The sequence below is a fragment of the Caenorhabditis remanei genome, chromosome V (genome assembly GCF_010183535.1).
Source record: "Caenorhabditis remanei strain PX506 chromosome V, whole genome shotgun sequence".
NCBI lineage: Eukaryota > Metazoa > Nematoda > Chromadorea > Rhabditida > Rhabditidae > Caenorhabditis > Caenorhabditis remanei.
Window position 1 is genome coordinate 2783425 of NC_071332.1, and position 241132 is coordinate 3024556.

Below are 241132 nucleotides of genomic sequence, written 5' to 3' on the forward strand. Positions count from 1 at the left end.
GTACCAAAATTTTGTATATGGGTTACCGAAGACCCAAAGTGCATGCACACAAACTGTGTAAACGCTATCTTTCCTGTGGGCTCTACGCCCCTACATACAGGAGTGATGCTCGAGTCTTACGGAGAATAGGTTATATATATATATACCAGCCTGTCTCCCCCGCCTTCGGCGGTTGAGCCGGCTGGTCTCTCTTAATTCACGTAGGCATTGACTTTCGAATGTGCCCGCATGGCCGAGTGGTCTAAAGCGGCTGTCGCTGACCAAAGCACGCCAGTTCGGTTTTGCCCACCGGCTCAATTTCTCTTCTCTTTCCAAAACCGCTGCGGACAGTGCCTCAGACAAACAGACAAACACCACTTGTCTTTTATATATAAGAATGATATATACCAGCCTATCTGCCTCGCCTTCGGCGATTCAGTCGGCTGGCCTCTCCTCATTCACGTGGTCACCTTTTCTCAAATGTGCCCGCATGGCCGAGTGGTCTAAAGCGGCTGTCGCTGTCCAAAGCACGGCAGTTCGGTTTTGCCCGCTGGCTCTTCTCTGTCCAAAACCGTTGCGGACAGTGCCTCAGACAGACAGACAAACACCACTTGTCTTTTATATACACAGGTGAACCGCTGGGGAACACATATGGAACCGCGCGGTGGCGAATATGTGGCTAAAAAGAATGAGGGTTGGGCCCTATATGTGCCCATATGGATCCACGCGCGGTCGGCCGAAAACGTGGGGCGCATATGGAACGCATATGGATAGCATATCAGCATTAATTCTACCAACCGTATTTGGTTGATTATTGTGTATGAAACACTAGAAAGCCCTAATTCATTGTTATGATAGGTATGTAATGCTATTATGTTGTTTCACTATTCCTTTTTTCAACTTGTTCACTTTCCATTTCTCGGACTTGTACATTTTCTCCGTTCTTTCTCGAAGTTCTTCATTTTTCAAACAGATAATGGCAATACTTCACGAAAAATTGAAAATCACATACGATTTCATATAAATATTATAAGTTAGCTTGGCGGTTATAAAACAATTTTTGATGTTCGAGCTTTTCTTTGAACTCTGAAAAAAAACCCGCCGACGAAATTCGAAGTCCGGTATTTTGACTTTACTTCGGTATGACAAATACTTACTTCTTACCTTTAAATCCATCTGAAAAAATATAATTTCTTATCATACCGAAGTAAAGAAAAACACAAGACTCGAATTTCTCGACAAAAAGCTAAAACTTAAGTTTATTGAGAAAATAACAACTTTTGTATTGAAAAAATAAGTTTCCGTAAGTTTAAATAGCTTTATTTTTATTTTTGAAGTTTGCCATTATCTGTTTTCTGCAAAAAGAATGAAGAAAATAGGTGAAAACTTCGAGAAACGGAGAAAATGGGCCCGGACTTATAGGAAAAAATGTCGCGTCGATTTACGGTAAACAACACGCCCACGTGTAATTCCGGAGTGTCGTTGCGGCGGCCGGCCGCCACCCTCAAATATGGACCATACATGGAACGTATATGCACGGTGATTTTTTCGGAACCAGCTAGTAGGTAGCGCTCAAAAAGTTCGGCCGCAGTGGAAAATAAAATGGGCGGAGTCGGGATGTAAACCTGGCACGCGGTTTTTGCAACTGCGGCACGCGTTTGGCTCTGCGTCTCTCTTCTCTCGCACGTGCAGGTAGAGCGCATACGAAACATGGAATAATTTTTCACACTGTATTGAATGTCAAGAAAAGTGAATGGCCGATTAAACTGTGAAGCCGGCGAATTTATGGAATGAAACTTTTTGCTAAAAATTCTCCACTGTTTTCTTAAGCGTTGTCATAGACAGACTTCTAGATATCATAGGTAGATTTTGAGAACATTCAAGCCAAAGTTGAGGGTCTAGAAATTTCAACTGCGCAGTAGAGCGGGTTTGCTCGCGGCCGCCAATGGGATGGCCTAGAAAAAAAACCAAGTGGTTCTGAAAAAATCACCGTGATATGGAAGCCAAATGGGTGCACGCGCGGCCAGTACACAGAAAAAACGACCGCACATATACGCCACACGCGCGGTCCACTTTTCATTTAGGGACACATATAGGGCGCTATTCTGGCACCTTCACATATAGGATTCCCAGCGGTTCACCTGTGTATAAGAATGATATCAGACTTGCAAAATTCCGCGACTGATATATTTGAACAGACTGGTCACTTCTCTACGCTTCGTCACCAATCTTGTCCGCTAACTGTTATTTTAGCTGCTCGATCACACCATTTCTCGAAAAATTTTCTCAAAAAAATAGAATTTTCCGTTTTTTTTCAACTTTTTCTCTCTTTTTTCCAAAACCGGTCGAAAGCAACGCTATCTTTCATCTCCCGATTGTTTTTAGCGATAAAATCGAGATTATAAGACAGTTTTTATGTTTTTTATATGTTGTGAAATTAAAAAATTTTGTTTTTTTTTCCATTTTTTCGAAAAAAAAAATCAAAAAAAATCGGTTTTTGGTCATTTATTTGCACTTTTTCACAAATATTTTTGTGGGCGCCATCATCACCAGCCAACTGTCCTCGAGAAGACACCACGTGCCATAAACATTTTTTTTCAGAAGAATCGGGGGGCCCCCCGTGACTAGCGGACAAGCAGGTGATCATCGGCGGCGAGAGAGAGGTGTTTCCCATGCTAATCGATGAGAGACGCAGAGTCGCTTACTGACGCGCAACTTGCGACACGAGAGATGCGCCAAGTGGTGTGCACATGAAATTGTCGTCGTGTCTCCTAAATTTTGTGCCAACTGGACACTTTTGGTCGATTTTTCGCAGTTTTCCGTTATTTTTCATTGTTTTTTCGTGTTTTTGATGAGAAAAACCATAAAAAATAGCAGAAAACACGCTTTTTAACCCCAAAAACCGTTGGTTTTGGCCGAAAAAATTATTTTCAAGTTCCAATTATTTACCAGGGTTAAAAAGCGTAATTTCCCGCTATTTTTTATGATTTTTTGCATCAAAAACATGAAAAATGATGAAAAATAGCAAAAAATCGGTTTCTTTCTCTCATTTTCTCGCGGTTTCCCTTGATTTTTCATTGTTTTCTTCAGGTTTTTGATACAAGAAGCCATGAAAAATAGCGGTTTTAATCATTTCTGCATGTTTTTGATTTAAAAACCACGAAAAACAGCCTTTTCAACTCCAAAAACCATGGTTTTCTCTCTTTTTTTTCCGCGGTTTTTGCTATTTTTCATCGTTTTGATGAGAAAAACCATGAAAACTTACACCAAAAAAATATCAATCAAGTTCCAGGTACATCGTTTTTCTGGCACCGCTCGGAAAGACGACGATTCCTTAAATTTGGCCCCCCGACGTGCTACACACCATGTCCACTTCGGATAGCGGTGGTGGAAACACCCCCGATATTGCGAAGAAGGAGAACGTGGCGGGTAGTCCTGCCACCAAGACAAAGACTGACACCGAAACATCCGGTGGCAGCAAGGTGAGAATTTTTGGGGAAAAATGATTAAAAATCAAGAAAATAAATTATTTTTTGCAGAACAATCGCCCTAGAAGACGCTCGAACACGAAAGGTGACGGAGGTTCCGGCTCCAGAAATGGCAGTCGCAACAACAGCGTCAGCAATAGCAATAGTAACAACAAGAATAACCACTCGAATCGCAAAGATTGGACTGATAGAAAAAGCTTCAGTCAGGGTGGAATAAGCAAGAATAACAGCAAGTCGTCGCCGGGAGAGGAGCACAAGAGAACTAGAAGCTCTAACTGTAAGAATTGATAATTTCAGTGCGTTTTCTGTTAAAAACTCTTAAATTTCAGCTCAATCCGCGAAGCACGCACGTGACTCTACAAGAACCATGTCGCAGGCGAGCAACGGAGAAGGACTCGATTATAGCGATGAATACGAGCTGGAAGAGCCATTCTCGGACTCCGACGATGATGACACTCGCCCGAAGAAGCCGGAGAAGATGAGCTTGGCAGTGGCTCGCGGTAGAATCCGCACACTATCTGGAACTGTCCCACTCGTTGGATACTCTCCACGTTGGGGTGGCCCGACGATGTGTGTCAGTTGTCTGGAATTCTTCGATCTCCCAGAGCAAGTCACCGGATTCGCCGAGCATCTTCTCAAGGAGCACAAGATCGTCGTCTCCGAGATGCACTTGATTGTCGATCCAAAACGCTATATCGAACATTGGCGTCAACGTTTCGCTAAGGAGAGCATCGACAACATTTTCCCAAGAATCGAGCCGGCTGAAGGTGACGCCTACTTTGGGGAGACCGACTATTACTATCTGATGTCGGAGAACATCGCGGAGGACCGCTCGTTGAGACAACGTCTCGCAATGCGACGTCTCGAGGAGGCTCTTCAGTGTCAGCAACGCGAGCGTGAGGACACCTCATTCCAACTTCAATGCATCTTCTGCCGCTACAACGCTCGTGGAAATCGCTCGAAGATCATTCACCATCTGTACATGATTCATCATCTCAACTTGGGATCTCCGGATAATTTGGTGTTCGTCACCGAGTATATCGAGCATTTGAAGGAGAAACTCCACCGCAACGAGTGCATTTACTGCGAGAAGATATTCCCGGATCGCAATACTCTCATGGATCACATGAGAAAGAGAAACCATCGTGAGGTGAACCCGAAGAATCACTACTACGACAAGTTCTACATCATCAACTACTTGGAGCTTGGCAAACGTTGGCTCGATGTGCTCGCTGAGGACTTTGAAGACACGATGCCGACGTTCCAGGATTCTGATGAGGAGGAGGAAGACAATGAATGGTGTGAGTGGGAAGAAGACAACCTCGACGCTGATGAGACCCGCGTTGTCTGCCTTCTTTGCGACGCTAGTGAAGACAATGCTCAGTCGCTTCTCGACCATATGAAGACCACTCACGATTTCGATCTTCTGAAGAACGTTGAGGACAACAAACTGAACAGCTATCAACGTCTCCGTCTCATCAACTACATTCGCAAGCAGAACTATCATGCGGATTGCTGGGTGTGCCAGAAGACCGAGTTCGAGAACCCACTTGCTCTTCAGAAGCACATTTTGGACCACAAGCCTTTGACTGTAAGGGTTTTACGTAGAATTTCATATCAATAATTGAGTTTCAGCACCTCCCCGACGCGTCTGTCTGGGATACCGAGGAGAACTTGGTGCCAATTTTCGGCAACGATCATTTCTTGTGGATGCTCGAGTCGATTCTTGAGGAGAGTGAGATCACGTGCAGCAGTGACGATGAGGGTGGAGAGAGCGAGGAGCGACTTGCGAAGCTCGTTCTCGAGAGTAAGAATAATACTGTCGAAGGAGTGAGTTAAACTGAAAATCTGAAAAATCAATGATAAATTATTGCAGGTTATCGCTGAAGACCTTCCAGAATTGTCGGAACTCAACGAAGACGACCTCAACTCTCTCATGTAATAACTTGACACCTACCTCAACATCTCACGCCGAAAGAATAAGCTCTCTCTTTATATATAGTTTTCCATATAAATGCTGACATTTTAGATTCCCACTCCCCCCACCCACTAGTTTGTCATGCATTCATCATCTTCTCTATCTTTTTGGCTATAATTTTCTAATGATTCCCTAGAGTCGCGACTCTTTTTCACTTTACTTTTTTAATCAATCGTTGTTGTTTTCCCCCTTTTGCGATTCTTACTAGATCGCACCCGTTGTTTTGTGTATCTTTTGTTTCAAAGTAACGTTTTTCCTCCCATTTCCTTTCTCTCTTTTTCTCTCTCACCTTCCCTTTCAATGCTTTTTTAAAAACGAATACTTGGATCTAGTAGTTTACTCCCCCCCCAACTATCTCTCACATATCCATTTATAGTTCCCCCCTGAAACCCTCTAAAATTGATCCATTGTTCCACAATTGTTATCTTTTCCTAAATAAAGCTTTCTTTCGGTCACCGAAGGCAATGCTTTGGAGAAAAGAAATGTGGAAGCTCGTCGGATTGTACTTGAAACCTATGGAAAGACACATCCGACCTAACAGAAGATTCAGCGGAAATGAGCGGAGCAAGAAAATGCTGAAACTATTAAGGAGCAGCCGTGTATTTATTAGACCATCAGGTAACAAAATATAGAAAAATCTTGAATTTTTCTGAATTTTTGACTGAAAATCGCCTCAATTTAGTGCAGAAACCGGTATGGTTTCGTGTGGAAACGCGAGAATTCGCTTCGGAAGGAAAGCGTGGAAAACGAAAATTCGTGGAGGCGGCGATTGTAAAGAGCACGAAAAGTCAGAAGCAGACGGTCGATGTCTGGAAACGAATGAGCCCGACGTAAGGATGAATTCCATGGATTTTTTGTTCTTTTTTGCATGAATAAAGTTGATTTTTGGGGTTCTTTTGGGGGGAAAGGTGAGTTTTCTGGCTGAAAATTGGCATTTTTGTGATTTTTCGACCGAAAATCATGAATTTTTTACTGAAAAATGTGATTTCTCGCGGAGAATCTGTAAATCCTGGCATTTTTTCGGTTTAAAATGGGGGTTTAACTATCAAAAAGTAAGTTTTCAATTAGAAAAATGGTTTTTTTTTCGTGATTTTTCGACAAAAAAAAGTGGATTTTGTCACTAGAATAGCTGAAATTCATAATTTTTTGATGTTAAAAAGTGATTTTTCACATTTTGTGCAAAAAATTTGATTTTCTTGGCCAAAAGTACTATAAAATGTGGTTTTAGAGCTCAAAATTGACATTTTTGTGGTTTTTTACCTAAAAAGTAGATTTTGCCGTGGTTTTTTGGTATTTAAAAGTGATTTTTCACATTTTTTTCTATTTTTAACTAAAAAGGCTCTGAAAATTGTAGTTTATTTGCCATTTTTAGCCATAAAAACTAGCAAGAAGTAGTATTTTTCAGATAAACATGCCATTTTTTCATCATAACCATGGTTAACCACACCTTTTTTCCATTGTGGGAACCACAATGCATGAGAAAAAAAAATCAATTTGCATCTGTTTGTTTTCCCATTATGACGATAATGGTGTGTGAGAAATTTTGCAAGGTTTCTTGCCTTTTTTCTTATTAAAAATCTTGGACTTTGAGAAATTAAGTTTTGGATTTTTCGAAATTAAATTTAGAAAAATCCAAAAATTTCTAGAACTTTCGAGAAACTTCTCGAAGCCGGAGAAGAAGAAAATTATACATTTTCGGCCTAAAAATCATTGTCTCCGGGTCAAATTTTGCCGAAAATAATAACCGGTGGCTTTTTCTGTAAGATTCAGATAATTTTTCACATGGAAAGCATGATTTTTAAAAGGAATTTTGATTAAAAACTATCAACATTTTGAAATTTTGTTCCAAAAATCGGCTGAAAAACTAAAAATCTTGATTTTAGTTGATAAATGTCTGTTTCAGTGAGTTTTCCACTGTTGTCGTCTCGAAAATTCATTTCTAGACCCTAATTTACCATTTTTACTCCTATTTTCCCCAATTTTTCCACCTTTTCCCGCAAAAAATCCAGCCATTTCAGCTTTCTTTCAAAAAAACTGGATTTTGCCAATTTCCCGATCTTTTTCAACAAATTTCGTCCCTTAAAAACCATACTTGTCAAATGACGGGCCGGGCCTGAAAAGCTTCGGTCCGGGCCCGGCCCGTCAGGCCCGTCTTGTCAGGGATATGTGATTTTTGAGAAAAATTTTCAATTTTTTTTCCAATTTTCAATTTTTCATGCGGAAAAATTGACAAAAAGACACTCATATTATTCTATGAGAAAAACCTGAGTTCATCTTAGTACACCTTTAATCGAATTTGAAAAAAAATTGAAAAAAAAATTGAAAAAAATTCCTTCCAAAAAGACGGGCCTGTCGTTTTGAAAAAAAAAGCCCGACCCGGCCCTTGACAAGTATGCTAAAAACTGGGAAAACCCACTGGAAAACTAGAATTGTTTGATTTCCAGTTGAAACATTTCGGATTACGTTCAATTTTGAAAAAAAAACTACTTTTTTAACGCCTTTTCCCGCCAAAAATCCAGTAATTTTCCCTCCCTGTTATCTCTCTTTTTCTCTCCCGCGCATCCATAACGCCGCGTCACCTAATGTGGGTCACAACAGCAGTGTCCTCTCTTCTCATTCCCCTCTTCCTCCTTCTTAGCCACCGCTTCACCTGTTTCTCGTTCATTTCATTTCCACACAGATTGCCCTTTTACAGTGAACTCGCCACCGCACTATCCGTCGATTTGAGTGAAGTCACCGAGATTTTGGAAAATATCGACAAGAGAAATGTGGATGCCATCATTTCCGACTCACCACTCGATGATGTCTCCATTTTGCAGGTAAAAAACAGAAAAAAGACGATTTTAAGCATAGAAATCTTTCAATATAACCAAAATCCAGTTTTTAAAGCATATTTTCCAGAATTCTAGTTTTGAAAGCAAGAAAAATCTGTGTGAAATATGATTTTTAAGCTTTTTTCTACAAAATCTCGTCTGAAACTTGTCCAAAGGACTCTCTGAATCTCATATATTCTAAATGCTCCCAGAAACGTCTCAGATAACCGATATCCAAAAAATTGAAAAAAAAATCCTTCAGAAATCCATAATTTCAAGCCGATTTTGGGATAATTTTTTTCCGTATATTCCCTATACAAATTTCTGTCCAAAACCATCATAAATGTGATAAGAATCAGCGCTTTTTTCTGGAAATTATATCAAAATTTTTCCATTCTCCAGACAACCGCCGCGTTCTCGTTCAAACCTCGTTTCATCAATGGTCCGCCGAAGAAATTGGAACAAGAAGATGCGGATCTCCGTCCCCAACCGTCCGCTTCTCCAGGAGATTTGGAACGTCGTCCCCCGATAGTCACTATTATGGGACACGTAGATCACGGAAAGACGACACTCCTTGATGCACTCCGTAACTCTCAAATAGCCGCTGGAGAATTCGGAGGAATTACTCAACATATCGGAGCATTTTCAGTCGAATTACGCGGGAGACGAGTGACATTTTTGGACACTCCTGGACACGCTGCATTCGCTTCGATGAGAGCTCGCGGAGCACAAGGAGCTGATATTGTTGTGTTGGTGGTGGCTGCGGATGATGGAGTCAAGGAACAGACGGCACAGTCGATTAAAGTACGAGTTATATCGAAGATTTTAAGGAATAAAGACTGGAAATTGGCTGAAAATCGCAATTTTTCCTTGAAAATCCTAGAAAAAAGACTGAAAATCGCAATTTTCCCTGAAAATGCCAAGAAAAGACTGATTTTTAGATTTTTAACTGTTTTTTGCTTGAAAATCCCAGAAAAAAGACATTTTCCACAGTTTTTGACATATATCCAGCTTAAAATTTCAAAAAATCCAGAATTTCAGCATGTTTGAGACCAATTTCCTTCAGAAAAACGGGAAAACAATAGTGTTTTTGCTTAGAAAACTCAATGACTCATGATAATTTAGGGTTTTTTAAAGATTTTTAGGAAAAAAGACTGGAAATCTGCTGAAAATCTCATTTTCAAACTGTTTTTTTGCTTGAAAATCTCAGAAAAAAGATAATTTTTGACACATTTTCAGCTTAAACTTTCAAAAAATCCATATTTTTAGCTTGTTTGAGAACAAAAAGTGAAAAAATACGAATATATCGCTATTTTTGCTTAGAAACCTTTTCAAAAAAGAATATTTTTGTACATTTTCAGCGAAATTTGAGATTTTTGAGTTCGAAGTGTTGGAAAATATAAGGAATTTTGTAATAGAAGTTTTTCTAATTGATTTTCAGATAAAAATCTGAAATATTCATATTCTTTACCATTTAGAACGTAAATATCACAATTTTCCTAAGAAGTCGACTGAAAATCTAACAAAAGTAGAGATTCCTCGTATTTTAGGATGGAAATTTCCTATTTTCTCTCTAAAAAATCTCAAAAATTCCAAAAAAAAAAGCGATTTTCTGGCATAAAAAGAGAGATTTTCGAGAATAACTTAATCAGAAATAGAAAACTATGTTATCGTAGTCTTTTTCATGCTGAACGAACAGCTAGAAATCGTGAAAAACTGAATATTTTGCAAAAAAGTTCGGTTTTAGAACATTTTTGTGACGAAAAATTGACTTTTTAGAGTGAAAAATGAAAATTTCAGATGTTTTCAAGCTGAAATATGTGAAAATTCCAAAAATTTTCAAAGAATTGGTGAGCTGCTAGACATGGAAAATTCCTGATTTTCACTAGAAAACTGCGATTTTCAGCCTTTTTTTCTGAAATGTTTGAGATTTTAAGCAAACACGTTTAAAAAAATCGGAAATTTTCAAATTGATTTTCAGTTCAAAATGTGAAATTTTCATATTTTTTGATAATTAGAACTCAAAAAACACATTTTTCTTAAGAATTTGACTGAAAATCTGACAAAAGAGAGATTTTCTAGAAAACTCGGTTAGAAATCAGAAAAGATGGAATTCAATAAATAATTTTTTATGTTACAAAAACAATTTTTCACTATAAAACCGCGATTGCTAACCTTCTTTCTGGAAATCTTCAGATTTTCCAACCTACATCAATATTTTTTCATCCCCAAACCGTTTTCCAGTTCGCAAAAGAAGCCAACGTACAATTAGTGGTCGCCGTCAACAAAATCGATAAACCGAATGCGGATCCGATGAGAGCAATGAGATCATTGTTGGAGCATGATGTAGTTGTGGAGCAACTCGGTGGAGATATTCAATGTGTTGAAGTCTCTGCACTTCACTCGAAGAATCTTCCAGCTCTTCAAGAGGCTCTACTTCTTCAAGCGGATCTAATGGATCTGAAAGCGACGAAGAAAGGAAGGGTCGAAGCGGCTATTATTGAGTCGTCGGGTGCGTCGGAAAGGCAATTTTCGCACTGAAAATGACCGAAAAATGAACGAAAACGTAAAAAAAAATTGAAAATTTGTGTGATTTTCGCTCTGAAAATTGTTATAACCGTGAAAAAATGACCAAAATATGCGGTTTTTGATAGAATTATGTGCAAAAGTCTCTAATTTCTCGGCGTTTCCCCTCAAAAACCGGAATTTTTGAATTCTTTCCCAGTTTTTTTTTGTCAAAACTTGATTTTCGAGGCTCAATATCACATTTCCTAGAATTTTTAAACTCAAAACCCATAAAAATTACAATTTGTGACGATTTTTAGGCTGGAAAATGAACACCATTTTCCGATCTAAAACGTTTCAAAAACGTCTGATTTCAAGAAATTTTGACGAAAACCCGCTGAAAATATAATAAAAATTCGATTCCAATGTCAAAAATTGAATTTCCCGTTCAAAAACGTCTTTATTTTTCAATTTTTACTTTCCGTGGCCTAGGAACACAAAAACGAAAACCTCTTCCAGCACCACCTTGGAAATTTGAGTGTTTCCGGGCTGAATTTTTCGCGCCAAAAACCACTTTTTCAAGAAATTTTGACAAAAAAACACCTGAAAATGACCAAAAATCGATCTTTCCGTTCAAAAAGCCATATTATTTCCCCAACATTTTGCAGTTGTCCACGGCATCGGTAAGGTGTGTACCCTGGTGATCTCCCGTGGGACTCTGAAAAAGGGATGTGTCCTCGTGGCGGGCAATTCTTGGTGTCGCGTGAAAACAATGCACGACGAGAAGGGAAATGTCGTCCAAACGGCCACGCCCTCTTTGCCCGTCCGTGTCTCCGGCTGGAAAGACGATTTGCCGACACCTGGAGACGTCGTTTTGGAGGCGGAGTCAGTGGATAGAGCACAGAAAGTTGTCAACCTGAGAATCGATAAAACGATGAAAGAGAAAGCGGAGAGAGATTGGGAAGAGACGAAAGATCGAAGAGACGCGGCGAGAGAGACGTATCTAAGCAACCGACAGAAGCTACTTGATAGAGGACAACGATTCGGATCCACGTTGAGAAGTATTGTTCATAAGAATCAGAGAATTGAGAAGGATGTTGAGGATGGAACACCCAAGTTTAGACTTATTGTGAGTTTTTTTGAATGGAAATGGGTAAAAAATCGATTGAAATAGGGGAAAAATAGGTTTTTAGGCCTAGATTTTAGGCTTTTTGTGAGTTTTTGTGGCGGGAAATGAATGGAAAATGAGGAAAAATTGAGTTTTAAGGACTAGAAGCTCTAGAAAACAGCTGAAAATGGGCAAAAACCCTTTTTTTTTTAATTGAAAAGTTATCGGCTTATTGTGAGTTTTTTGACTGAAAATTGAAGGAAAAGCGCCTGAAATAGCGGAAAAACAGCTGAAAAATAGATTTGTAGGCCTGAAATTCTTCAGTTTTTCTAAAAATTGGCAAAAATGAGTTAATAAATTCGAATTTTCACTGAAATTTAGGTTGATTGTGAGTTTTTTTAATGGAAATTGGGGGAAAAATCGATTGAAATAGGCTGAAAAAGAAGATTTTTAGGCCTAACATTTACAGAATTTTCAATTAAAACCCGAAATTTAGGCTTATTGTGAGTTCTTTTGACTGGTAATCGAAAAAATGAGACAAATCAAGTTTCAGGGACTGGAAATTCTAGAAAATAGCTAAAAATTGGCGAAAACCTTTTATTTTAATTGAAAAAATATCAGGCTTATTTCAATTTCCAAATTTCCAAATTTCGTCTAAAATGGGTTTTTTTCGTTCAAAATTCGTCTAAACATGCTTTCCAACTCCAAAATTGTCCAAAAATTCTATTTTCCACATTGAAAAACAACGAAAACCAGGTTTTCAACTCGCAAAATCTCCCATTTCCCAGATCCGAACGGACGTAGAAGGTACTCTCGAAGCGATTCTTGAAATCCTCGCCACGTATTCAAGTGATCAATGTAAACTGCAATTAGTCGACTTCGAAGTGGGCCCTCCGACTGAAAAAGACATTGAGATGGCGAGAGAAACGGGCGCCACATTGTACACATTCAACGTGGAAACCACACAGAAAATCAAGCAGAAGGCTGAGTCGGCGGGAATTCAAATCGATTCGTTTAATGTGATCTACCGAATGGTTGAAGCGTTGAAAGGGGAATTGTCGGCGAGACTGCCGAAACAGACAGAGTTACATTTGGTTGGAGAGGGACATGTACTCAAGGAATTTATGATTTCTGATAGAGGAAGGAAACGACAACCAATTGCGGGTACACTTGTCAATTGGGGAAAGTTTGATCGGTAAGGTTTTGCAAAAAACCCTTTTTGGAGGGAAAAAATGGGAGAAAATTGGAGTTTTTGGCGATAAAAATGAGTAAAAATGAGTAAAAATAAGTGATTTTCGGCAAAACTTCATCCAAAATGATATTTTGATAACATTTTCAGCGAAATTTTCATGAAAAATGAGATTTTGGAGTCCGAAATGTTGGAAAGTAAAGAATTTTGTAATAGAAAATACGGATTTTTTATCTGAAAATCCTTTTTTTTTAATTTCAAACTAAAAAAACACATTTTTCTTTAAAATTTTGCTGAAAATCCAATCAAGATATGACTTTTTGAAGGATCCACAGTGAGATTTCTATACAAAAGTAGTGAAAACAGTCTTTTTATGCTAAAAGATTAATTTTCCCCCCAGAAAATTGCGATTTCCAGTCTTTTTTCTGGAATGTTAGGGATTTCTGAGTTTTTGAGCCGAAAATTTGGATGAAAATGAGATTTTCCGTCTGAAAATCATTAGAATCAAGTATTCAGAGCCAAATCTTTCTTCGAAAAATGAAATTTTCAGCATTTCTAGATCAAATTCGGCCAATTTTCAGTGAACTTCTGGTAGAAATGATCGAAAAATTGCGAGTTTTTTCAAATCGGATTTTCGAACGTTTTCGTGACAGAAAATTGACTTTTTGGAGGGAAAAATGAGAGTTTTAGACGTTTTGCAAGCTGTAACATGTGCCAATTTCAGATTTTCAGTTGAAAAAGTTGTGATTTGGGGTTTAAGCTGAAAAATCGAGTTGTTTGGATTGAAATCCTTAAGGAAAATCGATGAAAAATAAGTTTTTAGACATTTTTGAAGCTGAAAATGAATTATTTTTAGAGGCGAAATTCGGATTTCAGGTTGAGAAATCGTAAAAAATGGAAATTTTTTGCGTAAAATTGTGAAAAATGGTGCTTTTAGAGACGTTTGAGGCGTGAAAATTCACATTTTAAAAAGTCAAATTTCAATGATTTTTAATCAGTTTCAGCACTAAAAACTGTTTGAAAATTCATTTTTCCTCTAAATTTTATTGCTTTTCACAAAAATCCATGTTAATTACTGTATTTCTTCATTTTTTCAGCGCTACGAACTGTCTGAAAATCTGTTTATTTCCGAATTATTCGGAACCAAATCCTTCTTCGAAAAATGAAATTTTCAGCATTTCTAGCTCAAATTCGGCCAGAAATGATCAAAGAATCGCGATTTTCAGTTTTTTTTTTCAACTAAAAACCAGACTTGCAACGGGTGGGCCCGGAATTTCAGTACTGAAAAATTCAAATTTTTTTTCGAAAATTTTCCGATTTTTTTCCCAAAAAAGTTCTAAAATTGATTTTTTGTAGAAAAAATAATTGTGGTGAAAAAGGTTCAAAAATTCAAATCCGGGCCGACCCGGAATCTTGCAAGTCTGCTAAAAACTATTTGAAAATCCGTTTATTTCCAGACACTGCGTCTACAAATTCACACGTGGCGACACTGTGATATTCGAAGGAGAAATCGAGACGATGAAGGCTGGAATGGAGGTTGTGACGTCGGCAAAGACGAATACAGAAGTCGGTTTAGCACTGTCGGATAAGAATATTCGATTCAAGGAGGACGATCAAGTCGAAGCGTACGAGAAGAGGACGATCACACAGGAAATCGATTGGTTTCCGCCTGGATTTTAATTCTTTTTCGTTTTTTCACTGAAAACATTCATTTCTGGACGAGTTTTCATCGAAAAAATCTATTTTTTGACGAATTTTCACTGAAAAAACTATTTTTCGACGAATTTTCACTGAGAAAATCCATTTTTGGACGAATTTTCACTGAGAAAATTCATTTTTAGACGAATTTTCACTGAAAAAAACTATTTTTCGACGAATTTTCACTGAAAAAATCCATTTTTGACGAATTTTCACTGAAAAAAATCTATTTTTCAGAGGAATTTTCACTGAAAAAATCTAATTTTGGACGAATTTTCACTGAAAAAAATCTATTTTTCAGAGGAATTTTCACTGAAAAAATCCATTTTTTGACGAATTTTCACTGAAAAAAATCTATTTTTCAGAGGAATTTTCACTGAAAAAATCCATTTTTTGACGAATTTTCACTGAAAAAAATCTATTTTTCAGAGGAATTTTCACTGAAAAAATCTAATTTTGGACGAATTTTTAGTGAAAAAATCCATTTTTAGACAAATTTTCAGTGAAAAATGGTAAAAATTCCTCTAAAAATGGTTTATTTCTATGAAAATTAATCTAAAAATATTTTTTTTTCGGTCAAATTTTGCCAAAAAATGGATTTTCCGTCTAAATTCGTTTAAAAAAGATTTTTTCGGTTAAAATTTGTCTAAAAATGGATTTTTAGTGAAAAAATATCGAATTTTTCGTAATTTTTTTAGTGATTTTTGTACATTTTTGTCGTTTTTTATAGGTTTTTCTCTAGTTTTTGTTATTTTTATTAATTTTTTATTGGTTTTCCCCCCATAGATTCTCAGCATTTTTGCAATAAAATCGTTGTTTTCTGTATAATTTTCCCCGAATTTCCATTTTTTGTGACATTTGTTGGCGTCCTCAACTCTCTATTTTTTCATATTTTTTTTGTCTGAAATTTCTATAAAAATCTATTTTTCAGCCGAGCACACTGGTTGTTGCAGACCAATGGATACGAGTGGTCAAGCGGGAACATCTGGAGGAGGGGGCGGAGCGAAGAATCAGAATCCGACGACGTCGTCACGGAGGAATCAGAATTCAACGAATGGAGGGGGAGGACAGCTGCATGAGAAGATTCATCAAATGATTTATGGATATTTGATTAGGAATGGAGTGAGTTTTGGAGCAGAAAATTGAATTTTTGACGGAAAAAACAGGGTTTTTCGAGATCAAAAATGTGAAAAATCCGTGAAAATTGAAGATTTTTGCGTAAAAAACGTGAAAAATTGGATTTTAAAACATTTTTGAAGCAAAAATTGGCATTTTAAGGTGAAAAATCAATATTTTTGGACATTTATCGAGCTAAAACAAGGATTTCCGACATTTATTCCAGATAGAATCTGTGAAAAATGAGGTTTTTTGACATTTTCGGAGCAAAAATTCACTTTTTGAAGTGAAAAATCAAAATTTTTGAGCATTTTTCAAGCTGAAAAAAGGATCTTTGATTGAAAATTCATGTTTTTTGGCATTTATTGCAGTGAAAATTAACGTTTTCAGACGTTTTCGGAGCAAAAATTGGCATTTCGAGGTAGAAAATAGTGATTTTAGGCGTCTTTCGAGCTAGAAATTGTGAAAAATCCATGAAAATTTTTTGGATTTCAAATTGAGTGGTGAAAAATTGAAATTTTGGCCTTAAAAATGCGAATAATTAAAATAGGGTTTTGAACGTTTCTGTGACGGAAAATTGACTTTTTAGAGTGAAAAATGAGAATTTTAGACGTTTTTCAAGCTGCAATATGTGAAAATTCCAGTTTTTCTGCTTAAAAATTTGATTTTTACTCATTTTTTGGTGAAAATTCCGTGAGAATTGAGGATTTTTGTAGCTAAAAAATGGACTTTGTTTGAAAATCACGATTTTCGGAATAAATTTTAAGGAACATCGGTGAAAATTAAGTTTTAAGACGTTTTCGTTTTCGTTTTTAAGACGTTTTCGTGAAAATCCATGAAAATATCAAATTTTTCATCTTGAAAACCGAAAAATTCAGTTTAACAGTGCAAATATTCAGAAAAAAAAAGTTTTTTTAGTTGAAAAATCGCAAATTTTCAGTCAAAATTCGCATTTTTCGGTTGAAAATTGCATAATTTCAGTCAAAAATTCCAATTTTTCAATTAAAAATCTCATTTTCTGTGTTATAAGTTGCAAATTTTGAATTAAAAATTGCAAATTTTTGGAAAAAATTGCATTTTTTCAGTCGAAAATTCCAAATTTTCTGAAAAAAATCAGATTTTTTCAGTTAAAATTTCAAAATTTGAGAAAAAAAAAGCCAATTTTCAAAGAAAAATGCATAATTTCAGTCAAAAATTCCAATTTTCTGTTAAAAAATGCAAATTTTCTGAAAAAAATCGGATTTTTAAAGTTAAAATTCCAAATTTTCAGACGAAAATCGTATTTTTATCAGAAAAAAGTTTACATTTTCAGTTAAAAAATGCGAATTTTCAGTTGAAAAATCGCAAATTTTCAGTCAAAATTCCAAATTTTCTGTTAAAAAATGCGAATTTTCTGGAAAATCGGATTTTTTCAGTTAAAAATTCCAATTTTTCAATTAAAATTCGCATTTTTTCAGTTAAAAATTCCAATATTTCCAGCTCACTTCGGCCGCCGAATCGCTGCGTCTCGAATCACGACACCTTCCCCAGAGCCTCCAACATCCATTCATGATTCTGAATGACAGTATGCACGATCACAATTTAGAAGAAATAATTCAAGTATTCCATCGTGACGGTCACTTTGGAATCAGTCAGAATATGGTGGCATTCGGCATCGAGTTACGGAATATCACGAAGAAATTCATTGAATTAGTGCCACAATGTGTGGATTCGAGTTCTTTGCATCAACAATTGTATGGGCAGTCCGTTTTCTCGAGACAACAAGCTCAACACAACTATAATCTCCGTCCGGCGCCACAAGCGTACGCTCAGATGAAGCAAAAGGAGCAGAATTTACAGGCGGAAATTTCATTTTTGAGACAACAAATTCCTACGGTAGCTGTGGCTCCTCCCCCTGTCCCTCAACCTCACCAGCAGCAAGTCCCGCCCAATCAGGCACAGTGTGTAAGTATCGAAATGAAATTATCGGGAAATTTCTCGAGAAATTTTGAGTGATTTCTTGATACTTTTCCCGGAAATTTGTATTTTGTCAAGCGGTTTTCAATGTGTTTTGAAACGAGACGTTTCGCAACCGGACGTTTTGAAATGAATACGAAAAATCCGGTTGCGAAACGCTCGGTTGCGAAATTTCCGGTTGCGAAATGTCCGATTTCAAAATGGCCCAAGTCCCCAAACGTTGGATTTTGAGACGTTCTGAAACCGTGACGTTTTGAAACCGAGAAAATCGGGCATGGTTACAAGATCGGATTAAAATCTCTCGGTTTCGGAACGTACCGGTTTCGAAAACGGCTGAAAATCCGACCGAAAAGTTTTGGGACGTTTTGAAACCGATTGTAAGATTGGTTTCGAAATTACCCGGTTCTAGGATGTCCCCGTTTCAAAACGTCCTGGATTTCGAGAAATTTCGAAATCAGGACTCTTCGAAACCCGGGAAATCGGGAACGATTTCAAAATTGGCTTCGAAACGTCTCGGTTCTAAAACATCCCGGTTTCAAAGTGACCCAAGTCCCCAAACGTTGAATTCTGGGACATTTCGAAAACAGGACATCTCGAAACCAAGAAAATGGAAAGTTGAGAATGGTTACAAGATTGGTTTCGAAATGTCTCGGTTCTAGGACGTCCCGGTTTCGAAATGTCCAGACATTCGACCGAAAAGTTCCGGGACGTTTCGAAATCCAGGACATCTCGAAACCTGGGAAATCGAGAATGGATACAAGATCGGTTTCAATGTGACCCGAATCCTCAAACGTTGGATTCTGGGACATTTCGAAACCGTGACATCTCGAAACCACTGCAAGATCGGTTTCAAAACGTCCCCCGAGTTCGAAACATCGTGCAAATTTTGATTTTTGAGACGTTTCGAAACCAGGATCAATCAGCCTGGTTCTAAGACGTCCCGGTTTCGAAACGTCCCGATTTTTTGTTGCTCCAAGAGCTCATGCATCACATCAATCCACACTTTTCTCACCTCTTGTCGATCTTTTTCCTTCTCGACATCACGATGACGACGGTCTCTATCACGACGTCTACTCTCATCTGAAGTACGGGACCGTGCCGGGGAGATACTGTTACGAGCGCTTCTGGAAATTGAATGAATGAGAAACAGCAATTTTGACTGGAAATATGGCTGATTTTCAGCAAAAATATCGATTTTTTTGGATGAAAAATGAACATTTTGGCTGAAATTAAGCTTTTGACTGGAAATATGGCCGAAAATAACCGATTTTCAGCGTTTTTTTTGGTTGAAAAATGAAAATTTTCGACAGAAATTGCTTCGGTTGCGAAATGTCTCGTTTCAAAACACACTGAAGATACTTTTTCGAGAAATTTCTCGAAACCACACACATTACTCACTCAGGCACCACCACCACCACCACCACTGCAACCGATTCAAATGGAAATTGAGCAAGAAGACTCATCGGAGCTGCCTAGAAGCTCACGACGTAAACCGACACACCCACAGAATAGAAATCAGGCGGTGGAGAATGCGTTCGTTGGGTATATAAACGAGAGAGCCGCCGAGATGCCCATCGACTCGTTGTTGGATGAACCGTTTGGGGTGAGAAATAGTGAAAAATTGAGTTTTCCGCAGAAAATTAGTTGGAAAATTGAGCTTTTAACCCAGAAATGGATGTTTTTTTGCCCTAAAATTGGATTTTTTTAGGTTTTTTGAACCAAGAATTAAATTTTTGCTCAAAAAATGGATTTTTTGACCCCTAGAAACTGAGTTTTTTGAACCAAGAATTGAATTTTTGCTCAAAAAATGTTTTTTTTTAACTCAAAAATTGAGTTATCCAGAAAATTGTGGGCGGAGCCTCACTACTAGGGGCTGTAAACTTTAAATGTATATCTGGAAATAAGTGAAGATACAGAAGCTTGAAGTTCTGTAATTTGTTAAAAATTGACTTTTTCAGTGAAAATTCGTCTAAAAATTGGGTTTTTGGACCAAAAAATGTGTATTTTTAGTGAAAATTCTTCCAAAACTGGATTTTTAGGTAAAAATCTACCTAAAAATGGATTTTCTCGATGAAAGTTTGTCTAAAAATGGAAAAATGGAATGCGTCCTTAGACCACGCCACACTTCAAACTTCTGTATCTCGACTCATTTTCAGATTCCTAAAATTCTGAAGAGAGATTCAGAATCCTCACGTCTTCAGCTTTCTAATCATATCAATTTAAAATTTTCAAACCCTTGAGGCTCCGCCCACAATTTCAGGTATCTCGGGAAAACTGAAAATACTCATTTTTGTTTCCAAAAACCCATTTTTAGACGAATTTTCAACGAAAAACGACCAAAAACTTCTGAATCTTCACTCATTTTGAGATTCGAAAAATTCTGAAACCGGATTCTGAATCGCCACGTCTTCAGCTTTTCAACTTGACCGAATTGAGGATTCTTTATCAACTTCCAAACAAGAAGAACTCGAAAAACAACTGATTTTCAGACATTCTAGATTCTGAAATCTATATATCTCCGTTCATTTTCAGAATCCAAAAACTCTGAAGACAGATTCAGAATCCTCACGTCTTCAGCTTTCTAATCATATCAATTTAAAGTTTTCAACCCCTAGAGGCTCCGCCCACAAATGTCTGGAAAAATACTCATTTTTGGGTCAAAAACTCCATTTTTCGGGTTAAGAAATCAAGTTTTTGGGCAAAATATCCAATTTTAGGGCAAAAAACCATCAATTTTCAGGTTAAAAACTGAATTTTTCAACTGATTTTCAGACATTCTAGATTCTGAAATCAAGTTTTAGATGAAGCGTGAAAACCTCAATTTTCCTCTCTTTTTTCCCATCGATTTCCACCGAAAATTGCTCTTATTTCCAGTTGGACTTCACTCTCCGCCCGGAATTTCTGATGTCATACGACCCAATGCATGATGACGTCAACAATGATCCCCTTCTCCATCCACTTCATCAAGAGGGATCACAAGAGGATCAACAGAGATTCGATGAAGTTTTCGAGACGGTTCTCACCGAGACTGAGCAGAGAGCTCATCTCGACGAAGGCTCATCGCTCGTTGTTGTCGAGGAGGAAATCGTCGTGGAAACGGCATCACAGGATTACGGTAGTCATCGAGTAGGAGGAGGAGGCGGAGCTCAAGTACAGTATCCCCCGCCGTCGAGAGATGCCGTCGACAGACTGCTCAGTCCCATTCTCAGACATCAAACCGATTTTCAGTCACCCAGTCAGTCGGCCTCACATCATTCTGGATTGAATGTTTCGAGGTAGGAGAAGCTCCGCCCCCAAAAATTGGGGAGCCCTGCCCACTTTTTTTTGTAATTTTGGAGCATTTTGAATAAAATGTGCGGCAAAATTGTAGAAATGGGCGTGGCATATTAGGCTCCGCCCATCTCCAATACTCTCGGATTGGCTTTCGTTCACGTTTTGCAATTCTAGCCGAATTGTTGCTTAAAAGGGGCGTGGCCTATGCAAGCTCCGCCCACTTTTTGTAGTTTTGGAACATTTTGAACACATTTTTTTAAATGTGCGGCAAATATTGCAGAAAGGGGCGTGGTTTATCAGGCTCCGCCCACTCCACTTCAGAATTTCTTGACGACTCCGCCCATTTTTGCAATTGTCTAGCCGAGTTTTCGCTCGAAAGGGGCGTGGCAGTATTGTAAAAGTGGGCGTGGCCTATTAAGCTCCGCCCACTTTTTCGAGCTTTTCGGAGCATTTTAAACAAAATGTGCGATAATACTGCAGTAAGGGGCGTGGCCTGTTTAAACTCCGCCCACTTTTTGCAATTTCGGCGCATAGTTTTAACAGAAAGGTGTCTCTTAGCAAACTTCTAAACAAAATGTGCGGCAGTATTGCAGAAAGGGGCGTGGCTTATTAGGCTCCGTCCACTTCTACAGTACTGGCCTCGAAAAGTTTCGAAAATTGTGCGATAAAATGGTGAAAAGTAGGCGTGACCTATTCAAGCTCCGCCCTTTTCTGAGATTTGTCAAATTTCCGCCTATTTCAGCTCGCGACTCCCACCTCCACCACTATCATCCCGTCCTCCACAAAACGATGTGCTGCTGAAGAAAGAGATTCCGTCGACATCGGAGGAGAGACGAGTGAAAAGAGACGGAGAGAAGAAGGAGCGAAAGTACGATGAGAGGAGTGAGAGGTGAGATTTTCAGCAATTTCAGCCGAAAATTTGCTATTTTTCATACAAAAATCGCTGAAAATCGGTTATTTTTGACCATATTTCCAGTCAAAAGCTTAATTTCAGCCAAAATGTTCATTTTTTCTGTTACAAAATCATTTTTCATCCAAAAAATCGATATTTTTGCTGAAAATCAGCCATATTTCCAGTCAAAACTGCTATTTCTCATTCATTCAATTTCCAGAAGCGCTCGTAACAGTATCTCCCCGGCACGGTCCCGTACTTCAGATGAGAGTAGACGTCGTGATAGAGACCGTCGTCATCGTGATGTCGAGAAGGAAAAAGATCGACAAGAGGTGAGAAAAGTGTGGATTGATGTGATGCATGAGCTCTTGGAGCAACGAAAAATCGGGACGTTTCGAAACCGGGACGTCTTAGAACTAGGCTGATTGATCCTGGTTTCGAAACGTCTCAAAAATCAAAATTTGCACGATGTTTCGGACTCGGGACGTTTTGAAACCGATCTTGCAGTGGTTTTGAGATGTCACGGTTTCGAAATGTCCCAGAATCCAACTTTGAAACCGGGATGTTTTAGAACCGAGACGTTTTTTTTTCGCCAATTTTGAAATCTTTTCCGATTTCCTGGGTTTCGAAATGTCCTGGAACTTTTCGGTCGAATGTGTGGACGTTTTGAAACCGGGACATCCTAGAACCGGATCATTTGGAAACCAATCTTGCAATCGGTTTCAAAACGTCCCAAAACTTTTCGATTGGATTTTCAGCCGTTTTCGAACCGGGACGTTCCGAAACCGAGAGATTTTAAAACCGATCTTTCAATGATTCCCGATTTTCTCGGTTTCGAGATGTCCTGGTTTCGAAACGTCTCAAAATCCGGGACGTTTCGAAACCGGGACGTCTTAGAACCAACTAGTTTCAAAACGGTGTCCTGGTTTTGGAATGTCTCGGTTTCAAAGTGTCCTAAAATTCAACATCTGCATGCTTCGAACGTCTCGGAACCGATTTTTTGCGAAAAAAGCTGTAAAAATGCTATAAATTCGACTAAAAATTTGATTTTCCTTCTTAAAAACGACTGAAAATTGGAAGTTTTTTGGTTCCAAACCGTCCCTTGTTTTGTGTTCCCTTTGTTTTCACCCCGCTTGTGTTGTGTTTTTTGTAGAAAAGTAGCAAAACAGAAGAGCGGAGAAAAGAGAGAAAGCATGAATCCTCCGTCACCACCACCACCACTCACCGTCACCATCGTCACGCACCTCCAGAATCCTCTGCTTCTCTTCAGACAGATCGAGAATCGACGTCATCTGCCGCATCGACGACGACGACGACGGTGACTTCTGAATCCAAAAAAGAGACGGAGACAGAGCGAAGACGTCGGAAGGAGAAGGAGCGTGAGGAGCGACTGAGAGCCAATACGTCGTCATCGTCGTCTTCACGATCGAAATCGAGGAATCTGAATCAGAATCCGGAGCACGCGGCGAATCTTCTGACGACGATTAAGACGGCTGGTGGAATGACGTCATCGGAAAAGAATCATGGATCGTCGAAACGGAAGGCCGAGATGACGATGGCACCGTTGACGACGTACAAGATTCCGAAGAGAGCGCCGAATAGCACGCCGTCGCACGATCAATCGTTTGGAAGGGGAGAGATGCCGACGTCGACGACGACGACGAGAGGAGATAGAGGAGTGGAGAGAGCAGAGAGATCCAGTAGTAAGGTTGGTGAGGAAAATTTGCAGAAAATGACTGAAAATTGGGTTAAAATGGCTATAAAACTCCTGAAATTAACAAAAAATCGCTGAAAATTGGATTAAAATCGCTCAAAATTGCTTGAAAATGACTTAAAATGACTAAAAATTGACTGAAAATGACTTTAAAATAGCTGCAAAATGACTAGAATTGGGTGATATGAGACAGGCTGATGTCCGCTCAGAATTGCCTGAAAACGACTGAAAATTGGATTAGAATAGCTAGAAAATGACTAAAAATGACTCAAAATTGCTCAAAATCGCTTGAAAATGACTGAAAATGACAGAAAATTAGATTAGAATAGATAGAAAATGGCCTATGTGGGCTGAAAATTGCTAGTAAATTCCTGAATTTAGTTGGAAATCGCTGAAAAATGGGTTAAAATCGCAAGAAAATATCTGAAATTGACTTTAAATAGCTCAAAATTGCTTGAAAATTGCTGAAATTCACTGAAACATGGATTAGAATTGCTAGGAAATAACCCGGATTGGCTGAAAATGGTCAAAAATGGCTGAAAATGGATTTAGACTAGCCCAGAGGTAGCTGCAAAATGACTAGAATTGGCTGAGATGAAACAGGCTGAAATCAGCTTAGAATTGCCTGAAAATTACTGAAAATGACTGAAAATTGGAGTATATTTGGTCGAAATTGAACCTAGAAAATTCTAGAAATTAGCTAAAAATGGTCGAAAAATGGCTAGAAAACTTCTGAAATTAGCTGAAAATAGCTGAAAACGGCTGAAATTCACTGAAAATTAGATTAGAATAGCTAGAAAATATCTGAAAATAATTTAAAATCGATAAAAATCACTGAAAATAGCTGAAAATGGCTGGAAATTGAATCAAAATCGTTAGAAATTGACCTAGCAAGACTGAAACTGGCTTAAATTGGCCTTGAAAATATAAAAATTGATTCAGAATCACTCTGATCATATATAGACGGGAAATGACAGAAAATGCGCTAGAAACGCTGAAATTCACTGAAAATGACCAAGAAGAAAAATAGAGGCAAATAAGCTGAAAATTTACATGAAATCGTTGAAAATAGATAGGAAATGACAGAGAAATGACATAAAACAAATGAAAGAATATTTTCCGAGAGGACTACACGGGGCCGCACAGGAAAACTCGAAAACACGAAGGCTTCTTTTGAGTTAGGAGAACGGCGGATTTTTAGCATATCGAATGCTATAAAATATCGGAATCTGAAATTAGAAAAATATGACTGTAATTCCAGAAACCATCACCGACTGCAACGATATCCGAAGGATTCGATGTCGAAGACAACACACGATTCATATTGCCAATGGGACATGCAGCTCGGCGTGAGTTTTTTTTTACAGAGTTCGGACGAACAATTCTGAAATTTCTTGAATTTACCAACGAAAATCAGAATTTCAGTATCAAAAAGTGAATTTTAAGAGCTTTTTCCTAAAGTGGCTGAAAATTTTCTATATTTTTTGCGAAAAAAGCTGTAAATTTCCGATTTTCCATCTTAAAAACCTCTGAAAATCGGGGGTTTTCGTATGAAAATGTCTGAAAATTCTTGAAAAATACTATCAGTTTTTAGAAAGTTTTGTTTCAAAACGTCCCGGTTCTAAAACGTCCGACTTCCGACTTCCGTATTGAAAATTGTACTTCCGACTTCCGACTTCCGTCATTCCATAACTGTGAAATTTAGGCCTTCAGACAAAAATCTTCAGCCAAAAACCAATTTTCCAATGGTTTTAGCGAGTTTTATGATTTTTCTCTTGGAGTTTTTGAAAGTTTGAGAAAAAAATCTACTTCCGACTTCCGACTTCCGATTTCTGGGCGGTTTTTCACTTCCGACTTCCGACTTCCGTTTTAGAAAGAATCACTTCCTAACAACTCTGCTTGGAACCTATCAGAGTTGGGCGGACGTGATTATTTCAACAACGGAAATCGGAAGTCGGAATTCCGCACAACTCTGGTACCAATGCTGAAATGGTTTCGAAACGTCCCAGTTCTGAAACGTACCGTTCTAAAACAAGTCATTTCGAAACTGTTTCTCTTGTTGAAACCGAGAAATCTGGAAGTTTCTGGTTTCTAAACGTCTTGGTTTGGATGTCTAGTCGTTTTGAAACCGGGACGTTTTGGAACCAATGCTGAAATGGTTTCGAAACGTCCTGGTTTCAAAACGTCCCAGTTTCGAAATGTCCTCCATCCAATCTATACATGAACCGCCCATAAAACCGTGTGAAAGCCCTTACAGTGTCGTCGATCCTGCTGAATTGCGACGCCATGTATCAAGAATATCAGAATCGTCTTCTTCAAGGAAAAGAGAATAATGGGAAGGAGAGCACGTCTTCTACCACTACCGTAACCACTCCATCGATTCTTCCCAGTACTTCTTCTAGTACCACTCAACCACCACCGCCTCCTGTTCGACCCCATCATCCGAAAGGCCATCAATACGCGCCGATGAAGGGATCAAGTATGATGGAAACGACGGAGAAAGAGAAGGTTGGTGATGAAAAATTGGATGAAAATGAGACTATTTTCAGTAGTTTTCTTGTGAAAAATGTGAAATTTCGAGAATTTTTACTCAAAAATCGACGAAATTGAACAAATTTAGAACTGTTTTCATGCAAAAGTCGGGAAAAATCGATGAAAATGAGATGATTTTTGAGTTTTTCTTTCGAATTTTTGTCGGATATGAATTCAGGGTTTCAGATGATGAAAATTTGAATAAGGTGATTTTCATTCGTTCCTCTACGAAAAACGTGAAATTTCTAGCATGTTTACCCAAAAATCAACGAAAATGAGGCAATTTTTACCTTTTTTCATGTAAAAATCGGAGAAATTGAACAAAATTTCCATTTCTGGCTGGCGCACCTTTGACGCTATTGAGCAGGATTTGAGGTAGAAGTTGACTGAAACCTGATGATGTTAATACGCTAAATGAGCATGAAAATTGGGTTTCCTCTTTGATTTTCACTCAAATTTTGAGAACATGCGAGGAAAATCGGGAAAATATCGCCCAAAAACATCAGATTTTTTCTGAAAGCCACAAGCTGGCGTACCTTCGACGCTATTTTCAGTCCCCCCTACGTCATTGAAAGTGGCGAAGTCCACCGCCCGCAACCATACTCTTTTTTCTCTGAAATGGTCTTGTTGAGTTCGGCTGGAGCACCTTTGACGCTGTCAAATTTGAAAAATTGGAAAAAAAGACTAAAAATGTCGAAAAATCCCATAATACCATGATTTTTGACAGAAAAAATGTGGGAAAATCGGTCAAAAATGGCAAAAATGATTGCCTGGCGCGCCTCCAGCGCTTTGAAAATGAGAAAAAATCGGGTAAAGTGGCCCCCAACAACATTGAAAACGTCTTGGTTTGCTCTGCTGGCGCACCTTTGACGCGTTACGAACATCATCAGCACATGAAATGGTTGGACTAGCGCCCGTTTAACGCTGTCGCATTTTCCTATCAAAAAATTCGTCAAAACTGAAAATTCTACTAAAAACTCGATTTGCCGTCACATAAAAATGGCTGAAAATTCTATTTTTTCCGTTTTCAAAAAACCAAAAAAATTTAATTTTCAGCCAACCGACGCCCACTCGTCCGCCTCTTCCTCCTCCGGATCATCTTCAAGTGGAAGTTCGATTTCAGATGCATCCGACAGTTCAGAAGACGACGACGACGAGGACGCTCCGCCCCCAACGTCTTCATCCACGTCATCGAAACCAAGAAAACACCAAAAAACACGTCGAAGCGAGTCTCCGGAAGAGAAGAATAAGAAGTTGATCAATCAGAAGCATGCCGATAAACTCTTGGATCGACTTCATGGAAAATAATTTTATTTTTATTTTTTCCAAAATTTTATTTTTTCATTTTTTTTTTTGTTTCAAATGTGTTTCTAAAAACCCTCAATCTCGTTTTACAAATAGCAGTTCTGTCATTTTTCACTTTTCTCCGCGGAGACTCCGCCCCTTTCCCCTATCGGGTTCTAGGCTCCGCCCCTTTTTAAACCCTTAAGGGTTTTTTTTACAATACATATCTTGAAGTTTTACACTTTCGGGTATCTCTTCTACATTTCGCTGTCTCTTTCTCTCTATTTGGTTCAAAAAATGAGTATTTCTTTCACTTTTTCTTTTCTAGACTCGGTTTTTTTTTGCTTTTTTCTAGAATCTTTATATTTTTCGTCTATTTGATAGCAATGTGCATCTTTATATGGCTTTTATATGACTTGTATGCGTATTAAAGACAACGCCTATTAAAAGGAATATTCTTTATGGAAGAAAGTTAAAATAAGTCATTCAAACGACGCATGTCCATTCCAATATCATTTAGCACCACATCAGAACAGTAGAATGGGTCCATAGAGATATCGATGGCACTCCAAATACCCATCATCAAGACAACGACGATGCTGACAAAAAGATAGCATTTGAAGTAGAACTGAAAAAAGTGCGCATATTTGGAAACTGGGGGAGGGGGGGGGTGGCGCTTCTAATAGAGTGTGTATCTCTATTTTTTTGCCGACGAATTCGGCCAACCTCGGAACCAGGGCTGTGCGAAAAATTTTTCGAACAAAAAATTTTTTCGGTTTTTTTCGGTGGTTTTCGAAAAATTTTACGGCGAAAAATTTTTCGGTCTAAACTTTTCGAAAAAGTTTTTCGGACGAAAAATTTTCGGATAATTTTCGAAAAATCCGTTCGAAAAATTTTGGAAATTTCTACTGAAATGTTCAAAACTGAAGTAACAAAAGAGTGATTTTTGAGTGATTTTTGATTTTTCCTGAAATATTGTACTCAAAAACAGGTTTCTATGAGCCTTTCTTAAATTACTTACAGTTTTCATACAAATTCAAGATTTTTGCCTCCGAAAAACACATTTTCCAGACAGTTTTCTGGAAACTTTTTTTTCGAATTTTTCGGTTTTTTCGGTCAAAATTTTTCGAAAAAAAAAGTTTTTCGCTTTTTTCGGTCCCAAGCTTTCGAAAAAAAAGTTTTTCGAAAATTTTTCGGAAACTTTTTTTCGCACAGCCCTGCTCGGAACCCAACTAACTCGTGAATTTTATTGAATTTAATAGTTTTTTTTTGGTCACACAAGGGAAGTCTTTGGAGGCGCGACTTTCAAATGATCTATAAATTTGGTTATAGGTTTTTTCGGCTACGTGCAATCCATTTCTGCCGTCAAAACCTACTGAATGTCTCTGCGAACCGAGTAATGATCTCTCAAATTTTTCTTATGGTCAAGCTTTTTCACATGTAGCTCCGAATCGGCAAATAGCATACACAACAGAGTTGCGCGGAAGTGATTTTTTCTAAAACGGAAGTCGGAAGTCGGAAGTAAAATTTGTAATCCGGAAGTCGGAAGTCGGAAGTGAAAAAACGCCCGGAAGTCGGAACTCGGAAGTCGGAAGTCGGAAGTCGGAAGTAGATTTTTTCGCAAAGATTCAAAAACTCCTAGAAAAAGTTCATAAAATTCGCGAAAATCAGTGGAAAAATTAGTTTTTGGCTGAAGAAAAGCTCATTTTCTGTCTTTTTAGACCATTTTTCCTTCTATTTCTGCGAGATGTACTTTTTCGAAATCCCACAATTATGGAATGACGGAAGTCGGAAGTAAACATCCGAAAACGGAAGTCGGAAGTCGGAAGTAAAATTTTGAAAACGGAAGTCGGAAGTCGGAAGTGAAAAACAGCCCGGAAGTCGGAAATCGGAAGTCGGAATTCCGCGCAACTCTGATACACAACATATTCTCATTTTTCGAACGAACGAGTACATGCAAATCGTGCGATGGAGTTTCATGTGAAATGTGAAAAGGCTTAAAGTTTGAGTTTTGACTGCAGAAATGAACCCCCAGTAGTCGAAAATATCTTCGATCAAATTTATGAAAGCCGCGTCTCCAGGAACTGCGGGTTGAGTACTGAAAACCAAGCGGGCTTCGCTGAAATCAACAAAAAGGGAATTCAAAATAAAATGTTTATTTAAAGTTTTGAAGGAGGGCTGAAGTCATACTTCTAAAAACTATTATTATGGAATTGTAGTAAGATAACAGGTATCGAGTTTGAGTTTACGAGACATATCGAGGTAGAATGCACGCAAGAAGAAAAAGTAAAGGACGATACCAATAGTGGCACATATGGCGTAGAACTGAAAAAAAAGTTAACATATTTGGAAACTTATTGAAGACTACATGTGTTACGTTGAAATGCTAAGTCACGGGGGTCTTGGGCTTTGCTGAAATCGTGCGAAAAGGTTTTTTCCTAGCATTTATCGGTAGAACTGATTTCTAAAGCTCGTGTCAAAAACAGTCAGAAAACAGGCCAAAAATGCAGGAAAACTGATAAAAATCGGCTCGAAAAGTGGTCGATTAAACTGCGTATCAAAATGCCACAGCGAAGCAGCAAAATGAAAAAATTAAATTTTGAATTTGCCTTCAAGTCTTGTGGAGCACGCTTTATTTTAGTACTCAGCTCCAGACCTCGGTGCGAGAAAATTCAACCTAAAGTATTACGGTAGCACTCGTTTCCAACTGCGTCGAATAAAGTCATTTTCGTGTATCACGATATCCGAATTGACGGATCCTAGGCCACGACCTGTTTTTTATTCAAATTGCCATAATAAGTAGCATCTAACAAAAAGGAAACATTTTCCATATACCGGTTGAGAATCGGCTAAAACTTTGCACATATATACTTTCGACCCTGCTTAATCACATGCCGTTTGCATATACTACGTAACACGGCAAGTCTCAACCGGTGTATGAAAAAATTTCCCTTGTAAGCGACGATTAGATTGCGTTTCGGTGCTGGGGGGTTCTGAATTCTAGGCTCCCAATAAGCTTAAGTTCCAGAATAACACGAACGGGGAAGAAGTTTGCAGAAGCAGAAAAACAAAAAGTTCGGCCAGCACTGGTCCTTTATAACAATCAAGTTTATCAGCAGAGCACACTATCTCTACAGTAATAAACACTCTTACCCATAATTTGCTCCTATACTTCTCTTCTCGATGTCTCTGGTTCAATGGTTCAACGTGGTCGGTGAAGAAGTCCAAAAGCTCTGTTTGGCCCTTTTTCAAGTTGAAAACAGACGATACATTGATGTTATTATCATTGTTGATTCTATCGATGTCAACGTTCGAATCGAATACACTGATCCATTTGAACTCGCTGATTTCCTTCTCACATTTGGCGGATATTTCTGCTCTGAAATTTCAAAAATTATTGAAGGAGGACAGAAACACGTTGAGGCCCAGGCTACCTATGCGAACACGCTCTAACGAGAAACAACGTGGAAATGAAAATATTTTCACGTATCCTAAAATTTTCTGTAGGAAAATAGATTCTAATGTTCACCGCCACGTATTGCGGACCATGTCTTTTTCAGAGCGCGTTTGCATAGGTAGCATGGGCCTCAACGTGCAGAAATCATGGTTTTTTTGATTGCAGATTTTGATACTCCAGAAAATTCCAAGAAACTTTTCTCATTGACGTACGTTTTAAAAATCGCTCTAACCACCACAATTCCCGAGAGATTTTCTGAGTGTAGTTCTTTCGGACAAAGTTCTTGCTCAATTCCTCGTTTCCGCGCTTATTCGAAAATTTATATCGGAAAAAAATAGAAAAAAAGCGTGTCCGAGAGGACTACACGGCTGCGCGGAAAAAATCTTCCATGAAAAACGCTCTTTTGAGTTACTAGGGAAGGATCGAGATGGAGTTACGGGTCGAGACCTATGTGGTTGGAAAGCTTGAGCTCTGAAACGTCCAAAACTGTTTTCCAAATTTGCAGAACGTTTCTAGGAATTGTCAAAAATGAGCTCAAAGTTCAAGACCTCCATTCTTAACCATACAAATCGTTCGAATGGGGAACTACTTTCTTCTCTCCTTTGATAATCAACGTTTTTCAACGGTTGGATGCACAGGTAAAGCGCGATGGATCCATCGTGGGTCCACATGCGTCCATATCGAATATGGACCACATAGGATCCATAATGCGTCCACATTTAAAACGCGGATGGAATATGGATAGGGAGGATGTCGGTCGTCCTCGAATTTCCGTGGATCGCGCGTGCATCCATATAGGATCCATATCAGTCCACGCTTAATCTGACTTTCCAACGATAATCCGATATTCCGCTTTGCGTGTTGTTTATAATAAATCGAGGCGAATTATTTTTTTGGAGTATGCCGAAATTTTCTCCGTTTTCCAGAGTTTTCACCAATTTTTTGACGGTTTTTGTTGAAAATAAATTATCGTTCACTGAATAAAAGATAATTAAGCTATTGCCGAAACAAATTTCTGTTATTTTTCGTATTGCCATTATCTGTTTGAGAAATGAAGAACTTCGAGAAAGAACGGAGAAAATGTACAAGTCCGAGAAATGGAAAGTGAACAAGTTGAAAAAAGGAATAGTGAAACAACATAATAGCAGTACATACCAATCATAACAATGAATTAGGGCTTTCTAGTGTTTCATACAGAATAATCAACCAAATACGGTTGGTAGAATTAATGCTGATATGCTATCCATATGCGTTCCATATGCGCCCCACGCTTTCGTCCGACCGCGCGTGGATCCATATGGGCACATAAAGGGTCCAACGCTCATTCTTTTTAGCCACATATACGCCACCGCGCGGTTCCATATGTGTTCCCCAACGGTTCACCTGTGTACCCACTCGACCATCCAACCGTTGAAAAACGTTGATTATCAGAGGAGAGAAGTTCCCCCTTCGAACAATTTGTATGGTTAAGAATGGAGGTCTTGAACTTTGTGCTCATTTTTCTCAATTCCTAGAAGCGTTCTACAAAATTAGAAAACAGTTTTGGAAGTTTCAGAGCTCAAGCTTTCCAACCATATAGGTCTCGACCCGTAACTCCATCTCGACTCAGGATCCATCCCTAGTTCGGAGAAAGAGAATTGCAGCGATTTCAAGCATATTCGCCTGCAATTAGAGAAATATCACTTCAATACTTTTTTGAAGGTGGGGGACAAAAAAAACCGTTTTGAATTCAAATAAATTTGAGTTTGTTTCATATATTATCCTTGCTTCGTATACAAACTGGAAAAAGTGGGAAAAATTAAATATTGAATAAAAACAAACGCGCTCCACTGCACAAGAGTTTCATATTGTAACAGTTCTAAAAGCAATTACCACCCGTAAATATCTTTGTTCTAAAAACTCACTTGGTTTTTTGATGATTCCAACAATGAAGTGCCAAAACCGCAATGAGCAAAAACGGCACACAGCCGTTTAAAGAGATGGACGCTTTGTAGAGATTAGCCCAAAGGATCAGCAATGCCATGATGATGAATATAGTGTTCTGAAATGAATTTTAAGGTGTATTGACTGTGGAAATTGAAATAAAAGACAGCAGATGGCCTAGGATCCGACAACTCGGACATTGTGATATCGCACCACCACATACCCTCACACGACATTTCGGCGCTATACTAGTTGGAAGGGGTCACTTTTTTTCGCGATTTTTTCACTTTTTTCGACATAAAAATGATAGCTGATTATTTCTATGATGTTTTTAAGTTGTTAGGACACAAAAAAATTTCCATCAAAAAAAAAATTTTTTCCCGAAAATTTCCAAAAAATAGCTTTCAAAATATAATTCTCGGATTTTCTGATACCATCAAAAATTGGCGCTAAGGGAGTTCGGGGGGCCACTCAAATTTTCGAATTTTTAGGCAGATTTTTGGCTGAAGGTGTGAGGCTGAAGGCGTGTGAGAGACACTTTTTTGTTACTTAACCTTTTTCTTAGGCTTAGGTTTCTTAGAAATTCGGGAAAAAAAATTGACAAAATGATTAATTTGTCAATTTTTGTCGTTTTTTTCAATTTTTTTCCGAGTTTCTAAGAAACCTAAGCCTAAGAGAATGGTGAAAAGTGGTCCCTCACAAGAATCACACTCATTGTGTAAGCTTTGTCCCTCTTTCAGCACACTGATTCGGAATCCCCCCAAAAAAAATGTTTTTTTGATGGAAAATTTTTTGTGTCCTAACAACTTAAAAACATCATAGAAATAATCAGCTATCATTTTTATGTCGAAAAAAGTGAAAAAATCTCGAAAAAAAGTGACCACTTCCAACTAGTATAGCGCCGACATTTCTTGCACGTCAAGAGGATCAAGAGCTGTTGGGAGTTAAAACTTTTATTGACCCCATTTTTTTGTATGTTTTTTTGTAGGTGGACTAAGGTCAACTCTGATATTTTCATAGAATAATCTTTGTGCACCTGTGAGTTCATTTTCAGATCGAAATTTTTTTAAATCGGTCTGAAACACGCTGAAAGCGATCGCCGGTCAGTTTGGGCATTTCGGTGGCCTAGAAATTCTCGGCTTCGGCCATGTTGATTTTTTCCAATTTTATCGCTATTTTTGCTCATTTTTGTGGTTTTTTTAAAATGAATTTATTAGGAAACCTCAAAAATTGATAGGAACACTACAAAAAATTGTAGAAAACGACGAAAACCTAAAAAATGAATATTTTCGAAGTGAAATATCTAGAATGTTCCACGGCCACTGAAATGTCAAAACCGCCGCTCGTTCTTAGCAGGAATTGACCCGAATTGAAAAATTGGGGGTACTCGATTTTAGAACTCGGAAAGATAGAACTGCAACAAAATAAAACTGTAACAATATAGAACTGACAAAAATAAAACTGAACAAAATGGAACTGCGACGAAATAGAACTGCTACAAAATAGAACTCTAGTTCGATTGGAGCGCGTTTGCATTCGTGACTTTTTAGAATAATTATAACCAGTTTTCGAGGAGAAAAGTCGACTAAAAACACTTATTTTATGGAGATAAAGTCGTTGTCTATTTAATAGTCAACAAAAAACTATATAAAATTATATTAGATAAGCCCAATAAGCATTTTCAAAAAAAAAATTTTCAAAATAGACGACCCATGACTTTAATTTGTGTTAGGCCTGACGTTAATGACTTCTTCTCTACTACAATTCCCATATGGAATTCTATCATATGTAATACCCATGACTTCCTCCCCCCCGGTGAATTTGTCTCCCTGCTCAATAATTCAATTAATAGACTATGATCTCCCCCCTGTGAATTTGCTCTTTACCTTGCCCCCTCTCCCCCTTTTCGGTTATTTCATCCATTTCATTCATATCTTCTCTCCTCATGTCAATTAATTCTCGTTCCCCCCATTTTTCCCCATACCTTCGGACTTATTAGCTTGCTTTCCTCCTATTTCGCCCTCCTACCAGGTCTATAGCCTCGTGAGGGGCATGATCCGGTCTCCTGTTTTAATTTTCTTGATTTATACCCAATCAATAAATAAATATATATATATATATTAAAAAACCAGTGGTAGAGTTCTATTTCGTAGCAGTTCCATTTTGTTCAGTTCTATTTCGTGGTGTTCTATTTTGTAACAGTTCTATTGTGTTCATTTCCACTTTGTAGCAGTTCTATTTTAGTCAGTTATATATTGTTACAGTTTTATTTTGTCGCAGTTCTATTTTTCCGAGTTCTAAAATCGAGTACCCCCGAAAAATTCTTTCAATATGCACAGCGGGGCTGCGCCTACGCGCGGACTCCGCAGCCAAATTCCTCGGCCTCGTGCGACGGCGCGCGAAATTCAAACGCCAGTTATTATCACTCATCGCCAACAGGCTATTTCACTCATAGGGGACACACATTTAACACATTATTGGTGGTATTAACTGAAATAAGCTATTTTTGATTGTTGGAAATTATGGAAAACTAAAAATCTCGATTATTATTACGTTTTTATCACAAAAAACGACTATTTAAAAAAAACGCGTTTTCTCAAAAACTGAACTGGATTTTTTGCCGAAACAGTTCCCTAAAGTAAAATCATGCAGTGAAATTAACTAAAAATAGCAGTTTCAGTCCATTGAAACATTTTGAAGATCGTTTTCCTTGAAAATGTCGAAAAATTAACTGCGACGGAAATCTACAAACCAAACTGCTCCTCGGAGGAGCGCACTTTCACACCCCTCTGAAATTTGAAAATTTCAGCATTTTTTCCCAAGTTCTTTTTTAAAAAGAATTTTTGGAATGATCTCAGAGGTTCAAAAAAAGATATTATACAAAAAAGTTCGAAAAAAAACCAGACTTTTTTCGAAAATTTTTTCTATTTTTTTCCTTTTTTTAAATAATAAAAAAGTCATGAGGTACATTCATTTGATTAAAAACGAAACTAAAAATAGAATTTTCTAAATTTTTGCCATGGTGTCTTTTGTAATCTTCACCGGCAGTTGTCAGTTTTTTGGTCTCACATGACTTGTGAAGTTTAGAATTTTGGCAAAATATGTGTTGGAAAAACTCTTCAAACTTCTCAGTCGTTTGTCCATGTCCACATTTCTTAAATTACTATACATACTCACATTTTAATTGAATTTTGCATTTTTAACTAGACTTTTTCAAATTAAAATGCAAAAAACTGTTACCGTTTTACTGCAACCTCTTAACAGAAAGTATGTTTTTCAAGAGAAACCGTATTTCCGGTATATATCACGACTCCAATCCAGAAACTCATTTTTCGACATGAGAATTATCTTTTTCAGCTGAACAATCACTTCTTATCAAGTTTATAAAATTCCATCGCAGTATTGGGTTCATAATTCCCCGAATGAAATTTTCAGTTTTGTATCCCAAGTTTTGAAAATTTGTGAAGAAATTTTCGAAAAAAGTCGGGGGTTTTTTTTAAAACTTTTTTCAAAAATTTAGAAAATTCTATTTTTAGTTTCGTTTTTAATCAAATGAATGTACCTCATGACTTTTTTACTATTAAAAAAAAGGGAAAAAATTAGAAAAAATTTTCGAAAAAAGTTTTTTTCGAACTTTTTTTGTATAATATCTTTTTTTGAACCTCTGAGATCATTCCAAAAATTCTTTTAAAAAAAGAACTTGGGAAAAAATGCTGAAATTTTCAAATTTCAGAGGGGTGTGAAAGTGCGCTCCTCCGAGGAGCAGTTTGGTTTGTAGATTTCCGTCGCCGTGAAAAATTAGTGGAAAAAATCATACTTTTTTATTTTCTCAAAAACTGGACTGGATTTGTTTTCTGAAACAGTTTTCTAAAGTAACGTGGAAGTCTAAAATTCGATAAAAACATGAGTTGCAGTCTATTGAAGCATTTTGAAGGCTTTTTTTCTTGAAAATGCCGAAAAAATAGAGAAAAACAATGTGTTTGTTTTTTTTTTTCAAAAACTGGACTGATTTTTTGGTGAAACAGTTCCATATAGTAAAATCAGGCTTTAAACTTCAATAAAAACAATAGTTTCAGTCTATTGTGACATGTTGAAGGCTTTTTCAGTTTATTTCTCGCATCAACACAAATTTCTAACTCTCACACTGTAAGCCCTCACACTTAATTCCCCATATATTTTCTCTGAATTTGTTCTTTTATTTTTTACAAAGCGATTTTTGCCAGTAGAGTCTTTTTCTCACAAAAAACCACATTTTCTCATTTTTATGTGGTTTTCTACACTTAAAAACATTTTTATATCATTTTCGGGTTATTGTATGCACTAGTCCGCAACCACCGTGTGAAGTGTACACAACCTTTTCGACTGTGAGTATTTAATGCGGATTTTTCACTGGCCACCGAAATGACCAAACTCACCGGCGATCGCTCTCAACTGGTTTCAGCTCAATTTTTAAAACTGTTTCGATATGAAAATGAACTCACAGGTACACATACATCATTGTGTGAAAATATCAGAGTTGAGTTTAGTCCTCCTTTAAACTTACAAGGATGAATCCATGGCATTTAAAATTCACAATATCTCTCATTCTCTGTCTCCGTAGATTCACAAGTTTAGTTTTCAGAACTCTCAGCTCTGAAATAGTTTCCCTTGTTGCAATGTCTTGTCCGTTTTGCTTCTCGAATCGATACAGTATACTTTTCATAAGCGATATGTCGATTTTCAGGATTTTCTCATTATATGTATCGGAGAGAAGCATTTTGTGGAAGAGGTAGGAAAATATACTCGGCATTTATCTAAAAATTGGGAATTGAAGAAGATAGGTAATGAGAAAAAATAATAAATATCTGCTGAATAATGTATGTACAGCAGGCTTGTTCGGAAAATTTTATGAATTTTGCCGGGAATGACTTGGAAATTTCAAGAGTGTTACTTTTGGGTGTGCATCAATGAGTTATTAATTTTTAGACACACTTTGTCTGAATCAAAAAAGTGTACTATTTGGAAAAAGTAGAGGGTAATATAAGTATAGTTTTAAGGAGAAATATAATCGAGAAAGGCCAATTTTTTGAAGAAACAAAAAATATTGAAAAATTGCAATTTAGGCGTCAAATAATATTACCAAAATGTAGTCTCAACAAAGCGCGTTTGCATAGGTTACGATTGAATCATCGTGGGGTCAATCTAACTGGGTCGCGTTAGTCTCGCATTTTACTACAATTAGATTACCATTTTGTCTAATTAGATTGATATCGAGTTGCCTGAGTAGGCCAAACGCCGCGACAACACAGTGGCATGCGGAGTGAATGTAGAAACTCAAGCGACTTTAAAGAATTGTTTAGAAGAACACACGCCAACCGTTAAGAAATTTCATCCCAAAAATTATCCAAAAAAAGAAAGAAACCTATGACTCAACCTAATGGACCTATTCTGGGGTAGCAAAAAATAGTTTTTTGCTTATTTTTTGCTATTCAGAAAGTAGCAAAAAACTCCTGGTTTGGAGGCATTTTTTGCTTGACCTTTTCTAGGCCAGCCCGCGGTTTTCTAGGCCATTCGCTGCAAGACCTGTGTTTGGTGTAGATTTACGGGAGATTTTTTTTGGGATTTTTTCAGCAAAGTTCGGAAAAAAATCATTTAACGTTTACAAAGTATGGAATAAATCAATAAAATTACGAATTCAGTTCAAAAGTAGCGATAAAGTACATGAATGCTGAAAAAATCGCAAAAAATTCTCCCGTAAATCTACACGTGGCCTAGGAAACCGCGGGCTGGCCTAGAAAAGGTCAAGCAAAAAATGCCTCCAAACCAGGAGTTTTTTGCTTTTTTTGCTACTTTCTGAATAGCAAAAAATAAGCAAAAAACTATTTTTTGCTACCCCAGAATAGGTCCATAATGCATGTGAAAGTATGGAAGTGTACTCACCAATGACCGCTACAGTATAAATGGGCCAACAATATATTTTCGGGCGGCAACAATGAAGTGGGGGCGGGGGGGGGGGGGGGGATTCCATACAATTACCTATAAAAGGATACTGTCCGTGTGTAATGGGAGAGATTGACATCTTCTAAAGTAGTGTACTGAGTGAGGAAGAAAAGGAAGATGAGACTATCCAGATATTCAAGGTCAGTACCTGTGTGATGCGTTCCGAGATAGAATCCGGTAGTTTGAAAGTTGACACAGTTACAAGATATACCAGCATTTGGGGCTAAGACATATCAGGAACAAGACCATTCAAAATTTTTCCGTTTTTTTAGTGATCAATGATCATATTTCTGAAGATTCTAGAACAAAATGATTTTGAATTCTTTTTCGATAAAACTTTTTTAGTGAGGAGAGTTTTATTATAATAATAATAATAATAATGATTTATTACGTCCGCGAAGGTAAGTTATTGATACGAATACATGTGTATGAGTTCAATTTGGCCGTGTTCCCGTTTTTTGTATTCGTAGCACTAATTCAATTTTATCATATTAAAAGCATTAAATGACATAACTTGGTCAGTTTAGAAGCAAACACGTACTGAATGAGTGCAAATGATAGGCAATAAACATAAGAAAAAAGTTGTGTGAATGGATTTTTGATATATGCGGAATGAGGTCAGATATTTCAAAGATATTGAAAAAATCGGGTGTTTTCAGTTGATTTTTCAACAAAGGATAACTCAAAAGTTACCCAACAGAAAAACACAAAAAAATTTATGTGAGTTCATAACACGGTTTCGAACCAGAGTTGAGCGGAATGCGGTTTTTGAAATGGCGGAAGGCGGAAGGCGGAAAGCGGAATGAACATTTTTTGGGCGGAAAGCGGAAGGCGGAAGGCGGAAGTTAAAAAATATCGGCGGAAAGCGGAGAGCGGAAGGCGGAAGCGAAAATTTTTTGGCGGAAGGCGGAAGGCGGAAAGCGGAATGGAAAAAAATGTCAAAAGGCGGAAGGCGGAACACAATGTCGCTTTCAAAAATACGATTTTGGCATTATTTTGTAGTAAAAAACACTAAAATGGCTAAATTTGAGTTAGATTTTGTTTTTTTTTGATAAACACTGATATCTTTGCTGCAAAAAACCACAAAAATATCAGTAAATTGGAATAGGTGATCAAATTTTTCAAGCTGAGGAAGAAATATTTAAACAGCGGAAGGCGGAAGGCGGAAAGCGGAAATAGGAAAATTTTTGGCGGAAAGCGGAAAGCGGAAGGCGGAAGGCGGAAGGCGGAATTCCGCTCAACTCTGTTTCGAACAAAACTGTGTGACAGTTTTTCGAGCTTTGCCCTGGTTTTCGAGAAAATGGGTGACCACTTCATTCCGCGTTCAAAAAATCCCTCACGTGTGAACTTTCAGGAATTTTCCATTTTTCGTGACATTCCACGTGTGATGACGTAATCTGCTCATTCTAGGAGACCGTGTATTTGGCACAAATGTTCGCCCGGGTTTTCACAAAACCCTTTTTCCAAATCTGCCATCATTGTTTCTGCGTTGCCTTTGGCGATGTCCCTGACCAGTTTTTTTGTACTCCAACCGTCCAATACCATTCTGTTGCCCCTTTGATTTTATCGCACTTCTCGGACTGGCCAATACGTGTGCATAAATTAATAAGACAGGGCGTACGCACGGAAAAAAGTGATGCACGGCGAGCAACGACTCGTTTATCACGCGATTCCGTGTATTGGACCGAAAATTGAGAAACAGAATTTTGAGACGAATAGGGAAGAGGAGGACTCGATGACTGTTGATTATTTGAATTGTAGTTGAATTAATTTCACAATTCGACAAGTTAATCCATAGATTTTGATGTTTTTTGTTGGTTTATATGGTTTGTTATTTAATAAATGAGCTTTGTGAGGTCAGGATCAGAAAACAGTACACATTTTGAAAAGAAAAGAAATTTATTAAATCACAAAATTTTTTAAAATAATTATTGTTTTATAAAATGTGATGTCTTATTTATTCTATGAATTCATCGCGCAGTTTTGAAAAAATTCTGTAGTATTCGCTCATAAACGTTATCACCGGATCATATACACCAAGTATCACCGTGTGGATGTAATCATCGCGAATCAGATTGGAGCTTATTTTGCTCTTAATTACCACTTATGCAGATACCCGGAGCCGGCACTGACTTTTCCTGCAACGTGTAGAGCAACGTCCTGACGGCACCGGACAAAAGTTCCCGAAGAAACTTTCATCACTTACGTACCCGGAACGGCCCTTACTCATCCGTGTAGCATTCGGATCGTATGCAGACCCTCGGAGAAACGGTTTTGATTTCGTTTTCTACTGGGATTTCTTCCTTTGTGAACATGCTCCAAGCGACATAATCCAGGAGTCCGCGAAGTGACTCCTGACCCGGAGACAGTTCAAACTTTCACGTGGCAGATACCCGGAGCCGGCACTGACTTTCCTGCAACGTGTAGAGCAACGCACTGACGGTACCGGACAAAAGTTCCCGAAGAAACTTTCATCACTTACGTACCCGGAACGGCCCTTACTCATCCGTGTAGCATTCGGATCGTGTGCAGACCCTCGGAGAAACGATTCTGATTTCGTTCTCAACTGGGATTTCTTCCTTTTTGTGAACATGCTCCAAACGGCATGGTCCCGGAGTCCGCCAAGTGACTCCTGACCCGGAGACAGTTCAAACTTTCACGTGGCAGATACCCGGAGCCGGTTCTGACTTTTTCTGCTACGTGTAGAGCAACGCAATGACGGTACCGGACAAAAGTTCCCGAAGAAACTTTCATCACTTACGTACCCGGAACGGCCCTTACTCATCCGTGTGGGGGGCACGGATCGTTGCAGAAACCCGGAGAAAACGGATATTATTTTTTCTCCATTGGGATTTTCTTCCTTTTCGTAGAACGTCCCGACGGTTCTGAAAAATAAAATATGTGCAATGCGTTTCGAAAACAAACGAGAGAGGCGGAAAGAAAAAACGAGACGAGTGAAAGAGTGAAATTGAGTTTAAAAAAATCCCGGCGCAAAGAAAAGTACCTGAAAAAGTTTTAAGCGGAGAAATTCTTAGGAAACTTTCGGAGGAGCACGCAGGTAGATTTAAGCGGAAAGAGAAAACAAAAGAAACTCAACGACTTGACGCGGAATCCTCTAGTGAAACTGAGCGAAAAAGCTTAAATTGACAGAGAAATTGATGGAAATCGGAATATTTTGGCAAAGCACAACTCAAATGATGAATTTAGAAAAACTATCGGGAAATAACCTTTTTCAGCAGTTATCGTTTAAAAAATTGAAAAACAACCCGAAAATATTTAAAAAGGTGCGCATTCTAACGTAATGGTATTTGCGGACAATGCACCAGACCTTACGATGGAGTTGATACATGTTATACCAATCTGTTTCGGCTGTCTTTTGATCGAAATGTGGACGAAAACCGGCAAATAAAGTATGAGTTGTCGAAACAAGAGAATATTCAATGAATTCCAACCAGGCTTGGTCGGAGAAAAATTTTCGGAGAATCGGAGAATCGAAATTTTCTCCGACTTTTTTTTTCGGAGAATCGGAGAATTTCGGATAATTTCTCCGAAATGAAAAGTCGGAGAATTATCCGACGGATAATTTCTCCGAAAAAAAAAGTCGGACAATTATCCGTCGGAGAAATTCTCCGAAAAAAGTCGGAGAATCGGATTATCCGATTCTCCGACTCCGACCAAGCCTGATTCCAACAAGAAGAATCAAAAATATATAGATTTTCTCAAAAGTCAAAGAAATTTCGCTGGAAAAGGAGAAAAGCTGACCGATACGGCTAAGAAATAAGCAAAAACTAAGTAATTGACAGAGGAAATCATAAGAAATCGATTTTTCAACAACTTTAAGCTCGAATGATGAAATTTCAGAAAACTTTCTGTTGGAATAGAAAACGAAAGCAGTAAAAATTATATTTTCAAGTGAAAACCTGGATAAAACAGCAGGAACATCAGTATTTCCGACATTTTTTGTCAAAAAAAACATGAAAAATTGGTTATTTTTCAAAAGGTAGGTCTGCGTTCTGACGTGACGGTGTATGCGGTCAATGCACCAAATCTTACGACTGATTTTGTAAAAGATGCGTTCGCCTTCTTTGATTGTTTTTTGAGGACGTACCGAACTCAAAGGTATATTTATAAAGTGTTTCAAAAATAAGCATCATCACCTCAAGAAATCTTTGAAACAGAATGGCCAGTTACTTCACAGCTATGAACCCGGAAAATCCTATCTAGAAATCTTGTCGAGAATCGATCACAGCAATAACATGCTGCTAATTTTTTTTGTTGTATATCGCTCATAAAAAGTATTCCGGATCCAGTACTGAAGCTGAATCAGTATCACCGTTTGAAGATAATCATCGCGATATGACAACAGTCACTAGATGCTTCAAAATGTAAACTATTGACTGACTATCGAATTAATACCGAACTACACAAGTGAATCACAGGCACTCACGGTTAGAGAACAGGATAATTCCGAAGAACCGCCCTGAACATCACATTGGAGAAACCCGTGTATCTATTATGAATTCAATTTTATCTGTGCATGGGAAGACCGCGCCGCACTCGCGCGGCGACCACGCCCACTCCCATTTTAACGCTGCGTTCCATTTTTGAACACTGCCGCAAGAAATGGGCGTGGCCGCCGCGCGAGTGCGGCGCGGTCTTCCCATGCACAGATAAAATTGAATTCATAATAGATGAATATTAGTAACTGATTATCGATCTATTTCATACATATTCAATTAATTCCATAACGAAAATTCCCAAAAATGAGTAACATCGCTGAAAATCGAAGAAAAACTGCGCGAACCGGTAAAGAGATAAGCAAAACTCGTAATGGACAGAGGAAATAGCGAGAAATTGATTTTTCAACAATTTTAAACTCAGGTGATGAAATTTCAGGGAATATTTTGTTGGAAACAGATGAAAAAACAGTAAAAATTATATTTTCAAGTAAAAATCTAGAAAAAGCCAGTAGGAAAATCAATATTTTCGACATTTTTCGTCAAAAAAACAAGAAAAATCGATTCAAAAGGTTCGAAAAAAAAATTTCCGCCAAAATGGGGTACGGTAAGTTTAAAGGAGCATGACGATATATTTTGTGTTGGGTCTCGCAGCGATTGTGTTATTAACATTTTTAAAATGTTTTTAGATCGAGATATGCTAGAAATCGGGAGAATGTGCGATGAGAAGTTGAAACGAGAAAATATTTTATAAATTTCATAAAGAAAATTCACAAAAATTCGAATTCGAACGTAGAATTTTTGAAAAAAAAACAGAAATTTTTTGAATAGATTTTTACTGAAAATCGAAGAGATTTTGTTGGAAACCAGGAGAAATCTGCATAAAGCGACAGGGAAATGAGCAGAGAACTGAAACTGACAGAGAGATGAGGAAAAAAAAACTATTTTTCGGGAAAATTCTAGTCGTCGGAATTTCTGCGAAAATGAGTGGAAAATTCGAAAATACCGATTTTTGCGGAAAATTGGAGAGACAACACTGAAAACGAAAGAAAAGCTGAACGAGGAAGCTACGGAAAAAAAACAGAAATTGACGAAGAAAAAGATGACAAATCGATTTTTAATTGAAATTTTAGCAAATTCTCGCTCAGATGAAATAATTGGAAAAATGAATCCAAAACAACCGATGAGAGAAGAAATTAAACCTCTTAAAATAAAATTTTCAATAAAAAATCCAGAAAAAATCGTCCACGTAGAGTCCCCGACTATGTATGCAGATGCGCTCTATTGACAAGCATGGTACACTTTTGCGTCACGGTGAACTTTCGAACTTCTGTGCATACCGGCGGGAAAATTATAATTTATTTTTCAACGTTTTTCCACGTTAAATAAATTATAATTTTCCCGCCGGTATGCACAGAAGTTCGAAAGTTCACCGTGACGCAAAAGTGTACCATGCTTGTCAATAGAGCGCATCTGCATACATAGTCGGGGACTATACGTGATCGTCGAGAAATCACATTTTCATCGACTTTCTCGCCGATTTTATTCAAATGCACCGCCTTTTTTGAGGTCCGCATTTTGCCGTGACGGTGTTTGCGGGCAATACACAAAAGCTGACGACGGAGTCATGTTAAGGTATTTCTAGACCAAAATCATCGATTTTCAAACTAAAATGACGCTAAAAATGTTGAAAAACAGGTTTAAATGCTATTTTCTAACAAAAAACCAGCAAAAACTCGAAAAATAATCGAAAACTGCCGACAAACAAAAAAAAACTAAAATTGGCGCGTGCACGAGAAACGCGCAAGGGCGCTTGGCGCACAACTCGATCTTTCGATTTTTTGCATTTTTCTTCGATAAAAACACCATTTTTGAATGATTTTCCAGAATCAGTTTTTTGCAGACCTGTCAAAAATCGGGCCGGGCCGAGATTTTTCTTGGTCGGGCCGGGCCGGGCCGAAATTTCTCTTGGCCCGGCCCGGCCCGGTCGGCCCGGATTCAAAAATGGGGTTTTTTACCAAATTTTTTTGAAAATTTTCGGAAAAATAGAGTAAAAATGCTTAAATTATCATACATATTCACATTTTGATATAATTTTAAATTTTATTCGAAAACTATACTTTTTTTCAAAAAATGTTTGAAATTTTTTTTTGAAAAAAATACAAATTTTCAGCGAAAACGTATAAAATGTCTTTAAAACAGCAAAAATTGAGAAAAATATTCTGATTTTAACACATTTTCGACACGATTTTCACATTTTCAGAGGTAAATTTTTATTACAACATTGATCTCTGACTAGGGAATGGTCAGGACTGACTTTGGAGTTCAGAAACGAGACCGAGCGGAATCGAAAGACAATCGAATTCTGATGAGAAATCAGTTTTCAAAAATTGCTGACGACCCTCCAGAATCCAGATATTCTGGTCTGAAAATCCAAATTTAATACATGTGATTTACTCAATTTTCCACCCAAATTTAGCTGTATTTTCCCCCAAAATCACGCCACCTGAACATGCTTCTCGGCCAGCGATCGGTGGTCGAGGGGTGAGCGCGTCTATCTTCGAAGCACGCTATGCAGGTTCGACCCCGCTTGCCCAATTTTGTTTTTGATTTTTTTTTCGGCTTTTTTCTTTTTGAGCCGTTTCTTAACTATCAAAGTAATTAGTGTTATTCAAAATCGTTCGCAGTTTCTGGTTCGATTTAATTGAAAAACGGCTCAAAAAGAAAAAAGCCGAAAAAAAATCAAAAACAAAATTGGGCAAGCGGGGTCGAACCTGCATAGCGTGCTTCGAAGATAGACGCGCTCACCCCTCGACCACCGATCGCTGGCCGAGAAGCATGTTCAGGTGGCGTGATATTTGGGGGGAAATACAGCTAAATTTGGGTGGAAAATTGAGTAAATCACATGTATTAAATTTGGATTTTCAGACAAGGATATCTGGATTCTAGAGGGTCGTCAGCAATTTTTGAAAACTGATTTGTCATCAGAATTCGATTGTCTTTCGATTCTGCTAGGTCTCGTTGCTGAACTCCAAAGTCAGTAGTGACCATTCCCTAGTGAGAAGACTTTCTCTCTCCTCAGTTGACGGCATGAAGTACTCGACGTCATTTGAGTTGGCACCATACTTGCAAAATATCGGCCCGGCCCGGCTCGGCCCGTCGGCCCGGAGTCAAAAAATGAGCACAATTTTTTCACAAAATTTTTCGAAATTATTTAAAATTTTCATCAAAAATAGTCGAAAATCCTATGTACACTTGAGTTTTATCGATATGTAAAAACATAGTCGAAAATTCGACTTTTTTGCGAAAAAATCAAAAAAATTCAAATTTTTGTACTGTGACCCAGGCCGACCGGGCCGGGCCGGGCCGGGCCGGTGAAAATTCTCAAATCGGCCCGGCCCGGCCCGTTGCAAGTATGATTTTAATCATAATTTCAGCAATAAAATCATCAGAAAAATCTTTTGAATTGAAAATTGCAAAAAATTCAGATTTTGGATAAAATTTGAAATAAAAAAACCCAAGTCGTTCATTTGTGAAACGATATTCTCTTCCAAATCTCGTTTAATTTCGGAGTATACTGCTTGATTCTAGAATTTTTCTGGAGTTGGTGTCAGGCAAATGTACATTTACTCGGAAATTTACAAAGAAAAGTGAGAAAAAAACACTTTTTTATTTCGAAAAAAAAGAAAACAAAGAAAAGTGGGTGTTGTAAAGTGGTCCTTCGCTGTAGATGTCATCTTTTCTGATTTTTACCGGTGAGCGAATTGTTCCTGAAAGATGTTCACCCTCAAATACGATCTTTACTATTAACAAACGCAAACGGCTGTATGTTTGTGTGTCTGTCGCCGATCCTACCACCCTTCCTACTGAACCGATTTTCTTCAAATTTGGACCAAAAGATCAGAAATTTTCTCTTAATGATGCCCGTCTATTTTTTCAGTTAGAATAGGTCTCGACTAGGTCACTAGGTGAAAAAACGTGGTTTTCAAGCCTTTCAGTGGCTTTTGTTTCCGAAATAGGGAAATAGGAGTTCACGGGGGAGATAATTATAGAACATTTTCATTCTTCAAATGAATTCATTTCTTTTAATTTTCAACACGGGTGGTGTAGAAAAGAAGGTTGAGCAGCCGTTAGGCTGCGTTAACCGACTGGTTTCACGGCCTCCCACAGAGGCCCTCTCAAAGTACTGTGCGCAGTGCATTGAGAGGGCCTCCGCTGGAGGCCGTGTGGTTTTAGAATAATCGGAAAGACACATAAAGGAAAAATTGACCTATCAGAAAAAAATATGAAGAGTCCATCAAAATTTGTTCATCTGGTGTCATTGGCAAGTTTGAGTAGGGCAGATGATTGCGGAGTTATCTAGAAAATTGAATTTTTCACAAAATAAAAATGAAAAAAACAGTTAATTTAGCAAAAAATCGTTTGTTTGTTCTTATTTCTTACCTTTTAATGTCTCTTTACTCATCGCAATGGTCGCCATTTCTCGCTGTTCCAGTGAAACGCACTTTTTTCTGTAAAATTTTAATTTTCTGGTCCGTATGTCGACGAATTTTCTTAAATTCATAGTGGAAAATAGAAAAATAGAAATGGCTGTTTTATAAAATCATTATTTTAACATAAAAAGTGAAAAAAGTTCCATTAAAAAACATAATTCATTGTTAAAAGATGAGAAAATTAAAAATAACGTCTGAAAAAATGCTGAAAACGCAAACGCGCTCCGCTGAAAAAATGCGTTTTCCCGCTTTTTTTTTGAATAGAGATGGCTCGCTGTATACCACGGTGATTTTTTCGCTACATTAAATTTGGGTTTTTCTTCCATATTTTTGCTTCTCGCTAGGCCACGACCCCGTGAGGCGAATGCGCTCCGCCGGACAACGCAGTGTTAATTTCTCTTCCACAAACTTTGACGAGGTTTTAAAAAAAAGTGAATCCATAAATTTCAAAAAACGCGCTCATAAGATTAATTTTTTTAGATCTAGTTGTTGTAGAAAAAAATTCTAGTCGTTTTGATGCCTCCTTCATATATAAAACTGGATTTTGTTGGAATTAAAACCCGATGGCCTAGTTTTGAGGAAGCGCATGAAGAAGCTCATCTTTTACGTGTAATATAACTAGGGAATGCTATGGAGATATGGATCGAGACATATATCACCAGAACGGAAATTTTCCACAGATTACAAATCTGTATTCCAATTTTTCAGAACGATTCTGTGAAAAAAGTTATTCAGGTTTTCGTGAGATCTCAGTAATAAAAATGGAAAAGTCACGAAAATCCTCCAAAAAGCTAATTCAGTGGGATTGAAATGAACCATAGTATGTTTCAAACGACTGGGAGCATTTTTAGCCGTTTTATGAAGAATTATGGAGATTTTTGATGTTGTTTTCACAAAAACTGTTCTTGTGTGAGACCGTACAAATCGGGAAAGAACGATCTATCGGGAAGAAACGGATCTGGAAGAAACGGATCTGGAAGAAACGAATCGAAAAAGTAAGCGAATTGGGAAGTGACGAATCGAGAAGAAAGCTTTTTTGATAATTTCATAAATCTCATAAAATTAGCTCAATAACATGAAAACACAGCGTTTATAAGCTAAATAACTAAACTAAACTAAAAATTATTTACTTTTCGTTTCTTTCAAACACTGGAACTAGCGAAAAAGCGTTCTTCGCGATTCGTCACTTTCCAATTCGCTTCTTCCCAATCCGTTTCTTCCCGATTCACCATTTTGCCCGATTTGTACGGTCTCTCTTGTGTGATTGTAAATGTTTCAGAGTTTACAACATTTCATTTATCAGATTATCTTCTAGATGTCTTGAAAACGTAATTAGAAGTGAGGTGGATTGATCATAGAATTGCCCTTTTTACGCTTCCTATCACCGAAGAACAGATGAATACAGTTGCAATCTCAAATTTTAGATGTTTTCCAGTTAAAACTTTCTGTTTTGATAACAGAAATTAGTTTTTCGAACGATTGTTGACTTATCTACCATTTTTTTTTGTTTCCAAACGAACACTTTTCATAAAACTTTGTCTGCACTTCCACTGCAATTATTTAACCTCATTTTTCTGTGCCGTGGGGTTGCATCCTTAGCCCCGCCCATTTTTCCGCGCACCATGGGGCGAAAATTTGTCAACGGGAAATGTACAGAAAAAATCACCGTGCTGTAGAGTCCGTGGCATTCCGCCCCGTTTCCCCATCGGGTTCTAGGCTCCCCTTTTTTTTATACAACACTCTTAAAGTTTTACACTTTCCGGTATCTACTTTTCCTCTACATTTCGCTGTCTCTATTTGGTTAAAAAAAATGAGTATTTCTTTCACTTTTTCTTTTCTAGGCTCGGTTTTTTTGCTTTTTCTAGAATCTTTATATTTTTTTCTTCTATTTGATAGCAATGTGCATTTTTATATGGCTTTTATATGATTTTTATGCGTATTTATATGAATTTGTTCGACCACTTTTACGAGTTTTTGCAGGTTTTTGCCGCTTATTTGGGGATTTTACCTTTGAAATACCTGAAAAACCTGAAAATGCACTTGTCCACGTGGAGTACAGGAACAAGTGCGCTCTAATGAGAACATCGTGTACTCCTCGTGGAGAAGCGGGTTATTGCAAATTTTTGTTGTTTTGCGTGATTTTTGGAGTTTTTTGCTGGAAATAGTGGCATTTTAAGTTGAAAATCGTGGTTTTAAAGCTTTTTTCTGTTAAAAAATGATGAAAATCGCCTTCCTTTCACCTAAACACCTTGAAAAACCTAAAAAATTATGAAAAAGTGAAAATATGGTGTTTCCGACTGAAAAAAAGGTCTATCTATGTTTTCATTGCTTAAAATTGCCAAAAAATTAGCATTTCAAGCCAAAAACTTGTAAAAATCGGTTTTTAAATCATTTTTAAACTAAAAATCTGAGTTTTTGCATATAAAATACGGAATTTTTGTTATTTTTCACTAAAAATGCTTAAAAACGGTCATGGAATGTATCTTTTTAGCTGGAAAACGAGAAAATTCGGAATTTTTCGAATGAAAGATTTCCAAAACATTTTTTTGAAGAAAAAACGGTTTTCTATAATAAAAATGATAAAGTTTTCCTATTTTCATTAATTTTTACTAGAAAAATGCTTAAAATCGTTATAAATTCTCGTTTTCCCTTCATTTTTCTCTATGTTTCTCTTCTAAACCTGAAAATTTTGAAAAAAAAAATATTTTTTTGAAAATTTTTTTATTTTCAGAATGATTTTCCGTCGGATATCATCACAATGCAGCTTTATTGCGATCCGCAGTTTAAGTATGGGTAGGTGAGCACAGTTTTAATTGTTTTCAAAAAAACTTAGAATTTTATTCCATTTTTTGTTTTTTTTTTTGCGAAAAAAGCTGTAAAAATGCTGAAAATTTTACTAAAAAATCCTAGTTTCCTTTCTAAAAGCGGCTAAAAATTGGGCTTTTCAGACGAAGATGTCAGATATTTCTGCTTTGACTGGTGCGCCTTTAGCGCTTTTGAATTTAGAAAATACTGGGAAAAGTGCGCTAAATAGTCTATGAAAATCCCCCAGAAGAAATTGTGTTGTCTGGCGTTCCTTTGGCGCCTTTCTGCGCACAAAATAAGCATTTTTGACGATTTTTCATAAAAAAAAGTCGAGTCATGAAAAATCCCATTTTTCATTCAGAAATCGTTATTTTTGGCGCTCTAGACGTCATCAACAGTCGAAAAACTTGCAAATAACATGAATTTCCCACACTGAACATAAGCTGACTGGCGTGACTTTGGCGCCTATTTTCAGATAGAGCCTTCAGACGGAAAAATTTTTTCCAAAAAATTTCAAAATTTAATTAATTCTCCATTTTCCAGAGCGGACGTGGCGACTACCTCATCGAAATTCGCCAACGGTCAATGGTCTGTTCTCGTCGTCCATCCGAAAGTTCGATGGGGATCCGGATCGGCGTCAGTTCTGAAACAGGCGGATCGACAGTTGGAAGAGGCGGTTGCACTCGTGAATAACCTTCCAAATATGATCGCTGTGGAGTGAGCTTAGAATTTATACTTAAAATTGTAATTTTCAGATGGAAAATCCAAAAAAATCGTGAAATTCTTTTCTACAAAAATCCAAGATTTTAGTTGTTGAATTATTGAAACGTGATCTTTTAAACGAGAATGGAATTTTTGAGCGAACATTCGGATTTTTCAGTGATTTTTCGTCTGAAAAGCAAGTTTTCGTTTGAAAAATACCAGTTTTTCGGCAAAATCATGGTTTTTCGCTGAAAATCTAAGTTTTTGGATGGATTTCGGATAGAAATTCCATGTTTCAGCTTCAAATTTTCCCGATTTTGACGCTGATTCGAGAGGTTGGAATCGAGTTTTTATGTGTTTAAAAATTCATTTGAATAAAGCTGAAATATTGATTTTTCAGAGATTATTCGTCTGAAAAGTCAGTTTTCGGTTGGAAAATAAGCATCTTGTCGGAAAAATGAGAGGAGACCAAAATTCTGTAGAATTGGCATTTCGAACGAAAAAAAATCACATTTTCTGCTTAAAAATCTGAAAAATTCGCAGTTGAAACATAAGATTTCGTCCTTGAAAACATTTGAAAATCAATATTTTTTCAAAACTTTAAACAAAGAACATTGAAAACCAAGAGTTTCGTTGAAAAAATACAATTTTTCGTACAAAAACCCGTCTAAAAATGCAATTTTTGGAGTTTTCAACCGTAAAAATCTTATTTTCTTTATTTTTTGGGTAAAAAGTTGATTTTTAAGTGTTTCAACTTTGAAAATCCAAGATTTGGATAGATTTCAGACAGAAATTCAATGTTTTAGCTTCAAATTTTCCCGGTTTTGAGTCTTTCGGACCAAAAAGTTCATCCAAAAACTTGGATTTTCCCCGAAAATGTCATTTTTTCACTGAAAAACGGCCTTTTCTGACAAAAAACCTCTAAAAACTCAAAATTCTAACTCCAAAATTGCGTTTCCAGTTTAAAACATCATCCAAAACGGGAAAATGCACATTTTCTGCTCAAAAATCTGAAAATAAGGCTAAAAACTACGATTTTTACAGATTTTCACCCAAAAACAAGATTTTCGCCAGGAAAAATTTAGTTTTTTGTGCAAAAACCCATCCAAAATTGCCATTTTTCGGGTTTTTAACTGAAAAAGTTGATGATCTACAGAAAATCTCAATGTTTCTCGTATTTCCAGCAGCCTAATCATGCCAGTCGACTACAATACGAAGCGAAAATCAATCTGGGCGGCTGGAAACCTCGAGAAACTGGTCGCCCGTCGAGAGACCGCCCGTGCGACCGCCCTAATGGTCAACGTCGATGTGTTAAGCCCCGCCCAACAGCAGGAATTATTTGGAATATTCGAAGTGCCGATATTCGATCGATACAACATCGTTCTGTCGACATTCAAAGAGTTCGCACGAACAGATGAAGCACGTCTTCAGATTTCTTTGGCTGAAATTCCGTATATCAAGCATAGAATTCATGCGTTGGCATCGAAACGACTCAATTCAAGACCCGAAATTCTGCATGTCGAACAGCAATACGCAGAGATTGAGGGAGGCGATTTGAATGAAATTTTGAGGAAGAGAGAGCAGGATTTGAGGTAGAAAATGACTGAAAACCCACGAATTTCTCATTAAAACTTGATTTTTGATCGAAAAAATGAGAAAAATCGGGCTGAAATCATCAGATTTTTTCTGAAAACCACCAGCTGGCGTGCCTTTGACTCTATTTGAGGTAGAAAATGACCGATAATTGACTGAAATTACTGAAAAACAGTGAAATTCGGCAAAAATGACAAGAATGATTGCCTGGCGCACCTTTGACGCTTTGAAAACAAGAAACATCGAATTTCCTCTGTTCATTCCTGGCTGGCGCACCTTTGACGCTTCTGAGCAGGATTTGAGGGAGAAAATGACTGAAAATTTCTGAAAAACCGCTAAATGAACATAAAATTACGTTTTTTAATGATTTTTACTGAAAATTCGAGAAAAAATGTCGAAAAATCCAATTAAAACTTTATTTTTCACCGAAAAAGTGAGAAAAATCGCGAGAAATCGACCTAAAAACGCTAGTTTTCCTCTGAAAACCGCCATCTGGCGTGTCTTTGACGCGATTTTCAGTCCTCGACGCCATCAAAAGAGTAAAAAATCTCATTCAAACTTGATTTTTGTCAGAAAAATCGAAGATAATCGGACAAAAATGACCCAAAAACATTGAATTTTCCCTGTCCATTCTTGACTGGCGCACCTTTGACGCTATTTTTAGTTCTCAATCAAAACAGTCGAAAGTCACCGCAAAAACTTGAATTTCCAACTGAAAACGTCTTGATACGCTCAGCTGGCGCACCTTTGGCGCGTTACGAACATCATCATCACACTAATTTTTTCGACTGGCGTGCCTTTAGCGCTTTTGAGTTTAGAATTTTAAGTATTTTTCTTCCAATTTTTTAAATCAGAAAGCGCCAAAGGTGCGCCAGCCAAGTTTAACAAGTCAATTTCAGTGAAAAATGCATGGTTGCGAGGCATGGATACTGCCTTGTTTGATGACGTCGAGAACTAAAAATAGCATCAAAGGTACGCCAGCTGGTGGTTTTCAGTGGAAATCTGATGTTTTTGGCCCAAATTTTCCAGGTTTTCCTCACTGTTTTGGTCAAAAATCATGTTTTAATAAGATTTTTCGAGATCCAATTTCTTGCAGACGAGACCTAAAAGAAGCGACGCGCCGAGCCACCGAGCAACAATCCGGTGTCTCCAAACACTCTTCGGACGCCGCCGTCATCGCAGTCGTTGGATACACGAATGCGGGGAAAACGAGTCTCGTGAAACGACTGACTGGAGCTGAATCTCTGAAACCAAAGGATCAACTATTCGCCACGTTGGACACGACTCGACACGTGGCAAAACTACCGTCCGGAAGATCGGCGGTCTTCACGGATACCATTGGATTTCTGAGTGATCTACCGATTCATTTGATCGCCGCATTTGAGGCCACGTTGGCACACGTCAAATCGGCGGTCAGTTGTGGAGAGAAGAGAGAGGGGAAAAAAGTGAAGAAAAGGAAATAAAATTTGACGAAAAACGGCCATGTTACTGGCTTGTTATCGCTTTTCTTTTCTATTATACTGTGTTCATTTTGTGAAAAATGAGTGGAATTTGGCTTAAAGATGCTAGAAATGGCTCAAAAACTCGATTTTCAGCTCCAAAACGCTGAAAATTATAAAAAAGAGTTTTGAACCTGAAAATGTCCGGAAGTAGCTGAAATTTTGTACAGACCCGAAAATTCGAGAAAAAATGCTCTAAACAGTCTCTGAAAATCTCCAGAATGTTTCATTGAATGGCTGGCGCACCTTTGACGCTGTTAAGATAAGGAAACTTTCTTCAATCCCTTCAAATACATTGAATTTTTACTGAAAATGACTGGCTGGCGCACCTTTGACGCTATTTTTGGCAAAATTGGAGAAAAACGGCCATGTTACTGGCTTGTTATCGCATCTTTTCTATTCTACTATGTTCATTTTGTGAAAAATGAGTGGAATTTTGGCTTAAAGATGCTGGATTTTTGCATTTTAGCATCGAGAAACCCCATGTTCAGCTCCAAAACGCTGAAAATTATGAGTTTTTGAACTTTTAAATGTCCGGAAGTAGCTGAAATTTTGCTCAGACCCGAAAAATCGGGAAAAAGTGCCCTCAGAAAATTCTCTGGCGCACCTTTGACGCTATTTTTGGCAAAATTGGAGAAAAACGGCCATATGACTGGCTTGTTTTATCGCTTCTCTTTTTTCTGTTCTAATGTGTAAAATTGCTAGAATTGACTGGAATTGTTGCCTTTTAGCATCGAGAAACCCGATTTTCAGCTCGAAAACGCTGAAAATTTTGAGTTTTTGAACCTGAGCGGAAAAGCCGAAAAATCGTGAAAAAGTGCCCTAAACAGTCTCTGAAAATCTCCAGAATGTTCCATTTCTGGCTGGCGCACCTTTGACGCTTTTAAGATAGGAAAACTGTCTTCAATTCCTTCAAAAACGTTGAATTTTTACTGAAAATGACTGTCTGGCGCGACTTTGGCGCTATTTTTGGAAAAATTGGAGGATAACCGCCATGTGACTAGCTTGTTATCGCTTCTCTTTTTTCTATTCTACGGTGTTCATTTTGGTGGAAAATGAGTGGAATTGTTGCCTTTTAGCATCTAGAAACCCGATTTTCAGCTTGAAAACGCTGAAAAATTGAGCTTTTGAGTCTAAATCACGTCTAGAAATGACTGAAAATCTGTTTAGAACTAAACTGTGGTCTAGAAGGTCATTCCGGAAATGTATACCTCATTCTGAGCGGTTTCAGAAGAGTTATAGGATCTGGAGACTAGATTTTCAGCTTGAAAACTCTGAAAATTAGTTTTTGATATCTAGATCACTGGAATTGGCTGAAATTAGATTTATATGAGTTATGGCTTCCAGGCTCGTTAGATCTGGCTGAAAATGGTTGGAAATGAGTTTTTGAGGCCATAGATCACTGGAATTGACTGAAATTCCATTTAGGAGTCGATTCCTTGTAATTCAGTGCCGTTAAAGACAGTTTCGGGCATCCAGAATCTATATTTCCAGCTTTAACCACTGAATTTGAGTTCTGAGACTATAGATTAGCTGAAATTTCTGTCGATTTCAGTACAATGTACGTTTCAACGAATTTCTAGAATTTTTGAGACTGTTTCAGACGAATTTTCGATCAAAACGCTCTGGAATAATGGGAAATTAAATGATGAAGCTGAAAAATATCCAGAAAATATGTTTTAGATTTCAAAATGAGTGGAATTATGGTTAAAGATGTTAGAAATAACTGAAATGTTTGCCTATCGACTAGAAACCCGATTTTTAGCTTTAAAATGCTGAAAATCAGTTTTTGATTCTGAAAATGTCCAGAAATGGCTGAAATTCTCATTTTCAGGACGTGATAATCCATCTGCGAGATGTCTCAAATCCCGATTGGAAAGCACAAGAAGAGGACGTCGTCGCCACGTTGAAATCGATCGGAGTGGCGAGAGAAGTGATGGCGGAGAGAATGATTACTGTCGATAATAAGGTTCAATTTCCAGGAATTTCGAGTAAAAAACCACCAGTTTTGACTGTTTCCAACTGAAATTGCTCGATTTTTCCCTAAATTTCAGCTTGAAATCTTCAAAATTCATGATTTTTGACACGATTTTTGTGATTTTCTGAAGAAAAAACTTCAAATTCACGGTTTTTGGCTCAAAACCGACAAAATTTGAGAAATTTCCAGTGATTTTTAGCTCAGTTTCTATGAATTTCCAGTCAAAAACTACCAATTTTGACGATTTTTGTCTGAAATGGTTCAATTTTTTGACATTTTCAGCTTGAAATCTTCAAAATCAATGATTTTTGACACGATTTTTGTGATTTTCGGGGAAAAAACTTTAAAATCCACGATTTTCGGCTCATAACTGGCTAAATTTGAGAAATTGACAGCTCGATTTTTTTCAAATTTTTAGATTACATTTTTCAAAATTCATGATTTTTGACACATTTTTTGTCATTTTCGGGGAAAAAACTTGAAAATTTCTGAAATTTGTAATTTTTGCGTGCAGAATTCCCAATTTTTGAACTTTCAGATTGACAAAGACACCTCCGTCGACTCTCCAGAATCCTCTCCATCTGAATCCAGTTCCATCAGAATTTCGTGTAAAACAGGCGACGGAATGGCGGAATTGATCGACGTGATCAATGAGAAAGTGTCGATTGCAACGAAATGCAAGACGATTCGTCTCCGTTTGGACGTCCGTTCTCCAGTCATCGAATGGTTGTATCATAATGAATTTGTCGTCGTTGAACCGATTCCAGATGGAAATATGTTGATATTCGATGTGGTGATGAACGAGTCGGAAATTGGACGATTCCGCAAGAAATTTGCACATTTGAAGAGGAAAAATTAGGGATTTTTGACCGTAAATTGAATAAAATTGCATTATTTTTTATTATTTTGTGGTTTTTTTATCGGTTTCCTACCGATTTTTCGCTATTTCTCCCATATTTTTCAACCCCTAAATGTCCTTTTTAGTGAAAAACTTAAAATTTCTAGCATTTTTACTCAAAAATCGACAGAAATTAGCAATTTTTTTCACCTGAACAATTGAATTTTCCTTCTAAAACCACATTATCCTGAAAAACGACGACAATTTCATGATTTTCCTTGAAAAACTATCTGAAAATCAATTTTTCTTGAAAAAATCAGAAAATTTCTAAATTTTTGATCTAAAATTGAATAAAATTGCATTATTTTTTATTATTTTGTGGTTTTTTTTATCGGTTTCTTGCCGATTTTTCTCTATTTTTCTCTTATTTTAACCCCCCAATGCCCTATTTTTGTGAAAAACTCAAAATTTCTAACATTTTAACTCAAAAATCGACAAAAATGAGCGAATTTTCGCTTTTTTCATGCAAAAATCAATGAAAATCAGCTGATTTTTGAGTTTTTTTGTTGAATTTTTCAAAATTTTTTAGAAATGATTTTACTCGAAAAACTATATAAAAATCTAGTTTTCTTGAAAAATCAGAAAGTTTCTATGTTTTTTGCAAAAAATGCTGTAAAAATGCTGGAATTTTTGACATAAAATTGAATAAAACCGCTATTTTTCACTATTTTTCTGAATTTTTATCAAATTTTGATGATTTCCAACCGGTTTTTTGCTATTTTTACCCTTTTTCACCTCAAATTACCCCTCTTTTCTTTTAGAATGTCCACTGAAAAGAGTGATGAAGTGAAAGTGATGCTCCGTCGTCTCCCGAAATATATGACGGAGAAGGAAGTGATGGAACAGATCAGTCCTCTACCAGAAGAAGTCATCGGCACCTACTTTTATCCGGCGAATTTCGCGTGAGTTTTGACTGAAAAATGACTGAAAATCCTTGATTTTGTGATCGAAAAAGTGTAGAAAATCGAGAAAAAATGGACCAAAAACATTAGATTTCCCCTGAAAACCGCAATCTGGCGTGCCTTTGACGCTATTTTCAGTCTCTAAAAATCCTCAGAAAACCATGACTGTTCCACTGAAATTTTACTGGCTGGCGCACCTTCGACGTTGTCAAATTCGAAAAATTGGAATAAGAGACATAAAAATGTCGAAATATCCCAATGAAACATAAAATGTTTGACAGAAAAATGTGGGAAAATCGCCCAAAAATGACCAGAAAATGTCAAAAATCGCCCAAAATCAATCAAAACTGACCGTCTGGCGCACCTTTGACGCAATTTTTTGCCTTCCGGCGCATCAAAACAGTCGAAAGTCGTCGCAAAATCTTGAAATTTAAACTGAAAACGTCTCAACTGGCGCATCTTTGGCGCGTTACGAACATCATCAGCACCATAGTTGTACGGAATGCCATTTTCCGAAAAACCGGAATCCGGAATCAAATTTTTCATTTTCCGGAATCCGGAATCCGGAACCGGAATGAAGTTTTTCAAATACCGGAATCCGGAACCAGAATCAAAATTTTAATTTTCCGGAATCCGGAATCCGGAACCGGAATGACGAAAAAACCCGGAATTCCGGAATTTCCGGAATCCGGATTCCGGACAACTATGATCAGCACATCAAATGCTTTCGCTGGCGCGCCTTCGCCGCTTTTGAGTTTAGAAAAATCGGAAAAAAGTGCCCTGAACAGTCTCTGGAAATCGTCACGAATTCTGACTGGCGCACCTTTGACGCTATTAAGAATACAGAAATCCCTTCAAAAATATTGAATTTTTACTGAAAATGACTGTCTGGCGTGCCTTTGGCGCTATTTTTGGCATTCTAGGCGTAATCGGGCGTGCCTTTGGCGCCTTTCTGGTTGAAAAATCAACATTTTTGACGATTTTTCGTATAAAAAGTTAGGTTTTTAATTGAAATTTAATGATTTATTCATGCTCCGCCCCATTTTAACTCTGAAATCCCATTTTTCTGGATTTCAGGGTCAAAAACCTCCAAAATCACGAATTTTGGGTCAATTTTTCCAATTTTTTACGTGGAAACGATCTAAATTTTGATTTTTCTGTGTCAAAAACTCTCTGTTTCTCCGATTTTCATGATTTTCGCGTAAAAACTACCAATTCTGAAAATATCCGTCTGAAATGGTTCGATTTTTCCAAAATTTCAGCATAAAATTCTCAAAATCGATGATTTTTCTAACAATTTTTGAGATTTTCGGATAAAAAATTACTAGAAATTCCAGATTTGACCACGCCTCGTATGCGTCGCTGGCTCTCGTCTTCTCGGAATACTGTGACTCTCTGATTGATTTCGAGCGTCGTTTCGACGGATACATCTTCGTCGATTCACGTGGAAATGACTCGTCGGCTGTCGTCGAAGCGGCTGTCAATCAGAATTTCTCCAAGTGTGACAGAGGACGAATGACTGAAGACACACGTGTTGGTGCCATCCTAAACGATAAGTATTTTCTGGAATTCTGTGAGAAATTGAATCTCGAAAAGGCGGTTCCAATTATGACACTCGAACAGCAGATTCGCAAGTTGAATCAACCGGAGGATGCGAGAACTCGTGAGTTTCTAAAAATTCTAGAAAAACTCAAGAAAAACTCGATTTTTGACTGAAAAAGTGAAGAAAATCGGGAAAAATTGGGCCAAATATGTCAAATTTCCTCTGAAAACCACCATCTGGCGCGACTTTGACGCTAATTTTAGTCTGAAAACGTCTTAATTCGCTCAGCTGGTGCACCTTTGGCGCTGTCTGATTTGAAAAATTGAATAAAATCTTAAAATTAACGAAAATCCCAATAAAACGATGGAAAAAGTGGGAAATTTGGGCTAAAATAGCCCGAAAACGTCGAAAATCGACAGTCTGGCGTGCTTTTGACGCTTTGAAAACGAGGAAAATTGGGAAAAAATGGCCCGCAAACACACCGTTTTCACTGAACACTCCGGTCTGGCGTGTCTTTTGGTGCTAATTTTAGTTGAAAATCATCACAATAACTTGAATTTTTAACTGAAAACGTCTTAATTCGCTCAGCTGGCGCACCGTTGACGCTGTCAAATTTCAAAATTTGGAAAAAATGACTTAAAATTGACGAAAACCGCAATAAAACATGATTTTTGACCTAAAATAGTGGGAAAAAATCGCATTAAATCAGCCAAAATGACTGTCTGGCGCGCCTTTGACGCTCTGAAAACGAGAAAAATGGGACGAAAAACTGATCCAAAAACATCGAATTTTCACTAAAAACTGACAGGCTGGCCGCAAAAATCAGAATTTTCAACTGAAAATGTCTTGATACGCTCATCTGGCGCACCTTTGGCGCGTCACGAACATCAATGCTTTGTCTGGCGCGCCTTTAGCGCTCTTGAGTTTAGAAAAAACGGGGAAAAGTGACTAGAAGAAATTTTGTTGGCTGGCGTGCCTTTGACGCTATTAAAATTTTTTAATGTCTTCAATTCCTTCGAAAGCATTGCATTTTTACTGAAAATGACTGTCTGGCGCACCTTTGACGCTATTTTTGGCGCTTTTCTATGTGAAAAATCAACATTTTTCACGATTTTTCATATAAAAAGTTGGGATTTTATCAAAAATTGATGAAAACCCCTATTTTCGCACATCAAATGCTATCTGGCGCGCCTTAAGCGCTCTCAAGTTTATGAAAAACGGGGAAAAGTTCGCTAAAAAGTCTCTGGAAATCCCCAGAAAACCATTCATCGAAATTTTTGTGTCTGGCGTGCCTTTGGCGCTTTTCTGGGTGAAAAATCAACATTTTTGACGATTTTTCGTATAAAAAATGGAGTTTTTAACCATTTTTTTTCCAGAAATCGATCGTCTCGAGACGCCTCTTGTCAAATATTTCATCGATAAAGAGTACCGTCGACGCAGTGATTACGACGTTCGAAGGGCGAAAAGAGAGCTGAAAAAAGCTGAAAAACACAAGAATGTAATGGAGTTTTTGATGAAACCTGCAGCTGCTTCTGGAGCCCCAACGACGACGTCTTCAGGAGGCTCCAGAAGGCTTCAGAAGGCTTCAGAAGACGGTGGTGAGAAGGCGACGAATCGAGTGATGACGGAGAAGGAAAAAGAGAAATTGGAGAAGATTGAGGCGAGACGAAAGGAGAGAAATGCGATTCGAAAGCAAAAGTTTTTGGAGGAAAAGAAACGGAAAATGGAGGAAACGTCGGAAGGAGGGATTCAGAATCCTCAAAAGAAGCTTCAGAAGCCCCCTGTCGAGAAGATTCAGAAGGCGCCACGTCCGCCACGTGGTGAGAAGCCACCGAAGAAATCGATGAAACCGCCGCGTCCATCGCCGGCGAAGACTGTCGGAGAGCAGCAAGGAGAGGATTGGATTAAGAAGTTGACGGATCCAAAGGCGCCGATTAAGAAGAAACATGATGTAGGCGTTGAGGTTTTTGAGGTTTTTGATACAGAAATCATGAAAATTGAGAGATTTTGAGCCAAAAATCGTGGATTCTGATGGTTTTTTGACCCGGAAATCGTGAATTTTTGAGGTTTTTGACGCAGAAATCATGAAAAATTGAGACATTTTGAGCCAAAAATCGCGAATTTTTGAGGTTTTTTTTAGCTAGAAATCTTGAAAAATGAGTAATTTGAGCTGAAAATCGTGGGTTTTGAGGATTTTTAGCCGGAAATCGTGAATTTTTGAGGTTTTTGACACCGAAATCATGAAAAATTGAGACATTTTTAGCTGAAAATCGTGAATTTTGAGGTTCTGTTTACCCGAAAAATGGGGATTTTTGAGGATCCTCATCCAAAAATTCGAGATTTTTAATCCAAAAATTGGGGATTTTGACGATTTTTGACCCCGAAACTATGAAAATGAGTGATTTTGAGCTGAAAAACGTGGATTTTGAGGGTTTTAGACCCAAAAATTCGAGATTTTCGGAATTTTTGATGTTTTTGACACAGAAATCGTGAATTTTTGAGAGATTTTGAGCTGAAAATCCAAAATTTAGACCATTTAAGCATGGAGAAGTGGGAAAAATGAGTGATTTTGAGCTGAAAATCGTGGATTTTTATGGTTTTTGACCCTGAATTTATGAAAATTGAGAGATTTTGAGCCAAAAATCGTGAATTTTTGAGGTTTTTGATACAGATACAGAAATCATGAAAATTTGAGACATTTTCAGCTGAAAATCGTGGATTTTTATGGTTTTTGACCCTGAATTTATGAAAATTGAGAGATTTTGATCTAAAAATCGTGAAAAATTGAGGCATTTTTACCCGAAAAAGGGGTATTTTTGAGGATTCTCATTCAAAAATTCCAGATTTTTAATCCAAAAATTGGGGATTTTGACGGTTTTTGACCCTGAAATCATGAAAAATGAGTGATTTTGAGCTGAAAAACGTTGATTTTGAGGGTTTCTGACCCAAAAATTCGAGATTTTGGAGTTTTTGATGCAAGAATCGTGAATTTTGTGGATTTTTATCCAGAAATCGTGAATTTTTGAGCTTTTTTAGATAGAAATCTTGAACATCGAGAGATTTTGAGCTGAAAATCCAAAGTTTAGACCATTTAAGCATGCAGAAGTGGGAAAATCACATAAAATTGTGTCAGAAATCGTGAATTTTTGAGGTTTTTGACACAGAAATCTTGAAAAATTGAGAGATTTTGAGCTAAAAATCGGAGAAATAGAGAGTTTTTGACACTGAAAATCCAAAATTTTGACCATTCCCACGTGGAAAAACGGAAAAATTGACCCAAAATTCGTGATTTTGGAGAGTTTTTCCCGAAAATCTCAAAAATTGTGTCAAAAATCATCGATTTTGAGAATTTTATGCTTAAAATTTGGAAAAATTGAACCATTTCAGACGGAAATTGTCATAATTCGTGAAAATTTAGGCATTTTGAGCTGAAAATTGGAGCAACAAATAGTTTTTGACATAGAAAATCTCAACTTTTGATCATGGAAAAGTAAAATCGTGATTTTTGAGGGTTATTTTACCCGGATATCACAAAAATAGAGCCGAAAATCATGGATTTTGAAGAATTTAAGCTAGAAATTCGAAAAAAATCTTCAATTTTTGAAAATTTGCTCTACCGAAAAATCGCAGAAACTTAGAAATTTGAATTTTCAGGAACAGATTTGGATTCAGCTCAATGAGAGCTTTCAGAAAAGTATAATCATGACTATATTCTGTGCTAATTGGGTCCCACCACGAAAACTACAGTACTCCTGTTTTAAAGGCGCATACCGTAGTTTTCGTGATGAGACCCGACTAGAACAGAATGTGGGCATGATTATACTTTTCTGAAAGCTCTCGATGAGCTGAATCCAAATCTGTTAATGAAATCCGAAAATTCCAAATTCCCGCGATATTTCGGTAGAGCGCATTTGCATTTTTTAAAAATATTTTTGGAGCCGATTTTCAAGTGAAATTTTCAAAAAAAAAAAAAGGAAAATATTTCTGGCATTTTTTCAACCCTCTCAAAGCTTCCAGTCACCACCGAACTGAAACCGTCCACCACCGACCAATCAGCTCCGCCCCCACCACAACGACCACGAACAGCTCCAACCACTACTACTCGTCCACCACGTCATCCGAAACCGCCAACACCATCGAAACGTCCACAAACTGCTCCGAAATAAAATCGGAGAATCTCCAGCTGAAATTCGTCTCGTTTTTTGTATTTTTCTCTCTTAATTATATTGTATTTGGATGAATTTTTCTGTTAAAAATTTTAAAAAATTTTTGAATTTTTTTTTCCAAATTTGGGAAGTCCCTAAGGGAATGCTTTCTCTTTTTTCTCCTTTTGTTATAAAGTGTCTTCTTGTTTTTAGGTTCGCCAAGGACCACACCATCTGCGCTAAAGAAATGGTAAGGAATACCAATTAGAGGGGTCCCCCCCTCTATTCCGAGCGGATGGACAACTTTTCGCAAAGATTATAATTATAATTAGGAGGGGAAATGTTGACTTTTCTTTCTATTCAAAGATAATTGAGCAAAAAAAGCGAAAAAATTGAGTGAAAATCGCGAAAAATAGAAAAAATGCAATCGCGCTCCACCGAACTCAGTCGTGTACTTCACGTGGACAAGCTGAAAATGAGTTTTTCAGCCGTTTTCAAGGGTTTTTTTCCCAATTTTCAGCATGTTTTTGTATAAAAAATTCACTATTTCACAAAAATTGAGAAAGAAACGCAAAATCGACAAAAAAACTTTTTAAAATCTGAAAAATTATCTTTTTTTTTTCATTTTTTTCACTCAAAAATACATATTTTCCATGAATTATTAGTTTCTGATGACATTAAATAAAGAATCTAGCGAAAAATTCCCCTGAAAACCCAAAAATTTGAAATTTTTGGCAATCGCGCTCCACCGAACTCGCTCGTGTACTCCACGTGGACAAGGCGCGAAGATTGATTTTGACTTAGTTTTAGGGGTTTTAATCGATTTTCGACGATTTTCTTAGTTTTCTTTGCAGAGAATACCACCGATAATGTTATAAAACCTGAAATTTCAAAAACTTAAAAATTTTGAAAAAAACTTAATTTTTCGGTTTTTCTGTCAAAATTATAAATTTCTTCACACTGTCCTAACTATGATGATTCTCAAAGTAAAAACGAGGGAAAAATTCTAGAAAAAACCCAAAAATTTTAATATTTTCGCAACCGCGCTCCACCGAACTCCATCGTGTACTCCACGTGGACAAGTTGGAAATTTCATTCAATTTTCGTGATTTTCATAGGATTTTTAGAGGAGAATGATGTAAAACAAGGAAAGTTTCAATATTTTACACTGAAAAATCGAATTTTTTAGTTTTTTTTCACCAAAAATTTGCAGCCATTTCTCGCTCTCGAGCTGAAATGTCAACTGAAAGGAGTCACCGAACTCCGCCCCGACGACACTGAAACATTCCATTGGCATCTGAAATTGAAATGCACGAATTGTGGAGAGGCACCCGATCATTGGCAGTATGTCGTGCTCAATGTGAGATAATTTAACAATGAAAAAAAAATTCTGGAATTTTCCTTTTTTTTCGTTTTTTTTGAATAAAATGCCTATTTTTGTCCATTTTTAGGAGATGCTCGATGTTCCCGGAAGTCGTGGCGAGGCGAATCTGGTGGAAAAGTGCAAATTGTGTGGAAGAGTCAATACATTGAGTTAGTGAGACCGAAAATCGCTGAAAATCTGGAATTTTCACTCAATTTTGGTTCAAAAAACCTGTTAGAAAGCAAAAAAATCCACTAAAAACCCAATTTTCCGCTTTAAAACACCACGAAAATAGGATTTTTAGAATATTTTTATTCAATTTCCGATTTGAAAATTTTTTTTTCGTGTGCATTCTGACGTGGCGGTGTTTGCGGACCGGAGTGCATTTGATTTGACGACAGTTGTCCTACAGTAACCCTTTTAGTGAAAAATAGCGAAAAATGGGGTTTTCAAGTGAAAATTTCGCGAAAAATATCTTAAAATCGAGAAATTCGATGATTTTTGACAAAAAAAAATTGTGTTTTCAGAAAAAATAGTTTAAAATTATGATTTTTGACCCGATTTCAGATTTTCAGAGTTTTTAACTAGAAAAGCGCATTAATTAATTAGTTTATACTTCAAAAATCCGTTGTTTACTCTAAAATCAAAATTTTAGCTCTGAATTTCGAAAATTTCAAAAAAAAAAAATTTTAATTCAAAAAAAAAAATTTTTTTAAATTTTTTTTCAAAAATTCAAAAAATTTTCAGCAATTCTCCCCGACCACTTCAAAAGCTACAATGTCGACAAAAACGAGCAATGGCAACAAATCGCCGTCTTCGATTGTCGCGGAATCGAGCCATTCGATTTCAATCCAAATGTTAGTGGCCTAGAAAATGCGGCCATGGCCGAGTTTTTGCATTTTCTAGGCCATCAAAACTGAATTTTTGGATTTCAGGGCGACTGGATTGCGAATAGTATCGAGACTGGAAAACCGTTCCGCGAGATTGATTTGAGCGAGAAGGAATGGGTCGACTTTGACGATAAAGCGATGGAAGCCGTCGAAATCAGCGATTTCGATGCTCAATTCACCACTGTCCGTGATCCAAAGAAGAAATAATTCCAGTTTTTGAGAAAAAGAATTTTTCGAAAAATTTTTTTTTTTTGATCGAAAATTTTTTTTTCCATTTTCCTAAAATTTTCTTTTCCTACATTCTGCCACTTTTCCTACTATTTTCCCTCGTTTCCCCGTTTTTAAACATTTCTTCTGTTTTCTATCACTAAAAACTCAATAAAACCTTCATTTTTCATGAAATTAGCAATGGAGCGCACTTGCACTCTCTCTCAATAGTACAAATATTGTTTTTTGGTTGAGAATGCTGATCGCATTGAAATGGCGAATTGGATGCAGGAGAAGATGAATAGCAGGGTGTGGACGGTGATCTAAAATTTTGGAAATTTTAAGTTTGATGATGCAAGCGCGCTCTACCGAAAAATTGCGGGGACTTGGAATTTTGGGATTTTAAGAACGGATTTGGATTCAGCTCGATGAGAGCTTTCAGAAAAGTATAATCATGAGTATATTCTGTGCTAATTGGGTCTCACCACGAAAACTACAGTACCCATGTTTTAAAGGCGCATACTGTAGTTTTCGTGGTGAGACCCAACTTGAACAGTATACAGTCATGATTATACTTTTCTGAAAGCTCTCGATGAACTGAATTCGAAAATCGATATGATTTTGCATGAAAGTTTAAGGGAATTGAGAAAAAGCTTGAAAACGATTTTAGCCTGGAAAATGAGGTCAAGCTATTTTTTGAAAGAGATTTTCATATCCAGTAAGGTGAGAGCTTTCAGAAAAGTATAATCATGACTGCATTCCGTGCTAACTGAGTCCCACCACAAAAACTACAGTACCCCTGCTTTAAAGGCGCATACCGAAGTTTTCGTGGTGAGACCCGACTTGAACAGAATGTGGGCATGATTATACTTTTCTGAAAGCTTTCGATGAGCTGAATTCGAAAATTGATAAGGTTCCGCGTGAAAATTCGAGCAAGAAAAGTTTGATCTACCTGAATAGCGGCGATCTCTCTTTCAGTCTCTTGTGGTAACCAATCGATATAAGGATGCGTGAAATGCACGACACGCATACAGTAAGCCTCCCGATGGGATAGCCAATGACAGTGACGAGTGATCATATGGGGTACTGTATTCCGATTGAACCAACAGAATATTCCGAAACTCGTCGTCGCATTCAGAAGGACTGCGAACGCGGCGCCCACGATATTCACCGCCCGTGTCGTCGATCCATGACACTTTGTACGCCAGGAGACGACGCCCTGAAGCAGGGAGAATAGACCGATGGCTAGTGGGAGATGGAGGAAGAAAAATGTGCAACAATAGCGGAGATGGAAGAAGGAGACGACGATGAGAAAGATGGATATGACCACTTGATAGTGGTATGAGTAGAGACGGATTCTGCAAAAAAAATTGGAAATTTTTTTTGAATCATCTGAAAAAAAATCTGAAAATTGCTCAACTTTGGATGCTTGTAACTCTGCTATATAATGTCCAATCAGCTCCAAATTATTTTGGATGTGTAGATCAAAAATAGGGCTACATTTTTGCAATTGAAAGTTTTTGATAGCTATTCACGCCTTCGAGTTATGCGCCTTTAAAGTTAGGCATGTAGCCTCGCGCCAGGGGGAGGGAGGGAGGAGACGCAGAGAAGCGAGACGCCCCTCCTCTTTTTGCACACTCTCTCGCGCCTCCTAGAGGCGACAGAAAACCCCTTGTATCTCAAAAGTGTGGATAGCTATCAAAAAACTTTTAACTACAAAAATGTAGCCCTATTTTTGATCTACACAACTATATTATTTTCATTAAATTTAATGCAGAACTGAGACTGCTACGTAGGTTCAAAGTTGACCAATTTTTTACCTAAAATTCATCAGAAAAAAGAGAAAAAAGTTACAGTAATCCCCATTTTTTTTCCAAAGACTCACTTTGTCTCCACTGCACTATAAAATGTGAGAAAAGTACAAATTAAAAGTTGAGTTCCAGACAAGATGGTCAACGATATTGAAGTGAAGAATCGGATCCATTCGCGTTCCTGAAAGCCGAAAAATTGCAGTTTAGTTTGCAAATGCGCTCTACTGGACAAAGTTTCAATAGAGCGCACTTTCATACCTTCGGCTCCCATCCCAATTTATCCAATATCGACAACTGTAGATTTGCAAGAAGATCGTTGCAAGACCCAACCATCGCTATGGTTCGATATTTCAACCCGTGGCAGACACCGTCTTTTATTGTCTCGTCGGCGTCTGGAAAATATAAAATTGTAGGGGTTACTGTAATTTTTTTTTCATTTTTCTGAAGAAATTTTGGTGAAAAATTGGTCAACTTTGAATCTACGTAGCTGTCTCGGTTGAGCTTCAAATTTTGTGAAAATATTATGGTTGTGTAGATCAAAAATAGGGCTACATTTTTGCAGTTAAAAGTTTTTTGATAGCTCTTCACGCTGTCGAGATACAACGGGTTTCCTGAGACTACCCTGTAGGCGAGAGAGTGTGCAAAAAGAGGAGGGCGTCTCGCTTCTCTGCGTCGCTCCCCCTCCCTCTCTCTCGCAGCTATCTACATGGGGTAACTTTGAAGCCCCGTATCTCTGTAGGGTGAATAGCTATCAAAAAACTTTCAATTGCAAAAATCTAGCCCTGTTTTTGATCTACACAACTAATATAATTTGGAGCTGATTGAACATTATATAGCAGAGTTATAAGCTTCCAAAGTTGAACTTTTTTTATTTTTTCGAAAAATCTACTAACATTTAAACTCATTGATGCAATAAGTTTCCATTAACGATGAGAAGAAAAAGAAGAATCCAATTGATGAACATGTTAGCTGTAGGTAGAAGTCACATCTGAACTCAAAAAATTGGAGGGTGGCAAGTACGCTCTAATGATAAGTGACTCACCGATTGGGGTACCTCAGAAATATGGCGTGGAACGCTGTGACCAACCCGAAAGTCGCATTAATAAATGGGAATAATAGGAAGAATAGAGGGGAGCAATAGGCGATGTGAGATCCACCAAGTGCGAATTCGAACTGAAAAAAAAGAGATTTTGGGTAAATGCGCTCTACTGACAATGACATATTTTTACTTTCCAGATAAATCCTTCTGATTGCAAGTTGATGCAAATGCGCTCTCTTGACAACTTTGTTATTTTGTCATTAGAGCCCACTTGCTATCAGAAAACTTTTGCTTTAGTAAGTGCGCCTCATTGACAAGATTAGAGCGCGCTGGTCGCAGGATTCTATGAGTTTCGAAGTGCGCTCTAATGACAATAACATTTTGTTTTACCATTGGAGCGCACTTGCTATCAGAAAAATGTTTCTAGCAAATGCGCTCTAATCACAACTTTTATGCTCTCAGTGGAGCGCACTTTCTGACACATAAACCCTTTGATAACAAGTGTGCTCTACTGATAAAGTTATTATTATAGTAACTTTGAAGCTTAAGATAAAGCAAATGCGCTCTGTTGCCAAGTTTCAGGTAATGTCAGTAGAGCGCATTTACATTATAGGAAAGTACGCTCCAAACTACAGAGTTGCCATTGGAGCGCACTTTCCAACACCTTCCGGTAAGTACGCTCCAATCACAATCTCCGTGTTATCAGTGGAGCGCACTTTCTAACATTGACAGCAAGTGCGCTCCACTGATAAGGTAAACTCACCACGGCCACCACCGCCAATAACGGATACAAACCCCATCGTGGTCCGCTCGATGCCATTGAACTCAAAACACAAAGTTTTTTTGAAAAAATTTAAACAAAAATCCAAAAAAAACTAAAAGAGGACTAACGAGTCTCCGGATGAACGGACGGGCGGAGAAGAAGACGGGCGGAGCAAAAGAGTAAAACGAGAAGATTCTGGAGGGAAGGGAGGCGATGGATGGAGGCACACAATTTTTTCCCTTCTTTGGGAAAAGGCAAATCAAATTTTTGGGATTGTGAGGGAGGGGTGGGGGGGACTATGATGATGATGATGATGGGTGGTCTTCGAGGAAATTTTTTGATTGAGGACATGTTTTTTTTTATGGGGACGGAGATAGTTGATTGGACTCTAACAGGGCAAAAAATTTGGGTTTTTCCCTAAATTGAGCATTTTGGAGGGGAGGGTCAAAGGATTGTCATAAGGGGGGTCTACATGGTGTTGCCCCCGAATTAGAACCGCCCGGATCAAAACTGGTACGAATCAGAACCGATTAAAAAAATGGTTTCTAGATTTGACGGCGGTTCTAATTCGGGACTGCACCATCACGATTGAGAAATAGCGTGGGAAACGGCGAGACGCAGAGAAGGAGGTTTTGAAACTGGGACATTTTTGCAAGCGCATAAAGTTATGGGCGGAGCTTAAACTGCAAGCTTAATTAAGCGGCGCGGTTCTAAGTTTTGTTTTTTTTCCAAATTAAGAACCGCGCCGTTTGCAGTTTTAGCTCCGCCCACAACTTATGCGTGTTCCAGCCCGCGAATTTTTTTTTGAAAATCGAACACTTTTGACAATTTGTCAGACGTTCTTCTAATTCAGAATCATAATAAATCCAAAATTTGACTTTTTGCAACAAAAAAAAAACAACAAATTCGAAAAAACTTGAATTTTGACTTTTGGTCTCAATCAACCGGGCCAAGCCGGTCCAAGAAAAAGTATAGGAATCCCCAAAGTTGCCAAATGACTGGTTTCAACACGTCCCTGTTTTCCAAATACTGATAGCTTACCTAGACTAAAGGGAGGATTTCGAAAATCTGGAAACATGTTTGGATATTCCTTCGAAAATACTCAAAAACTCCCTTAAAAATCGAATTTTCAGCGCAAAAATGCTCGAAATAACCAGTGCTGGCCGAACTTTTTGTTTTTTTGTGTTTCTAGGCTACCGAAAGTTCTTCCACCGGTTCATTTCGTTATTATTCTTTAATTTTTCGTGTTTTCAGTGTTGTCAGCCTATCCATACTGTGAAAAGGATGCATTTTAAGAAAAATTATGAGAAAAACTGGGGGAAAAAACGTTCCGTGGCCTTGAAACCCAAAAAACAAAAGTTCGGCCAGCACTAACTGTTTTCAGCATTTTTGGGCTGAAAATTTGTGTTTTTTGGGAATTTTTTTTGAGGTTTTTGTTCTTAAAAATTACCTGAATCTCTTGCAGAATTTAAAGTGTCTGTACACCAATTTTTGGATTATTCCTGCAGATTTTCAGTGAGATGGACATCCGGACGTACAGAGCAAAAGACAGACTGCAGAGAAATGATCATCTGAAATAATATACATAGGTTTATACAGATTTCAATGTCAGCTTCAGTTTTAGTTAGAATTCGCGTGAATTGAATTTTTTTTTTAAATCAAAAAGTTATCAACTACAAAAATGAAACTTTTTTTTTGATCTACACAAATAATATAAATCTTGAATTGTTTGAAAACAAATATTTCAAATTTTCTCAAAATTTTTCACTTTTTATCTTTCAAATTCTTCAGATCTTTCAGATTCGAAACTCACTACTCAATAATACACATATTTGCAGATTCCAGTATAGAAAAAAAACAAACGTTTCTATTCAATTTCGCAACAAAATCTGATGACCATCTGTCTGTGTATCCAGATGCCAAGACCCCCCCCCTGGTTTCACTTTTTAAGAGGATTTTTATTCGGGCAGATGAAGAAAAATACAAATTTATTTGAAAAAAATGAAACAAAATTCAATTTGATTTTCAAAATCAATCATTTTTGAGCTGAAAAATGTTCATCAAAATTTGAAAGCTTGTAGATCAAACATATGTTTTCAAATCATTTCAAGTTTATATTATTTTTGTAGATCAAATCTAGCTCTACATTTTTATAATTGGAAGTTTTTTGATAACTATCCACCCTATTATGAATTCATTTTTATCTGTGCATGAGAAGTCCGCGCCGCACTCGCGCGGCGACCACGCCCACCCCGATTTCAACGCTGCGTTCAATTTTTGAACACTGCTGCAAGAAATGGGCGTGGCCGCCGCGTGAGTGCGGCGCGGACTTCTCATGCACAGATAAAAATGAATTCATAATAGCGAGATATGAAAGTTTGAAGTTAACTATGGGCGCTCCCTCCTGCATCTTTAAAGACTCATATCCCAAAAGTGGGCGGAGCTATCAAAAAGTTGTTAACTACAAAAATGTAGCCCTGGTTTTGATCTTCACAACTCATATACTTTTGACCTTGTGAAACTGTACCCAGCTCTTCAAACCTCAATCCTAAAAACAAAAGCGAGCTTATCCGATTTTTGAGAAGAAAACATGTTTTTTGGAGTTTCAAATAGTTTGTTTGTCCGGATGTCTGTCTGTGTGTCCATCACATCCGGATGTCCAAAATCTTGTAAAAACAAGAAAAATTCTCAAGTTTCTGATTTCTTTAGATTCTCAATGTCCATCTGTGGATCCGGACATCTGACAGCTATTAGCCGAGCAAATTCGTTACAACTGCGCCCCACCGCAAACGAGAGAGTATCGGCGAGAGACGCAGATTTTTTTCTCGCGCCAACAATTATTTTCCCAGTTTTTGACCTATTTTCACTATTTTTCGAAAGTTTTTATGTAATTTGTTCTTAAAAACAGCGAAAATAGGTCAAAAATGGTAAAAAATATTTGTTCGCGCGAGAAAAAATTCTGCGTCTCTCACCGATACTCTCTCGTTTGCGGTGGGGCGCAGTTGTAAGAGGGGGTGGGCCGCTAATAGTGCGCTCCACCGCAATCATTTCTTAGCTCGTTTTTCAGTATTTGCAATAGAGCGCATTTTCTTTTTCTCATAATCCTATTTCTTCTCCCCCCTAAATCCGAACACATCTCCCTTATTTTCTATTTTCACTCCCCCCCTATCCTAATTGCGATTATCGCCACCCCGCCTAGGCTCCCCTTCCCGAATTCGGCTCCTTCCTAAACTCAATTATAGAGAGAGAGTCAACCTAAGTGGAAGAAGAAGAAGAGATAATCTAATCAAGGCTGTGTGCTCCGCCGTCGTCGTCTCAAACCAATCGCCTCGAAAAAGTGGGCGTGGCTTGGGTACCTATCCGTCGGGTAGGGAGGGGGGGTACGGTGTCGAGGGTAGAGGGAGGAGCAACCACCAGTCAGGGCCTCCACGCTCTCTTTCTCTTCAGAATACCCCCTTTCACCACGACGTCTTCTCACTACTTTACTGACGGTGCCGGCTCCGCGACAACGATGAGCGACAATTTGTTGAACGGTGGTGGCGGTGGCGGCGGCGCTTCGACGGTCTCCCAGGTAAGAATTCTGGAGCTCTTCTGGAGCTTCTGGAGCCCCTTAACGATGCAAACGAAATAAACAGTAATACGATTTGGTGTGTGGCGCCCCCCTCTTTCCCCGACGACGAAGCGCCGAGAGCTCCATAATTAACTTTTCTGGCGCTCAGCTCAGCACAATATTCTTGCCTTTTTCGGAAGACTTGTGTGTGTTGGGGAGGAGTCTCTGTGTGTGTGTGTGTCTTCCCCTCATAAATTCATTATGGAAATTTGATTGTTAGATGCTCTCACGATCAGTGGCACACACACACACATACCCTCAGTTTGGCTTCTTTTTTGTGGATGGTGCTGGTGATCAGCTTTTTTCTTTTGGTTTTTGGATTTTCTGGCATTTTGCAAATCATAAAATTTGGCGGTCAACAACTTTTCTATAGAATCCTCACAGCTTAATGAAATAGGTAGGATCTTCCTATGATTATGAGCTTGACAGATTGGCGCGGTGTTAGGTACCGTAGGTGCCGTTTTACAGTGTCAAATGTATATTAGTTGTGTAGATCATGTCTAGAGCTTCATTTTTGTAGTTGACAACTTTCTAATCCAAACACAACCTGGGGAGATAGGAGATATCTTGTGATCTATAACCTTATTGACTTCGGCTCAAGAAAGGAAGTGTTGGCACCATTTTATAGGGTCAGGTACTTTTTTTTGGCTCAGAAGTATATTAGTTGTGTAGATCTAGTCTAGAGCTTCATTTTTGTAGTTGACAACTTTCTAGTCCAAGTAAAACCTGGGGAGATAGGAGATATCTTGTGATCTACAAAGTCTCATTGATTGTGGTTGGCTATTTTTGAGGTCCCGTCACGATGTCACAAAATTTTCCAATGCGGTTGTATTTATATTTATTGTGTAGATTACGTGTAGAGCTTCATTTTTGTAGTTGACAACTTTTTGATAGCTATTCACCCTAGAGAGATATGAAGGTTCGAAGCTCACTCAACAACACGCCACACGCCACCATCTTTAAAGACGCGTATCTCAAAATCGTGAATCGCTATCAAAAAGTTGTCAACTACAAAAATATAGCCCTAATCTTTATCTACACAACTAATATACTTTTGACGCTGTAAAAGTGTACTTGGCACTGTGCCAGCTCTAGATAAGGCTGCTCCTCTAGGTACCGTATACCAACACTTAGAACAACAAGGTCTGCGTTTCACTACTGAGCTGTAGTTTGCTACAATCACCTTATCTCTCACGTCTATAACTACCGTATCCGCCGCTTAGTTTAGCACTAAGACTACGGAAAAGTACCGCCCGTACCAGCGTCCGTTGCTCACTGCCTGACGCGCTCAACAGCTTGAGATCCTAGTTGTAGTTTGCTACAGCTACCGTAACCCTAGCTCTGCGCCCTATAGCTATACATATCCGCCGTTTAGCTAAGCACTACAATAGGAGGTGTCAAGTTTATAAGCCTATGACTACGGTAGTCACGGAAGAGTGCGCTCACCACCATCAGATCCTTACAGTGATCCCGCCGATACCTAACCTACCGTAACCCTTCCCCCAATTTCAGTTCCAAGAAAAAGTGAAAGATCTCGGCGTCTCCCTGCACGACTTCACCGCCTATTACCCGAGCTCTTTGGATGTTTCCGCATCGCTTCGACCGATTTCCGATCCGTCAGGTTGGTTCACTTTTTTTGAGTTTTTAGAGGTTCTTTTGGGAGGAGCCACGAAAAATCGAAAATTACATCACTCAGAATATATCAGATTTGCGCGCGCGCGCGCGTGGGGGAGTCATATTTGATGTGGTGCCTCCTCTAGTCAGTCCACGGACCCTTATGACGGCTAGAGGTGTCCCCCTTTTTCATGTGTCAAGTGCTGGTTTTATTACACTTATGCAACCGTCAAAGGTATCCCACTGGGCGCTTAAGAGGGGCGTGTTGGTTTTGATGATCTTAGGATTCAAGATTCCGAGCCATCTGGTCTTAAGTCTTGGCACCTGTATGAATTTCTGAGGGCCGGGGGATTGTAAAAAGTTATTTTAAGGATTAGAGAGTGCAAGGCTTAGTGCGCTTAAAGTTTTAAGGGTCTGTGGTTTAAGTTTTTGTAAAAATTTGTAAATCCAAGAATCTCCGTTTTTTACTGCTAAAGGGTTTGAGGTCTCTGCCTGAGGACCCATACCTTTTGAGGTCACTAATGTCTGTAGGTGTGAAAAATCTGGAGGTTTTATGCTTAAAGGGGTCTGACGCCTAGGATTGGGGGCTGATAAGATTTTGAAGCTTGAAAAACTTGAAATTCTGAAAATCTTTGGTTCAAACATCTGGGGACCTGTATACCCGGATCCAAGACCTCCGAGGCTTGAAGCTTTGAATCTCTGAAAATCAAGATATGTGAAAGTTTGAGCCTCGAAGTCATCGAAATCTCCGAGCTGAGAGTTATTTATGATTAAAGTTCCTAAATTGTGATAGCCTACGAGTTTTAGGATCCGAGGATTAGAATTTGAGACTTTTAGCTCTAAGATCTGAAATTTTCGATATCCAAGAGCTTGAAAATTTAAAAATTTGAGATTCTGAAATTTTGAGACCCAAAGTTCGGGGTTCGCATACTTGTCAACGGGCCGACACGAGCCGACACGGGCCGGCTCGTAACTCGCGTCAAAATGAATATTATGAGCTGAAAAATATACCAAAATGTAGATCTCGACGAGTTCTATGGCCGTGGCCTACTACGGGCCGGATGTCTATCCGTTAATATGCCGCGGGCCGGGCTAGAATGGCTTTCTTGGCCATTTTCGCGTTTTTTGGCACTTTTTCCCGGCCCGCGGCACATTAACGAATAGCCATCCGGCCCGTAGTAGGTCACGGACATAGAACTCGTCGAAATCTACATTTTGGTATATTTTTCAGCTCATAATATTCATTTTGACGCGAGTTACGAGCCGGCCCGTGTCGGCTCGTGTCGGCCCGTTGACAAGTATGGGGTTCGAAATTCTAGAAGCCTAAAACCCTAAAACCTGGAAAACGTGGGATCCCCGAAATCTTGAATTTTAGAATTTTGGAGATTACTGACAATTTATGAATCTGTGAATTTGAAATTCTGAAACCTGAATGTATTGGTGTTTTAGAAATCTGAAAATATAAGGGCTTCGTTGATATTCGCTCCAATTTCTCTAAGATCCAAGGCTCCGAATCTCTAAGGCTTCGACAGTTTCATTCCTGAATATTCAAGAGTTTGAGGATCTGAGGTTCCGAGAATTCTAAAATTCTGAAATCCCTAAAATCTAAGAAATCGAACTTTCTGGTTTCAACATCTTTAGATCCTGACTCCGCTAGCCTCCAATAGTGCGACGTTTCAAGTTTCTGACGTTGGAGGATTCTCGGAATCTGAAGCTCCTGAATCCTGAAATTCTCTCTGACTTAGTTTACTGGGTCCTGAGGGTCCAGGTCTCTGAAGGTCTAAGGTTCCGACATTTCGATGCTCCAAGGTTCTCAAAATCAAGGATCCTGAAACTCTTGAAACCCTGAACATCCTCCCTGTCCTAGTTTACTGGGTCCGAGAACTCTGAGGCTCTGAAGATCCGAAATCCTAGAGTACTGAAATCCTTAAAACCCGATTCCTCTAGGAATTTTCGATCCACCCAGGCCCTAAGGATCCGATATTCAGAAGTTTCAAGACTCTGGGAATCTGAGTCTCGGAGACCTCCCAGCTCCGAGCGACCCGCTGACTCCTCTAGCCCGTTCACTGAGACAGAGGATCTGAAAATCAGAAGCGCCTAAGATTCAAGACCTCCCAGCTCCATAATCTCCGCAAGCTCTGTCCGCACCAACTCTGTGACGGTACTCCCCCCCCCTCTCGAAAAATTCAATGGAGCATGTGCTCTTCTTCTCCTCCTCACCCACCCAATTATGACGCCTGTTGCCAGATGCTCACTCTTATCCTTTTCCTCCCCCCCCCCCATTGTATCCTTTCCTTCAGTCTTCTTGACTTTGCGCGAAGTGTCCCCCCCCCCCTTTTTCTTATTCACTTCTCGATTAGTAGCCAGGGTGTCTACCCCTAATCCTAAAAACATAACACAACCACAATGGATTATTACGGTAAGACAAGCGCAAATTTCGAAATATTTCCCCCCTGAAACATCTGTTCCTTAAGACTTTCCATTTTTAAGCCTCTCTCTCGTTTTGCAGATGGGGCATTCAAAAAGATTAAATCCGAGGGCATCGGCGGTGGTGGATCGGTTTTTGGATCGTCGATTGCCGGGGTCACGAATACGCCAGCGAGGTGAGTCTGAACACGAAAAATTTTTCTAAGGGGTTACGGTAGTTGAGTTGGGCTGGCGCGCCTTTGACGCGTTGGGTTACTGTAGCGTTCTTAAATAGGCTGGCGCGCCTTTTGGCGACCAGTACAGTATGATAGGGTTACTGTAGTATTTGTAAGTCGGTTAGGCTGGCGTACCTTTGACGCGTTTTTTGCTACAGTTGGAAGTCTAGGATCTCATCACAAAGTTTAGGATTTCGAAGTTCTGGTTGCTGGGTTACTGTAGGTACAGTATTTCTGATGATTTGGAGTTACAGTAATCCTAACTACAGTGAGCTGAGTTCAGTTTTTGAGAAAACAATTGAAAACTCGAATATTTTCAGCATTTTCTGAAATTTTTGAAATTTGAAAAATCCAAATTTTGAAAAGTTGCTCAACTTTGATCAATCCTAATTCAGCGTCCTGATGCTTAAACTTAATGAACTTTTTCGCAAAATGTAGATCAAAGCAGGATTCACATTTTTGTAGTTGACAACTTTTTTATACAACAAAATCCTAAAAAGTTATGAATGTTTTTAAATAGGTATTAAATTTTGGACAAAAATTTTTTGGTCGATTTCAACTAGACGTAGCTATGCTCTAGAGGGTCCCACTGTGCTAGAATTAAATTTTTTGAGTAGATCAAATCTAGATCTTTATTTTTGTAGTTTACAATTTTTTGATACGATGGGATCCTGAAAAGTTATAGCGTGATTTTTAAGACCAACCAAAATTTTTTAAAAATTTCGAAAAAAAATTTTTTTGAATTTTTTGAATCATAGGTTTTCTCACTAACAACAATAACCCCAACTACCGTAACCCGGTCTCTCGTTGCAGGCTGTGTAGCCTAGAGCGACCCGAATCAGAGCGTCTCAATTCCAGGCGGAGACATCGGACGACGTTCACCCAGGAGCAACTTCAGGAGTTGGACGCCGCGTTTCAAAAGAGTCATTATCCGGATATCTATGTTAGGGAGGAGTTGGCCAGGATCACCAAGTTGAATGAGGCGAGAATTCAGGTGAGATTCAAAAAAAGAAAAAAACTTGAGCTTGGGGGAAAACTCGAACCCGCGACCTGTTGCGCAACAGGAGCGCGCGTTCCCGGGTCGACCACCGGCGACAGTTTCTACCGATAGGGTGGAGGGCGTATAAGTTTCTGAGCTTTCCTGAGGACTACCACACGCGCCTCCGACACGCCAGCCTCCTGAGACAATAGTAGATGAAATCTAACATAACATGTGCACTAATTTGTTGTCTTCCTGTGTTGTGTTCATCATCTTATTCCCCCTTTTCCACTTCGTATTCATCTCTTGTATTGTTAATTGCTGCCTTCTCTATAAGAGGACAGATAGTTGTGCCATCCCGGCTGACCACCTACTGTGCGCTAAATATCCACCACTAAACATCTGGAGGGTTCAGGGGGGAAGGATTAGTCATTGAGCTTGTGTGAAGTCACTCAGGGATGAGATAATTGGTCAGAGAGGGAGGGGATTCTGGATTTAGTCTTGGTGATCTAGAAGCTGGAGACGATAAAGCTGGAAATTGAGGGATTCACAAGGGCTGGCGTGCCTGAGACGCGTTTTGGATTTTTTAGGAGATTTGAGGGAGAAGGCTGAAGAGAGTAGTTGAACAATGACACTAGAAAATTTTGAAAAAAATTTTTTTTGGAATTTTTTGAAATTTTTTTCTTACTCATTTCTGGCCTATTTTACATGTTTTTTTCACGTTTTTCAAAGTGATTGCAATCAAAAATACCGGTTTTCTGAAAAATTTGAGCAAAAAGCCACTTTTCCCAAATTTTTTGGTTTTTGGATTACTGTAGGTGCTGTGAGATTACTGTAATTGCTCCAATTCCTTTGAATTTAGATTTATTGTGTATATCAAATCTAGATCTTCATTTTTGTAGTTGACAACTTTTTTCTAGGTGTTCACCCTGAAAAGTTATAGGCTATCAAAAATTAGCAAAAATCACAAAAAACGTTTTTTTTTCAAACTGCTGTAACTTTTCTAGATTAACTCCTATCAAAAAGTTGTCAACTACAAAAATGTAGATCAAATCCAGGGCTTTTCAAAAATATAAATTTCATCTTTAACTGACATCCTCGTTTCTCTGCGTTTCTCATCTCCCTCCACACTCTCCCTCCTTAACTTTAAAGGCGCGTATCTCAAAAGTGGGCGGAGCTATCAAAAAGTTGTCAACTACAAAAATGAAGCTCCAGCTTTGATCTATGCAACCATATAACTTTTGAAATGATCGGGCCTAATCTGACCTTACGAGAATCCTTAAGACGCAGGCTTCCTGACCCAACTTTTCGCTTTTTCTCTCACTTCGAAGCTTTCTTCAAAATCTACCGTAATCTTTTCGTCCTCTTTGTGTGGACGTCTTCTTCTTCTCCTTCTTCCCCAAATTGAATTATGCGCCGCCCGTCTTCTTCTTCGCCAATGCTCAATATCCGTGGAGCCCGCGCTCTTTTTCGTTTTTATAACGATGTGTGCTAGTCTATCGACATTTAAGGAAACGAGGGGTACGAACAAAAGTATCGCAAAAACGGAAGTAGTCTTCTCCTGTCTTGTGGGGGGTTTACGGTAGCTCCACCCCCCTACAGTACCCCTTAATTATGAGTATGTGTGTGTGTTACGTAATCGTTTTGACACCTGGCTGTCTCAAAGTAATCCAATTTTATATTGCAGGTGTGGTTCCAAAATCGGCGTGCCAAGCATCGAAAACACGAGAAGCAATTGAATAAGGTGGGTTTAAGACAAAACAAAAAAGATTTGGTGGGAGCAAAACTCGAACCCTTGACCCTGTGGGTGACGACCGCGCCCACTACCACTGCGCCACTCGTGCACTGAAAGAGATTAGGGTAGGAGGGCGTATAAGAATAGAGGATTCGCCGCCGCTCGCAAAACTTCCCTCCGCATTGACAAATTTTTATTTTTTCAGACAATCAATCCGCAACACTCATTTCTGGCGAATCCCGCCAACACACTGATGCGACAAGGCATGTATTCGAGCGCACTGAATCGAGACGGATTCTGGTATCAATCGTACCAACGTCCGATGCCTTACCCCACAGCGTCGCCGAGCTACTCGAATTCCTTCACCAATCCTATTGCTAAGTGAGTTTTCAGAGGATTTTCAGATCAAAAACTTATAATTTTTTATAGTTTCGGCCACTCAATAGCGTCATTCCCGGCGGACGATGAATTCTATCAGAAGCATCTGGCACTCAGAATGTCGACGACGCCGTCAGCCGCCGCTACAGCTACCTCACTGGCCAATATCAATTATCAGCAGCAGCCACAACAGAATGATAGCAGTGCGAACCCGCCGTCGATTTAGTCACGAAAATGATAAATTTCAAAGATTTTCTAAAACTTAACTCAAAAAGCCAATAATTTATAATTGCGTGTGTGAAATTGAAAGATAAATAACAATAATAAAGAGATCTCACTTCAACCAATTATTGGATTCGAAGAGACCATAAATGTACAATAAGCTGCTGAAAGCGAAATATACAAAAATCCAGAATATTTTGAGATTTAAGCGAGGGAAAGTGTGGGGAGTGAAGAACGCAAGGATGAAGATGAAGAAGGCTCCGCTATCCTGAAAATTTTCGAAAAATTAAATAAATTTTCATGTACAGTACTCACCGGCACGACCCAACTGTACGGATTAATCAACACCCTGTAAAACAAGTTCTCCCTTTGAATCCTTTGACGATGAAACCGTTGACGAAGACGATCCAAGTACGCGGAGACAGGGATTAACAGGTAGAACAAAAGAGCATATAGATATAATACATCGGCGGTCTTCTCATCTGGAATGAGAGATGCTAACATGTTGTAGGCAGATGACCATAGGGGAAGGCATAGGGCTAGGATGGATACCTGGAAATTTATTTAAAAGTTATATAATTGATGAGGAAGCTGATGGAACTCACCTCGAACTCTGCCATTTTCCTAGAGAAATGACGAAAAAGATGAGAAGATGTCGATAATTCTAACACGCACAAATAAGATTACAATTGAAATAGCTTGAAATACTTCTCAGCAGCGAATACCGATTCAATAGCAAATATTCGAATTCTCAATTGATCTTATTCAGAGAATATGTAAAACCAGCCTGGCTGCCGCGCCTTCGGCGCTTCATCCGGCTGGCCTCTCCTCATTTACTTGTTCACCTTCTCAGAAATGTGTCCGCGTGGCCGAGTGGTCCAAGGCGGCTGTCTCTGCGCATAAAGCGCTAGTTCGATTTTGGGCCCGTCCGCCTTTCTTTCTCATTTCTCAAAATTTGCGGACATTGGGACAGATGGACAAACCCCACATGCGTTTTATATATAAGAATGATAAGCAAATTTAGACATTGATATATACAATATTCACAGAATGAAATTACAGAGTCTACTTCTTTTTCTGATTCTTCTTTCCAAAAGTCCGTGGTCTTTGTTCAGCGACAACGTTCTCGACGGGTGCCTCCACGATCTCGGCGGGTGCCTCCACGTCTTCGGCAGGTGCCTCCACAACCATCGGCTCCTCAGCGCCTACATCTCGAATTCCATAGATCGCTCGCATCTCGTTTGGAGTCTTTCCATACCCCATGAGAGCCACCTTCTTGCTTGCGTAATCCAGAAGTTTGTCGGTTTTCAGATAGTCGGCGGCGACGATGAAGTTGAATAGCTCATCCGAATAGATAGGAATAAAACCCACGTCACCTTGTGGAATCACCATATTCTTTGGGCCTTTCATTTCAAGCACGTAAACATCTTCTTCTGCATGCTTATGACACCAATCGACGATCCGCTTCAACGATTTTTCATCGACTTCCACTTTGATTGGTTTTGTCGAATCGTAACCATCGCTACGAGCAAGGTCTTTGAGTGTTTTGGAATGTTTCATGGCCAAATAGGAGATATCAAATTGTTGACCATCCTTTGACTCGACTTTGAAATTTGTCGTACCGGCTGGTTCAGCGGACATGTTAGTAGTTGTAAGTTCTGAAAACAAAATTAAATTGGGTTATCAGGAGTGAAAAAGAGAGCGAGAAGACAAGAAGAGTCGATTAGGTAGATATAAATGACAATTTGGGAACAATTTTGCCGAAATCTGGCTCAAAATCGATAAATACAAGAGACGTGAGGGTGAGAACCGCCAGAAAATACAATTTTCGCGAAAACTTGGTTCCGGAAGAGCAAAGAGCGAAGAATCGACGAAAATAACGGAGGAAATAGAATATTTGCAGGTTTTCACGACGAAAAGCCGTTTAAAAATAGGAAAATGAACAAGAAATCATTTTCTAAAACAGAATATCTCTAAAATTCGCTTACGAAGTGTCAATTTGCAGTTTTTTAGTGGTAAAACACAGATTTCAGCTCAAAATCTCGAAATGCCGGTGATTCTAGACGCGCGCTTTCGAAATACAACAAAAAAGTTGCGAAATTAAAGAAAATTCGACGCAAAAATCACGGAAAACGAGAAGAAACGACGAGAAAAGATGACTTTCGAAATGAGAGAAAGCTGCCGTAAATCGAGAGGAGTACGGTATTCGCGGTAAGAGACATGCGTAAATCGACATATGCACCTTTAATGTCGATTTACGGCGATTATGCAGCTTCTCGAAAAATAATTTTTTCGACGATTTCAGCGGAAAAATGTGATTTTAAGAGTAAAACCACATCGAAAACAAATCCAAAATATAATTCTATTAAAACTACACGGAAATTAATGCGATTTAGGCGTTCATAACTACTCTTTCTACACCAGGCGTCAATCCGAATGAAAACCAAAGCGATTTCAGGCTGTCTATCAAGCAATCGTTGATATATACCATGATTCCGACAAATTGTTGTCAAATAACTCAAATATGCGATGAAGAAACATAGTTTCGAAACAAAAACAATGTTCGGCATGAATTTTTCTCCGAACCTTCGAGTAAAAATCAAATAATTGTTTTTTTAACCGTAGCATAACATAAACTTTTCTCAAAACACAAAATAAATGTCAATAAATTATGATTTCGTGTGAGATCAACTTGAAGACTAGTTTAAGTACATACATTTACAAAATTACAACCTATTTCAAAGATTTGGGGGGAGGGGATGACAAAACGCTGAAAATTCGAAAATAAATACACAAAAAATGTAAAATTTAATCACGACTGGCAATGAGATTGAGGTAATGTTCGATTTCTTCGCCAGTCAAATTGTGAATCGAGTCCTTGCTGACAACGACGACTTCGAGATCCTTGGCACGAACATCGATTCCCAGTGCGGTTTGAAGAGATTCGATAGCGATTTCGGCGGGATGTGTGGAGTCCCATAACTCCTTTTTCTTGATTTTCTTCTCGAGACACGTGGTGGCTGGTCCTTGTTTGACTCCGATAGAGACTGCACGCATTCCACGGTAATATCCAGCTGGGTCGATGCGATACACTTCTGGTCCCTTTTCGTCGTCAAATGAGATGAAGATGATACCTAAAATTGTAAAGGTTACTGGCTGACACTTTTAATAATTCACTCACCAATTCCCAAACATCGCATCTCGGCGTTCTGTGTGTAATACTGATTGAGATCAGCTACCTTCTTGGCCAGCAGATCGACAGGCATATCGTAGCCATTCGCATACTTGAAATGAGCAGCTTCGTATCGTGCACGTTTCACTTGGAACTTGGCGTCAGGCACGATGCCGATGACGCAACACGCGATGGTTTTCGAGATTTGATAGATCGAACTGACCGAGTCGCTGATGACGAGACTGTCTGGGACACGCTTTTGCACGGCGATCACAGCCACATCCTTTCCTTTCACGGCGACCGCTGTCAGATTTGTAGTGTTGATTGCTTTGAATGCGTATTCAACCTGAAAATTGAGATTTTAAACTGCGAAAACTACTTTGTGTAGAAATTATGTACTCACCTGATAGACACGCCCCTCTGGCGAGAAGATTGTGATGTGGCGATCGAATCCGGACATCTGGAAAAAGAAATTAGAGAAGATTAATGAAAAATATGAGTGAGAGAACGAAAAATTATATAAATTACTGATTTCCGTGGATTTATACTTATAAAAGTTGATTTTTCCTGTAAAAGTTGACCGCCAGCTGCCTAATAAATCGTGAAAAGGAGGAGGTGACAGCTGTGAAATGAGAGAGAGGGCGCCGCGGCCGTCAATGTCATTTGAAATTTAGCGCGCGCGCCAAACGTTCAGAAATTTGAATTCAAAGCGTTTTCTCTACTTTTTTGCTAATTTTTTAACAATTATACATTGGAAATGTTGAATTTTATAGTTTTTTCACTGAAAAATCTAAAAATTCACTGCAAAAATTCGAAAAAATCGATTGAGCTTTTGGGTCCGCCCAAGTTTTTTTAAAGGCGCATGCATTTATTTGGCTGAGATATCTCGGCACGATTGATGACGTGGCGCTAATTTTCAAATCCGAACGGGCGCCAAATTTCAGATTTTTCTTTTTTCGGTCTTTTAAAACCGAATTTTCTGGAAATTCAGTGTTTCTAAAATTATTTTGAGATGTTTTCGATCGGAAAAATGATAAAATTCGTCACTTTCGTCATAAATTTCGTCGATTTCCCTTGCTTCTCTCCTAAATTTCCTTCGTTCTCTTCTATAAACTCTCAGATTGATAAAATTCATCACTTTTCTCATAAATTTCGTTACTTATCTCTGAAAAACCTTTCATAATTTGCTCCTCGCCTAATTTTCCTTTTGTTTTCTTCTATCAACTCAAATAATTTCAATTTTCCAGCAACTAACCCCCGACGATGACTCTCGCCGACACTACTAACACCATTGCCCAGGAGAAGGAGGAGAATATCACGAAAGTCGTCACCGAAGTCGTTGGGGAGACCAAGACCACCGTTGTTGAGAAGGAGACTCTCGCTGAGAACGTCGTTGACTCGACAACTTCAGAGGAAGTCAAGGAGTCGGAGAAGACAGTCGAGGAGAAGGAGGCTGCTCCAGTTGAGGAATCCGTTGCCTCTGTTGTGGAGACTGTCGTCGAAACTATCACTGAAACTGTTACCGAGGCTGTTGTCGAGTCTACAACTGAGACTAGAACTGAAACTACACTCACCGAGACTGTTGTCGTTGAGACGACCGTCGTCACTTCTGAAGTTGTCGAGAAGGAAGCCAACGAGACGGCAATGGAGGGGGAGACTGCCGAGGAGACCGCTCCCGAAGCCACGTGAGTTTAGACTCGTTTCTGTTTTATAAATCAATGAATTTCCTTTATAGAAAGGAAAATTTCGATGAGCAACTCATCGCCGGGCGTCGCTTTATGGCGACCAATGCTTTCGACAAGGCTACCGAGGCTCTCAGCCGCGCCGCTTCTATGGGAGCGGAGCTTTTCGGTGAGGGTCACGAAGACACCTTCGAGGCCAACTTCCTCTACGGAAAGGCACTTCTCGAGCTTGGAAAGGTTGAGGATGAGGTACTCACCAACGCTCTCACCGACATTCCAAAGGCAACCGAAGGAGACGAGGAAGTTCAAGACGATCTCGTCGAAAACCCAGAGAACGTTCCACGTAAGTACAGAAAATTAGATTGAGTGATTCTTAATGGTTTTTTCCAGAAGAAGAGCGTGCTGAAATCAAGCACAATGTGGAGGTTGCTCTCGGTGTGGTCTCCGAAGACACTGAAGTGATTGAGGAGGAGAAGACTGGAGAGCCGACGGAAAAGACGGAGGAAGCTGTCGAGAAGATGGAAGGAGATGACAAGGTTGTCGAGGAAGAGCAAAAGGCAGAGGATATCGAGATGGAGGCTGTTGAAGGCGAAACCGCCGAGGAGCCAGTCTCCGATGAGACTGCCGCTGCTGAGGATCAAGAGGAATCCGATTCTGAGGACAACGATGATCCAATCAAGCTCTCTTGGGAACTTCTTGAGGTAAGCCATTGAAATTAATCAATATTTGTTTTTACGAGCCAAATTTCAGACTTCTCGTTGCACCTGCGTGCACAAGCTCAGCGCTCTCGAGTCTGAGGAAAACGTCAACGCTGAAGCTGTCAAGACCTGGAAATTGAACCATGCTGATGTGCTCACGTCTCTCGGTGAACACGGAATCGCTGACAGCAAGTACGAGCAGGCCCAGAAGGACTTGAGCGAGGCGATCGCCATCCAGGCTATTCACCTCCCAGCCACCTCTCGTCTTCTCGCCAACACTACTCATCTTCTTGCCAAAGCTTTCAATATGGATGGTCTCTTCGAAAAGGCGGCGACTCATTTCAGCGATGCCAAGAATATTCTTATTGCTAAGGCTGAGGAGCTGAAGAAGGAGTTGGAGACGGCAAGTGAGGAGACGAAGAAGGATCTCGAGTCCGAGATCAAGGAGCTCGAGGAATTGATTCCTGAACTCGATGCGCTCATTGTCGACTCGCGTGCTTCTGCCGAGCAGACTGAGAAGATCAAGGAGAGTATCAAGCAGGAATTCGAAACAATCGCTGCCAACGCCGCAAAGTTGGAAGGCGAGGAGGCAAAAGACATCTCCAGCATTGTTCGTCGTCCAACGAAGCGCCCGGCGTCAGAAGAGCCAGCTGAGGAGGATATCAAGAAGAGAAAATCGGGAGAAGGTGTTGAGGAAGCTGTCGTCGACGAGAAGGCCATGGAGACATCTGAAGCGACCGCCAACGAATAGTTAAATCCCTTTCTCCTTCCGTCTTTCCATTTCAAACTGTAATTTTTCCCTTACTCAGCCTTACTCGGTCTCAAAAATCCCCCCCCCCCCCCATTTCCTGTCCAATTTGAATTAACAATCGGTTTCATATCGAAATATGTTTGTAATGATCGGTCATCTTCGTATTTATTTTTGACTAATTCTGTGACATAAAACTGTGGAATGCCTCGCTTCAATTGTTTGTTTTTCCTTATAATTTTCTCACAATTTCTTGCAGATTTCTTCATCAACTTCAGGAATTCACCTCAACGACAACAACAGTATCTCGCATCGAAATCTTGTCACATTTCATGATTACCATCTAACTTATTTTACCCTTCTCTTCCCCAACTTTCCCCCATCTCTCACTGTCCACTTGTGTTGTCTCTCCCCCTTCACCAACTCGATTATATACAGGAACCCACTGGTAATTTGATAGTCAAACTCTAGACGAGAGAGTGTTCAAGACGAAGAGACGCCGAGAAATGCGCGGTGCGAACTGTTTATTTGAAAAGAAGCCAAGTGAGTGAGTGCGCGAGAACGAGTGTGGCTGTTTGTTAAAGAGGTATATTTATGAACCAATTTCCTTCAGAATTTTCAGAAAAGCTCTGAAGCCAAAGCTAATAAGTTTATAAGCCGCAGATGGTCTTTTCATCCGAAATCCTCTTTTCTTTTCTTCTTTTCTCCCCCCAAAAACCCAACCCAACGCCAACAATAACAACATAAATACATGCGCCGTCGTCTCTCGACTTGACACACTATTTCCCCTTCTCCCAGCGATCCCCCCGAATTTTCATTTCGCACTTTGTCTAGTAGGATTCTTTTGTGTCGATTCGAATTCTTTGAATTCGAAAAGAGAAAAGGTTGTGTCCTATTTGTATCCTATTGAATGCGCGCCGTTTTTATATTAATTTCGATTAACGAGAGACAGGAGAACGCATTTTCACTCCTTTCACTTGATTCTCTAATCCTTCTTGTTTTTCGCTTCTCGTCATACGAAAAAAAGAAGTAAAAAATAAAAAATAGAGGAGAAATGAGAGAAGATACACTTTTTTCAGTTTCCAAGACATTTTCCTGTTTCCTCTGCAATCCCTTGACTTTCAGAGCCCGTCACAACTTTATTTTTTGTCCAATTACCCTGAATTTAAGTTGGTTTTGTAGAGCAAGGCAAGAGCTTCATTTTTGTAGTTGACAATTTTTTGATAGCTGTTTCAGTTTTTGAGATATAACAGTTTTTGTTGGGATTGCTATTTTTAGCTGAAAAGAAAATTGTAGTCTGAGTTTGAGAGCCTGTGACTATGGTCCCATGAAGTCCAACTTTATGAATTTAAGTTGGTTGTGTAGATCAAAAATAGGGCTACATTTTTGTAGTTGACAATTTTTTGATAGCTTTTTCAGTTTTCGAGATATAACAGATTCCGCAAATCTCCCCCCTTTCGTTCTCGATGTTCCAAAACCTCTTTCTTCTGAAGCGCGTATCTCAAAAACTACAATTGCTATCAAAAAGTTGTCAACTACTGAAATATAGTACATGTCTAGAGCTACATTTTTGTAGTTGACAACTTTTTGGTAGCTCCGCCCACTTTTGAGATATAACGCTTTCCGTGGGCCTTCCCTAATATAGAGATGCAGCCGCCTTCATTTCTCTGCGTCTCTCTCCCTCTCGCCCATCTCGCTCCAGAGCGCGCTTAATTGTCTAACTTTGAAGGCGCATATCTCGAAAGAGTGAATAGCTATGAAGAAGTTGTCAACTACAAAAATGAAGATCTAGACTTGATCTACACAACTAATGTGAATTTCGAACAGCGGGACATTTTTGGACGAAGTTATAGAGTCTCAAACTTGGATCCCATTCCACTTTCTAACTAAAAAACAAAAAAAGTAAATCTAGGTTGTTTCCATCTCCCAATGTGACATTCACACACAACAAACATGTTCATCGGACCCCGGGGAATATGGTTAAATGTTCGAAATGGAGACAACAAACATATCCATTTTTTCCCTTTTTTTCGGAAAACTACATGACCCCCCTTTTCAAAAACGAGAAGGTTCGAATTACACAACATATGTATTCTTTTCCTTTATTCATATGTCATTTCTTGAGTTTTTAAGTTTTTCTTTGAAAAAAGTCAATATTTTTGTTGCATTCAGTCATCCCCATGGCCTAACTTCAAAAAAAAATGCGGATATTCGGAGGATCGAAGGATGACACTACCAAATTGAGAGCAGATACTTCGAGTGGTAGCTCTAGAGCCAATGCTCATGCAAAGATTTTTTATTCTCAGGTTGCGTTTGTGAGTTTTACTTGTCAAATTTTAACTCTTTGTAGCACTTTTATTTTTGAAGCAATCGTTTTGAATTTAATATCATTGTGTAGATCAAAACTAGGGCTACATTTTTGCAGTTGGAAGTTTTTCGATAGCTATTCACACATTTAAGATACAAGCCGTTAAAGATGGAGGAAAGAGAGAAGAGACGCAGAGAAGGAGAGCGGATGTCTTCTCTGCGTCTCTCCCCTCCTTGCGAAGTGGGTCTTAGAAAACCACTTATATCTCGAAAACTAGAACTCCTATCAAAAAACTTTCAACTACAAAAATGTAGAGCAAGACTTTTTCTATCCAACTCACTTTTTAAAACTTAGAATTTTCTATTTTCTGACATCAAAATAACCTTTCAAAGTTGACCAATTTCAGACTCTTATAACATTCATTCTTGGCTCTCGAGCACTACTTTCCAGTCATATTCCATTTTTCTCATGGCTACCCGCTCTATTACTACTATTTGATGCTACCTTGGCATTTGCGTCTCTTCTTTATCTGGATTTTGTGAGTTTTGAATTTCTGAAAAATTGGCTTATGGTGATTTAGAGGGTTGAATATAAAAATAAAGTGCCCAGGATGTTAGTAAAAACAAGCAAAAAAGAACAGGAGCACATGGGAATCGAACCTTGGTTGCAAGTTTACTAGTCGGCGTTGTTACCGGGTGCGCCATCAGTGCGGAGCGCCGCCGAAATCATTAGAATGTGATAAACCTGGAGGAACACCGCCGACCTTACCTCCGCCCCTCGTGTCTACGATCCTCACGAAACCATCCAGGGTTCGACTCCCCATACCCCTAAAATCACGGAAAATCTGAAAAATAATTTTTTTGTAATACTTTACTGTAATGAGTTTTCATCTAATAGCTTTCCAGACCCGAGAAAACACCACCTGCTATCTACGACTAGTACTCTCTCTAGTGGTATTGGTAAGTCGTATGATTCGAATCCTATTATATATTTTTTATATTTTCAGAGACTATCATGTTCAGTGATCCTGGTCGCCGAGCTCTTCCTCCCACACTCTGATCCAACTGTCTCAATTCCGTTGATTATAGGTAAAACAATTCTGTCCCGAAAATTTTTTTGAGATTTTTGAAAATTTCAGTATCAATTATCCATAGCACGTTCTCCATGCTTAGCTCGGTGCAAGTGCATAGTTTGAGCTATTCGAATCGAGAAAAGCTTAGCGAAGGCGAAGGAATCAAAATGCAACAATGTCTTGGTAGTACGACAACTCTGGTGACAAATGTGGACGATGAGATATCAGTGGATTTGATCTGATTTATATATAATTATATAATTAATCGATAATTTGATTTTGTGATAAAACGCGGGTAACATTGAAATGAATGAAATATTGTATATATACAAAGAAAGACTTGGGGATACTGTAGCTATTCGTCATCCTCCAAAAAACGAGTCGGTGGCGGTTAACACGAAATAGACGTTGGACCAGAATCCCTCTTCTGTTTCGGCTTTTGGGCTCAAATTAGATTGTCTTTGTCGAAACATATGATGGTTTTTGGTATAGCCACTTTTCATCACCTGAAAAACAAAGTGCTGTAACTTTTCTAAAATTTGAGTTATTGTCTTGAATTTAAATTGGCTGTGTAGATCAAAAATAGGGCTACATTTTTGTAGTTGGAAGTTTTTTGATAGCTATTCACGTTTTTGAGATATAGGCGGTCAAAGATGGGCGGCGGAATCCGTAAGAGATAGAGGGAAGGGGGAGACGCAGAGAAGCGAGACGCGCTTCTCTTTTTGCACGCTCTCTCGCTCCCCAGCTTTAAAGACTCATATCTCAAAAACGTGAGTAGATATCAAAAAATTTTTAACATCAAAAATGTAGCTCTATTTTTTATCTACACAACGAATATGAATTTGAAACAATTTTATTAAGTATTCACTCTCAAAGTTCAACATCAACTCACCGGTGCAGATTCCAATGGTATCACTAGAAACAAAATAAGCAGAGTGACAAAAAGGACAAAATTTGGCATATTGGTGGCCATTGCTCTTCTCGTACTATCAATAATTTCATTCACCTTATATACTGACCAACAACACATTCTTTACATCATATCAATCATCATCAAATGCTCTTCTTATCACTTTTATTAGGTTGCAAATAATAAGAGAACAGTGACGAGGGCACGGTCAGAAAATGAGTAGTAAGGTGATGCTATAAATGAGAAAAGTGGCAGTTCCGGTGATCTCATGAGAAACAACTTGTAGAGCCCGTCATGATGTTTTGGATAATATAGTTCAAATTGAAAAATACATGCATGTATTGAGCAAGTCTAGCTCTACATTTTTGCAATTGGAAGTTTTTTGATAGCTATTCACGCTTTTGAGATATGCGCCTTCAATGTTAGGGAGCTAGAGAGCGTGCGAAAAGAGGAGGGCGTCTAGCTTCTCTGCGCCCTCCTCTCGATTAAAAGCGCGCGTTTACTTGTCTAACTTTAACTGTCTATATCTTGAAAACGTGGATAGCTAGAAAAAAGTTGTCAACTAGAAAAATGAAGATCTAGGTTAGGTCTACACATCCAATATGAATTTGACGCAGTGGACCGTTATGGGGCTAACTTACAGAGCATCAAATTTTGTCAATTTTTTGGTGATAAATCAGGAATATTGAGATGTTTTCATGTTTTTCAAGTTAACTTCCCAGAGAACCTTAGCTGAAATGATGACAAATCAGTAATCCCATATCCAGATGCCTAATTGTCATCATAAGTTTACAACTAGCTGACAATCCTTGAAATGTGAAGATGCTCCCATGATGACAAAAGAGAGTATATAAGGAGCTGGATTCCTCATTCCTTACCCACCCAATCTGACTCAGCTACCATCTCCCAGCAGCAGCAGAATGTCCCTTCAATTCTCTACTATTCTCTTCTTCTTCTTCTTCTTGATAACTACAGTATCCCCAACCGCCCATCTGCGTCTCGACATGACCGCCTCAAACGAGTGTGCAATCCGTCTCATTGCCAACATCCTTCATTCCGAATCATTCTGGCTTCAAGGCGGTGCTCAAAGGACGACAAGTTTCCATCCATTGGCTCAACACGAACATTCCATCACTGTCACCTATTCGATCGATGGTGGATCCCCACAGGAACGAGTGTACGAGATGAGAAAGGCTGGAACGACGAGAAGAGAAGTGCTCACTTTTGGAGAGATTGCAGTTCTAGTCGAGGCTACTGTAGAGTGTGATGATGGATTCCATGGATCCAGATGTCACAAACCGATTGGATCGAGAGTCAAGACTACAGTAACTACAGTAACCACTTCGACCACTGTATCAACTGACGTTCCATCGACTCCAGAAGTCTCCACCACGTCTTCAGAAGTCTCAACGTATTCAGATGACATCTCCCCCAACTCCATTATCATCGTCCTCTCCCTCATCACTATTCTCCTCACCCTTCTGGCTATCCTCCTCATTCTCTGCTTCTTCAATCGACGTCGTCATCGGAATATCTACATTCAGCCAACTGTCTTCACTCCCAAAACACCAACTAATATTTCTCTGGATTCTGGAATCGGATCATCACCTGGATTCACTTCTAAACAATTTGTTTGTTAATCTCTTTTTTGTATGTAATTAGTCTCTATTGTATAACTTATAACGACCGGTTATATTGTATTTTGTAATAACCATTTCAATTGTAATTATGTTAGTAGATTTATCAAAATAAATATCGAAAAAGTTAAACCCCTTATCTTCTTTGGTCATACTTCAAAGCACTGTAACTTGACTACAAGTCATCTGACATCAATAAATTTATAATGGCTGTGTAGATCAAAAATATGGTTACATTTTTGTAGTTAACAAGTTTTTGATAGCCCCTTTAGCTTTCGAGATATAGCAGTTTCCGCAAGTTAACTTTTCCCCATTTCATTCTCGATGTTCCTAAACCTCTTTTTTCTGAAGCGCGTATCTCAGAAACTACAACTGCTATCAAAAAGTAGTCAACTGTAAAAATATAGTACATGTCTAGAGCTCCATTTTTGTAGTTGACAATTTTTTGATAGCACTGCCGGGTTTTGAGATACGAGGCTTCAAAGTTGGCGTTAAAGGGAGGAGACGCAGAGAAGTGCGAGCGCCTGCTTCTCTGCGCACTCTCTCTCTTTCTCTCGGCGCACAGAGCAACCGCGCTCCATAGCTAATTTTGGAGCTTTTTTCATGTCTTTTGGAACTCAAGCCACGTGTTCAATTAAACTGAACAAACTTAAATTTAATTCAATGTTTTCAACAAAAAATATTTTTTCGACGTGACCTCCCCTACAAACCCGCCCGTAAAAAAGTAGAGTATGCCAACAAAATGTCAACGTCCCACGAAGCAAGCAAGAAGCGAATCAGTTCAGTTTTCTAACCGGTTCCCCTCGGTACCTTCCCCTCCAAAAAACAAAATCAAAAAAGAAGCAAAGTGGAGAATTGAAGGATGGACGACGACGACGATAAGCCGGATCGCCAGGTGGAGAGCATTCGTCTGGAGCTGAATGAGGAGGTGATGGATAAGGATGAGCAGAAGAATGTGTGGGTTGCTCAGCGAATGTTGGGAAAAGGTGCATTCGGTACCGTCTATCACGTCTACAACAAGAGCACCAAGCAGGAGGCGGCACTCAAGGTAAGCGCTTTTATCACTACCCTCACTACCTTTTTTACTTTGTGTCGTGGATAGCGCAGGCGGTTGCGCGTCTGTCTGCCACGTGTGGGGTCGGGGGTTCGGTTTTTCTCTTCGGCCAAACCTTTTTTGCATTTTTGCATTTCTAATTTTGACATTTTCAGATCGAACGCATGACTGCCGGCGACAATCTTCTGAAAATCGAGCGAGAAATCATGGAAGCGATGCAATCGGAGAAGACGGCGATTCACATCTTCGACAACGGCATCTACAACAACTACCGTTTCATTGTGATGACTCTGTGTGGGCCCGATTTGCAGAAGATTGCTGAGCTGGTTGGTTTTAGCGCATTTGCAGACTTCCAGAATTCAAATGTTTCAGATGAACAACAAGTTCTCCGACGAGACGGTAATTCGAGTGTCGATTCGAACTCTGCTGGCGATTAAGACTATGCATGAGTTCGAATACGTGCATAGGGATCTGAAGCCGTGTAACTTTGCCGTCGACTATAATCCAAACGCGTTGCACATCTATCTGTTTGATTATGGAATGGCGAGAAGATATGCAAGACACTTCAACAACAAGTGGTATCTGCGTCGCCCGAGAGAGAGTGTAAGGGAGTTTGAAGTTTGAGAGGTTGTCATCGCCTCTATTTTAGAGGAATCGTATTGAAATTAAGTGCAAAATGTAGATCAAGAATCGGGCTACATTTTTGTAGTTTACAGTTTTTTGATAGCACTTCACGTTTTTGAGATATGTAGGTTTTCGCGATTGTTGCAGGGAAGGCTCTCTCAGAAAAAGCCCCAACTTTGCAGCTTTGTAACTTTGTAATGTTAAGTTCGATTTTTTTGAATTTATAATGGTTGTGTAGACCAAAAATCGGGCTACATTTTTGTAGTTAACAGTTTTTTGATAGCTATTTACGTTAATGAGATATAAGTCTTCAAAGTTGGGGAGCGAGAGAGCGTGAAAAAGAGGAGGGCGACTCTACCCTAACTTTGAAGGCGCATATCTCAAAAGCGTGAATAGCTATCAAAAAACTTCCAACTGCAAAAATGTAGCGCTAGTTTTGATCTACACAACTATTATAAATTCAACAAAATCCACTCAATATTAGGAGACTTACAGCCTCTCCAACTTGATGAACTTTCCAGGCTCAATTCCGTGGCACCAATCGTTACTGCTCGCTGAACATGCACAAGCGAAAGGAGTTGGGTCGTGTCGACGACGTCTGGTCTTGGTTCTTCATGATGATGGAAATGCATCGTGAGCTTCCATGGCACAACTTGATGAATGTCGAGGCGATTGAGGCGAGGAAAGAGGAGCAACTCCACAAAGTGGTGTCCACCGATCCGTGAGCTAATTGACATCTTTTGAATCTTCTGACGTCTTCTGAATCCTTTCAGATTCTATTCGTCGTTCCTCCCCATCTACGCAATGCTCAGTGGCTACGAGTATGCGGACCGTCCGGATTATGCCGGCATCTTTGAGATTCTGCTCAGAAAACTGAGAGAGATCAACGGGAAGCTGTCGGGTCCGATGGAGTATGATGCGGCTCGGATCAATGAAGCTGTTGCCAAGTTGGGAGAGAATGGTGAGTATAATAGTTGTGTAGATCAAACAAAAATTTCTCAAAAAGTTGCCTAACTTTGACACCCTCTAACTTCTTCCCCAGATGTCCATTTGTTACAAATTTACATCGATTTTGTAGATCAAATCCAGGTCTTCATTTTTGTAGTTGACAACTTTCTTCTAGCTTTTCACGCTTTCGAGATATCTTTGTTCAAAGTCAGCGACGAAGTCTCCCGCGAGAGTGTTGAGAAGGACGACACGCAGAGAAGCGAAACGCCCTCCTCATTTCGCGTGCTCTCTCGCTCTCTAACTTTGAAGTCTCATATCTCGAAAGCGTGAATAGCTATCAAAAATCTTCCAACTGCAAAAATGTAGAGCTAGATTTGATCTACACAACCCATATAGATTTGAAACAAATAGTCGGCATCGGGGCCAGGGAAGTTGACCGAACATATTTTTTCAGGAAGACCAAAAGTGGTGTCAAAAATGGAGGATGAGATGTCTCACCTGGTATGTTTCTACTAGTTCTATTCCAATAAATACCAATTAAATAAATTTCAGAACTTCTTGAAGACAGCCTTCTACAAAGTGGTGATTCCCGGTGGCAATCAATACGTCATCCCCGAGATGGTCGACTTTTTCGGCAACTTGGAGCCGAAAAAGGCGAAGGAGGAGAAGACGGATGAGCACAAGAAGCAACATCGTCAGGTATAGATTTACGCCAGTAATCCAACAATTACAGTATACTTTTCAGCAGCACCGCGCAATGGTTCCAGTCGTCAACAAGATGACACACAACCCTCACAATAAGAAGAAGCAGCAACAGCAAAGTTCGGGAGATGGGAACACAAACCGGAAATCGGTGACAATTGGAAGCAAATCGAAGACCAACATCTCACGGTCGAAAGTGGCGAAAAGACACCACTAGTTGCTCCCAGAACTCGTATTATTTATTGATAGAGCCCCCAATAAAGGTTTTGTATGGCTAGTTCTGTCTTTAAAGGCGCATACCTCAAAACCTGGAGGAACTAACGAACAATTGTCAACTACAAAAATGTAGAGCTAGATTTAATAAATATTTTTGTAGTTGACAACTTTTTGATAGCGCCTCACGCTTTTGAGATATGCGCTTTCAAAGTTGGGAAGCGAGAAAGTGTGCAAAAAGAGGAGAGCGTCTCGCTTCTCTGCGTCTCCCACTATCTCGCTTCCTCACTGTTTACTTTTAAAGACGCGTATCTCAAGAATGTGAATAGTTATCAAAAAAGTGCCAACTACAAAAATGTACCCCTATTTTTGATCTACAAAACCAATATTAATTCGAAACAGTAGAGTGATTTTTGACAAAGTTACAGTGTTTCAAAGTTTGATGAAAGAAGATGAGGAGTTTAACTATTTCAAAATTTATTTTGATAAAACTACTAACATATTTACAATTAATGGGGTTATTACAAAATACAATGTTACCGGCTATTACAAGTTATACAATAGAGACTAATTACATACAAAAAAGAAAAGAAAAGAAAATCTCAACAATTAAATTGTTTAGAAGTGTATCCAGGTGATGATTCAATTCCAGAATCCAGAGAAATGTCAGTTGGTGTCTGGGGAGTGAAGACTGTTGGCTGAATGTAGATATTCCGATGACGACGTCGATTGAAGAAGCAGAGAATGAGGAGGATAGCCAGAAGGGTGAGGAGAATAGTGATGAGGGAGAGGGCTATGATGATGGAGTTGGGGGAGATGACTTCTGGAGTCGTGGAGGCTTCTGAAGACGTGGAGACTTCTGGAGTCGAAGGAGTGTCAGATGTTACAGTGGTCGAAGTGGTTACTGTAGTCACTGTGGTTACTGTAGTCTTGACTCTCGATCCAATCGGTTTGTGACATCTGGATCCATGAAATCCGTCATCACACTCTACAGTAGCCTCGACTAGAACTGCAATCTCTCCAAAAGTGAGCACTTCTCTTCTCGTCGTTCCAGCCTTTCTCATCTCGTAAACTCGTTCTTGTGGGGATCCACCATCGATCGAATAGGTGACAGTGATGGAATGTTCGTGTTGAGCCAATGGATGAAAACTTGTCGTCCTTTGAGCACCGCCTTGGAGCCAGAATGATTCGGAATGAAGGATGTTGGCAATGAGACGGATTGCACACTCGTTTGATGCAGTCATGTCGAGACGAAGATGGGCGGTTGGGGATACTGTAGTTATCAAGAAGAAGAAAAAGAGAATAGTAGTGAATAGAAGGGACATTCTGATGAGCTGGGAGATGGTAGCTGAGTCAGATTGGGTGGGTAAGGAATGAGGAATCCAGCTCCTTATATACCATATTTTGTCATCATGGGAGCATCTTCACATTTCAGGGATTGTCAGCTAGTTGTAAACTTATGATGACAATTGGGTTACTGGATATGGGATTACTGATTTGTCATCATTTCAGCTAAGAGTCTCTGGGAAGTTAACTTGAAAAACAAGAAAACACCTCAATATTTCAGATTTATCACCAAAAAATTGACAAACTTTGAAGCTCTGTAACTTAGCCTCACAACGATCCACTGCGCCAGATTTAAAATAGCTGTGTTCATCAAACCTGGATCTTCATTTTTCTAGTTGACAACTTTTTGCCAGCTATTCACGTTTTCGAGATACGCGCCGTCAAACTTAGACTAGTGAGCGCGAGAGAGAGTGGAGGGCGCAGAGAAGCTAGACGCCCTCATCTTTTTGCACACTCTCTCGCTCCCCAACTTCAACGGCCCATATCTTAAAAACGTGAATAGCTAGAAAAAAGTAGTAAACTGCAAAAATGAAGATTAATTTCTGATCTACACATTGCATAAAAAATTTGGATTGTTAACTTCAAAATTTTTTATTCAAAATACGTACAAGCAATAAATAGCGAAAACCCTGAGACATATACATAGAACCTGAGAATACTCAAATTAAATCGAATTCGTTCCTTGCGGCTACTCCTCCGTTTGACACCGTCTGCCCACAAATCCATTCCGGCAGATACATTTCGTCTCGCCTCTTCCAGTCTTCAGACACGATCCGCCATTCAGACAGAATCCCTCACACGCGTCGACACAATGGAATCCATTACCAACGAATCCCGGTTTACACTTGCATGAGTACATCTTCTTATGATTCTCATCCGGTAGATCAATACACGCGGCGAGCCAATGACAGTTGTGAGTGGAGGCCTTACATTGGTTAGTCCACTCGCACATCTTCGCACTATTCGCTCCTTGTTGGTAGGTCGTCGTGGATACCGGACACGTCTTACAGATCCGTCCGTCGTATTCATCCATATACGTTCCAAAGTCACATGGCTCACATTTGAAAGTGCTATGGTCAAGGATGGTCCCGGGGAAACAGATTTTGATGTGACAGGCTGCCAAAGATTTTGAGGCTTTTGACAGGGTGGTCCTGCCAGTTGGACACATCATACATACCATGTCATCAGCCGATTTAAAAGATCCAATAGGGCACGGCTCACAGGTAGAGCCATCCGAGGAACGTTGCATACCAGCGCGGCATTTGTCTAAAAAAGTTTTTAGAAAAATATAGGCCAACTTTGAGAGCTTGTTGCAAAGCCAGATTAATTCCGGATCATTAAGATTTCTAGATGAGCGTGTAGCTCAAAGCAAGACCTATATTTTTGCAGTTGAAAGTTTTTTGATAGGAGTTCTAGCTTTTGAGATACAAGCGTTGAAAGATAGGCAAGCGAGGGAGGGGCGAGGGAAGAGACGCAGAGAAAGCAGACGCGCGCGCTTCTCTGCGTCTCCTCTTCGCTTGCCCAACTTTCAACGCTTGTATCTCGAAGCCTAGAACTCCTATCAAAAAACTTTCAACTACAAAAATGTAGAGCTAGATTTGATCTACCCAGGTAATGTAATTTTGAGATTGTGTGACAACTTTGAACTGAGTTATGACAGGTAAAAGTTCGCCTAATTAAAAAAAAACGTTTCAATCATTTCCAATAACAAAAATTTCAATCAAAATCTCACCCAAACAATGCGCGATACTAGTAGAATTCTGGAAGATTGGAACCGTTCCTTCCGGGCACAAAATGCATCTATCCTGCCCGCTACTTGGCTGATATCCTCGGAGACCACAAGTCTCGCACATTTTCGAAGCAGTGTCATAGAAGTAGCCAGGTGGGCAGACATCTGGAAACTACCAACTTGTGAATCTGAAAGTGCGCTCTACTGCACACTTACGTATACACTGTTCCTTCTTCTGCGTGCCTGTTCCTACTGTAGTCGTGCTCTCCGGACAAGCTTTGCAACTAGTTCTCCCGTGCTCATCCTGGTATTCTCCACGTGGACAAGCGATGCACTTCTCGTCGAGTTCATCGTAAATGGTGCCAGGGGTACAGAGACCTGGAATCTCCAAAGGTCCAAAAACCGCGATTTAGGATGTTATACGTGATAAGAAATGTGTCACCATGATTGTTAAAAAATGCAAAAATGATTTGGTACGGGTGGGTGTCGAACCCGGGATGCGAGATTGCTGGTCGGCAGTGTTACCGGTTGCGCCACCAGGGGTGAAGTCGAAAGAGGCCGTCCAAGTTCTTTATCACAACCCTGCGCTCCCGCTGGCGATTCGACCTTCATGGCGCAACCGGTAACACTGGCGACCAGTAATCTCGCATCCATGGTTCGACTCCCATCGCTCGCCATTCTTTTTTGTTTTCTTTTTAAAGTTTCCCCATATTATAGTGCTGCCCCTCCAATGAGTTTCCAAAGTGTATATTTTTATTATTTCATTTATATACATGCAAAGAGTTTTGTGTTGGTGGTGCCGATGAATGAGACAACAATAAGTTATGTTTCAGATTTATTAGAGTGCTTGAAGATTAGCCAGAGGTATGGGTGTGTCCACTGAGTCAAGAAGTGGAGAATCACGAAGACGTCTATCCTTACGGCATTTATCCGTATCTACTAGAGTGGCTCCGCGGTAGCAGAAGAAGGCTTCGTCGAATGCGAGTTTTGGTTCCGGTTTTCCGAGGCTCTGAAGATTGCAAAATTTTGAAAAATAGTGAAATTTTATGAAAAATAAGGATACTTTAAAGCAATACAACTCTGTGAGATCAAGTCACAGCGTTTTTAAATTAATTGTGTTGTGTAGATCAAAATTAGCTCTGCATTTTTGTAGTTCAAAATTTTTTGATAGCTCTTAACGCTTCTGAGATACGCGTTGTCAAAGACAGGCATAAGGGTGCGCAAGGGGGAGGGAGGGGGAGAGACGCAGAGAAGCGAGACGCCCTCCTCGTTTTGCACGCTCTCTCGGCCTCTCCTCCTCCTTCACTCAAGATGCCTTAGGAAATCCGCTGTATCTCGAGAACGTGAAGAACTATGAAAAAACTTTCAACTACAAAAATAAAGTTCTAGATTTGATCTACATGTTCATATAAAATTCACCACGCTGAAACTCTATTGAACTAAGTTAAAAGCTTTCAAAGATGATCAATTTTAGTTCTGAAAATTTGCTAACCTTTAAAGCATTGGTGTACTGGAATATTCCTCCTTTTAGCCCAATATGAGCGACTGCATAAACTGTAGAGGTAGCTCCAACTTTGGCGTTTTTCACGGGATCTCTGAACGCCGAGAGTTAGAAATTTTCAAATTAGAAAACTAACCTCTCCGCAATCAGAGTCACATTTATTCTATAATGTTTATCTCCAACAATTTCTCCTGTCACTTGAGCCTTTCCACAATCAGCGTTTGAGGTGGAGGAGCTGAAATTATATAGAAATTTTAGGATTCCAGAAAAATCTGAATTCTAGAAGTTTACCCATCTGACGGAGATCCACCACAAATTAGCCAATGCTTGTTGATAAATTTGAGGGAGGCAAGAACACTGTTTCTCATGATAGCGTTCCATCTGGAAATATGAATTTAGAGAAAAAATTTTTTGACTCAACTTTGACGCTTTGTAACTCCGTCATTTTTCATCCGATTGTTTTGAATATACATTTTTCTGATAGATCTAAGATAGAGCTACATTTTTGTAGTTAAGAGTTTTTCGATAGCTATTCACGTTTTTGAGATATCCGCCTTTAAAGTTGTGGAACGAGAGAGTGTGCAAAAAGAGGAGGGCGTCTCCCTTATCTGCGTCCAAGGCTGTCAAAAAGGCCGTGGGGCGATTTTATATCTCAGTTCCCAGCCATGGAAAATTTTCGCTTCTTCAGGCGGCCTTGTAGAGGACCAAAAGATTAGTCGATATGCAAAAATTCAGCCCATTTGGTTAATCCGCGGCCGCGACGGCCCTGAAAGCCGAGGGCCGCGGCCGGCCGCGGCCGGCCGTGCGACAGCCTTGTCTGCGTCTCTCCCCCTCTCTTCCTCGCGCGCCATGATCATGCCTATTTTTGACGGCGTGTATCTCAAAGGTCTGCAGAGCTATCAAAAAACTTTTAACTACAAAAATGTAGCCCTAGTTTTGATCTACACAACCGTATAAGAAATTGCAAACTTGGACTTTAAGGAGCAGAGTTACAAAGCATCAAACTTTAAGATTTTTTCCCTAAAAACCAGATTTTTAGTTCAAGAAACTCACTTGTGAATCTTCTGAAGATCGGAAATCGATGCATTTCTATAATCGACTTGTAGTCTGACAACTCTGACAGCAGGTACCGTAACCTCGTTGCTCTCCCCAACAACAACCACAACTACAGTAAGACAAGAAGCAATTAATAAGAGATTTGGTAACATTGTTGCTGAAAGTAATAATTACTATAAGAAGGGGAAAAAGAGGAAAATGAATGAAGATTTCTTATTCTCAAATGAAAATGCGCAGCTTCTTCTCCCCCCGCATCTGCCGCTTTTGGTTAAACCAGTGGAACGGGCGGAGACAGAGAAACATAGGCTCCGCCCACTTTTCGGCGTGTTGCAAAAATAGTGCATTGTTTTGTGGAGGTCGCCGACAATTAACTATCCGGGATGTATGTTTTTTTTGACAGAGAGAGATGGTTTGGGGGGATTATTATCATTCTGAAGATATGGATGGTGAAAGTGTTATCATTGTAATCATGAAGAATGATAAGAAAATTATAAGAAAATAGAAAGGATTTAGGACAAAGAGGGCAAAAAAAGTGAGCGGAGATATCGAATTTTTTGCTGAAAAAAACTTGAAATCGGTTAACTTTGACGGCGCGTACTGGCTTCGCTTTGAGTCCAGACTGGTCAAAATTACATTTGTTCTGTAGATCAAATCTGGAACTTCATTTTTGTAGTTGGAAACTTTTTGATAGCTATTCACGCTTTTGAGATACGAGAGGTGAAAGTTTGGGTAGAGCAGGCGAGAGAGCAAAGGAGAGTGGGAGGGCGCAGAGAAGCGAGACACCCTCCTCTTTTCGCGTGATCTTGTGTCTTTGAACTGGAATCCTGCTGAAAATCTGAAACCTTCTGGAACAAATATAAAAGCTAGATATATGCTAAGTTAAAATACCCATATCAAAACCCAAAACAAACGGTTTCAAAACATTTTTTCTCGAAAAATTGCCTATCTTTGACACCCTTTAACTACGCCCCCAAGTGTCCAGGTGGTACAAATTTACATTGATTTTGTAGATCAAATCCACATCTTCATTTTTGTAGTTGACAACTTTTTTCAAGCTCAACACGCTTTCGAGATATAAGAGCTCAAAGTCAGCGGCGATTTCTGACGAGATAGTAGTGACGAGGAGAGGGCGCAGAGAAGCGAGACACCCTCCTCATTTCGCGTGCTCTCTCGCTCTCCAACTTGAAAGCCTCATATCTCAAGAGCCTTAATAGCTATCGAAAAACTTCCAACTGCAAAAATGTAGCCCTATTTTTGATCTACACAACCCATATAAATTTGGCATACCTCACTATCATGAATTTCGACCAAACTTCGGTTCAAACTACACATTTTTGTCTCTTGTTTCTTTGGTGAATCAACCTTCAAAAAATTGAGATGACGTCATTCATTTCTCCCTCGTGGTAACTTTCCAATTTCTTCGTCAAATGTCTCCAATTAAGATGACTCATGTCAGGGTCATCTTGTTTTGTTTTGTACAACTTTATTTCTATTTGTACTGATTAACTTGTTAGCAATTATCTCTTAATTATCAATCAATTAAGTCGTCATCGTCTACGTGGCCGCTCCCTGATTATCAAAGTAGATTTCGTCTGGAGCGAGGTTGCGTGGCAGGCGGACGCGTGGCTTATTCCTTCCGCCGAGAGCAACCTGGAATTATTAAAAATTGAATAATTTTTGGTCATTAACCTAATATTTTCTATACAAAATTATCCATTTCAATTTCATAATTTCCCTTTCATAAAGATTCTAATCTACATTGCGACACGTCTTCTTATTCATTAAAGTGTAAACAGTCGCCAGCACCTCTAGATCAATGTCCGGATAAATGAGATCGACGTCGGAGAACTTGTGATTCGTCAACAGTTCCGATTGGAGGGATCGCGCGTTGAGGTCCGCGTGCTCGTACCAGTGGTGACGGATTTCTGGAAAAAAAAACATGTAGAGAAGATTGTTAAGGATGGTGAAGACGCGCAGCGTGAGCTCACTGCGTCAATAAAACTGCTCGCAGCGTGTTAACTCGCAGCAGCGTCATACGCAACTAATTCGTAGCGTCACCAAAGCGAGCTCGCAGCGTCATAACAGCGTATTCGCAGCGTGAAGGTATTAAACTCGCAGCAGCGTCAAGGCGAGCTCGCAGCAGCGTCAAGGCGAGCTCGCAGCGACGTCATAGCGAGCTCGCAGCGTCATCATCATCATGTGCTCACAACGTTTGATCATCGTACTCGCAGCGTCGTAACAGCGTATTCGCGGCGTGAAGATATTAAACTCGCAGCGGCGTCGTAGCGTGCTCGCAGCGTCATAACAGCGTATTCGCAGCGTACACAGATTTTTCTCGCAGCAGCGTCAAGGCGAGCTCGCAGCGACGTCATAGCGAGCTCGCAGCGTCATCATCATCATGTGCTCACAACGTTTGATCATCGTACTCACAGCGTCGTAACAGCGTATTCGCGGCGTTAAGATATAAAACTCGCAGCGGCGTCGTAGCGTGCTCGCAGCGTCATAACAGCGTATTCGCAGCGTGAAGATATTAAACTCGCAGCAGCGTCAAGGCGAGCTCGCTGCGTATTAGGCTACAAACTCGCAGCGGCATGACAACGAGCTCGCAGCAGCGTCACCTGCCCAAGATAGCAGCGTCATGTTGCAAATGCGCTCTATCGAACATCGCCATTTTTTTTGAGTTTCGGTAGAGCGCACTTGCTCCTGGACCTTTTTTTTCTGGGATTTACATAGTAAAAACGATTAAAATGCTATTTTTTGAGAGAAAATCAAAATGTTCGAAATTTTCTCTCAAAAATTAATTGGAGCGCTTTTGCCTTACTATTAACATAAGCTTTATTTTTGGAAAAAGTATATTTCTCGCGAAAATTCAAAAAATCAAAAAAATCGAAAATTTTGAAATTGTTTTTTAAAAATTCAACTACGCTCTATTGACAAACTTTGTACATGTTGAGTTTTATTGCCTTCTAAAAATTCGATTTCTCAGAGGGCTAGAGAACACCCTCCTCTTTCTACACACTCTCTCGCCTCGATTTTTCGCTCTTCAAAGTTTGACCCTGATTTTCACGGGGTAAAAATTATTTTCTCAAAACAAGTTTATATGCATCTGATAGCAAATTTCAAGGGCTATCTTTTGGTATAAAAACCAAAAATTTTGGTTGAGTCTCCGCGGTGAAACGCGGCTTGAAAGAGAAGACATTGTTTTTCAACCGATTTTCCTCAAAAACCTGGCCTAACTGTTCCTCTTCCACCACAAACATACCGCCATTTCGATTCTTCACAGAAATCTTAATTTTGGCATATTCGATATCGGAGAATCTGACAAGAAGTACACTCCGTGGTATACATCTCAATATATTCTCCGCGTCCTCTTTACTGCAGAATCCGTAGACCAATCTGCAATTTTTCGTCGTCTTCTTCTTGTCTACCACTATATAATTTTCATGTCAAATACGTACCCATCATACCACATACTGTACAGGTACTTATTCGTAATTTCCGCAAGTTTGAAGAACCAGTCGTAGTAGGGGACTAACTTCCAGTCACCATCAGATGAGGCACTTTTCTTGTGCTGAAACTCCTCGGCGACCGGAAGCTGAAAATTGAGGGGTTTAGACATTTTTGGGGGACGGAGGGACCGGTTTTTTTCTGTTTGGTCGGAATGTAGGTTTAGAGGACATAATGGTTTTGTTTACTCCTTGAAAACGAAAAAATCCAAGGTTTTCGAGGAAAAAAAGCGGGGGATGGTCGAACTTTAGGAGTGAAATTCTAGATAGCATAAAACTTTCGAATTTATATTTTTCTTGTAGCTAAGAAATAGTTCTAGTATTTGAAATTAACAAAATTTTAATTGCAATGATAGCTTTTGAAATATGCCCCTTTAAAAATGGAAAAGTTTACGACAAAGTGTAAAAATTGGTCAGCTTTGACGGCTTGTCCTAAATCCCCAATTTGATAATTTTTGCCAAAATCACATTTTTCTTGTAGACCAAAACTAGCTCTACATTTTTGTAGTTTATAACTTTTTTATAGCCTCGCACGCCTTCGAGATACACAGCTTTGAAAACATTGTTTCAGAATTTGCATTGTAAAAAATTACCAGCTTTGACAGCTTCCCTTCAAACCCCAATTTGTTTGTATTTTAACAAAATTATATTTTTCTTGTAGATCAAAAATAGCTCTACATTTTTGTAGTTGACAGTTTTTCGATAGCTTTTCACGCTTTCAAGATATAGCGCTTCAAAGCTGGGGAGCAAGAGAGTGTGCAAAAAGAGGAGGGCGTCTTGCTTCTCTGCGTCTCTCCACCTCCCTCCTTCTCGCGCGCGTCTACAAGCCTAACTTTGACGATGTGCATCTCGAGAGCGTGAACAGCTATCAAAAAGTGTTTAACGACAAAAATGTAGAGCTTGTTTTGGTAAATATATTTGTAATTGACAACATTTTTATAGCTCTTCACGCTTTCGAGAAAAATCGCTTCAAACTTGAGGAGCACCGCCCATCTTTAAAGGTCGCATATCTCAAAAGCGTGAAAAGCTATCAAAAAGTTGTCAACTACAAAAATGAAGTCCTATTTATGATCTACACACTCATATAAAAAATTTCCATTTCAGACAACTCTTCTTCTAGTTATGCCCCTTGATCTACCTTCATAAAGTTATCCAATGGCAAGAATCCCTGCTGATTGGGTTTCATCCTCATCACCAAATGTTGTTTCGTCTGCATATTGAACTTTCTCGGTTGGACCACCGACGGACCGTCCGTATTCTTTTGCGGTGTCTCAATGATCGCCTGAAATTTCATTTCAAGAGCGTCCGCCATTTCAGCACAAGAGACATGAGTCGGGATGTCGGAGAGCGGGTGGCGGACCTAAAATAGTCATGGTGTTTGCAGAATTTTCTAGAAAACTTACCAAATCCGCAAAAGACCTCTCCAAAAACAATTTCGCCTCAACATCAGCCTTTGGTCCAACCAATACAGCGAATGGGAGGGATACCTAGAATTCAAAAATGAAAAACATGTTATATGCAAGTGCGCTCTACCGTACCTTCTTCCCAACCAACTCTATTCCACAGTTAGTTTGTAACTGGATATTGTAGCAGAGACAGTATCTCTTGGTGGCCACGGAGTCACGACGGAGTTGAACTTTTTTCGCGACTTTCTGGAATTTTGGGGAATATTGAGAAAACAAAACAATCGGGGATTTGATCTACCATATCGTCGAACTTTGCCTTGATTCCTCTGGTATCTTTCTTTTGGAAAGTGGTGGTAGATGGCTCGATGCAGAACTCTTCGGATTCGAAGCTGGAATTGGAAATATTGGTCAACTTTGAAGACATCTAACTTTGTCCATTTTAGCCATATCGTTTGAAATTTATATTCGTTGTGTAGATCAAAACTAGCTCTATATTTTTGCAGTTGACAGTTTTTTGATAGCTTTACACACTTTTGAGATATGCGCTGTCAAAGATAGGCGTCAGAATCAGTAAGAGATAGAAGGAGGGGGAGACGCAGAGAAGCGCGACACTCTCCTCGTTTTGCACGCTCTCTCGCTCCCAACTTTAAAGGTGCATATCTAAGAAGCGTGAATAGCTATCAAAAAACTTTCAACTGCAAAAATGTAGAGCTAGGTTTGATCTAAATTTTCACATAAAAATCTCAACAGTCGCACCAAATCTGGAGTCATGTCGGGCATTTAAAGTTAAACGGTTTCAATCAAAATTACATTTTTAGATCGGGTTTATATCCAGATGCATTGCAACTTTGGAAAATTATAATTGAATAATAAATAAACTTTAGGAATGTTCAAAAAGAAGCACTAAATTTTCGTTAAACAGACAAACTTTGGCCTATCATAACTCTGTTCAAAGTTGTTTTATATTTTCAAAATTGCTTTTTCTGTGTAGATCAAATCTAGCTCTACATTTTTGCTGTTGAAAATTTTTTGATAGCTTTTCACACTTTTGAGATACGGGCTGTCAAAGATGGGCGTCAGAATCTGAAAGAGATAGAAAGAGGTGGAGACGCAGAGAAGCGCGACACTCTCCTCGTTTTGCACGCTCTCTCGCTCTCCAACTTTAAAGGCGCGTATCTCGAAAGCGTGAAGAGATATCAAAAAACTTTCAACTGCAAAAATGTAGAGCTAGTTTTGATCTACACAGTCATTTTAATTTTGACCTTTTTGACCAGCAAAGAAAGTCATAGAAACTGTTCAAAGTGGAGCAATTTTTTGCGGTGAAAACATAGTTTTCCCAAAAACTCACATATCCAAATAAGCGTTATTCAACAGCTGTTTCGCTGTCTCGTCAGTAATCAAATAACAATTAACATTCGAGTTCTCGTTATTCGTATCAATTCCAAAAGCACTTCCACCGAGTATTCTGATCTCCGTATTGAACCAGAATCTGCTTCTTCTATGATTCTCTGCCTCTCCACACTTAACGATGACCGATGGTGGTTGACGGCTAACAATAATCGAGTAGTACAAGAAATAATGAGTCAAGTTGCGAACTTTCGAGTGGACTTCCTCGAAACCAACATTCGGATAGTACTGCTTCAGATAGTCCAATCCGGAGAGAGTTTGTTGGAGCAACTCGCCAAAATACTCGAATTGTAAATTGATTAAATCCAACTCTTTATAATGCAACTGTTGTGTGTGGAGAGTTGCAATACTTAACTTCTGTTGCTTCATCGCCCAAACCAACAGGACGTCACTCATCAAGTGTTGCTTCTCGTCCTCGAAGTTCAAAATCGTGTTCTCACAGATTTGAAGGGTTCGCTGGATGAAGGAGAGCTGCTCCGGTTGCGGCACTTTTCCGGAGAGCAACGAGTCCGCGCACTCTTTGAAAGTCTGAAATGTATCGCTGGTTTTTGTAGCTTTTTATTGGAATCTCACGCTGCACACCAAGCTCAAAATAATGTTAGCTGTGTAGATCAAAACCAGAGCTATATTTTTGTAGTTGACAATTTTTTGATAGCTATTCACCCTGCTGAGATATAGCCAGTTTTGTAACACTTCCTAGATCGAAGATGGGGAGCGAGAGAGTGTGCAAAAAGAGGAGGGCGCCTCGCTTCTCTGCGTCTCTCCATTTCCCTCCCTCTCGCGCGCATCTACTAACCTAACTGTAAAGGCGCATATCTCGAAAACGTGAATAGCTATCAAAAAGTTGTCAACTGCAAAAATGTAGCCCTAGGTTTTATCTATTCGAAAAATATTAATGTGTTGTTGTGGGTTCTAGATGAATAAAGTTATAAGCTGTCAAAGTTGACAGATTTTTCTAAAAGTTGGTATTTTTCTCAATGAGAGAGTTTTGACCCGAAAAATACTTTTTTCGCTAATATAATATCCTGAACAGAATAATAAATCACTGGGTCTTACAATAGAAGAAATACAAGGATAGAGAGAAAGAGACGCAGAGAAGCCAGACATCTCTGCTCCCTCCACCCTCTCCAGCTCTCACTAGCCTAACTTTAACGGCGCATATCTCGAAAACGTGAACAGTTATCAAAAAGTGGCCAACTACAAAAATAAAGCTCTAGGTTTGATCTACACAACCAATATAAAATTTATAGGTACGGCATAACGGGGGATACCGTGACAGGCTCTCTAACTATGGCATTTTTGACTAAACCTTGCTTTAAAAACTTGAAACTTTAACCCTCTGTATCTCGTCAGTCCGCAAACATTGAAAAACAATTATTGATATATTCTGAATGTGCGAAATTTCAGCTATCTAATGGTATACCTGATAAGCCTCTGCACTCAAATTATGCTTCGACACAAATGCTCCATCAACGACGGGCTCCGCCGGTGAGAACGCGCTAGAGGACTCCACATCCATCTGGTCGGAAATTATAGACGACATTGCTTGTCTGAAATTTTAATAAAGAGTAGTGGATGCTTAGGCAGATGAGTGTCAAATGACACGGTGATGTCAGTCAGAGATTTTCGGTAAAAGTAAAAGAAGACAAAAAGTATTCTCCTTTTTCTTCTTCAATCGATGTGTTGTAACAACATGAGAAATGCCGTCGTCGTCGTCGGGAGGAGGGGGTTGAGGAGGGGGCAATGACCACCGTCTCTCGATCAAGAAAACTTGTTTTCCTGCGTGTCTATCTCTCTCTCTCAACGGCATCTAGGGGGCAAGGATGAGTCATGTATTATCTATCCACCAAACAAACTGAATTGAAAAAGAATTTGAAAAACATTACTTGGGAGAAACTAGTAGCGCGACACGCTTCTTACAACCGCGCTCTACCGAAACCGAAGAAAATTGTGTGCGAAATTGAGAGACTCAGAGGTGGAGCGCAGTTGTAAGAACTATGCCAAGCTAATACACACCTTAAATTTCAGACGGATGTGGAGCTCTCGAACGAAGCCGGTCGATGATGGAGCATTCGTGTCGAAGCATAATTTGAGTGCCGAAGTTTATCAGATAGCGAATTTTTGACGCCGTGTAACTCGCCGTGATTGCATCTTCATACAATATAATTTATAACATTAAATAGCTGAGGTTTTGCACATTTATAATATATTAACAATTTTTTTTTCAATGTTTTCGGAGCTATGAGAAACTGACATGTGTGAGGAATGCTTTTTTCATAGTTGTGGTCAAAAATGTCAAAGTTAGAGAGCCTGTCACCGCATCTCCCGTTGTGCCATACCTATAAATTTTATGATGGTTGTGTAGATCAAGTCTAGCTCTACATTTTTGTAGTTGACAACTTTTTGATAGCTATTCACGTTTCCGAGATATGCGCCATCAAAGGTAGAGAGCTCGAGGGAGTAGAGGGCGCAGAGAAGTCCGGTACTCTAGCTTCCCTGCGTCTCTCCTTTAATCTATAATATAAATTTTCTGTCTAACTTATTTGTATTTTAACAAAATTTGAAACTCTAAATGTTCCTCTCAAAAACTTACAAGAAAATGTCGTTTTCAAAAGAATTTTTTTTGCAAAAATAACAAAGTTTGTCAGTTTATAACTTCGTTCAAAATGTACCCACAGTAACAAAACTACATTTTTCAAATAGGTAAAATTCAGATCTCCATTGTTGTAGTTGACAACTTTTTGATAGCTATTCACGTTCTTGAGATACGAGGCTTCAAAGTCAGGCTAATGACAGAGCTCTAGGGAGTAGAGGGCGCAGAGAAGTCTGGCACTCTAGCTTCTCTGCGTCTCTCATACTCCGGAATATAACAACCATTTATTAAAAATTTAAATCTTTATTGTGAATGCTTGTTAATAAACCGAATACGACGCTGTTTCTTCAAGTACAACACGATTCTCATGGCCAACGTGTAGAGGTTATTGAGAATCGCCAACGCGAGGACTATGATGAGGACTGCAACTTTTTTTGTTAATTTTTTTATAAATAAAAGATAAATAAACTCACAAATCCTGCCGGTATCATCCGGACGTGTCAACATTTCGCCGGCGATGATGCGCTCGTGGAAATACCGTTCTTCCATTATGATACATACGTAGGTGATGAGAATGGAGAGGATGATGATAAGGAAAATGTGGAAAACGTTCTGAAAATCAAAATTCACTAAAAAATGATGAAAATTCCAGTGGAAACCCCTTGAAAAACGGTTATTTTTTGGTAATCTTTAACCTATCATAACTTTGTTTAAAATTGTCGCACAATTTCAAAATTACCTTTTTCTGTTAGATCAAACCTAGATGTCCATTTTTGTAGTTGACAACTTTTTGATAGCTATTCACGTTTTTGAGATATGCATCTTTAAAGATGAGCGGCAGAATCAGTGAGAGATAAAAGGAGGGGTAGACGCAGAGAAGCTAAACACCCTCCTCATTTTGCACACTCTCTCGCTCCCCAACTTTAATGGAGCATATCTCAGCAAGGTGAAGAGCTATCAAAAAGTTGTCAACTACAAAAATGAAGCCCGATTTTTGATCTACATGCTCATATAAAAATCTAGACATTGTAACAAAATGTGGAGTCATGTCGGGGCACTTAAAGTTAAACGGTATTAACCAAAAGTACATTTTCGGATCGGATTTTTTTGACCAGGTGCTTTAAAACTTTAGAAAACCATAGTTGAACAGTAAATAAACTTTCGAAACTTCTCAAAAACAAAGAAAAACTATTCGTTGAAAATGACGAACTTTGACCTACTGTAACTCCGTCCGAATTATACACTCAAATTTTAAATTATATTGCCTGTGTAGATCAAATCTAGATGTCCACTTTTGTAGTAGACAACTTTTTGATAGCTCTTTACGCTTTTGAGATATGCGCCTTTAAAGATGAGCGGCAGAATCAGTGAGAGATATAAGGATGAGGAGACGCAGAGAAGCGCGACGCTCTCCTCGTTTTGCACGCTCTCTCGCTCCCCAATTTTAAAGGCGCATATCTCAAAAGCGTGATGAGCTATCGAGAAACTTTCAACTACAAAAATAAAGCACGATTTTTGATCTACACGCTCATATCAAAATCTTAACTGTTTGACCATTTTTGGCAGAACGGCACGCTCTCAAAGCTGATACTCACCTTCATATCCGGCTTCGGTTTACTCCACTCTTTGAACGGCTTGAACTGTGCACCACTCTTCGAGTACTCAGATTTACAAATTTCACAATTCTTCTTATTCGACATAGTCACCCATTTGGTAAGACACTCCTCATGCACATCGCCCATCTGAACACGAATCAGAATTTTTCAAAAAAAATTTTCCAGCAGACAAACCGTTCCAGCACAATCACACGGTCTAACCATCTCGCCTTCGTGCATCTGACAGATTCTACAAATTCTTCGTGACGCTGAAATTGTCGACTCGGTGAGTGAATCAAAGAGCCACGCCGGGCGGAGTCCTTTCGGTGGCGTCTCGGCTTGTGTCGGTTTCAGAGACATTGAACTGTTACTTGAGATTGCTGCTGGAAAAATTGGTCAGCTTTGAAGGAGTGTCCTGTGGAGTGGGGAAGCGACGGCTTTCAGTAAAATTATATTGGTTATGTAGATCAAAACCAGGGCTACATTTTTGTAGTTGACAACTTTTTGATAGCTTTTCACGTTTTTGAGATACGCGCTTTAAAAGATGGGCGGCGCATTGAAGCTAGACACTCTCTCGCTCTCCAACTTGCAAGCTTCGTATCTTAAGGACGTGAGGCGCTATTAAAAAGTTGTCAACTACTAAAATATTTATCAAATCTGGCTCTATATTTTTGTAGTTGACAACTTTTTGATAGCTATTCACATTTTTGAGATACACGCTGTCAAAGTTTGTCTTGTAGGCGCGCGCGAGAGGAAAGAGGGGGAGACGCAGAGAAGCGCGACACCCTCCTCTTTTCGCACACTCTCTCGCTTCCAAACTTGCAAGCTTCATATCTCGAAAGCATGAATAGCTATCGGAAAGTTGTCAACTACAAAAATGTAGATCAAATTTTGATCTACCCGCCAAACCCAAAAAGTTCCAAAATTGATCTTAAATTCCAAAGTTTGACACAAAAAAACCCACTGTTAGTAGACGCTGTATCACTCATGATTCCCAGAAGAATTGAAACGAAAAATATCGATTGTTTATTCAGAAATGAAAAAAAATTTTCAAACATAAAATAATTATCAAATTTGAAAAGGTCATCATGAATTTAGCGTGTTCATGGCACGATACGTTCTTCTCGAGATTCGAAAAGTCTGAAAAATTTTTATTATTGACGTGAAATTATTGTGAACGCGCTCCACTGTAATTTCGGTAGAGCGCACTTGACTCACTTATAAACACAAAGGGCAATTGTAGATCCAAGAAGTGGTCCCGCCCAATAGATATAATGATACGTCCAGTAGTAGGAGGTTTGTTGTGTCGCGAATATAGTTCCAACAATACTTGGGCCAAGGGATCGGGCTGGATTCATGGAGGCACCGGTGATAGAGCCGCTGAAAAAAACTTTTTTTGGGAAATTGCCCAACTTTGACAACTCGTAGCTCAGCGAGGACGAGTGCGATTACAAAATTTTGTACATACTCGTGTAGATCAAAACTAGGGCTACATTTTTGCAGTTGGAAGTTTTTTGATAGCTCTTCACGTTTTCAAGATATGCACCTTCAAAGTTGGCGAGCGAGAGAGTGTGCAAAAAGAGGAGGGCTTCTAGCTTCTCTGCGTCTCCCCTCTCTCCCTCTCGCGCAGCTTAACTTTAAAGGCACATATCTCGAAAACGTGAACTGCTATCAAAAAGTTGTCAACTACAAAAATGTAGCCCTTGATTTGATCTATGTAGTAACATAGAAATTTAGGATGTGGCATTACAAGGAAGAGTGTGACGGTCTGTCAAACTTAGTGATTTTTTGATTTTTTACACTTTTGTCGTCATTTTAAACCGCTATATCTTAAAAACATGAAATGCTATCAAAAAGTTGTCAACTATTAGGTTGGCAAGAAAGTTTTTGTGCATGACTCAAGTTGTTTTTACTCAAACAGGAAGCATTCCAAATACCAAACATAGTAACCATCTTAGTCCACAACTGTCTACAATTTACTGGATAGGTTCCCGATATCGTCCTGGCAGATCTCCGGTTGTTTCGAAGCAAAATAGACTTCCACCCATTTTTCGACTTGACTTCAAGTATCGAAGTCCTGTTCAGCGGCAGAGCACTGAATTACCCCGAATTTATAGTAATTCGTTAGAAGAAGGTCCGAGCTCTAATTTGCATAATTAAAAACTATTTTCCAATAATAGGTGAGAAAATATTTTGTCGGGTATGCAACTAGCGGATATGCAACATTATGGAGGTGGCAGACTTTTTGACCGTGTGGAGCTGAAGACTCACGTATAGTTTTGATTTTTTGCACACAAAAAGAACAGAAGTAGACAATTATTTTTTCACATTTTCCAATCATATACGTTGTGTTGGGTCCTCCACATTAGGGTCATTATTTTCTTTGGGTATGATTCCCTTTTGATGATGTCTACCAGCGTTTGATCAACGACAAGTCGGTGGGTTTCCCTGGGGTAGTTTGTGTGCAATACCCACTCTCTATCAGTGATACCCAAATGGTTAAGTCGATTGAAGTTTGAAAGAGGAGATAGAATTCGAAGCCGCATGTCTACCTTTCACTGAACGCGGATCTTAGCCAAAATATGACTGTTCAATGTCTCTTTTTTTATTGTTGCCGACACATTTCAAAAAGTTTCCAATTGTGTTATAAGTAGTAGTGATTATCATTGTTAATTCACAGGAAGATTGAGATGGAAACTCTCCTTCTACAGCTCACAGCATGTACAAATCCTATTCATATGCACTTTTAGTACGTGGAACTTCGACCACAGAAAAATCGCATTTCTCAAAGTTTGTAACTTAATTACTTATAGTGTGCCAAAAGAAGAATTCATCCTTGTAAACTTTTCCTGTTGGTTGCACAAATTTTGAAATTTTGGTATTAGATGGAAAGCGGAAATAAAAATATTGCTGTAAGAGTTGTCGGTCAAGAATAAAGATAGACATGGCTCTTGCAGAAGAGAAGCGTCGGGGGGAATTCCTGACTGCTATCAGAATCACAGAGAGTTTATCTAACAAAGGGTATGCGTAGTTGGTTTTGATTCTTGTCGATTGACTGGCAGCATTCGAAACAAAACATGCACAAAAACTTTCTTGCCAACCTAATACAAAAATATAGCTCTGGGTGTGATCTACACGTTGATATAAAATTAAATTAGTGCTGCCAGGTTACACTGCCCTTAAAGCAGTGCTATAACTTACGTCGAAAGAATATCGATTGAAAGTGTGAGACCGATTGCCAGTGGGGCCAATGTTACCTGAAATAATTTTCCTTATAATTATATCTATTTCCACACCTACAGTATCCGTATCCGCAGCCGAGATCAAAATAGTGTGCACCAGGAAGAACGTAACCACGGTCTCCGCAATCAACCCTTGCCACCATTGAGTTCCAGGCGAGACCAGCGTGGCTCCAGCCGAACAATCAGATAGCTGTGTTTGTGTCAGAATAGATGCCGTCAACATCGCGCCACAGAATCCACCAAAAAGTTGAGATGCCACATAGAATGGCAAGTGCCAGATAGGCATCTTGCCGGCACCCGCGATAGCCCATGATACCGCAGGGTTGAAGTGTCCACCGCTGGAAATAAGGAAATTAGGAAAAGAAAAAGATGCAAAAATTATTGGCGGGGTGTGGGGCTCGAACCCTGGTTGGTAGACTCGCGGCCAGCTGTCTACCCAGTTGAGCTATAGGTGCGAGGCGGCTGCGCGCCTCCGTAAGCTTGTGATAAAAGTGGGCGGCTGCACACTGCATAGTTGTCTCCCGGTACCACGCAAACGACCCGGGTTCGACTCCCGCTTCCCCCCAAACCATGCAAAACCTCAATTTTATTTTTTTGTCATCACTAATATTGATGTTTTTTGTCACGCACAACTCATTTCGTATCGTTTCGTTTCGTCAACACACCCCGCAATACGTGTGACTGTAAAAGGAGCCTAATTTGGCCCGCGATTGATAACGGGGCGGTTGGCTACTATCAATGCGACATAATTCCGAAATTTCCGTCACCTGTACCTGATATGACCGAAAGCGGTGACGAGAATGAAAATTGTGAGTCCGTGAGCGAAAGCGGCGTGCAGAATTCCGTCGGCGTAGGGGAAGAGGTGCGCTTGCATCGTGCCTAGAATAATAGATCAATATTTTTAAATATCGATTGATTTCTTTGATTTGACCTACCGACATAGACAAAAGTGAGATCACCGAGGAACTCGGCGACACATTTCGTCAATAGGGAGTACTCCTTCTTCCGGGAGATTGAAGAAGTTTTCTGGTGAGGTGTTGTCACTTGTTGACCCCATGAGTCTTCGACCTGTACTCATCATTATACAGCTCAATTTGTCCAAATTTAGTTGTGTTATGTAGGTCAAGAGTAGCTCTACATTTTTGCAGTTGAAAATTTTTTGATAGCTGTTCACGCTTTCGAGTTATGAGCCGTGAAAGATTGCGGGCAGTTTGGAGGAAGGGCAGCGCGTCTACATGCCAAATTTTTGAAGCGCTATATCTCGAAAGCGTGGATAGTTATCGAAAAGATGTCAACTACAAAAGTATAGCTCTAGATTTGATCTACAAAACCTATATAAATTCAATACATTGAAACAACGTCTGGGGTCATGACGCGCTCTCAAACCTTGTCAATTTCAACAACTCACCGCATAGGAAGACATATAAGGTGGCCGGGAATCCGATACCACATCCGAGTAAGCCGTCGCCATTCTTCACAGTTTCAGATTCTTCTGACTTGAGTTTCAAACCGAAAGTCGCAACACCCTAGTGGCGGGGCGGAGTCTCCATTCCCTCCCGCTCATTATCACTTTGATATAATGATGTCTTAAAGGGTGGAGGAGGAGGGCAATAAGTGAGTGTGTTGGCTGGCAACAATTGATACTAACATTTTGAATCACTGGAGAGAGGAAACAATATCAAATGACTTTTTTACCACACCTCTCCGTAATTATTTTCGGTGCAAAAAATATAAGAAATTTTGAAACATTTTGAGTTGGTGTATGGTCAAGTAAAAAAATTTCGTTTAGGTCAAGCGGTTTAGAAGTCGTTTACGTCACTAGGAGAGTTCCTTGAAGGAATTTCATTCGAATTGTTATGTATAAGCGGATCGGAGAGAGAAGACCGAAAAGCGATTGGGTCATTGGAGCACAATGGAGCAATTCTTGAGTCTGGAATGGAGATCTGCAGAAATTCTCTTGATAGCAAATACGAAGCTTAAACACCATTATATTACTAGGCAGCTGAAAAATCAGGGATTCTAATCATATAGTTTTAATTAAAAACGGTCCACTAGGTTTCGGGAATCATGGGTTTGAATTTTCGCTATTTTTTTCACTTTTGGTGAAAATGACCAACTTTCAGAGCCTGTCACATTCTTACGTTCCATACCGATTAAGTCATAAGTTAAATCGTTGAAAAGCTGAAAATTCGCGTTATTTAACAATATATTTTTGCTTTAAAACTGTTCACTAGATTTTGAGAAACATAGGTTTGAAATTTTTGTAAAAAAGTGAAAAACTACCAACTTTGAGAGGCCGTCAAAGAACCACAAGTTACTTTACAGCTTTCAAATTTATATTGATCTTGTAGATCAAAACAAGGGCTACATTTTTGTAGTTGACAACTTTTTGATAGCTTTTCACGCTTTTAAGATATGCGCTTTTAAAGTTAGGCAAAAAAGATGCGCTCGAGAGGGAGGGAGGGGGAGAGACGCAGAGAAGCTAGACGCCCTCCTCTTTTTGCACACTATTTCGCTTCCCAACTTTGAAGCGTTATATCTCAAAAGTGGGAATAGCTATCAAAAAGTTGTCAACTACAAAAATAAAGCTCTAGACATGATCTACACAACAAACATAAAATTGCATTTCTTGAAAAAATCTATCGTGCCGAGACGGGCTGTCAAAGTCTACGTGCACCTTAATTGTCATCAAATTGACCAAAAGTCCAAAAATTTTCCGATTTCTGTCTAGTTTGGACCCCAAGGATAGTCATCATCAAGATGATTTTAGAGAATAGTGACCTTTTTCTCTCCTTCAAAGAAAAAACAAAATGCATTGTCATCTTCTCTTCCATACTACATGCACTCTAACCACATACATATAATCATTTCATTATCACTTCTCCTGCCGGAATTCCTCGCATTTCGACGCGCTTTTTTAATGTGACAATGAGCTGGCGAATTATCACACCGGATTATTTATAGAACACTGACTGTTGTGCACACCAACAACTGATAACATGGAATTGACTGGAATGGTTAGAGTTGGAGAAGAGATGGTTTTAAAGGGGAAGATCGGTATTTCAAAATTTAAGATTTTTGATATTAATGACGGGTTGATTGAGGTACTGTATTGATTGAATCTGAAAAATTTTAAAATGTGCTTGTAGATCAAAACTAGACCTACATTTTTGCTGTTGACAACTTTTTGATAGCTCCGCCCACTTTTGAGATATGCGCCTTTAAAGTTGGGATACTGTGATACCATCAGCTATCAATTTTGAAGCGCTATCACGTGACGTAATATCGATGGATTTTGAAAATTTTAATATATTCGTGTAGATCAAAGCTAGTTCTACATTTTGTAGTTGGCAACTTTTTGATAGCTCCGCTCACTTTTTAGATATGTGCCTTTAAAGTTGGGATACTGTGATACCATCAGCTATCAATTTTGAAGCGCTATCACGTGACGTAATATCGATGGATTTTGAAAATTTTAATATATTCGTGTAGATCAAAGCTAGTTCTACATTTTTGTAGTTGACAACTTTTTGATAGCTCCGCCCACTTTTGAGATATGTGCCTTTAAAGATGAGTACCCATCCTTTTTTTTGAAAAATTGACTGACACAGGTCATGTACTCAATATTTGTGACATAGTTCAAGTTTTTATATTATTTGAAAGCTCGGAATGTTTTCTTTATAACTTTGGATTTTCTGTTAAAAACGGTTTACAATGTTTGAATTTTGCGGTTTTTTTTCATTTTTTTTTTTGGAAAAATTTTCAATTTTAAGAGTCCATCAAATCTGTACGTACTATTAGAATTAAGACACAAGTTGTATCGTTGGAAAGCTGAGAATGTGTTCTTCGTAACGGTATATTTTTCGTAAAAAAATAGTTCACTAGATTTTGAAAAACATAGGATTGAAATTTTGCCAAATTTTCCTTTTCAGTGAAAAACTACTAAGTTTGAGAGCTTGTAACAGCACTCTAACGGACCATACAGTTTTTAAATTTATATTCTTCTAGTAGATCAAAACCAGGGCTACATTTTTGTAGTTTAGAACTTTTTGATAGCTATTCATGTTCTTGAGATACTCGCTGTCAAAGTTAGGCTTATAGGTGCGCGCGAGAGGGAGGGAAGGGAGGAGACACAGAGAACCACACTCTCTCACTCCCCTATCTTTAAAGGCGCATATCTCAAAAACGTGAAGTGCTATCAAAAAGTTGTCAACTACAAAAATGTAGCCCTAGATTTGATCTACAGAACCACTATACTTTTGGGTTCGTTGGACCATGCATTATATCATGATACCCTGTCAAAATTTGTCATTTTTCACATTTTTTGGTAATTTTTGGGTAATACTTTCAAACTTTCAGCACCTATTAAAGCCTTTCAAAATCTCACCATTTTCTTTGAAACACACACCTTTTCCAGAACACTCTTTCTCTCTGTTTCCCACACATACTCCCTATCCCATCACACCCCATTACAATGATTTCCATTTCCATTTCATCATCATATGACACGCTTTCTCCCCCTTTTCGGAATGAATCATTCATTAATAATAAGAATAATAAAGTATAATGGATATGATAGGTTGAACAACTACTTTCTAATTAACTTTCATTTCGAATAATGTATGGGACTCACAGAGGCGTTGGTGTTGTCAGGTAAATGTAAAATTACCAACTTTGAGAGCCCGTCACACTTTTACGTTTTTTCTAAACTAAGATCCAAGCAATATAGTCGAAAAGCTGGAAATTTGCTCTATTTAACAAAATAGTTTTGCTTAAAAACTACTTTCTAGATTTTGAGAAACAAAGGTTTGAAGTTTTGCTATTTTTTAATTTTCCGTGAAAAACTACTAACTTTGAGAGGCCGTCAAAGTGCCATAACTTACTCAACAGCTTTCAAATTTATATTGATCTTGTAGATCAAAACCAGGGCTACATTTTTGTAGTTGACAACTTTTTGATAGCTATTCACGTTTTTGAGATACGCGCCTTTTAAGTTAGGCATGTAGACGCGCTCGAGAGGATGAGAAGGGAGAGGGCGCAGAGAAGCTCTCTCCGCGGCGCCTGTCTTTAAAGGCGCATATCTCAAAAGCGTGATTAGCTATCAAAAAGTTGTCAACTACAGAAATGTAGCTCTAGCTTTGATCTACACAACGATTTAAAAATCAGGTTATTTCCATTTCATGGGGCAGCGTGCCATTCTTTCAAACATAGTCTATTTTTTACTCAGTTTCTCAACAACTATTCACTCTTTTTCAATAATTTTTATATGATTAGAATCAGCAAACTCTCAGCTTTCCAAAAATATCAATCAAAATTCAATCCCTCGACGCGATCATCTCACAAGTGTCCTTGACATAGGCCACCCAATCAATATCTCCATTGGCTCGAATACTAACATGATTCAAGAATTGTTTCACTTCTTGCGGAGTCAACGGCTCCCCAATCGACGTTAAAAGTTGCAAAAGTGTGTCTTTTTGTACGTAATTATTCGAGGTGATGACTTGAAATGCCGCATGGATTTGTTTCGGTGTATCATCCTTCCACTCCTCGTTCTGGATGGCTGAAACGACACGTGGCAATAAGTCTTCAAATGAGACACGCCCAGATTTCTTCGCTGTTTGTTCGGAGACTAGTTGCAGTTCGGTTTGGCTCGGATTGAGTCCGAAACTTCGGAGAACATGACCAACGTCGTCTGTCTAAAAAAAATTTCATAATTAATTGGGTTGACTAACTTTGAGAGCCCGTCACAGTACACCCTGATAGCAAAGTCCACACAAATTTATAATGGTTGTGTAGATCAAAACCAGGGTTTTATTTCTGCAGTTGAAAGTTTTTTGATAGCTATCCACGCTTTCGAGATACGCACCGTTAAAGATAGGGGAGTGAGAGAGAGTGGTTCTCTGCGTCCCACCTCACTCTCTCACGCGCGCACCTATAAGCCTAACTTTGACAGCGAGTATCTCGAAAACGTGAATAGCTATCAAAAAGTTGTCAACTACAAAAATGTAGCCCTGGTTTTGATCTACAAGAAGAATATAAATTTAAAAACTGTAAGGTTCGTTAGAGTGCTGTTACAAGCTCTCAAACTTAGTAGTTTTTCACTGAAAAGGAAAATTTGGCAAAATTTCAATCCTATGTTTTTCAAAATCTAGTGAACTATTTTTTTACGAAAAATATACCGTTACGAAAAACACATTCTCAGCTTTTCAACGATACAACTTGTGTCTTAAAAGAGGAGTGCGTGCAAAAAGCGTGCAAAAAGAGGAGGGCGTCTAGCTTCTCTGCGTCTCCCCCTCTCTCCCTCTCGCGCACAACTGTAAGCCTAACTTAGAAGGCGCGTATCTCAACAGCGTGACAAGCTATCAAAAAGTTGTCAGCTACAAAAATGTAGCCCTAGTTTTGATCTACATGATCAATTTAAAATTTAAAGCTGTAGAGTAAGTTGGAGCTCTTTTACGGGCTCTCAATATATTGACGAATTTTTATTAAAAGTTGGAAAAAGTGCAAATTTCAAACCTCTGGTTCTCGAAACATAGTGAACCAGTTTTAACGAAAAAGATACCGTTAAAAAGCACTCACTCTCAGCTTTTCAACGATACAACTTGTGTCTTAATTCTAATAGTACGTACAGATTTGACGGACTCTCAAAATTGAAAATTTTTCCAAAAAAAAAAGAAAAAATCCCAAAATTTCAATCCTATGGTTCTCGAAACCTAGTAAACCACTTTCAAAACAAATTATATTTCTAGAATGCGGAAAATTTCAACTTTTAAATAATACAAAAACTTAAATTATGTCACAAGAATTGAGGACATGACGGTGCCTCAAACTTAGTCAACTTTTTCAAAGTAGTACTCATCTTTAAAGGCGCATATCTCAAAAGTTGGCGGAGCTATCAAAAAGTTGTCAACAGCAAAAATGTAGATCAAGTTCAGGACTATATTTTTGTAGTTGTCACCTTTTTGATAGCTCCGCCCACTTTTGAGATACGCGCCTTTAAAGATCTCATCACCTCTCTCTCCGCTAGGAACCGTCATATCTCAAAAGTGGGCGGAGCTATCAAAAAGTTGTCAACTACAAAAATGGAGATCTAGTTTTGATCTAAAAGCTCATATTAAAATTTTTGAGATTCAATCAATACAGTACCTCAATCAACCCGTCACAATCCTCATCGAACATTTTAAACACGTCGAACAGTCGGCGTCGGATGTCTTCTGAATCCAAGAATTTATCGATTTATCGATTTTTTTCCGTTTAAAAACGTACCAACAATAACCGAGTCGACTTCCTCTTTTTGACTCTCATCCTCCTCCTCTTCTTCTATCATAAGGAGGTCTTCATCATCCGATAAATCCATTTTTTTCAGAAAAAAAGCGGGATTTTTTAAAAGTAAAAATGAAATTTTATGTCATGTGAAGTGTGTGAATATTCGGAATTTCCGGCGTTTCCAATTCAATGATTTTCGTAAGCAAATTGATTCAAAAAGTGAGAAACAGAGCAAAGAAAGTGGGAAAGAAGACACATATGACAGAGAGAGAGAACATTTTAAGCAAAAAATCGGTGGGGATTCCTGAATTTGATTTGTGTGTGATGGGAGGGAAGAAAGTGCGCTCCACTGCACAATTATCGATGGAGCGCGTTTACAAAAAATGATTAAGAAAATGAGAATAGAACACGATGGGGCATGGGAAGGGAAAGGTGACCCGGTGAGAATTTGTGTTTTTTTTGTTTTCAAAAAAAAAAATAATTAAATTTTAGAAACTAATAACGAAGAAAAAATGATAGATCAGAAAATAATGAATGAGAGGAAGAGATAGAGATATAGAGACAGAGACCGTGAGAGAGAAAATAATTTCAATTTGAAAAAAAAAAATTTAAATTTAAAAAAAATTCAGCGGAAATTTATTACGGGCGGCCGATGGGAAGTGCTGGCGGTGGCATCAGTTCGCGGTCTTTGTCTTCCTGAAAAATTGGAAAATTTTTTGAAAATAATTTGAATAAATCGGAAGTTGGAAATGCGCTCTATTGGACTTTTGGCTCATAATCGCTAGAAAATGACGGAAAAGAAGAAAAAAACTGTTTTTTTTTGCGATTTTCCGCTTAAAATTGATAAAAACTCATAAAATTGACAAAAAATTCAAAATTCGCCGATTTTCGTGTCGATTTACGTGGGGAGTGGTAGGATTTACGCAGGAATACTGAAATCTTCTGAAAATTAGTTTATAGACACTTTCAAACACGCTGATTCCGAAAATCATAGCCATTTTCCACAGAAACTTCTGGAAACTTGAGATTTTTCACAGGAAAAATGACTTTTTTGCCAAAAATGTCATTTTTAGTGTGAAAAATCTCAAATTTTCAGAATTTCAGAAGAAAAGGATTGCGACTTTTTGTAATGAGTGTGTTTGAAAGTCTTTATACACGAATTTTCAGAAGATTTCAGTATTCCTGCGTAAATCCTACCAATCTTCCCGTAAATCGACACGAAAAACGGTTTTCAATGGGAAAATTTGATTTTGACGCTGAATTTCGTAATTTGAATGGGAAAAATGCGATTTTCAGCTGTTTTTTTGGTTACTAAACCGCGTATTTTCGGTGGGAAAGTGAGTTGAAGAAAATTTTAAAACATTTCAAAATGAAAATTCAGAATTTTTTATTCGAAAAATCTGAAAAATGTATCAAATTACTAATAAAAAAGGCGAAAAAACATGGAAAAATGATTTTTCAATCAATTTCGGACAATTTTTCAAAAAAAAAACTTTTTTATCGGAAAAAAAATCGGAAATTTTTGTTCACAATTTCAGCCATTTTTTCAAAAAAAAAACCAAAATTTTCTTCTTTTCTTCCAATTCCGGTTAATTTCCATGTGTTCTCCGTTTTTTTTTTCACTAAAAACTTTAAAAACGGGAAAAAAGAATCAAAATTTTTTTTTTGAAAAAAAATTTTTTTTTTCGAAATTTCTGTCATTTTCCGCCGGTAAAACTGGAATTTTTCCTAATTTCCTCTGAATATTAAAGGCTTTTCGGGTTTTTCCAAGTGAAAACCTCCAAAAATTCCCAATTTTTCACAAATTTTTCAAATTTCGTCCAATAGAGCGCACTTTCTCCCTCTATGAACCTTTGCAATATTCTTCGATGCCTCCTCGAACAAATCATCATCAATACACTTCTCGGCTTTCAACTTTTTCGGTCGTCCCCGTTTCGGCCGATCCTCATCTCCACCGTCAGTCGACGCTCTTTTAATTCCAGCCGTCACAGGCTCCGCCCCCTTTTTCCCATTACACTTCAACATTCCCATCATTCCATTCACTAATTGAGTTGTTGGAGTACTCGGAGACAATGGTATCGTCGCGGCGAGCTCTTGGACAACAGGATAATTAGCCGGGGGGATTCCTTGAAGGTAAAGGGGCACAGAAGGAGGCCCCGCCCCCAGTGGTAGCTCCGCCCCCGTCTTCTGCTCCATCTGTATCATTTGCATCTGAGCGTTCGCCAGAATTGCACTTGCTAGATCGGAATTCTGTTGTTCCTGATAGATTTGTTGCTCGCGGAGTGTCATTGCCGAACGGGCGGTGGATAGTTCGGTGGTTTGTTGTGGAAGGGAAATATCTTTGAAGAGAGACTCGAGGAATGAGAAGTGCGGCGTGTTCATCACTGCTTGTTTCATATGTTGTGGGTTGAGCGTTTTTGAAGATGTGTATTGGGTGGCGTCGGCGGCCGCCTGGAAATGAGAAAAGATTGAAAATTGAGAGTGGGATTCTGTTATCAGCTCGGGACAATTTTAACAACTGCGCCCCACCGAAATACTCTTGAGTCTCTCAATTTCGCACACAATTTTTCATAGTTGCAAACCGGGCCGACACGGACTGGCGCGTAACTCGCTTTAAATTGAGTTTTATGAGCTGAAAAATATACCTAAATGTAGATCTCGACGAGACCTATATCTATGATATAATACGGGCCGGATAGCTATTCGTTAATGTGCCGCGGGACACGCTAAAATGGATTTTTGGCCATTTTCGCTGTTTTTGACACTGTATCTTGTCCCGCGGTACATTAACGAATAGCCATTTGGCCTGTATTATATCATAGTCATAGAGCTCGTCGAGATCTACATTTTGGTATATTTTTCACCGCATAAAATGGCGTTTCAAGCTAGTTACACGCCGGTCCGTTTCAGATCGGTTTGCGACTATGATATATTAGCAGAGCAATTTCGTTACAACACCGCCAAATCTTAGATGACGTGAGTCATGAATTTCAGCACTTTTTGGCTCTGGAAATTTAGTGGATATACTTGCAAACCGGGCCGAACTGGGCCGGCTCGTAACTCGCTTGAAACTCAATGCTGTGCGCTGAAAAATATACCAAAATGTAGATCTCGGCGAGTTCTATGTCTGTGATATAATACGGGCTGAATGGCTATTTGTTAATGTGCCGCGAATGGGTTTTTTGGCACTTTTTTCCCGGCCTGCGGCACATTAACGAATAGCCATTCGGTCCGTGTTATATCAGTGACATAGAGCTCGTCGAGATCTACATTTTCGTTTATTTTTCAGCTCATAATATTGAGTTTTAAGCGAGTTACGAGCCGGCCCGGGTCGGCCCCGATTTCCAAGTATGCTTAGATTTCGGTAGAGCGCGGTTGTGTAAGAAGGCACGCCGTCCTAATAGTTTGCTGCACTTGAATTCAATGTTAACAGAAATACTTTCGGAAAAACAAGAAAGCGTGATTGCACCAAAAGCTTCGGCTAGGCTCCGAAATTGGGGATTTGTGTGAGGATTTCGGTAGAGCGTGGTTGCATTCAAACCAGACTTGTCACGGGTCGGGCCAAGATCAGGAAAAATTTCGGATCGGCCCGTTTTGAAACATTTTTTGAACAAATTTTGAGTTTTTGAATTTTTTTTTGGAAATTTTTTGAAAAAAGTATAGTTTTCGAATAAAAATTGAAAATTGAAAAATATGAGCATTTTTACTCTATTTTTTCGAAAAATTTCAAAAAAAATCGGTAAAAAATGGGTACCCATTTTTGAAACCGGGTCGACCGGGCCGGGCCGGGCCAAGAAAAATTTCGGCCCGATTTTTGACAAGTCTGATTCAAACCACACTTCCAACTTTACTGTTGGAAGTGTTAAATTCTTGAAAGTTAACCTAAATTGTCTCATTTTTTATTTGGAAATTTCCCATTCTAATTTAAAAATCCAAATTTTAACATCATTGAAAATGAGACGTTTCGGAGTCAGGGACGAGCGGCAACGCAAAATTTCGGCAACCCGGCAATCCGGCAATTGCCGATTTCAAAAACCGGCAATTTTCGGCAATTTTCGGCAACTTTCGGCAACATGTAATAATAAGGTGTTTTCCTAAGTCGGGAGAAAAAAATGCGAGCAAAGTACACTTTATTTTGCCAGTGACAGTTGTTTTGACTAAATGAGAGTATTTTCCCATTTGCTTTGAAAAATATTCAAAAAATTATATTAGAAAAGCAATAAATATAGATTTTTTATCACTTTTGGCAAATTCAGCCTGAAAATTGAACAAATTTAGAGAAAAAAACTGCAAAAAACATTGCCGAAAAAATAGTCGGCAACCCGGCAACGGCAATGCATTTAAAAAAGTCGGCAATTCCGGCAATTCGGCAACGCGGCAACGGCATTGCCGCTCGTCCCTGTTCGGAGTGTCGATTTACGAGAGGAGTGGTAGGATTTACGACGAAATTGAACTTTTCCATAAATTCGTGTATATACGCTTTCAACTACAGTAATTACAAAAATCACAATTCTTTTCCTGCTAAAATTCTGAACATTTGAGATTTTTCGCTCCAAATTGGCATTTTTGGCAAAAACCGTCGAAAATAGTCCTTTTTGGAGTGAAAAAAACTAAAAATTTCAGAATTTTAGCAAAAAATAAATATGATGTTCGTAATCAACGTGTTTCGAAGTGTCTATACACGAATTTCAGTGCATCTGCGTAAATGCTGCCACTCCCTCCGTAAATCGACACACCAAAACGGATTTTCAATGAATAACTCAATTTTCCGCAGAAAATCAACTTTTTTTCTGTGATTTTCATAGTAAAAACATGAAAATTTCGGGAACATTTGAGTTTTCCTCTTATTTTCATGAGATTTTCAGCTATTTTCAGCTGTTTTCCTGATTTTTGGACAAAATGATTTTCCTTGAATTCCAGTGGTGTCTCGTACCTGCAAAAACTTCTCGGCAAAGTGTTCCATCGCCCTTCCGATACTAACAGGCACCGATTGGACCATTCGTCCGATCTCCTCATCACTCTGCATCACTTTTTTGATTCGTGTCGGTTGGATTTTCGCCGTGGAGAAGCGACGTCGTCGGATGACTGCGGCGGCGGCTTGACTCGATGATGTGGAAGCAGCACCAGATGATGTCGACGCCATCATTGATTCTGGAATTCAGAATACATAGTTGGAAATTTTCAGTCATTGTGTGCAAATGCGCTCTACTGACTGAGAGTCGCTACAACTCGTTCAGCTAATCTTCGTTGAGAACAACTGTGTCGATTTACGGCGTAAATCTACATCAATATCGGTATTTAGATTGTTTTCGGTCAATCTGATTCAGTGGCCAAGAAATCACTCGACCAGACCGAGTTTGGTGTGGATTTACGGCGTAAATCCACATTAAAATCGAATCATTCCTATATGAACACTACTTTCTAGCAAAATGCGCTCTATTGAGCACGATTCTGGTCTAGATGTAGTTTTCGTGCCACCGGGCTATCCATGGCCTAGAAATCACATCAAAAACTCGGCCAGACTGAGTTTGGTGTGGATTTACGGTGTAAATCCACATTAAAACCGTGTAATTTCTATATGAACACCACTTTCTAGCAAAATGCGTTCTATTGAGCACGATTCTGGTCTAGATGCAGTTTTCATGCCATCGGGCAACCCGTGACCGAGAAATGGCTAGATAAAACTCGGCCAGCTAGTCTTCGGCGTAAACCACACTAAACCCGACGTTTTCTAATTAAAAACCAATCCTGGTGTGGATTTACGGGGCGTAAATTCACGCTTGCCATATGCTCTGAATCTCTCTTGGCAGGTGGCGTCAATCCTATTTTTCTCGTTAAATGAGCCGGAAATTGAACCGATTTCCCATTGAGATTGTGGTGGGAACACGAGCGTGAGAGAGATGACATAAACATAACAATTCTGGTGGACTGGGCTCAAAAAATCGAAAGTTTATGTAAACAATGGGTTCCGAACTTGAGACGAAGCGCTAGATGACGTGGGTCATGAATTTCAGCACTTTTTGGTTTTTAGACCGAAAAACCCGTTCGAAATTCACCAATGAGCCTTTTGGTCTTGGTGCGTGGCGCTGGATTACTGTAGGCACAGTAACCATCCGTATTGAAGATTTTAGATTCTAGACAATCTGGATCTAGACGTCTAGCTGAATTCAGAATTCTTGTCAAAAACAGATATCTGAGTCAAAAAAGGCCGAATTTCAAGGCGATTCTGGAGACATGAATTCTGAATTTTCAGAATTTCGGTGATTTCAGACAATTCTAGTCTGTTCTAGTCACTTCTTCTGTACTGAGCCTCTTCGCGGCGAAGAAGATCAACAGATGTCACACTTCTACAAACCCGGCGAGTTCGTCACGCCGGGAGTGAAACATCTGGCCAAGAAGTACAACGTCTCACGCAGGTCAGAGGTAGCGTCGAATACTCTCTGTGACCGGGCGGCTTTAGCATTGGTTTAGCAGACCATAGTAAAGTAATCAGAGACACCCATCCCGCTCAAAACAGCACCAAAACCTGCCTCAGTCCTCCGCACTCGGCCTCTGCAACTGTTACGGTAGATTCAGTAGCACGTCGAGAGAGGCGATCTAATCCCGGAGTTATGGATGTCTACCAATCAAAAAGGACAAAGTTAACCCGGCCAAAAACCAGAAAAACCGATCTAAGAATATGCACTTTTAACTGCAGGTCTGTCGCCACAGACAACAGACTTGCAGAACTACTCGAAGAGACAAATCGCATTAAATACGACATTATTGGTCTCTCAGAAACAAAAAGATCCGCAGAAGTGCACATGACAAATCGGGACGGAACCGGCGTAATACTTGGAAAACGCAACGACTCTTCTGTATCTGGCGGTGTAGGATTTATAATTAATAAATCCCTTATGCCAAAAATAAAAGAGATAAAGATAGTAAATCATCGTATCGGATATCTTACACTACAAGTGAACAAGAATCAGTACACTATCATACAAGGCTATGCACCCACCGCCGATTACGAAGAAGAAGACCACTCAAATTTCTATGAAAATCTAGAAGACGTGTACAAGTCATGCAAGAGCAGATATAAAATGGTCATAGGAGACTTTAATGCCAGAATCGGTGAAAGGAAAGGAAACGAAGTATTCATTGGCCCACACTCCATGGAAAACAGAAACGACAGTGGAGAAAGACTTGCCACGTTCTGCGAGGTCAATAGAGTATTCCACATGAATTCGCAGTTCATAAAGCCGACTCACCGACGATGGACCTACATCAGTCCCGACAAACAACACAGGCACGAGTTGGACCACATCCTTGCCAACGGAAAATACATCACCGACGTCTCAGTTGTTCCTTCATTCACAAACGGCAGCGATCACCGTATGCTTCGAGCAAATGTCCACATAAACGCAAAACAAGCCAAGTTCGAACAAGTGAAAAGAAGGAAGCCGCCTAGAAGAGTCCTAGACCCGACTGCAGCGTTACTCGCAACAGAAAATCTTGACTCTTGCGAAGATCAAGATATCGATAAAGAGTACGACACTCTTGTACATGTTCTAAAGAAAGCGCAAGACGCTGCAGTGACTATTCCAACCAATCACTCTAGAAATAGACTGAAGGACAGTACGCGACTGCTACTGTCGAAAAGGAGATTCACAGACAGATCAGACCCCAACTTCAAGACCCTGTCTAAAGAGTGCCGACAAGCGGTAAAGAGAGACCATGAAAACTTCGCGAAGGATAGACTTCTAAATGCAGCAAACCAGAGAAAGAGTCTGAGAAAGGTCGCAAGAGACATCAATGAATATCAATCATACATTCCATGTCTGTTATCAGGAGAGACAGGAGAAAAGCTCACTTCAAGAGAGAAAATGGAAATCGAAGTCAGACGCTTCTACTCAAACCTGTTTGCAACCAAACAGTCAAAAGCGACAACCATCATTCCTCAACAAACAAAAGCATTACCTCCATTCCTTCCAGAAGAAATCCAACACTCCCTGAACTCATTCCAAAACGGTAAAGCAGCGGGAGAAGACAAGCTATCAGCAGACTTCCTGAAAAGTTGTCACTCCTCCGTTCACAAACTTCTAGCGAACAAATTCTCACGGTACCTTCAAGAAGGAAAAGTTCCAACAAAGTGGAAATCGTCAAAAACAACTCTAATATTCAAAAAAGGAGACAAAGAAAATCTAGAAAATTATCGTCCGATCTGCCTGCTTCCTGTACTTTATAAAGTCTTCACGAAATGTATTCTGAATAGAATCCGGAAGTCACTGGAAGAAGCACAACCGGTCGAACAAGCAGGATTTAGAAGATCCTTCTCGACGATTGACCACATCCATTCAGTGCAAAGACTGCTGGAAGTCGGTCGAGAATACCAAATACCAATCACAATGGTATTTATCGACTTCAAAAAGGCATTCGACACGATCGAACCCACTGCTTTATGGGAAAGCCTGAAGACTCAAGGGATAGACTCTGGATACATAAAACTCCTAAAAGAGTGTTACAACGATTGCTCCACCACAATCACACCCTTCTATAACCCAGTCAATATCCCCATTACCAGAGGTGTCAGACAAGGTGACCCCATTTCACCAAACCTTTTCTCTGCCTGTCTCGAATCGGCCTTCCGTCGAATGTCATGGCCACATATAAAAGAAGACAAAGATGACTACGACAACTCCCCTGGTATCAGAATTAACGGCAGAAACCTAACACACCTACGATTCGCCGACGATATCATTCTCATCTCGAAAACTCCACAAATAGCGGAAAAAATGCTACAAGAGCTGGTAAACAGTTGTGAAACAGTCGGTCTAGAAATAAACGCGAGTAAAACAAAAGTGCTGAGGAACAAATTTGCGTCAAGTCACCAAATACATATCAGAAAAAACAACACCATGTCAGCAATTGAAGATGTTGAGGAATACGTATACTTGGGGAGACTGCTCAATACAAAAAACGATCTAGAGCCAGAAATTCACAGAAGACGACGATCGGCATGGGCTGCACTCAACAATATAAAAAACACAACAGATGCCCTGACGTGTCCGAAAATCCGAGCGCAACTTTTCGACTCCATTGTTCTCCCCGCACTGACATATGGATCAGAAACATGGACTTTCACTAAAGCTCTATCCGAAAGAGTAAGAATAACACATGCTGCACTTGAACGTAAACTCGTCGGAATTACCCTCACGGAACAACGAGAGAAAAACCTCCACCGAGAAGATATAAGGAAAATGTCCCAAGTGAAAGACCCTCTTGTCTTCATAACGAAACGAAAGTTAAGTTGGGCTGGCCACGTGATGAGAAGAAACGATAATCGGTGGACAACGTTACTTCAAGAATGGATACCCAGAAATGAGAAAAGGCCAGTAGGAAGACCACCAATGCGATGGGCCGACTCCCTGAAGAAAGAAATCTCAGTGCGACAAGGAACTCAATTGATCGAACCTTGGAGCACAATCGCCAAAGATCGGAAAAAATGGATAGCTGTGATCCGCGCCCACACCAACTGAGCGAAGAACGGATCGACTAAGTAACTAAGTAAGTAACATATGCTCTGAATCTCTCTTGGCAGGTGGCGTCAATCCTATTTTTCTCGTTAAATGAGCCGGAAATTGAACCGATTTCCCATTGAGATTGTGGTGGGAACACGAGCGTGAGAGAGATGACATAAACATAACAATTCTGGTGGACTGGGCTCAAAAAATCGAAAGTTTATGTAAACAATGGGTTCCGAACTTGAGACGAAGCGCTAGATGACGTGGGTCATGAATTTCAGCACTTTTTGGTTTTTAGACCGAAAAACCCGTTCGAAATTCACCAATGAGCCTTTTGGTCTTGGTGCGTGGCGCTGGATTACTGTAGGCACAGTAACCATCCGTATTGAAGATTTTAGATTCTAGACAATCTGGATCTAGACGTCTAGCTGAATTCAGAATTCTTGTCAAAAACAGATATCTGAGTCAAAAAAGGCCGAATTTCAAGGCGATTCTGGAGACATGAATTCTGAATTTTCAGAATTTCGGTGATTTCAGACAATTCTAGTCTGTTCTAGTCAGTTCAAACAATCGGAACCTCGAGAATTGGATTCTATGCCTCCTGCTCAGATGGAGTGCAAGTGCTCTCTGTTTGAATTCGTAGAATCCCTTGTTCTCGATAGTATCGAGTCGATACGCAGCGATATTTCCCTGCGTATCGTCACAAAACGCTATAATGGAATCAGATTTTCCAGAAACTTCATATTTGCCATACTTGCACGTAGCTCGTTTCAAACTCAATGTTACGAGCTGAAAAATATACCAAAATGTAGATCTCGACGAGTTCTATGTCCTTGAACCGGATGGCTATTCGTTAATGTACCGCGGGACGCGCTAAAATGGATTTTTAGTCATTTACCCGGTACATTAACGAATAGCTATCCGGCCCGTATTATATCATAGATATAGGTCTCGTTGAGATTCACATTTTGGTATACTTTTCAGCTCATAATATTGAGTTTCAAGCGAGTTACATGCTAGTATGGTAAATATGAATTTTCTGTAAAATTTGACTCCACTATAGCGTTTTGTGAAGATACGTAGTGAAATCTCGCTGCGTATCGACTCGGCCCTGTCGAGAACGAATTCTAGCGAGGAGATTCAGATAGAGTCCACTTGTACTCAATATGATTCTCAAGGTTCCGATGTTTTGAACTGACTAGAATCTTCTAAAACATTTCAGGCGAGTTACGCGCCGGCCCGATGCGCCTTTAACCAGGTCTTTTAGCGTTTTGTGGAGCTGGATTACTGTAAGTACAGTAACCCTCAATATTGAAGATTCTAGATTCACTATCACACCGATACTTCCAGAAAATTCATATTTACCGCGATATCTTGAACGGTGTTCTCTAGCCGATCTCTGTTGTTTGTCACAAAGATTTCCATATTTTCAGGATAATCTTTTTTCATCTTAAAGTGTTCTTTGGGATTAACCACCCTCGGAATCCTCTTTTTTTGACTAACGATTTGTGGTTCCTGCTACAGAAGACGTCGTCGCCGCTGCATAATTGACGGGTAGCATCGGCACCGCAAATCCGACATCATCTCGATTCATCTCTCTCCTTTTTTTGTCCCGAAAAGTGTCGGTTTCTTCTTTTTTCCTTCTTTTTCTTATTCTCCGACGGCGTCCCCAAAAAAACGGAGACTACGAGGGGCACGCGGAGACGACGTCGGGGTGGAGAAAAAGGGTTTTTTGTTCGAAAAAAAAGAGAGGCTACTATTCCGACGTCATTTGATGAGGGGGGAGGGTAGCTGAAAATTATGGACTACTGTAGGAGTCGAAGAGAAAAGAATCCGACGGAAATATGAAGACGTGAATAGGGAGAAGAATGGGATGAAGGAGCGCATTAGGAATGTATAGAATTGGTTTTGTGGACTTTGTGTGCACGTAGTAGACCAAAAATCCAAAAATCTGTCAAGAATTTCAGCATGGCCTAACTTTCTCAACCCACGGATTTCTAGTCCTCGCCAAAACATGGAGATGAGAAAACTAGGCCATCACCTTCCTCGATATTTCTTTCGGCGATTTGTTTCATTTTACAATTCCGGTGAGATTTTTATCGACCGAAATTTCCAATTTTCGAAAGTTATTCCCTTGAATAGGACTGGATCTGTGTCCATTTACGGGATCGTTTGGGTGGGATTTACGAGAGAAATTCGTTGGAAAATGCCAAAATTTCAGATTTTCGGGTGAAATATTTATGGCAAAACCTTTCCAGAAGGATTTCCAGAAATTCAAAATCCGCCGTAAATCGTCTATATGTCTATGTGTCGATTTACGGGATAGGATTTACGAGAGCACTCGTTGAACTGGTGATGAAGATACTGTCGAGATTGCCGGAAATTTCAGATTGTCTGGTGAAAAATGGTTTTTTTTTTCGGAAATTTCTCGATTTTCCAGAAATTTCCACAAAAAAACAGTCTAGATCAGCAAATTTCAGGAACTTGGCGTAAATCTTATCAAGACTCCGTAAATCGACACAAGCCAAAAATTTCTGAATTCAAGCTAAAAATTGACTTTTAGCCTGAATTTCAGAAAAAAAGTCAAAACATCAGATTTTCGGTCGAAAAATGGCAAAACCTGGACTAAATTCAATCGGGTTTTAAATTTTTTTTCCAAAATCCATCGTAAATCGACCAGATTTCGCTCCGGAGGCGATAGGAGCAGAAATTTCAGAAATCTAGCTAAAATTGACTTTCAGCCAAAATTCCAGAGAACTCTCCATCTCTGCGTAAATCCTACCACACCACCGTAAATCGACACACAACAGCTCTGCGTAAACCCTATCATAACTCCGTAAATCGACACAAGACAGATTTCGCACCGGAAGGCATGGGAACAGAAATTTCAGAATTCCAGAGAACTTTCCAGCTCTGCGTAAATCGACACAAAATGCGATTCTCTTTGTGAGCGTCGTTTTGCTGTAAGCCATCTACAGTATTCCAGCGTAAATCCGACCATCGCCGCGTAAATCCACACGCATATCTCTCTTAGAGATTACTGTGTTCAAATCTATCGGTCCAACACGAAAAACGCAGTACTTTTGACTTTTTAAGCTCAAATTTTGAGCCTAAACTACAAAGTACAGGATTCTAGTTCCACTGTCAATCAGTTATTTCGCAACATTTTGTTCTTTTCCTTCCCTGTACATATCCACGTGTCTCTCTCTCTCTTGAAATGATTGAATCGATCACAATAGATCACAATCATATTATCAAAGCGAGAGTGAGAGAGAGTGAAAGAGACACAGAGAGAAAGTACAACTGATAGGTGGCGGCATTTCCCAACGCTCACACACATACATATACTGCCTTTCTGCAAGCAAGCGGGCGAGGGAGAGCGAGAGAGTGAAGAGACGGAGAGAGTGCAGAGAAACGAGAAAAGAGAATTAAAGCATAAACGAGAGAGAGAGACTCCTCTCTCTCTCGCATCGCGTTCATTCCACCACCGCCTTTATATACAGCGGACAAATCGGTGATTCGCAGGTCTTCGAGTAGTACGGTAGCCGAATCTCTGCGTCTCTTCTCGTCTTACTATCTCTATCTCATGTGTCCCCCGCGTAGTTTCCCTTCGATTCTAATGTTTGAGATGGCTGCTGGGGGGCTAGCGAGAGACTCTCTCGTTGAGAGAGTGGTTAGAGAGTGAGAGAGGCTCCGCCCCCTTCCCTCTCCGCATACAATTTGTCGTATTGTGTATATGTGTGGACACAGACGGACGTTTAGTTGGACGGTCTGGCGGCGGCTTTTTTTGTGAGGAAAAAGAGAAAATCGAAAAATCGATTGACACGTTTTTTCGTGGTGTTTAATGGGACGGAAGCACTAATTTAGAGGGAAAATTGCAGGTGCAAAGTCAAAAAGTGCTAGAAATTTTGATTTTTAGATGAAAAATACGGGTTTTTAGCAGACTTGCAACGGGCCGGGCCGGGCCGGAATGAAAATTTCCAGGGCCCGGCCCGGCCCGGCCCGGCCCGGTGGGCCCGGAAGTTCAGTACTAAAAAAAATTCAAATTTTTTTTTCGAAAATTTCCAGATTTTTTTTGAAAAATATTTCTTAAAAACAATTTTTTGTAGGTTTCGAAGGTTTCTGAAAAATATACTTCAGGAAAAATATGAAAAATTTTCAGAAAATAAATTTTTGGACAAAAAATTGTAGTGAAAAAAGTTCAAAAATTCAAATCCGGGCCGACCGGGCCGGGCCGGGCCGGCGGGCCGGCCCGGAATCTTGCAAGTCTGGTTTTTAGGTGGAAATTGGGCATTTTATAGCAAAAAAATGTGATTTTTGGTTGGAAAATTGGGGTTTTTGGATAAAAAATGGAGATTTTATAACAGAAATTTTTGATTTTTAGATGAAAAATTTGGTTTTTTAAGTGGAAATTTGTGATTTTTCAGCAAAAATTGTGTTTTTTTCCTCAAATTTGTGAAAAACTACGCAAAAATTGCAGGTGCAAAGTCAAAAAGTGCTAGAAATTTTGATTTTAAGATGAAAAATTGGGGTTTTTGGGTGAAAATGGGCATATATTGCAAAAAATGTGATTCTTGGATGAAAAATTTGGTTTTTTAAGTGGAAATTTGTGATTTTTCAGCAAAAATTGTGTTTTTTCCTCAAATTTGTAAAAAACTATACTGAAAAAAACGAGATTTTCGGAAGAAAATCCACAATTTCCAGTGGAAAACCCGCGTTTTTGAGCTTTTTTTGCTAGATTTCGCAGTTTTTCACTAAAAATTGTGCAAAATCAATCAGGAATTATGAAAACAACCCAAAGAGCACAAGTAAAGAATTAAGAAGCTTAAAATTCTGCAGAAAACACGAAAAATCGATGAAAAACAAGGTTTTACGGCGAAAATTCACGATTTTCAGTGAAAAAACTGCATTTTTTGCAGTTTTTCCCTTGAAATTGTGTAAAATTATGATGGATTTTTGAAAATGAGCCCCGGAGCACAAAAATGTCGAAAATGTTCATGGAAATACGAAAAACTGCTGAAAATTGTTCAAAAATGACATTTTCCAGATAAAAATGCGATTTTTGCACAGAAAATTCAAAATTTTAATAAATTATGGCTAAAATTGAAATCTAGATCGAAAATTTGTTTTAAAAATCGAAGAAAGCCAATCAAATTTGCTCAAAATAGGTAAAATAAACCAATTTTTCAAGTTTTGTTAGAAAACTTTCATTTTTGACAATTTCGCCACACTTCATCGTTTTTAAGTCGATTTTTGACTGAAAACTAAGGCAAATTGCAACTTTCATTCGAAATTTTGTATTTCTAGGCTCGAAATTCAAGAATTTTTTAAAGATTTCTGTTTTTACATTAAAAAAATGGAATTTCCGCCACAAAAACGCTGAGAAATCTCAAAAATGGAGAGAAAAAGCGTCATGAAAAGAGACGCATTGTTTTGTCCGAAAAGAGGCAATTTTCCTCTTTTCCGAAGAAGCTTTTCATTAGAATTCGTAGAGGAAATGAGGGGAGAAACGATGGCAATGTTTGTCTTGGAAATCGTACGAAAAGAGCTTTAAAGAACACATTTCAGTCAAGTTTTATAGCATTCTGACCGAAAAAATGGGGAAACAACGAGAAAATTTGATTAAGATGGATATAACACGATTTTATTAGAGAAAAATAGAAAAATAATGGGTCCAGAACTTACAAATCGTGGATTTTCGGCTTCGCGCTGCTCGATTTTCCTGGAAATTCAAAAATTCAATTAAAAATTAATTTTATTGCTTGTTTTCACACGAAAAACACAAAAACAAAGATAATTTTCCAATTCAAACATCCCGCTATTTGAGTAGCTACCCCCGGCAATGCAGGTGCGCTCCATTGCACTCATTCAAACAAACACAACAGGGGGGAAACGACACTATGTCAACGTCACCCAGTCGATTCAATGCCTGTTATCGTTTTTTTTTTTGATTGGTTGACCCAAATTTTATAATTTAGGATTGAAAATTTCAATCGATTATGTGGAAAAATGGGGAAAAATGATGATTTTTAATTTTCTGCAATTTCTACCGTAATTTTAAAGGAACATGTTGTGTTTTTGCTATGGGTTTTGGCACGATTTTAGGTTTTTTAATTTTTTCAATTGATTTTTTTTAGTTTTTGCACTGTGTTTATGTGTTCTAACTAAAATTTCAGCAAAAAATTGCATTTTAACCAGAAAAATAGTGAAAAAACCTCGCCTATCGTAATTTAAAGGAACATGCTCCACTCCGATTGGGTCTCGCCACGATCTTGTGTATTTTTACGTGGATTTTTGAATTTTGAATTTTGAAGAAACCAACGAGACCGTACAAATCGGGAAGAATGCGCGATCGGGAAGAAACGAATCGGGAAGAAACGGATCGGGAAGAAACAAATCGGGAAGAAACGAATCGGGAAGAACGAAAACCGTGCGGCAAAGTTGCGAAAACCGCGCGCGCAGGTTGCAAATACTGTATTTTCAGAGGCTTTTTTGGCGTTGCTATTCCTTTTAGCCTGAAAATACAGTATTTGCAACCTGCGCGCGCGGTTTTCGCAACTTTGCCGCACGGTTTTCGTTCTTCCCGATTCGTTTCTTCCCGATTTGGTTCTTCCCGATCCGTTTCTTCCCGATTCGTTTCTTCCCGATCGCGCATTCTTCCCGATTTGTACGGTCTCAAACCAACTCAATTTTCGACCAATTTTCGACCATTTTCCTTCATTTTTTCGCTGTAAAAACTCAAATTTCACAACTAACGCCTCAAAAACCACTAACTATTGCAGTAATGACTGCCGGAAGTAGCTGGACAGTGCTACTACTGCTTCTCGCGGCACCGCTGGCCGTCCAAATGGTAAAACGAGAGGAATTCAAGACTTGCGAGCAGAGTGCGTTCTGCAAACAGCACAGAGCTATAAAAGTGAGGCGTGGCTCACCACAAAATCATCATAACTGGAGTCTTCAGGAGCCAACTGGCTATGAGCTGCTCGCCGCGTCGATTCAACACGACGGAGCCGTCTGGACCGCCCAACTTCAGAATTCGCAGAACACGTTGAAGCTCAACGTTGTGGGATTGGCGGTAAGTGAAAAAATTGAATAAAATCGAAAAAAAAATCGATTTTTCCCCCAAAAATTCACTAAAAAATCGATTTTTTCCAGGATTCCACTGTCCGGATTCAAATTGATGAGCCCGAGACGTCGATCCGCAAGCGATACGTCCCGACACCTTCATTCGTGGCTCTCCCAGAAGAATTGGCGTTCGAAAGTGTGGAAAACGGCCAACAAGAGGCAAAAATCGTTGGCGGTAACCAGAAATTGAAGGTGGTCATCACCTATAAGCCGTTCTCGGTCAGCGTATTCAACGAGTTCGATGAGTTGGTTGCCCAAATGAATAGAGATGGAAAATTGAAGGTTTGTGGTGGGAATAATCGAAAATTTCAGGAATTTTCACTCTAATTTCGGCGTTTTCGCCGAAAAGTTGATAATTACAGCAGGAAAATGAGGTTTTTGATAGAAAAACGCGGTAAAATTGACTTGTTTTGCACAAAATGCAAGTTTTCGCTCAAAAACTAGCCAAAACTCGCATTTTTATCTTCTCTCATCATAAAAAATCACTTTTTAATGAATTTTTACTCAAAAAACACCAATTCTGTCTGTTTTTATGCGAAATCGATTCGAATTAGCAAGTTTTTCCGCGTTTCTCGATGATTTTTACTGGAAAAAAGTCACATTTCCGATGATTTTTCATGATTTTCACCCAATTTTGATGATGCAGGAAAATCTCGATTTTTGCTTATTCTGACGTCAAAAATTGATAAAATGGACTTTTTTTTAGCACAAAATGCAAGTTTTTGCTCAAAAACTAGCAAAAACTCCGATTTCTGAGTGGAAATATCGATTTTTCAGCTTGTTTCATCAAGTTTTCATAGTTTTTTATTCAAAATTTGTGGAAAAATCACTATTTTGTCGAATAAAAGTGCGGAAAACCCAGTTTTGCGAAAAAAAAAAACAAGTTTTGTCAGTTTTTACGCGATTTTCCCAACTTTTCACTACGAATCGATCCAAAATAGCAAGATTTTTGATGATTTTTCATAAATTTTCACTCAAAACACTACCTCAGAATATGAAATTTTATTCAAAATTTGCGAAAAAAGCACCAGTTTTGCCAAAAATTGCTGTTTTCGCAAACAAATAATCACGAGTTTTGTTGATTTTCATGCGATTTAGGTGATTTTGACTGAAAAATGCAAAATTTCCGGTGATTTTTCCATGATTTTCACTCACAAATGTCAAATTTTTGATGGTTTTTGATGATTTTCACACAAAAACGGCAAATTTGTGATGGTTTTCAATCGAAAATGTCGAATTTCCAATGATTTTCACTCAAGAATGTCAAATTTCCGATGATTTTTCCATGATTTTCACTCCAAATACCACATTTTCCCCCCAAAATTTCTCATATTTTCAGATCGAGGAGTTCCGTGTGAAAGAAGAGGGCAAAGAGTATCCAGAAGGCTTTTGGGAGGAGAGATTCAAATCGTTCACCGATCACAAGCAACATGGATCGAGTAGTGTCGGAGTGGACATCTCATTTGTCAACTTCAAAACAGCCTACGGTCTCCCAGAACACGCGGACGCATTTGCTCTCCGCAACACTGTCGGAAATACTGATCCATATCGATTGTATAATTTGGATGTGTTTGAGTATGAACTCAATAATCCGATGGCTCTCTACGTCTCCATCCCTTATATTCTTGCTCACCGAGCCAATCGATCCGTCGGAGCTCTTTGGTTTAACGCTGCGGAGACTTGGGTTGACACTGAATCGTCTGTCACTTCTAAGGGATTATTCGGAAAAATGCTCGATAAAGTGACCGGAGCTAGCGATAATGTGCCACATTTTGATGCTCATTTCATGTCCGAATCCGGAATGGTCGATATATTTTTCTTTGTTGGACCAACTGTGAAGGGTAAGGAAGGATTTCGATGGAAAATATCTGAAAATTATGGATTCTCGCTGAAAAATGAGCGCGAAAACTCAAAACTTCAAATTTTGATTGCCAAAGAAGTTAGAGTCTGAAATTTTGCTTGTTTTAATCAAAAATTTGATTTTTTTAAACTGAAATTTCTGCTGAAACGGTCAAATATTCAGAAGTTTTCAGCTCAAATTCCAAGAATTTTTGAAATTTTTATCGAAAAACTGGTTTTAGACCCATTTTCACTGAAAAATCCGAAAATTAGCTTTATTCGCTCAAAAATTGGACTTTGTGACTGAAGTTTCAGCTGAAGCGATCAAAAATTCAGAAGTTTTCAGGTCATTCGAGGATTTTTTGAAATTTTTGACAAAAACTGGTTTTTTGACCCATTTTCAGTGGAAAATCCCAAAATTTGCCCGTTTTGCTCAAAAGTTTGAGTTTTTGACGGAAATTTCAGCTGATGCGGTCAAAAATTCACTCAAAAATCCAAAATCCCGAAGTTTTCAGCTCAAATTCAAGGAATTTTTGAAATGTTCGTCGAAAAACGGGTTTTTCCCCATTTTTCTTTGATTTTCAGCTCAAAAACGGCGGTTTTCACGCTAGAAGCTAAAATTTCGGCTGAAATAGAGTATTCCAAGGTTTTTACCCCGGAAAATCAGAATTTCAGCCGAAAAATGCGTTTTTTTGTAGCTATAGGGCTCATTTTCTCTCAATTTTCCCAAAAATTCCATCCCTAAATCCTCAATTTCCAGATGTCCAACGTCAAAACGCAAAGCTCACCGGAACGACTCCACTGCCACCACTCTTCTCGATAGGATACCATCAATGTCGCTGGAATTACAATGATGAGCAAGACGTGGCGGCCGTCAATAAAGGATTCGACGATCACGATATGCCAATGGACGTCATCTGGCTGGATATTGAGCATACCGACGGGAAAAAGTATTTCACGTGGGATAAGCATAAGTTCCCGACGCCCGCTGATATGGTGGCGAAAGTGGCAGAGAAAGGACGGAAAATGGTGACAATTGTGGATCCACATATCAAGAAAGACGACGGATATTATGTGTATAAGGATGCGAAAGATAAGGGACTATTCGTCAAGAGAACCGATGGATCCGACTTCGAAGGACACTGCTGGCCGGGAGCCAGTGAGTATCTCGATTTCTGGCATCCGGATACTCGATCCTACTGGAAAGATCAATTCTCGTTTGATAGATACAGTGGATCATCGAGTAATCTTCATATTTGGAATGATATGAATGAGCCGTCGGTGTTCAGTGGTCCTGAAATCACAATGGATAAGGAGTCGATTCATTATGGAGGAATTGAGCATAGAGAGGTGCATAACATGTATGGAATGATGTATACATCGGCGACGTTTGATGGTCTGATGGCGAGAACCAACGGGAAAGAACGGCCGTTTATTTTGAGTCGCGCTGGATTCATTGGGACTCAGAGAACGGCGGCGATATGGACTGGAGACAACACTGCTGACTGGGGACATCTGGAAATCGCGGCGCCAATGACACTTTCTTTGAGTATCGCTGGTGTCCCATTTGTTGGTGCAGATGTGGGTGGATTCTTTGGAAATCCAGACGAGCAGTTGCTCTCCAGATGGTATCAAACTGGAGCGTTCCAACCGTTCTTCCGTGCTCATGCTCATATTGACACACGTCGTCGTGAGCCATGGCTGTTCTCGGAGCAAACGCAGGGAATCATTCGGGAGGCGTTGAGAACTCGTTATGCTCTTCTACCCTACTGGTATACACTGTTCCAGCAGCACTCGCAGAACGGCGTACCACCGATGAGACCGTTGTTTTATGAGTTTGAGAGTGATGACTCGTTGTTGGAAGAGCAGAAACAGTGGATGGTGGGAAGTGGGATTATGGCGAGACCTGTCGTGGAGAAGGATACGTTCAATGTGCAAGTGAAGATGCCGAGAGGGGAGAAGAAGGTAGAAATGAGCTCAAAAATGCTGAAAAATTGGCTGAAAATGATGGAAATTGCAGAATTTTTGAAGATTTGAGCTTTTTTTCTAGCAAATTCAGGTTATTGAGGTCAAAAAGTATAGAATTTTGAAAGATTCTGAAGATTTTTTGAGCATTTCTAGCATTTTCAGCGATTTCTACACAGTTGGAGCTAAATTTGCAATAATTTGAGCATTTGGTCTGAAAATGATGAAAATTGTAGAATTTTTGAAGATTTTAAGCCTATTTTTAAGCGTTTTTCTTGCAACTTAAGGTTATTTTGTCCTTGAGCTCCAGAAGTATCGGTTTTACACGATTCTGAAGCTTTTTTGAGCATTTTTTGCTATTTCGGAACTGAAAATGGAGAATATTCGATGATATTTGAACCCCTTGTGATGGATTTTGCAAATAACACAATTCTGGAAGTTCTGATACTCTGTTTGTGCATTTCAGAGGATTTTCGAATTTTCACAAGATTTTGGATCCATTTCTAGCATTTTAAGCGATTTCTACACAGCTTGAGCTAAATTTGCAATATTTTGAGGGTTTTCAGACTCAAAATCGGTCTAGAGAGCTTAAAAATCATGAAAATCTGCTTGAAATCGCCTAAATGCAACAATTTTTATCGTTTTTAGCTATGAGCTTGATTCGATGCTATTTCTAGCAGATTCAGCGATTTTTGGACAGAAATTTATGAAAATCTGATAAAAACTGAGCTGAAAATGACTAACATTGCATAATTTCCGAAGATTTCAGCTTTTGCAAATTCTGGTTATTGAGCTCCCAAATTATAGAATTTTACAGGATTCTGAAGCTTTTTTGAGCATTCTTTGATATTTTGGAGTGGAAAATGGAGAATTTGAGATGATCAATGAAGAAACTTTCGAAGTTCCGATACTCTTTTGTGTATTTTAGGCAATTTTCGAATTTTTAGAAGATTCTGGTGTTACTTCTAGCATTTTCTGCAATTTCTATTCAAGTTGAGCTAAATTTCCAGTATTTTGAGCATTTTCAGACTCGAATTCGGTCTAGAGAGCTTAAAAATCATGAAAATTTGCTTGAAATCGCCTAAATGCAACAATTTTTTATCGTTTTTAGCTATGAGCTTGATTAAATGCTATTTGTAGCATTTCCCGCGATTTCTACACAGTTTGAGCTAAATTTTCAATATTTTGAGGATTTTCAGACTTAAAATCAGTCTAATTATGAAAATCCGCTCGAAATTGATCAAATGACACAGATCTTTCCGTTTTTTTTTTCAGTCCCGATGCTATTTCTAGCAGATTCAGCGATTTTTGGTCTGAAAATGAGAGTTTCTGAGCAATTTCAGAATCAAAATTGGTCTTCAAAGCCATCAGAATCTGCTCGATAGTCGCCTAAATGCCACAATTTTTACCGGTTTTTCGTCATGAGCTTGATTCTATGCTATTTCTGTCATTTTTGATCCGAAAATGATGAAAATCTGATTTAAAAACCCAAAATTTTTGGCCCTAGAATCTATTTTTTTCAATTAAAAATAGCTCAATCGAACCACCCAACCCTTATGTGTCCCATTTCCAGACGGAGAGATGGTACGAATGGATCTCGGGAGCCGAAGTGCACGGCGAATCGATCTACGTCGACGCTCCGATCACATTCACACCGGTCTACCAACGCGGTGGTATCATCATTCCGACGTGGCAACGAATCCGTCGATCAGCGACACTCATGAAAGACGATCCGTTGACACTCTACGTCGCATTGGATTCGAATGGAAACTCGAAAGGAGAGATCTATTTGGATGACGGCACCACTCACGACTATCAGAGTGGTCAATTCGTGAAGACGTCATTCAATTATAAGACTGAATCGAGTCGGGAGGCCGTGCTAGAAGGAGAACATGTCGATGGAAAGTACGCTGCCAAGAATTGGGTCGAGAGAGTCGTCGTTCGTGGTGTTGAGAGCTCACCGAAGAAGGTTGAGGTAAGCAGAACGTTGAAAAGGGGCGGAGCTTAGGCTGAAAACGATGAAAAGGGGCGGAGCTTAGGCTGAAACGGCTGAAAAGGCGCGGAGCTTAGGCTGAAACGGCTGAAAAGGGGCGGAGCTTAGGCTGAAACGGCTGAAAAGGGGCGGAGCTTAGGATGAAAACGATGAAAAGGGGCGGAGCGTAGGCTGAAATAGCGGAAAAGGGGCGGAGCTTATGCTAGAAGAAAGTGAGCGTGGCCTGTGTTTTTTCAGCCGATTTTTGACGAAATCAGCTGAATTTTGCTCGATTTCTGTTTGTTTTATCCTTCATTTTTCACGATTTCCAACTCAAAAGTGGGCGGGGCTTATCCTAAAGAAGGTTGAGAAATTGTGAACAAATAAAAGTGGGCGTGGCTTGTTTTTTCAGCGATTTTTGACGGTTTCTGCCAGGGATGTGCCTATGGAGGCGCTTTGGGCGCTGAAAGATTTCAAAGTGGGTGAAAATGCGACGAGAGAGAGTGTGTAAAATCGAGAGAGTGTGTCTGCGTCTCTCCATTTCGCACACTCTTTCTCGTCGCATTTTCAAATTTCGGCTGAAAATGCGAGGCGCTCAACGCCACCCGGGCACATACCTGGTTTCTGCCATATTTGGGTCTATGTCAAGGTACTATCCCAGTTATCCCCCGATTTCCAACTCAAAAGTGGGCGGAGCTTCCGCTGAAAAATCTTGAAAAATTCTTCCTCAAATTGTGAAATAAGAAAAGTGGGCGTGGCCAGTTTTCTCAACGATTCCAGTTAAATGTTCGTCCTATTTCTACTTTTTTTCTATGCCACCTTTTTCCCGATTGCCACCGCAAAAGTGGGCGGAGCTTCCGTAGAAAACCTCGCAATAATTTGAGAGAAATTTTGTGCAGTAGGCGTGGCCTATTTTCAGCCATTTCCCAATTAATTCCTAATTAATTTCCAGATCACCCGTGTCTCCGATCCCGTCCAACCGCTGGAATTCTCGTATGACCGTGACTCGAAGGTGCTCATCATTCGAAAGCCGGAAGCCCTCCTCACGTCGAGCTTCAAAATTCACATTGAATTTTAATTTGTTTCATTCCGTTAATTGGTATTTACTGGGTTGTTTCTCTTCTTTTCGTTTTTTTTTTGGTATCATTTCATATGTATTTATCTGGAATTTCCCCCCCCCCCTTTAATTGCTTTACTATTCGTTTCCCAATGCCCTTTTTTCCTTTTAAAAAGCCATTTTCCCCCCAAGTTTTGTGATTCAATTATTGTAGACCCACTTTTCCCCCCACCGTAAGTTAATTGTGATTCATGATTTTTTACAATTTAAATTAAAATATTTCGCATCGAGTCACATCGCCTGACTGATAAGAAGCTTCCTTATCAAATTGAAAATCGATTCCCCCTTTTTGAAATTTCATTCCAATTTTCAGCCATTGGTCATTTGAGTATATGACCTCTCTGGAAACTGGAATGACCATTCTCTTATCATCATTTGATGGCAATTTACTCTTCTGGAAATTTCTTTTGGTTTCTGTTTTTTCACCTTCGAGCAGTTCTTGGGTTGCAAGTGCGCTCCATTGCTAACTGTACCAACTTTGCGGGTTACGGTACCAATTAAGTAGTTAATTAGACTTAATTAGCATCGATTTTCAATTGAAAAAAGGGAAGTTTGAAGTTTTTCTTTAAGAGAAAAACAACTTTTTAGTAAAAATTTGAAAAAAAAAGTATTTCAAAAAATTTCAAAATATTTTTGCTTTTTTTTTGGTTGTGTAGTAACCAAGCTAAGAAAACGATTTTTAGAAGTTTTACAGATTTTTAGACAGAATTACAGTACTATCCACTAGTTTTTTAAAAGACTCCCAATTTTTGAGCGATTCATTTTCAGTGAATTTCCCCCACTTTTTGACGGATTTTATGGAGGTCCAGATAACTCGATTCTTTCCAAATGTAGATATTCTTGTAGATCAAACCTAGAGCTTCATTTTTCTAGTTGACAACTTTTCGATAGCTCCGCCCATTTTTCAGATACGGCAGCTTTCCTCAGGCGGCGCCTCTTTCCTTCACAACCCCGATCTTTAAAGGCGCATATCTCAAAAGTGGGCGGAGCTATCAAGAAATTGTCAACTACAAAAATATAGATAAAGGGAAGAGCTACATTTTTGTATTTGACAACGTTTTGATAGCTCCGCCCACTTTTGAGATATGCGTCTTTAAAGCTCCTCAGATCCCTCTTCCCTAAAAACCGTCATATCTCAAAAGTGGGCGGAGCTATCAAAACGGTGTCAACTACAAAAATGTAGCCCTTGACTTGATCTACACAACCATCTTAAATTTGAGAAGGTTGGAAGAAGAAGATGGCTTGTGACGGGCTCTGAAAGTGTCGTCCAAAGCGCGCGCCGCCGGCGCGCCAGACAAACAGAGAGGGGGGGATCAGCTGATCCCCCCCTCTCCGATCACCAGCTGTTAGGGTCATTGCGTCAGATGGGTTGGGAGGGGGTGTCTTGGTGTTGACCTCTAGACCATCCCCCCCCTCCTTATTCCTATATGCCAACCGGGGGGTCCGTCCGGTTACCAAGAAGACACTAGCCGTCTATGTCTCTTCACTCTCTCGCACCTTCGATTTTTCTATTTATATATTGACACCACAATATAAGTGTTGTTTATTGGAGAAGGTTTGGTCACAATTTCTTCCACTACACTTTTTTTTTTCATCTTTGACGTTTCTCACTCGCTATGATTTGTGATGATTTTTTCCCAATATTGCTGATGATGACTATACTTTGAGACGGTGGAACTCATGGATGGTCTTGGTGTTTTTTAAAATAATGGGTATTATTGAAAAGCTTAGGTTTTGAGGATTCCGAATCTGTTTTTAGATTTAAAAAAATGATGAAATGAACTGAGATACCAAGGTTTTAAGTCTAGGTGTCCAATTGCTGATTCTAAAATAATCATCAATTAACTAAAGAAGCTCCTAGAGTATATTTGAAGATATAGTATGTGTTATATATCATTGTAAAGCTAAGATTTTGAGGATTCCGAATCGGTTTTTAGATTTAAAAAAATGTTGAAATGAACTGAGATACCAAGGTTTTAAGTCTAGGTGTCCAATTGCTGATTCTAAAATAATCATCAATTAACTAGAGAAGCTCCTAGAGTATATTTGAAGATATAGTATGTGTTATATATCATTGTAAAGCTAAGATTTTGAGGATTCCGAATCGGTTTTTAGATTTAAAAAAATGTTGAAATGAACTGAGATACCAAGGTTTTAAGTCTAGGTGTCCAATTGCTGATTCTAAAATAATCATCAATTAACTAAAGAAGCTCCTAGAGTATATTTGAAGATATAGTATGTGTTATATATCATTGTAAAGCTAAGATTTTGAGGATTCCGAATCGGTTTTTAGATTTAAAAAAATGTTGAAATGAACTGAGATACCAAGGTTTTAAGTCTAGGTGTCCAATTGCTGATTCTAAAATAATCATCAATTAACTAGAGAAGCTCCTAGAGTATATTTGAAGATATAGTATGTGTTATATATCATTGTAAAGCTAAGATTTTGAGGATTCCGAATCGGTTTTTAGATTTAAAAAAATGTTGAAATGAACTGAGATACCAAGGTTTTAAGTCTAGGTGTCCAATTGCTGATTCTAAAATAATCATCAATTAACTAAAGAAGCTCCTAGAGTATATTTGAAGATATAGTATGTGTTATATATCATTGTAAAGCTAAGATTTTGAGGATTCCGAATCGGTTTTTAGATTTAAAAAAATGTTGAAATGAACTGAGATACCAAGGTTTTAAGTCTAGGTGTCCAATTGCTGATTCTAAAATAATCATCAATTAACTAGAGAAGCTCCTAGAGTATATTTGAAGATATAGTATGTGTTATATATCATTGTAAAGCTAAGATTTTGAGGATTCCGAATCGGTTTTTAGATTTAAAAAAATGTTGAAATGAACTGAGATACCAAGGTTTTAAGTCTAGGTGTCCAATTGCTGATTCTAAAATAATCATCAATTAACTAGAGAAGCTCCTAGAGTATATTTGAAGATATAGTATGTGTTATATATCATTGTAAAGCTAAGATTTTGAGGATTCCGAATCGGTTTTTAGATTTAAAAAAATGTTGAAATGAACTGAGATACCAAGGTTTTAAGTCTAGGTGTCCAATTGCTGATTCTAAAATAATCATCAATTAACTAAAGAAGCTCCTAGAGTATATTTGAAGATATAGTATGTGTTATATATCATTGTAAAGCTAAGATTTTGAGGATTCCGAATCGGTTTTTAGATTTAAAAAAATGTTGAAATGAACTGAGATACCAAGGTTTTAAGTCTAGGTGTCCAATTGCTGATTCTAAAATAATCATCAATTAACTAGAGAAGCTCCTAGAGTATATTTGAAGATATAGTATGTGTTATATATCATTGTAAAGCTAAGATTTTGAGGATTCCGAATCGGTTTTTAGATTTAAAAAAATGTTGAAATGAACTGAGATACCAAGGTTTTAAGTCTAGGTGTCCAATTGCTGATTCTAAAATAATCATCAATTAACTAAAGAAGCTCCTAGAGTATATTTGAAGATATAGTATGTGTTATATATCATTGTAAAGCTAAGATTTTGAGGATTCCGAATCGGTTTTTAGATTTAAAAAAATGTTGAAATGAACTGAGATACCAAGGTTTTAAGTCTAGGTGTCCAATTGCTGATTCTAAAATAATCATCAATTAACTAGAGAAGCTCCTAGAGTATATTTGAAGATATAGTATGTGTTATATATCATTGTAAAGCTAAGATTTTGAGGATTCCGAATCGGTTTTTAGATTTAAAAAAATGTTGAAATGAACTGAGATACCAAGGTTTTAAGTCTAGGTGTCCAATTGCTGATTCTAAAATAATCATCAATTAACTAAAGAAGCTCCTAGAGTATATTTGAAGATATAGTATGTGTTATATATCATTGTAAAGCTAAGATTTTGAGGATTCCGAATCGGTTTTTAGATTTAAAAAAATGTTGAAATGAACTGAGATACCAAGGTTTTAAGTCTAGGTGTCCAATTGCTGATTCTAAAATAATCATCAATTAACTAGAGAAGCTCCTAGAGTATATTTGAAGATATAGTATGTGTTATATATCATTGTAAAGCTAAGATTTTGAGGATTCCGAATCGGTTTTTAGATTTAAAAAAATGTTGAAATGAACTGAGATACCAAGGTTTTAAGTCTAGGTGTCCAATTGCTGATTCTAAAATAATCATCAATTAACTAAAGAAGCTCCTAGAGTATATTTGAAGATATAGTATGTGTTATATATCATTGTAAAGCTAAGATTTTGAGGATTCCGAATCAGTTTTTAGATTTAAAAAAATGTTGAAATGAACTGAGATACCAAGGTTTTAAGTCTAGGTGTCCAATTGCTGATTCTAAAATAATCATCAATTAACTAGAGAAGCTCCTAGAGTATATTTGAAGATATAGTATGTGTTATATATCATTGTAAAGCTAAGATTTTGAGGATTCCGAATCGGTTTTTAGATTTAAAAAAATGTTGAAATGAACTGAGATACCAAGGTTTTAAGTCTAGGTGTCCAATTGCTGATTCTAAAATAATCATCAATTAACTAAAGAAGCTCCTAGAGTATATTTGAAGATATAGTATGTGTTATATATCATTGTAAAGCTAAGATTTTGAGGATTCCGAATCAGTTTTTAGATTTAAAAAAATGTTGAAATGAACTGAGATACCAAGGTTTTAAGTCTAGGTGTCCAATTGCTGATTCTAAAATAATCATCAATTAACTAAAGAAGCTCCTAGAGTATATTTGAAGATATAGTATGTGTTATATATCATTGTAAAGCTAAGATTTTGAGGATTCCGAATCGGTTTTTAGATTTAAAAAAATGTTGAAATGAACTGAGATACCAAGGTTTTAAGTCTAGGTGTCCAATTGCTGATTCTAAAATAATCATCAATTAACTAGAGAAGCTCCTAGAGTATATTTGAAGATATAGTATGTGTTATATATCATTGTAAAGCTAAGATTTTGAGGATTCCGAATCGGTTTTTAGATTTAAAAAAATGTTGAAATGAACTGAGATACCAAGGTTTTAAGTCTAGGTGTCCAATTGCTGATTCTAAAATAATCATCAATTAACTAAAGAAGCTCCTAGAGTATATTTGAAGATATAGTATGTGTTATATATCATTGTAAAGCTAAGATTTTGAGGATTCCGAATCGGTTTTTAGATTTAAAAAAATGTTGAAATGAACTGAGATACCAAGGTTTTAAGTCTAGGTGTCCAATTGCTGATTCTAAAATAATCATCAATTAACTAGAGAAGCTCCTAGAGTATATTTGAAGATATAGTATGTGTTATATATCATTGTAAAGCTAAGATTTTGAGGATTCCGAATCGGTTTTTAGATTTAAAAAAATGTTGAAATGAACTGAGATACCAAGGTTTTAAGTCTAGGTGTCCAATTGCTGATTCTAAAATAATCATCAATTAACTAAAGAAGCTCCTAGAGTATATTTGAAGATATAGTATGTGTTATATATCATTGTAAAGCTAAGATTTTGAGGATTCCGAATCAGTTTTTAGATTTAAAAAAATGTTGAAATGAACTGAGATACCAAGGTTTTAAGTCTAGGTGTCCAATTGCTGATTCTAAAATAATGAGTCATCAATTAACTAGAGAAGCTCCTAGAGTATATTTGAAGATATAGTATGTGTTATATATCATTGAAAAGCTAAAGTTTTGAGGTTTCTGAATATGTTTTTAGATTTAAGAAAAAGCCAAATCGAATCAAGATACCAAGGTTTTAAGTCTAGGTGTTCAATTGCTGATTCTACAATAATGAGTCATCAATTAACTAGGAAAGCTCCTGGAGTATATTTGGAGATATATTATGTATTATATATCATTGGAAAGCTGAGAAAATGTCAATTTTAAATATTTATTTGTTTTGTTGACCACGACTCCTGGTACTTGAGAAAAATGGGATGAAAGTTTTGACTCAGGTTTTGAAAAAGTTTGATTTGAGCCCAGATTCGAAGGATTAAAAACAGTCGTAACTCACTTCATTTTGATTATACAGCGATTTTGAATACAAATTCAGAATTTTCACGTCTTCAGCTTTTCTATGATACTAATATCAAGTAAATCTCTGATTTAAGTCATTTCCTGGATAGGTTTAGAAAAATAAAATTTTCAAAATTTTGATTTTTTGACCTGAAATTTTTTTATTTTGGATGTGATTTTTTCTAGCATAAATATACCAATTTTAACTTGAAATAACTTATTAAAGAAGCTGAAGACGTGAGAATTTTGAATCTGTTTTAAAAAATTGAAAATTGTTATAAATGGACCGAGATTCGAGGGTTTTAGTTTTGAGTAAGGGTGGCTCGCAACTGGAAATAGTCTATTCACTGTATCTCGGTTCATATTAGTCGTAGTTCAAATTTGAAAGCATATTCAGAATCCTCACGTCTTCAGCTTTTTAATCACATAATTTTCAAACTGATAACTATTTTTCATTCATGAACAACTGATTGTTAAAGTTTTTCATACAAAAATTATAATTTGGAAAAATGAAGTCCTGCTGTATTCATGATCAGGGGGCGGTCTGAAAAGAAATTAAATTGAGAAACTGGTATAATTAAAAAGCTGTCGTCGTGAGAGTTCTGAATCTGTATTCAAATTTAAACTAGGACAAAAATGAACCAAGATACAGGATGTTTAGTCTCACTCAGGGAATTTTGGGCAATTCGCCCACCGTTTTGGGCGATTTGCCCACCAATTGGGCAGGCTTGCCACCACGATGGCGGCAAGGCCGCCCAAATCGAGGGCGAATTGCCCATTTTATGTTGTTTCTAGCGTGCGCTTCGCTTGCTCCCCTCGTCGCAATATATTCATTTAGTGAAAAACAGAAGAAAATTTATGGATTTAATCAGCATTTATTAATTTGTTCAAAATTACAAAATCAAAATCAAAAATATGAATGTGAGAAGAGTTGGTGAACGAAGAAAGGGTTAGAAGGAAACAAGTTATATATGAGTAGTGGAGAGAACTGTTGGCAGGAGGTGTTTCGACGTTTCATAATAACGAGAAGTTTTCGGCGAATGACCTGAAATGATATTTATAATAGTAGAATTCGTTAGTAGCAGCAGTGATCCTCGTCTTCGAAAAGATTTCGCTTTTCATCATAACACTTGTATTAAGAGACGGTTTAGCGAAGGGAGACGTCGAATCATGAGCTGTCGTGTCCACTATAAGATAACTTACTTGAATGAGTCAACTCCATGTGGCTAGCATCAGAAAATCGAAGTGCTGGCAATCAGATCAATAGCTGGCGGTTAGAAGTTCCGTAGATAGACGGTTTTTATTTCCATCGAACAAGTGTTCTGAAGTCCCAAATTATTTTCTTCTGAATTAATAAGTTTTTTTCACTTACGAATATCTCCTTTACTTTCGAATAGCATCTTTTCTGGTATTTTAAAAACATGCATTTGATAGAATAGTGTATTTAAACGAATAAATTAAAATAATAAATGACGCAGCAAAAAATTTGATGATTTTTAGAGTGCAGTAGAGCGCATGTTTATAAAGTGGGCGAATTGCCCTACAAATGGGCAACTTGCCCTACTCCATCCTCACGCACACCCCCACTTCTTCCACCCCACCCTTGCCCAACTCTTGCCCAACCCTCGCCCAGTGGGCAACCTGCCCAAAGTGAGGGCTATTCGCCGAAAATAGAGGCAAAATGCCGGCAAGGCGCCAAACCCTCGCTTAAAATTCCCTGAGCAGTCACGATTTCCAGCTACTGGGCACTGAAACTTTAGACTAAAACCTTGGTATCTCGGCTCAATTCAACATTTTTCCAAATCTGAAAACAGATTCAAAATCCTCACGTCTCCAGCTTTCCAACCATGCTACTCTATCTTAGACATTGCTAAGTTAGACCGCCACCCAGGTACAAAAACTAACCCCCACGTCTTCACCGCCCTGCCATATGAAGGAAGACATCAACAACAACAACCTGTTTTATTTTCTCTCTTCCTCTCTAATTCTCTCTACTTTCCACACTACTTCCGTACAGTCAGTCACCCTTTTTTTCTCTAGAACTCTCCTATTTCTTTAGTTTGTCTTGTGATTCGATTTGCATGTTCAAACATACGATTTTTTTGAAAATTTTTGAATTTTTATAACTTGCAAATAGCATAGATCAGCACCATCAGAAAACTGTACTGCCCTTATATTAGAGAATTTTTGTTCCAGACATGTCTTTCCAGTAGATCATGGACAACAATTCCCATGTCCAACCGGTCCGTCGGAGACTGGAATCCGAGCAGGCCGACCCGCCACAGTCGGAAATTTCAATGTCTGTGGTGACAGATGATACGAGGCTCTTTTCGGTGAGTCTTCTTGATTTTTTAATAGTAAAAAGTGAAATCTCTGTGATCAAAGAAGAGACGCAGAGAAGTTGGACACTCTAGCTTCTCTGCGTCTCTATTCCTCTTTCCCTCTCTTCTTCAGTACGCTACCTTTAAAGGCGTATATCTCGAAAACTAAAAATGCAATCAAAAAGTTGTCAACTGCAAAAATATAGCCCTAATTTTAATCTTTATTTTTGTAATTAACAACTTTTTGATAGCTATTCACGTTTTCGAGATGTAATACTTCAAACTAGATAGACGAGAAACGAAGGAAGCACTCTAGCTTCTCTGCGTCTCCCTCTTTCTCCTTCTCTCTGCTACTCTATCTTCTAAGGCGCATATCTCAAAAGCGTGAATAGCTATCAAAAAATTTTCAACTACAAAAATGAAGAGCTAGATTTGATCTACACAACCATTGTAAATTTCAAGCAATTTAAACAAAATTGGCGATGTTACAACGCTTTAAATTTTGAGTATTTTTACCAAAATTTTCGAAAATTTCAAGTTTTCAAACCTTCGTATCTCGAAACTTAATAACAATGTGCTTACCAAATTTACATATTTCAAACAGTCGATTTCAAGTTTTTCAACGGCTTATTAAAAAGCGTTCCTATCTGAATAGTAAGATTTTCACAACCGCGCTCTACCGTAATCGCTTTAAGGCTGCAATCGGTAGAGCGCGGTTGCAATGAGAGTGTCGTGATAATAGCTGAATGCTTTAAAAAAGTAATTTAGAAACCTTGGAAACATTGAAATTCATAATTCTGACTTTTCTGAAATGTTGCAGGTCAGTATTTATCCATTCCAATATATTTTTCAATTAGTTATTTTTCCAAGACATCAGTTCCACTTTGTCTAGAACATTATGATTCACATTTTTCTTATCAACTTTTACTTAAAGAAATTATGTCTTATAACATTTAATTATACTATTAAAAATGAGAGTCACAGTTTGGTCACACATTTTAATAATTTTTGCTGCAGATGAATTCTTTGAAACTGTTTGAGTCAATATTTATCTAAAGTTTTCCTTTGAAGCCTAATATCTCGAAAACGTGAGTAGCTATTAAAAAGTTGTCAACTACAAAAATGTAGATCAAATATAGAGCTTCATTTTTGTAGTTGACAACTTTTTGATAGCTCCGCTCACTTTTGAGATATGCGTCTTTAAAGAGAGAGTAGCAGAGAGAGGGGGAGACGCAGAGACGCGTAGGCGACCTCCTCTTTCCGCACGCTCTCTCACCTATCAAATACACCTACTTTAAAGCCTTATATCTCGAAAACGTGAATAGCTATCGAAAAGTTGTCAACTACAAAAATGTAGCCCTATTTTTGATCTACACAACAATTATAAATTTGGTTAGGCTCGACCAACATAATGTGCTGTAACGGGCTCTCAAATTCGGTAAATTTTTAACCTAAAGACACAAACCATAAAATGTATACCTCTCCTTTCATGTCACAATGAAACGTATTTAAACCAGCAAAACATAGATCAGGCACACATTTTTGAAAAAATTGTATATATAGATACATACACCCTTAATCCGGCTTAAAAAAGGAACGCTTTCATTTCCGGTAGGTCAAAAATCGAAATGCACTTATGTATCTAATGAGAAAAACCAAATAAATGACTCACATTGGCTCTGACTCCGCCCCCTTTTTTGGCTGCAGCGGCTCTCACCCTCTGCCGTCTAGTGTCGTTGTCTCAAATAAGTTTTATTTGCTTTTCAACTTTTTGGCACACATACACACACACGTTGCTCTCCCAAATTACTTTTGAACTCTATTCTCTCATGATACCACTAAGACAATTGAATAATGATGGCAGGGAGTTTAAGGTAAAATATAATGTATACATACTAACCTTTCCCAAAAATGTGTGCCTGATGTTTTAATAGATTAATTCTGGCATAAAAATTGTGACGGTTTGTTTCAATGGAGTGAAGAAGTTCTAGTTGAAAATTGGCCAACTTTGAGAGCAATGTCCAGCTTAACCAAATTTATATTGGTTGTGTAGATCAAGTCTAGGGCTATATTTTTGTAGTTGGAAGCTTTTTAATAGCTATTCACGCGTTTGAGATATGAGGCTTTCCCTGCGTCTCCCCTCTCCCTCCTTCTCTCTGCTACTCTAACTTTAAAAGCGCATATCTCAAAAGTGGGCGGAGCTATCAAAAAGTTGTCAACTACAAAAGTAAAGCTCTATTCTTGCTCTACATTTTTGTTGTTGACAACTTTTTGATAGCTCCGCCCACTTTTGAGATATGCGATTTTAAAAGTAGGTGTATGGGGGGGGGGGTTTCCTAGGAGATTAGTAGGATGAGAGACGGGGGGATGAGAAAGTTGAAAAGAAAACGTGATTTCTTTTTCCAGGTGCGTCGACGGCCGACACTTTATGCACTCAATGAGAATAAGAGTATTTGGTGGTGAGTGGAGGAAAACTTATCAGAATTGAAACGGACCGGAAATTCAGTACTGAAAAAATTCGAAAAAAAATTTTTTTTTTTTTGAGGATTTTTTTTTTGAAAAAAACTCTTTTAGACTGATTTTTTGTAGGGTTTAAAGGTTTTCGAGGAATATATTTAAGAAAAAAGAACCGAAAATTTTCATAAATTAAATTTTGGCAAAAAAAAAAGTTTGTAGTGAAAAGCCGAGTTGGGTCTGGCCGCAACTTTTTCGGATTTTTTTTCAAACGTTATATCTCAAAAACTAAGGATGCTATCAAAAAATAGTTAACTACAAAAATGTAGCCCTATTTGTGATCTACATTTTTGTAGTTGACAACTTTTTGATAGCTATCGACGCTTTTGAGATATGCACCTTTAAAGGTAGGGAGTGAGAGAGCATGCAAAAAGGGGGAGGGTGTTTAGCTTCCCTCCTTATGATTCTGCCACCGATCTTTAAAGGCGCATATCTCAATAGTGGGCAGAGCTATCAAAAAGCGGTCAACTACAAAAATGTAGCCCTAGTTGTGATCTACACAACCAATATACCATTGAGGCTCTCAAAATCTTCTTCCAGCTGCCCGATAAATGTCGAGCCCATTCTCTTTCTCGTCACGTGCGGATTTGGTCTCATGGCCACCAACAACTCTCTCTTCACCTACTGGGCAAGATGTGTTCAGATAGCTCAAGAGCACAAAGAGCTCTCTCACAATGCCACGTACACGTGTGCTTCGATAGCCACGTATAACGGAACATTGCAAGATGACGTGGAGAAGGATATAGCTAACACGAAGATTTATTTGCAGGTGCGTAATAAGACTTCTTTTACGCTGCGAGCTCACTGACTCACTCGCTGCGAGTTTTCAGTATTCACACTGCGAGCTCACTGACTCACTCGCTGCGAGTTTACAGTATTCACGCTGCGAGCTCACTGACTCACTCGCTGCGAGTTTTCAGTATTCACGTTGCTGCGAGCTCACTAGCTATTTGCTATCTTGACGCCGCGAGCTCACTGGCTACCTGCAATTTTGACTCTGCGAGTTGACTGCTGCCCTGCTTGCTTGACGCTGCGAGTTTCCAGTATTCACGCTGCGAGCTCATTGGATACCTGCTATTTTGACGCTGCGAGCTCACTTGCTACCTGCTATTTTAAGGCTGCGAGTTTCCGGTTTCACGCTGCGAGTAGCCCGCGTTTTTTGTACTGACGCTTCGAACTCATTACCTATTTTTCAAGCTGCGAGCTCGCTCCGAGACTTCATTTCAAAAATTTCAAAAATTCCAGATCTTCGGCACAATCCCCACTCTAATCGTCTCTCCACTAATTGGAAATTGGTCGGATAAAAACGGAAGAAAACCACCACTTCTGTTCTCCCTATTCGGTTTGGTCCTCAATAACTTTCTACTTCTGTGTGCCACTCTTACCTACGAGTCCATCAATGTCTACTACTGGTTTTTTGTCTCTGAAGTGTTACTCGGGTTGTTTGGAGGCGGAGCTGCCACGTTTTCAACAACTCTTGCGATTGTTACGGATGATTGTAGGCACAAGTTGAAACCGGTGAGTTTTTAAAGGTTTTATGGGGAAAATCTTGTGTTTTTTTCCACAACTTGTGTGTTCCAGGGCTCCTCAACCGTTCCCTTCCGTGTCGGTTTGGCCTCCTTCATCCAATCGATCGGAATGCTCAGTGGAACTCTCATCGTTTCAATTCTAGCAGTTCCAGCTATCATCTCAGTGGAACGACACGCATTGAGCTACACGAAATGCGCATTTATACGTGAGAGTGTCTTCTAAGCCACGCCCCCTTTATACCAAAAGATTTTCAGAGACTGGATTGTCACTGATCGCTTTGATCTACGCGATCTTCTTCGTCAGAGAGACACATTTTCCGAAACGAGAAGATTTCAGTTATAATCAATTTGATGACAACGAGGAGGGGGTTATGGATGAAGAGGAATTGCCTCCGAAGCCCAGAGGAATCCGTCAATTGACCACGTATCTGGAGAATGTGTTTGGTGTTTTGACGGTTAGACGACCCGGATGGACGCGGTTGTGTCTTTGTGTCTCGTTGGCATTCGTTTTTATCGAGTTTTTGTCGTTTGGTAAGTTTATATGAAGAATGGGCGAAGCTATCAAAAAGTTGTTAACTACAAAAATGTAGATCAAATTCTGGGCTATATTTTTGTAGTTGACAACTTTTTGATAGCTCTTCACGCTTTCGAGATATGCGCCTTCAAAGTCAGACAAGAAAAATTGAGCTGTAAGGAGACGCAGAGAAGTTATACAGTCTAGCTTCTCTGCGTCTCTTTGTCTCTTAACCTAAAGTGTCACGGTTTGGAAAGCGGATATCTCAAATATAGGCGGGGCTACCTAAACATTGTTAACTGCAAAATTAGAGATCTAGTTTTGATCTACATTTTATCAGTTGACAATTTTTTGACAGCTCCGACCACTCTTGAGATATGACGGCTTCAAAGTTGGATAACCGACATTCAGAAAGTGCAAAAGTTTCAAAGTTAAGAAAAAAGAGACGCAGAGAAAATAGACAGTCTAGCTTCTCTGCGCGCTCTTCCTCTCTCGCTTTTGACTGTGCAACTTTTGAAGCGTTGTATCTCAAAAGTGGGCGGAGCTACTTTAAAACTGTCAACTGCAAAAATGTAGAGCTAATTTTGATCTACATTTTTGTAATTGACAACTTTTTGATAGCTCCGCCCACTCTTGAGATACAAGTCGTCAAACGCAACTTCAAGGCGAGAGACGGAGAGAAACGATGGTGTCTTCTTTCTCTGCGTCTCTCCACCTCTCCTCTCAACATCAAGCGCGCATATCTCAAAAACGTAATTGTCAACTACAAAAATGTAGCCCTATTTTTGATCTACAAAACCATACTAATTTCCAGACCCAGCACTCCTGCTCCTCCTCGTCAAACGTCTCCCATTCGCGTGGAACGACAAACTCTTCAGTTATTTCACCGTGACACGTGGCTTGGTCAGCTCACTCGGAATGGTTCTCTGCCCGATTCTTCTTACTTTTTGTCATTGGCTCGGCAAGGATTCGCTGTTAATTATTGCAGCGTTGGCATCCTCCGCAGCGACTTCATTTCTCACCGCATTTGCTACACGGACTGAGCATATCTTCTACAGTAAGACTGGACTCACCAGTGCCCTTCTAATAGAGTGTGTTTCAGCTTGCGCGTTCGGTTTGATCATGGGCGGTATGCAACCAGCGTACCGTTCGTTTTTGCCGAGAATGGTGGCGAAAGAAGAGACGGCGCGTCTTCTCACTGTGGTCTCTATTATCATCTCGTTCTCACCGATTCTCTCCTCACTGATATTCAATAACATTTTCAATGCGACACTGACTTGGTGGCCTGGATTCGCGTTTTTTGTTTCCGGATGTTTCCAGTCAAGCGTTTTTATCGGGCAGATGTGAGTCACGTCGCTGCGAACTCGCTAGCATTCGGTTTTTTCACGCTGCGAGCTCACTGACTCCACGCTGAGAACTCGCTGCGAGTTTAGCGTCACCTGCTATCTTGACGCTGCAAGTTAGCAGTAATTACGCTGCGAGCTTACCATCTTCACGCTGCGAGTTTACGCTGCGAGGTTATCATCTTCACGGTGCTGCGAGCTTACTACTCACCTGCTTGACGCTGTGAGATTTGTGTATTCACGCTGCAAGTAGCCCACGTTTTTTCCCGTTGCGATCTCCAGGGTGAGCTTACATGTTAGTTTTCTAGACGCTACGAAAGCTCCCTACGTATTTTGCACGCTGCGAGTTTACGCTGCGAGTTCACTAGCTTCACGCTGCGAGTCCCCAGAAAATTATCACATTTCACGCTGCGAGAGCTCTATTGTTGCTTTTCTAGACGCTGCGAACAAAATAGTCTGTGAGCTTACTACCTGTTGCCTAACATGACGATGCCATTTTGGTTTCATTCACGCTGCGAGTTCACTAATATTGTTTTTCTAGACGCTGCGAACACGTGAACTCACTACCGGTTGACGCTGCGATTTTTGCAATTTTTCACGCTGCGAGTTGACGCTGCGAGCTACCCTATCTTCAACCAACGCTAGCTCTTTTTCCAGAATAATCCACATGCTAATGCGTCCCCAATGGGCGCTCGACAAGCAGCTGCGTGCTCGTCGTCTCGACGAATCCGACTCCCCACCTGACACGTCGGATTTCCGTGTGGTGGGGGTACCCGATGTAGAGGAGAGAAGCATCTCGAATACCGCAGTGGATTCGGATAGCGGGTCGAGGCGGGAAATTTGATCTACACTGACTCTGACTTAATTTTGTTTGTATGTAATTTATGAGTTTTAATTGTAAGTGATTTCAATTTGAGACGGGTAGTAAAATATTTTATTCCATATTTTAAAAAAAACTTATGAGGGACTCCATTTAACAGATTTCATCGAGACCATACTATGACCTACCGCTCCCTGCTGCGAACTCCCGTTTTTCAGACATAGAACCGCTCGGAAAACGTCGAAAACCGCTTCACGATAGCTTTTGATTATCACAAAACTTGGTAACGGATCCACCGTAGGGTACAGAGTGATAGTGATGAGAATAAACGCTGTAGCGAAGTCAGTGTCCAGGTTAAGCATCGGACACAAAAAGAATATAGTGATTGGGAAATGCATGAGGACAAGGGGGATGAGGGTCTGGAGGACTAATGAGTAGAATAGTTGTTTTTGGAGGTTATTTGCAGCTGACGATACGATGGATAGAGTTGTGGAGAGACGCAGGTAGCAGAGGGTTCCGAAGCCAAAAACGCAGATGATGGAGGTTCCCTGAAATGTCTAAATTTTCACTGGGGAGCTGACTACCTACTTGCGTTGAATACGCTGCGAGTTCCCTCACTACCTAATGTTTTTACGCTGCGAGCTCACTACCAACTTTACGCTGCAAGCTCACTTCCCACTTTACGCTGCGAGCTCACTACCAACTTTACGCTGCGAGTTCACTACCAACTTTACGCTGCGAGCTCACTTCCAACCTGCGTTCCCTGTGCCAGCTCACTATCAACTTGAGTGAGCTAGGTTGCGAGTCCACGCTGTAACCTCACTAGATAAACGTTGTGAGCTCTCGGGATTGACGCTGCGAGTTCACAAACGATTTGCTGTTTTCACGCTGCGAGCTCACTATCAACTTGAGTGAGTTGGTTGCGATTCCATGTGTTGCTTGCGTTTTTCACGCTGCGGTTTTGACGCTGCGAGTTTGATAAATTCACGCTGCGAGCTCACTTTTTCTCACGCAGCTTCACCTGACTTAGCAAACGCGCTCCATCGTACACCTACTTGACCTACCACCATGAACCACATCTGACACACTCCAATCCACGCGGGTATATTGAAACTCATCGTCCCATTCTCCCCAAAATTATAAAATTTCGTTCCGATATAACTGATATTTTCGATGGGCTGTCCGACGGTTCGATTTATCACGTCCCTGAAACATATTCAAAGTTTTTTGATCTACATGTTTCATTTTTTTGATCTACCTTGTATATTCATCCATATCCGGATTCTTCCAAAACCAAATTCTCACCACGGCGGCCCACCAGAAACTATAAAACATTGGGAAAAGAAAGAGGAGACTGAATTTCCAACCCGACGTGAATTTCTTGCCGAAACCCCTTCAAAAACTCACAGTGAGCAATTGTAGATCAAAAAACACACTCACACTTCAATCGACCCAAATCGATAAACAAAATGCGCGGCGAAAACTGCCATTGACGCTCCGAAAATAGCAGTGTAGGTCAAAACGACCCATGAGGAGTGTTCTGGATCCAGAAGGGAGTCAGGGGTGTTTATACGGAATGTGATGAATGCACAGCCAACGGAATGGGCGATCTGGAACGAGAAAACTCGCAGCGTAAAAGAAGCAGTGAGGTGGTGAGCTTGCACCGTCAAGACAGTAAAATCGCAGCGTGAAAACGATACTCACAGCGTCAGTACAGTAGGAACATGAAGATGATGGAAAAAGTGAAAGATGGGTAGTGAGCAGAGTTGCATGGAAGTGAAAATTTCTTATCCGGAAGTCGGAAGTAGGAAGTCGGAAGTGAATTTCCTTAACCGGAAGTCGGAATTTGGAAGTGAAAAAACGCCCGGAAGTCGGAAGTTGGAAGTCGGAAGTCGGAAGTCGGAATTAGATTTTTTTTCGCAAAAATTCAAAAACTCCAAGAGAAAAGATCATGAAATGGATGAAGAAAAATCAATTTTCTCTCCTTTTGGACCATTTTTCCAAGTATTTCTGCGAAATATACTTTTCGGAAATTCCACAGTTATGGAATGACGGAAGTCGGAAGTAAAATTCCTTATCCGGATGTCGGAAGTCGGAATGATAAAAGTGCCCGGAAGTCGGAAGTAGGAAGTTGGAAGTCGGAATTTCATGCAACTCTGGTAGTGAGCTCGCAGCGTGAAGGTGGCGAGCATAGTTGTCCGGAATCCGGATTCCGGAAATTCCGGATTCCGGAATTCCGGGTTTTTTTGACATTCCGGTTCCGGTTCCGGATTCCGGAAGATGAAAATTTTCATTCCGATTCCGGATTCCGGATTCCGGAAAATGAAAATTTTCATTCCGATTCCGGATTCCGGATTCCGGTTTTTCGGAAAATGTCATTCCGTACAACTATGGTGGCGAGATCAATGCAAGTTGATAGTGAGCTCGCAGCGTAAAAAAACACAATTTGCCTTACTGTCACGCAGCGTCAAAGTAGTTACTAGAAAGTAGTTGCGAAATTACCATATGTTGCCGCAGCCGTGAAAATTCCAAACTCGTAGCGCTAAAATAACAGGTAGCATGCAGATATCAAGCATCTCTATTGAGCTCGCAGCGTAAATCACCGTAGCGTAAATCACGCAGCGTCAAAGTAGTGCTCGTAGCGTCATACAAGAGGTTAGTCGAAAAGCCCACAGCAATTTACTAGTGAGCTCGCAGCGTCAAAAATTGCACTCGCAGCGTCAAAATAACGCGATGCTAGTGGCTGCGTCAAAAAACTCACAATATCCGCCGGTAGATCAAACGCTCCCCAGAATATTTCGAAACACGCCGTGAACGTCATCAACCATCGATATTTTCCAGTTTGAGGTGGTGATTTTCTCCAGATAAGCATGATAAGAATCAAGTTGAGAAATATGGAAATTGAGGTGCACGTTAGTTGGTAAGTCATGGTGCTGCTCCGCAAGTCAGTAGTAGGAAAAATGAGATAAATGAGGAGAAAGAGGACGTGGGACGTACCTAGACTTGTTTTCAGATACTTTTAGTTTTCAGAATAGAGGGATCCCTGGAGGGTGTCCCAGACAGATAGAATATAGTGAGATCTTTGATTATTTTCTAAAAAAGTTTTTCTCTAGAAAAATATAAAAATCTCGTGATAATTGTTACTTATGGCTTACTTTTTCAAATAAAGTTCACTCTGACCAATTTTCAGCATATGGATCTACCTGTTATAAACCAAGACACTTTGAAAAGTGGTGATTTTTAAATGCATGTAACATACTCGCCTGTTGTGCTTTAATCTTAACTTTGTGTTTTTTAGTAGATCAAAACTAGGAGTATATTTTTGTAGTTGACAACTTTTTGATAGCTATTCACGTTTTTGAGATACGCGCCTTTAAATTCAGACCACAAAAATCGAGTGACGCAGACAGTTAGACACCCTCGTTTCTCTGCGTCTCTTCCCACTCTAAATACTTATATCTTACAATTTTATATTGTTTAAAAAACTGAAAACGTGTTCTTTAAATCGATATATTTTTCGTAGGTTTTGAGAAATAAAGGTTTGAAGTTTAGTAAAACTTTGTCAATTTTGAGAGCCCGTCACAACATAGTTTTTTATTCAATCTTTTAAAATTTATATTGACTGTGTAGATCATAACCAGGACTACATTCTTGTAGTTGACAATTTTTTGATAGCTCCGCCCACTTTTGAGATACACGCCTTCAAAGATGGGCGGCAGAATCCGTAAAGAGCGCCCTTGCTCCCTATCTTTAATGGCGCATATCTCGAAAGTGGGCGGAGCTATCAAAAAGTTGTCAACTACAAAAATGTGGCCCTAATTTTCAACTACAACGTAAATCTAAATTTGGAACAGTAGAATGTCTTAGTAACCATAAAAAAAACACACGAACTTCATCAATTCATCAAATTATATATACAACAATTTTCGAATCGAATCTCACTGCACTTGTAGTCATTCCAACAGATGTGTTCCTCGGAGGCATCACTTGTATTTTTTGGAATACACCTTCAAATTAAGAAATTAATAAAAACTACCTATACCCGAGTCTCTTCACTCACCAAAAATCGCTTCTCGATAGCTCTTAATCACAAAAAAACTTGGTAACGGGTCGACGGCAGGGTACAGAGTAATAGTAGACGCCACAAAGACACTGGCGAAATCTAAGTCCATGTTCAGCATCGGACACACAAAGTATACTGTAATGGGGATATGCATGAGGACAAGGGGGATGAGGGTCTGGAGGACTAATGAGTAGAATAGTTGTTTTTGGAGGTTATTTGCAACTGACGATACGATGGATAGAGTTGTGGAGAGACGGGTATAGCAGAGGGTGCCGAATCCAAAGACACATGTCATGGAGGAGCCCTGGAAGAAGAGGAAATGGAGCTGGAGGTTTACTCAAAAGAAGGTGAAGGGAGGGAGACGCAGAGAAGACAGACACTCTCGCTTCTCTGCGTCTCTTTTTGTGCTCCCCATACTTGTCTGGCGCGTAACTCGCTTCAAACTGAGTTTTATGAGCTGAAAAATATACCCAAATGTAGATCTCGGCGAGTTCTATATTCGTGATTAGAAGTCATCAGATCCATTTTAAAATCTGAATCAAAATCCACCTTCCCCGTACCAAGTTACATAACTTTACAAAATTTCGTGTTTCCAGATAATTTTTATATGCCTTGATAGGCAGATTTTCAGGAATGTTCAGTCCAAAAAATCCGTGGAATTTGTTAAGAAATGGCGTTGAATAAAGAAGAAGACCGCGAAAATCGTAAATGTCTTAAGTCTTTTTTTAGCAGCCGTTTCAAAACGTCCGGTTTCGAAATGTCCGGTTGCAAAACGTTCGGATTCGTAAGCAAGACAAAACTTCATATTGACCTGTAATTTATTTTTACCGAAAAGATTTACCGAAAAGCCCTTTTTTTTAATTACAGGTAAATATGAAGTTTTGTATTGCTTACGAATCCGGGCGTTTCACAACCGGACAATTTCCCGGTAAACTTTTAAAATTTACCGAAACGTTTCGGTAATTCACACTGCACTCCAGCACAGTAGCATAGGGTCATAGAATGTCCATATGAAGCAACTACGCTCCAAAAAAATTAGCGTAAAATTAGTGCGAAATTCAAAAAAATTTTCCAAAAAAAAAATGTTTTTGTGTATTAAAATTTGTATGTTTCTCTTTTTTAGTGAATTCGATATTTTTTGTGCGAAGTTTTCTCGAAAATAGCGAGAAAAATGGAAAAAAAAACGTCAGCTACATTCGAAAAATTTCACTCCCTATCGTTCGTCTTACTGTGTCCACGTTATCAGGTCCCGCATGCGGGCGGCATTTTGCTGATCGGCGACTCGCTTGGCAGCCTGCCAAGTCGTGTGCAAACGCGCTTCACTGAGCTTCCGGTTTCGCGGGAAAATTTTTTGAATTCATATGGACAAAATTTGACCCTGTGAGTAGGTAATAGCATACTTGCAAACCGGGCCGAAACGGGCCGACACGGGCCGGCGCATAACACGCTTCAAACCCAATTTTATGTGCTAAAAAATATACCAAAATGTAGATCTCGGCGAGTTCTATAGCTGTGACCTACTACGGGCCGGATGGCTATTCGTTAATGTGGCGCGGGCCGTGAAAAAGTGCCAAACAACGCGAAAATGGCCAAAAAAGCTTTTCTAGCCCGGCCCGCGGCACATTGACGAATAGCCATCCGGCCCGTAGTCGGTCACGGAGATAGAACTCGTCGAGATCTACATTTTGGTATATTTTTCAGCTCATAAAATTGAGTTTGAAGCGTGTTATGCGCCGGCCCGTTTCGGCCCGGTTTGCAAGTATGGGTAATAGTCATCCGGTCCGTATTAGGTCACAGACATAGAACTCGCCGAGATCTACATTTTGGTATATTTTTCAGTTCAGAACATGGCGAAGAGAGTTATGCGCCGGCCCGGATGACAAGTATGGCTTCCAGTAGTTAATCTTAGTTTAGATACCTGTAACTTACCACCATGAAGAACATCTGACACACTCCAACCCATGCAATTGGATTCAACGTCTCATCATCATTCCCCGTCTTCTGCTGATAAAACATTGTGCCTATGTAACTAATATTCTCCACTTCCTGTCCGGCGGTCTTCATTATCAAATCTCTGTAATTCCCCTGCCTGTTGCTATGTGTATCTGTTATCAGTACATGCCACCTTGTGTACTCCTTCATATCATCGTTTGGCCAAAAACAAATACGCACGACGGCCGCCCACCAGAGACTATAGACGACCGGGAAGAGAAGAATGATGCCAAGTTTCCAGCCTGATGTAAACCTTTTTCCGAATGATCTGAATTATTTGGATTCGAAATTTGGGAAATCAAATAATTTGAATGTAACTCACTTATCAATAGACCCATATCTGTATATAAAATGGGATGCAAAGAGAGCCATGGAGGCGCCAAAAATGGCGGTGTAGATCAAAACCACCCATGAAGAATAGTCCGGGGTGAGGATAGCATCCGGGTGGTTGATACGGAACACGATGAAGGCGCAACCAACGGAGTGGGCAATCTGGAAAAAAATCCAATTACAAGTTACTACCGTACCCCTAGTACATCCAGAAAATCCGTCCAGTCTATAGTTCCAAATCGGCCACGTAACTTGCTTCAAATTGGGTTTTATGAACTGAAAAATACACCAAAATGTAGATCTCGGCGAGATCTATGTTTATAGCCTACTTTTGGCCGGATGGCTAGTCGTTAATGCATTGCGGGTCGGAGATAAAGTGCCAAAAACCGCAAAAATGACCAAAAATTGTTATCGCCCGGGCATAAAGAACAGCCGTCCGGCCTGTAGTAAGCCAGTGGCATATAACTCGCCGAGATATACATTTTGTTATATTTTTCAGCTCATAAAACTCAGTTTGAAGCGAGTTACACGCCAGACAAGAATGGGGAGCACAAAAAGAGACGCAGAGAAGCGAGAGTGTCTGTCTTCTCTGCGTCTCCCTCCCTTCACCTTCTTTTGAGTAAACCTCCAGCTCCATTTCCTCTTCTTCCAGGGCTCCTCCATGACATGTGTCGTTGGATTCGGCACCCTCTGCTATACCCGCCTCTCCAATCAACTATCCATCGTATCCAAGACTAAAAGCCTTGTATTTTGTAAAGCTTTTGTGGTAGATCAATTTTGAAAATACATAGAATCAGAATCCTCAAGACTTAAATATATATTAGAGTGTCGTATCGCGAGACAATTCCAGCTGATTCCAGCATATTCTCGCAATCGTCTCGTTTTGCTCTGTCTCGTTTTGTCCAGCATAAAGTTCAGCATATTCTCGTTCAGCATAGTTCAGCAAAGTTCAGTTCAGCAAAAGTTCAGTTACAGCATATTCCAGCACGTTTAATTTATTTCTCATTCCCGCATAATTTCTTGCTAGACATTGCGAGAATCTCGCGAGACGAACGTGAAATCTTTTTCTGTTGGAAAAATAGAAAAATCTATACAAAAGTATAATCTCCGTGATCTTTTACTGTGAAAGTACAGTGTTCCTTCATTTCGAATTTTTTCGAAGGTCACGGTTCTAACAATGTCAATTTTGTTTTATTTTCCACATTCATTTCGTGAAAATCTGTATGAAAAAATGAATAGAAACGTCAAAACTATATTTCTTCGTGAGAATGAAGGGTCATTTTTGTCTAACGAGATTCTCGCAATGTCCAGCAAGAAATTATGCGGGAATGAAACATAAATGAAACGTGCTGGAATATGCTGTAACTGAACTTTTGCTGAACTGAACTTTGCTGAACTATGCTGAACGAGAATATGCTGAACTTTATGCTGGACAAAACGAGACAGAACGAAACGAGACGATGCTGGATTCAGCTGGAATTCTCGCAAAGTGCTGTAACTGATTCTCGCGAGACGACACTCTAATATATATAAATATTTCAAATGTGTAACTTGATTTTCACAAAAAATTTCAAATTTAACGTTTACTGGCCTGTTGATGATGGAGTCGACAGCGTTTTGTATCTCGACTCCTTTTGATGATTGGAAAGTTTTGGAAACAGGATCAGGGTCCTTATAATCTAAGTTTTTTATTGGCATATGTACATTGATTTCAAAAATTTAATACTTCTGAGTGTTTTTCATGATAAGAAAAATAGAAAAGTTTTGAGTTGTAATTTATCCGTTACAATTTACAGAAAGAGCGCTTTTCAAATGGAGAATAACTAGGGAAACATTTTTCGCACGTCAAGAGGGCCAGGGGTTCAAACTTTGACCCCCATTTTTTTGAATACCAGACCTCAAGGACAAAAACTGAGTATATATTTGAAATCTCCGTTTTTTCAGCTTCCCAATGATATATTTCATACACGTCCCATACCATAGTTGTCCGGAATCCGGATTCCGGAAATTCCGGATTCCGGAATTCCGGGTTTTTTTTTGACATTCCGGTTCCGGATTCCGGATTCCGGTATTTAAAAAATTTCATTCCGATTCCGGATTCCGGATTCCGGTTTTTTGAATTTTTTTTCCGGAATTTTGAAGTTTTAATTTTAAAAATGTTTTTGAGTTTTAAAGATAACCGCATTACTTCTTTTTCGGTTTTGAACCTCAAAAGTAGTTTTAAACTTTATATATCATTAAAAACACTCGAAAAAATGACTTGGTCCTGCAAATTTATCGAATCATTCCGGATTCCGGATTCCGAAATTCCGAAATTCCGGAATTCCCGGTTTTTTTCGTCATTCCGGTTCCGGATTCCGGATTCCGGAAAATTAAAATTTTGATTCCGGTTCCGGATTCCGGATTCCGGTATTTGAAAAACTTCATTCCGGTTCCGGATTCCGGATTCCGGAAAATGAAAAATTTGATTCCGGTTCCGGATTCCGGATTCCGGTTTTTCGGAGAATGGCATTCCGTACAACTATGTCCCATACCTCCAAACGGACTTCATGACCTTCCCTAGTAAAACAACGACGTTAAGAATGCTATTAATTTAGTTATTTTCCTCTCCAAACCATCCAAAACTCACAATCTCCGCCGGCAAATCAAACAAGCTCCAAAATATCTCAAAACACGACGTATACATCATAAGCCATCGATATTTTCCAGTTTGTGCCGGTGACTTTCTCCAGATAAGCATGATAAGAATAACATTCAATATCATGGATATTACAGTACATACAAGTTGGTGGCTCATGTTGTTAGTGTTAGTTGTTTTTAAGTTATTTTTATATACCCTTATATAAGCGGTCCCAGTAGTACAATTAGCTGTCTGAAAATACAATTCACATCATATCAGTAGTTTCGCTGGAACAGGAAGTACAGGAAACTACTTCTCAATGATCTTTGATTCTTCCTGTCTCTCTTCTCTCCCACTATTATCAAGTTTGACCCACTAGGACACCCTTCCCCATAATTGTTTGCAGAATACCACCATCCAGGCAAGTGGACCTTTTGATAAGATAACCGAAAGAATCTTATCATTAATGGCGAAACATATGTTGCCATTTTGGTTCTGGAGACACTCCACAGAGCATCCGCCTTCTTTTTGTGCACTTTTTGGTGGTCATAACGTGTTCTATGTAAGAATCGAGGAACGTGTGCCATATTAGGATGTATTATGGGTCTTGGCTAAGCCATGTGCCTAACCCTGGTGTCCACCTACCGGTTCCTGGGTTACTGTAGGTGCTCAAAGGTGCAAAACTCCAATTTTTTCTAGTCGGTTGAATCATATGAGCCAGCAGTAGGTAGATTAAACTAGAATTCCTTATAAATAATTGTCAATCTTTGAAAATGTTTACTCCGTTTTTTACGCTCTCCTCGCATCACTAAATACTATCACGAGCATACTTCCTTCCGCCGGTCTTTCCTTCCCGCATTGGCTTGTGTGTAACGAAATGGAAATACATCACTTTTAAGCAAGATTTTTTTCTTCTACGTAGGTTGATACTATTTTGAGGTGACGGCTCTAGGAGGAAGATATTTTTAATTGTTAAACTGGAAAACGCAGGTCATAAGTTTCTCTGCAACACTTATATATGACCCGGAGCTGGGTACCAAAATTTCTCAATTATACATCCGGTTAAATTCTCAAAGCCGTAACTAACTTACACGCCCTACGCCCTTCGAGTCGAGAATGCGTTATGTTATAAATAACTTTTCAAAAATTATTCAGTCAGGACATCCTCCAATCTTGCAATATCGGTTGTCTAGTCCTTCATTTTCATAAACGGTGCAGTTTTAGACTCTCCAGTGCGATTTTTCGCAAAAGTCTTCAATTATGTATTTCGAACTAGGGAATCTAGATCCCTTCTAGTCATCTCTTAACATATAACTTGTCAAAACAAGCTTTATTTTAATATATAAAAATCCTTGGTGTGCGTCTAATTTCAAGTTACTACCGTACCCCGAGTATATCCACGAAATCCGTTCAGTCTATAATTCCAAATCGGCCACGTAACTTGCTTCAAATTGAGTTTTATGAACTGAAAAATACACCAAAATGTAGATCTCGGCGAGATCTATGTTTATAGCCTACTATGGGCCGGATGGCTAGTCGTTAATGCATTGCGGGCCAAGACAAAGGTGGCGAAAACCGCGAAAAAGTAAAAAAAAAGTCATTATAACGCGGCCCGCGGCACATTACCGATTAACGGGTACATCTTGAAGGGGCGAAGAATTTTAGAGATTGTATCCGCATTGTCTTTACTTAGTACTACGTCTCGCTTATCACGTTTACCAAAGATCTCACTAGTTGACACTCCCTCTTATTCATGAATTTTTTGGCAATTTTCGTTTTTTAGCACTTTTGAGTGGCCCGTGGCACATGGACAAGTAGGCGTACAGCCCGTAGTAGGTCAGCGACATAGAACTCGCCGAGATCTAAATTTTGGTATATTTTTCAGCCCATAACGCTCAGTTTGAAACGAGTTACACGCCAGCCCGTTTTGATCCGTTACAAGTTACTACCGTACCCCAAGCTACGTGTTTGTTATTCTTATCATCCATAATCACGCCGTTACAACATGTTCATATCACATTTGACCTACCTCCAAATGACATCACTTTTCCAGGAATCGATGATCTTGCCACTCGCATTCTTATCACTTTTAATATGTCTACCGGCCCCTATCAACTCGTTTGAACAACTAGTCTACGAAAACCTGTCCGACGAGGTGAAGACTCACTTGCAACAAGTTGTCTCCGAGAAGTACACCAGGCTATACAATGACATGTACCAAAACTGCAACGCCGCGAGAAGACCTCAGGTAGTCATCCACCTCCACATCTCGCAAGACTCGACGGTCTCGGAGGATTCATTGGTTTGGGAGGCGGATAAAGCTCCGTGCTCCATCCGTCTCTTCTCCACCACTGATAAAGTTCTGCAAGATTGGTGCCAAGCCGCACCGCACTCCTTCATGAACTACCCATACAACCATACGGATCCCAACGCATGGGCTATCGACCCCAATTTTGTGACGGTGGTGCAAACTACGTGCCATAGATTCCAAGGGGAGCCGGGAGCCGAAGAACTTCCGCGTGTCCCCCATTTCACACCACCATTCAACCAGGAAAGTACTGAACGATTCTCGACTACTGTAGTGGTTGCTGTCCTGCTCGCAGTTGCCGTCATGCTCATGTAAGCTCCTACACCTTAAAACCGAAAATCGATTTTCACCACCTAACCTATAAACATTTCAGAATTTCCTGTCTGTACTGCCACCGCTACGTCGTGAAGAACCGCACTAAAGCTTGCTGGTCAAAGTATTGGGAGCAGAAAGAGTGGCATCAGATTAACGAGATCGTCGAGCATCGGGAGAAACTGATCAACGAGATTCAGGAGAAGAAGATGGTGGAGAATATGGCCTGATGATATGATATTGTGTTTTAAATTATGGTATTTTATGTACTGATGAATTGAATAAGATGGGATAATAAATAAGCGTTTTCTTTTTTTTTAAAGTTGTTTATCTTAGAAAGTCGGAAGTTTTATATGAAGGTCATATAGAGAAAGAAGCTAGAGCGTCTGATTTCTCTGCGTCTCTCCTTCCTCGCTTCCTCTCATAGTTTCTGCTGTCCATTTTAAAGACGCATATCTCAAATATGTGAAGAGCTATCAAAAAGTTGTCAACTACAAAACTGTAGACCGAAGCTAGAGCTCTATTTTTGTACTTGACAACTTTTTGATAGCTCCGCCCACTTGCGAGATAATCAGCGTCAAAGATAGAGTGGAAGAGAGATGGTGTGAGGAGGGAGACGCAGAGAAGCTAGACGCCCTCCTCTTTCTGCATGCTCTCTCGCCTGTCAAGTATACCTAATTTGAAGGAGCATATCTCGAAAACGGGAAGAGCTATCAAAAAGTTGTCAACTACAAAAATGTAGCTCTAGACTTGGTATATACAGTGGAATAAAAAAATTAACCGATTGGATTTTTTGGGACTTCATAGAAAACTTTCAAAATAGAGCTATTTTTGTGAGTTTTTTCTATTTTTGCGGGTAATATCAAAATAGACTTTCTATACATTTGGTGTTTGCAAGATGAAAGTTTCCACGCTCAAAATAAAGCCACGCCCCCTATTCGTTGTCTCGGAATTTTAAAACACTAAATATCAAAAAAGTGTTATGTCAAACTGCCAATACTAGCACACAGCTACTAGACTTCTGAGGAATCTCGTTCACGTTGATTTTGAAATAAAGTATTCCAGGATTTGAATTTCCAGATATAAAAATCTGAAATTTTTCATGTTTCAAATTCTTAGTACATAGAGAAAAGAAAAATTTTTACCGGTCATAACTCGGCTCACGAAAGGATTTTTATTTCAATTTTTCGAAATCTCCGATTGTCATTTTGATCTCCACATCATTTTTCCACCTTTTTTCTCTCTTCAAAAATGCAAATTTCCTTCCTTCATTTCTTCTATCCTCCAGAACTTTCTCCATTCTCTCTCTCAAGTGTTTTTACTCCCCGAATGATAACGAGTGTTGTCTCCTACCCTCACATAGATCGTGGTCACTCGGAGAGACGCAGAGAAATCTTCTTGCTCCCGGAGCGGAAAGCAACAAAATGCGACACTTAGAGATTCTCGGATACCTCTCTATTGTTTGCCACCGAGAGCATTTTACTCTCGCGGAGCTCGGAGCCATTGAGCAGTTGACGAAAGGATGTCGAGGAGAGAGACCTTGTTTTTTTTTGTCGTGTTGAAGCTTTTCGCGCCTAGAAAGTATTGTTATGGGGATTCGGTTACATACATTGTCGTGAGATCCGTTCATTTCTTTCTTTATTTTCTATTGTTGTGGGTTGTGGTTTTCTGGATTTTCCTTTTGGGAGGCTTTCCCTCGTTAGATTTTTCTTTACAGTGTCCTAGAGGTGATGAAATGTAGGATTCAAAAAATGCACATAATTTTTCACAATTTTTCAAATATTTTTTGAAGCTTTCACCAAAAATAGTCAAAAATCTCATGAACATTTGATTTTTATTCAAAATGTGAAAGCATAGTCGAAAATTCGACCCTTTTTGCGAAAGACTCAAAAAAAATTCGGAAATTTCAATTTTTGTGCCCAAACCCGGCCGCTAGTATGTTTTTTAGGGATTACTATTAGACAGTTTTTGTTAAAATTTTACATCACTGAAATGCTGAAATAATGAGGATTCTGAATCTGTTTTCAGATTTGGGTACAGTCCATAAGAACCGAATTATAAAAGGCTTTCTCTGAAAATCAGCTTTAAAAATGAAACATTTCTTCTTCAATGTTATATCATTCGAAAGCTGAAGGCGTGAGGATTCTGAATCTGTTTTCAAATCTTATCTAACATCAAAAGGAGCCAAGAAACAACGGTTTGAAGTTATACGCTGTTTCGGAGCCTTCTAACTCAGTTAATCTTTCTCTGACCAATTATTTGAACACAGATTCAGAATCTTCACGTTTTCAGCTTTCGAAATACTGTAAACTGTTCAAATTCATGTTTCAATTGACACTATCTTCTATGAATTTAAAACACCACAATTTTTTTCCAGATCAAAATCTCTTATAGCTGAAAATCGTATGGTTTCTTGAGCCTGTTTAGTGGATAACCACAGCTGAAATTATTCGAATTCAGAATATGTCTTCAAATTTTATCAATGGGCTGATTGTGAGATACAAGGAATTTTGTGAACTTGACACCTCTCGAATTATTTTTCAAGTAAATTAAAATCTTTTAACTGATATCAATAGAGAAAAATTAGAGCTTTCTAATGGAACTCAAATCTCGTTCTCTCGTTAATGCGTTGAAAATTGACTGAGATACGAGTGAAAATAAAAAGTTTTGGATAAAATATAGGAGGTGTCAAATATCAAGCGTTGTATCTCAACTCAATTTAATAATTTACAAAATTTGAAAGTAGATTCAGAATCCTCACGTCTTCAGCTTTCCAGACATACTAACTCTTTTTCACATTTTTTTTGACTCACGACCTAATCTAAGCCATTTTCAATTTGTGTTTTCTAAAATCTCATAAATATCTCATTTATCTTCCGTTCCTTCACCTCATTGTCCATCACAATCTGTCACATGTTGGCTCCCTTCTTCTTCTTCTTCTTCCTTCTCATTTCAATTCTATTATTACCTCAGGACCCTTCCGCCTGACCGCCATGGAGCGAACATCAAGTTTACGGCGGAAGACGAGTGATGGTGTCCTCGCGAAAGCGTCAAACTTTGGCCAGATGCTTGAGGATGTAAGGGGACAACAATTAAATAAAACAGATTAAAACGTTTTGTGTTTTGTAGGTCAGAAAGTTGGCGTTGAGCAAGTCGTTATGGGACGACGAGATGCAGAGGGATTTGCCGAAGAAGTGGGAGAAGCATGGCGATATGATTGTGTTCCCGCAGAACACGTTCACACATATCAATTGGAGATATATTGGTAAGGTTAAATTTCTATCAAGAACGTTCTTAGCACGGCACGCTTCTTACAACCGCGCTCTACCGAAACCGAAGAAAATTGTGTGCGAAATTGAGAGACTCAGAGAAAAAGAGACATTTTATATTCCTGTGGGCTGCAGAGTTGAGCGGAATGTGGTTTTTGAAATGGCGGAAGGCGGAAGGCGGAAAGCGGAATGAACTTTTTTTTGGGCGGAAAGCGGAAAGCGGAATTTAAAAATATCGGCGGAAAGCGGAAGGCGGAAAGCGGAATGGAAAAAATTGCCAAAAGGCGGAAGGCGGAACACAATGTCGCTTTCAAATATACGATTCTGGCCTTATTTTGTAGTAAAAAGCACTAAAATGGTTAAATTTGAGTTAAATTTTGTTTTTTTGATAAACACACGCTGCAAAAAACTACAAAAATATCAGTAAATTGGAATAGGTGATCAAATTTTTCAAGCTGACGAAAAAATCTTTGAACAGCGGAAGGCGGAAGGCGGAAAGCGGAAATAGGAAAATTTTTGGCGGAAAGCGGAAAGCGGAAGGCGGAAAGAGTTATGAGCCGCCAAACCTAAGATCCAATCTAAGCCTTCCCACTCAAAAGCATCCCTTGTTAGCTTTATAAAATCGTCAATTTTCCTCAGAACCAGATGAAAATTTCAGAAATTACAGAAAAAGTCTTTTTGAGTGTGTCTACAAAAATTCGAGTGATTTGGTTCAATTTTAAGGGTTTTAGGGTCCGAAGCCTTCAGCCCGCACCAGTAATTTGGCGGTGATACCCTTTTTCAAGGGTACTAGGGAATGCATTCTTGGATTCTTATCAAAAACTGGGTCTAGGTACTTTCAGACATGCTGACTTTGAAAATCACATTGATTCTTTGGGAGGGTTACTAGAAATTGGGTTATTTGACTTTTAAAGTTTTGGAAATATTGTTTAATAGTGGTCACAAGATCAATTTGTTTAAACGTACTCGGGTTGCCATAAAATCGACAAAGAAAATTCAATTCTTCCGAAAGTTTGTATAAACAGACATCTTGAGGTCATCTACAATCTGACAAAATTTCAGCAAGGTCTAGTAAAAACTGACTATTTTGAAGCGATAATTATGATTAGGCTTTTTTCTACTTTTTTGATGAAAGTTGACGATTTTCGAAATGTTATAGCTACCTCATATGATATCCAAGTTTTTTGAATTTACAATGGTTCAGTAGATAAAGAATAGGGCTTCATTTTTGTAGTTGACCACTTTTTTATAGCTCTTCACGTTTTTGAGATATGCACGACGAGACTGTCTGCGCCCTCCCCTTCTTGGTGCGGCGCCCTTTCATCTTTGACCTTTCATATCTCAAAAACGAAAGTAGCTATCAAAAAAATTTTAACTGCAAAAATCTAGGTCTAGTTTAGGGCTTTATTTTGTAGTTGACCACTTTTTGATAGCTCTACAAGCCTTTGAGATATGCGTCTTCAAAGTTGTTCATCAGAGGGAGAAGAGACGCAGAGCAGTCCGATACACTCGCTTCTCTGCGTCGCTCTCTCTCTCTCTTTTCTAGTGACAAATACTTTCTTCCAGGCCGTGAACTCTGGGCAGTTGTCGCTCAATCTCTCAACGTGGCGCGTGTCGGCAGAAAACGTCAAATCGACGATGACCGTACCGCCCATGTGGATCTCCTCCACGGAGCAGATGCATGGGTTGACTACGTGGATGAGCGAGGTGTTAAGTTCTGTTACAACGCTACAGTGCGAGTGTTCGACAACTCGAAGAAAGCCGAGATGAAGAGAATCTCAAAGTGGGCGTGTCAAGGGCAGACGATAGTGGATATGTACGCGAGTCTCGGGTATTATTCCTTGACTTTTCTGGTGTCGTGTGAAGCGAAACAAGTGGTGGCTATTGATTGGAACGATGAGATTCTAGAATCTCTCATCAGAAGTGCTCAAGTCAACCAAGTGGATGACCGTCTCCTTGTGATCCATGGGGACTGTCGAAGGGTCTGTCCAGATCAGACCGCGGATCGTGTCTACTTGGGACTACTTCCGTCGTGTAGAGCTCATTGGTTGGCGGCGTGTAAGGCGTTGAAACCGGATGGAGGTATCATTCATATTAATGAGATACTGGATATGAATGCGGTGAAGAAGGAGAAGGCGGCGGATACGGTAGCGGTGATTGAGAAGGTGGAGAAAGTGGAGAAGAAAAAGAAACCCGTGGAGAAATCGGATAAGGAGAATGTGCCGAAGAAGAAGAAGGTGTTGAGACAGAAGTGGGTTTTTTTCTTAATAAAATAATTCTAAAGCTTTATTTTTTGGTTGACAGCTTTTTGACAGTCTGAAATTCGCAAAATTCGGCTATTGACCTAGAAACCCAAGTTATGAAAGTTCGGCCACCAGAAATTTTTTGGCTTAAAATCATGATTTCTCGCATTTTTTGACCAAAATTCAGATTTTCAGAAACAAATAAAGTGAAATCTGAAATAATGTAAAAATATCCAAAAAACGAGATTTAAAAAAAAGATTCCCCATTTATCACAATTTTATGCCAGAAACACTTTTGAGCTTCTAGAGGAATTTTCTCCACTTTTATCGTTTTATTTCAAATTTCGTCTGAAATTTTTGAAAATCCACAAAAATCAGTCAATTTTGTAAAATTGCTATGGAGTCCCAAAAAATCTCACCTGCTAAATTTTTATATGAGCGTGTAGATCAAACCTATAGCTTCATTTTTGTAGTTGACAACTTTTTGATAGCTATCTACGTTTTCGAGATATCCGCCTTTAAAGTAGAAGTAAATGATAGGCGAGAGAGCGTGCAGAAAGAAGAGGGTGTCTAGCTTCTCTGCGTCTCTCCCTCTTCCTTTCTCTCGCTTTTTTAGGTTCCCATCTTTGAAGGAGCATATCTCAAAAGTACGCGGAGCTATCGAAAAGTTGTCAACTATAAAAATAGAGCTCTACAATTGATCTATATTTTTGTAGTTGATAACTTTTCAATAGCGTTGTTAGCTTTTGAGATATGTGTCTTCAAATATCAGATACTTTTCCTATTTTTAAACCGTAGTGAATATTTCAAAATCTAGCAATGTGCTATCAAAAAACTATAACTTTAGTGGCCGAACTTTTGCATATCCTCGGCCACCTCTATTCCCTTATTTCCAGAACCCTCCCAGTCCTCTCCGCCGTGCATGAAGACTCCAAACCTGACGCAGAATCAACATCAACACCCAGTGACTCCACCATCCCAGACCAACCCCCTGCTGCTCCAGAATCCACAGAATCCACAGAATCCAACGGTGTCAGTGAAGAAGGTGTCGAGAAGAAGAAAAAGTTCACACGATCCGCTTCGATTGTGGAGGAAATGGAGAATCGTGTGCTTCCGGATGTGAGAGTTTGGAAGGAGTACGAGAATGAGGGGTGGAGTCGATTGGGTGATCGGCATAAAGAGTTTGCAATGGATTGTGCGCAGAGGTATGAGAAATGAAGATCCCGTACTAGATTTCTATGTATTCGACTATCAAACATTTTTGTATGAGCGTGTAGATCAAAACCAGGGCTACAATTTTGTAGTTGGAAATTTTTTGATAGCTATCCACGCTTTTGAGATACGGCGGCTTGAAGTTAGGCGATGGGAAAAGAGACGCAGACAGTCAGACACTCTCGTCGTCTGCGTCATCCCCTTTCGCCCTCTCATTGACTTATTTTAAAACCGCATATCTCGAAAACGTAAATAGCTATCAAAAAGTTGTCAACTACAAAAATATAGATTTAGATTTGGTCTATATTTTTGTAGTTGAAAGTTTTCTGATAGCACATCACGCTTTTGAGATATGAAAGGTCGAAAGTATCAGGGCGCCGCACCAAGAGGGAGAGGGCCCAGACAGTCAGACACTCTCGTCGTCTGCGTCTCTCGCCCACCACCAAGAAAAGCTACCATTTTTAAAGGCGCATATCTCGAAAACGTGAATAGCTATCAAAAAACTTTCAACTGCAAAAATGTAGCCCTGTTTTTGTTCTACACAGCCAGTATACTTTTTGTATTGATAGAGGGTATTTTGCTAGTGTTATACTCCTTCAAACTTCACCAACATTTTTCAGCTGCACCCGCTTCCTGAACAACATTCATCTATCAGATTGTTTGTACTCGGTGACAGTTGTCAATATGGTTCGGTAAGCTTAAATAAATAAACTATGCTGAAACTCAAAAAAGAGATCATTTCCAGATACGGTGAGGTGTCAAAAGGCAAAGAACACGTCGTTCTAGAACTGCTGTGTTGTCAACAAGACGCGTCAGCGGAACATTTGATTTCAAAGTTTAATTCCGAGAATTTGAAATCATGATTTTATTGATTTTTTGCAAAATTTATTGTTGTTATGCTTGTGATCTACTAAACTACTCCGGACCAATCAATAATAATATCTGTTAATGAAGTTTTGTTTTATTTTTATGGCCGGACATCCGGACACTACAGACACACAGACAGAACAACGCAAGTATCACGAAAAGCAGCAGCAAGCGCGCTCTACTAAACAGGGATTTTGCTAGCTTTCAGCTATCTTTGTTCTATACATATTCGATTGCGTAGCAACTCAGGTATAGCAAATATGCTCTGCTGGACTTTGATAATCTTTATAATTGTGTTTTAGCAAAACGCATGACACTATAAATTTGCTAACTTTGACAAAGTGCCACGATGTCAATTTTACCTCCAAAATTTTTAAATTTATATCAATGTGAAGATCAAAAATAGCGCTACATTTTTGTAGTTGACAACTTTTTGATACCTACTCAGGATTTTGAGATAAGCGCCGTTAAAGTAGACAATATAGAAAGGGGTGGGAGCGTAGTCTTCAAAGGCTCATATCTCAAAAGTGGGCGGAGCTATCAAAAAGATGTCAACTACAAAAATGAAGCTCTTGTGTGGTTCTACACAATCAACTTTTAAAAATAGTAAAAATCCGACTGTACCAATGCTTTAAAACACTAATTCAAACCAGAGAATTAAAAAAAATATTCAAAACCTCACAGAAATGAACATTTTGAAAGATTGCTATGGGTACCCAGAGAGTTCAACGGGTTTAATTTTTATATAAGCGTGTAGATCAAAAATAGCGCTACATTTTTGTAGTTGACAACTTTTTGATAGCTATTCACGTTTTCGAGATATGCGTCTTTAAAGATGGGCGGCAGAATCAGTGCTAGACGCCCTCCTCTTCTTGCACACTCTCTCGCTCCCCAACTTTAAAGGTTGCATATCTCAAAAGCGTGAATAGCTATCACAAAATTGTCAACTACAAAAATGTAGCCCTAGTTTTGATCTACACAACCAACTAAAAATTTTGAAAATCCGACGGTTCCAGGCTTGAGAGCACTCATTCAAACCTGAGTACTGAAACTCGATCCACTTCACAAGTAGTTATTAATATCAAGTTTCCCTCTTCTTCCAAATTTCGCAACAACATATAAACTAGTCTCTCCCCATTTCATCATCACTATAAGTCATATGCAAATACTTTTTCTCTCTCTCTCTCTCTGTCCCAATGTATTACTGAGTCACCACTCGTCTTATCAGTACTTTTTCGAAAAAAGGGAAGATAAGACCATAGCTATTCCATCAAGTGTATAACTATATAGGTTTTTAGTTCCTGTCACTTAATTATCGATTCCCAAATTACCCAAATGACGTACTAATTTTCGAGAGCGTGAGTCATGTCTCCTACTGCATATATTAAAAGAGAATAGGATTTTGTTCCTCTTTTTCATATTTCAACATTTTTCAATTGTCATGTGATGATTTAATCGCAGCTATTCAGAAGTCTGTCAACAACTATTCAATTTATTTCTTTTTTTCGCATCTTTTTTATTTCCAAATTTTTTGGAAACGTTGATTTTCAAGCATCCCAATATTATTGTTCCATTGAAAACTTTATATATTTAGAAAGCGGACGTCATAAGGATTCTGTATCCGTTTACAAATTTTGAATAGCATTGACAATAGCCGAGCAACGGAGCAAAATTCAAAGTTTTCAAAAAAAAAACATTTTAAAAAAAAACATTTTTTCAATTTTTCTCCGAAAATATGAACATTTTTGATGATTTCACTTAAATGGCTTATTATTCTGAATCATAATCGGGACTTCGACCTTTTTCCAGAAAAAAGTCAGAAAAATTCAAAAATTTCGAAAACATTTGAATTTGATTTTTTGGCCGGACAGACCAAATTAAATTCCCTGCTTCTCAGTTCATTTTCGTGCTAGATCAAATTTAAAAACGGATTCAGAATCCTCATATTTTCAGCTTTTCCGTGATATATAATTCTTCTAGAAATCAAAAAAAAATTGTCTACCGTATTACGAAACCCGTTGCTCACTCTATCCTAGTAACAAATGGGTGTGTCCGTAAACAAACGGTCATTCACTTATTTTTGTAAAATTCAGAAAAAAACGAAAAACAGATTAGAGCGCTGAAGTTTGCTGAAATTTTTGTGATATGGTTTTTCTACTTGACTGATGTACCCGCCTTCCCTAACTTCCTGTTTTGAAATTGATTTTTAGCTGACGTGAGTTAAAACTGTGACGATTGAACCTAACGTTCTCAAATTTACTGATTACAACTGATATAAAGAGTATCAGCTCCTCCTTCTCACTTGCCCCCAGTAATTAAAAAAAAAGAAGGTTTGACATGCCACCAGTCGGCTATTATCAGTTTTATATTTACTGGGGTTTCTGAAAAAAAAAGTTTAAAAATGTTGAAAGTTGTCTAACTTTGACGGCTCAAAATGGAGTTCTTTTCCGTCGGACACACAAGATTTTTATATGAGCGTGTAGATCAAAAATAGGACTACATTTTTGTAGTTGACAACTTTTTGATAGCATCTCACGCTTTTGAGATATGCGCCTTTAAAGTTAGTAGACGCGCACGCGAGAAAGAGGGAGGGGGATAGACGCAGAGAAGCTAGACGCCCTCCTCTTTCTGCACGCTCTCTCGCCTGCGAGTGGGCGCCTATCTTTAAAGACACGTATCTCGGCGGGGTGAAGAGCTATCGAAAAATGGTTAACTATAAAAATGTTGCTCTAATTTTGATCTACATTTTTGTAGTTGACAATTTTTTAATAGCTTTTCTAGGTTTTGAGATAAGAGGCTTCAAAGAAGGACCTAATTTTTCTCCTGCTGTTTTGACTTCGTTATCTTAAAGACACGTATCTCGGCAAGGTGCAGAGCTATCAAAAAGTTGTCAACTACAAAAATATAGCCCTATTTTTGGTCTACACAACCAATATAAAATCAAAATTGTGGCCCATTGCGGATTTTCGGGAAAACGCTTTGAATTCTCAAATTGTCATACCAGTTTGGGCTCCTGCTGTTCTTCAAAAGTCTAACTTTCTCTAAAACCATCCTCCCCCATTCAAAAAACCTTTCAAATATTTGTCTAATACCTTACGCTTATCTATCAGATATTGAGAACTATTTCGAGTGTGCCTCGTCATCATTTTTTCTCAGGGGTCAACTTTGTTTACTTTATATTCTAACATTTCGAAAACATTTTCGAAATATTTTTCCTAAAAGTGACTCATCGATTGTTTTCTCTGGTGACCATATCATTATTATTTCATTCATACATTCAAGAGAGAATGCTCTCGAATTTCCATTTTTCTCTCTCTCCCTCTGTTTCTCTCATTTAATTCCACATGTATTGTGCAAATAAACCATATTTTCTCACAGCAGCGCAACTTTTTGCTCTCTTTTCCCCCTCTCACCCCACTTTTTTTTCTTTTTCTGATTGATTGATTTTACAATTTTACAGATTAATAACTAAAAATGGAGCAAGGATATGGAGCGACCACAAACGATGATCCAGATGGAAAGTACAACCTGCATTTTACGTGAGTTTTTGTATTAACTGTGTAGATCAAAAATAGGGCTACAATTTTGTAGTTACCAATTTTCTGATAGCTATTCACGTTTTTGAGATATGCGCCTTTAAAGAATAGAAAACTAGCTCAACTTTGAGACCCTGTCTCGTACTCATCATAAATCGAATAGGTTCAAATTTATAATGGTTGTGTAGATCAAAACTAGAGCTTCATTTTTCTAGCTGAAAGTTTTTTGATAGCTATTCACCCCTTCGAGATATGCGCCGTCCAAGTTAGGCATGTAGACGCGCGCGCGAGAAAGGAGAGGAGGAGAGACGCAGAGAAGCGAAATGCCCTCCTCTTTCCGCACGCTCTCTCGCCTATCAAGTACACCAACTTTGAAGGTTTATATCTCAAAAGCGTGAATAGCTATCAAAAAACTTCCAACTGCAAAAATATAGCCCTATTCTTGATCTATACACTCATATAAAAATCTAGTTTGTCTGACGCCAAGGTGATCCGTTATGAGCCGTCAAAGTTGGACGATTTTCAACATTTTTCAAAAAAAAATTTTTTTTCAGAAACCAATCAGTGAGAGCGGCCTTTGTCCGTAAAGTCTTCATGTTGGTCACAATTATGGTAATATCCTTAAGTCATTCGAAAATCCAATAATCCAAGTTTTCCAGTTCGGTATCACGGCGGGTCTCTGCGTCATTCCGATGGCATCGGAACCATTTCGAGATTGGGTGTACAATAACTTTTGGGTCTACTTTATTGCAATGTAAGTTCTCAATTTTAAAAAGAAAATATTAATTGAGCCAACAAATTTTCCAGCGTCGTCTTCCTAGTCGTCTCAATCGCTCTCTCGTGTTGTGCTAACCTGCGGCGCCAGTTTCCGATCAATATAATTTTGCTGACAATCTTTGTAAGTTCCTACTGTAGACCGTCGTGTCAGGACCCAAATTTTCAAAAAATTCCAGACAATCTCCGCGGCAGTCATGACAATGTTCATCACGGCGTGCTACAATGTGCAGTCCGTCCTTATTTGTCTCTGTATCACCACCGTGTGCAGCGGTTCCGTCATCATTTTCGCAATGAAGTCTAAAAGTGATTTGACAAGTAAAATCGGAATCGCTTTCATGCTTTCAATGGTCCTTTTCTCGTTTGGAATGTTCGCACTCATCTTTACATTGATTTTCAAATGGTACTTTTTGTATTCGGTGTATTCCGGCTTGGCGGCACTGTTGATGATGTTCTACTTGGCTATTGATGTACAGGTAAGCCAAGAATTGAATAAAAATCAAGAAAAAAAAAACAAAAAAATGTTCTACCCTGGGCAAAACTTGAACTTTCGACTGCAAGCGCGCCGCGCAAGCCTCTTCACCACTCGTCCAAAGCTGCGCCACGCATTTAACTATTGTGAGGGCACTGATAAAAGCGGTGGTCGTGCGGCGCGTCGCAGGCGCCCTTGACTTCTCAAAAAATTATTTTTTTTCTAAAATTGCTATTTTCAGCTCCTAATGGGTGGCCGTAAGTACGAACTCTCGCCGGAGGACTACATTTTCGCTGCAATGGAAATCTTTTTGGACATTTTGAATATCTTCCTGATGCTTCTCAACATTTTCGGAAGAGGTCGTTAGATCTGAAATTTGCTGGTTATTTTGTACATTTTCTCAAATATTTTGCTTTATTTTTTTCACAAAAAAAAAACAATAATATCATGTCACAATTCTGCTGTTGTTAATTATAAGAGAGAGGGCGGAGAGGTGTGTGGGTGTGTTTGGATTTTTTTTAAATTTTTTGGAAAAAAAATTATCGATTTTTTCGTACAAGGAAAGGAAAATGATCTACCAGTGGTGTATGTAGAAGCACGGAGGATGATGTAAGCGCGCTCAATCGAAGCCAAACTTCAAATTTTAAAAAATTTCGATGGAGCGCGGTTGCATTTTTCTCGCGTGTAAAAGTAATTTTCAGGGTGGGCATTGTGCTAATAAAGAATAGGAAAGATAGGAAAGAGGAATAGAGAGAAGATTCTGAAGACGTCGGCGTCGAAGTAGTCGTTGTCTAATCGCTGAAAAATAAAATTTTGAATTTTTGGGAAAATAATTGAAATCATGTTATTCTCATTCACGGCTACGGTACTGTTATTACGGGTTCGCTATAGTTGTTGGTGATAATGGCTGTGGCCGAGAAATTGCAAAAGTTAGGTCGTATGTGATTTCGGAAATTAAAAAATCGAAATTTTTTGAAAATTTTGAAATATCCATATCCAAAATGTGTTTTCCTTGTCATTTTTTGAAAAAAAAATCGCTTAATTTTTTGCTTTTTTGTTGTTTTTCAGGTTATTCTCACGATTTTTACCAAAAAAATTGAAAAAAGGAAAAAACCGGTGGCCGAGAAAATGCAAAAGTTCGGCCACCTGAAAAGAAGCTCAAGAAATCAAGGTTTTCGTGATTTTCTGCATTTTCAGAGTTTTTTCCGGGCATTTTCACCAAAAAACATAGAAAAAGTGACAAAAAAAAGGAAAAAAACTGGTGGCCGAGAAAATGCAAAAGTTCGGCCACCTGAAAAAAAGCTCTAAAATTAAGGATTTTTGCATTTTCAGAGTTTTTCCGGTAATTTTCACCAAAAATGTCGAAAAATTGAAAAAAAAAACTGGTGGCCGAGAAAATGCAAAAGTTCGGCCACCAATATACCACCAACATAAAAAATCCATTTTTCGTGAATTTTTGGTTTTTCTGTAGTTTTCAGGTTATTTTCACTTATTTTCACGATTTTTTCAAAATATTAAAAAAAAAACGGTGGCCGAAAAAATGGAAAACTTCGGCCACCTGAGAAAAAGCTCTCAAAATCGAGGTTTTCGTGATTTTCTGCATTTTCAAAGTTTTTTTCCGGGCATTTTCACCAAAAAACATTGAAAAATTGAAAAAAATACCGTGGAAAAATGATGGCCGAGAAACTGCAAAAGTTCGGCCACCCCGAATTTTCGGCATTTTTCTGTCGATTTTCCGCAAATGTTCAATAAAAAACCAAAAAAGAAGTATTTTGGCCACCAACAGGGGGAGACCACATAATTCACAAACACAACAAAAAAATCAATCGCGCTCCACCGCACAGTTCGGTAGAGCGCAACTGAAAAGATAAAACATGCCATGAAAATAAAACACGACGACAACCGTCTTACCAAAACAGATACACACACACAGGGGAAGAGATAGATCTCAGTCTCTGGAAATACGAATTTCCTTTTCCGCTCCAAAATCAATCGATAATTTATTTACCTACCTGGATCCGAAGAGAGTGAGGAGATACCAGAACATCTGAACGATGTCTATGAAGATTTGAACGGCGGCGAAGATGTAGTCTTCCGGTGAAATCTCGTACTTTTTCCCGCCCATCATCATTTGAATATCGAGGAAGAGGTAGAGCATCATGATGAGTGCACCGCCCAACGCGTAGATCATTATGAGGAATTTGATGCGGAAGAACATCGAACAGACGACAACGACGAGTCCGAACATCATGAAGCACATTGAGATGATGAAGATGTATCCCATGTGACTGAAACAATTGAGGGATATATTTTTTTTTCAAAATTTAAAAAAAATTTGAAGGCGGGCTTTTGAAAATTTCAGCAAAAATTTGAGCATAGCTTCCGCCTACGCGTGACTAAACGCGTTCTACTGACAATCTAGTGGGAACTGTGTCATTTTCCATGGATAATAACACAATTCTCATCAAAATTATCACAATAGAGCGCATTTGTCACAAAGCAGTATCATGTGTATAGGATTTTTGGGGTTTTCTTATGAAAACACGGAAAATTCGGCGTTTTCAGCGTTTCATCCAGATTTTCCGTGTTCTAGCGAATTCTGTTGTCAGATTTCGCGGTTGCGTCGCGTGTCTGTAGTTTTTAAATCGTCAGACGCGTCGCGGCTTTCACTAGACGCGTTGCGGTTTTCACCAGACGCGTCGTGGTCTTCGCTAGACGCGTCGCGGTTTTCACCAGAGGCGTCGCGGTTTTCACTAGACGCGTCGCGATTTCTAATAGGAGAGTCGCGGTTTTCTCTAGAGGCGTCGCGGTTTTCGCTAGACGCGTCGCGGTTTCCACAAGAGGCGTCGCGGTTTCCACTAGAGGCGTCGCGATTTCTAATAGGAGAGTCGCGGTTTTCTCTAGAGGCGTCGCGGTTTTCGCTAGACGCGTCGCGGTTTCCACAAGAGGCGTCGCGGTTTCCGCTAGAGGCGTCGCGGTTTCCACTAGAGGCGTCGCGGTTTTCACTAGAGGCGTCGCGGTTTTCACTAGACGCGTCGCGGTTTTCACTAGACGCGTCGCGGTTTTCTCTAGAGGCGTCGCGGTTTCCACAAGAGGCGTCGCGGTTTTTACTAGAGGCGTCGCGGTTTTCACTAGAGGCGTCGCGGTTTCCACAAGAGGCGTCGCGGTTTTCACTAGACGCGTTGCGGTTTTCTCTAGAGGCGTCGCGGTTTTCACTAGAGGCGTCGCGGTTTTTACTAGAGGCGTCGCGGTTTCCACAATAGGCGTCGCGGTTTTTACTAGAGGCGTCGCGGTTTTCGCTAGACGCGTCGCGGTTTTTACTAGAGGCGTCGCGGTTTTCGCTAGACGCGTCGCGGTTTTTACTAGAGGCGTCGCGGTTTCCACAAGAGGCGTCGCGGTTTTTACTAGAGGCGTCGCGGTTTTCACTAGAGGCGTCGCGGTTTCCACAAGAGGCGGCGCGGTTTTCACTAGACGCGTCGCGGTTTTCGCTAGACGCGTTGCGGTTTTCTCTAGAGGCGTCGCAGTTTTCACCAGAGGCGTCGCGGTTTTCACCAGAGGCGTCGCGGTTTTCACTAGAGGCGTCGCGGTTTTTACTAGAGGCGTCGCGGTTTCCACAAGAGGCGTCGCGGTTTTCACTAGACGCGTCGCGGTTTTCGCTAGACGCGTTGCGGTTTTCACTAGACGCGTCGCGGTTTTCACCAGAGGCGTCGCGGTTTTCACTAGACGCGTCGCGGTTTCCACTAGAGGCGTCGCGGTTTTCTCTAGAGGCGTCGCGGTTTTCACTAGACGCGTCGCGGTTTCCACTTATTCATTTCCTATGTCGATTTACGCCCGTAAATCCACAAACTTACGCTGTCAAATCGAATTTAGTTTGCGAGGCGAACGCGATAATCGACAGTGTGCATCCGATACAAATCGCCAGAGCCAACAAGACGACGTTCGCGTCGTGATGCGCCGAGATGACCATCGTCATGACGGAAGTGGCGAGTGTCTGGAATCAAAATCGATATTAATCAATTTAAAAAAAATTTTTCAGCTGCTTACAAAGATTCCAGTGACGATGAGATTGGCTGGGAACTTGCGGCGGACACCCTCACAGCAGACCAATGAGAGGTAGGTCACGAAGAAGATGACACTGGAAAATGATAAATGCGCTCTATTGATGAAGGTGGATTTGCGATGGAGCGCGGTTGCTGAAAATTTCAGATTTTCGAGGTTTTTAATCGATTTTTGGGTCAAAATTCTGGGAAAATAGTCGGATTTCCACGAAAATTGTGCTGAAAATACGTTTTATGACTAATTTATAAGCGAAAAATAAGCCAAAAAGAGAAAACTTGCCGATTTTTAATTATTTTCGCTCAGTTTCGCCTGAAAAAAATCCAGTTTTTGAATCTAAGAGCTGAAAATTTCGAAACTTCGAGGTTTTCAATCGATTTTTGAGTCAAAATAGTCGGATTTTATCGAAAATCGTTGTTTTTTCGTGATTTTTGTGCTGAAAATGAGTTTTCCGTTTTATTTTTTCTATAAAAAGGTTGAAAACATCATTTTTGCGAGAGAATTTGTGGATAGAGTTTTTGAGTCGAAATCACACGATTTCAGCTCTACGAACACAATTTTCAGCACTAAAAACTCGATTTTCAGATCTAAAAACACGATTTTCAGATCTAAAAACACGATTTTCAGATCTAAAAACACGATTTTCAGCACTAAAAACATGATTTTCAGCTCTAAAAACACAATTTTCAGCTCTAAAAACACAATTTTTAGCACTAAAAACTCAATTTTCAGCTCTAAAAACTCAATTTTCAGCTCTAAAAACACAATTTTCAGCACTAAAAACTCGATTTTCAGCTGTAATCTGAAAAACTGCATCCGCGCTCCACCGCGAACTCCAATGTTTCTCATTAGAGCGCAACATACTATGATCCCAAATAGAGTGCCGTATTTCTTCGCACCATCTTCATCGTCGGATCGTGAACCCATGGGACGACGGTGACGGCGGCGACGATGCATAACTGCAACAATTATCGATTTTTTGTGAAATCCTAGATGTGTGAAAGTGCGCTCCACCGAACTTACCATAATGAATACCAAACTGAAAACTTTGCGAACGAACGCGGCGCGAATCGTTTTATCCGAGAATTGGAACGAATATTTTCCGTCCGGGTTGTCTCCGCCCCCTCCTTGCTGTCCGTTCTCCATTTGATTGAACATTCCACCGTGCATTGGTGGCGGTGGAGCGAAGTAGGCACCGCCTGGAACACATAATAAATTATTCTATGACTGCAAACGCGCTCTACCGAAACCGCAAAGAAAATTGTGTGCGAAATTGAGAGACTCAGAGAAAAAGTGACATTTCTCAAGGGGATTTCGTTGGAGCGCAGTTGTAACATCATTTTTGTCAAAAACGCGTCACAGGTGCCCCCGATTCACCGTTTTTGTCAAAAACGCGTCACAGGTGCCCCCGATTCACCGTTTTTTGTCAAAAACGCGTCTCAGGTGCCCCCGATTCACCGTTTTTTGTCAAAAACGCGTCTCAGGTGCCCCCGATTCACCGTTTTTTGTCAAAAACGCGACACAGGCGGCCCCGATCCACCGTTTTTGTCAAAAACGCGTCTCAGGTGCCCCCGATTCACCGTTTTTTGTCAAAAACGCGTCTCAGGTGGCCCCGATTCACCGTTTTTTGTCAAAAACGCGTCTCAGGTGCCCCCGATTCACCGTTTTTTGTCAAAAACGCGACACAGGCGGCCCCGATCCACCGTTTTTGTCAAAAACGCGTCTCAGGTGCCCCCGATTCACCGTTTTTTGTCAAAAACGCGTCTCAGGTGGCCCCGATCCACCGTTTTTGTCAAAAACGCGTCTCAGGTGCCCCCGATTCACTGTTTTTGTCAAAAACGCGTCACAGGTGCCCCCGATTCACCGTTTTTTGTCAAAAACGCGTCTCAGGTGCCCCCGATTCACCGTTTTTTGTCAAAAACGCGTCACAGGCGGCCCCGATCCACCGTTTTTGTCAAAAACGCGTCTCAGGTGCCCCCGATTCACCGTTTTTTGTCAAAAACGCGTCTCAGGTGCCCCCGATCCACCGTTTTTGTCAAAAACGCGTCTCAGGTGCCCCCGATTCACTGTTTTTGTCAAAAACGCGTCACAGGTGCCCCCGATCCACCGTTTTTGTCAAAAACGCGTCTCAGGTGCCCCCGATTCACCGTTTTTTGTCAAAAACGCGTCTCAGGTGCCCCCGATCCACCGTTTTTGTCAAAAACGCGTCTCAGGTGCCCCCGATTCACTGTTTTTGTCAAAAACGCGTCACAGGTGCCCCCGATTCACCGTTTTTGTCAAAAACGCGTCTTACCATGTGGCTGCGAACGCGCTATACCGAAACAGAAGAAAATAGTGTGCGAAATTGAGAGACTCACTATCAGAGAAAAAGAGACATTTTTCAAAAGGATTTCGGTGGAGCGCATTTGTAATAACTGCTCCAACGCACTCACCCTGATTACTCTGATTCTGTTGACCGCCCATATTGAATCCCGGCGGCGGTGGTCCCTGTCCCTGATATTGCTGCTGCGGGTACGGATTCTGGTAGGCCGGATTGTATGGTTGCTGGTTGTAAGACATACCTGCAACAAAGCGGTTTTGGAAGTGAAATTTAAAGAAAAGAGAGCGACTTTTGAGCGAAAAATGTGTTTTTATTGTGGAAAAACAGAAAGTTTGCGCAAGAATTGGCTGAAACGGCTCAAACGCAAGTGCGGCAGGGGCTAGTGGGCGGAGCTTAAACTGCAAGCGGCGCGGATAAAATTCCAGCTGATTTTTTAACGAGCGACATTGAATTTCGAGATAATTTTGTAGTTTAATTGATTTTTTCCACGTTTTTTGCTGCATATTTGTAAATTGTTCATATTTAATCGATTTAAACACGAATTTATCTCGAAATTCGAAGTTCTCCTTGAAAAATCGGGTGGAGTTTCAACCGCGCCGCTTGCAGTTTAAGCTCCGCCCACTATCTCCTGCCGCACTTGCGTTTCAGAGCGCGAAAATTGGAAAATTCTAGAATTTTTTAAAACCTCTTTCTAAGTAAATGTCTGAAATTCAATGAAAATCCGGATTCCAAAAATCTTGGTCATTTTCAAAGAAAAATTTAGAAATTGAAGATCACCCTGAAAATCCGAAAATTCCGCTCAAAGGTGCTTCGAATTATTTTCAGCGATATCCCGACACGACAAACAAATTTTTAATGATAAAATATCGCTGAATAAAATTCAATGCGCCTTCAAACGGGATCTGTAGTGATTTTGCGAATCGATAATGCTCAAAACATAGAATTTCGTCGAAAAATCTCGAATTTCCAAGTTTTTTAAGGAGAATATGCACAGAGAAAGTTCTAGAAGGCTTCTAGACTAGAAGCTGAGCGCGCCAAAGGCGCCCCAGCCCGTATAGTTTACGAAATTCCTTTGAAAAACTCAAATTTTTAAGTTGAAAAATTGCAATAATTTCCAGATTTTTTCGAAAAAAACAGTTCTTACAACCTGTGACGCGTTTTTGACAAAAAACGGTGAATCGGGGGCACCTGAGACGCGTTTTTGACAAAAAACGGTGAATCGGGGGCACCTGAGACGCGTTTTTGACAAAAAACGGTGAATCGGGGGCACCTGAGACGCGTTTTTGACAAAAAACGGTGAATCGGGGGCACCTGAGACGCGTTTTTGACAGAAAACGGTGAATTGGGGGCACCTGAGACGCGTTTTTGACAAAAAACGGTGAATCGGGGGCACCTGAGACGCGTTTTTGACAGAAAACGGTGAATTGGGGGCACCTGAGACGCGTTTTTGACAAAAAACGGTGAATCGGGGGCACCTGAGACGCGTTTTTGACAAAAAACGGTGAATCGGGGGCACCTGAGACGCGTTTTTGACAAAAAAAAACGGTGAATCGGGGGCACCTGAGACGCGTTTTTGACAAAAAACGGTGAATCGGGGGCACCTGTGACGCGTTTTTGACACAGTGCTAATAGAAGCTGTACGCGCGCCGACGGCGCCCCAGCCTAAACTTTTATATAAAATCCGATATATTACAGCGAGAAGCCAACAACCAATACCTAGCTAAAACTCCAAAAATAACTCGTAAATTTAATCAAAAACAACTCGTTTTCTCGTTTTCAGCTGTGTTTGTCGTGTGACGGTTTCTATGGATACACGAGGCCTAACGCACTCTCTCTCTCACCACGAGTTGTCTGTTTTTAGATTGAAAAGAATATTCTCGAATAAAAATTCCCTGGTGGATAGAGACGTCACAGAGAGATAGGGGGGGGGGGGGGGGGAAGAAGCTAATGACAAAAGTCATTTAGATAAGAGAGATAGAAGGATTAGAGAGGAAGAAGATGGCTATCACGTAGAGTTCAGTTCAACGTATGCAGACGCGCTCTATCGACAAGCATGGTCACACTTTTGCGTCACGGTGAACTTTCGAAACTTCTGTGCATACCGTGGTGAACATTAGAATTTATTTTTCAACGTTGAACAATAAATTCTAATGTTCACCACGGTATGCACAGAAGTTTCGAAAGTTCACCGTGACGCAAAAGTGTGACCATGATTGTCGATAGAGCGCGTCTGCATAGGTTGAACTGAACTCTACGTGAGAGAGGCAAGAAGCAAATGGCAAAAGTCAAAGAAGGATTAGAGGAAGAAGATGGTCATTATTTGATTGTTTTTCGGAAAAAAACGAGAAAGAGAGAATTCGTCAGAAAGACGAGAAGATGAGCTTTTTGAATCATATCGAGTGTTAGGATGAGCGGTGGCGTCATTCTGGATGAAATTCGTGTTGTAAGATGTCTAGGAAAATGATTTTAGTCTGAGCAATGGCCAGCGTTAGCACAAAAAAACCGATTATATCTGGAATCCATACCGAGAATTACAGAATTATGATGAAATTTCAAAAGTTTTCCTGATTTTCAGCAATACAAACCGAATATTTCGCTTGAAACTCAATATTATGGGCTGAAAAATATAAGAAAATGTATATCTCGGCGAGTTCTACATCCGTGGCCTATTACGGGCCGGGTGATTTTCATTAATGTTCCGCGGAACATTAACAAATAATCATCCGGTCCGTAGTAGGTCACAAATATAGAACTCGCCGAGATCTACATTTTGGTATACTTTTCAGCTCATAACATTGCTTTTAAAGCAAAATAATCGGTTTGTATTGCTAAAAATCAGGAAAAATACTGAAATTTCATCTTAATTCTATAACAATTCTCGGTGTGGATTCCATATTTATGTAATCGGATTTCGATGGAAGTTTCCTACTGAAAAATCGGAGGCCACGCGGTTTTCCTTGGAAATTTCCGGAAAATCGAGAAAAAACAACTTTTTGAAGGGAATAAATCTCGATTTTGATCTCAGCCGTGAGCGCATTGATTTATAGAAAATTCTGGAAGCTTCGGTTAGAGATAAAAGATTATCAGAATTTCAGAAATAGGGTCTCGCCGCGAAAAAAGAAAACCTTAAAAACTTGAGTTTTGCAGCCTTAAATCATATACTTTCGAGCCGGCAGCGCTCCCCTGATCGTTTTCCAGAACATTCCGAAAAAACTCCCAAAACTTCCGGCGCGGATTAGCCACTTTTTCCACGATTTTCCGGGGAAAATTTGACTGAACTTAGACCAAAATCGTTCTAAGCAACCCAATATCGATTCCACATTTATTTTTTGAAAAAGTGTGTGTGTGGTGTGTGTGCTAAGTAAACAAGGAGAACAGCGTTCCCAATTCTTATCAATAATACTTCCTCATATGAATGATAAGGCTTCAGAATCTTCTTCACACAAAAAACAGCTAAAAATGAGAAGAAAAATTAAGAATTTCGCAACAGAAGTCAACAGAATGCCCGACGTCTTCGACTGAGGGGGCTGCGAGGAGGAAAGAGACGCAGACACATGACTGACCAAAGCCCTTTGGATCTCTGCGCCTCTCGATTGCTTCGATATATCTCTGTGAGAGAGAGAGAGATGGGGAAACAGAGAGAAAGAACCAAAAAACATGAGACACATCGATTCGGGGTGGAAGAAGAAGAAGAAGCAGAGAGAGAAAGAGAAAGGTCGAAGAGAAGAACAACACGTATGTATGTGTTTCTAGTTTCTTCTTTTGTTTTTTTTTGGAAACGAGATGAAACAAGAAGAAGAATAAAGAATGAAAAGTCTAGAAAATTGTCATTTTTCGGTGCTATTAGCTCGACACAGTTCTTACAAGTGCGCTCCATCGAAACCGAAGAAAATTGTGTGCGAAATTGAGAGACTCAGAGAAAAAGAAGCATTTTTCAAGGAGATTTCGGTGGAGCGCGGTTGTGAAAAGTGTGTCGTGCTAATACCACAGAGAGGAACCGATTAAATGAGTCATTAGACCTAGATTTGATGGTTTCTGATTCGGAATTTCAGAAATGGCGGAAGGCAGAAAGCGGAATTTTAAAAAGTGTTAAAAAGCGGAAGGCGGATTAAAATGCCATTTTTAGAAGACGATTTTAGCCGTTTTTTGTTGTAAAAAGCCCCTAAAATGGTTAAAATTGTGATAAATTTCGATTATATGGTAAAAGCTGATAAAATTGCTGCAAAAAACTTTAAAAATATCGGGAAATCCGAGTCGGCTGACTAATTTTTCAATCTGATATCCTCTAGACGGAAGGCGCGAAAAATTTTAAAATGGCGGAAGGTGGAATTCCGAAAAAGACATTTCCACAGGGTGCGAGGCGTAAGGTCCGCAACGAAAAGTTTTGAATTTACCGCTCCGGTCGCGTTGCGTGTGCGTCGCGTTTTTCCATTTGAAAGATACGACAAACACACGCTAAACTTGAACTTGGCACCCAGCCAAGTCAGTTTTTGGCACCGTGCCAACCGCTGAGCGACGGAGCGCGTTTAAGGGACCTTGCGTTTTGCACCCCTGTGCATTTCTGAATAACACTCGAAGAAGTTTGGTTTTTGCCTAAATTTTCTCGGTTGAACTCTATTACAACCGTGCTCTAGCGAAACCGATGGAAATAGTGTGCGAAATTGAGAGACTTAGAGAGAAAGAGACATTTCTCAAGAGCATTTCGGTGGAGCGCAGTTGTAAGAACTGTGCCGAGCTGTTAGTTTTTAAGAAATTGAAAAACTTGAAAAATTTCAAAAATTAATAGAAAACGCCGAGTTTTCGAAGAATTTTGGTATTAAAAATCGCCGATAATCAATTTTTTTTTGGAAACTTAGAAAGATCTGCCTAAAATTATAGCAATCACAATTTCTGGAATTTTCTGCAAATTTGAGTGAAAATCTGAAACTTTTTCACGAAAAACGCGCCAAAGGCGCCCCAGACAGTAGAAAACGAAAAAAAAGCGGTAAACAACAAAGAATGGAAATTTTCGAGGCAAACAATACCGCTGATTCCAGAATTATATTCTTCTAATCGAAAAAAACCAATGTTTTCTCGAAAAAAAGAAAAAATCTCGAAAAATGAGGAAGAAATATTGCGAAAAATTGTTAGAGAAGTGTTTCTTTACAATAAAAAAGTTCCCAATACAGAAGAGAAGACAACAAAAAGAATGCGTCATCACGATGATGAAGAGACAAAAATGGATAGACAGGGAGAGAGATAGATCACAACAGTTTTATTTCCCAATTTTGAAATTCGCGAACGAATTGAAAGTGAAAACGGATAGAAATTTAGCGATTTTCTATTTTTTTTTCTCACTAAAAACCACTTTTTGACCTTTGAAAATGTGTTTTTAAAGCAAAAAGTTGAAAAAAAGTTAATTTTGGGTTAAACTGCAAACGCGCTCCGTTGAACACATGAAAATAGCGGGAGTTTGAAATTTAGGTTTAAAAAATTAAACAACTATACTCTAACGTAAATCGCCGACACAAAATGACCGTCCGCAAATGCGCTCTATTGAACTCTAAAAATAGGCGCGAGATTTGAATTTTTTGACTATAATTATAGAGATATGAAGCTAAAGTCTCCTAAGTTTTGTAACCAGTTAATTCTGGGTCAGAAATCTTGAATTTTTAGAAAACCCCAGCAAGAAAATACCAAAACGTTTAGTAGAAGCTCGAATAGAGGCTCAAAGTAAAAATCAGTTTTAAAATAGTGAAAATCTGTCCTAAAATCTGTCCTAAGGCCCAAAAAGCAGAAAAAATCTTCCTAACTTACTGATAAAACTGAGAATTAATGTTTAAAATATATGAAAAAAATTTCGCCAGCATGGGTTCGAACCCAACACCTACTGACTACCGGCGGCACCTGCACCCTACTGAGCCACCGAGGCAGTGAAAGAGAAGGGTGCGGCACATACTTGCAACGGGCCGGGCCGGGCCGATTTGAGAAATTTCACCGGCCCGGCCCGGCCCGGCCCGGCCTGGCCCGGCCCGGCCCGGTCGGCCCGGGTCACAGTACAAAAATTTGAAAATTTGAATTTTTTTGAAATTTTTTTGATTTTTTCGCAAAAAAGTCGAATTTTCGACTATGTTTTTACATATCGATAAAACTCAAGTGTACATAGGATTTTTGACTATTTTTGATGAAAATTTCAAAAAATTTCGAAAAATTTTGTGAAAAAATTGTGCTCATTTTTTGACTCCGGGCCGACCGGGCCGGGCCGGGCCGGCAACTTTCTCTACCGGCCCGGCCCGGGCCGACGGGCCGAGCCGGGCCGGGCCGATATTTTGCAAGTCTGGTGCGGCAGGTCCCTATGTGTGTGGTGTTTTTTGATAAATTTGATTATTCAAAATATGGGTGTGCGGTGGGGCGCATTTGCGGACGGTCATTTTGTGTCGGCGATTTACGTTAGACTAACAACTATTTGCCGAGCAACAGAAGGAAGTGATTTTTTCTAAAACGGAAGTCGGAAGTCGGAAGTAAAATTTGTAATACGGAAGTCGGAAGTAAAATTTTCAAAACGGAAGTCGGAAGCCGGAAGTCGGAAGTGAAAAACAGCCCGGAAGTCGGAAGTCGGAATTCCGCGCAACTCTGCCGAGCAAATTCGTTACAACTGCGCCCCGCCGCAAACGAGAGAGTATCGGCGAGAGACGCAGAGTTTTTTTCTCGCGCGAACAATCATTTTCCCAGTTTTTGACCTATTTTCACTATTTTTCGAAAGTTTTTATGTAATTTGTTCTTAAAAACAGCGAAAATAGGTCAAAAATGGTAAAAATATTTGTTCGCGCGAGAAAAAACTCTGCGTCTCTCCTCGATACCCTCTCGTTTGCGGTGGGGCGCAGTTGTAGGAGGGGGTGGGCCGCTAATCTTTTCAATAAAAATTAAAGAAAATAGTTGGAAAATCTGAAAATGCTGAAAAAAAGGGCGGTTCGCAACAGCGAAAAAATTTAGTTTTCAGGCAGGAAATGCAGGTGCGCTCCATTGCACAATTCTGAATTTAGTGTTTTATTGATTTTTCCGTGTTTTCAGCATTTTCAAGAGTCAAAACTTGAAAAATTGCTTTTCAGGCAAAAAAAATGCTGCGAACCCCGAAAAACGCATTATGAAAATTAAAAATTAAATAAAAGAATTTTCTAATAGAAATGCAACAGCGCTCTATTGCTCACACACCCTGGCGCCGCGGGAATTTGAAATTTGTGCTGAAAACAACCGTAAAAATGAAAAAACGCGCTCCACCGAACTTTTTTTCATTTATTTTTTCAAAAAACTCACCCTGATGCACCAATGGCTCCGACGCCTGCTGTGGGTGATGGTTTACATCGTGTTCTTCTGAAAAATTTGAATTAAAAATTTAAAAATTTTGAAACTTTTTCTAAAAACTGATACCTTGAGGAGCATTCATTGCAAAATTGAATAAATTTTGTCAAATAAAAAAAATCGAATGTCACAGATTGTCAGCGCACGTCCTGCAATAAAATAAAATGTAAATAAATAAAAAAAGTCAGAGGAAAAGAGAAAAAGAGAGAAAAAGAGTGAGGAATCGATTTCGAATTTCGAATTGCTATTCAAAAGGCATTGCTCATGCCTGACCTCCCTGTTTGCAACTGCGCTCTACCGAACAAGAGTTCACACTATGAGTCCCACAGCCTACCTTCGCAACTGCGCTCTAATGAGAAATTCCATGTTCATTAAATATTTTATTTCAAAATGTACACAAAAAATCCAGCTCTTCACTGTAACGACAAGTTGGAAGCCCGTTATAAATAGAGCGCACTTGCAAAAAGCCTAAAATCACTCAAGTGAGAAAGAATGTGAGTGAGCAATTGCTTGTTGTGTATATATTTGCTCACAATATGTTTTTTGAAGGGATTTTGTTTTCATTTTTTGTTGTCATCAAGTTGTAGGGATGACTACACGGTTTATTAGTCAAAATATCTGCAGAATACATGTACAATGAGTAATAAGTACTCACAATCGAAAATTTCGAAGTTTCAAAGAGTCATATCTCAAAAGTGGGCGGAGTTATCAAAAAATTGTCAACTACAAAAACAAAGATCAAGTTTTGCTCTCAGGTTTTGTAGTTGACAACTTTTTGATAGCTCCGCCCACTTTTGAGATATGCTCCCTCGAAAAAGAAAAGAGGAAGAGCGCGCGCGCTTTGGAACGTCTCAAGTTTAAAGGCGCGTATCTCAAAAGTGGGCGGAGTTATCAAAAAGTTGTCAACTACAAAAATGGAGAGCTAAACTTGATCTCTATTTTTGTAGTTGACAACTTTTCGATAGCTTTGCCCACTTTGGAGATATGCTCCCTCGAAAAAGAAAAGAGGAAGAGCGCGCAAAGTTGTCAATTACAAAAATAAACCTCTAGATTTGATCTACACAGCCAATGTAAATTCAAGCGAATTGGATTAAGCAGAACTCCAAGAGGAGTTCTCAAATTTTGCCATTTTTTCTGAGAAAAAAACTGAAAAATTGAGGTTTTTTCAAACTGTACAAACATTATCTCAAAATTTCCAAAAACAACTTATATTTTATAAATCACTAATTCTTCGTCTATCCAATAGTATAAACCAATTTATTTTTATTTCCTGTACGTATAACATAGTGGTCATCTGCTCATTGTTCTGCAATGCCAAAAATTGTTGACAACCAAAATTGTTTCAGTATTGAACTTACTGATGATAAGAGAGTATAATTGTTCCTGTGACTAACAAACTATTAAAAACCGGTCAACATGAAACATGCCATTATAAATTAAAAATAAGGAATACCTATACAATATTCCTCATTTTGTATTTAGAATGGTTGTGTAGATCAAATCCAGGGCTACATTTTTTTAGTTGACAACTTTTTGATAGCTCCGCCCACTTTTGAGTTTTGCCCCTTTAAAGATAGGTGGTTGAGAGACGCAGAGTAGTGAGAGTGTCTGCCTTCTCTGCGTCTCTCCCTGCTCTCAGGGTGCCTATTTTCAAAGGCGTATATCTCAAAAGTGGGCGGAGCTATCAAAAAGTTGTCAACTACAAAAATGAGGAAATATATTAGGTTGGTTCATAATTTTCTGCAATTTTCGAGCTTGCCGGTTGTCGTTTTGTTTTCTCGGCACAGGAGTAGTTTTTCGATGTGGTTGTTTTTGTGTTTGGTAGACCTACTTAAGTACTTGTTACGATTTCGAAGTTTTACTTCTCGCTTTTTTCCCCTCCGAGAACGGAGCTTTGATTTACATGCAACTTTTTGCGTTTTTGGAACCTTATTTTGTTTTCATTCGTTTCTGGTCTAAAAATTATGTCATTTAAAAAAAAGTTGCTGATGTATGTTAACAAAGGTTGACTAGTTTTAACGCAAATACATTTTGATTCAAAACATTTGAAACAAGAAACTTGGATCTGACTGAAAAAGTTCTTCTCTTTCAGCAGTCAGAGCTAGATTTGGAGTAATTGCAGGGAATCGTAGTAGCGGATCTGTATCAAACCACCCGTAGGTTGTCAACTTCTTTTAGGGTGATTCATGTAACTGTAGTTCATGGATGGAAAGCATTTATCGGAATGAGAAATTTCGTCGTAACATACCACACGTTGAATCATTGAATCAAGATGAGATGGCACATCACATGGACCTAAGTTGGTTCTTAGTACTTTTACACCCAACACACGTATGGTCAAGCTATTTATTTATTAGAAATAAGTAGTGGAGTTGTTACTCTAACGATGTGAGGAAAGCACAATGTGTGGACTAAGATTTGCGCGTTCTGGATGTTCTCAAACCGAAAAAAGTGGTTTTTTGAATCTGGGACTCAGTACTCTGGGTGGAGTGGAGGGAACTCCTGAACGAGGACAAAGAAGTAACATCAGATGTCCACGTTTCTTATTTCAATAAACTTAAAATCATGTGACTCCAAGACGGGGGAGATATAGCAAAACGAAGTTTTCAGTATGACAACGATTGTTCATGTGTTGCAAAAGTAACCCACAACAAACTGATGTTATCTACCTGAACAACTATCTTTTATTCATTATATTGATCTAACCTTCTTCTCTTTAATTACAAACATTTTGCCTGACTTCAACGACATTTAAACGGGGAAAAATCCGAATAAAAAGGGGATATCAAAAAGAAGCAAGTTTCCTTTTCCAGTGATCTCGAATAGATGGTCTACGCGGAGAGAATCAGTAAGCTACAAATATTTTGTCAGAAGACCATCGATGCTGATAAACAATGTTTTGAATTCTAGAAACCTTTCTGGATTTGAAAAAATAGAAGCAAAGTTTTATCGAAAAATTGCAGAAAATTATGAACCAACATAATATTTGATCTACATTTTTGTAGTTGACAACTTTTTGATAGCTCCGCCCACTTTTGAGATATACGCCTTTGAAGATAAAGTAGCAAAGAGAAGGGGAGACGCAGAGAAGCGAGACGCACTCCTCTTTCTGCACGCTTTCTCGCCTCTCAAGTTTGAAGCGCTATATCTCAAAAGCGGGCGGAGCTATCAAAAAGTTGTAAACTACAAAAATGAAGCCCTCTTTTTGATCTACACATCCAATACAAATTTTTGGCAATCTGTATGCACTATAGAGCGCATTTGCATAGTCCATGATGGCCTTTCAATAAAATAAAAAATTAGGAGTCCGATAGAGCGCGTTTGCAACATTAAATTAGGAATGATGCAAATAAAACGTGCAGCCAAAACTAAACAAAAAAAGAATAGATTTTTGACTTTTCCTGATAACGTGCAATGTGTCTTATCACTACTTTTTTGTTTCAATTTCAAATAATTTTTATCGGAAAAAATTTATTCTGTTTCTTTCATTCAACCGAATTAGTAAAGCATTATACTGGAAATTCAAGAATTGAATACACGAGATTTGAGAGAGAGAATTGACAAAAATTGAGATGGCGATGACCTTTCACGGAAAACAATTGGCACAAGATTAGGCAAAATACAGGATTTGGGCATGATATAATTAAGAAATATGAGTAATTAAGTCATTAAGTAATTAATTAATTAGTAAAATAGTAAATTGGCCCGCCCATCCATCTACATGGATAAACGCCAAGATATGACACGTTAAGGATAGAATGACTGAAACTCTTAAAGAGAGTTTCAGAGAAAAAATGGTAGTGGGACCCACACATTCCTGAGGGAACACATGCCCGTATGACACTGATTGCGTAGATGGAAAATTTGGCGGGAAAATTTGAATTTCAAAAATTTCGAAAATTTTCAAAAAACATTTTTTAAACAAAATTTTATATCAAAAGATTCCCCATGTTTTCCTGATTCTAATGGTAATATTTTCATTGCTCAAAACCTTTTCCACGCGGAGATACACACGTTGTTCTGTTTGGTGGTTGTGGCCGTGGCCGCCGAAGCCGCGCCGCTTCCTCTTCCACTTCCACCGCGCGCTGATTGGTGACGAACTTCAAAGCGTTGTAACTCTGCGGGAAGACGTTTTTGAGAAATGAAAATAGTACCATTGGAATCAGCGGAAAAATGTGGTTTTAGTGATATAAATTTTTTAAAGTTTTCGAAAAAAATTTTTTTTCGATTTTTAAATTTTTTTGAATTTCTCGCCAAATTATTTTAAAGTAGATTAAATAGAAAATTGGTTGGCCCATTTCTTCCTTTTTAGGTCGAATGCCAAGATATGACCACTTGCGTAGCAAGGTTTGTAAAAATGGTAATTATCGATTAATTAAATATTGATTGGGTGGTGGGTGGGCCCACGCGTCTGGCGGGGAGTACACGTGCCCGGATGACATTTTGACATGGATTTGGAGAAGGGGGAATCAGGATTCAGAGCCAACGATGACCACGGTGGAGCATCTTCTTTTGGAGTTGGGGATGGTGGGTGGTGGTGGTGGTGGTGTTACAGTACTCGTCGGGACGCATCACTTCGATTTTCATTCCTTCACGACGGAGTGCACGGCATTGGTTGAAGCACTGCAGAAAAATATCGATTGATTACTGATTTTCAAATGTAGATCAAAAAACATTTCAGATTTTCATGAAAATCTCTAAAACTGGAACTCCGATAGGTCGAATTTTAGGGTAGATCAAAAAAAATTCGCGAAATGTAAGCTCCGCCCCTTTTCAGATTCTCCGAATTTCACGGAAATTTCAAAATATGGATATCCGGATATCCGGACACACAGACAGGCGCGCGAACATACTTTAATTATTGATTCTTTCGGTAGATCAAAATTTTTTATCTAAGCTCCGCCCCCATTTTGTGGGGTTCCAGGTTTTCAGATTCTGAAATTTCAATGAAACTTTTGTTCTGGTGTCTCCTGGTTTGCCTGTGTGTGTCTGTGTCCGTGTATCCGGATGTCCGGATGTCGTGACACACACAGAAAATTCATTTTTTGGCTCAAAATCTGAAAATCCGGTCATCTGGATACACAGACAGATATTTGAAAAGTATCTACTAATTCATTTTTCTGTAGATCAAAACATTTTCACTAAGCCCCGCCCACTTTTTAGACACACAGGCCAGGGAACACTAGAACAAACATGTCTGTCTGTGTGTCCGGGTGTCCAGATGTCCGGATTCTTCAAAAAAGTGAACTTTTGGAAATCCGGACATTCGGACACACAGACAGACATCTGGACAGACACCAGAGCAGAATTCTGGTGAGTGTGTCTGTTTGTTCTGGTGTCCTGGTCTGTCTGTGTGTGTCTGTGTGTCCGGATGTCCGCATGTTCAGATTTTACAAAATTTTCATTGAAATTTCAGAATCTGAAAATCTGGAAGTCTAAAAAGGGGCGGAGCTTAAAGGAAACGTTTGATCTACCTGTGTGTCTGCACGACCCGATGTCCGGATGTCTCCTCCTTCTCCTCCACCCCTCTAATCTAACAGCTGTTGGTTACCGGTAGGTCACTACGGTAGATCACAAGGCGGTGGCGGCGGGAGAAGAAAGGGGCGGGGCTTAGCAGGGCGGCAGCTGCCATCTCAGAGGGATGACGCAACAACTATCCTGTTTCGAAAATCAGGGTGGTAAGCGGTGGAGCGCGTTTGCTAACCATAACTCAATATCTCAATAGAGCGCGTTTACTATGACTAACAGCATAGGGTGGTAAGAGCGCTCTAGCGAACAATTGTTCCCGCCATAAAGCAGATTCTCAATAGAGCGCGTTTACCATGACTAATTTGGGCATAAAAACACGATTTTCCGCGGGGACCAATGGAGCGCACTTGCTCACTCACGAATTCTCATTAGAGCGCGTGTTTAGACAACTAACCTGGAATCTTGGATTCTCCACAATTGAGCACTCCTTGATCCTCTGCAATTTGACGGTCTCCGAGAGGGACGGTGACTCCATAGCCGTCTTGCACTTCGTCTCGCACAGCCCCCTCGGATCGAAACGATCCTTGATGAATACTCGACAGCAGTTGACGTCTGAATGAGGAATATATGAATGGGTGGAGAGGGATGGATGGGCGGATGCGGGGAGGGGCGGAGTCTGAGGGGGTGGAGCTTAGGGAGAGCCGCATGGCAATTATCCATTGGGTGAGGTGGTAAGATGTTTTTTTCGAGAGAGTGAGAGAGTGAGAGATTTTAGAGAAGCGAGAGGAATGATGACCTGATGAGGGAGATGTGGGGGAAGGATAAGGGTCATGAGGTCTGACTGATTGCATAGATGGGAAATATGGCGGGAAAAATTGACCACCGAGGCTTGAGGCTTCTGAGGAGTCAAAAATTTTATTCCAAAAAAAAATGTTTTTTTTTTCAAAATTTCATACTCCAGACATTTCGAAAGTTAAAGTCCGGAGCCTACATTTTTTTCAAAAGCATTTTTCCGTAAGGACTACGGTAGGCTGCCTTAAGCTTAAAGTCATGATCCGGGCTCAAATATTTCTCAAAAAAAATTGGAAAAATGTTGTCTTAAGGATCACGGTGTGCCTCAAGCATAAAGGGCTCAATTTTTTTTTTTTGAAAAAAAAATATATTTAAGGAATACGGTAGGCTACCTCAAGCTTAAACAGATTTTTTTTTCCAGTGTCACCCCCCCCCCCCCCAGCTGTGACCTGGGGGAGGGGCCTCACAGCCTTCAAAAATCCAGAAGCCGTCCGTTTTTTTTTTGAGTTTCAAGGATTCAAGGCGGTACGATAGTGTCTGAAAATTGGAGGTCTAAAATTTTTTCACGTTTTTTCCTTGTCACAGACTATACGGTCTCTTGTGATCAGACCGCCCACATTTTGAGTTTTCCTTGGCGGCGTAAAGAGGTGGGGGGACTGTAATTTGGTGGTCTCACCACCTCAATCGATACAATCGACTGTCCCCATCAGCCACCACCCAACATGTGCCGTCCCCCCCCCCAGCCTATCTCCCCCTATCGCTCGGCACTTTCTCTGTGTCTTCCGACTATTCTATGGTGAGTGACGATCTCTCGCCACACCTCTCCAACGCAACTGTCATCTGGCATATGGTCTGGTCCTATCGGTTCTGTCGAGGGGGTCTCTCGAGAGGCCTGAGGGGGTACGGGGTTGCAGCGAATATGACGGTACGGTACACGCGACGCGAGACCGCAACGCGTCGTTATGCTTCCGCCAAATAGTTATAAAAGTAGGTAATGAGAGAGTGGTGTGTACCAATAAGGGAGGTGATGACGGAATGGGGGGGGGGGTACTGTACCCGATGGGAATGTCAATAAAAATAGAAATCCTGACAAAGGTGAGAAGGATTTGGTAGGTAGGTCCCCCTTTCCCCGAGTCGACCAGTAAATTGTGTCTTCGGAGAATTTCTCTCTCATTATCCGGAGCTCTCAACCAGAGCTCTCATCCAGAGTTCTCTACACCGATAACAACTGAACAGGCGGTCTATCGGCTCGGCGAGCAATTGTCGCAGGGTGATTGTGGGTGATGGGAGAATGGGACAGGGGGCTCCGTGAGAAGAAGATGAGCACTTAATACATTTAGAAAGATTTAGAAAAAAGTACCGTACCACCAAGGAATTTGAGATCAAAGAGAAGGTAAAAAATGAGAAAAATCAAAACAAAAAAATGAGAGGGGGGCCTTAAGCTTCTCCTATAAAAATTTTCGAATTTTTCAAATTTAAACTTTAACCCCAAATTCCTCAAAAACCATCCAATCAACCCCACCTGAAACTAGTACCAATCGAAAGAGCGTGTTTTTCTCTATCAGAAAAGTTTAAAATTTTTGGCCTAAAAAATCTGGAACACGGTTTTTGACCATATCGGAGAGAGGCATCCCGAAGCGGAGAAGCTGCTCGGAGCAAAAAAAAAAGAGCAAAAAAAGAATTTTTAGGTGGCAAAGATAGAGAATTATGCAGAAAAACAAGATTGGTTATGTTTAAAAAGCCTAGAAAACTATTAGGATTCAATTTTTAAAAATTTTTTTAAAAAAATTTTTGGACCAAAAAAATTTTTTCCAGTTTTTTCAAGATTTCTACCAAAACAAAGTCTATATTGAAAAAAGACGCTTTAACTCTCTGTCGCAATAAAAAAGAACAATTTCTACAACATAAAACATAAAAACGGGCGGTCTGTGTCGGAATGATAGGTTACCCTCCATTCTCTCTTCCGCACAGTCTAAGGCAACGTCATCTAAACTTTTTTTTGGTGGGATTCTGGAGTCTTGTAGTTTTTGGAGTCATAGAATGAATATTGTATGAAAAATTGGGTCAAAAAACCTTAGGTGATGCCTGGAAACCTGGAATCTCTGTATTCAGGATGCCTAAACTTTAAGACTCCAAATTTTTGGTTTTTTGAAATTTCCATTAACAATAACTTATATTACCGTATTTCTTATGTCTCTAGCTATCCGAAAATATATAATTTGTATAATTTATCCCTAATACCATACCATACAGCACCCCCCACCCCACCATCTGCCTGCAGGCTGCAACCCAATCCATCTGTCGAGTGGAGTGAAGGGATTTGCATGGGTGGTCGTCGAAAATCCATTATTTTTTGGGGTTTTGAACATGGAAAATGTAGATTTTAAGATGATCTTTTTAGGTATATAAATTTCAAAAAATGAGCTCAATCCATTCTCAAGTTATGGGGTCTCAAAGTAGGCCGGTATGACAGTTTGTCGGCATAGGGTGCTGTCACTTTAGACACTTATAAATTAATTAGTTTTCAATATTTTTGATGATTTAAAAAAGGAAAATGTAGATTTTAACACGCTCTATCTAATGGTATAATTTTTATAAAAATTGGTTGGTGGGATTTTGAAATAGAAGGTTTTGAAGGTTGGGTTAGTTTACTTTTTTCACATTTTTATAATTTTGAAATGTTAATTTACGAGCATGGAAAACCAGCTAAATCTAAAACATTATTTTATAAGTTTTATGTAAAAATAAAGATTTTGACAGGATCTTTTCAAAAATCTAAGTTTCATAAAATACGGTTAATGGGTTCATGAGTTACGGGCCTTCAAAGTTAGGCTGCTTAAATCTGGCGCTACTCTGCATGGTGTCTCTTTGAACACATGATGAAAGACAGGAAATAAAAATTTTTGAGAGAATAAAAAATGGAAAATATAGATTTTTAAATTTCCTATCGATCGGTACAATTTTCAAAAAATTTGGATATCAGGTTCTTGAGTTATAAGCTTCCAAAGTTAGACTATTTTTCAGATCTTTCAGTGAATAAGTCACTTTGACAGTCTGAAAAACCAGTGAAATCGCAAAATTTGAAAGTTGTGCTATATAAAAATATAGATTTTGACATGATCTTTCGAATAGTAAAAATTTGAAAAAATTTGGAAAACAGGTTCCAGAGTTATAAGCTTTTGAAATCAGAGTACCTATTTTCCGAATTTCAAAATTTTAAGAATTTCAGATCAGGGGAGTTCTGGGGGAAATTTTTAGGGGAAAATTAGTGAAATTTGACATTAAAAAATGCGAAAAGTTATAAAAAACACAGTATCTATAGAAAAATTAGTGTCGACGCGCCTCCCCGCCCGACCAATCAATGTTGAGGAGGAGGCGGGTCGGTAAGTTTGTCACGTAAACATTTTTCATGTTAAAATTTGATTTTTTATGTCTTTTCACGTTTTAAGGTTACTGTAGGTTACTGTAGCATACTGTATCCTACTGTAGCCAACTCACCATCCAACTCCACACGCTGCTTCTCCTCCTGCTCCTTATCAAACAGCTCCTTCTGCAGACATTTATAAATAATTTTCGGGATTTCCTTGTCTTTCTCATAGCCACATCGTACGGGGAGTCTAGAATTTTCTAGGATTTTCTGAGTTTGAATTTTGAATAAATAAGTACCCGAATCTGATAATTTCCCGACAACATTCCTCTTTCCTCACACAACATTTCGCGGCGACCGCCTCGATTTTTTCATCGGTAAAGCTGGTGGCCAGGGTTCCAGCGACCAAAAAAATTAGGAGTACCAGATTCATGATGATCAATAGATAGAAGGTAGGGGCAAAAGTATGGTCGAGTAGTGGATTGTGGGAGGGTTCTCCAATCGGAGTGAAGTGAGTGGAAGTGAGTGAGTGAATGAGAAAGAGAGGAGAAAAGGGGGCGTCATATGGTGGAGGACGGACCAGAGTTAACAGTTGTCCCAGGCCGATAAGGGTACTGTGGGGTTGATACGGGGCGGCTCGGAGATATGATTTGATCTATGGACTAGATTTGATTTGAATTTACGTACCTATCTACAGCTAGCTGATGTTTGGGGCGTTACTTTACAAGCATGGAAAACTAACAAAATCTAAAATATTATTAATAAATTTTATATGAAAATAAAGGTTTTAACTTGATCTTTTCAAAAATATAATTTTCATAAAATATGGTTGATGGGCTCCTGAGTTACGGGGCCTCAAAGTTAGGCTTACTTAAATCGAGCGCTCCTCTGAGTGGAGTCTCTTTGAACACATGATGAATGACAGGGAATAACGAGTTTTTAAAAATTTAAAAATGGAAAATATAGATCTTGAAATTTCCTATCGATTGGTATAATTTTCAAAAAATTTGAATTTCAGGTTCTTGAGTTATAAGCTTCCAAAGTTTCAAAAGATTTTTTAGTGAAAAAGTGGTGTCACTTTTTTCGACAGTCTGGAAAACTAGTAAAATCTTAAAATTTTTTGAGGTTATTTGATATGAAAATATAGATTTTGACATGTTCTATCTAACAATATAACTTTGGAAAAATTTGGACAACAGGTTCCAGTTTCTCTCTGAACACTTACAAGCCGTTAAATTTTTTTTCGAATTTTTTTTTCGAAAATTTTGTTCAATTCAAATTCCCAAAATTTGAAATTATTAGAGCTTTCTCAGTCACATATCCTTCAGATAGTGAGCTCGCCAGGCCTTGTCCTCAAGTTATAACTTTCTAGAATATGTGGAAAATTTCAACAACAAAACACTTTTTTTTAAATGTTCATCTTTTAAGGTGCATATCTCAAAACCCTGAGTCGCTATCAAAAAGTTGTCAACTACAAAAATGAAGCTCTAGATTTGATCTACAAGCTCACAAAATTTCGAAACCGTAGGGCTATAACTCCGCGAAGCCTCCGTTCCCGGGTGACGGTGTCCTTTTCCTCCTCCACCTCAAGACACCGTTCTCATATATTCAAATATCCATCTTCTCAACAGACGCCTCATGTTACGCCACCTCTGCGGAGACCTTCGCAACATCAAATAGTCTCTGCGCCCTCCGACTTTCGTGTACTATTTCTGGGTCGCCGTGTAACTGCAGACAATTGTATACAGTACCCCCCTCTCTCTCGACCCATGTGTCGTAATGCTTATCGTCTAATTGCATAGAGTGAGTGACACGAATTAACACAGAGACGTAGAGAAGCTAGACAGTGTACGGGAAAAACCAAATAGAGCGCGATTGTACATGCAAATAGAGCCATGGTGGGAAAGTCTGTGTAGATCAAACCTTGAACTACATTTTTGCAGTTGACAACTTTTCCGTGCGAGTCGACCATTAGGTGCAGTAGAGCGCACTTGCATGTGTGTGGGTTTGTGTGTGAGAGAGCGGCGGGGCTGATACCTTCCCCGACCTGTAACTTTGCAAGGTGCCATCCTAGAAAAAAGTTGTCAACTAGAAAAATGTAGAGCTATGTTTGATCTACACATTCATAATAAATATAATCGGTTTAAATAGCCTGGAGCCCCGTCACAACATCTCAAAGTTGACCAGTTTTTCATGAAAACCGAATTCCTACTATATTTCGCCGAACTATAACTTTCCAGAGGCGCATTCTACAAAAAAGTTGTCAACTACAAAAATGAAGCCCTTGATTTGATCTACAAGTTCATTATTAATTTTAACCACCTAAATCGCTCTGAGGAACCGTCGCAATATCTCAAAGTTGCCCGATTTGATTTGTCTGAAAAAACTTCTTTGACCTATAACTTTCCAAGGGCGCATTCTACATAAAAGACATCAACTACAAAAATGAAGCCCTAGATTTGATCAACACAATTATTAGTGATTCAAGTCCTCTCGACATCACAGAACTCCATTCTGTAACTTGATTTCCAGTGGTTTCAGGCTTTCTCATCAATGTTGACCCCTCAAATTGTTTCAATTTTTCTTCTTACCCCTCCAAAGTTTCTCAACGAGCAATTGGTACCGTATACCTTATCTCTTCGATTCTATCTTCTTCTTCTTTTTCTCTTTTTTTTTGTCATCAAAGCGCCTGTTGCCTTCGAGAAAGTGTTGCGAGATGCAAACGGATCACGAAAGACGGGCGGATCGATAGGTCGAGAAAATCGAAAAGAAATCAGAAATCAAAACGGAAAATAGTTTGAAACAGCTTATCTTTTCAGTAAAATAATAAAAACCAAGTTTAAGAAGGAGTTTCATATTTTTGAAGCAATTCCCAAGAAAACCAAAAAATTTTTTTTTTGAATTTTTCCTGAAAACCTGCCGATTTAGATATCCCGTCATAGGCTCATTTCAGGCTTTATTGCCCCAATATTAGTGTGGTTGTGTAGATCAAACTCAGGACTTCATTTTTGTAGTTGACAACTTTTTTGTAAAATGCGCCCCTGGTAAGTTATAGCTCGGTGAAGTTTGCTAAATTCTGTCGATTATTAAAAATTTACCAACTTTGAGATATTGTGAGAGCGCCCCCCAGATTATTTAACCCGGTTATTTTTATTATGAGTGTGTAGATCAAACCTAGCTCTACATTTTTGTAGTTGACAACTTTTTTCTAGGATGTCTCCTTGCAAAGTTATAGCCCGGTCAAGTTTGGTATGAATTCTGTCATCATGAAATATCGGCCAACTTTGAGCCATTGTGAGAGCGCCCCCAGATTATTTGAACCGGTTACATTTACTATGAAAGTGTAGATCAAACCTTGAACTACATTTTTCTAGTTGACAATTTTTTTCTGGGATGTCTCCTTGCAAAGTTATGGGTCCTGCCGCACACGTATACACATACACACACACGCATACAAGTGCGCTCTACTGTACCACGTAACTCTTCAGGGTCACCTCGTAGCAAAAAGTTGTCAACTGCAAAAATGTAGCTCTAGGTTTGATCTACACAACCCATATAAATTCCCGGACAGACTTTCCCACCATCATGGCTCTATTTGCCTGTACACCGTCTAGCTTCTCTATGTCTCTGTGTTATTTCGTATCCCTCACTCTATGCAAAGACATTAAATTAGGCGATAAGACACATGAGTCGAGAGGGGGGTACTGTATACAATTGTCTGCAGTTACACGGCGACCCAGAAATAGTACACGAAAGTCGGAGGGCGCAGAGAATATTTGGGGTTGCGAAGGTCTTCGCAGAGGTCGCGTAACATGAGGCTTGCCGGTGAGTGGCAGATGAAAAGGAGACAAAGCCTTTGGTGACGTAACATACTTGTGTACTGTAATACGGTGGAGAGGGGTACGGTAGGGAGGTTGAGACTCTGACAACAAGAAAAAATTAAAAAAAAATTTTTTTTGAAAACTTTTCAGATAAAACTATTTCTTTGTTCACAAAACGAAAGTTTCCAGTAAATATCTTTAAAATATAATTTATTCTCCAATTTCCGCTCGAAACAATATAATTTCACGTTAAAAATTTGAAAATTTAAAAACGTCGGCTATGCAAGTGCGCTCCAGTGATAAATTCGCCTTTTTTGTCGTTTTTTGTGTTTTCGGGAGAGATTTTTGTGGTAACAGTGATTATTGTGATTATATTATTGACAGAACTTGGGGAAATTCAAAATTTTGACGAAAAATTTTTTTTGAATTTTTTTTCGATAATAATCGTTTTTTTTTCACATTTCCCTCTTTAAATTGTTGGTTTTCACCACATTTCCATCCATTTCTTCCCGAAAATGGCAATTTTTCAACTCATTCAGTTTTTCGAGCTATGCAAACGCGCTCCATTGATAAATACAGTTTTTTGTGTGATTTCTACCAATAAAAGCTAAAAATTGACTTTTAAAAACTGAGAATATGCAAAAAAAAACACTTTTATAAGCTTAAAAAATCAGTTTCCCATCAGAAATTAGTTTAAGTGCAATGGAGCGCGTTTGCATACTTTTAGAAAAAGCGGCAAAAGCGCGCCAGCCCACCTTTTTCCAATTATTTCCGTCTGATAGCCATCTACAGTAACCCAATAGTTTAAAACCCGATCTGATTTTGATCTACAATTTCCGTCAGCGATACCGTATTGCCTTTGCCTTGAAAAAAGAAAATTTTGAAGGACAATTTATGGCCGCCGCCGCCGGGTCGGCCACACACGACGGAAAAGACAAAAAATTACTTTTTTTGCGAAAAATGAAACAAAGAAAAACGAGGGTATAACACATAAATAACAATAAGACAACAAAAAATTTTTTTTTTTAGTTTTCAAAAAAAGGCGTCTCCAGATGTTATACCACCCAGCAACGTGACGTGTTCCGACGGTTTTTCCGTTTGATTTTTGAATTTCTTGTAGGCGGGAAGGAGATCGAGTAGCTTCAGGGCGGCCATGAAGTGCGCTGAAAATGACTTTGTGTGATGCAGTCACGCTCCGTTGAACTCTCGATAGAGCGCGGTTGTATCACGATTATTTTTCATGGTGGTGATTTGCAGCGGAATTTTATAATATTTGTAAGCAAAAAGTGGGCGGGGCTTATTTTTGTTGATTTTCACACGTTTTCTCACGATTTTCGATCCAAAACCGGCTGAAAATCAATGAAATTCGCCTAAAATGGAAACTGTGCCCAAAAATTGCAAAAACTGGGCGGAGCTTCTTTTTGTTGATTTTTAGCGATTTCCGATTAAAAAATGCCAAAAAATCAGTGGAATTCGCCAAAAATAGAAACTGTGCCCGGCTTGCAAAAGTGGGCGGAGCCTATCCATAAAATGTTTAAATTTTTCGAAGCAAATTGTGTGCAAAGATTGCATAAAGTGGGCGGAGCTTATTTTGGTTAATTTTCAGAAATTTTTGAAAAAAAACATCGAAACTTTATACTGTGCCCAACTTGCAAAAAGTGGGCGGGGCCTATTTTCCTGTAATTCATTTTTGGACGATTTTCACGTTTTTTCAAAATTTTAAACATAAAAACGCTGAAATTTTTGATGAAAAAATTCAAAAATCCACAGAAAATCGGTTTTTATCGATAGGCTCCGCCCACTTTTGCAAGCCGGGCACAGTTCCTGATAATCTATGAAAATCAGGAAAAAACCGTGCCCGGCTTGCAAAAAGTGGGCGGGGCTTGTTTTTGTGAAAAATTCGAATCGAAATTTTTTGAAAACGCCAAAAGTGGGCGTGGCTTCTTTAAAACCCATTTTTCCAGAATTTTATCGATTTTTTCGCGGTTTTCGACAAAAAAATCGATATACCAGGTGGCTCGACAGCGGCTACCAGTCCCTGCTCCTCATATCCTCCGACATCTTCGAAAATTGTGTTGTACACGTGGCAATAGATGGGCAGTGCGGTCGACAACTCCTGATTGCTCATCGCGAATCTCTCGGCGAGGATTTTCGGAATGAATGGCGTCTGGAAATTCAAATTTTTGAATTTCCCGCTCGCCCGCCCATAGTCCGGTGGAGCGCACTTACATATTTCGGCACTCGGCTCCCGGCGCTAACCAATTCCGGCACACCGTCGAGCTCCATGAGCCGTCGCCAGTAAATTCGGTCTCCAAGAATTGGAGATAACATTTGGGTGAGCATTAGGCGTGGGAGATGGCGAGCGACTGGAAAAAATCGATAATCGATAATTTTGTCGCTGGAGCGCGTTTGCTTACACTTATTAACTGAAAAATCCACTAAAGAAATGCCGTTTCGCGTGTCTAAAACTCGATAACTCATGTGTCCTTCGACGGCGAATTTGCCGGTTTTCGCGCGTTTTGTCACTTTTCGCTCTTCGAAAATGTATTCCACGTGTTTTCCCACATTTCGAAATGTCGAGAAACCGGTGATGGTTCCCGATGATTTCGGTGGTGAATTCAGGGTGATCGCTCTGGAAGAAAATGGATTGATTCACACCGATTTACGGCCGTAAATCTACACTGAAATTCATTTTTCCGTAAAAATCGGAGGTGTGAAAACGCGCTCTATTGGAAACTGACAAAATTAGCAATAGAGCGTAACATCATTGCGCTCTATTGCTAATTTCTGTTAGTTTTTGAGCGAAAACTCGGACGAACAGTCACTGTCCAATAGAGCACATTTTCACTATCACTGATTTCTAAAATTTCCAGAATGACTCATTCCTGAAATTCTAGAAATCAGAGATGATGAAAATGAGCTCTATTGAACAGTAACTGTTCGTCCGATTTTTCGCTCAAAAACTGACGAAATTAGCAATAGAGCGCAATTTCATCCCTGGCTGAATTTTTTCACACACCGATTTCAGTGTTGATTTACGATCGTAAAACTACACAACAAGATGGCCGAACTTTCATAAAAACTCGGCCACGACTGTCGATTAGCGCGATTTTACCAGAATTTAATGAAATTTTGGGTATAGACACTTTGAAATACGCTGATTTTGAAAATTGTGGTCATTTTAAGCGGTAACTTTTTGAAAATTGAGATTTTTCATTGAAAAAAGCAAATCCAGTGTGAAAATTTCGTATTTTTTCATAGTTCTCGCTTGAAACGACTATACTTTTGAAAATTATAGTCGTTTCAAGCGAGAACTATGAAAAAATACGGAATTTTCACACTGGATTTGCTTTTTTCAATGAAAAATCTCATTTTGAAAAGTTATCGCTGAAAACAACTATAATTTTCAGATTGTGCGTATTTCGAAAGGTCTATTCTCAAATTTTCATTGAATTTCGGTAAAACCGTGTGAATCTACAATTGTGGCCGAGTTTTTACGAAAGTTCGGCCATCTTGTTGTGTAGGTTTACGAGCGTAAATCAACACTGAAAACGGTTTGTGGTCGAGGTTCGGCTAAAATTCGGTCAGTGATGAAGTTGCGCTCTATTGCTAATTTCGTCAGTTAGGGCGAAGACCCGGACGAACAATTACTGTCCAATAGACCGCGTTTTCACCATCGAGTTCTAGGAATATGTCATTCCAGAAATTCTAGAGATCAGACATGGTGAAAAAGCGCTCTATTGGACAGTAACACGTAGAGTCCCAGACTACCTATGCAGACGCGCTCTATCGACAAGCATGGTACGCTTTTGCGTCACGGTGAACTTTAGAACTTTCTGTGCATACCGTGGTGAACATTAGAATTTATTGTTCAACGTTGAAAAATAAATTCTAATGTTCACCACGGTATGCACAGAAAGTTCTAAAGTTCACCGTGACGCAAAAGCGTACCATGATTGTCGATAGAGCGCGTCTGCATAGGTAGTCAGGGACTCTACGCGCAGTAAGAGTTCGTTCGAGTTTTCTCTCAAAACTGATGAAATCAGCAATAGAGCGCAACTTCATCACTAGAAGCACGTAGCCGAGTTTTATAAGATTGCCGGCCATCAGTGTAGATTTACGACCGTAAATCGACTAAACTAACAATGCATTATACATAAATGGTGGTTCGACATCAGCCGACATCCTGCGAATACAATCTTTCAGAATATTCGCATCCCTCTCATTACACGGCAGAACAATCGCTCCACTGAGATATCTTTTGAGTCCTGTACAGAAACTGAGATTCGGTTCGTTGAGAATCTTTCTCAACAACTTCAAACTATCCGTTATCGTCACACCGACCTCCTCATCAGGTCTCGCACGAATAGTTCCCGCCCACTTTTCAGTTTTCCGCTCGTCGCGAACACTATTTCCAAAGACACCGCCGTTTTGTTGCAATTGTCCGACACATGAGATTCCGAAGGGCTTCTCGATTACAACGAATCGACCGGGCGCGTGGGCGAGAACTTTCTTGCCGAGATATCGCGCGAGTTTCGGTGGATCTGAGAAGGTCCGAGGCGAGAGAGCTTTTGTGATGAGGGGCGTGGCTCCTACGGTTTTGATTGTGGTGGTAGACAGGTTGGGAAGGCGCTTGGATAGTTTTGGCACCGAGTTCATCTGGAACATAAGAAGGTGTTTTGGGTCTTGAGACGAACAATGAAAAAAAAAAGAATAAGAGAGAAAGGACTATGGCAATCTGAAGGAGGTGGCCTAGGATCCGACAACTCGGCCATTCTGATATTTCATTACGAAAATGGCGTCAGCTGGAAGCGAGTGATACCGTAATATTTCGGGGGAAATTTTATTGAATTTTTCAATTTTCAAGCTATTCTTAATTATTTCACCAGATTCCTCTCTCTAGAAAAAATAATTAAGAATAACTTGAAAATCGAAAAATTAAATAAAATTCAAAATTTCCCCCAAAATATTACGGTAGCACTCGTTTTCAGCTGATGCTATTTTCTTGGTGAAATATCGCGATGGCCGAGTTGTCGGATCCTAGGCCACGACCGTCTTCTATTGAGATTGCCGTATTATGTGAAATTCGGACTTGCAAACACGCTCTACTGGACAGATAATTTGAATTAAGGAGTTCCAAGAAGTGGGGAGTAATGCAAACGCGCTCCACCGGAGGATACTGTGAAAAATTGGAATTTTTCAGATATTTCAGACAACAGATTTCTCAAAAATTGACGACTTCGGATGCAATTGTGCTCGAGCGAACTCCTTATTTACAATCTGACATTAAAAACCTTACAGCGGATGACTGAATTCCCTTGAAATTGGTATTTATGCATTTTCGCTCAATTGAACAAACCGAAATTCGCAATAGAGCGCATTTGCATCCAAAAATTTGAATGAAATGGTGTATCGGTACTTCAAAATACGCTGAACTCGAGAATCGTAGAAGTTCTTCGTGAAAACTTCTGGAAATTGAGATTTCCAGAAGTTTCAGAAAGAACCACTACGATTCTCGAGTTCAGCGTGTTTGTAAGTACCGATACTCCATTTCATTCAAAGTTTTGGATGCAAATGCGCTCTATTGCGAATTCCGGTCAAATATGACATATCCGATCGAAATGGTTTGTCCATTAGAGCGTACATTGAAAATCTCAGAAACTTGGGATTTCTGGGCTCTAATGGAGCGCCTTTTCTGACCAAGTGTACGGTAGCCAATAGAGATATCCGATCACAAAGAAGACAAGGATACTGTAGCAAAATGGTCAAATTCTTCTGACTCATTGCCTCGACGGCTTCCGAATTTCTCCCCATCCATCTCCTCTTCTTCCTCTTCTTTCTACCCGTCAACACACGCAAACACACACAAAGTGAGCGAGGACGCCTCTCATTCTTGTTTTCTCTTTCTCTCTTTTTCTCTCTTCTTCTCTAGAGAAGAGAAGAGGAGGAGGCCGAATCTCTCTTTTGGAGAAAGAAATGTGGAAAAAAGAAGGCGAGGAGAAAGAAAAGGAGAAAGGAAAGGAGGAAGAGAGACGACCGCCCGCTGGCTGCTTGGCCAAAGCAGCGAAGGCCAGTGTCAACCACAACCAACAGACACTAGTCTTCTCTCTTTTCTCCTTCCTTCTTCTCCCCTTTTTCTGTTTTGAAAAAGGAGAAAGAAGGAGAAGATTTATATTTCCCTTTTTTGATAACGATACCTTTTTTCGCACTTTTAACGTGAGAAAATTCAAAAATTTTGGGCATAGCTTCCGCCTACGCGTGACTAAACGCGCTCTATTAATAATCTAATTGAAAAATCCTGAGAATTTTTCCACCAAATTATCATTAGAACGCATTTGTCACAGATTTCGTTGTCTGGAGCGTTAACATCCAAATTTTTACTAAATTCCAACTCAAATTCAGTAACATAAATGGGCGAATATGTTCGGCCGTTCTGATGATATCAATGACGGTTTTGTCGAACGTCGCCAACTTTCGAAACTCCAACTTGCTAGCTTCATCAGTTTTGGTTATAGCCTAGAGCTATCAACTAAAGTATTACTTCATGGGGATTCCGAATACAACGTTAAAACTTGCTAGAGATGAACATTGGCGACGATATAACTCGTTTCATTTAGTTCCTCAAAAAACTTTGAAAATTTTGTACGAATCCTGAAAGAAATGAGCTTATCTCCGCCCATTTTCATCTCCAGAAAGTTTTATCGATGTATTCAGAATCCTCATGAAGTCAACTTCACTACCGTAATCGAAGCTAAAAAGTGGAAGTTTCGAAAGTTGACGACGTGAGGATTCAGAATCCGTTTTCGAAATCTTATTGGAATAATTTTGAATCTAGATTCAGAATCCTCACGCTAAAAGTGGGAAACTAAGGTAACCAAATTATGAAGATAGCAACTCTTAACTAGCAAGTTGAAGTTTCCAAAGCTGGCGACAAGAGAATTCAGAATCCCGTTGCAAATTTTTTGTTAAAAAGTTGATTTGCTTATTGGAAATTGGAAACTGATTCAGAATCCTCACTGAGCTACAGTAGGAGAAATAGCCGAAATTTACCGTAAACCTGACTGAATTCGTGCCGAGACCCAATTCTAGCCAAAGACTCTAAAAATTTCCAGAAATTTCCAGCGTAATAAACATGAATCGCCCAGTACTCTGTATCGATTGTGTGCACTCTGAATCCTACATGTCACATCACGATTTGGAGGCACACATCGCCAGCGAGCATCTCAATCTCTATCCCTATGAGTGAGTTTGACTGGAACTGGGATTACTGTAAGCTATGAAACTTAAATTTTCAGTTGCGAAAAGTGCAAGTTCGCCAAGTTTCCGACAGAGTCAACGTTGACCAGCCACTGTTTGAACGATCATGGCCTTCAGGAGTTTGTGGTGAGTATCTTGGCTAGACCACGGGTGTCTCAGCATGATTTTTCCAGATCAAATGCCGCTATACCGCTGAATTCGCCATGAAACGGAAGGAGCTCGCCCAGAAACTCAATCAATGCTACACAATGAGCCGTTCAATGCTCACCGACCCGCGACTACATGATGGTGATGGTCGGGTGAAGCTGGAGAACGGAGATCTTCCGCTTCCAGCGACACTTCATCAGACCCCTGCGACAATCTACACGGATAACACTACCATGCAGCAGTACCACAACTTTTTGGGTAAGCATGTTGGCTGGTCTGTCGAGGCGTATTCAGAATGAAATCGCTGAAAATCAGCGATTTTTTTGAGCTAACTCGCTTCAAACTCAACACTACGAGATGAAAAATATACCAAAATGTAGATCTCGGCGAGTTCTATATCCGTGACCTGCTACGGGCCGGTTTCGTTAATAAGCCGGCCCGTAGCAGAGACCTAACATAGAACTCGCCGAGATCTACATTTTGACATATTTTTCAGCTCAAAATATTGAGTTTAAAGTGAGTTAGCCCGTGACTGCCCGTTTCAGCCCGGTTCGCAAGTATGTTTTTAAGTAGAAATATTGCTTTCACCGGTTTTAGGAAGCCGATTCCATTTCTGGAGCTGGAATCATATGAAATTTCACGATAATTGAGCATTTTTCTCGAATTTCGCTTCAAAATCAAAATTTTGTGGATGAAACCTTGCAGATCTCAGCAATGCTCACAGCCTAATACGAACGACGCGATTAACGTCAAATTTAGCTAGTTTTGGCTTTAGAAATGATAAATCTCAAGAATTCTAGAGAATTTCATGATTTTTCAAACAAAAAATCAGAAAAAGCTAGAAAATCGCCGATTTTCAGTCGAATTTCGCAATTTGTATTTTGAGGCGAAAACGCTGAAAACGACGATCGTCTCAACGTCAAATTCAGCTAGTTCTAGAGAATTTCATGATTTAAAATCCGAAAAAGCAAGTTTTTCGCTGAAAATCGAATTTTCAGTCGAATTTTGCTACTTTTCGAGTTCGCTATGAATCGAACACTGAAAAAAAAAACTAATTCTCGAATTTCAGACGAGGCTCAGCCTAACACCAACCGGTATAGGGATCATTGAGCTAGGTCACAAGCATGAAACTCGCCGAGAAATTTGCATTTTGAGGCGAAAACGCTGAAAACGACGAGCTCAACATCAAATTCAGCTAGTTCTAGAGAATTTCATGATTTTTCTTTTGAACATACAAAAAAAATCTAGAAAATCGCTGAAAATGGAATTTTCAGTCGGATTTCGCTACTTTCTGAGCTCTATGATTCGAACAATGAACAAAAAACGAATTCTCAAATTTCAAACGAGACTCAGTCTGATACGAACCGGTAGTTAGGGCTTATTGAGCTAGGTCACAAGCATGAAAGTCGCTGAGCAATTTGTATTTTGAGGCGAAAACGCTGAAAACGACGCGGTTAACGTCAAATTCAGCTAGTTTCGGCTTCAGAAATGATAAATCTCAAGAATTCAAGAGAATTTCATGATTTTTTTCTCGAAAAATCGGAAAAAGCTAGTAAATAGCTGAAAATAGAATTTTCAGTCAAATTTCGCTACTTCTTGAGCTCTATTGAGGCGAAAACGCTGAAAACGACGCGATTAACGGCAAATTCTGCTAGTTTCGGCTTCAGAAATGAAATAATCGCGAGAATTTCATGGTTTCTCCTCCGAAAAATCGGAAAAAAGCGAGATTTTTGCTAGAAATCGCTGAAAATCGAAATTTTCAGTCTAATTTTGCTTTGAGTTCGATATGAATCGGAAAACAAATTCTCGAATTTCAGACGAGACTCAGTCTGATACGAACCGGTTTAGGGCTCATGTTCTAGGTCACAAGCATGAAACTCGCCGAGCGATTTGCATTTTGAGGCGAAAACGCTGAAAACGACGCGATTAACGTCAAATTCTGCTAGTTTTAGCTCCTTTTCATGATTTTTCCTTCGAAAAATCGGAAAAAAGCAAGTTTTTCGCTGAAAATAGAATTTTCAGTCGAATTTCGCTACTTTCTGAGCTCTATGATTCGAACAATGAACAAAAAACGAATTCTCAAATTTCAAACGAGACTCAGTCTGATACGAACCGGTAGTTAGGGCTTATTGAGCTAGGTCACAAGCATGAAAGTCGCTGAGCAATTTGTATTTTGAGGCGAAAACGCTGAAAACGACGCGGTTAACGTCAAATTCAGCTAGTTTCGGCTTCAGAAATGATAAATCTCAAGAATTCAAGAGAATTTCATGATTTTTTTCTCGAAAAATCGGAAAAAGCTAGTAAATAGCTGAAAATAGAATTTTCAGTCAAATTTCGCTACTTCTTGAGCTCTATTGAGGCGAAAACGCTGAAAACGACGCGATTAACGGCAAATTCTGCTAGTTTCGGCTTCAGAAATGAAATAATCGCGAGAATTTCATGGTTTCTCCTCCGAAAAATCGGAAAAAAGCGAGATTTTTGCTAGAAATCGCTGAAAATCGAAATTTTCAGTCTAATTTTGCTTTGAGTTCGATATGAATCGGAAAACAAATTCTCGAATTTCAGACGAGACTCAGTCTGATACGAACCGGTTTAGGGCTCATGTTCTAGGTCACAAGCATGAAACTCGCCGAGCGATTTGCATTTTGAGGCGAAAACGCTGAAAACGACGCGATTAACGTCAAATTCAGCTAGTTTCGGCTTCAGAAATGATAAATCTCAAGAATTCAAGAGAATTTCATGATTTTTTTCTCGAAAAATCGGAAAAAGCTAGTAAATAGCTGAAAATAGAATTTTCAGTCAAATTTCGCTACTTCTTGAGCTCTATTGAGGCGAAAACGCTGAAAACGACGCGATTAACGGCAAATTCTGCTAGTTTCGGCTTCAGAAATGAAATAATCGCGAGAATTTCATGGTTTCTCCTCCGAAAAATCGGAAAAAAAGCGAGATTTTTGCTAGAAATCGCTGAAAATCGAAATTTTCAGTCTAATTTTGCTTTGAGTTCGATATGAATCGGAAAACAAATTCTCGAATTTCAGACGAGACTCAGTCTGATACGAACCGGTTTAGGGCTCATGTTCTAGGTCACAAGCATGAAACTCGCCGAGCGATTTGCATTTTGAGGCGAAAACGCTGAAAACGACGCGATTAACGTCAAATTCTGCTAGTTTTAGCTCCTTTTCATGATTTTTCCTTCGAAAAATCGGAAAAAGCAAGTTTTTCGCTGAAAATAGAATTTTCAGTCGAATTTCGCTACTTTCTGAGCTCTATGATTCGAACAATGAACAAAAAACGAATTCTCAAATTTCAAACGAGACTCAGTCTGATACGAACCGGTAGTTAGGGCTTATTGAGCTAGGTCACAAGCATGAAAGTCGCTGAGCAATTTGTATTTTGAGGCGAAAACGCTGAAAACGACGCGGTTAACGTCAAATTCAGCTAGTTTCGGCTTCAGAAATGATAAATCTCAAGAATTCAAGAGAATTTCATGATTTTTTTCTCGAAAAATCGGAAAAAGCTAGTAAATAGCTGAAAATAGAATTTTCAGTCAAATTTCGCTACTTCTTGAGCTCTATTGAGGCGAAAACGCTGAAAACGACGCGATTAACGGCAAATTCTGCTAGTTTCGGCTTCAGAAATGAAATAATCGCGAGAATTTCATGGTTTCTCCTCCGAAAAATCGGAAAAAAGCGAGATTTTTGCTAGAAATCGCTGAAAATCGAAATTTTCAGTCTAATTTTGCTTTGAGTTCGATATGAATCGGAAAACAAATTCTCGAATTTCAGACGAGACTCAGTCTGATACGAACCGGTTTAGGGCTCATGTTCTAGGTCACAAGCATGAAACTCGCCGAGCGATTTGCATTTTGAGGCGAAAACGCTGAAAACGACGCGATTAACGTCAAATTCTGCTAGTTTTAGCTCCTTTTCATGATTTTTCCTTCGAAAAATCGGAAAAAGCAAGTTTTTCGCTGAAAATAGAATTTTCAGTCGAATTTCGCTACTTTCTGAGCTCTATGATTCGAACAATGAACAAAAAACGAATTCTCAAATTTCAGACGAGACTCAGTCTGATACGAACCGGTAGTTAGGGCTTATTGAGCCGCTATTCTAGACCAAAAGCATGAAATTCGTTGAGCAATTTGTATTTTGAGGCAAAACGATAAATCTCATGAATTCTAGAAAATTTCATGATTTTTCTGTCGAAAAATCGGAAAAAAGCAAGGTTTTTGCTAAAAATCGCTGAAAATCTCCAATTTTCAGTCGAATTTTTTGCGACTTTTTAAGCTCTATTCTCGAATTTCAGACGAGACTCTCAGCCGTCACGAGGAGGAAAAGCTGGGCTCATCAACAGAACTGACGAATGGCTGTGGCCCGATCAAGCCGAAAGTCCAGATTCAATGTCAACTGTGCCAAGACATTGTCTCAAAGCAACGTTCCAGTATGGTCTACCATGCGAATACTCGACACGGGAAGTACGAACTCTACGAGTGTGGAATCTGTCATAGAAAGTGGCAGACGATAGCGAAATCCGACGTGATTAAGCATATTCGAAGCCATCACGAACGAGAAGACGGGAGTATCGATGAGAGTATGGTTATCGATTATCGAAAGAGTTTGGGGAATAAGTTGAAGGAAATCACCGATAAATGTTTTCCGGAGAAGAAGAAGGCGAGGATTGGCTACACGGATGCGACGGATTCGATTCCGGAGTGAAGAAAATCAAATTGAATTTTATTATTTTTGTTATTATTTCAATACGGTGTCTTTCTCTCATTTTTTCTCATTCTTTTTTCCAATAAATCTCTTCGTTTTCAACATTTTTCCAAGAGAATTCAACGCAAAAATGCATAAAAATAAATGAAAAATGAAAAAAAATTCGGCAAGTCCGCAATTGCGCGTAGGATTCGATGCATTGGACGCAATTTTTTTGATGACGAACGCCGTTTTCTTCCTCATTTTCGAGTACCTTTCAGTGCCCTGGCGCCGGTTTTTTTGTGATTTTTTGGTGAAATTTTATCGATAATTTAGTCGGTAATTAGTTGAGGTAATTACCAGTGAGAAATAATAAGAGATTTCACTCTTTTCTGTTAAAAATGAGGAATATTTCGATTTTCCGAAAGATTTTCTTAAAATCGCCACCAGAATCGTCCACACGGTCGATTCAATCGTTACCGATTAAGAAAGTTGATGAAAACTGCTCATTTTGTTAGAAAAATGCACTTGTTTTAAAATTTTTCGACTGGTTTCGGCTTTTTCCGTTCAGAACCCTCGCGCCAGGAGTTTTGGTGATTTTCCGGTGAAATTTTATCGGTATTTCGGTCGATAATTAGTTGAGGTAATTATCGGTGAGATATTTCGCAATTTTACATCAATTATTGATAAAGGTAAATATGAGCAAAAAATTGTGCAAAATTTCGCTATTTTCCATGGAAAATGCTGAGGAATTTGAATTTTTCGAAAGATTTCAACTTTCTCTTGATTAATCGCTATCGAAATCGTTCAGAACGCTGATTCAGTCTTGTTTCCACAACTGAATTGACGAAAACCGCTTATTTTGTTAGGAAAATGCAGATTTTCGAAATTTTTCGGTTTTCTCCGTTCGGAACCCTGAGCGGAACGGTTCCGCTGCGGAACCCAGTCGATAATTGAAAAAGGTAAATATGAGCAAAAAATTGTGCAAAATTTCGCTATTTTCCGTCGAAAATGCAAAGAAATTTGAGTTTTTCGAAATATTTCAACTTTTCTTGGTCAATTGGCACCAGAATCGTTCAGACAGTTGATTCGGTCATGTTTCCACAACAAAATTGACGAAAACCGCTTATTTTGTTAGGAAAATGCACATTTCCGTCATTTTTCGACTGGTTTCCGCTTATTCCTTGGTTTTGAGTCTAGTTCTAATCAAGTGCTCGGGCGATCATTGATTAAGGTAATTTCTGAGCAAAAATTGATATAAAATCAGCATTTTCGTGATATTTCGAGTCGTGAGGCGTTCATCTTGTGAAATCGACATCAAAATCCTTCAGACGGTCGGTCAAATCATGCTTTCGTAAGAATATTGATGGAAACCCCTTGTTTTGTTAGAAAAACAGATAAAATCCAGACTTTTTGATCTGCTTTCGGTCGTTTTAAATTTTCTGTTGTATTCTTGCAGAACTTGAGCTTCAAAGCGGTTTTTTTTGCTCTAAAATGGCCGGAATTCATTATCACACCGATTTTTCTCGAATATAATCAGAAAATTGATTTTTTTTCCTTCCCAGAAGCTACATTTTTATCTGTTTTCCCCTCCAAACCCTTTGTTTCCCACGCAAATATGCAATTCTATTGATTTTCATCCTCCTGCCACTCGATAATTGCAACGTTAATCCCTTCTCCCATTCAAATTCGAGTTTCCCGCTCAAAAATTGTGGGCGTTTTTTTCCCAGAGCACCTCATTTACCCGCGCATTCTTCATTGGCTCTCCTCATTCCTTCATTCCTTCATTCCCCCCCTTCCTCATCGGTGTCCGCGCGCATCGTCTCCTCCGATTCATTGATTTTCCCCGCGTTGCCATATTACTCCGAAAATCTTATCGATTTTTACACAGTCTGGAGCCTTTTTATTCAAAAAATACGCTGATTTTGCGATTTTCTTATCGATTCCCCGCTCTCTTCCCGTTCGAATTTCGAATCATTCCCCCAATTCTTGCAGCGATGGCCCAGTCAAGTGACAGCAACGCAATGGAAGTCGAGGAGGCGACTAGCCAGACGGTGAAGAAGCGTTTCGAAGTCAAGAAATGGAGTGCCGTCGCTCTCTGGGCATGGGACATTCAGGTCGACAACTGCGCCATTTGTCGCAATCACATCATGGATTTGTGCATCGAGTGTCAGGCGAATCAGGCCGCCGGTCTCAAGGAGGAGTGCACTGTCGCCTGGGGGAACTGCAATCACGCGTTCCACTTTCACTGCATTTCGCGTTGGCTCAAGACTCGTCAGGTTTGTGGTGAAAAACGGATATCCTGAGTGATTTTCAAGTGTAAAATGGCATTAAGTGGGTCGATTTACCGCCGTAAATCCACACAATGCGCAAATTTGGAGCCAGTCTGCGCAATTTTGATAATCACATCTCTCTGCTAGCAACTTCATCACGAAGAGCCTCAAAAACTTCAAATCAATGCCATTTTTAGCGAAAAATAGCTCGAACTTGTCAATTTTTGGCACCGAATTCGCATTTCTGTCACGGACAGCTGGCAATCCGTGTTTGTCGCGATGTATAGTCCAAAAACTGTGAAAACCCACAGAAACCCCTCAATTTTAGCGAAAAATGGCATGATTTCCTCGGTTTTTGACGATTTAGGATCGCAAAAACAATGGAAATCCAGAAGTTCTGCTTATGAATAAACGATGTAATCAGCTGAAAAATCGGCATTCCGATGCGATTTATCGCTTGAAACCCCCAAGAACCATGAAATATATACGAAAAAGTAGATCTCGGCGAGTTCTGTGTTTCTATTAATACGGCGCCAGGCTTAAGATTCGTTATTTTATCGCATGTCGAGCAAAAGTGTAATTTTTGTCACTTTAGACCGGCCTGTGGTACAATAAAGAATCATAAGCCGGTGGTCCGTATTATATCAGAGACAAAGAACTCGCTGAGATCTAAATTTCGGTGTATTTTTCATGGTTTTGGGGGGTTTCAAGTGATAAATCGTGTCGGAAAGCCGATTTTTTCAGCTGATTACATCGTTTATTCATAAGTAGAACTTCTGGGTTTCCATTGTTTTTACGATTCTAAATCGACAAAAACTGAGGAAGTCAAGCCATTTTCCGCTAAAATTGTGTGGTTTCTGTGGGTTTTCACTGTTTTTGGACTATACATCGCGGATTTTCAGCTGCCCGTGCTTGAAACTTACATCTCAAGCGAATTCGGTGCCAAAATTGACTAATTCAAGCTACTTTTCGCTAAAAAATGGCATTGATTTGCAGTTTTCGGGGCTCTTCGTGGTGAAGTTGCTAGCGGACTCGACCGTCAGGCTTCGAATTTGCACACTGTGTAGATTTACGGCAGTAAATCGACATGGGCGCTATGGGAGTTGGGGGGGGGCCACTCAAATTTTCGAATTTTTAGGCAGATTTTTGGCTGAATGTGTGAGACTGAAGACGTGTGAGAGACACTTTTTTGTTACTTAACCTTTTTCTCAGGCTTAGGTTTCTTAGAAATTCGGGAAAAAAAATTGACAAAAACGATTAATTTGTCAATTTTTGTCGTTTTTTTCATTTTTTTTTCCCGAATTTCTAAGAAACCTAAGCCTAAGAGAATGGTGAAAAGTGGTCCCTCACAAGAATCACACTCATTGTGTAAGCTTTGTCATTCTTTCAGCACACTGATTCAGAATCCCCCAAAAAATTTTTTTGAGTGGCCCCCCCCAACTCCCATAGCGCCTCGACATGTTCTGGGATGCCATTTTATGCTTGAAAATTACACGTCCGCCCGCGGATAACTAATATGCCAAAAACGATTCATTTTCCATTAAAAAAATTCACTTTTTCAGGTCTGTCCACTCGACAATCGTGAGTGGGAGTTCCAAAAGTACGGACACTAAACGATCTTCTTCATTCCAATCTCTCAATTCGGCTATTCACAACAACAACTCCACATCCACAACATCCACACTGATTGTTCGCACCTGTATTCACTAATTCTTCTTCTCTTTTTTCTTTTCCCATGTGAATATTCTTCTTTTCCCGCGTCTTCTCCATTTTTATTCTTAAAGTCCTAATTTAAGGCAAAAATCACACAATGTGATTTCCACACCAATTTCTATTTATTGTGAATCCCCGCCCCCTCCCACTTACTCGTATTACAACATTCAATTTTTGTCTTCCATGAAATTGGTTTCCTTCTCTCTCTAAAAATACAATTTTGAACTGTGAGATTGTGTCCTCTTCCCTTTCCCCCTCCCTCCCCGTAAGCATAATTCAAAACGAAACAATCCGTTTTAATGTGTGTATTTAGGCTGTCTTTAGGTTCAGGTTGCGCCGGACGGAGGATGGTCTAATTTATTTGCGATTCGGCTAAAACGGTCTCGGCCTCCGAACGAATTGCAGCACAGTTCTTCTCACCCGGAGAAACGGAGTTCTTCAGTCATTCCGTAATCGGTTTCGTCGTCTTATTACGATTTTTGTTGCTCATTTTTGGAAATTTTTAACGTTAGGGCGCGTTTGCATAGGAATCAGGGATTCTTTTTTGAAAAATGCTCCAATTTTTAGATTAGCAATGCCAAGAGCTTCATTTTTGTAGTTTGTACCTTATTGATAACTCCGCCCACTTTTCAGATATGCGCCTTTAAAGATAAGTGAGAGAGACGCTGAGAAGCCGGACCACTTTAAAGGCGCATATCTCAAAAGTGGGCGGAGCTATCGAAAAGGTTCAAACTACAAAAAAGTAGAGATTGTTTTGATCTACAAGAAAAATATAAATTTAAAATCATTGGGTCAGAAACTGAGTCTGTAACGAGATCTGAAAGATTGCCGATTTTCAGAAAAATACAAAATAATTGAAGAAAAGCAATTGCATCGACTTTGAAGCTGAATATCTTAAAAGTGGGCGGAGCTATCAAGAAGTTGTCAACTACAAAAGTGGAGACCACCTCAAGAGCTTTATTTTTGTAGTTGACAATTTTTCGATAGCTCCGCCCCTTTTTGAGTTATGTGCCTTTAAAGATACATGACTCAACTGTGTGGAGGAAAAACTTTGATAATGTGCTCCTAGATCAATTATAACTTTTTACGGTCGAAATTTTATTTGACGGTGTAGATCAAAGCTAGCTCTACATTTTTGTAGTTGAGAAATTTTTGATAGCTCCGCCCACTTTTGAGATATCACGGTTTGAAACCGGAAAAATTAGCAAAAAATGTTCCAATTTTCAATTCAAAATTGCCCATCTTTAACTACTTGTCGAGATCTCTTTTTTCCGTTTTTTTCTGAAATTTTTAGCTAGAACCGTTAAGCAGACCTGGTGCTTCATTTTTGTAGTTTGTACCTTTTTGATAGCTCCGCCCACTTTTGAGATATGCGCCTTTAAAGATATCCTACTGTAGTAGTGGGAGCGCGCGCTCTTACTCGAGGACCCATATCTCAAAAGTGGGCGGAGCTATCAAAAAGGTACAAACTACAAAAATAAAGGTCTTGACTTGATCTACACAACCATACTAATATCGGGAGGATTGGACCAATAAAGAGTACATGGCGGGGTGTCAAAGTAGGCGCAAAATTTTTTTTCGAGAAAATTTTTTCCGATTTTTGGAATCTTCAAAAGTTGCAATTTAATCAGTGAAAAAAGACAAAGAGATCAAAATAGTACACGACGGGATCAATATCCGTCTGGGGGGGGGGCGGTATATCCTCTCCTCGGAAAGTTTTGTAACTTGAGATATCCCCTCCTCAAAACAATATTTGTTGAACGTGTGTCCCCGCCGATTTGGACATTGAATTCCCTCTTTTTTTTGATTGTATGAGAGAATCTTTTACAAATCCCCCCATTCTCGGACGGTGGGAATGTAAGCAGTAGAAGAGGCGACAAGAGAGTATGGGGATGAGAGAGACGCAGAGAAATTAGACAAGGGGCGGAGCCTCTTTTGAATTCGGATTTCTTCTTCAAAGATTTTCAACTTTTTCAGAACACTTGGCAATGAGTCAAAGATGTTCATAGTGTTTGGATTCGCGTTGTTTAACGCTGTACAATCGATACAGGTAAGAGCTTTTGTTATTTGAATTTATGATGATTGTGTAGATCAAATCTAGGGCTACATTTTTGTAGTTGACAACTTTTTGATAGCTATTCACACTTTTGAGATACGCGCCTTTGAATTCCAGTGCAAGCTACTACAGCAGGCTATTTTTAAAGGCGCATATCTCAAAAGTGGGCGGAGCTATCAATAAGTTGTCAAATACAAAAATGGAGAGCCAGTTTTGATCTACATTTTTGTAGTTGACAATTTTTTGATAGTTATACACCCCTTTGAGATATGCGGCTTTAAAGTTCATAAGGTGTAGGTGAGAGAGTCCGGAGAGCGCAGAGAAGCGAGAGTGTCTGACTGTCTGCGTCTCTTCTGGTTGAAAAAGTTTTAGTCGAATACTGTAACAGGTATCTTAGATAAGCTGAAAACATATCCCAGATAAGCTGAAAACTAGGGATTTGGGAGGCAAGCGGTTTTTAAGGGCGACGTTTAGGGTGACGCTATGAGAAGCATTTTTCAATGTCAAACTTTGAAGACGTGAAACTAAATGATGGGATGTGCAAATGCCAAAAATTTTATATTGACTGTGTAGATCAAATCTCGGCCTTTATTTTTGTTGTTGACAATTTTCTGGTAGCTATTCACGCTTTTGAGATATGCGCCTTCGAAGTGGACTTTCTCTGCGTCTCTCTCCCACTAAATTTCTAGCCGCCCATCTTTAAAGGCGCATATCTCAAAAGTGGGCGGAGCTAACAAAAAGTTGTAAACTACAAAAATGAAGCTCCACGTTTGCTCAGCATTTCTAGCTAAAAATTTTGAAAACCGGACAAAAAATGAGTAATTGACACATTGTTATTTGTTCCTTTTTCAAACTGTTATATCTCAAAAATGGGCGGAGCTAACTGAAAACTTTTAACTATAAAAATGTAGAGCTAGATTTGATCTACACAACCATCATAAATTCAAAGTAATATTTTCAGTCCAGCGGCTTGACACCTTCAAATAATTTCGGCCAGCTATTCCACGTAAAAGTGCATCCACCACCCGCTCAGGATCGATCATTACGAGGACAACACAGGGTGGATCATGGCGTTTTTGGTGAGTTTTTTGTTTAACTGTTCGTTCTAAAACTGGCACGTTTTAAAACTGGAGTACGTTTTAGAAGCACCTAGTCTCAGTTCTCTAAAACCGTCCATTTCGAAACTGGTACGTTTCAAAACGGGTATAACGGTTTAGAACCGTCCCCCTTTCTTCAAAATCCAAAGAGTTTCAATTCGAGAGCCTCATCCCATCTGTTTCTATATATCCCTCTCTCCCTCTTTCTCTCTATTTGATCTACCCGGGGAGCCAGCAGCAGAGTCGTGAAATCGTACGAGAGCCCCCCCCTTTTTGTGCTCAATTTGGATGGGGGGAACGAACGGCTAGGAGAGAAATAGTATGGGAGAATAGGGAGACGCAGAGAAAAGATAATGGAGGGGGGGAGCGATGACCTGATTTGGGAAGATGGGCACTGGAGGCACTTCACACACCTTAATTAGCGCTTTGAGGATTTTTGATTTTTGAGTTTTTAACCTTCCCCGATATATCCCATGTTTTCAACTTCTTTTTCTTGTACATTAAACAAATGAATTTACCGAATTTTGAACTAATTTTAGAGTAAACCGTAGTAAACCCCTTCCAAACAAAGCATACATACTTGAGGCCGGGACACCACCTACAGTTCCGCTCAAAAGTTTATCAACTTTGGCTGTTTTCAGTGGAAAATGACCAACTTTGAGAGTGTGCAATAGTAATTCTGAATGTCACACCATGAACATTTTTATTGCATCATATAGATTGAACGTAGAGCTCCATTTTTGTAGTTGACAACTTTTTTGTAAGAACGCTCCCTAAAGAGTTATGGTCATTTTAAGACGACAGCTCAAAAATCGCACTGGTCGATTTGAGGGAGAAACTACTTTGTCGATATGTAACTTGCTAGGGAGTGTCCGTACAAAAAAGTTGCCAACTACAAAAATAAAGTTCTACCTTGAATCTGTATGATCCATTAAAAGTTTTCTTGGTGTGACAATCAGAATTACCATGACACACTCTCAAAGTTGGACCTTTTCCACTGAAAACAGCAAAAGTTGATACCTTTTTGTCCGGTACCGTATCCAGCCGCGATCTATTCGTGACGGTGAACATTTGAAGTTGTTACGTACAGTGGCGGCGCTCAAAATCCCAAATCTTCAAAAATGAGTATTATTAGCTGAAAAAGAGACCAAAATGTTGATCTTAAAGATAGGTCAATTTACCCGTGGCGAAAAGAAATTTATTTATTTCCTCATTTCCAACAATTTTCATACATAAAATGAGAATTTTATCGGAACTATTTCAAAATTTCGGGTGGCGGGTCCCCGAATTTTACCCTGCCCGGATGGAAGCCCTACTTAACGAGTTCTATGTCTCTGCTATAATACGGACCACCGGCTTATGATTCTTTATTGCACCGCACCGCAGGCCGGCCTAAAGTGACAAAATAGACGAAAATTGTCAAAAATGACACTTTAGCACGGCGCGTGGTACAATAAAGAATCAAAAGCCGGTGATCCGTATTATGATACTTGCAACAGGCCGGGCCGGGCCGATTTGAGAATTTTCACATTTGAAAATTTGAATTTTTTCGATTTTTCGACTATGTTTTTACATTTCGATAAAATACAAGTTTACATAGGTTTTTTGACTATTTTTTATGAAAATTTTAAAAAATTTCGAAAAAGTTTGTGTAAAAATCGTGCACATTTTTTTAGCTCCGGGCCGACCGGGCCGGGCCGATATTTTGCAAGCCTGCGTATTATATCAGAGACATAGAACTCACCGATATCCACATTTTGGTATAATTTTCAGCTTATAGATTTGAGTTTGAAGCGATTTAAGTGAAGGCACGTCGAGTTTGTTTAGATGGGCGTCTCGCAAATAAATTAAGTACCGTATTTTACTACTACGGTAGTGTTTTAAGATCCATGCGCCAACCGATAATATCAACTTTGACCACGCGAAAAATAAAACGGGCAGACACATGACTCGCTTCAAACTCAACAATATGAGCTGAAAAATATACCAAAATGTAGATCTCGACGAGCTCTATATCTATGATATAATACGGACCGACGGCTTAAGGTTCTTTATTGTGCATCTGGTCAAAAATGACACGTGCGACATAGAACTCGTTGAGATCTACATTTTGGTACATTTTTCAGCTCATAATATTGAGTTTTACACGATATACGTGCCGGTTAAAAAGTATAATAATTTGTGTGCAGCGTCACTTCGCAACTACGATTTGAAACAAAATGACGAGTTGCGAAACGTCGTAGTTGCAAAGCGACGCAGTGGCGAAATGGCACGGCACAGTTCTTACAACTGTGCGCTCCACCGAAATCCCCTTGAAAAATGTCTCTTTTTCTCTGAGTCTCTCAATTTCGCACACAATTCCCTTCGGTCTCGGTAGAGCGCGGTTGTAAGAAGCGTGTCGTGCGAATAGGTGTTTGCGATGACCCATAACATAGTTTCGCTCAATAATCAAATTTTCAGAGCCAATTTTTCAGTTCTTAGACATAATTTTCATAGTCAATTTCTGTATGGACTTTCCAACTCCCGTGCCATTTCTGACCTCCGCAAACATTCTAACAATCTTCACAAAAGACCCCCCTCTCCCGCCCTGTATGCCACCCCTTTCAAAGTCTCAATTTCACATTCATCACACACATAATTTCCCTCCGCTCTCCTCACCTGAAGAAAAAGAAAAACTCATTAGGACAAAAGCCTGGAAGATATTTGGAAAGGAGGTCAAACGGTGGTGGTCAAAATCTGAGAGGAGGGGGGCGACAAAAACAAACAGATTCGGAAACTGAGAGCACTGGTGGGGAGCTCTCATGCTCCTCTCCGTGAGCTCTCTTTCTCTCAGCTAAACACTTTGTCCCCGTCCATTCATCACATCCATTTATTATATTTTTAGCGCTCTTATCTTTTGTTGTCTTCTGTTCTGAACCATCATCTTCCAGAACCCCCCTGCCCGAATGGGTCAGAAATGTCTTATGTCGATTGTCTGAAATTATTGTTTCTTCTATTCCAAGTGTGTTTTGCCGACAAAATTGTCAAGTCACCACAGACTGTGCGGAGTGTCAATTATGAGGGTATCAGATAAGGGGGATAATTAAAAATGGGGAAATTGAAATTTATGGGGTTGGGGGGGGGGGCTAAAATCTCAAAGTTTTAACATCAATTAAGTAATTAACGGTAATCAGAGAATAGGTTAAACCTGAGCTAAGCCTGAAATGTATTTGGAATGCTCCCTTTACCCATTTTTTCGCTCATTCTATAATTTCAGAGAGAAAACAAGAACCACCTAGTTTTCGAGAAATTGAAGTTTTTAGAACATTTTTTAATTCATTTTTTGATTACTTTCTTGGTCTGCTCAGAATCATGACTTTCACACATAAATGTAGCAAATTTTATGTAGCTTTTGGGAAATGTATGAAAATAGGAAAAAAAGTATTTTGGTCCTAAAAAAGGTGAAAATTTGACACCCTCCAGAAAAATCTTTTGTAAAAAAGCTTAGCCTAAGTTTATCCTCACAGCAAGGCTTTAGTGAAGCCTAAACTAAAATTTTGGAATTCTTTAAGCAACATATGCCTAATTTAAGGCTGAGTTAAGTTTACGCTTAGGCTTAAAGAATTTTAAATTCTTAGTTTAGGCTTAACTTAGGCCTTGCTCAGACTAAACTAAGGCTTAGTTCAGGGACAGATCACCGTTAATAGCTTGATTGATGTTAAAACTTTGACCGGGTTCGCCCAACTTTTCTAATTTTTGACCGGGAAAATTCTAGTTTTCGAAGTTTTTGACTGCTTCAAAAATGTTTGAAAATACCTGTTTCCAAAAAAAACTGTCCCAAATTCTTGTAGTTTTTAGGAAAATCCATGATGACCCCCAAAACCTTGATCCCTCTCATCCCTTCAATCTTTTTCCAGACTTCTCCCTCCTCTGTGCGGATGGCATACCCCTCCTCATGGAAGATCACAAACCTCGGCCGTGTCAACCACGGCCATGGCTGAAAGAACAAAAGTGTCCGACGGGATTCTGGTGTCACGAAGGACAGTCGGAGCACAGTTTCTATTGTTGTCCGAGTAGCAGGAAGTGTGAGTTTTTGAGAATTTAAAATGGAGTAATTTTGTAGATCAAATTGAGATCTACATTTTTCTAGTTGACCTCTTTTCGATAGTTGTTTACGTTTTTGAGATATGCGCCTTTAAAGTTGGGAAGAGACGCAGAGAAGTGAGAGTGTCTGACTGTCTGCGTCTCTCCCTCCTCCCATTTCAGCTGCCCATCTTTAAAGGCGCGTATCTCAACAACGCGAATAGCTATCAAAAAATTTTCAACTACAAAAACAAAGATCTAAATCTGATCTATATTTTGAGACTAAATTTAAAATTTTTGGTTATTTTAGTCGCCAACCGTTGCCATCTCCCACCGGCTGTTGGTTACGGTAAACAACGTATGCGTCGCTTCTACTTTGACTGGAAGACCGACGCATGCCACGAGCTACAGTACTCCGGCATCGGTGGCAATGAGAACAGTTTTATGGAGTATGAGAAGTGTGAGCAAGTGTGTCGTGGCGCCGGGGAGCCGCCGATTCAGTTGCCAAGTAATATGAAGATTCTGCCGAAGGAGCCGCCACCGACGAAAGAGTCGACGAAAGAGCCGAAGAAACTGGAGAAGCCGGAGAAGGTATGCAATTGCGCTCTATTGCACCCCAATTTTAATTTTTAGGACAAAAAAATGGTGTACCCTAAAGAAGTGGGTGCTCCCGTATCATTGCTACCTCCATCTGTACATACAACCACTAGCGTCTACGAGGCATTCTATACAGGTAACCCCCACTCGGAAGCAACTTCGCTCTACCGTACTTTTTCAGTGTCTCCGAAATCGTCCTCTACTCCCCCACCATCCACTACACTCTCCACGACTCCTTCTACCACCACCACTGCAACCACCGAGCCGCCCGAGTCTCCAGACGTCTTCGATCCGAATCCATGCGCCTTGTCACCTGACAAAGGGTTCCCTGGATCGATGGCTGTTAACATGTGGTATTACGACGCCACGTCGACAACGTGCAGTCCGTTTATGTATCTTGGAAAAGGCGGGAACTCGAATCGATTCGAAACGTCCGAAGAGTGTATTGACACGTGTGGAATTGGTAAGGCGTTGGGATCTACTGGTGGAATCTGGGGAGACGCAGAGAAGTCAGACACTCTTGCTTCTCTGCGTCTTGTAGGTTTCTGATTGCTTGAGTTTGAAGCGGTGTATCTCAAAAGTTTGAAGTGCTATCAAAAAGTTGTCAACTACAAAAATGAACATCTAGATTTGGTCTACATTTTTGTAGATCCGTATGGTGAGTTCTTTTTTGAGTATTTAAGTTTTTGAGATCCCAAAAAATTGGCAAAAAAATTTCATAATAAGTTTTTTTTTTGCTAAAAATCTGCTTAATTTGAGATCCCGTCCTAGATTCATTTTAGGTTCTATTGGCCCGATTTTTATGTGGTTGTGTAGATCAAATCTAGCTCTACATTTTTGTAGTAAAAAACTTTTTCATAGCTATTCACGCTTTTGAGATATGCGCCTTTAAAGTTAGCGGTAGGAGGTGAGAGGCGCAGACAGTCAGAAACTCTAGTCGCCTGAGTCTCTCACATACTCCTAGAAAAGCTACCATTTTTAAAGACGGATATCTCGAAAACGTGGAAAGCTATCAAAAAAATTTCAACTGCAAAAATGAAGATCTAGATTTGGTCTATATTTCTGTAATTGACAACTTTTTGTTAGCTATTCACAATTTTAAGAAATGTGGATCTAGAGACGCAGACTGCGTCTCTCACCTCCAAGCGCTAAAGCAATAAATTCACAAGCGGGAGCACAAAAAGGCTCCGGGACAATGTGACACCAGACGTTTCAAAACCACGACATTTAGTCCCTAAAGGTGAAAAAACCCACTAAAAACATGCATTTTTTTTCAAATTCACAAAAATCGCAAAAAAAAGTCTCATTTTTTCAAATTTGGTATTGAAACGACTGATTTTGAAATGCCAATTTTTCTTGTAGATCAAATTGTTATCTACATTTTTGTAGTTCACCACGCGTCTTTAAAGAGAGCAAAGTGAAAGAAAAAAGAGAGACGCAGAGAAGCGAGAGTGTGTGACAGTATGCGTCTCCAGCTGCCCATCTTTAAAGACGTGTATCTCAAAAACGTTAATAGCTATCAAAAAGTGATCAACTACAAAAATGTAGCTCGAGAGTAGTTCTATATTTTTGTAGTTGACAACTTTTCGATAGCTTTTGAATAAACGGAGCCCTGTGCCTCCAAAGATGCACAAATTTCAGGAAAACCGACCCGTAAATCGTGTGAACTGCCACCGGCCATCGGCAACGGACCATTCAACATCCCAAGATACTACTTCGATCGAGTCACCAAGAAATGCGAACGGTTCTTCTATTCTGGAAGAGATGGAAACGATAATAGGTTCTACAAAAAGAACAAGTGCGAGCGCCTCTGTTTGAGAAGTGAGTTTTTCTACTCGAAATTTGAAAACATAAATATTTTTTCATTAGAAAAAACCAAAAAGAAGGAGAACATCTACGAATTCACCACGACACCATCTATGCCTCCAGTCATCTACGAATCCACTCCAATGCGGATTATTCAGAATCTGGTGCCAAGTGAGACGAGGGCTCAGAGCACTTCTACTTATGCTTCTAGTACGGACACTAGAATGAACACTGATCCGTATGGTGAGTTTTTTTTTAAATTTTTGTTTAAAAACGGTTTTTGAGATCCCAAAAAATCGCAAAAAAATGTGCAATATTTTTTTTTGCTAAACATCTATCCCCTTTGAGATCCCGTCATGGACTCATTTTAAATCCTATTTGCTGGATTTTTATGTGGTTGTGTAGATCACATCTAGCTCTACATTTTTGTAGTAGAAAACTTTTTCATAGCTATTCACGTTCTTGAGATATGCGCCTTTAAAGATGACTACCCTCACCCCGTGAGGCAGTGAGGCGCAGAGAGACGCAGAGAAGCAGACACTCTCGCTTCTCTGCGTCTCTCCTTATTTTTAAAAGCGCATATCTCAAAAGCGTGAATAGCTATCAAAAAGTTGTCAACTACAAAAATGTAGAGCTAGATTTGATCTACAAGAAAAATATAAATTTGAAAACATTGGGATCTGAAAATTTGGCGATTTTCAGAAAAATTGAAGAAAAAAAAATGCAATTTTGTGGATTTTGAGCGGGGTTCTTCCGGATTTTTAGTTTTTAGGTATATATTTGAGAATTTCAAAAATATAAGAATTCCAGTCTATGCCACACCGACACCTCAAGTACACATAACAGTGGAACCATGGGTGGAGAGATTCACAGAGACATCGTCCAACGTCTTTGAGTACTCCACAACACCACATCCCACGTTGATTTATGAGCCAAGAGGAGGTACGTAATTGCGCTCTACTGATAACTTTTCAATAGAGCGCGCTTTCTCAGAAACGTTCCCCACCATCACGCCGCCATCCACCACCACCACACCATCAATAGCCGATCATGTCTTCTCGAGTCTTATGAATACTCAACAACAAGAATTGGTGAAATTCGTGCAACCGCCACCTGCGACTCCGATAGTCCAAAAACCGGAGACACCTCGCAAATTCTCGTCTCATGAAAGTATCCCATTCGGACAGGTCGAGCAACAACCCATCCCATTGACAGCCTACGGATCGTCGAAGCCAACTGTGAATCAGTTCGGAATGAAGGTGAGGAGTGACCGCGTGACGCAACCGCGACGCGTGATCGAGAGATTTATATCATTTGAAAGCTCGTATTCTTCTCTATTAGCTCGGCACAGGTCTTGCAACTGCGCTCCACCGAATTCACCTTGTCTATTTTTCTCTGAGTCTCTCAATTTCGCCCACAATTTTCATCGGTTCCGGTAGAGCGCGATTGTATCATAACTCTATGAGCTTTGATCGAATCACCGAGATTTTTTCTGAAAGTGTGTCTAACTCAAACTTCTTTCACGTGTATTTCTGTCAGTTTTGATCAGATCCTTAGGATTTTTGTACCAATAGAAAGCCCGCATTTTTCTCTAATCGACACTGTATAATTCCCAAATTTATATTTTCAATCGCCGCGCCGCGCCGCCTGATCTCTCAGAGCCGACATGATCGCCTCGTAACTCGCTTTAAAATGAGTGCTATGCGCTGAAAAATATACCAAAACATAGAACCCGGCGAGTTCCATGTCTGAGACCTATTACGGGCCGGAAAAAGTGTCAAAAGCGTGAAATGGTAAAAATTAATATTGTTAACGAGGCATTCATCCGGCCCTTACAAGAGAACTTCTTTCAGAAAATGTTTGATAATTTACTGAATATTGGCTCATAGGTAGTTTTGCCCATTCCCTCTCCCGAGTTCAAAACAAGCGCTCGAATCTTGGTACGCGCGTGACTTCGGCGGCTGTGAAATGGCAGTGTGCGGGACCAGGATTGTGCGGAAATAAAAATTTCGGAAGTTTCGGAACTCGGAAATTTTCCGAATTTTTTTCTCGGAAATTTCGGAAACGTTTCTTTCTTCCGACTTCTCCGTTTCGGAAATTTCGGAACTCGGAAAATTTCCGAAATGTTTTTTCGAAAATTTCGGAAACGTTTTCTTTTTCC

The 241132-nt window shown here is 39.3% G+C and overlaps 38 protein-coding genes and 1 pseudogene across 39 annotated transcripts; 17 read left to right on the forward strand and 22 right to left on the reverse strand.

The window, feature by feature from the left end:
• Positions 1-3344: 3344 nt before the first annotated feature.
• On the forward strand, positions 3345-5409 carry GCK72_016943 (uncharacterized protein; the record flags this gene model as incomplete). The annotated part of the gene is made up of 5 exons (XM_003104405.2): positions 3345-3461; positions 3519-3744; positions 3797-5058; positions 5103-5297; positions 5344-5409. 5 exons carry the CDS (start codon positions 3345-3347, stop codon positions 5407-5409), a joined length of 1866 nt encoding a protein of 621 aa, XP_003104453.2.
• On the reverse strand, positions 3982-5432 carry GCK72_016944 (uncharacterized protein; the record flags this gene model as incomplete). Its single annotated transcript, XM_053731789.1, has 4 exons — positions 3982-4228; positions 4385-5022; positions 5106-5307; positions 5425-5432. 4 exons carry the CDS (start codon positions 5430-5432, stop codon positions 3982-3984), a joined length of 1095 nt encoding a protein of 364 aa, XP_053580702.1.
• A 477-nt stretch (positions 5433-5909) lies between these two features.
• GCK72_016945 (uncharacterized protein) lies at positions 5910-14740 on the forward strand (the record flags this gene model as incomplete). The annotated part of the gene is made up of 8 exons (XM_053731790.1): positions 5910-6063; positions 6128-6275; positions 8141-8264; positions 8661-9062; positions 10503-10770; positions 11432-11892; positions 12660-13066; positions 14518-14740. 8 exons carry the CDS (start codon positions 5910-5912, stop codon positions 14738-14740), a joined length of 2187 nt encoding a protein of 728 aa, XP_053580703.1.
• A 14990-nt stretch (positions 14741-29730) lies between these two features.
• GCK72_016946 lies at positions 29731-33005 on the reverse strand (annotated as a pseudogene). The gene is made up of 4 exons: positions 32887-33005; positions 32555-32644; positions 30679-30904; positions 29731-29850 (listed from the first exon to the last, which is right to left on the reverse strand). Coding segments are annotated over exons 1-4 (555 nt in total).
• A 17561-nt stretch (positions 33006-50566) lies between these two features.
• On the forward strand, positions 50567-57270 carry GCK72_016947 (uncharacterized protein; the record flags this gene model as incomplete). The annotated part of the gene is made up of 6 exons (XM_053731791.1): positions 50567-50631; positions 51183-51356; positions 52526-52933; positions 54031-54346; positions 56268-56402; positions 56950-57270. 6 exons carry the CDS (start codon positions 50567-50569, stop codon positions 57268-57270), a joined length of 1419 nt encoding a protein of 472 aa, XP_053580704.1.
• Positions 57271-58071: 801 nt separating this feature from the next.
• GCK72_016948 (uncharacterized protein) lies at positions 58072-63920 on the forward strand (the record flags this gene model as incomplete). The annotated part of the gene is made up of 4 exons (XM_053731792.1): positions 58072-58211; positions 59549-59874; positions 61131-61705; positions 63765-63920. The coding sequence occupies 4 exons, from the start codon at positions 58072-58074 to the stop codon at positions 63918-63920; spliced, it is 1197 nt and encodes a 398-aa protein (XP_053580705.1).
• Positions 63921-64320: 400 nt separating this feature from the next.
• Positions 64321-66359, forward strand: GCK72_016949 (uncharacterized protein; the record flags this gene model as incomplete). Its single annotated transcript, XM_053731793.1, has 5 exons — positions 64321-64350; positions 65113-65259; positions 65351-65432; positions 66010-66119; positions 66198-66359. The coding sequence occupies 5 exons, from the start codon at positions 64321-64323 to the stop codon at positions 66357-66359; spliced, it is 531 nt and encodes a 176-aa protein (XP_053580706.1).
• A 224-nt stretch (positions 66360-66583) lies between these two features.
• Positions 66584-70029, reverse strand: GCK72_016950 (uncharacterized protein; the record flags this gene model as incomplete). The annotated part of the gene is made up of 7 exons (XM_003104351.2): positions 66584-66682; positions 67312-67717; positions 68245-68351; positions 68429-68562; positions 69064-69158; positions 69213-69343; positions 69973-70029. The coding sequence occupies 7 exons, from the start codon at positions 70027-70029 to the stop codon at positions 66584-66586; spliced, it is 1029 nt and encodes a 342-aa protein (XP_003104399.2).
• A 3454-nt stretch (positions 70030-73483) lies between these two features.
• Positions 73484-81156, forward strand: GCK72_016951 (uncharacterized protein; the record flags this gene model as incomplete). The annotated part of the gene is made up of 7 exons (XM_003104297.2): positions 73484-73543; positions 75095-75203; positions 77706-77799; positions 78697-78832; positions 80505-80561; positions 80758-80933; positions 80982-81156. The coding sequence occupies 7 exons, from the start codon at positions 73484-73486 to the stop codon at positions 81154-81156; spliced, it is 807 nt and encodes a 268-aa protein (XP_003104345.2).
• A 108-nt stretch (positions 81157-81264) lies between these two features.
• GCK72_016952 (uncharacterized protein) lies at positions 81265-81772 on the reverse strand (the record flags this gene model as incomplete). The annotated part of the gene is made up of 3 exons (XM_053731794.1): positions 81265-81420; positions 81468-81704; positions 81758-81772. The coding sequence occupies 3 exons, from the start codon at positions 81770-81772 to the stop codon at positions 81265-81267; spliced, it is 408 nt and encodes a 135-aa protein (XP_053580707.1).
• Positions 81773-82217: 445 nt separating this feature from the next.
• GCK72_016953 (uncharacterized protein) lies at positions 82218-82793 on the reverse strand (the record flags this gene model as incomplete). Its single annotated transcript, XM_003104323.2, has 1 exon — positions 82218-82793. One exon carries the CDS (start codon positions 82791-82793, stop codon positions 82218-82220), a length of 576 nt encoding a protein of 191 aa, XP_003104371.2.
• Positions 82794-83960: 1167 nt separating this feature from the next.
• Positions 83961-86716, reverse strand: GCK72_016954 (uncharacterized protein; the record flags this gene model as incomplete). The annotated part of the gene is made up of 7 exons (XM_003104399.2): positions 83961-84286; positions 84334-84670; positions 84728-84784; positions 85372-85430; positions 85580-85834; positions 85899-86027; positions 86350-86716. The coding sequence occupies 7 exons, from the start codon at positions 86714-86716 to the stop codon at positions 83961-83963; spliced, it is 1530 nt and encodes a 509-aa protein (XP_003104447.2).
• Positions 85588-87455, forward strand: GCK72_016955 (uncharacterized protein; the record flags this gene model as incomplete). Its single annotated transcript, XM_003104381.2, has 4 exons — positions 85588-86009; positions 86060-86349; positions 86397-86707; positions 86757-87455. 4 exons carry the CDS (start codon positions 85588-85590, stop codon positions 87453-87455), a joined length of 1722 nt encoding a protein of 573 aa, XP_003104429.2.
• On the reverse strand, positions 86739-87424 carry GCK72_016956 (uncharacterized protein; the record flags this gene model as incomplete). The annotated part of the gene is made up of 2 exons (XM_053731795.1): positions 86739-87216; positions 87270-87424. The coding sequence occupies 2 exons, from the start codon at positions 87422-87424 to the stop codon at positions 86739-86741; spliced, it is 633 nt and encodes a 210-aa protein (XP_053580708.1).
• Positions 87456-89653: 2198 nt separating the features above from the next.
• Positions 89654-91074, forward strand: GCK72_016957 (uncharacterized protein; the record flags this gene model as incomplete). Its single annotated transcript, XM_053731796.1, has 5 exons — positions 89654-89767; positions 90167-90298; positions 90666-90719; positions 90767-90848; positions 90899-91074. 5 exons carry the CDS (start codon positions 89654-89656, stop codon positions 91072-91074), a joined length of 558 nt encoding a protein of 185 aa, XP_053580709.1.
• A 120-nt stretch (positions 91075-91194) lies between these two features.
• On the reverse strand, positions 91195-91805 carry GCK72_016958 (uncharacterized protein; the record flags this gene model as incomplete). Its single annotated transcript, XM_053731797.1, has 2 exons — positions 91195-91338; positions 91725-91805. 2 exons carry the CDS (start codon positions 91803-91805, stop codon positions 91195-91197), a joined length of 225 nt encoding a protein of 74 aa, XP_053580710.1.
• An 857-nt stretch (positions 91806-92662) lies between these two features.
• Positions 92663-93382, forward strand: GCK72_016959 (uncharacterized protein; the record flags this gene model as incomplete). Its single annotated transcript, XM_003104393.2, has 1 exon — positions 92663-93382. One exon carries the CDS (start codon positions 92663-92665, stop codon positions 93380-93382), a length of 720 nt encoding a protein of 239 aa, XP_003104441.2.
• Positions 93383-94241: 859 nt separating this feature from the next.
• Positions 94242-96924, forward strand: GCK72_016960 (uncharacterized protein; the record flags this gene model as incomplete). The annotated part of the gene is made up of 8 exons (XM_003104303.2): positions 94242-94427; positions 94589-94759; positions 94806-95036; positions 95579-95778; positions 95831-96018; positions 96460-96506; positions 96558-96704; positions 96751-96924. The coding sequence occupies 8 exons, from the start codon at positions 94242-94244 to the stop codon at positions 96922-96924; spliced, it is 1344 nt and encodes a 447-aa protein (XP_003104351.2).
• Positions 96925-97522: 598 nt separating this feature from the next.
• Positions 97523-98245, reverse strand: GCK72_016961 (uncharacterized protein; the record flags this gene model as incomplete). Its single annotated transcript, XM_003104400.2, has 1 exon — positions 97523-98245. One exon carries the CDS (start codon positions 98243-98245, stop codon positions 97523-97525), a length of 723 nt encoding a protein of 240 aa, XP_003104448.2.
• Positions 98246-98955: 710 nt separating this feature from the next.
• On the reverse strand, positions 98956-102705 carry GCK72_016962 (uncharacterized protein; the record flags this gene model as incomplete). Its single annotated transcript, XM_003104391.2, has 8 exons — positions 98956-99533; positions 100000-100161; positions 100213-100374; positions 100918-101005; positions 101489-101591; positions 101634-101732; positions 101789-101878; positions 102551-102705. 8 exons carry the CDS (start codon positions 102703-102705, stop codon positions 98956-98958), a joined length of 1437 nt encoding a protein of 478 aa, XP_003104439.2.
• Positions 102706-104107: 1402 nt separating this feature from the next.
• Positions 104108-110391, reverse strand: GCK72_016963 (uncharacterized protein; the record flags this gene model as incomplete). Its single annotated transcript, XM_003104360.2, has 10 exons — positions 104108-104203; positions 104360-104478; positions 105816-105949; positions 106012-106148; positions 107198-107419; positions 107463-107546; positions 107598-107711; positions 107764-107854; positions 108814-109400; positions 110296-110391. The coding sequence occupies 10 exons, from the start codon at positions 110389-110391 to the stop codon at positions 104108-104110; spliced, it is 1680 nt and encodes a 559-aa protein (XP_003104408.2).
• Positions 110392-111768: 1377 nt separating this feature from the next.
• On the reverse strand, positions 111769-113420 carry GCK72_016964 (uncharacterized protein; the record flags this gene model as incomplete). The annotated part of the gene is made up of 4 exons (XM_053731798.1): positions 111769-111887; positions 111939-112077; positions 113061-113207; positions 113256-113420. 4 exons carry the CDS (start codon positions 113418-113420, stop codon positions 111769-111771), a joined length of 570 nt encoding a protein of 189 aa, XP_053580711.1.
• Positions 113421-114163: 743 nt separating this feature from the next.
• Positions 114164-117773, reverse strand: GCK72_016965 (uncharacterized protein; the record flags this gene model as incomplete). Its single annotated transcript, XM_003104365.2, has 7 exons — positions 114164-114200; positions 114279-114440; positions 116262-116317; positions 116361-116640; positions 117076-117181; positions 117238-117370; positions 117711-117773. The coding sequence occupies 7 exons, from the start codon at positions 117771-117773 to the stop codon at positions 114164-114166; spliced, it is 837 nt and encodes a 278-aa protein (XP_003104413.2).
• Positions 117774-121617: 3844 nt separating this feature from the next.
• GCK72_016966 (uncharacterized protein) lies at positions 121618-123659 on the reverse strand (the record flags this gene model as incomplete). Its single annotated transcript, XM_003104339.2, has 3 exons — positions 121618-121998; positions 123449-123516; positions 123569-123659. 3 exons carry the CDS (start codon positions 123657-123659, stop codon positions 121618-121620), a joined length of 540 nt encoding a protein of 179 aa, XP_003104387.1.
• Positions 123660-124207: 548 nt separating this feature from the next.
• GCK72_016967 (uncharacterized protein) lies at positions 124208-128714 on the reverse strand (the record flags this gene model as incomplete). Its single annotated transcript, XM_053731799.1, has 3 exons — positions 124208-124264; positions 125420-126019; positions 128502-128714. 3 exons carry the CDS (start codon positions 128712-128714, stop codon positions 124208-124210), a joined length of 870 nt encoding a protein of 289 aa, XP_053580712.1.
• Positions 128715-133614: 4900 nt separating this feature from the next.
• Positions 133615-134665, reverse strand: GCK72_016968 (uncharacterized protein; the record flags this gene model as incomplete). Its single annotated transcript, XM_053731800.1, has 2 exons — positions 133615-133781; positions 134575-134665. The coding sequence occupies 2 exons, from the start codon at positions 134663-134665 to the stop codon at positions 133615-133617; spliced, it is 258 nt and encodes an 85-aa protein (XP_053580713.1).
• A 5190-nt stretch (positions 134666-139855) lies between these two features.
• GCK72_016969 (uncharacterized protein) lies at positions 139856-147050 on the forward strand (the record flags this gene model as incomplete). Its single annotated transcript, XM_053731801.1, has 7 exons — positions 139856-139987; positions 140033-140146; positions 140227-140478; positions 141536-142037; positions 142796-144000; positions 145574-145975; positions 146925-147050. The coding sequence occupies 7 exons, from the start codon at positions 139856-139858 to the stop codon at positions 147048-147050; spliced, it is 2733 nt and encodes a 910-aa protein (XP_053580714.1).
• An 8233-nt stretch (positions 147051-155283) lies between these two features.
• On the forward strand, positions 155284-162132 carry GCK72_016970 (uncharacterized protein; the record flags this gene model as incomplete). Its single annotated transcript, XM_053731802.1, has 9 exons — positions 155284-155400; positions 157795-157847; positions 158443-158671; positions 159148-159420; positions 159484-159637; positions 159687-159962; positions 160760-161002; positions 161048-161288; positions 161946-162132. 9 exons carry the CDS (start codon positions 155284-155286, stop codon positions 162130-162132), a joined length of 1773 nt encoding a protein of 590 aa, XP_053580715.1.
• A 113-nt stretch (positions 162133-162245) lies between these two features.
• On the reverse strand, positions 162246-164980 carry GCK72_016971 (uncharacterized protein; the record flags this gene model as incomplete). The annotated part of the gene is made up of 5 exons (XM_053731803.1): positions 162246-162656; positions 163173-163314; positions 163367-163432; positions 163549-163718; positions 164870-164980. 5 exons carry the CDS (start codon positions 164978-164980, stop codon positions 162246-162248), a joined length of 900 nt encoding a protein of 299 aa, XP_053580716.1.
• A 1031-nt stretch (positions 164981-166011) lies between these two features.
• On the reverse strand, positions 166012-171233 carry GCK72_016972 (uncharacterized protein; the record flags this gene model as incomplete). The annotated part of the gene is made up of 5 exons (XM_003104385.2): positions 166012-166115; positions 166169-166475; positions 168101-168431; positions 168486-168655; positions 171123-171233. The coding sequence occupies 5 exons, from the start codon at positions 171231-171233 to the stop codon at positions 166012-166014; spliced, it is 1023 nt and encodes a 340-aa protein (XP_003104433.2).
• Positions 171234-173118: 1885 nt separating this feature from the next.
• On the forward strand, positions 173119-173963 carry GCK72_016973 (uncharacterized protein; the record flags this gene model as incomplete). The annotated part of the gene is made up of 2 exons (XM_053731804.1): positions 173119-173732; positions 173795-173963. The coding sequence occupies 2 exons, from the start codon at positions 173119-173121 to the stop codon at positions 173961-173963; spliced, it is 783 nt and encodes a 260-aa protein (XP_053580717.1).
• A 2763-nt stretch (positions 173964-176726) lies between these two features.
• On the forward strand, positions 176727-181320 carry GCK72_016974 (uncharacterized protein; the record flags this gene model as incomplete). The annotated part of the gene is made up of 6 exons (XM_003104300.2): positions 176727-176810; positions 176863-176998; positions 178569-179253; positions 180142-180450; positions 181078-181149; positions 181203-181320. 6 exons carry the CDS (start codon positions 176727-176729, stop codon positions 181318-181320), a joined length of 1404 nt encoding a protein of 467 aa, XP_003104348.2.
• Positions 181321-185454: 4134 nt separating this feature from the next.
• On the forward strand, positions 185455-186473 carry GCK72_016975 (uncharacterized protein; the record flags this gene model as incomplete). Its single annotated transcript, XM_003104359.2, has 5 exons — positions 185455-185472; positions 185520-185614; positions 185668-185758; positions 185814-186110; positions 186348-186473. 5 exons carry the CDS (start codon positions 185455-185457, stop codon positions 186471-186473), a joined length of 627 nt encoding a protein of 208 aa, XP_003104407.2.
• Positions 186474-188114: 1641 nt separating this feature from the next.
• On the reverse strand, positions 188115-192721 carry GCK72_016976 (uncharacterized protein; the record flags this gene model as incomplete). Its single annotated transcript, XM_053731805.1, has 7 exons — positions 188115-188394; positions 188761-189888; positions 189958-190097; positions 190151-190241; positions 191027-191121; positions 191186-191361; positions 192595-192721. The coding sequence occupies 7 exons, from the start codon at positions 192719-192721 to the stop codon at positions 188115-188117; spliced, it is 2037 nt and encodes a 678-aa protein (XP_053580718.1).
• Positions 192722-204296: 11575 nt separating this feature from the next.
• GCK72_016977 (uncharacterized protein) lies at positions 204297-209881 on the reverse strand (the record flags this gene model as incomplete). Its single annotated transcript, XM_053731806.1, has 4 exons — positions 204297-204443; positions 205744-205901; positions 209580-209698; positions 209748-209881. 4 exons carry the CDS (start codon positions 209879-209881, stop codon positions 204297-204299), a joined length of 558 nt encoding a protein of 185 aa, XP_053580719.1.
• A 4420-nt stretch (positions 209882-214301) lies between these two features.
• Positions 214302-217928, reverse strand: GCK72_016978 (uncharacterized protein; the record flags this gene model as incomplete). Its single annotated transcript, XM_053731807.1, has 5 exons — positions 214302-214432; positions 215280-215436; positions 215499-215635; positions 215687-215901; positions 217414-217928. 5 exons carry the CDS (start codon positions 217926-217928, stop codon positions 214302-214304), a joined length of 1155 nt encoding a protein of 384 aa, XP_053580720.1.
• Positions 217929-220401: 2473 nt separating this feature from the next.
• GCK72_016979 (uncharacterized protein) lies at positions 220402-225388 on the forward strand (the record flags this gene model as incomplete). Its single annotated transcript, XM_003104376.2, has 4 exons — positions 220402-220511; positions 220565-220652; positions 220700-220931; positions 224979-225388. 4 exons carry the CDS (start codon positions 220402-220404, stop codon positions 225386-225388), a joined length of 840 nt encoding a protein of 279 aa, XP_003104424.1.
• Positions 225389-227364: 1976 nt separating this feature from the next.
• GCK72_016980 (uncharacterized protein) lies at positions 227365-227673 on the forward strand (the record flags this gene model as incomplete). Its single annotated transcript, XM_003104388.2, has 1 exon — positions 227365-227673. The coding sequence occupies one exon, from the start codon at positions 227365-227367 to the stop codon at positions 227671-227673; it is 309 nt and encodes a 102-aa protein (XP_003104436.2).
• GCK72_016981 (uncharacterized protein) lies at positions 227374-229410 on the reverse strand (the record flags this gene model as incomplete). The annotated part of the gene is made up of 2 exons (XM_053731808.1): positions 227374-227669; positions 229338-229410. The coding sequence occupies 2 exons, from the start codon at positions 229408-229410 to the stop codon at positions 227374-227376; spliced, it is 369 nt and encodes a 122-aa protein (XP_053580721.1).
• Between the last annotated feature and the right edge of the window lie 11722 nt (positions 229411-241132).